Source organism: Rhizophagus irregularis, chromosome 15 (assembly GCF_026210795.1).
Source record: "Rhizophagus irregularis chromosome 15, complete sequence".
Classification (NCBI taxonomy): domain Eukaryota; kingdom Fungi; phylum Glomeromycota; class Glomeromycetes; order Glomerales; family Glomeraceae; genus Rhizophagus; species Rhizophagus irregularis.
In genome coordinates, this window is record NC_089443.1 from 3,761,798 (window position 1) to 4,016,144 (window position 254,347).

At 27.6% G+C, this 254,347-nt stretch overlaps 54 protein-coding genes across 54 annotated transcripts; 28 read left to right on the plus strand and 26 right to left on the minus strand.

Annotated features, from left to right (window-relative positions):
* The first annotated feature begins 5,420 nt into the window (after positions 1 to 5,420).
* OCT59_007555 (uncharacterized protein) lies at positions 5,421 to 7,034 on the plus strand. The gene has a single exon (XM_066149471.1). It carries the CDS (start codon positions 5,460 to 5,462, stop codon positions 6,840 to 6,842), a length of 1,383 nt encoding a protein of 460 aa, XP_065998763.1. The 5' UTR covers positions 5,421 to 5,459; the 3' UTR covers positions 6,843 to 7,034.
* A 2,515-nt stretch (positions 7,035 to 9,549) lies between these two features.
* On the minus strand, positions 9,550 to 11,119 carry OCT59_007556 (uncharacterized protein; the record flags this gene model as incomplete). The annotated part of the gene is made up of 4 exons (XM_066149480.1): positions 9,550 to 9,876; positions 9,953 to 10,014; positions 10,079 to 10,232; positions 11,009 to 11,119. 4 exons carry the CDS (start codon positions 11,117 to 11,119, stop codon positions 9,550 to 9,552), a joined length of 654 nt encoding a protein of 217 aa, XP_065998764.1.
* Positions 11,120 to 13,925: 2,806 nt separating this feature from the next.
* Positions 13,926 to 15,117, minus strand: OCT59_007557 (uncharacterized protein; the record flags this gene model as incomplete). Its single annotated transcript, XM_066149488.1, has 5 exons — positions 13,926 to 14,024; positions 14,112 to 14,257; positions 14,341 to 14,439; positions 14,513 to 14,648; positions 14,911 to 15,117. The coding sequence occupies 5 exons, from the start codon at positions 15,115 to 15,117 to the stop codon at positions 13,926 to 13,928; spliced, it is 687 nt and encodes a 228-aa protein (XP_065998765.1).
* A 7,035-nt stretch (positions 15,118 to 22,152) lies between these two features.
* OCT59_007558 (uncharacterized protein) lies at positions 22,153 to 24,314 on the plus strand (the record flags this gene model as incomplete). Its single annotated transcript, XM_025316392.2, has 7 exons — positions 22,153 to 22,323; positions 22,392 to 22,652; positions 22,725 to 22,860; positions 22,935 to 23,269; positions 23,377 to 23,596; positions 23,664 to 23,725; positions 23,805 to 24,314. 7 exons carry the CDS (start codon positions 22,153 to 22,155, stop codon positions 24,129 to 24,131), a joined length of 1,512 nt encoding a protein of 503 aa, XP_025180624.1. The 3' UTR covers positions 24,132 to 24,314.
* Positions 24,315 to 28,630: 4,316 nt separating this feature from the next.
* On the minus strand, positions 28,631 to 29,857 carry OCT59_007559 (uncharacterized protein; the record flags this gene model as incomplete). Its single annotated transcript, XM_066149503.1, has 6 exons — positions 28,631 to 28,765; positions 28,889 to 29,016; positions 29,105 to 29,272; positions 29,351 to 29,403; positions 29,485 to 29,599; positions 29,692 to 29,857. The coding sequence occupies 6 exons, from the start codon at positions 29,855 to 29,857 to the stop codon at positions 28,733 to 28,735; spliced, it is 663 nt and encodes a 220-aa protein (XP_065998766.1). The 3' UTR covers positions 28,631 to 28,732.
* Positions 29,858 to 35,311: 5,454 nt separating this feature from the next.
* On the minus strand, positions 35,312 to 36,578 carry OCT59_007560 (uncharacterized protein; the record flags this gene model as incomplete). The annotated part of the gene is made up of 2 exons (XM_025316390.2): positions 35,312 to 36,133; positions 36,198 to 36,578. 2 exons carry the CDS (start codon positions 36,576 to 36,578, stop codon positions 35,312 to 35,314), a joined length of 1,203 nt encoding a protein of 400 aa, XP_025180622.2.
* Positions 36,579 to 51,417: 14,839 nt separating this feature from the next.
* OCT59_007561 (uncharacterized protein) lies at positions 51,418 to 51,621 on the plus strand (the record flags this gene model as incomplete). The annotated part of the gene is made up of 1 exon (XM_066149517.1): positions 51,418 to 51,621. The coding sequence occupies one exon, from the start codon at positions 51,418 to 51,420 to the stop codon at positions 51,619 to 51,621; it is 204 nt and encodes a 67-aa protein (XP_065998767.1).
* A 404-nt stretch (positions 51,622 to 52,025) lies between these two features.
* On the minus strand, positions 52,026 to 56,008 carry OCT59_007562 (uncharacterized protein; the record flags this gene model as incomplete). The annotated part of the gene is made up of 8 exons (XM_025325560.1): positions 52,026 to 52,194; positions 52,265 to 52,338; positions 52,423 to 52,592; positions 52,663 to 53,124; positions 53,196 to 54,980; positions 55,051 to 55,177; positions 55,252 to 55,589; positions 55,684 to 56,008. The coding sequence occupies 8 exons, from the start codon at positions 56,006 to 56,008 to the stop codon at positions 52,026 to 52,028; spliced, it is 3,450 nt and encodes a 1,149-aa protein (XP_025180621.1).
* Positions 56,009 to 61,209: 5,201 nt separating this feature from the next.
* On the plus strand, positions 61,210 to 62,481 carry OCT59_007563 (uncharacterized protein; the record flags this gene model as incomplete). Its single annotated transcript, XM_025316389.2, has 2 exons — positions 61,210 to 61,297; positions 61,361 to 62,481. The coding sequence occupies 2 exons, from the start codon at positions 61,210 to 61,212 to the stop codon at positions 62,479 to 62,481; spliced, it is 1,209 nt and encodes a 402-aa protein (XP_025180620.2).
* Positions 62,482 to 62,801: 320 nt separating this feature from the next.
* OCT59_007564 (uncharacterized protein) lies at positions 62,802 to 64,233 on the minus strand (the record flags this gene model as incomplete). The annotated part of the gene is made up of 3 exons (XM_066149536.1): positions 62,802 to 63,316; positions 63,387 to 64,024; positions 64,116 to 64,233. The coding sequence occupies 2 exons, from the start codon at positions 64,231 to 64,233 to the stop codon at positions 63,690 to 63,692; spliced, it is 453 nt and encodes a 150-aa protein (XP_065998768.1). The 3' UTR covers positions 62,802 to 63,316; positions 63,387 to 63,689.
* Positions 64,234 to 64,336: 103 nt separating this feature from the next.
* OCT59_007565 (uncharacterized protein) lies at positions 64,337 to 65,522 on the minus strand (the record flags this gene model as incomplete). The annotated part of the gene is made up of 4 exons (XM_066149542.1): positions 64,337 to 64,616; positions 64,710 to 64,755; positions 64,843 to 65,135; positions 65,209 to 65,522. 4 exons carry the CDS (start codon positions 65,520 to 65,522, stop codon positions 64,337 to 64,339), a joined length of 933 nt encoding a protein of 310 aa, XP_065998769.1.
* A 2,727-nt stretch (positions 65,523 to 68,249) lies between these two features.
* Positions 68,250 to 69,073, minus strand: OCT59_007566 (uncharacterized protein; the record flags this gene model as incomplete). The annotated part of the gene is made up of 4 exons (XM_066149552.1): positions 68,250 to 68,388; positions 68,476 to 68,549; positions 68,633 to 68,802; positions 68,878 to 69,073. 4 exons carry the CDS (start codon positions 69,071 to 69,073, stop codon positions 68,250 to 68,252), a joined length of 579 nt encoding a protein of 192 aa, XP_065998770.1.
* A 987-nt stretch (positions 69,074 to 70,060) lies between these two features.
* OCT59_007567 (uncharacterized protein) lies at positions 70,061 to 72,253 on the minus strand (the record flags this gene model as incomplete). The annotated part of the gene is made up of 6 exons (XM_066149562.1): positions 70,061 to 70,064; positions 70,166 to 70,481; positions 70,548 to 71,246; positions 71,323 to 71,446; positions 71,523 to 71,866; positions 71,953 to 72,253. 6 exons carry the CDS (start codon positions 72,251 to 72,253, stop codon positions 70,061 to 70,063), a joined length of 1,788 nt encoding a protein of 595 aa, XP_065998771.1.
* A 4,892-nt stretch (positions 72,254 to 77,145) lies between these two features.
* OCT59_007568 (uncharacterized protein) lies at positions 77,146 to 77,684 on the minus strand. Its single transcript, XM_025310614.2, has one exon. It carries the CDS (start codon positions 77,596 to 77,598, stop codon positions 77,305 to 77,307), a length of 294 nt encoding a protein of 97 aa, XP_025180617.2. The 5' UTR covers positions 77,599 to 77,684; the 3' UTR covers positions 77,146 to 77,304.
* A 727-nt stretch (positions 77,685 to 78,411) lies between these two features.
* On the minus strand, positions 78,412 to 78,817 carry OCT59_007569 (uncharacterized protein; the record flags this gene model as incomplete). Its single annotated transcript, XM_066149578.1, has 2 exons — positions 78,412 to 78,548; positions 78,625 to 78,817. 2 exons carry the CDS (start codon positions 78,815 to 78,817, stop codon positions 78,412 to 78,414), a joined length of 330 nt encoding a protein of 109 aa, XP_065998772.1.
* A 2,437-nt stretch (positions 78,818 to 81,254) lies between these two features.
* OCT59_007570 (uncharacterized protein) lies at positions 81,255 to 82,113 on the minus strand (the record flags this gene model as incomplete). The annotated part of the gene is made up of 4 exons (XM_066149584.1): positions 81,255 to 81,393; positions 81,465 to 81,538; positions 81,631 to 81,674; positions 81,918 to 82,113. 4 exons carry the CDS (start codon positions 82,111 to 82,113, stop codon positions 81,255 to 81,257), a joined length of 453 nt encoding a protein of 150 aa, XP_065998773.1.
* Positions 82,114 to 83,146: 1,033 nt separating this feature from the next.
* OCT59_007571 (uncharacterized protein) lies at positions 83,147 to 85,363 on the minus strand (the record flags this gene model as incomplete). The annotated part of the gene is made up of 5 exons (XM_025330288.2): positions 83,147 to 83,159; positions 83,240 to 84,293; positions 84,366 to 84,471; positions 84,544 to 84,899; positions 85,000 to 85,363. The coding sequence occupies 5 exons, from the start codon at positions 85,361 to 85,363 to the stop codon at positions 83,147 to 83,149; spliced, it is 1,893 nt and encodes a 630-aa protein (XP_025180615.2).
* Positions 85,364 to 88,152: 2,789 nt separating this feature from the next.
* Positions 88,153 to 92,061, minus strand: OCT59_007572 (uncharacterized protein; the record flags this gene model as incomplete). Its single annotated transcript, XM_066149594.1, has 9 exons — positions 88,153 to 88,285; positions 88,364 to 88,437; positions 88,532 to 88,698; positions 88,784 to 89,245; positions 89,330 to 89,668; positions 89,921 to 91,099; positions 91,185 to 91,299; positions 91,385 to 91,716; positions 91,797 to 92,061. 9 exons carry the CDS (start codon positions 92,059 to 92,061, stop codon positions 88,153 to 88,155), a joined length of 3,066 nt encoding a protein of 1,021 aa, XP_065998774.1.
* Positions 92,062 to 106,028: 13,967 nt separating this feature from the next.
* On the minus strand, positions 106,029 to 108,798 carry OCT59_007573 (uncharacterized protein; the record flags this gene model as incomplete). The annotated part of the gene is made up of 11 exons (XM_025316385.2): positions 108,592 to 108,798; positions 108,433 to 108,507; positions 108,255 to 108,355; positions 108,116 to 108,176; positions 107,844 to 108,036; positions 107,488 to 107,776; positions 107,082 to 107,400; positions 106,969 to 107,015; positions 106,508 to 106,876; positions 106,349 to 106,434; positions 106,029 to 106,274 (listed from the first exon to the last, which is right to left on the minus strand). The coding sequence occupies exons 2-11, from the start codon at positions 108,495 to 108,497 to the stop codon at positions 106,029 to 106,031; spliced, it is 1,776 nt and encodes a 591-aa protein (XP_025180611.1). The 5' UTR covers positions 108,498 to 108,507; positions 108,592 to 108,798.
* A 190-nt stretch (positions 108,799 to 108,988) lies between these two features.
* OCT59_007574 (uncharacterized protein) lies at positions 108,989 to 110,533 on the minus strand. The gene has a single exon (XM_025316384.2). It carries the CDS (start codon positions 110,253 to 110,255, stop codon positions 109,215 to 109,217), a length of 1,041 nt encoding a protein of 346 aa, XP_025180610.1. The 5' UTR covers positions 110,256 to 110,533; the 3' UTR covers positions 108,989 to 109,214.
* Positions 110,534 to 111,309: 776 nt separating this feature from the next.
* OCT59_007575 (uncharacterized protein) lies at positions 111,310 to 114,967 on the plus strand (the record flags this gene model as incomplete). The annotated part of the gene is made up of 21 exons (XM_025330287.2): positions 111,310 to 111,391; positions 111,474 to 111,540; positions 111,615 to 111,699; positions 111,799 to 111,817; positions 111,910 to 111,919; positions 112,029 to 112,034; positions 112,127 to 112,230; positions 112,320 to 112,387; positions 112,461 to 112,529; positions 112,603 to 112,704; positions 112,778 to 112,831; positions 112,910 to 112,966; positions 113,064 to 113,179; positions 113,259 to 113,376; positions 113,460 to 113,573; positions 113,650 to 113,693; positions 113,760 to 113,844; positions 113,922 to 114,125; positions 114,202 to 114,266; positions 114,352 to 114,489; positions 114,568 to 114,967. The coding sequence occupies 21 exons, from the start codon at positions 111,310 to 111,312 to the stop codon at positions 114,773 to 114,775; spliced, it is 1,815 nt and encodes a 604-aa protein (XP_025180609.1). The 3' UTR covers positions 114,776 to 114,967.
* A 5,551-nt stretch (positions 114,968 to 120,518) lies between these two features.
* OCT59_007576 (uncharacterized protein) lies at positions 120,519 to 123,559 on the plus strand. Its single transcript, XM_025316383.2, has 3 exons — positions 120,519 to 120,978; positions 121,057 to 122,868; positions 122,949 to 123,559. Exons 1-3 carry the CDS (start codon positions 120,838 to 120,840, stop codon positions 123,033 to 123,035), a joined length of 2,040 nt encoding a protein of 679 aa, XP_025180608.2. The 5' UTR covers positions 120,519 to 120,837; the 3' UTR covers positions 123,036 to 123,559.
* A 3,008-nt stretch (positions 123,560 to 126,567) lies between these two features.
* Positions 126,568 to 129,106, plus strand: OCT59_007577 (uncharacterized protein; the record flags this gene model as incomplete). Its single annotated transcript, XM_025325558.2, has 3 exons — positions 126,568 to 126,711; positions 126,789 to 128,564; positions 128,649 to 129,106. 3 exons carry the CDS (start codon positions 126,568 to 126,570, stop codon positions 128,739 to 128,741), a joined length of 2,013 nt encoding a protein of 670 aa, XP_025180607.2. The 3' UTR covers positions 128,742 to 129,106.
* Positions 129,107 to 132,217: 3,111 nt separating this feature from the next.
* On the plus strand, positions 132,218 to 134,725 carry OCT59_007578 (uncharacterized protein). The gene is made up of 3 exons (XM_066149633.1): positions 132,218 to 132,516; positions 132,596 to 134,341; positions 134,424 to 134,725. The coding sequence occupies exons 1-3, from the start codon at positions 132,385 to 132,387 to the stop codon at positions 134,511 to 134,513; spliced, it is 1,968 nt and encodes a 655-aa protein (XP_065998775.1). The 5' UTR covers positions 132,218 to 132,384; the 3' UTR covers positions 134,514 to 134,725.
* A 2,579-nt stretch (positions 134,726 to 137,304) lies between these two features.
* Positions 137,305 to 139,424, plus strand: OCT59_007579 (uncharacterized protein; the record flags this gene model as incomplete). The annotated part of the gene is made up of 3 exons (XM_066149642.1): positions 137,305 to 137,436; positions 137,516 to 139,255; positions 139,338 to 139,424. 3 exons carry the CDS (start codon positions 137,305 to 137,307, stop codon positions 139,422 to 139,424), a joined length of 1,959 nt encoding a protein of 652 aa, XP_065998776.1.
* An 815-nt stretch (positions 139,425 to 140,239) lies between these two features.
* Positions 140,240 to 141,960, minus strand: OCT59_007580 (uncharacterized protein; the record flags this gene model as incomplete). The annotated part of the gene is made up of 3 exons (XM_025325556.1): positions 140,240 to 141,226; positions 141,310 to 141,333; positions 141,409 to 141,960. 3 exons carry the CDS (start codon positions 141,958 to 141,960, stop codon positions 140,240 to 140,242), a joined length of 1,563 nt encoding a protein of 520 aa, XP_025180604.1.
* A 1,408-nt stretch (positions 141,961 to 143,368) lies between these two features.
* Positions 143,369 to 147,467, plus strand: OCT59_007581 (uncharacterized protein; the record flags this gene model as incomplete). The annotated part of the gene is made up of 12 exons (XM_066149655.1): positions 143,369 to 143,711; positions 143,790 to 143,909; positions 143,979 to 144,166; positions 144,256 to 144,415; positions 144,491 to 145,673; positions 145,812 to 146,287; positions 146,355 to 146,508; positions 146,620 to 146,816; positions 146,896 to 146,945; positions 147,063 to 147,071; positions 147,150 to 147,223; positions 147,320 to 147,467. 12 exons carry the CDS (start codon positions 143,369 to 143,371, stop codon positions 147,465 to 147,467), a joined length of 3,102 nt encoding a protein of 1,033 aa, XP_065998777.1.
* A 1,219-nt stretch (positions 147,468 to 148,686) lies between these two features.
* On the plus strand, positions 148,687 to 149,199 carry OCT59_007582 (uncharacterized protein; the record flags this gene model as incomplete). The annotated part of the gene is made up of 2 exons (XM_025330286.2): positions 148,687 to 148,741; positions 148,823 to 149,199. The coding sequence occupies 2 exons, from the start codon at positions 148,687 to 148,689 to the stop codon at positions 149,197 to 149,199; spliced, it is 432 nt and encodes a 143-aa protein (XP_025180602.1).
* Positions 149,200 to 152,147: 2,948 nt separating this feature from the next.
* OCT59_007583 (uncharacterized protein) lies at positions 152,148 to 152,594 on the plus strand (the record flags this gene model as incomplete). The annotated part of the gene is made up of 1 exon (XM_025331897.2): positions 152,148 to 152,594. One exon carries the CDS (start codon positions 152,148 to 152,150, stop codon positions 152,592 to 152,594), a length of 447 nt encoding a protein of 148 aa, XP_025180601.1.
* Positions 152,595 to 157,024: 4,430 nt separating this feature from the next.
* OCT59_007584 (uncharacterized protein) lies at positions 157,025 to 159,510 on the plus strand (the record flags this gene model as incomplete). The annotated part of the gene is made up of 5 exons (XM_066149677.1): positions 157,025 to 157,499; positions 157,575 to 157,930; positions 158,006 to 158,150; positions 158,239 to 159,419; positions 159,508 to 159,510. The coding sequence occupies 5 exons, from the start codon at positions 157,025 to 157,027 to the stop codon at positions 159,508 to 159,510; spliced, it is 2,160 nt and encodes a 719-aa protein (XP_065998778.1).
* A 1,058-nt stretch (positions 159,511 to 160,568) lies between these two features.
* OCT59_007585 (uncharacterized protein) lies at positions 160,569 to 161,265 on the plus strand (the record flags this gene model as incomplete). Its single annotated transcript, XM_066149685.1, has 5 exons — positions 160,569 to 160,620; positions 160,699 to 160,748; positions 160,869 to 160,874; positions 160,949 to 161,022; positions 161,115 to 161,265. The coding sequence occupies 5 exons, from the start codon at positions 160,569 to 160,571 to the stop codon at positions 161,263 to 161,265; spliced, it is 333 nt and encodes a 110-aa protein (XP_065998779.1).
* Positions 161,266 to 164,175: 2,910 nt separating this feature from the next.
* On the plus strand, positions 164,176 to 166,652 carry OCT59_007586 (uncharacterized protein; the record flags this gene model as incomplete). The annotated part of the gene is made up of 6 exons (XM_066149693.1): positions 164,176 to 164,521; positions 164,594 to 164,686; positions 164,741 to 164,946; positions 165,028 to 165,178; positions 165,255 to 166,486; positions 166,620 to 166,652. 6 exons carry the CDS (start codon positions 164,176 to 164,178, stop codon positions 166,650 to 166,652), a joined length of 2,061 nt encoding a protein of 686 aa, XP_065998780.1.
* Positions 166,653 to 167,598: 946 nt separating this feature from the next.
* OCT59_007587 (uncharacterized protein) lies at positions 167,599 to 168,279 on the plus strand (the record flags this gene model as incomplete). The annotated part of the gene is made up of 5 exons (XM_066149701.1): positions 167,599 to 167,650; positions 167,724 to 167,776; positions 167,891 to 167,902; positions 167,975 to 168,048; positions 168,138 to 168,279. 5 exons carry the CDS (start codon positions 167,599 to 167,601, stop codon positions 168,277 to 168,279), a joined length of 333 nt encoding a protein of 110 aa, XP_065998781.1.
* Positions 168,280 to 171,808: 3,529 nt separating this feature from the next.
* OCT59_007588 (uncharacterized protein) lies at positions 171,809 to 172,406 on the plus strand (the record flags this gene model as incomplete). The annotated part of the gene is made up of 2 exons (XM_066149709.1): positions 171,809 to 171,920; positions 172,006 to 172,406. 2 exons carry the CDS (start codon positions 171,809 to 171,811, stop codon positions 172,404 to 172,406), a joined length of 513 nt encoding a protein of 170 aa, XP_065998782.1.
* A 3,563-nt stretch (positions 172,407 to 175,969) lies between these two features.
* Positions 175,970 to 176,897, plus strand: OCT59_007589 (uncharacterized protein; the record flags this gene model as incomplete). The annotated part of the gene is made up of 4 exons (XM_066149717.1): positions 175,970 to 176,324; positions 176,398 to 176,518; positions 176,742 to 176,750; positions 176,840 to 176,897. 4 exons carry the CDS (start codon positions 175,970 to 175,972, stop codon positions 176,895 to 176,897), a joined length of 543 nt encoding a protein of 180 aa, XP_065998783.1.
* A 61-nt stretch (positions 176,898 to 176,958) lies between these two features.
* OCT59_007590 (uncharacterized protein) lies at positions 176,959 to 178,481 on the plus strand (the record flags this gene model as incomplete). Its single annotated transcript, XM_066149724.1, has 3 exons — positions 176,959 to 176,968; positions 177,056 to 178,259; positions 178,445 to 178,481. 3 exons carry the CDS (start codon positions 176,959 to 176,961, stop codon positions 178,479 to 178,481), a joined length of 1,251 nt encoding a protein of 416 aa, XP_065998784.1.
* Positions 178,482 to 179,441: 960 nt separating this feature from the next.
* OCT59_007591 (uncharacterized protein) lies at positions 179,442 to 180,094 on the plus strand (the record flags this gene model as incomplete). Its single annotated transcript, XM_066149730.1, has 5 exons — positions 179,442 to 179,460; positions 179,535 to 179,584; positions 179,702 to 179,710; positions 179,779 to 179,852; positions 179,953 to 180,094. The coding sequence occupies 5 exons, from the start codon at positions 179,442 to 179,444 to the stop codon at positions 180,092 to 180,094; spliced, it is 294 nt and encodes a 97-aa protein (XP_065998785.1).
* A 5,807-nt stretch (positions 180,095 to 185,901) lies between these two features.
* OCT59_007592 (uncharacterized protein) lies at positions 185,902 to 187,952 on the minus strand (the record flags this gene model as incomplete). The annotated part of the gene is made up of 2 exons (XM_066149737.1): positions 185,902 to 186,195; positions 186,656 to 187,952. 2 exons carry the CDS (start codon positions 187,950 to 187,952, stop codon positions 186,086 to 186,088), a joined length of 1,407 nt encoding a protein of 468 aa, XP_065998786.1. The 3' UTR covers positions 185,902 to 186,085.
* A 7,679-nt stretch (positions 187,953 to 195,631) lies between these two features.
* On the minus strand, positions 195,632 to 197,074 carry OCT59_007593 (uncharacterized protein; the record flags this gene model as incomplete). The annotated part of the gene is made up of 1 exon (XM_066149746.1): positions 195,632 to 197,074. The coding sequence occupies one exon, from the start codon at positions 197,072 to 197,074 to the stop codon at positions 195,632 to 195,634; it is 1,443 nt and encodes a 480-aa protein (XP_065998787.1).
* Positions 197,075 to 198,718: 1,644 nt separating this feature from the next.
* OCT59_007594 (uncharacterized protein) lies at positions 198,719 to 200,302 on the plus strand. Its single transcript, XM_066149755.1, has one exon. It carries the CDS (start codon positions 198,744 to 198,746, stop codon positions 200,175 to 200,177), a length of 1,434 nt encoding a protein of 477 aa, XP_065998788.1. The 5' UTR covers positions 198,719 to 198,743; the 3' UTR covers positions 200,178 to 200,302.
* Positions 200,303 to 201,089: 787 nt separating this feature from the next.
* Positions 201,090 to 202,553, plus strand: OCT59_007595 (uncharacterized protein; the record flags this gene model as incomplete). Its single annotated transcript, XM_066149762.1, has 1 exon — positions 201,090 to 202,553. The coding sequence occupies one exon, from the start codon at positions 201,090 to 201,092 to the stop codon at positions 202,551 to 202,553; it is 1,464 nt and encodes a 487-aa protein (XP_065998789.1).
* Positions 202,554 to 203,738: 1,185 nt separating this feature from the next.
* On the plus strand, positions 203,739 to 204,026 carry OCT59_007596 (uncharacterized protein; the record flags this gene model as incomplete). Its single annotated transcript, XM_066149772.1, has 1 exon — positions 203,739 to 204,026. The coding sequence occupies one exon, from the start codon at positions 203,739 to 203,741 to the stop codon at positions 204,024 to 204,026; it is 288 nt and encodes a 95-aa protein (XP_065998790.1).
* Positions 204,027 to 204,324: 298 nt separating this feature from the next.
* Positions 204,325 to 204,855, minus strand: OCT59_007597 (uncharacterized protein; the record flags this gene model as incomplete). The annotated part of the gene is made up of 2 exons (XM_066149779.1): positions 204,325 to 204,605; positions 204,720 to 204,855. 2 exons carry the CDS (start codon positions 204,853 to 204,855, stop codon positions 204,325 to 204,327), a joined length of 417 nt encoding a protein of 138 aa, XP_065998791.1.
* A 486-nt stretch (positions 204,856 to 205,341) lies between these two features.
* Positions 205,342 to 206,987, minus strand: OCT59_007598 (uncharacterized protein; the record flags this gene model as incomplete). The annotated part of the gene is made up of 5 exons (XM_066149789.1): positions 205,342 to 205,683; positions 206,151 to 206,291; positions 206,361 to 206,539; positions 206,849 to 206,880; positions 206,956 to 206,987. 5 exons carry the CDS (start codon positions 206,985 to 206,987, stop codon positions 205,342 to 205,344), a joined length of 726 nt encoding a protein of 241 aa, XP_065998792.1.
* Positions 206,988 to 210,148: 3,161 nt separating this feature from the next.
* Positions 210,149 to 211,231, plus strand: OCT59_007599 (uncharacterized protein; the record flags this gene model as incomplete). Its single annotated transcript, XM_066149796.1, has 1 exon — positions 210,149 to 211,231. The coding sequence occupies one exon, from the start codon at positions 210,149 to 210,151 to the stop codon at positions 211,229 to 211,231; it is 1,083 nt and encodes a 360-aa protein (XP_065998793.1).
* A 1,020-nt stretch (positions 211,232 to 212,251) lies between these two features.
* Positions 212,252 to 213,045, plus strand: OCT59_007600 (uncharacterized protein; the record flags this gene model as incomplete). Its single annotated transcript, XM_066149801.1, has 4 exons — positions 212,252 to 212,438; positions 212,565 to 212,575; positions 212,689 to 212,803; positions 212,963 to 213,045. The coding sequence occupies 4 exons, from the start codon at positions 212,252 to 212,254 to the stop codon at positions 213,043 to 213,045; spliced, it is 396 nt and encodes a 131-aa protein (XP_065998794.1).
* Positions 213,046 to 215,501: 2,456 nt separating this feature from the next.
* Positions 215,502 to 215,877, minus strand: OCT59_007601 (uncharacterized protein; the record flags this gene model as incomplete). Its single annotated transcript, XM_025310609.2, has 2 exons — positions 215,502 to 215,742; positions 215,831 to 215,877. The coding sequence occupies 2 exons, from the start codon at positions 215,875 to 215,877 to the stop codon at positions 215,502 to 215,504; spliced, it is 288 nt and encodes a 95-aa protein (XP_025180593.2).
* A 1,475-nt stretch (positions 215,878 to 217,352) lies between these two features.
* On the minus strand, positions 217,353 to 219,848 carry OCT59_007602 (uncharacterized protein; the record flags this gene model as incomplete). The annotated part of the gene is made up of 4 exons (XM_025329772.2): positions 217,353 to 218,680; positions 218,756 to 218,903; positions 218,985 to 219,337; positions 219,410 to 219,848. The coding sequence occupies 4 exons, from the start codon at positions 219,846 to 219,848 to the stop codon at positions 217,353 to 217,355; spliced, it is 2,268 nt and encodes a 755-aa protein (XP_025180592.2).
* A 3,200-nt stretch (positions 219,849 to 223,048) lies between these two features.
* Positions 223,049 to 224,464, plus strand: OCT59_007603 (uncharacterized protein). Its single transcript, XM_025316379.2, has one exon. It carries the CDS (start codon positions 223,063 to 223,065, stop codon positions 224,197 to 224,199), a length of 1,137 nt encoding a protein of 378 aa, XP_025180591.2. The 5' UTR covers positions 223,049 to 223,062; the 3' UTR covers positions 224,200 to 224,464.
* A 2,842-nt stretch (positions 224,465 to 227,306) lies between these two features.
* On the minus strand, positions 227,307 to 228,627 carry OCT59_007604 (uncharacterized protein). Its single transcript, XM_025316378.2, has one exon. It carries the CDS (start codon positions 228,230 to 228,232, stop codon positions 227,456 to 227,458), a length of 777 nt encoding a protein of 258 aa, XP_025180590.1. The 5' UTR covers positions 228,233 to 228,627; the 3' UTR covers positions 227,307 to 227,455.
* Positions 228,628 to 235,199: 6,572 nt separating this feature from the next.
* On the minus strand, positions 235,200 to 236,554 carry OCT59_007605 (uncharacterized protein; the record flags this gene model as incomplete). The annotated part of the gene is made up of 10 exons (XM_066149834.1): positions 235,200 to 235,210; positions 235,308 to 235,332; positions 235,407 to 235,442; positions 235,502 to 235,513; positions 235,589 to 235,674; positions 235,751 to 235,835; positions 235,911 to 235,944; positions 235,997 to 236,008; positions 236,086 to 236,114; positions 236,537 to 236,554. The coding sequence occupies 10 exons, from the start codon at positions 236,552 to 236,554 to the stop codon at positions 235,200 to 235,202; spliced, it is 348 nt and encodes a 115-aa protein (XP_065998795.1).
* A 1,349-nt stretch (positions 236,555 to 237,903) lies between these two features.
* On the plus strand, positions 237,904 to 238,644 carry OCT59_007606 (uncharacterized protein). The gene has a single exon (XM_025316376.2). It carries the CDS (start codon positions 237,924 to 237,926, stop codon positions 238,359 to 238,361), a length of 438 nt encoding a protein of 145 aa, XP_025180587.2. The 5' UTR covers positions 237,904 to 237,923; the 3' UTR covers positions 238,362 to 238,644.
* Positions 238,645 to 240,035: 1,391 nt separating this feature from the next.
* OCT59_007607 (uncharacterized protein) lies at positions 240,036 to 240,554 on the minus strand (the record flags this gene model as incomplete). The annotated part of the gene is made up of 4 exons (XM_066149848.1): positions 240,036 to 240,078; positions 240,152 to 240,166; positions 240,308 to 240,422; positions 240,512 to 240,554. The coding sequence occupies 4 exons, from the start codon at positions 240,552 to 240,554 to the stop codon at positions 240,036 to 240,038; spliced, it is 216 nt and encodes a 71-aa protein (XP_065998796.1).
* Positions 240,555 to 246,997: 6,443 nt separating this feature from the next.
* Positions 246,998 to 247,441, plus strand: OCT59_007608 (uncharacterized protein; the record flags this gene model as incomplete). The annotated part of the gene is made up of 2 exons (XM_066149856.1): positions 246,998 to 247,076; positions 247,236 to 247,441. The coding sequence occupies 2 exons, from the start codon at positions 246,998 to 247,000 to the stop codon at positions 247,439 to 247,441; spliced, it is 285 nt and encodes a 94-aa protein (XP_065998797.1).
* Between the last annotated feature and the right edge of the window lie 6,906 nt (positions 247,442 to 254,347).

Genomic DNA, 254,347 nt, shown 5'->3' on the forward strand with positions numbered 1-254,347 from the left:
TAGGCCCTTTTCTTTACGTCTCTCTTTTAGGTATGTGAGTTGGAAGTGTGGGAATAGCTGGAGGTAATTATTGTGAAAGTTTAGAGATGGGATAAAATTATGAAAAATTATGAAAAATTATAATAAAAGAATGGGTCTTTTTATAATATTTTTAGTTGTACAAAATAACAATAACAATGTAGACTTTTCTCTTATTGTTATTAGTAACTGTGACTGAGTTTGTATCTTATGATCTTATGATGTAAAAGTTTGTGCAAAAATTTTCGCGTAAAAGTAAAAATTGTTACGTGACGCGACAACAATTATTTAATTAGAACTATATTTGTAGTGTAATGAGTCATTGCAAATTTTCTAGAATAACTAGAATATGCGATTTGCTGGGGGACTTCGTCCCCCAAATATAACATTTATAATTAAAAAAATTCTTTGATATAAATAAATTGAATTGTTACTGAATAATAAAATTTTATTATAATTAGACCCTATAAAAAATCATGTTTTAATAAGATTTATACAATTTTTTCTTAAAAATAATGTATCTAAACTATATATAAGGATATAGGAAAATGCACAATTCCATATCACAAAAATGCACCATGTGTATGATTGACCATAATTTATACTGAATTTATATTGATTTGATCAAAGAAATTACATAATTTGAGCATAGAATTTACAAGAATTGGTCAATGAATTTACTGCTTAAATTATAATTATTAATATTAGTTGCATTTATATGAATTTAATTTTAAATAATAATATTTTATTAAATTATTAAATCAAATAGTATCATGTGATTATAATTAGCCAATAATATAAATTAATTTTTATAATTTAAAATAATGACATAAGCTGTAATAAGTGTTCTAAAGTTAATACAGCTACAAAAAAATAAAATCTTATGAAAACTAATATTCAAGTAGTTTCAACTTGCCTGAACAACTTTCAATTAATAAATAAAGTTGATTTCATTTGCCCAAAGTGGAAATATTACACTCTAAATTAAAAAACAGAAAAGAGAGTTAATATCATCAAGAAAAATGCAATTTTCTCTAAGCACTACACCTACATTCATGAAAATTAATATTCAAGTTGTTTTAACCTGCCTGCACAACTTTCAATTAATAAATAAAGTTGATTTCATTTGTCTAAAGTGGAAATATTACGCTCTAAATTAAAAAAAACAGAAAAGAGAGTTAATATCATCAAGAAAAATGCAATTTTCTCTAAGCACTACATCTACATTCATGAAAATTAATATTGAAGTGGTTTCAATCTACCTGAACAACTTTCAATTAATAAATAAAGTTGATTTCATTTGCCCAAAGTGGAAATATTACGCTCTAAATTAAAAAATAGAAAAGAGAGTTAATATCATCAAGAAAAATGCAATTTTCTCTGAGCACTACACCTACATTCATGAAAATTAATATTCAAGTGGTTTCAACCTGCCTGAACAACTTTCAATTAATAAATAAAGTTGATTTCATTTGCCTAAAGTGGAAATATTACGCTATAAATTAAAAAACAGAAAAGAGAGTTAATATCATCAAGAAAAATGCAATTTTCTCTAAGCACTACACCTACATTCATGAAAATTAATATTCAAGTGGTTTCAACCTGCCTGAACAACTTTCAATTAATAAATAAAGTTGATTTCATTTGTCTAAAGTGGAAATATTACGCTCTAAATTAAAAAACAGAAAAGAGAGTTAATATCATCAAGAAAAATGCAATTTTCTCTAAGCACTACACCTACATTCATGAAAATTAATATTCAAGTGGTTTCAACCTGCCTGAACAACTTTCAATTAATAAATAAAGTTGATTTCATTTGTCTAAAGTGGAAATATTACGCTCTAAATTAAAAAACAGAAAAGAGAGTTAATATCATCAAGAAAAATGCAATTTTCTCTAAGCAACACCTACATTCATGAAAATTAATATTCAAGTTGTTTTAACCTGCCTGAACAACTTTCAATTAATAAATAAAGTTGATTTCATTTGTCTAAAGTGGAAATATTACGCTCTAAATTAAAAAAACAGAAAAGAGAGTTAATATCATCAAGAAAAATGCAATTTTCTCTAAGCACTACACCTACATTCATGAAAATTAATATTCAAGTTGTTTTAACCTGCCTGAACAACTTTCAATTAATAAATAAAGTTGATTTCATTTGTCTAAAGTGGAAATATTACGCTCTAAATTAAAAAAACAGAAAAGAGAGTTAATATCATCAAGAAAAATGCAATTTTCTCTAAGCACTACACCTACATTCATGAAAATTAATATTCAAGTAGTTTCAACCTGCCTGAACAACTTTCAATTAATAAATAAAGTTGATTTCATTTGCCCAAAGTGGAAATATTACGCTCTAAATTAAAACACAAAAAAGAGAGTTAATATCATCAAGAAAAATGCAATTTTCTCTGAGCACTACACCTACATTCATGAAAATTAATATTCAAGTGGTTTCAACCTGCCTGAACAACTTTCAATTAATAAATAAAGTTGATTTCATTTGTCTAAAGTGGAAATATTACGCTCTAAATTAAAAAACAGAAAAGAGAGTTAATATCATCAAGAAAAATGCAATTTTCTCTAAGCACTACACCTACATTCATGAAAATTAATGTTCAAGTTGTTTCAACCTGCCTGAACAACTTTCAATTAATAAATAAAGTTGATTTCATTTGTCTAGAGTGGAAATATTACGCTCTAAATTAAAACACAAAAAAGAGAGTTAATATCATCAAGAAAAATGCAATTTTCTCTAAGCACTACATCTACATTCATGAAAATTAATATTCAAATGGTTTCAACCTGCCTGAACAACTTTCAATTAATAAATAAAGTTGATTTCATTTGTCTAAAGTGGAAATATTACGCTCTAAATTAAAAAACAGAAAAGAGAGTTAATATCATCAAGAAATGCAATTTTCTCTAAGCACTATACCTATATTCATGAAAATTAATATTCAAGTGGTTTCAACATGCCTGAACAACTTTTAATTAATAAATGAAGTTGATTTCATTTGGCCAAAGTGGAGATTATAGTATATTTGGAAAAAGAAGTTTAATTTAAAAAAATTTTATATAAAAAATAAATGTAATATAAAAATTAAGAACTGAGATGATAAAAATTTGAAAATGACCTGACATAAATTTTTAATTAATTTTTTCATTAATTATAAATTCAAGTAGTTTAAAAATAAAAATAGTAAGAAAAAATATTTTTTATGAAATATCACATTATTTTCTAAAAGAAATACACTTAAATACACTTATAAATTTAATTAGTGATTATGTAATATCCAAATATTTAATCTTACAAATAGAAAAAAATGTAAAAAAATTTATAAAAAAAGAAAAATTTTTGAAAAAAATTTTCGTTTAACACTTTTTTATTTTGATTATCACAAGATCTACATGATCATCTACACGTTTCAATTTTTTTAACGAAAAAGAAATATATTTGAATCTATTTTTATTGAAAATCAATAAAGATCAACAAAATCAAATACAAATATAAAACTTATTGTTTGATGCCTCAAGTTAATATGTAGCGAAAGTGGCACAAAAATGAATATTTTGTAATTTTATTCTAATGATATCAAAAAAGCAATATTGCAATAACAACGTCTATAGCTATATAGCTATTGCAATTGCAATTGCAATAGCAATAGCAATAGCAATAGCAATAGCAATTGCAATTAGCAATATATATAGCTATATAAAATTGAATCAAAAAAGTTCACATTGAGCATTTCCGAAATTATGAAAAAATGCATGTAGATCGTATGACAAACTACAAATTAAGCGAAAAAGTGAATAAATTTGGAAGATGATCGTCAGAAATTTATCATCCAAAAGCATACTATCGCTAAATATAAGTTATGACTCATGAAAAAGCTTGCTGTGAGTGAATATCAACGATTTTTACGGCGGAATTATACTATTATTATTTCAAATATATTAAGCATGCTTATACAATTATTCAAAATTAAAAAAATCTCAAAATATTGTTATTCATCAAATGACAAAAATATTTTTACGGCCGATGAACAAAATCGTGTATTAATAATGTAAAGTGAATTGATTACTTCAAAAGAATAAATCGAAAAGGATATTATATTTAGAATTCATTCGCAATTAGCTTTGGCCACCATAATTATTTTTCAATTCTTACTAAGCCATGTTATTGTTCAGTCGATTAGGAATAAAAATATTGTTCAGTTAGTAGCATCAATTTCTATTGGTCACCGCAGTATTCCTAATGACCGAAATCACCAAACCGAAAACCTTTTTTCATTCTTTTTCAGTTTTTAAACCGAAATTTTTTTAGATACACTTTCTTTTTTGTAGGACGCCGGATTAGACTTTATCATGACTAGGTAAAGTGGAGTGTTATTTTTTTTTAATTTATTTTTAAGAAACGTTTTCTAACATTTCTATTTTCTTTTATTATAGGGACACCAGCTTCTTGGAGTTGAAAGGGTTACCGTATAGTTGAATGGTAAACTATTACTTATTTATTTATTAAGGCAAGCATGCGCTCCCGCTCTTACAGTGTAGCTAGCGCCTCCTGTATGGTGATGGACTACGCTTCCGCTACAATCGTGGGACTAGCCTCCTGACACGGTGCTCTAAGGTAATGATGTTATTCAATTTCAACATTATAACATAATAATCATTATTCATTCATATTCTTGAATATTGTTTATCCAAACAAGTATTTTAGAAATCCCAATGCCAAGTCTGATATCTACTTTTAGGAGTCTACATTTATTTATTTCGCATTGATAAAACTTGTATTTTTAAATAGGCTTTTAATCCATTTATTTAACTAGTTAGGCCATTAGCACCAGTTGGCGCAGCTGTGCCAAATATAAACTTTAATAATAGTAAATAAAATTTATTTACGTTTTCTTTTTCACTTAAATTTTAATGATTAACCACTTCTAGATGTTCATCTACTTCAAGATTATCATCTAGTCCATTTATTTTGAGTTTGAATAACAACGACTTTAATTTGAATGACATCCTTTGATGACTTTAAATATTCCCATGAATTCCGGAATTTACTTACTAAAAGAACAAATATATTAATATCAACTTCCTGTTAATGAAAAAAGCGGAAGTGTTCATGTGGCAATGTTTGTGTTGTATCTGAGGTGAATTTCATTGGTGTTTGTTCGTTGATCATCTAACTCAAAGTATTTCATTGATCTTGTATAACCGGTGCGGACCTTGGCATTTATGGAAAGTTTTAGCGCGTTATAGCACCGAAAAATTTTTTGTGATCATTTCACTTAAAGTATTATTGACTTTACTGTTAATTTATCACATGGCATTTACGTGAATGTTTGTAAGCTGTAATACAGTTATTCATAAATGAAACTTTGAACTTAAAAAAGACGACTTTCGCTCTTTTTTTTTAAAACTTTTATTAAAAATAATGTCACAACTTCAAGTAGATAGTTTGAACGAAATCTTTAGATATTTGGAAAGTGACAAATTTACTTTACGTTCATGCATGTTAGTTAATCATCTCTGGTGTAAAATTTCCATGAAATTTTTTTGGAGAAATGTATACAATTATAATATTTCGAATGTTAATACCTTAATTTCTTGTCTTCCAAACGAGTCAAAAAAAATTTTATATGAGAGTGGAATTAACATTTCAAACCAAACTTCAGAATATAACTATGCAAAATTTTGTAAAGTTTTATCAATGGACCGTGTTCATTACATGGTTAATAATCTTCTTGAAACACAACAATTTACTCTAAAAATACTAGTAATGCAGGAATTATTGAAAATGTTTGAGAAACAGGTCTCTTTAGATTGTTTAACTGTTTATTATTATGATTTTACCCCGAAAAATTGGTTAAAAAATCTCTCAGAATTACATTGTTACTCAAATCTTTCATCCGAATTTTTTTACCAACTATCACAAATATGTCATAATATATCATTATTAGACATAAGAATTGGAAATTATATTTCAAATGGATTGGCGAAATTAATTTCTGTTCAGAAAAATTTAAAATATTTTAGTATGAAACAAGATGACGATAATGATATTCCTTCGTTAATAACAGAACTTCCAAATAGCTTAATCAAGTTAAATCTTTATGGAAGCAATTGTATTCCATTGTCATTTATTTCTAAATTCTCAAATTTACAAGAGTTGGAATTATCATACAGTTATCAAGAAGATTTTATAGGTTTTGAAGAACTTCAACACATTTTTTTTCCACAATTGCAAATTTTAAAAATTAGGCGAGCATTTCCAAGAGATGAGTTATTAAAAATCTTCTTAGAAAATAATGGAAAAAATTTAAAAGAATTTTACTTGGGAGATTTTGGTGGTATTAGTGATAAGTCATTAAATTTAGCCATTGCAAGGACCTGTCCAAATCTTAAAAAACTCTCCACTGGATTTAGTTATGAATTAATAACATTACAAATTGTTTTTGATGGTTGTCAATATTTAGAAAGTATTAGAATTTGGTATGAAAAAAAGGCATTGGAAGCAATTGCAAAATATTCACATAATATTGATGAATTAATACTATATCATCATTCATTTAAAGCACGATTTGAACTACTTCCAAAAGAACTAGAATCTTTTTTCATAGATTGGAAAAATCGTGTACCGCAAAAATCACTTTCGTTGATTATTGTTACTTGTAGTACGCGTAGCTTAGAAAAAAATGATGAAAATATGAAAATAATTGAAAAATATAGAAAATTAGGTATTATTAAAAAATTTAAAGTTACAGATTTTAATGATGATGATTTATATCTCGATTTGAATCACTTCCGAAAGAACTAGAATCTTTTTCATAGATTGGAAAATCATGTATCGCAAAAATCACTTACGCGTAGCTTAGAAAAAAATGATGAAAATATGAATAAAAAATTTGAAGTTACAGGTTTTAATGATGATGAGTTTGAATTAAAATAATATTATATTTGTCTTTTAATATTAGGTCTTTTATATAAAAATTTGAATCAAATAAATCTAAATTGAATTTCTAACAAATGTTGAGTTTAATTTACTGCTTATTAGATTTTTGTTTGTTTTGAAATTAATTCTATATTACTCATTATGTTTCACCAATCCCAACCGCTTAAAGATAAAAAAATGATCACTCATAAAATATCACGCCTCTAACCCAGTATCGAGAGATAAATCTAACAACAACACTGGAACTCGGAACAATCTCCGAGAGCATTGGAAAAGAATGCAATATTAACCAGTTCATAAATGGCTAGTAAATGTTCTGAACACGAGTGATCTCAATACCTAATTTATAATAAATGGGATAAAAAAATTCGGGAAAAAAGAAAAATAAAATAATATATGCTGAAAAATCTGGAAAGAAAACTATATATAAATAAAAAACTAAATCACGTGATTATTGATGTAGCGTGTCATAATCTTTATATATCCTGCATCCACAACTCGAGATCTTTTAGATTTACTTTCACAATCCCTACGAAGGATTTTGATTAGGAAAACTAACAACCACTCAATTCTTACTTTTTTATCTTAATTCAAAGCAATAATAGTAGTAGCTGGTTTCGATACGAAATCTCGAAATCATTTGAACAAAATCTCAACAATTCAATATCTTGGCAAGTCAAAATCCTGACAAGTCAAAATCCCGACAAAATTATAACACATTTAAACTAAATATTACATATTGCAACAAATTATTTTTTAGAACACACATCACAAAATTGTCGATATAATGACTTGTCAAGAGTTTGGATTGTCGAGATTTAATTATTCCAGACTGACAGTACTTATGTCTGACAACAGCTTGAAAAATATGACGACTGACAGGTTAAGTGACGAGGAAATAACACAGGTAAAGAGGCGGTCTTAATACTAGTTTTAACAATTATAACTAGTTTTATCGTCATTTTCAGAAATATGTGTAATCCCAAGCTACACGATGATCACTTACCGTAGCATATAGTAGTATAGTACCCCCGGTTACTATTCAAGAAAGTCCGCTTATATTGAATAGTACCTGGGGGGATACTATAGGAGGAGGGCATAAATTTTGATTAGTACTGGGGTATTTTTCAAAAATACCCGAATGTGAATTTGAATAATACCCCGGTATTATTTGAAGGGGTACTATTACAAGGGGGTACTGTATGCAGCGCTATACGGTAGATTTTTGCAAAAAAAAATTTTCTCGAATATAAAACTTAAAACTTTTACACTTTACTAAGACAAAACATGATTTTTTTTCCATATGAACATACTGCTCTATATAAAGCTTTGACATAAGTTTTATAATATATGAAATGTTCTTTTGCCGCGAAATTTGCTAATATTTACGAGATTTTTTTGCGATTTTTTTGCGATTTTATAGTGTTAAAACTTTACGAATATATTACAAGACAGTAGGTTGTTATAATAATACGCAATTTTTTCCTTTCCATATAAATATATTACTTTATACAAGACTCTAATATAAATTTTATGATATATAGATAGTTATTTTATCACGAAACTCACAGTACTTTGTTGAGATTCTTATAATTCTTGCTTACTGAAGTATATTGCATGATTTATTTTTTCTGAAACATTTTTCTGAAAATTCAGAACTATTATAGACTATCCTGGTTCTTATTGTGATTTAATTTCGTTTTAAATTTTACTTATTAATCATCTTTTAAAATATTTAGCATTAACATGGTAGACTTTAAGTAATGATATAAGATGGTGTATCATTTACCATCAACTTGATGGATTTTCAGCAATAGAAACTGCTCTTAGTCTTTACATTGGCGTTTCTACTGTGTATGAGATCAGAAGAATTTATGATCATTGGGATTGTGTGTAATTCATCCATTTAAAGGTCGTCAAGGAAGAAGAAAAACTGAATCTTGTTGTTTTAAATGTATTTATTTGATTTATTATTATTGTAAAATTACTTTATTGATTAAACATTTGATATTACAGATTTTAGATTCACTTGTAAAAGATAAGAAAAGTTTGTTGCATTGTTGGTTTAATAGTTTTATTATAGTATTATAGTAAAGGCACTTTTGACATGTATATAACAGGTTCCTATTTAATATTATACATTTATACTAGGTTTCTGGTTTTTCAACTTCGCAATTACTCATTGTAATATTTTTTGTAACTACTTTTATTGTTTTTTGTACGCGAAGGTGCGATAATTAATTATTAATAGTTAGCATGTGAAAGCTGGATAAATATTATTGGATAATTTTAATTGTTACACAAAATTTCGAGTTTCGAATTTTGCACGTGAACTACTTTTACAAAATAGCATATTTCTGAAAACGGCGACAAACAAATTCTATGCAATTATTGTAGTAAACAATCTACACGTCTTTTGATTAAATATTTGAAAGTCCAAGTTTAAGATCATATAATTTAAAAGTTCAGTATATTGAAAAGAAATATTATGATAATAAAGTGAAGTCCATTAAAAAAAATGACTTATGACATATATCAAATATTTAGTAATTAAAGATGATAAAAAAATTTGTTAAGATTCAACTCTAGAAATAGTGAATTCAAAGTGCGAATAAGGTTTAGAAGAAACGAAATTTCTCTTTTTAATGTGAGATCCTTCAGTTATTTGAAAAACAAAATTTCTAATAAGAATACTTAGTATTACTTTAAATTCAACTAAAGCTAATTTATTTCCAATGCAACTTCTTGCGCCAGCACTGAAAGGTAAAAAATTTAAATTTGATACATTTTCAGTTAAAGTAGAGTCCAGCCATCTTTTTGGATCAAATTCAGTAGCTGTTGGACCCCAAATTTCAGGTGATTTATGAAGTCCACTAATTGAAATCATTATTATAGTATTCTATTATTAAATAACGAGAATAAATGTTTAATTAATAATTCAAATTTTTTAATAAAACATAAAATGATAAATATACCTTTGGAATTAAATAATTCCCAAAAACTTTGTCTTTAATATTAGTTCGCCTAATCATGACAGCTAAATTAAAAATTACAAAGTTAATAATCTGACTTTATAGATTTTTAATATATTAATGATATACCTGGAGAGTGTAATCTTAAAGTTTCTTTAACTACGCAATTTAAAAATTCCAAAGAATTAATTTCATCAAATGTAGGATTGAAATTTGATTTATCAGGAAAAGCTTTAACTAACTCTTCACGTAATAAGTCTTGCACATGTGCCTTTGCAGAAACCTTTGGTTTTTACAAAATATGTTAGCGATATTTTTAAAATATACCAGACATATGATATTCCTATTTATGTTATCTCTGTTTTAACTATATGCTGACAATATGTTGAACATATAATATAAAAATCTTATTTTTATATAGTAACTATATGTTAGAGACATGGTAAAATATTATTTTGAATGTTAAATTTATATGGTTATTATATGCCAAATATGTGTCAGAGATGTGATAAAAATATTATTTGAAATATTAATTTTATATAGCCATCATATGGTAAATATGTATCAATAATATAATAGAAATTCAATTTTATATAACAATCATATATTGAAAATATATCGAAGACAGAGTAATAATAATAAAATAATATAATAGCCATGTTTCAAAAATAATAAAATAATATAATGATTGTATGATAAAAATTTCGATTTAAATTAAAATTTCCTCCAATAAATTCATGTACGACTTGATTTTTGAAAGAATTCTCTAGTGTAATATAATAATATAATGTTAGCAATATAGTTGTCTAGCTGATTAAACTGCAGTATAATAAAAACTATTTAAAACATAACTTCAATTAGCCTCATCATGCTTGGTGCTACATGTACTTTTATATTCGTGAATAAAGTGAATTTGAGACGTGATCAATAAAATTGATTGGAAAGATTCAAAACTAACGTGATTCTTCCAGCTTCTGAATATTATAAAGTGGACATCTTGATATAAAATCAACATAGTTCGTCACCTGAAATTAAATAAAAAATAGTGTAAAATTTGACCATTGTTTGCTTTATAGCATATGCGACACCTTTAAATTCTTCATTTAGATCTACAATATCGCCAATATGAAGTTTTAATCGTACAGGTTCTTGATTGTCTTTAATAACCATGTATGAAATTGAACTATAAAATTCTATGTTTTGTTCAATATTGCTGCACTTTAATTTAAATAATCTGCATAAGCTCTATAGAGATTTCGATAAAATGGATGATTATCAGCCAACTTTCTTGATACGTCTTTACACTTAACTTTTTTGGCACTCCATTGATCTTTAATAGCCACCTCTATTTCCAGAAAGAATCAGCAAAACCTAAAAGAGAAAAACCAAAGAATAAACTGTTAATAAGTTGTTAAAATAAAATTATTAAGAAAAAAAATTAAAATTACTTACCAAAATTTCATATCCAAAGATTTGAGAGAACGCCTTAAAAAACATAAAATGAACAGTTAGAAACCATTTGTTAAAAGGCGAAAAAAATTTTGAAAAGTGAAAACATATACTTACCAAAATCCAATATCTTAAGAAATCCGAAAAACTGTCTAAAAAAAAAAAGAAATGTATTAGAAACTGTTCGTTGAAAGATGGAAAAGTTAAATAAAAAAATAGTCAAAAACTTACCAGAATGTAACCTCTAAAAAAACCTGAAAGAACCATCTAAAAAAAAGAAAAAACGAACAGTTAGTAACTATTTATTAAACTAAAAAAGAAAAAAATAAAAATTTTACTTGCCGAATTCCCACGTCCAAAGAGACTCAAAGAATTACCTAAAAAAAAAGAACTAAAACTGTTAATAATAGTTCGTTAAAATATTAAAAAAAAAGAATGAAAAATATATTTACCGAAATCTGGTTTCTTAAAAAATAAGTTTTGCAAAAATTGCGAAACTTTCTATATTCAGAAAAAAAAATGGAACCTACAAAGAAATGAGAAAAGTTAGTAACTTTTCTCAAAAAAAAAAGTAAAAATTTGTTCGTAAAAACTTACTATATCAAAATCGAACCCAAAAAGGAAAAAGCTTATTTTTAGTTTAAATAAATAACTGCGGCTGTGGCTGCGGTTATATTAATATTGTATCACATGATTCATGTGATATATAATTTTATATAAAATAGTATAAATAGGAGGCTTCCCCGAAATAAAATTTTTTTTTTATATTTTTAATGATATTTATATGTGCTCATATATATACACACATATATATATCTAATATAAATAATATAAATAATGATATGTATTCGTCAGAGAATACATTATCAGTTATACTAAATATAATATCAAGTCTATTAAGAAGCTTAATAACGTTGCCTTGAGACTTTCATTAGATTAGAATGAATAAACCATATACTTTAATTAATTAACTCATTTTATTCTTTATGGACTCTGTATAATATTATATATTTAATACATTTTAAATGTTTATTTTACATATTCTTTACAATTATATCTTATACACTTTTAGATTGAACAATTATATTTTATTATTCTTTAAATCATTTCATCTCTTTTTTAAAAAAAGTATTTAAAGCTAATCTTTGACGAGATTAGACAGGAACCACTAGAGTAAGAAGCTTAAAGTTTTTGGATTTCCGATGAATATTTGCTCTTTAGATGGATCTAGATGCGTAAAATTTGGTTGATAATTGATATATTGATGATCATATGGCTGTAATTTTTCCGGGATTGTCTGTACAAGTCTGAAGTGTGAACTGTTATCTCAATTGATAACATGTGATTATAAACAAAATGAAAGTATTTTATTTTTTTTTTATTTTAATTTGATGAATGTTTACTAATTGCTCATTTAATTTTTTTCTTTTTAGGGATTCTTTGAAGTACCTTAACTATACTTATACTTTTTATTAGTGGTGCAAACAGTCTGGGTTTATTAGTATAACAGATTTGAGGTTAAAGGTCATAAGCTATCCCACCAGCTGGCAAAGTGTATGAAATTTCTTTAATTCACAAAGAAAGCCTTGCTAAAGTCATCTTTAGTGTAGGTCTAGTAATACATTGCCTTAATTGAGCGTGGCTACGAAGTTTATGATTCTTAAGTAAGCTCCAACTATATATATATATCAAAATATCTTATGTTTAATTACACAATTTATTGACTACCATTTAAATTTAACATGTGTATAAAAGTCACAATTTGTTATTATACATTTTTGCTATATATCAATAAATTAACAACTATTACTTTTTAACATTAGGTAAATTTGAACACAATTTTATTTCAGATAATATTTTCGTTAATGGATTAATAAAAAAAATTGTTGTATTAACATTCTTATTGCCGAGTTGAAGTGAAAGGACAAAAAGGATAAAATCTATAATTTAAATTTTTTTTTAAAAAAAAATATAATTGTATTATTTAAAATTAAAAAAAATTAAGGTTTCATAGTACTGCCTTCATATAGCCAATATAGGACAGCCGAGACGAAAAAAAATGCCACTAGCGATCGACCTTATAGTCATATGATAGTCACATGCTAGAAGCGTTGTTATTCATATATCAACAACATATTCAAAATATATTATTCGTATTTTTACTTCAAATTGGTTTTTCTGAAACATAAAAATAAAAATATATTATTCGTATATCAACAACAGCATTCAAAATATGTTATTCATATAACAACAGCATATTTGAAATATATTAACAATGTATTCAAAATATTCACTATATCATTAGTTTGAGTACATATTTTAACATACTTTGAAAATATTGTAAAATTATTTTATTCATATTACAAAATTATTTACTACATTAGTTTAAATTTCAACATATATTAAAAATATTATAACATTATTTTATTAATATTACAAACATATTACGTATATTAAAATATGTAGAACATATATATACCATCTGTTAATAACATGTAGTGATTATGTCTAACATATTTTGTGAAAATCAGAGGTTTCTGCAAAGTGGATGTTGTGAAAGTAAATATAAAGCCCAATTAGTTGAAATATTTGTTGTTTCATGTCCCGCTAATAAGAATGTCATAATCTAAAATATACAAATAATAAATAATATATGCTCATTAAAATTGATAAATATTATGATAACACAATTTTCACGCATTTGTTTAATCACCTGATACTTTAATTCTTCGTCGGTCAATTTTTCTTCAATAGGTAATGTTTTATTAAGTTTAATTAACACAGATAACAAATCATCTTTTAATTCTCCAATTTCGGCTTCTTTATATTTTCTTTTAACCAAATTCTTCGATTCGCGTTCTATAACCGCACATCATTGATAAAACTTTTATTTATTTCAATTGGAATACTTCTAATAAATGGAAAGTAATATGATAATCTACTATATATAATATGTAATATAGTTGGTGGGGAAATAAGAGTTTTGTAAGCATCTGCTAATTCATTCGGAGATTTTAATGAATTAAATTCGTAATTAAATCCTAAAAAATAAACGTAGAATTGTAAAAAACGCGTATAGAATATCAACATAAAATTTCATTTTATTTTTCTCACCAACTAAGCCAATGATATCTAAAGTAGCTTGTGAAATATAAGGTGTAAGTATAATGTTAGATTCTCCTAAATTTATTTTATCTTCAATTACACTTATTAACTTAGAAGACATTTGAGTAATTGTTGGAAGCATTTTCTAAATTGAAATAATATAAGATACAGTCAAACCTTTATATAACGATATGTCAGGACATATATGAAATTTTTTAGGAAATATCGTTATATCAAAGTTATACCGATATTTATATGTCCTCACATATAGTGGGAAAATAAAATTTTATCGGTATATTAAGTTTTTAATAGTATATCGGTATATCGAATATCGGTATATCGAGGTTAGACTGTATTAACTTTAGTTCAAGATTAAATTTTCATCAAAATGAAATATATTTAATTACCTTAATATTGCTATGAGTGAAAGCTGGATTCATCATTTTTCTTTGTCTCTTATGATCTTCACCTTCTGAAAGTGCAAGACCTCTACCGATAAATGCAACAGCATCTGATATTATATTCATAGGTTTAACATAATCATAAGTATTATTTATTAAAACATCTTGAACTATTGTTATATCTGTGATTAAAAGAGCTGGTTGATTAAACATTTCATAATATTTTACTATATTTCCATATTTTTTTGTCAATTAACTTGATTTCTTTTTTTTTGTAAATTTCAGCTTCTCTTTAGGTTTTGGTAACTTTTCAGTGTTATCTTTCTTTTTTACCGCTTGGGATTATAGAGAAAATTTCTAGCTCTCTCTACATCTTTATATTTTTGTATATCGAAGTTAGAGTTCTTAATATAATCAAGTATATATCGATCATTGAACGATAATAAAATACGATTTAATAATATTTACTGTAGGTACCATATTAACTTTTCATTGTTTTGCCTATTTTATAGTTTTATATTAGTATCATAATTACAAAATTTTTATATTAACAATTTTTATACGAATAAATAAATAAGGGCATTGCTAAATCTCATCGCAGGTGATTTTCACCGCACCAGCATTAACAAATATTAATGGGCGGAGTTTCATGACATTTTTAATTCTGCCCAAAATTCTACCCTAATTCTGGTAAGGTGACAATCACCAGCGGTGATATTTAGCAATACTCAATAAATAAATATACGTTGTTTGCGAAAAACACGGTCGATTATTATTATTTTTATTTTTAATGAAAAGTTATCGTTATTGCAAATTTTCTTAAAGGCATCAATATTGAATTATACATATCATATTGTATTACACATTGAAGGTAAATTATATAACGTCTGTCTAACCTACAAGATTATAATTTAAGACTACCGTCATATAAGTAAGAAAAAGCACGACAACCAGAGTATTAAATCAACCATTGAGGAGGCCATTCTTTTCCGATACCTAGCACTTCCTTTAAAGAAAGAAGCAATAGCACGATCGATTAAGTAATCGATCAGGTCATTATAATCAATTTTATGCGTGATCTTTCAATCAATTGATCACGATTTTTGATTAAATTCCTTATTACGTTAAATATAAGCTTCGATGAAAAATTTTGTAGGAACTTCTGCCGAGCTTATTTTTTACACTTACGACTATAAAGACGGATTAGATTTAAAAGCAAGCAGATAGATAGTTCACATTGCCAAATTATTTAAAAAAACTTACATCCAAGATATTGTTGAGGTCTTTTCACAGAAAGAGTTCTTTTGTTTTAATTTGAAATCCTCCAATTGGTTGAAAAACAAAGTTCCTAATTAACATACTTAATAATGTTTTAAATTCAGTCAATGCTACTTTATGGCCTATGCAAGCTCTTGTACCAGTAAGGAAAGGTACAGTACAGTAAATAATTATAATTTGATACATTTTTAGTTAACGAAGGATCCAACCATATTTTTGGATCAAATTCAGCAGCTGTTGGGCTCCAAATTTCAGGTGACTTATGAAGCGCTGAAATTGCAGTCATTATCACAGTACCCTATTATTAAATAATAATTACGGTAATGATAATTTTAAAAAATTTTGAAATTTAACAACTTCGGAATTACATAATTCCCAAAAACTTTATCTTTAATATTAGTTCGAATAGAACTGAAGTAGGTACTAAAGTAAAAAATTAGTAGATAATAAGGTTAATTTTCTAAATAAATTAAATAAATTAAGAATTAAATTTATACCTAGAGGATTTAATCTTAAAGTTTCTTAACTACGCAATTTAAATACTCCAAAAAATTAATTTCTCAGCTTTGACTAATTCTTCACGTAATAAGTCTTGCACATGCGGATGTTGTGTAAGTAAATATAAAGCCTAACAAGTTGCTGTACTTGTTGTTTCGTGTCCTGCTACCATAAAAGTCATAATCTAAAAAAAAAAATATCCAAAAATAATAATATTTCAATGCGTAATTTAATAATAATATTAATAATAAATTTTTGTAATCTTTAGGTTGATATTTTAATTCTTCGTCAGTCATTTTTTCTTCAGTAGATAATGTTTTATTAATATTAATTAATAAAGATAATAAATCCTTTTCTTTTAATTCTCCATTTTCTTCTTCATTATATCTTTCTTTGATCAATTTCTTTGATACACGCTCAATAACTTCAATTGCATTATTAAATTTCTTATTTATATCTACTGGAATATTTCTGATAAATGGCACATAATTTGACAATAAACCAATGATCCTATCATCTTTTAATACGCTTCAATAATTAATATTTAACAAGATTTCAATTTTTACCAATTATTTCTTATTATCAGCAAGGTTTACTAAAGTAGTGAGAAATGTAAATAGGATAGTATTTGAATCGTGAATTCATTGGTCACTTATTGTCGCCAATCAAACCATTATGATCTACATATTGTACATTTTCAATAAACAAAACGAAATAACCGTACACTTATTCTGGGAATCATATAAATATATTTTGTGGATTTAAATTGAAGTCCCAAATGATTTTCGCCTAAATTTGTTAAAGAGCCTCTTAATATTTTCCAAAAAAAAAAAATTAAATTATGATTATCAAGATCTTAGACTAGAATCGAACTAGCCAAAGCATAAACATGCTTTCCACCAGGATAAGATTTAAAAAAAAATAATATCTGTTTGCTTAATCTTTTAAACACACAGGAGAAAGAAAAGAAACCGAAAAAGAAGAGAAACACCTTAAAATATGGAAGAACCTAACTAGAGCTATGATCTCAAACACCAATCGGCAAACTCAGAGGGATGCTATGGCTGACCAGCCGGGAGACAGGGGCATATGCTATGGGTTTATCACGTTTCCAATAAACCAAGGTCGTCTACAATCACATTATGTATATTATGTTATACATATGGTCTAGAAAGTTCAACCATCTTCATTACACTGGTGACCAGATGTAAAACCTAGACATCACCAGAAATAATGGGCGTTTTTACTAATAAAACTGCAAAACAAACTCTTTTTGTACGAGAGAGATACCTCGTTACGCGTGACGACCAGATAAACCCAGGAATATGGCGTCAAGATCTTAGACTAGAATCGAACTAGCCAAAGCATAGACATGCTCTCCACCAGGATAAGATTTAAAAAAACATAATATCTGTTTGCTAACACACAGGAGAAAGAAAAGAATTAAAAATAATATTAATAATAAATTATTATAATCTTTAGGTTAATTACCTGATATTTTAATTCTTTGTCAAGTAATGTTTTATTAATATTAATATAAATCCTGCCTGGGCGAAGATATTTATCCAAACAGGGCCATCTCAAATAGTTAGATACGTTATTTATTTATTTGGATATATATTAGAGAAATTAACGAGATACAGTTAGTAAAATAATAAAAAAAAAGGAGGTAAGGTCTTTTTATGTATTTTTTTTGTTGTACAAACTTTTTTAGATTATGTAGATTATGTAATAGAAAATATTTTGCAATGACTCATTACTGCATACTAAATATATCAGATATCAATAATTGCCGCGTATTGTCGCGTATATCGCGTAACAAATTTTTATCGTGTTCCCCGATTCCCAAATAAAAATGGTTGACACTCCGATATAACGATATGTTGGGACCCATATGAAGATCATTAAAAAAAAATGACGTGTTGACAAAAAAAAAAAGTTTCAATATTACCGATAGTAATAATTTGGTGAATTTGGTGTCGGAGAATCATTACTCCAAATCCCGTGCAAATTTAAAACCCTTATATGGAAGGTTGGCGGGTCAAATTCTAAATATAGATTTAAACTTTTTCAACTCTCCCTTCCTAAAATTCTTCAATTATAATATACTACGAGATTGATTTATGTATAGCTGTAAGCATTATTATTTAAAAGATGATTATTTCTAAAAATTTTTTGTAATAAATTAAATTACATTATAAGATTAATTATTTTATTCCTAATTTATTTATTTATTTTGTTTTCTTTTTCTATAAAGGACTATTAACGCGTGTCACTTTAGATCAAGCTATATTCGCACCATGTTGTTTTATTATAACATTTTTCGTAGGTCAGGCATTATTAGAAGGTCAAGAAAAATCTCAAATTTTAGAAAAGCTTGGAGATGTAAATATAAATTCCTCTCAAAATATTTATTTTAAAGATATTGTTTTATTTAGGTTAATATCAATATTTTTTTACCTTCTCAATATACAGGCTTTTGTGCCTACTTTAATTAATAATTATAAATTGTGGCCAGCTGTACAATTACTCAATTTTCATTTTATTCCGTTGAACTATAGGACTTTAGTTGTTAATTGTGTTGCACTTGGCTATCATTAATACTACAGTCGACCCCCTCTATAGGCACACCCCTTGGGACCAAAAAAATATGGTGTGAATAAGTTTATTAGTAACTTGGGGCTAACGTAAATGTGCTTATAAGGAGGGTGTGATTATATCTGAGTGTGCCTATAGAGGGGGTCGACTGTATATATTAGTAATAGTAACTTTTTTTAAGAAGCGAGGTATTAAAATTTCATCATAATAAAATATTAACAGCGTGAGACTTCTACACAGAGTAATATCACTTGCAAAAGTATACGGATTTCCATCCAAGACTTACGGACGCTATATAAAATTTGAATTATGCTTTGATAATTGTGCAAGTCCTAAATAATGTAATAATTATATATTATTGATATACTGCCGTTCATACCATGTAGAGAATCTAAATTCTTTTAATAATTGATCGGGATTAGGAGAAGCTTCGACTAATTTTAATCCATATTTCTCAGCGTTCCTATTTCATTGTTGTAATAATTCTTCAATTAATCTCGCTGTACACGCAAACCAATTTAATTGGAGATGATAATAAGTATCAACGTTATAAATAACATCATAATGTAATATTGCTGTTTCTTTCTATCACTTTTTTTATTTGGGTCAATATTAATATGAATAACTTTCGTTGATTCCTGTAGAGTCATATCGGCTCATACGCAGTTCACCTTTACCTATAGGCTATAGTGGAATAAAGTTCTGGTACAAATTTGTTTTTATAATGATTTTTTGATATAATGAATTTATAGTAAACCTTTGTGCTTTGTAATTCGAATTTAAATGTTAGAATAAATATAACAAAATGACCTTCAGTATAGTTCATTAATGAATTTTTATCACATGATACTGTTATGTGAAAAATTCTATAATATTATATATATATATGTTAGAATTTTCATAAATGACTTGCACTCTTCCCAACCATCAATTCATGTTGATAATTTGCGATCAAAAAGGTAATGGTTTATGCGTTTAAAATGAGGGTTTCTGATAATCAATACAATTTTTACTACTGTCTCACTAGTAAATCCCAATATTATCAAGCACAAAAAAAATTCTCTCGAAAGAAAAAACAAAAAAAAAACTTGAAAAGCTCCCTTTCTCACTCAGGGATATCTATAATATAAATTCAAGTGGACAATTTGATTAAGCGTCAATTTGACCATGGATAAAACTTGTACACCGGACAATTTGTTCGATAACTTGTCGGTAAGTTGTCCTGTGCCAATAGATCATCCATCGGCTTGTAAAATAACTATTATAAAAACTATCTAATAAAAAAAAACTAAATGTCTAAATCTATAAAAAATAATGAAAATCGAGCCACTGATCAATTTAGTATGAAATGATCAAACCAGTCATTGCGACTTCGTAACACAAAAGCTATTGTAACACAGCACGTTATCTGCACCTCATTTTTTTTTAACTAATTGAATGGATGGAAATTATGTTTGTTTCTTTCAAAATTTCAAAATGTATATACAGTTTTACTAGATCAATTCAATTAAAATTGTAATTCAAAATTTATAATATTTCATTATCCCAATAACTTAATCTCGTATGTATATAGATCGCGTTATTTATATTTTAGTAACAAAGATATTTTTTGAATTTTTATATTATTATTAGGATTCTGACAAGAGCTTAACAATAGAAGCTTCAGCAAAAGCAATTTCAGTAGTCGTTATTTAATTATACGTTTTCTCACTTTTGAAGACAATTTCAATGGCCAGATAATGGAAAGGACATGTACTGTATATTGTCTGTCGTTTGCACTATTAGTTATTATATTAAATCACTATTTATACCTTAACTATCTTATTAGAGTTTTAATTGACCCTGAAAAAAAATCTATTTCGCTAAAGAATTTTCGATTATTGCGCTTTTCAGAATTTTGTCATCCCTTCATAAATCATGTTGCTGATTAGATTATTATAATCATATGGATTGGATCAACAAATGATTATAAGCAACGTGAGGGGTATCAAAATTCAATAAATTATGTCATAATTTTTTTGATAATTATTTGTTACAATCATTAATTTTAATGCATGCAAAGTGATCTCTAGTTTAAATGTAATAAAAACAATCTATTTTTAGAAACGTATTTAACAAAGAAAAGTTTTTATTGATTTTTAAAAACATTACGGTTAGACTGCAATAATTTGAGTTATAACAAATATTGTTCACCAATGCAAATTAAACAAATCAAATAAAAACGAAATTTTGAGTCTTTGCTCTCGCTCAAAATTCAGAGGATATTTTAAATATATGCTAAATTAGTCCAGTAAATAAAATGAAAAGCAAAGAAACCATTTCACATACATAATAAATATATGTATTGTTACGTAAATATCTTTAGGTATATATTTGCAGTACTATTAGTCAATTCAAATCATAAAATTAATTTACTTTATTGATCGGTACGACGGTACACTTTATCTGGCGTGCAGATTTAAAATATAAAATTAAGCTATTATTAATTTTATTAAGCTTGGCTTTCTTGGCTTTATATATATATCTCCATGGAAATTCCAAAATCGAAAAAAAATAAGCATATTTAGAATCTTACTATAAATATTGCAGTCATGAGGATTCTAAATTAAGTCTTGTGAAAGTCCATTGTCGATCATCGATCATTCTGTCCAATTAAACGTTAAACAATTAAATTTGTTACTATTTAGTATGTACACATGCATATCTCCTTTGTGTATTCATTTTAGAAACGCAAAAAAGAAACGGCAATTATATCTACCGAACCTAAATAAAATCGATCATATATAAACAGTATCTAGCGATAAATTTTTTTTCCCAACATCTTTTAAAAATTATTCCCTCAATTTGTTTTAATAACTTTACAACAAAAAACAAATGCTTGATTTGATTTCTTTAGTTGGTTTTTTTGTATTAGGAGGTATAGGATGGATTACTTATAAAATATACATTTGGCCAGTTTATATCACTCCTTTGAGAAAAATTCCTGGGCCATCATCATCTGAAAGTCTATTTTTCGGAAACATTAAAACACTTTTGATACAAGAGGTTAATAATAATATTATTAAATCAGTAATCATAATTCTTATTTATACATTTTCTTTCTTTTTATATAGGATGCACAACTTAATTGGGTACAAAAATACGGGAATATTTTAAAATACCATGGATTATTTAATCAACCAGCCCTTCTTATCTCAGATACAAAAATAATTCAAGACATTACATTAAATCGCGTTTATGATTTTATTAAACCTCCACATATGATGGCTGATGCTATTGCAATGGCTGGTAGAGGCCTTGTATTTACAGAAGGTGAAGATCATAAGAGACAAAGAAAAATGATGAACCCGGCTTTCATCCATAATAACGTCAAAGTAATTATAATTCATTTTAGGCAATATAATATAAAGTTAGTTAAATTAAATTAATATGTTCATTCAATTTAGGAAATGGTTCCAACATTTATTCAAGTAGCTTTTACTTTAAAAAGTTTAATCGAAGATAAAGTGAACTTAGGAGAATCTGAAATTAACCTTACTCCTCATATCTCAAAAGCTACATTAGATGTGATTGGCCTAGTCGGTAAGAAGATAATGATTTTTCAATGTTGATGTTTACACATTCTACGCGTTTATAATAAGATTTTTTTTTTGTAGGATTTAATTACGAATTTAATTCATTAACGTCTTCAAATGAATTAGCAGAAGCTTATGATTCTCTTATGAATGCCCCAAGTTCTGTTCTACGGCTTGTCATTAGTTATTTATCAAATATTATTCCATACATTAGAGAACTTCCTATAGATATAAATAGGCAATTTAAAAATAATTGTGCAATTATTGACCGCGTATCAAAGAAATTGGTTGAAGAAAAATATAAAGAAGCCGAAAATGGAGAATTAAAAGGAAAAGATCTCTTGTCTCTTTTAATTAATATCAATAAAACATTACCCATTGAAGAGAAAATGACTGACGAAGAATTAAAATATCAGGTAAAATAAAAGAGGATTCTTTTGTAATGTGTCACCATGGTGCTACGGATCTAATATAACGTGACAAATCTTACCAGCGTTAATCACTTTTTTTTTGAATATTTTAGATTATGACATTTTTATTAGCAGGACATGAAACAACAAGTACAGCAACTTGTTGGGCTTTATATTTCCTTGCACAATATCCAAATGAGCAAGACTTATTGCGTGAAGAATTGGTTAAAGCTTTTCCTGATAAATCAAATTTCAATCCTACATTTGATGAAATTAATTCTTTGGAATATTTAAATTGCGTAGTTAAAGAAACTTTAAGATTAAATTCTCCAAGTACGAATTTAATTTTTTTTTTAATCCTTTTTTATATCATCTCATCAACTATGTAATTTTACTTTAGTTCCTGCTACTAGTCGAACTAATACTAAAGATGAAGTTTTGGGGGGATATCACATTCCAAAGGTATATTTTTATATTTTTTTGTCAAAAAATTTAAAATTATTAATTTGACCTTTTTTTTATTATTATTATTTTAAAATAGAATACTATAGTGTTAGTTGCAATTGAAGCACTTCATAAACTGCCTGAAATTTGGGGTCCAACAGCTGCCGAATTTGATCCAAAAAGATGGTTGGATCCTTCCTTAATTAAGAATGTATCAAATCTGAACTATTTGCCTTTCCTTACTGGTACAAGAACTTGTATAGGCAATAAAGTAGCTTTGATTGAATTTAAAATATTATTAAGTATGTTAGTTAGGAATTTTGTTTTTAGGCCAATTGAAGGATTTCACATTAAAAGAAAAATTGTCCCTGTGAATAGGCCTGATCCATACCTTGGATTATCTGTTTCTAAAGTTGAAAATTAACAAAATTATATTTATAATTTATGATTTATATTCATATATTGTTTGATTTATTTTATCATTTTATCTGCTTTTATTTTTTATACTTCAGAGTTTTTATATTAGTTTGACATTTAGAATGTCATAAGTCATTTATTTTATAATAAATATCACATTTTAATGTCCTTTTAAACTAGTATATTGGCTATATAATCAGTATTACGATTTTTGTTTTGCATTGTGTATCAACCCAAATCTGTAAGATTAACATATTTATTGTTTTTGGTTTCATCGCGTAATAATAAAATTATTGGATAGTGGTGATAAAAATTGCATGAACAGTCCCATCAAACTGATAATATTATTATTGGATAAATTAAATCAAATAGTAGTCCCATTCTTTCAACTGAAATTTGGTTTCTTTATTAATCTGATATGTCACGCTATATTAAATGTTACATTAATGAGGATGAAATTTTTAGGTAGATCGGTTCACGTAATTCATACATTTCCAATATTTGATTACGTGGAAAATTTTTTCTTTGATAGAAAAAATTTGCAAGTAAGAAAATAGGATAAGTAGCTCCTTATAGGATAACTACGGTACTAAATATATAAAAGTAGTATGTTATTCTACTAATGGCCCTTATCCTCGCTCTTTTCCTCTCGCTTCCTCTTTCCTTTCCCTTTTCCTTTCCCTTGTTCCCTCGCTCATTACCTTAGCTTTTCTTCTCTCTCGCTTTTCCTTCCCTTTACCTCTCTGATCAATGTTGCTGCACCTCAACGTTGGTGATCGGGTGACAACAAGTTTTTTAAAAGACTTGGCTAAATTAATAACAAATAGTATCGATTTGTTCACTTTTATTAAATATAATATCATTTGCTCTCATGTTCTACACAAAGAGAAAAAACAAAAATAACTTTTTTCACTACTCCTCATGTCCATTTCCAAGCAATATCGATGCTTCACTTTTTTTATCATTCATCTTTATTCTGTCATTTAACTGATTAATATTTATGTTGGTTAAATTCATTTTTTTCTTATTGTAAATTATTCTCGTTATTAAATAACTTTTAATATGGAAACGTTAAGATTGAAATTTATTGAATATTTTCGTTCAATTTTTGTTTTACAAATAAAGATCAATTGGTAAAAAACTTACTTTCGATTGTATGATTTTGTGAAAATTCTTTTTGCGGAGGATTTGCACAAGATACATAAGGTTTGATGAAGTTTACCATGTAATGAAAGTATCATAATACGCCCGCTCTTGAAGTACAATAATAAATTTACATATAAAATTGGGCGTGCCACTATGTGACGAATTCCTAACCTAATATTTACCCTAACCCTAATCCTAATTCTAACTATGATTCTAAAAGAACCGCCAAGGCTACCATTTTTTGGAAGCGATGCCGAATGGGTCCAGTTTATCAATATTTCTTATATGGAACACCCATAGCAAAAGGGGAGGATTATTTTGTACTTTTATTAAGTAGACATTTGGAATTGGGCGAGAATCGTCCAATTTACTAATAAATTCTGAAGTTGACCCTATCGTAAATTATGCTCTCTATAATGTTCAATTCTAGTATTAATGGTTGATCAATTACTAACACAACATGTCAAAGCAAGCAACAATTTGAAATATTCTTTTTTCTCTTTCTTTCTCTTTTTTAAGATGACGCTATGTAAGTCGTGATGTGACCTAATCTTTTAAAAAAAAATTTTTATATAATATATTATATATTAATATTGTTATTTGCCTTTTTATTTTATAAAGTGTTGACTACTTCAAATGCAAAAAACGCATAAAAACTCATTTTTTTTATAATAAGTAACGAGAATCTGCAAATTAATCACATGACTTAAATCGTAAAATCAATTCCCCCTTTTGCTACGGGTGTCACCATATAAAAATCTTGAAGGAGAGAAATTGGTAGTCAATATTTAGTTAATACTTATCAATAACTTTATTCTTCATATGATCATAAACGGACAATATGTGAGGAAATGTTTCTAGCCGCATGGCAAATCTGCGGCACCTGATAATGCATACACTTACAGGGGTGACGAATAAGCGTCAGACAAAAACCAAGTAGCTGAGACAACCAATTACATGGTCGTGACGGTTTAGGCAGCACATCCATTTTAGTTACGTGATCTTACCAAAAGTGTATGCAAATTACACTTAGTACGTAATAACCTGCATAAAATTTTTTTTTTAAAAAAAAATTTCCCAGGGGAAAAAAAAACTTTCCCAAGTGAAAAAAAATTTTTTTCTCCTCGAAAAAAAAAAACTTTCTGAGCAATACATTAAATGTAGATGCTCCACTCCTTTTATCATATTACCCTTTCTTTTTATCATTAATAATGACTACTGAAGTTGCTTTTATAATTTCTTGTCGGAGTCTTTATAATAACCATTCTCTCCAGTTTTGGACTTCAAATTAATTTGACCTTGTGGGTCAAGTAGTCATAATACATCATTTACCGTAAATTTTATATTCATCAAACATACTTCAGTGAAGACAACACTTCGCAATGCAGATAGTTGGTTAATACCTAATACCACGTATTGGGAGTTCACCTTATGCGTGTGTAATATTTATTAATAAACGTCTAAGACTCCGACTCTCCGTAACATTTTAGAATTCCTTGACAGTTATACCAGGTCAATGCTGTTCCCTTTAATATGATGTGGTAAGACAATGGTTCAAGCCACACAAGCTCGATTCTAAAAATGGACCAAAATCAAAAAAAAAAGAATTTTGTTAAATGAAATATGAACGTCAATTTAAGGTAGATAGTTGGTTAATATTAATCAGAATATTAATAGACATTTATTTTTGTACGTTCAACCCACATTACTGTAGTTATGGTAGTTAAATAAGTATATATTTTTATTTTTGTACGTTCAAATCGGTGTTTTTTCTCGTTACTAAAGTTAACGTTATCTGATATATATATATGTTACGGTTGCTAACAATGTATGTATGTTAATAAAAAATATTTGATCTTTGTGATCTTTGTGCAAATCTTTATATCATTTGAGGACAAAGTTCTCGATTATCGAGCGATTTTTTAATACTGATCGATTACAAAATAAAATTGGTAATTGGTATCATAATTCATATGACATATGAAGGCTGTTTCGTTTCTAAAAATCTCTTCCAGAGTCCCATCTTTGAGTGTTTTTATTATTTTACTTTTATCATTATATAATGGCTAGCCACAATACATCTTTTACCGTATAAAGTTTGAGGACTAGGGCGTATAATTTCCTACTGTTTTAGATCCCTATTATCACTATTTTTACGTAACAATTCCATTATTCCTTTCGACTGTCTTTCAAAAACTTCGATTTTATTCTATCCCTAATCTGAGGTCATTTAACGAAGTTTCGGTTTCATTTCCTTAATTTGTTCTTTGAGATAAGCATAAAAAGACAGTCATACTTCTAAAACTTTGCAAAATAATTCATTCAGTTTTTATTCGTTGGACGTCACTAAGACTTCGGCTAGCATCATCCTCCTGGTTAACATTCAAAATCATACATGCCGTATTAGCAGATTGTTGGTTAATATCGCAAAGAGTCAAAAATCTTTTGCATTTGCAGTATTAATAGACATCTCAGTAATATTTTAAAATTTTTTCGTTCATCTTTCAACTATAATCTACTGATTCTTTTCTATGTTTCTTTTTTTTTTTTTTGAAAACTGTAGTCTCCTGGATTCTCTTTTTGAAGTGATCTAAAAACGTGAACGTTGATTTTAGATAAATAGTTAAAATAGTATTTATTTAGTACGTTCATATCGTAGTCTATTTCTTACGGTAATCATCGTAATTATCTTTTTTTTTATTAATATAATTATTATTATGTCATAAACAAAAAGGAATAATAAAAGTAAAAAATTCGACCAATTGTGTTAAACGTTACTGTTGATGTTCATTGTATATTGTATTACTAACTTATAATTTCTTTTTTTTTTTTCCGATAAAGATAAATAAATAATAAAAGGAGATAATTATGTGAATTTAAGATGTTACTAACCATTTCACTGAACAATTGACGCATTATTACGCCAACATCTTATAAAATAAAAAAGATCATGATGTCTGATCGAAATTCTACGATTTCATAATTTCGTATTAAAATCTTTTGGTGTACATTTTTTGTATATGTTTTCTTCAAACACTTGAATGATATTTTCTGTGAGATAATCATCTTTCTATTCATAAAGTGATATTATTGATAAAGTTTGATCGTTGATTTACCTAGACATTAAAGGGTTTGATGATTTTGATCAGTATCACAAGCGATAAAGAAATAAGAAAAACAAGCATTTATATCACAAACTTAAGATCTAGAATTATTTCTTTTCAAATCAAATTAAATCGGGAGAAGAAAAGATGATGAGAATGACAAAAAAAAACAAATAACAAAAAACAAATAACATTATATAAATGGAATCACTAATTATAATAAGATCATGAAAATATTCAAATAATATTTCATTATATACATTACTTTTATTACTTTTTTAATTCATGACAAAATAAATTAAAATTTTCTACTAAAATTAATAATGCCCAAATTAAGTAAAATTTTTGCTTTTGTTCACTATTTTTCATCAGATATTTCATTAATAACTTTCTAAAAAAAAAAATAAAAAATAATAAAATAATATTTTTTTTTTTAATAAAAATCATTATATACATTAATTATGCACAATTAATATATTTATATTTATACGAATTATTATTTTTTTATACTTACTTGTATATATTGATCAATATCAAACATAAATTGCTTTTGTCCAAAATTTACTAAAACACATTCTCTTAAACTTCTCAAACCGATCACAGGATATAGAGTACTACTTTCAACATGAGTAAATGCAGTTCCTAATAATTATATTTAAAATAAACTTTAGACGCGAGAACTAAATAATAATAAAACGACAATAAATTTTGATGAAAAGAAATTAATTACCTAAATGTATACCGTTCTTAGTGAAAAACATTGTATTGTTAAAAAAATTAATTCCAACGCCAACTGTATCACCGGTAGTATATGTTGGACCATAGATACTACCTTTACCCGATGATGCAAATTTTTTACCATCATCCCCATGATATCCATATGATTTATAATCCCATCCTATTTGATATAAAAAAAATGGATATTTATTAAATAAATTTTAAACGAGGAAAAAAAAAGAAATTATAATATATTTACCTGGCATAGTACCTAATCGTATATTTGGTTCACAAAATCCAAGTCCGATAATCCTAAAATAACAACAATGTTATTATGGTTATTTGAATTTAAAAAAAATTAATATTAATTTGATTGATACAATTGATACTAACCCACACGTACCTTTATCAATTATATTTATTTCATAATAAAATAACCCAACTTCAGGTGGTACGTAATGATTAGCTCTTATAGAACCAACATAACTATATCTAAGATCTAAGTGAACTATTGATGTTAAATTTAAAATTTATTTGATTTTTAAAATAAAATAAACAAAAAGTAAAAAAAATAATAAAAAAAAAAGATATTTTTCTTACCTCCTCTATAAATAATTGTTAATCCATCTTCACTAACTTTTAACCATTTTGAAGAATCACTGGCATTTAATTTAGTTGGTAATTTAATTTTATTAGAATTTATATAATTATAAGCTGGGGAGAACCTTAAATATGATGGAATACAAATATCATTTTTTTCGTCCATGTCAGAATATTTATTTTTATTTTTAAGGAAAAATACAAGAAATTGTGTATTTATATGGAAAATAGCTAATTTACCTAAAAAGGTAATTCGGCGTTGTATCAATGTAAGTCACACAAAGTATCCCTTGATTTACTTGATTTAAATAGTGACACCGGAAAAATATATTTCGCGATCACGCGACTTTGGCCCGCATTACGGCATTATGCGCTAACACGTGAAAATGACAGATACTTTATACATGGGGTCTGATTATCGGAAAGATACGGAACGGAAATGATCGAGGGTATTTATATTTAAACTTATGATCTTACATCTATTAATGTATTATGAAGTCATAATAAGGATTAGAGGTAGTTACAATTAATTGCTATAAATAATAAAATGAATAATAAAATTATAAATCTAATTCGAGTCATCCCAGATCAAAGCAATAAATCCAGGTCGACTCGTACGAAGCAACGTTTTCTTTTTTAATTTTATAATAGGAAATAGTTAATCGCAACAGCTAGAAATATTAAAAATTAAGATTTTATTGTATGACATCATGAGGCTGTACCAATAATAATTATGTTTAACAAGTTTATAAAACAGTATTCTGGGTATCCGATCAAAATCTCGGACAGTCACTTGCACGACTAACACAAGATCGATAACAAAATCTCGACAATCCAAAAATCCTGACAAGTCATTATATCGACAATTTTGTGATGTGTGTTCTAATAAAATAATTTGTTGCAATATGTAATATTTAGTTTAAATGTGTTATAATTTTATCGGGATTTTGAATTGTCAGGATTTTGACTTGTCAAGATATTGGATTGTCGAGATTTTGTCGAGATTTCGTACCAAAACCAGTATTCTAAATGGATACTTTCGATTGGAAATATTTACAAATAATAAATATAAACGAAGAGTTGTTAATACACAGATATAAAATATTCAATGGTTATAGGGAGTTCTCAATTATAAACATTTATCTTATAATTATTGTTCGTATTAGCTAGGGGTGTGGGGGGTCCAACTGGTTGGTTACACAATATAATATACAATAAGTCTAATAAATCAAAACTGTCCTCCATATAAATTCATATACGTTATTAGTAAATTACGATGATCGGTGAACAAAATACCCCTGCAATTAAAAAAACCAGCCACCCAATTATGTCATCCTTGAAACGTGATCATCTTTACATCTGTTTTGTCGCGTCCAAGTACTTTAAATAATGTTTGGACCTTCTCTGAGAAGAAAAAAACAACATCGGCGGTTTTATTTTAGTATTTATGATGAATAAATCAATATTTAGAAGTCTAAAACAAGTAAAACAAGTTTATTTATTACAAGAAAACGTTATTTATATAGACTTTTAATTTATAATAACTTTTAAACCTTTTTTTTTAAAAAAAAAACTGAAAAAAATATTGTCTATAGTAAATGTCTACAATAAATAGTTGTATGCAGTTTTCACTAATAAAAGAGAATGTATTTAATAAAATTTTAATATAAAAGTGATATTTATTGTTAAAAAAATATTGCTCTAATAGTCATGAAAATTTGCCAATATATGACTCTTACCAACACTAATCTACTCTCGAACATCGGCTTTTAGAAACGTTGTGTGTCAAAAGTTTTAGGCTTGGAATGTTGTCTTGGATATATTAAAATAATAAAATTCAGGGGTGACGGTAGTGGGACAGTTTGGTAATACGAAATTATATTGTGTAACCAACCAGTTGGACCCCCCCACACCCCTAGGTATTAGTAGCATTAATTCCTATTGGTCCCCGCAGTATTCCTAATGACCGTCAGTTATTGGATGGAGTGTGATTTATTTTAGCATTCGTTAAAATGGTTGTTATTTAATAAATTAATTCAGTAGTAAATAATATCGATATTATCATTTCCAAAATACCAATTTATGAAAAATCTTAATTAATTTATTAGGCTTTAGTATTGATATGGAACAGAGTTCATGTTTCAATTGTTGTTTCATGTTATGATAAAAAATCTTATAAATGGTGATCCCAATTCGATCTACTTAATTGAATTTCGGTTTGTGATACTCTACATATGATGAGTTATAAAAATTAAAGTAAAAAATATATCTAAAACATTAGATCTTCTAAGACTTAGAAAACTAATTATTAAGTAAAAATTGTCTTAAAACATCGATCCAGGGAAAAAGCTTAATATTATTATATGAATTTACGCAGATGAGGCAGTCGATACGAGAAAAATTAAATTTTCGATAAAAAGTGGAAATAAATTCACCGATTGGAAATATTTATGCAAAATGTGTTAAATAGAATTATTCTATAAGTAATGATAATGTGAAGCGAATTATAAACGAAAAGGTAGGATATTTGTACAGCGTAACCAAGATTCGAATGTAAGCCATAAATATGGCGTTAAATTCCGTGGATATAAAGGTTCAATATATTGTACTGTAAATACATAGTTATATTGTTAATAAAAGTGTTTAGTTTAGTAAAATGGGGATCCATTAAAAAATTGACTTGCAAATGAATTAGCAACTGTATTTTGTTGAGGAAGATTTATGAGTCTTCTTAATGTTTCATTATTATTACGGATTTGATACAGAATTCGCCTCCTTTGATATCTTTTTTGATAAGCTCGAGATCTTCTGTATTGAGACATTTTCATATATTGATATAAGATTGTAATATTTTTTTTTTTGAAAAAAAAAGAAGTGAGAAATAATGAACCTTTATAAATACCCGATACTGCGCGAAAAGATACCTTATTTTAAAGGTGAAAAATAATTAAATTTCTGCAAATTAAAAAATCAAAATATTCAACGTGTTATCAATTTGTCAATTTACAGGTTAATATCGAAGATATACTAAATATAGAGATGTTTACCATGGGAGAACATACTAAATATAGCGATGTTTACCATGGGAGAACAAGATTCATTTATAATAATTTCTGCAGGTAATTAAAAATTTTGTTAATATTCACTGATTCGAAGTTTTTAAAAATTTTAATGATTGTTCTTCCTCACGTGTAACATTCAATATGACATGTGAGGCCACATTTTTTCCTTTTTTGTCAAACTACACTTTAGGCTCACATATTAGTACATATATTTAGGGGTCAAGATTAATAAAAATAACAAATTTTTAAATTATCTAAATTTATTTTATTTTAAAAAAAGAATAATGTCGTGACAGGTCACATCTGTCAACCGGATTTCTCCGATATTTCACGGCAAAAACCGATAAGATTTAGTCGCACGAGATGATCGCAACCAAATTTGTACCAATAATAATGAATAATGATCACGAATTCATACCGGGAAACTTAAAATGTTTTAGCGAAAATTTGACGCATTTTAACAATACATCTCATGCATTTTAATTAACTAATTGGTAAAACAATAAACAACATTATATAAGCTTAAATTTTACAATAACTTTTGTTTTATTGATATTTAAATAAAAGTTATCTGTCGCATAAAATTTCGTTTATTAATTCTAGTCCTTTAAACAATATGAATAATTAGTTGTAGTTTACGATTCTTCTCAATATTTCGTCATTATTACATTGTTATCCTTTTGATAGTGGAACATTTTAATATACTGTACGATAAACGATAATCTGTTATTTATTTATAAAAAAAAAATGCGGGGGAAAAAAAGAAATATTTATCGGCCAATTAAAGTTGAAATATTTAATGTACGACTATTGATAAGATTTAAACGAAAATGATAACATGTGATTTATACTTATGAAAGCAAACAAATATTCGGTATTTCCCGATAATTAGTATCGAATTTGTTATAATACACGAACTTCCAGCTAAAGAAATTATAATAGAAAATTTTAAGAATTCTAATTCCGAAGTTTTTGTACGAAATCGATGATTAACAAATTTTTCAAAATGCACCAATAAACTTTTTTTAAATTATAAACAAACTTTAAATGTAAATTTGGTTTTCATAGTTAATTTAATTAAATATTTAATAATGATGTAATACAAAAAATTTTCTCTTTAATGCCAAAATTAGGTAAACGAAAACCGTTGCTTATTATGAATTTGTGTATCATAAATCACGTGTTACAAGTATTTCATATTCACTTTGGAATATTGTGAATTGAAAGACATTCCGAAAGAACTGAACATATATGTTTGCTAATATTTCTTTCGTACTGTCATTTAGAAAAGTCTGTGAATGTAAGTTTTTTTAAATAATTTAGCAATGTGAACTATCTATCTGCTTTAGGGTTAGGGTTAAGCTAATCCGTCTTTATTTTGGATTTTAGTCATATAAAGTGTAAAAAATAAGCTCGGTAGAAGTTTCTACAAAATTTTTCATCGAAGCTTATATTTAATATAATAAGGAATTTAATCAAAAATCGTGATCAATTGATTGAAAGATCACGCATAAAATTGATTATAATGACCTGATCGATTACTTAATCGATCATGCTATTGCTTCTTTCTTTAAAGGAAGTACTAGGTATCGGAGAAGAATGGCCTTCTATGACGGTTAGCCTTAAATTATAATCTTATAGGTTATACAGACGTTATATAATTTACCTTCAATGTGTAATACAATATGTTATGTATAGTTCAATATTGATGCCTTTAAGAAAATTTGCAATAACGATAACTTTTCATTAAAAATAAAAATAATAATAATCGACCGTGTTTTTCGCAAACAACGTATATTTATTTATTGAGTATTGCTAAATATCACCGCTGGTGATTGTCACCTTACCAGAATTAGGGTAGAATTTTGGGCAGAATTAAAAATGTCATGAAACTCCGCCCATTAATATTTGCTAATGCTGGTGCGGTGAAAATCACCTGCGATGAGATTTAGCAATGCCCTTATTTATTCGTTCCTATTGGTATAAAAATTGTTAATATAAAAATTTTGTAATTATGGTACTAATATAAAACTATAAAATAGACAAAACAATGAAAAGTTAATATGATACTGTACCTACAGTAAATATTATTAAATCGTATTTTTATAATCGTATCAATGATCGATATATACTTGATTATATTAAGAACTCTAACTTCGATATACAAAAATATAAAGATGTAAAGAGAGCTAGAAATTTTCTCTATAATCCCAAGCGGTATGAAATTTTCCTAACTTGAATCGCTTTATTAAATTATTGTGAATTCAAGAAATTACAAACAATACAATTTTAATTATTATAATATTAATAAAAAGGATTTGTTCGATTAATTACTACCATTTCAAAATGCTGTGACACCTAGTGTACTTTAATTTATATTTTATGACAAGATATACCATTTTAAAATGGCGGTAATGCATCATGTTAGACGAAAAAAATATATAAATGCATAAGAATCTAATTAGTGAAAATATAATAATCATTTCTTCAATTTTAAACTGACTCAATTCAGCAATTACAAAAGTCTAAGTATTGTAATGAGTTATTATCAGTTTTACTTAAAAGGAATTTCGTTTAGATAATAATGAAGTAATAGTAGGTATTAATCTACTTGTGTAAATAGCATTGGGATCAATTTTGTTACTAGCAGTTTTTTGTTTTTCTTCTGCTTCAATAAATTGCATTTTTTCTTTATCTAAACCAATTTCCATCTGTTTTTCGATCATATCTCCGATTTCTTCTGCTTTTGGTCTCTTAGATGGATCTTTATGCCAACAACTTTGCATTAATTCTAGGTAGAAAAGCGGCGCGTTTGGAGTTGGCTCTGGGCGTAATCCATCATAGATTTTTAGTACAAGGTCAGCATCATGAGAGATATTCGCAAACGGTTGTTTTCCACTAGCAAGCTCCCACATGATAATACCAATGCTATATATGTCTGATTTCATTGAATAGCCCATTCCATTAAAGACTTCTGGAGCGATGTAAGGCATGACACCGTAGATATTTTCCTTATTGTTGTGGGGATAACTAGCTGCCATTGAATAACCAAAATCCGAAATGTATGCCACTCCCTCATGTACTTCTTTCCCCTCTTCAAGGTGAACGAATTTTCCCGAGTGCAAGATATTCCCAGCATGAATGTCACGATGAATGAGGCCAGCTTTGTGAATACGTTCTAAATCCAAACTAATATCCCACACTATATACAATCGATTTTCCCAAGAAAGATTGGGGTTCACATGCAAATATTTACGTAAATCACCATTTTCTGCGTATTCAGTTACGATATAGTATTGCATGGAAATGGGGTCTTGTGTGAGGCCCTTAATGCAGAAACCGCTGTTCTCTTGGTTATAACAATCAAATAAGGCTTCTGCCTAATATGTATGAACGTTATTATAATATTTCAAATTAAGATTGGCAAAAAAAATGATAAATTACCTCTTTCAGGAAATTATCCATCGATAAATCTGGGCTACCAATTGTTTTTAAAGCAATAATTTCTCTTTCGCTTTTTATAACTCTTCTTCTCTTTTTTTTCCCCACCTTTTTTCTCATAAAACTAATATCTTTTGACCAGCAAGATGAATATACCGAACCGAAACCACCCTCACCAATCTTCTCAATATCAGAGAGTTCTTTCCAATCAACCCATTGGACCGCCTGTTCCACTTTATGAGCTGATGTTTGAGTGTATTTGATAAATTCATCTATTTTCACTTGGATGTGACGTGTGGTGCAAATCAGACAAAGATTAGACTTGCCCTTACTAGGATTGTCACACTCAGAACACTTTTTTTCTGTCCGTGAGGCTTTATCCATGTCAATTTAAAACTAGAATATTTAAACTAGAAACTCTGAAACTCTGGATATTATAATATAATTAAATGTAACGTTAGACTAAATATCCAAAAAAATGCACAAGGTTCCGAAAAGTTGCTTATTTTAGGCCAAAATCTGCCGATCATTTGTGGCTGGACAGAAGTTTAACATATTGTTTGACATTAAACACATATTGTTTGAATTTGAAGTACAAAGCATATTGGCGTTAAATATCCAAAGCATTTGGCATTAAATGCAAAGTGTTTATCATTAAACGCAAACCTTTTGAATTTTAAAAATAATTTTCCTAAAAAGGAAACATACTTCCTTTTTGGACTTCCAAAAAAGAGAATTTCTTTTATAGAATTACTTAAATTTACACCATTTTGAATTTTAACTAAATATGGAAAATTATTTCCACTTCGTCAAACTGTTTGATACTAGTATTGGCAAAGGGGTTGACTGTAAAGTTAAACTGATTAACAGTATTTATTACAAAGGATTTGACCGGAAGTCAAATCATTTGAATTTCACAGTTAATCTTAAATCAGTTAAATGTCAAACAACTTAATTCTCAACGTTAAATTTCTGTCCAGTCCGACATTCCATAAATGTAACGTAAATTTCGGAGTGTAATGCTTGTAAATGGTCAAGCGAAATCTGTCTTTTTAATAAATGATGTAGGATTTTCTCTGATTGGACTAAGAAGGTCAATCCGTCCACATCAGGCTCGTATTTTAACGTATATACGGTGCAGAGAAATAAACTGAGCATTTAATATGTAAGATTACTATTTTATTTTGATGATCGGAGTGAACAATTGCTTGAGCAAGGATTTTAACACTTAGAAGTTAGAAAGTCAAGTTTCATTATTTCGTATTCATGTATTAGTTAACCTCTTTAGTATGAAGAATTTATTTGAAGAATTTTTAGAAATATAATATTTCGAATTCGTTATAATAACTTAATTATTGCTTGTCCTTCGATGAGGCAAATAAAAATGAAGTTATTATAATTGAGTTTTTTTTTTTGGAAATGAATACTATTTGATTTGAAATGAAAGACAATGCGTCTTTCCATTGTTGCAGTGAAGTAACCCTTCTGGAAATTTATACTGGAAAAGCTCGCACCTCGTTTCATATTAAAATTATGATTAAGATTTTAGGTTGTAGATGTAAAGTCATAACCTTTTCGATACCGATTGCGTAGATTCAATTCTTATATATGATTGTAATCCGTTAGAGTATATCCGTTTACTGGTGAAACAAAACTTGATTGAGGACTGGTGGATTCCTGCTTTTATTTGAATAAGTATGTCATACATGCTATAATGATATAGTTTTATCGTGTATTTGTTTCTTTCAGGTGATAATAATTTACCACCAAATAAATAAATATTGATCATTATAGGACACAATCATAGTACTATTATTTGTACAGCAGAAATGAATATTCAAATAAATTTTTTCGGTAATTAATTCCGATGTCGAGTAACGAAATTTTCCATCTTTTATGGTAAGTACAGAATGACAATACTGTATATCATTGTCAAATATACTTATATTAAATCTTAAAGAAAAGAAAATCTTTTATAATATTAAATAATTATTAATGCCTATTTAAATATAATAATGCTAGGAATGTAAATTCGGAGTGAATAATATTTTCATTTAATTAATTAATAATTCATAAAAATTGTAAAACATAATGATTGATTGATTATGAAATAAAAGAGCTAATTTCTTCAGAAATTGCGTGAAAAAAAAAATTATAATTTATAGCTTGATTTCATGGGATATAACGAGTAGAAATATATATATATATATTTTTTTATGACGTGAGCGTATAAACGGAAATTTTTACTTGGCCTTAATTACTTTTCATAAAACCTTTGCTGAGTCTCGTGATTATATTAAACTTTACCAAAATTCATTTTATAAGGCAAGTAATATATTATAGACATGTGAATATCATAAACTTTTAATTATACTGAAAATCTTTATGCACAAAATAAGAATGTAAGAATGTAAGAATGTTACGTGGATGTCCAATTTATTTTGTAATACATTATACATTTAATAATTGAGGAAAATCATAACATTTACTGCGTTCAATGAAGTTAATAAAAAAGCACTGGCATTTATTTTTTTTGAATTTATAAATTAACTATATGTGTAACGCTCAAATATTATTCATTGAAAAGGGGGTTATCCCTGCATACGAAAAGCCGCAAAACAAAATATATTCTTTAGAACAATGATCGAACGATCATTACATAATATTTTAAAATTAAAATTTTATTTTATTTTTTAATAAGCATAATGAATATTGAAGTTTCCATAAAAATTTTAAAATCATATAGAGAATAATTTCTAACTGTCTAAATCGAAAAAAAAAACGAGGGGACAAAAAAAGAAAAAAAAATTACATATTGTTTTAGAAATTATAAAAGTATATTATTTTTTTAAAAAAAATTAATTTATGCGAGGATCGGTACGAACAGAAGAATTATTGAAATACGCTCATCCAATTCAAATCGAATAAATAAATATCCATTCTCCGAAAAAAAAAAATTATTATCGTTATTGTAATGTTTTTAATACTGACGATATTTAATTTGTGTAGCACGTGTCGGTTCGATATATACGAGAAGAAATTCTTACAAACGTTTATAATTGATAAATGACAATGAAATGAATTTTAAAATTTAAACGAAAAAAAAGATATAAGTGTGCGTTAATTTGCAACGATATAGTTAAAAATACGAAGTAAATAATATAATGTAAAAATAAAAGTACGCGTTTTTTTTTTAAAGAAAAAAGATTTTAAGCCAAACAATTAATTACGATGCCATGCAAAGAATGACGCCATGCAAAGAATGTTTGGATTAGGGGAAATGACGGTATCCATTAAACAATTGGTTTGCAAATGAGTTGTTAATAACTGCATTGCGTCGAGGTCGAGGGAAGGGATTTGGTGCTCCTCCGATCATGTTGCCGTTTCTAGCTCGATACCTTCTAATTTTTCTCTCGAGGTATCTTTTTTGATAATCTTGAGACTGTCTGTAGTGGGGCATAATCGTATATATGAATGTAAAGTTTATTTTTTAAAAAAAGGCATGGAATGAGTACCCTTTATATAACTCATTTTTGCGTTAGTATTAGTATTTCAAGGGAAAAATGAATATTTGCATTTTATTTGCATATAATGAGAGACGCGTAATCCTTTATTGCGTGTTAATTTACCAACTAATGAAAAAAGAGATATATCAACGTGCTTTAAAACTGGGAAGTTATAAGTTATCAAGTCCAAGCGTACCGCATAAAATACATAAATTACAAATTCTTTTTGGCGCAGAAGATTACAAACCATTGCAAATATTTACTGACCCTACAAAGACTTCAAGTTGTAAAACATTTGATAGGCTTCATGACGAACGATAAGAAGAAATAATGGATATATGTATATATGTATCTGTAAAAAAATTCCGTATATATAGCAAGTTATTATTTGAAAGTTATATAACAAGTGGTATTACATTAAATGCACATGAACACAAATCCGAAGTATTAGATTCGGATAAAATGATTATTGTAACGAAACATGTGAGTTTTACGATTTTTTGCTACTTTCGTGAAAATTATTTGATGATACGAAAATATCGGAAAATCTTTTATATTGTTACATTAAATTAATTGATTTTCCAAGTATAACATGTCACAAATTGTAGCCACTTGAATTTAATTTTTTTAAAATAAGTATTATTTGTACAGGCATACTATCAAACAACAATAGTATTTTCTCGTGATAAAATTCCTTAAATGTAATAACTCATAATGTCAAATAACAAATCAAAGACTTTATTTACTTTTTATTCCTAAGTACCAAATTTTAATCGAATTTAGAACTTCAACCGTAAATTAATCGTGAACAAATACTATTTCTAAAAGATCTATCTGATAAATATCATTAATAATTTCTCAATTTTTATCATTGTTAAACTCCGTCAATAAGTTATGTTGTGGCAACTATTTTATTAAATGATCACAAAGTGTGGTTGCACAAGTATCTTGGCTTCAGTTATACCACAGCGATCACATAGTCCAAAAGTTTAAGAAACTTTTTTTAAGACAATAATATATTCGATTCCAGGTACAGAATCAAACTAAAAAAATTTTGACTATACGAATAAATGCTTTTTTGCTATTCGTTTAACATCAACATTAAACTATAATTTACCTGGTCATTTGACTATTTATATTAGAAAACATTTAAAGGATGCATAATAATAACATATCATAGCATTCGTCATTTTGCAAATGATCAAAATATTATCTGATCTTCGACATTCGTTATTACTATTTTCTGATTTTAGAAATGGCAAGTTTTCCTAAAAGTTCTTCCAGACATATATATTATTTGTATTGTTCTATTTTAGGAATGAATTACTAAAAGAGAATTCTCAGAAAAGAAACAAAAGACGGCGTCTATCTTTAGAAGTATTGCATACAGAAGTTATGCAAGGACAATCTGAGATTTTTACCGATAGGCAAAGATTTTATTAATTCAAGTGCATTTTTCTTTATATTAAAAGTTATAGCATTCATTAAAAAAATTCAAAATTCACACATTGATTTTCTAAACGCATTGATTTATTTTATTTTTTAATTTGAAACATTTGAAATGAAATTTCTAATAATACCAACCATACAGAATTTTGTATTACATAATGTGCAATATTAACATTTGTTCATTTGAGTAACCATAATGTCAAATATCGATATCACCTGAATCATTATTTCAGGTCATTCGCATAATAATAATACATAAGTTTAATAGCATCCTAAACCCTTCTTTGATTTTTAAGTAAAGTTGTAACGATGTGGACCAAAAACTTCATATCATTTGTACCTCGAAATTTTTGATTTTTACGATGAGACACACCGAATTTTCACCGATTATTTTAAGGATATTACTCTTAAATGATCGTCATATATGCAAAAAAAAGTCAATACCAATTTTCAGCACAATATGAACTCCTGTAATAATAAACATCAAAAGATAACTTTTATATGATTAGAAAGCCACGGTTCCGAACTTTTATTTTTTAACTTAAAATATTTCTTTATTTAAAAAAATTTTTGAGAAACCTTCAAATGAAGCTGGCGAATGACATATTATTTCTAATAACCACATAACCATCCACTTTTAGTTACAATTCTATTACTTTTATTGCTTCCAACAACTCTTTACCAAAGAAATTATATATATTCCAACAAAAAATTGTAGTTCTTTTCTTTACGACTATTTCTGGGAATGGCAGATGACAAAACTCATTATGACCAAGAAAATTCTTGGTTGAGGATCAAAAATTTAGAAAAATTATTGACCATTGGTTTATAAAATTCCTTTCCAAATGATGAACATTGGGAACCATTTCCTCATTAAAATTGATCCAAATTTTAATAAATCGCTTGATATAAAATTATCACAATAATAATATAAAAGCAGACATTTAAAATATGTTTTTTCCATAATAATTTAATCAAGGTAATGCTCTGTTGTTATGAACCAGGAATTTTCATTTTGGAGAAAATGAGAATTTTTAACTAGTGAAATTACTGATATTAAAATTTTTAACACGTGATAAGAAATGATTAGCAAAAATTTCTCTGTCTGAATAATTTTTTTAATATATTCGACATTTTGTCGCAATAATAATTTGAAATGTAAAATATACATGCACCCCATTTTACACTTAATGCCAGCCAAAAATTCCGGCCAGAAGTGCTTATTTTCAGAGGTGCTTACTATCCGCAAAATACTCATAAATAAAATTGCGTAAAAAAGAAAATATCTATTATTAAAATATTATTTAAAACATTTTTAACAAAATGATCTTTTCTTTTTTTTATTGCAGGAATACCAGCTTCTTGGAATTGGATGTTCGAAAGGGTAGGTTTATTTATATATTTTTTTTCTTTAAATGTATGTATATTGAAAATAAGTAGTCAAAACATACTTTCTGAATTTGTGAACCAATCACCTAAAATCTCAGTTTCTGAAGTAGTTTTTTTTATTGAATAAAAAAAAATATTGTTGTTTTAACAGTTAATAAACTTATAAATGTCAAAAAAAAAAAATTTTTTTTGTTACATACAGTGTTGTGCAACCTGCGTCTTCAGTTGATTTCATCGGTAAAAAAAAAATATTTTCACCCGACGCCAAAATACCTAGCATGCATTTGCATACATGAATCAAAAAAATGTTAAAAGTTTTTCGCTGATAGAGTTTCTAACTCTAAAAAGGAATATAAACGCTGCCTTTTGATATGAATATAAATTATTAGTATGCATTTATATACATGAATCAAAAAAAAATGTTAAAAGTTTTTCGTTGCTAGAGTTTCTAACTCTAAAAAGAAATATAAATGCTGCATTTTGATATGAGAATTAAATATAAATTACTAGTAAATTCACGATATTCTTAATACCGGTTAATAACGGTGAGAAGAAGTAAAATACCTTGAAATAAAAACTTTTTTATTCATTTCATTCTTTTCATTTAAGATATGTTTCATTATTTTTTTCAATTTTGCTTTTAAAATAAAGCACTATTATAAACTTTATGGACTTTATGATTTAAGAATTCACAATTGAATAAATTTTATTTTATTTAATAAACATTTTTAATCCGATAAAAACATTATGCTGTAAAACGTTAAGACAAAAAGCGAGAAAGGAGACAAAGAAAGAAAAAAAAATATAAATTACTAGATAATCGGATAAATGATAGAAGAAGTTAAAGAGAATAAGTAAGAAGAGGTTGATCCGTTAAATAAGTGATTTTCGAATTCGGTTTTTACGTTTTGATTAGGAAGATTTGAAACAAATTTGCGGATGTCGTTGTTATTTCTTTCTCTTTTAAACCAGTTTTTGATTTGTCGTTTTCGATTCCGTTTTTTGTAATGAACCATTTTTTTTTTGTAACGTTCGTAAATTTTTTTTTTTTTAAGATCGAAATATTTGGGATAAAAATTTTACTTCAGAAATAAAATTTTTAGAGTTTCTTCGGAGGGATTGGCCTTTATGTTTCTTTTTTTTTCTTTTATAGTTTAACATTTTAGTATATGGCCCTGATTTTTTCTTCTCCTATAAAAACCATCAGTCTTATCTATATTTGCATATGTTGAAAAGAAAATGGGATAAAATCAATTATGCTAATTAATCAATTTAAATCGGCTTAGTAGGCTTCGAAATTTTTGAGCCACTATATCATTATATCATTATGACGTAAAGAAAAAACAAAATCATATGCCTTTTATCCACGATAACTTTCATAAAATAAAGAAAAAATAAAATTATTACGTATATTTACGCAATAATTATCTAATTATCTATTTTTGTTTATTATTTATTATTTATTTATTAGATGCGCACAGAATGCACCTAAAGTCACGTGATAATGAAATTTTGTTAATGATGCTCGTTAAAGTTAAATTAAAAAACCCATTTATATTTTTTTATTTCAATAAAGTTTAGGCCACACTAATCCAATATGGCAATATATTGTTTTAACATAACAAGATTGAGGCCCGAATAATTTGAACAGCCTTAAAGTTAAATTAAAAAAAAAAATTGAATATTTATTATCAATCCATTTATATTTTTTTTTGTTTCAATAAAGTTTTATATCTGAATCTTAAAAAATTATTAAAAATTACTTATAAATTAATATCTATAAATCTTTGACTTTTTTTTTAGAAAATCTTAATATAAATTAAATGTCATATTATAATAAATTCATGTTTCTTATCTTATAAAATCATATAAATGTATATTAAAATCTTATAGTTAAATCATAATTAATAAATATTACTAGGGATCGATGAAAGAAGTAAAATAGCGGCGAAACTAAAGTAGAAAATTACGGGGGATGACGCAAATTTACAGTCCTACGCTTTGCTACGAAAAATAAATCTTACACGGAGTAGAATCATATTGTACGATTACGAATAAAAAAAGAAATTTACGAAATAAATAATATACAAATAATTAACGAACGATGCGAATATTTATCGTAAAAAATATATACGGATTTAAAAAATTAATAGCTGAGAAATTAAGTATAAAAGTATAATATATATAAGTATATGTATATAATATAAGGAAAAAAATGTATATATATAGTAGATAGGAATGTTCATAGGAAAGAAAACCCATATATAATTGGATAATTGAGCATATTTGCTGTATTGCGTATTAAACGACGACGACGTCTTTTTTTAATTTGATTTTGATGAGACATTGCCGGCCTCTCCTTTTTCGTATCTTTATTCTGATCCTGCTTCATTATAAATCTATTCTTGTTCTGGTCCTGCATAATTTTATAGGGTAATCAAGATTTGGAAGATATCGTTATATTACTATTATTCAGTGAGGATCAAGAAGCAGTAAGCGGAGAGGTAGAAAATTCAATCACAGCGAAAAGCGGAAAATATATAACTTTTTTACAGGAGTACATATACCGTTCGATTTAACATTTTTTATTTTATTAGAGCTTTTTTCCACTACTTTTTTCTGTGTAGAAAAGTTTCTTTAATTTTACTTTCATTTTTTTTCTCATAATTGAATAAACATTAAAGTACGTTTAATTCTAAGTAGATTACCGTTAAATTAACTCCGATGATTGAAAGTTAAAATTCAATTATTTTTTAATAATGAAAACATGATTTAAATTCAATTGTTTTTTAATAATGAAAATCGGAACATAAGCCTCATTACGCAGTAAATATTTGTACATTGTGGCTAAATTTGTTACGCTGAGGCTAGTTCATTTGTTTACTTTTATAAAAAAAAAAACGTTTTATTTTTATGCTTAAAAATTTTGATCGCTAAAATAAGTAAAGACTTTGACAAAAAAAAAAAACAAACAAAAAGTAAATTAATTTGTGACTCAAAAATCCAGGTATGTTTCAAGTTGGTTTGACAGTTCATAACAAACTAAGCAAAAATTAAGTAAACTAGTGACATTTCAATTGGGAAATAACGGGTTTTTAATATTTACTTAAAAGGTTAATATAATAATTTTTTACTAGAGTTGTAAAAGAAATTTTATCCGTATACCAGTAATAAATGACTGATCAATTTGATCATCCTAAATCTTTATTCAAGAACAAAATAATTATACAAAATATTAATGAATCCGCTCTGTTAACTTTTTACAGCTGAAGATGTACCTTATAAGTAGCCAAGTTTTGACATAATTCATATTTTTATTAAAGAGATTAGCGCTCATTTAATTTTATATTTATATAGACGTTCATTTAAATTCTAACAATCTAACCATAAATAATCATAATAATAATGTATGGTCACGTGTATTGATTTCAGCCTACAACATTTCGTTGCGCAGCATAATTCCTCATCTCGGAGAATCATTATTAAATGAATTTTTTTAATTATATTTTTTCGAATAAATTAACTCCGTATGAGCCAAATAATGTGATTTTGATAATATTACTTCTTTTCATTGTATTTTTTAAATATATAAACGGCGTAATCGTCCGAAAAAATTTTACTTATGTTTAGGTCGATCAATGCATTATGATAACATTGATTCATTCCAACATTTCCTTTTTTTGAGCTTTTGCATCATTTTATTAAAAATGTGCAATCAAGACGCAAAATGAACGCCTTCAACGTTGTGTTCAAAACCCATTTGAGGTGAGCAATTAAAAACTTGTATTTCGGTTGTTACCGTAAAATTTAAAAATAAAAAATAAAATTATCTTTCGAATAATCTAATTTTAGCTTTCTATAACTGATAAGATTTTGATCCATTCCATTAAACTATAGATTGTGTTTGTTAATATTAAGTTAATCATATGTAATGTAACATCCTGTGAATGCATATACTATAAGAAAAAAAAATTTTTTCCGGTGCCTATTTGACACTTCATAGTAAAAAAAAATATTGTATGCAATATACTTTTCAACAATAGTATGTTCCTTTGTATTCTTGCGTAATTTTGGTGATTAAATTTTCTATATTCGAAAAAAAAAAAAAAAGATAAATTTCAAATTTTAACTCAACATATTTATAATTAAAATTACCATTTTAATTTTTCAAACAGTTTCATATGTTTAATGATTTTTTTGGAAATTTCAATATCCATTATTTTATTATTTATTTATTATTCATTAATGCATAAATCTGTAATAAGAAAAAAAAATAATTGTGTTTCAGTATTTTTACATTACAACCTCATATATTGCATGTATTTTTAATTTTAATATATCAGATGTAAAAAAGAAAAATGAGTTCTGACTAGTAGTATACATTATATAGTACTAATTCTATTAAGGTGTGATGATTAGTTTGAAAGCTTTCATTTTTTGACAATCTTTATATATGCAATCTATTTCAATCTTGATTGGATTTTTATTGGTGATCGCTTTCTTTAGCGCAAAAAAAAAAATGATTAGATCAAAAAGTGATAGTAGCTTTGGTAATTATAACAATGCTTTTTTTTTAATAATGGGACCATATCTATCGTTAAATTATAAAATAAAATATATTAAAATATATAAAATATAAAGATTGATTTACTTATTTATTCTATTATCACTTTAAGTTTTTCCCCGATAGTATCTCAATTCTGATCCTTCAATTTCCATTCGTATAAAATTATTTTATACGAATGTACGAATCATTTTTTTTTTTTGTGTAAAAAAATGTCCTTTCAAGTTTCACCCGATACCAGTGTTTCGGAACCAATCTAATAATGAAATAAATGCAAAAAAGGTGATATTGTCTAAGCGGCGGGAAAAGACGATATTTTTTTTTTTAGAAGCATATAATAAAGAAAATAATATTTATAAGCAACTTATCAACTTATCATTCCATAAATATTTTCTTTAAAAAAAAAAATCAATTAATTTCATATTTTTCACATTTTACAAAGTTTACAAAGTTATAAACTAAAAATGCCCTCATACCGCCGCTCTAGGCAAATACGAATGATAAGAAGACTAATTAATCGAAGAAATACACCTACACCGATTAATAATGATGATATGTTGAGATTAATCGAAAGTCTACCCCCTCAACAAACAACTGATCCATTAGCAAATCAATTATTTAACGGATCATCATTTAACTGAACGAATCGTGGATCCTAATTGAACGTTTTTCTTTCTTTTTTTTTTACAATAATTACTTATCATCGTATATTTTCTTTAGAGATTTTATAATATTTTATCGCAGGATTCTATATTAGCCCATAAATTTTTTTCGCAATCGTGTAAACGTAGAATTATGACACACTTTATAGTTGTTATATATTTATATATATAATAAGTACAATTCTAAGATTATTTTGTTTATTTAAGAGAAGAGAATTTAAGTCTAAATTATATATGAATAATTTTTATCAAATCATTTATGTTTAAAATTTATGTTTCAAAATCAATAAATCTTAATAAAATCTTGTTTTATTGTTTTCAAGTTTTAATTGTTGATACTTAAGTTGTCACTTCTATATGTCATGTAACTGAATGAAACAGGAGTGCATCATAATAAATGTTGGTCGTAATTTATGTTTTATGAAGTTCAATTTGATGATCAAAAAGGAAACATTTGAAAGGAATCTCGATAAATAATGTCATCATATTGCATTACATTATTATTATATAGTATCGTAATGGTTAAATAAAATCATTTTAATTATAAAAGATTCATTTAATTGATTCGATCAATAATCGACCAAGTTATTGTAGGATGAAATTAGTAATAAACTGTAAGTCCAATCTTAGCGTGTGATAATTAACTGAACGTAAAATTTTATCTTTATTATTCGTTATCATAAAATTAGGAAATGGTGAACCATTGTAAGTCCTGAGTAAATTGGAAGTATATCGTTAATAGATATTAATTTTCAACAAACACGTGAAATACTCAATAAAATCAATTACACGTGACCAATTCACTATGCGGCAGAGACTCGGATTTATTCCGATATTAAATTGCAAATTTTTATCATGATAACGGAAAAAATTCCGATTTTATTCCGATAAAAATTACCAATTATAGTAAGAAACATTTGATAATTACATCTTAATGCAGGCCAGTTGCGCTAGTGACACGACAATAATTTTTAATTTTTTACAAATTCTATCACGATATAGTCAGCGGTCAATAAAATATGCAATAATGATTGGCTAGTTGTCACGTATCGGAATAAAATTGTTAAAAAAAAATCATAAAATTTCGTTTTATTCCATAATACAGCAAAAATTCCGATTTATTCATTTATTATAAAAATGGAATTTTCCCGGGTCTCTGATATGCGGTTGATCCCGGTCGCGATTTTTGATAAATTTCACGATATTTAAATTTGATTGGATGGCTGGATAACCATGTGATTATGATTTTGCTGAAATTCTGGCCAAATATTCCGGCTAAAATGTGCTTTAGAAATTAGGCCGAAATTACGTTAATTTAGCCAATCCCGAATTTTACGTGAAAATCACGCGCGATTTTTGGAAACCCATCCTGGACACCCTAACTATGCGATATGCGATAAATTATAAATTATCTCCTTTTTGTTTTATTTATTCATATGCAGACAACAGGCAAGCAGATTTTCATAGACCGATATTTTTATGATTATACATCATCGGTATAATAAAGTAGAGTAAGAAAATGATGTGGGCTATATCGATCACAGAGCCCTGAAAATGGCCACTACCATCCAATAATATATATATATATATATATATATGACATCTTAATTTAAAATTATGATTTAATTATTATTGTTTCTGATAACTAATATTAAATTACAAATTTGTAAAAATCACCCGGCTCTTGTACCAGCCACTAAGGTAAAATCTCGAAATCTTGAACATGTTCGCATATACAGAATATGAATTTTAAGCGAAATAATATATTATTTTATACTAAAAACTTAATTGATTACTAGGATATCATGCTAAAGTTAAAGGTTATGTCCGGCGGAGAGTTTATGATTTAGTAGGTTACTGATATTAATGGCGAATATGTAGCTGGCGATAAAAAATTTCATTCATGCGGCAACAGAACAACATTAGATATTGATACAGAATCAGATGATACATACTTGCTTTTGGCAACTACAGTTGGTAAATTAGAAATAAAGCATCGTGGGCTTTATCATTGAAGGTAATAACCTTAGTTGGTGATTGGTTCCCTCGGAACACTGTTAAAATTGCTACAAACGTAACAACAATTTAATAAATTATATATTAGAATTCAGTTGCACTTATTAGTATCACAAGTTTATTTTTAATTGTAAACTACACTTAGTCAATCTACGTTATTCACTTTCTATATACACAATTGTCATTTTTAAATTAAAAAAAACAAGATTCCTTGTACCCTATCGATAATATAAGATATTAAAGCGGTTGAGTCAATGATCAATCAAACACCATAGGTTGGCTCGATCCAATCACGAATTTTCAGTCAATTAAATTCATACACATCTTTTATCAAAAAATCAATATATTCACGACTAACATATTTATATTGGATTTCTTGCATTTCTTGATCTAAATTAAGGCCACACAAATTCAATTTTTCGGTTCACGTAACATTGAAATTTAAAATCGACCCGGGACCCGGGGTTTATTGTTTATTAGTAAAAAAAGTTTATATATAAAATCGTGACATTTGATTGGTTGACTTTTAAAAGGGATTTCGCTCTAGAAGTTCTCAGCCGCGTGATAAACTTACCGCCAATAAAATTACGTCCCGATCACGTGATAAATTTTTATATATAAACTGAAATTTGAAAAAGTGACCCGGCCGGGTGAAGTGAACCGAAAATTCGAATTTGTGTGGCCTAATAAAAAAAAATATGATTAAATAATAATTAACTAAAACCAAATTATAATAAATAACATACTGTACCATATTTACTATGCGCTCTTTTTTGAAAAGATCCCATCCTTTTCCAGGTAGTCGGTCCTGCGGTCTTCGATCTGCCCTGATGGTCTTTAGAAAATTTTCGGAAAAGTAATAAGGCTGTGCGCCCAATTTATTGTGGCACAACAACCTGGTTAAAGACCGAAAAGTGGTAAATTTTGGTCTTAATATAATCACCCAATTCAGACTTATGCAGGTTTTTATTTTACCAAAACCAGTATTTGTTGCTTTTTTCGGTCTTTTGCCAATTTCACCTCCGCTGGTCTTAAAAAAAGAAGTATAAAGGCCAAATTTTGATATTTATTAGTCTTTAGTTAGCCATACTTGCATGATTTGATAAAGTATTAGAACTTAACTCCTTATCTTTATTACTAATAGGTCCCCTTCAAATGTTAAAATCCCGATTTAATGAATTTCTCAAATTTAATACTTCATGTTCGATATATACAGGACGCTTTGTTGGAATTTGTGCCAAAATTCTTGCATTAGATTGCAATAATTATCAGGTGTACCATCAGGAATAGTTGGTCGAAGTCCATCAAGAATTTTTAAAAGCAAGGTGAATAAGGATTTCCCACATAATAATTCCATAACTATATATATCCGCCGCTCTAGACCTCAAAATACTTCAGGTATAGGCATTTTCAAAGCAAAACGAAAAACGAATTAATCGTATTTTATCATTTGCTGATAGTGATACAAGTCAAGTGATGTAAATTGGATCGGCGAAATAGGCGCAGCGTACATTATGATTGAAAGATGGTTAGCGCTCTGCGCACACCGTATATAGCGCAAAAATTCCCTATATGCGCAAAATTTACTCTATACGTGCATGTTTTTACAAAAACTTTCCAATATCATCCTATATCAAATGCAACAGTGGAGAGAAATTTTTTCGCATCAAATATTTAATGATTTTAATCAATGGTCTGGTCCTTCCGGTCCTGATATACTAGAAGATTTTGACTTTGAAAAAGCATACGATAATTGGATTAATTTAAAAGCAAGGCGGATGCAAAATGTAGTAAATTCTCAAGAGTCAAGAGTGAAATTAATTTTTATTAATGAATTGTAAATAAACATTTTTAGCGGGTAGGACATGTAAATTTTTATATTTTGGTAATAAATAAAATTTTTTTGCGCGCTTATTATAATTTTGCTTTTATATTTAAAGAGCAGATAAAAATTTTTTTTGCGCATATCCTTTTAAATTTGAATAAGCGCTTGCGCCTATAAAATTTTATAAATTTTCTCCATATTTTAAAATGTTTTAATTGATGATAAAAAAAAAAAGGAATATACAAAATACAATAATCTTTTATGTAATATCATTAATTTATAACTATGCACCAAAATTTTATTAGTTTCTTAATATTGCATATATATTAAATAAATATATTTTATTTTTTGAATAAAATTTAACTATCTTACAATAAAAATATGAAATTGTGTGTCGTAATATTATACTATTATAGTATATTATGTTGTAGCTTTATCTATATATATTCCTTTTAGCGTATCATCTTCAATTTCGAGTTCTTCCGTTAACCTTCGTTTCAGATTTGGGAATTCCTTGGTTTTCCATTCTTTATGTTCAATCATTTTTTTAATTTCTTTTCGAGTCTTTTTTATACCGGCATGATAATGTCTAAAATATAAATTCGTATAAACTATTAATAAAAAAAATTATCAAATGAATGGATTATTTATATACATACATTACTTCAGGAAACCATGATTTCCAACGTCTCTGAAATGGTAATAAGTAAAATAACTCAATTTTAACCAAATACTACAAAAAAACAAGAAATCGTAAATTTCGTTACATCTACACTATAAAATATAACATCTAATAATATTTAAAAACTGATATTACCTCTGCCTTCATTATCAAATATGATTCTTCATTATCTTGCATAGCCTCACCAAATAGGGTAATAAATACATTCAGAATATATATAGCCATTGCAAATGCGAACAAAATCATTAATATCATGAGTGTTGGATTTTCTTCATAAGGCCAATTGGATAACGAGCTTGTATCACCTATAGATAAAAAGTTTAAAAAAAGTTAACTAAATAATTAAATAATGCTTTTAATTAAAATTAAGCATACCTGTGAGTAATAGACACGTTGCAAAAAGTGAGTTAGCATAGTTTGTAAACATATTTGTGTTCTCATCAGGTTGTTGTAAAATAAATAGATTAGGACTAGTGCTGGTTTCATTTACAAATACTTGATAAGTAGCTGTCAAGTTCCAAGGATTATTAGGGTCATCATTAAATGTACGTGTATCTAAAGAATAATCCTCTTTCGGTGATAATAAAATATAAAATGCAAATGCGAAACTTGCCAAAATAACCATTATAAAGCATGCAAAGAAAAATATGGCCCGTTTAGCAATTCTAATGACGATTGTGTAATATTCATCATAAATCTCAAATATTCTAAAAAATGATATTAACTTTAAATTTAATAGCAGGCACGAAAAAGTTGAATATGGAATTATCTGATGATAATCACTTGTTCGAAGCCATAAAATTGAAGTGAAAGTAGGAAGAAAGTATATACATGTATCTATAATAATAAATAATATATTAGCACTTTTTTGTTATTAAAATATTCTAAAATGATTAAAAATTGTATACCAATAATGTTTCCATAACTTCTTATCCACTTTGCAGGATCATAAATAAATTGACGAAATTCAAAAATAAGGTGAAGGAATCCAAGTATAGACGAAGCAATTAAAAGTTTATTTCGAATATCTGCACCAATATATCGATCTGGAATTCCAGCAGCCGTATCAAAACATACGAGTAATGCTGCATATCCAATCCAAATTATTGAATGATAATATTTTCCATAAGTATTCCATTTAAAATTAATTAATGCTTCACCATCCAATGTTTTAAAGATATCACTCCTTATTGAGTCAACAAAAGGACTATGTTGAGGTAAAATTAATTCCCGAAACCAACCATAATCTCGTGGATAATTCATAAACTTAATATAAGGAATCATAAAAGTAATTATCGGTGTTGTTCTATTTTTTGATAATTTCTTATCAAAAAAGCTAACAAGGTCATAATAAATAGAATATGTACCATTTTCATAAGCATCATTAATAAAATGGAATTTTGATAATATATAAAATGTAAAAAAATAAATTGGAAAAATGGGTAAAATTATTAAAAGTTTAATTAAAAGTTTAGCAATGGTGAAATATTTTCCATGATTTTCAGCTAATTTGCCCATCCACGTATTGTACCTTAACCATAAAATAGATTTAGTTAAATCAGCTATTTGAGGATATTGAAAAGAATGAAGTTGTGATTTGTGTTGCCGATATTCTATATTGTAAATAGGATTGTCTATGATCATTGCTGTTTCTAAAGAATATTTTGTAATATAATCAGGAAAATATTCATTAAAATATGGCATTGTAGAAGTAATAATACTTAAAAACATTCTATTGTTCCTTAGATCTTTTTTAAAGTAACTTATACATTTTTTATAGATATCATCAACTAATTCTATCTTTTGTTCTTTAATTGCAAATTCTAATAATCCAACACCATATTTCAAGAGACTCTCCCTATTATTTTTTACGTTTTGTACCCATTCTTCACTTAATTTAAAACTATCATAATTTGGTAAAGGTAAAGTTTTTTTTGTCAAAAATATTTTTAAATTTTTCCTAAATGAATCTTTGTCTAACTCTGTATAATAAAAATAGTTTAAAGAAATTGATTTGTTTCTTTCATTTAAATGATAAATAAAAAGGCCTATTGTTGTTATTAAAATGATATTATTATCATTAAGTAACTCAATTCCAAGTAAGAAGATATCCTTAGGAGCATTAAAATTTTCAGTTCGTGAGCTAATTAAATCATCATTATCCTTATTATCCTTATTTAAGCTATAAACTTGCAGTATAATTGATCTTTCATTACAAGTACTAATTTCCCATCTAATTGAATTATATTCCAAGGATTCTAAGGATTCTAATTTATTTTGATATTCAAAGTTTGACTCGATGACTCGAGATAATTTAAGTATATTACTCGTATATAGACTAAATAAATGAATATTTAAGTGTTCATACGTTTCATATGCTTCATTCAAATCTTTACCGATTTTATCATCTACCTTTTTGTTTTTAATAATTTTATCATGGAATTCGTCCATCAAATTTATATTTGATATTTTTTCTTCAACTTCAGCTTTCCACACATATCCATCTAGAATTCGAAATGATTTGGTTTTAGTTTGAATGTTATCTTGTTCATTCTGGTCTAAACGTTCTTTCCAACAATATTCCATGACGTAGTTCCAAATTTTACTAGTATTAGTACTTAATAATAGAAGTAATAAAGGTAAATTTAAACCAGTATATTTCATATAATTCATATAATTACATATTTGAATGTCTAAACAAAGACAATTATTTTAATATCATAAATTTAATAGTATAACAATAAAAATATTAAATAATCATACCATTATTTATATCCAAAGAAGCAATAGGAATTTCTAATTCAATTGAATAAATAATAATTTTACTCTTGATTCTGGTACAAATAAACTTTTCATTACTGAAAATTTTGAAATCTTTTCTAATTTCCGACTTAAATATAAAATAGAACAATAATAATTAGTATTCAAATAAGTTTGAGAAATTAATTTAATATATTTTATTACCATATCTTTATATTCCATCTCATCGCTGCCGAATATTTTTATACTATTTTTGGTTAGAATATTCCATTCATAAATCGAATTATTTGCAAATAAATAAAAGTTATCATCTTTTGACGTAATCAATTCAAATTCTATTGGTAATCTATACATTCTTTTACATCTCCATTTATTATTTCTAGTTTTCGTGGAATAAATAATAATAACTTTTTGCAATTTTTTATGTACACTGTCTCTATTATATAAAATAAATTCACCTTCTAAGCTAAAGGTGCAATATTCATATTCATCAAGGTCATAATCTAACTCAATTTTTTGATTATTTTTCATATCATATATTTCTAATAAAATGTAATTAAATAAAAATAGATAAATAATAAATATAATACCAAATATAAAATCATTAAATCGTATAAAGATGACTGTAGTACTTACTTATTTTATTAATTTGACTTTTTTCAGTAAATTCGTAAATATACACAAGTTTCATATCATCTGAAACACATATTTGGTTTATAGTAATGTTATCTGGTATTTCGATGGAAGTATTTATTGGGTAAAGTTGACCCTCGTTTACATTATTAACGTTCCCATCTGAACCCTCGTTTACATTATTAACGTTCCAACAGAAAATTGAGTTATCTTCTTCACTGTAAGTAACAAGGCATTTTTCATTTGGTGATATTTCTATCTTCGTAATAGGTTTGCCGTTATGTGGTTTACCGATTTTATCATCATCGATTTCTATGATTTGATTCATTTGATAATCGGGCTAAATTTATTTTTAAAAAGAATTCTTAACGATTAAAGTTTTTAATTAAAAAAAAAAAGAATACTGCTTACGATTGAATTTACGTTATATTTATATAAATTTGATATATATAAATATGTATGTGTAAAATGTGATACGTAAACAACTACTTTCTTATTGTAAAAAATTTATCGAATTAAAAAGATAAATTTAATAAATGCAGATGACGTTTTGGCGTTGGTAAAGCATATCTAAGTAAGTATTATAGTGTATGATATTTAATCAGCATTGCATGCATATACAGTTCATTAAATGCAAGATGTCATGCGTGATATGGTTACAAATAAAAGTATTTTCGTTTAAAATGATTTTTATAGTTAAGTCCAATTTTTTTTGTGCACAGAAATTAGAAAAATCAATTTATTGTAAAAAATTTATCGGGTAATGATCTATTTTTGGAGAGAAATTGGCCCGCATTGTGAAATTGATCCTTATTATGATGATTTTTTTAACATGCATAAAAATTATGTGCTACGAACTTGGGTTTATTGTATTTGTACTAAAATAACGATGATAATAATTCATTATTGTGATAATTTTTTTTAACATGCATAAAATTATGTATTACGATCAGAATTATTTGGGTTTATTGTATTTATACTAAAATAACGATGATAATAATTCATTATTGTGAAAAGTTTATCGAGTAATGATTGATTTAAAAAGAATAATTCAATAAATCGTAGGTGGCTTTTTGGCGTAATAATGCGTCGTCGTATCACAATTCACAAAATAGTAAGTCGCATATGTTTCATGTTGTAATAAATTAATAAGAGTATAGAAACTTTGCTGCGATGCTTTTTTTTTGTTTTTTATTTCATATTACCTAAATAAAACCATTTTTTTCCGTGCATTATCACTGAGAATTTCACTTTCTTTTTTTTTTAATTATTATTTATGGAGATTCTTTTATCGCGAGATGATATATTTTAATTCGTGATCCGTGAGTCAACTGCATATATGATTTCGGTGCAAATTTATGTCGATCATTAGTAATTTTTTTCTGATATCCGATTTTCATTTCTTAAATAATGCTCTTTATGTAAACCCATTCAACAATTAACACCACATAATATTTATCCCAAAGTTTCAAATAGTTTGTTTTTTACAATAATTTTTTCACATAATTTTTTACTTTTATTTGGCGCCACGCCAGATTCCCATTTTCTGCAGATCGTTTGCAGTTGAAAATTATTTTTTGCAGACGAGGGATGATGACAATCTATTAGCATATTATTTATACGTATAAAATTATCATTTAAGTAAAAAATTGAGGACTTAATTATGATCAATTTATCAAATCATTTATGCTTAAGTTCCAGAAATTTTAATAAATTATGTGACGTTTACAAGCCTTAATTGTTATACTGTATATCTAGTAACGAATTAGCTTCGTCGCAATTAGTGTTTGACGATGAAAAAAAGAAGTACTACTGAAAAATGCAATCTCAATAAATAATGACTTCATAATGCATGCACTGCACTTTATCCATAGAAACTTTGTTGTGGTTAGCTGAATTATAAAAGATTTATTGTATTTATTCGGCGATCAAATCAAAAATATATTAAACACACAATAGAAATATGTTGTGTAATAAGTATTGTAGGCCAATATTAGTAAATTTAGCGAGGGGCAAGGTACGTAAAATTGGTTAACTTCTTCATTTTATCTGTAACTTAATGACAATTTAGTATATAGATTTCCCTTGTATCATTTCTTTTGTTCACTTAAAATATTTACTTCGATAAAACATTTAGCTATAATTCAGATATATATATAGTGTATAATACCACATAATACCACTAAGTTTTTATATAAAGAGTTCTATTGGCCAAGAAATTCATATCCTGATTTATTTTATATAATTATTACTAGAATTATTTCGGAGTAAAATAATATCAACGAGTCTGAGAGAACTAAGAGCAATGTACATATTATTAATAAATGCATAAATTAATAACCAGAATTTCGAGTATACATATAAACTGTACTGTACAAATTGTAGTTGTACGATTAGTTGTATTCGACTGTTCGTACTTTTTTTACCACGTGACTCCTGCATTTATTTGTTTATCTATTATCTTTTTTTCAAACGAGTCTGCTTCTTTAGCAATATTCTTTTTTTCTTTAGGTCTTTCGACTCTTTCGTCCACATTTCAGAAAAGTAAACTAAAGGTTAGTTTTAAAAAAAAATTAATTTTTTTGATCTTTTGTGTAACTTTCGTTTTTTATTAACCTTTATTTTTTTTCTTCGGGTAATGTGCTCTTCCAAACAAGGAGATAGGTAAGTGAAGTGATATTTTTTTCTTTAATTTTGTTTTACCTTCGTATTATTACTAATCCTACCATTTTATTTCTTTCTTTTAGATCTTTAATTTTTTCTGTTTTTGTTTTGCTTTGTTTCTAATTTTCTTTCTTTCTTTCTTTTGTTTTGTTTCTTATATTTCGTCTCTAATTTCCTTTCTTCCTTTTTTATAAGTCGTCAACTTTTATTCTCTTAGATTTTTAAGTTGCAGTTAAAAGTACTTTTTTCTTTTTTGTTTTTTATTTTTGTTTCTTATATTTCGTTTCTTACTAACTTTTATTCATTCTATTCTTTGTGGGTTTTGCCATTTTCATTTAATTTTACCTTTTTTTTCTTTAAACTTTATGGTTTTGTCATTAATCTTTATGGGATCGTGCTCGATCTTTCATTGATCTTTCCTTATTTTTATGGATTTTGTCCTTAATCTTCACTCTCTTTATTTTCGTCCCTTCTTTCTTTATCTCCTTTATTTTTTTTTTACTCCCATTTATTCTCTTTATCCTTTTTTCATTCCTTTTCTATTCCTTTGTCTCTTTTCTATCCCTTTACCTTTCCTTTATTTATCCCCATTTGTTCCCTTTCTTTCTTTTGTTTCTTCTTATTTCACTTTATCTCCTTTCGTTTCTTTCATTATTTTTTCATTATTTTTTCATTTTATTTTATTGTTAGTTCCTTTATTTATCAGTGCATCTTCACCATTGTAATTCTTTTTTATTTTTAATTATTAGATTACCTTCTTTGTGTTGTTTACTGCTAGTCACGTTAAAATAAAATTTTTTATTTCGAATTTATTAGTCTCTTTAATAAAACATAAAATAAACTCATGATTTTTAATACCACTATAAAGTATGAAAGTATAAATGTGTTACTTTTGCTTTTAGTTTAACAGAATATTTAATATAATAAATTTTTTAAGTTAGAAAAAATATTTAAATCACGTGATCCAATTTTAAGCTGTACGATACTGTAAACAAATTTTTTTTTGTTTTTTCGTACTTATATATTATGTACATAAGCACTGTAGTTGATCGTACATTATCTATTAGTTGAGTATTATATCTCACATGATATATACTTGTTATTCCATGGGTATCAATGAATAACTGAAATATTCACCGATGCCTTGGGGGGGCCCCCGAAGGGAGGGGAGCATCGGTGTATATGGAGTATTTTCTGCTCGGTCTTTAGTATATAGGACTTTATGGTCCTATTAAAATTAAAAGTTAGAGTGTTAGACAGTTTGAACCGCGATTTGGAAATATGAACTATTTAAAGTTAGGACCACGGTCTGGAACTACTGACATTCTGGGATCTATTTCTTTTAGCAAGAACCTTCAAAACAACTATCCAGGCGAGTGTAAAAGTAAGCCTTACGTTAGGTTTATTTTTCTCTTTCTTTAACTAACTCTAATATATTTTCCATAACCATACAAAAGGTTTTAAAAACAAGGCCACTTGCAACATGGAAAAGAGGCTACTACGGTACCAAAGAAATTAATTTTAAAAGGTTTAATTATTATTTCCTGTTTTTCTTTTAAATTGGAAACATTACTAACGTTTCACTTACTTTTTTATTATAGGAACAGGGCACTTCAGAACTAAAGAAAACATGAAAACACCTTGGAAGGTAGGGAAGGGAAACTTTTTTTAAATTGGGAACGTTAGTAAGCATTACTAACACTTCATTTTTTTGTAGAATTCCAGAAACACAGTTACAAGTCAAGTAAAACAATTTTTCAGGTGGATGTAAAGGTACATTTCGTGGATTTCAATAAAATTTTTATTTCATTTTTCATTGCTTTTTTGCTTCTTTAAATAAAATTAACCATTATTCTTTTTGGAAATTTTCATTCTTGATTTTGGGTTTTATTCTTAATCTTTGGGACTTTCATTCTTTATATTCTTTATCGAAAACTTTTGTTCTTATGCTTTTGATTTAGTGGGAATTTTTATTCTTAACCTTTGGTGTAATTTTTGTTCCTGATCTTTGGTGTTGCTTTCATTTTGATCCTTGATGTTGTGGTAATTTTCATTCTTGATCTTTGTTATAACTTTAGTTTTGATCTTTGGTTTGGTGGTAATTTTATTCTTGATTTTTGGTAGATTTCTACTGTAACTTGCATTTTTGATCTTTAGAGATAATTTTCATTCTTGATCTTTGGTATAATTTTGTTCTTGGTCTTTTTGTTTTGAATAATTTTCAATGTTCTCAATTTTTAGCGGATTAATCTTAGTTTGGTAGTAATTTCGTTCTTAATTTTTTTTATTGTATAGTAGTACAGATCATTGGTTTTGCAAATAAATAAACGTATTACAAATCGTATGTAACATAAATTTTTATCCAATAAAATTCAGTGGTAAAATTTTAATATTCATCCTGTGAGATTTATGTATATCGCATCCCGGACTTCAACACTTCTTTCAGATCACTTTATTAATTAAAAAAGCTAGTCAAATTCGTACTCGATCGGAGGAATCTTACCACACTACCCTGTGATGATTTTGTCACATGGTCACGTGCTGATATGTTTACGTTTTTTATTATGGGACGTTTATTTTTACTAGCCTGATCTCTATTTGTCATTGCATTATATGTCACATGTACTACCACGTTTAAAGTACTATTTATATTGTGACAGGGTAGTGTGGTAAGATACCCCACTCGATCGTATGACCACTCACGGGATACAGTGTAGCACAAATCAATTTGAACGTAATTACATAAATCACTCCTCAGTCTACTTTTTCTTACTCATTAATTTATTTATTATTTTTTCTTACTCATAAATCATATTACTCATTATATAAATTTTTAAATTTTAAATTTTTATTAATAACGTAAAAATGGAGGCAAAAATGGATAACGATAACCTAAATCTTCATGTCAAACCAATGGACTCCTCCACTAAGAACGGAATGGACGCTAAACGAGGTAATTTTTAGCTGTTTATGAGAAACAGGAAAAAAAAAAATTCTTAAGTAATTTTCACCCTAGATCTGGGAGTGCATCGAAAGAATGGCGGGAAGGAGCAAAAAGGGACAGAGAGTATACAACAACATTCTTCTTCCGTACAAGACAAACCCCCGTATTTTCAACAATCCCAATGGACGTCCGAGGCCAATGACATTGGGGGTGAACGGAACCACAATAACTATAGCAACTCCATCGAATGCTGTCTGTTATTTGTACACGATCAATCTATGCCTATCAAAGAAAACTCAAAAGAAAAAGACAAAGAAAAATCGCAAAAAATATTGTCAGAAACAGGTGAAATTTCTTTATCAGCACCAAGAGCAAATTTGCCAATGGATGACTGTAATGGAACGCAGACGCGACAGTCGACCAGTAGCAATCAACGTTTCCTGGAAATCAAACCAGGAAAGGATCATCAATTTTGCATTTGGTGCGTCAGTTACAGCTTGCAGTCCGAGAGACAGGCAAAATTTATGTGCACTCCGGAGAGAGAACGACCAACACCTTCTTCCCCGGGATCAGCACGGAAATGTTATCCCGAAACGAGAGACTTGGGAGTTCGGGAACTGCGCGGAGATGAATGCCTGGACTTCTTTATGCTAGTGGAGACCAGATCTCCAAATAAAGACTCGAACAATATCAGTACTCAGCAGAGAAATAAAGGAACCATGCAACAATTGCAGAGCTATCCAGAATTGGTTGCTACATTAAAGAATGACCGCAAGTTTCATGATTTCTATGAACATACAGATGGATGGCTAATTGATCAAGAAAATAAGGAACACTTCAATGAAAAGTATGGTATCACCAATATCCACCCGCTGTATGTAGATCATTCTGGAATGGTTGTTTCTTTTTTAGATGATCGCGGTATTTTATTTGCATGGTGCGAAATGACGAGAGAAATGGATATCTGGGGAATTAATAAAATGGAGGGTATTGCGAACTACCTCTACCACCCAGAAAAGGTGTGTGTCATTATGAATGATGGTAAGCTGGTAACTAGAGTGGAACTTGTACGTAGCGTAGAGGAAGAGAGGGTAAAGGAAAAGTTGGCAAAGGAAAAGTTGGTGGAGGAAATTAGGGAGAAAAATAGGGAAAAAAGGTTGGCAAAGAAAAAAAGGTTGGCAGAGGAAAAGTAAAAGTGATATGGGCGTTTCACTATAACCTTTCTGATTGGTGTGAACTTCAGGGTTTTTTGAATCGAAGTCCATATTCTCCTATTCATTATCACGTGATCTTTTACCTTTCGTTGTCTTGTTGCTGAACATTATTGTATATATTGTATATAGTGAGTTCCTGTATTTGTAAGATTTGCTTTGCGATTTTATTGTACTAAATAACAACATAGATATTAAAAATAAATTAATAAAAAAGAAAAATAAAAATCATGTGACCACGAAAAAAATTCACGCACTTTTTGTCAAGAAAATCAAGAAATTTATTAATATTCGCCGTCACGGAAAAATGCCAAGAAAAATTTTTTATTGATACATGCAAAAAATAAATACAAATGTTCGGGACGTAGCCCAGGATACATTATTTTTTGATAATTTTTTTTATTCTAGCCCTCTTGCTAGCTGGGGAGCTATCTATACTAACACGATCTTTTAACAGCCCAACAATTATACCAATAATCCTTCTCACATTGCTTCGGAGTAATTCAGGGTTATCCTTGATGGCGGATTTCGAAAGATTAATCTGGTACTCACTCCCACTTGTACAGTAAATACCATCCGGAGTATATATTATAAAATGCCACTCCGTCCCCGTAGTCACAATGCCATAAAGATAGTCAAAGTAATCCTCATTAAACGCTTGATCCGCGTTTCTTTTTTGGCGATAGCAATTGACGCATGTAATATAGCTGAAATAAATTCACAGCGCGTTGCCTCGTTAGCATCGGTCATGGTCTCCACGTTCGAAAGTTTTAAGACAATGCCCTCCATACAGTGTTCGAATGCCTTATCATCATCACTAAGAATGCAGAGAAAAATAAAGTTAATATAGCTATCTAGTCAGTTTCGAAAATTAATTAATTATCTACCAGGAGTAAACTGCTTGATGCTCGTTATATCCTCCCCATTGACCTTATTTCTACGTAATATTTCTTTCAAGTCGTCGAGAGTCTTAAGCGAGGAATAGTTTCGTAGAGGCCTTCAATGAATTCTACAAGAACTGTTGCAGGCCCTCCTTCCATGCCATAACGTTCGAGTTTTTCTTCTGTTAATTTGAGGAAGGAATGCTAAATAAAGCTACCTATGCTCCTACTCTAAATCCTAATTCGACTTCCCTGCAAGATTGCTCGTTGACCTATGCTTCAGAAATCTGAATCAGGTTTTTGTACATGTTATACCTGTACCGAGATTCTTGGTCCCTCTGGGACCCTTTCTGTTCTAGCGTTGATCGGGTGATTCGAGTCAATAAGTTCGTCGGAAAAGAAGTCGTCATCGAATATCTTAATATCCTCAACGTCGTTAATGGCCTTAATCGCTTTTAACCTCGCTACTTCTATGCGGTTGCGGTTTATTAAAGTACTCGAAAGAAGAATAATCGCTATGTATCTGGATATTCCTTCGAGCCGAGCATGATAATGTTGAGTAGGAATTGAAAATGGATCTTCCCATGAAAATGGATCTTCCCATAAAAATGGAATTGTTAACGAGTGAACGAAGTTATGCAGAACTTCGAATTATGGTCCGCCATATATTCCATTTATTCGTCTCTCCGTATAAAGTCAAAGCCCTATGGCCTTAATCGCTTCTAACCACGCTACTTCTTTGCGGTTGCGGTTTATTAAAGTACTCGAAAGAAGAATAATCGCTATGTGTCTGGATATTCCTTCGAGCCGAGCATGATAATGTTGAATAGGAATTGGAAATGGATCTTCCCATAAAAATGGGATTGTTAACGAGTGAGCGAAGTCATGCAGAACTTCGAATTATGGTCCGCCATCGAACATTCCATTTATTCTTCTCTCCGTATAAAATCAAAGCCCTATGGATATGTAGAATCTGGAGGCGTGATAGTCAAAGCTGCATATATCGCACAATGACAGTTGGTTTGACCAAACCACTTTGGGCATTGCTCCAGAAATTTCGTAACAAATGGACGAAGGGGAAAGGGAAAAGTGAAAATGAAAGGGAAAGGGGAAAGCGAAGGGGATGTGAGTTCGTCGTGGATCTGCTCCATAGATTCATCGTAATCAGAGTCTGAGTCTGAATTGGATGGCTCCGTCTGACTTTCCTCCTCCCCAGAATATCTTAATATCGACGTCCTCATCGAGAACTCCCAAAGACGTCAAGTACTCTTCCTCAGCACACACCACTTCATCCGTTCTTTCTTCTGCTGGTGCATCCTCTTCGGATACATGACTCTGATCGTTAACATGTTAACGGTTTTCGAATTGACTTGATCTATTATGTATTTGATTTGGTGATTAATGAGTCTTGAAATAGTATCAGCACTACATGTAACTCGATGAATCATATGCCACCCTATACCATTGTTTTTTTCCAGTGAAACGGGGTCATATTCGTAGCCAAATAGTTTATTAATTTTTCTTGCCTTACAGGTCATGTAATGTAGATACCCATCTGAAACACCTGTAAGAAATGGTTTCATTTCATTATATGTGGTCTGATCCGTAAGTTTTTTATCAGACCTAAGCTCCATGACCTTGTCTTCGAATCTTTCAGAGTAACAACACCAAGATGAAATTTCTGTTCGCTTTGATTTGATCGTACTCTTCTTTGCATTATTTGCTTGGTAGAATAGATTGGCGAGCTTCTTGAGACTTATAGATGTGAATACTGGAAAACTTTATAGATTCCGGATCTCCCCATGTGATAAAAGTTCTTACAACAAACTTTGTGAAATAGGTTACTATGTCCGTTTCTTCTATCTTGTGTGTCAACTTCGAGTTTTCGGAAAACTCGTTAACAATGTTAACAGGTTTTATATCACGTGATGGGAGTGAATCCTCGGGATACTGGAATACATCCACCACCGAAGAATCCTGTTCCACTTTCGCAATACTGACTTTTTCTACTCCTAAGTTCCTTACTGAGCTTCTGGTTCTCGTTTTTAAGATCGAAAATCTCGGCATTGTGAACAGCATAAGCTCGATAATTATTTCCTCAAGCTTGGATGGACTTGCTGTTCCACTTTCACAAACTGGCATGGTTAATAATGTTTCATGTACAGCAAAAAATGTTCAATGTTACTTGGCTAAGGCAATCAAACTTTTTAATACAAGGGTCGGGGCGTAGCCCATGATACATGTAAAAAAAAATAAATCGTTGCTGGAAGACACAGCCACAGTACATAAAAAGACTAAAATATTCCTAACTATCGGGTATTTGAATATCTAGATAGACTATAACGTGAATGTCTTTTTCAGATATGTCCTTGGGAAAACATTCGAAAAGCTTATCTTTTGGGTTCAAAGGTCGGCTTTGAACATTGTGCCCTCCATTTAGGCTTATAAGTAATGCTTAATCATTTCCTGTACGTGATTTTCCCAATTAAATCATTAGGAACGGTAAGACAGTTAATAGCGGCCCATAATGAATGTCTATAAAAATAATATGTTCATATCATACCTTAATTTTACGCGGGAATGTTGGCTGAACTTCTATCAGTTATATCTCGTTACTGTAGTCCACGGAGAAATAAAAAGACCGAACACTGAAGATAAGGAAGATGACTATCGCTATCATATCCAAGAAACCTTTGAAAGTGCACGAAGGCGGAACCTTGATTCCTTTTAGTTTAGCGATCTTCCTCGCAAGACTCAAAGTGGCTTTACGCCTGACGATCTCGGAATTGCAAAGTCCTCAGCCCTTCATAGCATATGGTTTTGTCGTCAATATTAACATATACGGTAGGTCCTGTGTTGCAACAAAACATTTAAGCAAGCATTTTCACATTCCTCTTAGTTTGTTAGATAGCGTTTGTTAGCGCATTTATTTCTTTCGAAATTATTCGGTTGCACAAACTCAGCCAACTCACTTTCGATCCCGTGATTTGGAGACGTGACTTCGGACAAATCGCAATTTCGATAAAAATCATATAATAAAAGAGAATTTTAATCGATTTATAACAAATAATTTGCAATTATGGTTTCAATTTTAATATAAAAGATTTCAATGTTTTGTATTTCAATTATAAAGTTTAATTATTATTCCCAATACATTGTATTATTATTATTAAGTCTTGCCACTTTTTTGACATCGTTCTTCTATTTTTTTCAAGTATATAATATCAATATTCATTTTTTCCAACGATTTGAACTTGGGCGAATATATTTTAATCATAAATATCCTTTTAGTTTGTTATGATTCTTTTAACAACTATTTAGCTTTAAATGCAATTAGAACTACATACAAAATTCTCAAAAATAATAAAGACTTTGACCAAGATTCCATGTAAATAAATCAAATCTGCTTCGTATATATCTTTCTCCTCGTCACTTTCAATGATATAAATCATCTTCATGCTCAATAATTTAATATTGAGTTAATGAAATGCTTATTTTGTGATTTTAAAAATTATCCAAGCAAAATACATTCATTAATTTGCCTTCATAAGATGAAATTAATAGATAATTCCCATTTCCGTCGTTGTACCTGTAATGCAAACATAATATTTAAGTTATAATCTACTATACAGTATATATATTTTATATTAAAATGAATTACATATTACCTTTTTTTTTTGGTTCCTGTCCCAGTAATAAACGAACCCATGAATATTCATTGCCTTCTGAGATAGATGTAATTATGTGGTGAGCAATTTAATTTCATAATTTTCTTTGACGATCCATCTTTTACTAAAATAAAGTCAAGAGAACATGAAAGTTCAATACAAAGATTCATATTTAACTTCTCATTTTCTACTCATTAAATTATATACGGTTTCAGTGATATCAGTATAGCTAATTATCATCCTATCCGCTCAAGTTGTTTTTATAATTTGGGCGAGCTGTTTTAGTAAGTTTATTTCGGAATTTTAACACTTTTTAAGGCTTCTCATTTAGAGATTCTTCATAGTTTTGAAAAACATGATGCCCTTTTGAAGCTTTATTATGTTAGTTCAACGTTGTGGTATAATAAAAGGAGTAAGAGAGACGTACAAATAAATGTAACAACCGGAAAAATCAATTGCAAATAAATCCGTCTCCGGGCAACGCGTTGTCGCGTGGGATTTTACAAACGATGGTTGTTTATGATAAATTTTTTCAACCAAAATGTTATATATGTAAAAAAAGATTGAAAGGAATTATATCATGAATTATTATTGTATTTAAATAAAAACGAGAATATTATTATTTACCTCCTGTAATATGAAAAATATCAGGTTCGCTCTACTTCAGCTACAATTTTTGATTATTTTTTCGTTGCAAAGAATCAAACATCACAAGACTTCTTTACGATAATATTTTTTAAATGAGTCCTTAAAGCAAGGTTAGTATAATTTTAATCAGCTACTGTATATCCACTTAACCAGCTTTGTTGATCAAATATTTTTCAAAACAAATATAATGAATTCCTTATTTTTATCATCTTCGCTGACTTCGCATCATTACATCCAGCTACTGATGTAACTTAGCGTTGACCTAATTTTTCATCTTCTAATAAGGATGAGGACGCTTTAAAAATATCTTTATTTTTAATAGAGGATACCATAAATAAAAGACAATGTATAAAGGTATTTATATGTGAATTAAATTTATTTATTTTCATATATTTATTACAAACTGGTACCAAATATAATATTATAGAATTTCAATGATCAAGTTATAATATTAAAAATAAAAATCATGAGATAAAAAAAGAAAGTATTCCTAAATAATTAAAACATATACTCTATTACGATATATATATATAATCTAATAATTTTCACGAGTCTACTTGTCAATCATATGGAGCTTTTTTAATAAATCCTCCTTCAATTCTGAGAATTCACTGGTACTAGTACTCCATTCTTTATTTTCAAACATTTCTTTGATTTTTTTTCGAGTCTTATTCACGCTGGAATAATAATGCCTTAAAAGGTAAATATTACATTAATAAGAGAAAAAAAAACACCAAAATAATAATTTCATTTCTAATAAATAAACTGAAAGAACATACATTACTTCAGGGAACCATGATTCCCAACGTCTCTGATGCGGTAATAGGTAAAATAACTCAATTTTAGCCAAATGCTGCAAGAAATTAAATATTTTTTAACAATTTATAAGGCGAAAAAGATTTAATTTGTATCAAAAGTGATGATATCAAATATTACCTCTGCCTTCATTATCAAATGTGAGTCATCATAATCTTTCACCGCCTCACCAAATAGAGTGATAAATACATTTAGAATATATATAGCCATTATAAATGCGAACAACATTATCAATATCATAAGTGTAGGATTTTTTTCATATGGCCAATTGGATAACGAACTTGTATCACCTATATATCAAATATATAAGATAAATTAAGAAGTTAATCAATTTAATTTAATAATAAACATCTACTACTACTTACCTGTAAGTAATAAACAAGTTGCAAAAAATGAAGTACCGAAGTTTGTAAACATGTTTGTGTTCTCATCAGGATTTTGTAAAATAAATAAATTGGAAAAAAGGCTGGTTGCATTTTCAAATACTTGGTAGGTAGGTGCCATATTCCAGGGATTATTAGGGTCATCATTAACTATACGTTCTCCCAAAGAATAGTTCATTTTCGGTGATAATAAAATATAAAATGCGTATGCGAAACTTGTTAAAATAATCATTATAAAGCATGCAAAGAAAAACATGACCCGTTTAGCAATTCTAATAACGATTGTATAATATTCATCGTAAATTTCAAATATTCTAAAAAATGATATTAATTTTAAATTTAAAAACAGGCATGAAAAAGTAACGTATGGTATTAACTGATCATGATTACTTGTTTGAAGTAACAAAATTGAAGTGTAAATAGGAAATGCATATACACATATATCTATAATGATGATATGTAATATTTTAGTACTTTTTCCTTACTAAAAAAAATATACATGTTGACTAACTAATTAAAATACATACCAAGCATGTTTCCAATATCACTAATCCACTTCGCAGGATAATAAATAAACTGCCGAATTTCAATACCCAAATGAATAAATCCAAGTATAATTGAAGCAATTAAAAGTTGCTTTTGAACACTTTCATCAATATATTGTTGAGGAATTTCAGCAGCTGCATTAAAACATACAAGAAAAGCCATAAATCCAATCCAAATCATTGAATGATAATATTTTCCGTAGGTATTCCATTTAAAATTAATTAATGCTTCACCATCTAATGTTTTATATATATCACTACTTATTGTGTTAACAAATGGACTAGGTTGAGGCGAAATTAATTCTAAAAACCAATTATAATCTTTTGGATAATTCACAAACTTAACATAAGGAACCATAAAAGTAATTATTGGTATTGTTTTACTATGTCTTGATAGTTTTTCAACAACTTCAAAATAAATAGAAAATGCATCATTTAAGTAAATATTATTAATGAAATGGTGTCTTGATAATATATAAAATATAGCAAAATAGATTGGTAAAAAGGTTAAAATTAATAAAATTTGAAAAATAATTAGTATCCAGAACATTATCTTATAATTTCTCCTTAATTCATCCATCATTAGGTTGTATTTAAACCATAAAATAGATTTTGTTAAATTAACTATTTGAGGATATTGAAAAGAATAAAGATGTGAATCGTTATGTTGATATTCTATATTATAAGTAGGGTAATCTATAATCATTGTTGTCGCTAATGAATACCTTGAAATATAATCTGGAAAATATTCACTCAAATATGGCATTGCAGAAGTAATAATATTCAAAAACATCCTATTATTTTTTAAATCATCTTTAAAAAATTCAATACATTTTTTATAGATATTATCAATTAATTCTAATTTTTGTTCTTTAATTGCGAATTTTAATAATTCAACACCATATTTCAAAAGACTTTCCTTATTATCTTTTACATATAAAACCCATTCATTACTTATTTTAAAACTAATATAATTTGGTGAAGGTAAAGTTTCGTTCAAAAATATTTTATAATTTTTCCTAAATGGATCTTGGTATAACTCTATATAATAAAAATAGTTTAAAGAAATTTTTTTGTTATTTTTATTTAAATGATAAATAAAAAGACCTATTGATGTTGTTAAAATGATATCAATATCATTAAGTGACTCAATTTCAAGTAAGTAGATAGTAGTATCCATAGGAATATTAAAATTTTCAACTCGTGATCCAATTAATTCCCATTTTTTATTTACGTTAAAAACTTGCAATAAAATTGATCTTTCATTATAAGACCTAATTTCCCATCTAATTGAATTTTGTTCCAATGATTCTAATTTTAGATTATATTTAACATTCGACTTGTCTTTAAATAATTTACGTATAGTATTCATATATGGACTAAATAAATGAATGTTTAAGTGTTCATATTTTTTATATGCTTCCATATTGATTTTCTTAGCATCATCAAATTCATCAGAACTCAAATATTCAATAATTTTCTCATCTCTCTTGTTGTCATTAAATTCGTCGGAATTCAAATCTTCAATAATTTTAACATATAATTCGTTCACAAAATTCATATTTGCTATTTTTTTTTTAAGTTCAGCTTTCCACACATATCCATCTAGAATTTGAAATGCGTATTTGGTTTTAGTTTGAATGTTATCACATGAAATTTCGAATTGTAGTTGTTCATTCTGGTCTAAACATTCTTTCCAACAATATTTCATGACGAAGTTCCAAATTTTACTATTAGTACTTAATAATGGAAGTAACAAATGTAAATTTAAAATAATACGATTCATAAGATTGTACAATTGAATATCTAAACAAAGATTATTATTTATTAGTATCATAAAATTAAGTAGTAAAACAAATAAATAATAAAATAATAATCATACCATTATTTATATCCAAAGAAGCAATAGGAATTTCTAGTTCAATTGAATAAATAACAATTTTATCCTTGATTCTTATATAAATAAATTTCTTATCAATGGAAATTCTGATATCTTTTCTAAATTTCTACTCAAAGACAAATAATAATTAATTATGAATTTATTATAAATAAGTATGGCAAAATACTTTTTTATTTTATTACCTTATAATCATATTTTGTTTCGTCATTACCAAATATTCTTGTACGTTTTTCGGTAAGAAGATTCCATTCGTAAATGAAGTTATTTGAAAACAAATAAATATTATTATCATAATTTGGTACGCTGATCAATTTAAAATCCTTTGGTATATTGTACATTCTTTTACACCACCATTTGTTATTTTTGGTTTGCGTGGAATAAATCATAAGCAAATCATAATCATTGACACTTCCATGTAAAATAAAATCGGCGGAATTCAGGTTAAAGGTACAATATTCATGTTCACCAAGTTCACCAAGTCCGCAACCTAATTGAATTTCTTGTTCATTTTTCATATCGCGTATTTCTAATAAAAATATGATTAATTAACGTAATTAGATAAATATCAAAAATAACAATCCTTTTAAATCTGCATAACTTATAAGTACTTACTTATTTCTTTTCTATTAAGAAACTCGTAAGTATAAACAAGCTCCATATTATCAGAGACACATATTTGTTCTATATGATTATCCACTTTATTGGAAGTAAAGTCTGGTGTAAGTGGACCCTCACCTTTACTACTTTCAACATTCCAACAAACAATTGATTCATCATCTTCGCTATAAGTAACAAGGCATTTTTCATTTGGTGATACTTCTATTCTCGTAATAGATTTACCGTTATGTGGTTTTTTGTCACCATAAATGTGAATTTTATCGATATCATCGATTACTACGGAAATTTCATCCATTTAACTTATTTAATAATGAATATATATATATGTTTATTTGAAAAAAATGCTCTTAAAGATTACGATATTACGATTTTATTGATTTTATTAAAGTTAAAGTAACACAAATTTTATTATTATAAAAAGCAAATCGGGAAATCATGAGCATCATATGCTATATATCAATCTGGCGTATCATAAAAAAAAATAATTATTATGTTGTACTAATCCTCAACAAATATTAAATATTTATTTAATTCTTCCTATTGTAGTTTGAATTCGACCATGTCCCAAACCATGTTCAAAACTTTAGTAGGTTAATTATCTTTGGATGTCCTAACCTAGGATTGTTCCGAGTTCCCAATTAGATTTTATAATTTTATTTTGGTTTGATTCTACCGTAATGTCACTCTATAACTTGATTTATTTATTTAACTTTTAAAAGAGATGAAAAAAAGTAACTATAATAATTGAACACAAGTAATATGATACTATTTCATTATAATGCACTTATAGGGGAAAGCCAATTTCTTTGTACAACAAAAAAGTAATTGGTCGATCATCTAATTCGGCGTTCATAATCATCATATTACTATTTTCGTACAGAAAAATGCAATGCAGCAAAGTTTATATGCTTATTCACACGAATATTATAAAATACTGATATAACGAACACATAAATTGGTCACGTGATTTGCATGTCTCGCAAACGGCACGTAAAATCACATAAAAACGTATGAAAATACGTAATGTTTATACTATACTCCATTATAAAATTTTCGCCATCGCGCCTTAAAATAATTTTTTTTCTTTCAATCGTCACTAGGATTTCAGAAATGTTGAATAATCTAATAATCTAAGCAACTATTATGAAAAAAATGGTGATATCGTCTAATAAGAAATGCATATTTTTTATTTATGACAAAATGTCGTTGTAGGCCATTTATTATTCCTTAGAATGTTTTATTTTTATCGGCTCTAATTCGGTGACAATCGGCGCGGCGCTAAATAATGACTTATCTTATGCAAACTCACCTCATTCGGAAACTAAGTTTCACGCTTAAATTGAAGATCACGCGGTAAATTGCAAATAGTGGCGTAAATGACACCTGTGTTTTTTTAAAAAGAATTATACCGAACGAACGCCTGACAAGTTAAAAAGGTGTTGCCTCGCATATTGGACAAATAAAATATCGCGAGGTTTTTCAGGTTGAACTTTTGGATGTATGTAAATTGTCCCCAAATCACTATAATCACTATAGTCATTCTCAAAGATATCGAGGACGAAAAAAATCTCAAGAATACAAGTGAGCATCGAAATAAATGAAGATACACACCAATTAATGATGATGATATAAGTTTAAAATACAAATGATCTATTCATTTGTCGTTTAGCTAAATAAGATCACGCAGAAATTAGGCATAGGCTGCATGGCTATATTGTAAACATTTCAGTTCGATATAATTGATATAACTATATTAAATCATCTAGTGGTATAAAAATGTAAATGTAAATTTATAGGAAAAATTTATGAAAAGCATATAAAGTGGAATAAAAAAAAGATCAAAAGCGCCAGAACGATAGCACTTTTATTATGTGGCCCATTTTCATCCAATCATATGAAAATTTATACATAAGTCATATAAATAGTATAACGAAATGTTACGACTGTTACGTGTACATAAAAAGCGTAGTAAATTTATATCGAGCCCCCCGTATAATATCCCGGATGCGATCTCACAGGATGAATATTAAAATTTTACCACTGAATTTTATTGGATGAAATTTTATGTTACACACGATTTGTAATACGTTCATTTTTTATTTTGCAAAACCAATGATCTGTACTACTATACAATAAAAAAAATTAAGAACGAAATTACTACCAAAGATCAAGAATGAAAATTATCTTTAAAGATCAAAAACGCAAGTAACATTAGAAATCTACCAAAAATCAAGAATAAAATTACCACCAAACCAAAGATCAAAACTAAAGTTATACCAAAGATCAAGAATGAAAATTACACCAAAGATCAGGAACGAAAATTACACCAAAGGTTAAGAATAAAAATTACCACTAAACCATTCTTTAGTTCTGAAATGTCCTGTTCCTATAATAAAAAAGTAAGTGGAATGTTAGTAATGTTTAGTAACGTTTCCAATTTAAAAGAAACTTGCAACATGGAAAAAAAGCTACTACGGTACCAAAGAAATTAATTTTAAAAGGTTTAATTAAAGAAACTTATTATTTCTTGTTTGGTCAGGTACATCATAAAGACAGAATAATGAGTACGTCATTACTTCTAAACTTGAAGGAAATTTTAGAAAGAAAGGGTCTTTTAATTCTTATCAACATAGCAAGAAGCTTTATATATTTTAATGGCGGGAAATTGTAATATAAAAATTTCTAATATTATTTGTCAACTGCATCTGGGAAATGTTGAATTGAATATATGGACAATTTAAAGTTATTGTAACACCAGTTCAATAAGTGAATTGTCGGTTTTTTGTGAAAAGCTATCAATTAGCCGATATGTCTTTGATATAGTAAATGCACGATCGAAGAAAGCTTTCATAGGCCTATCGATTTTTTTTTATTTAATATATCATTGAATTAGCAAGTATAATTATATTTTTGCGAAACAATATATATTTAATAATTGTTTAAAAATTTTTTTCTTTTCGTGTGAAAAAATAATTATTATGCTCTAAAGTATTGATATTCCCCAACAATAGCAAGTATGAATTTTGTGTATTTCGTTTGGAAGAGTCCCAGCAAGTAAAAATGTTCAGGTTGTAGAAGTTATTCAACTCCATAGAGAAGGCTGAGGTTATGTTGTCTAACAAGTTATTTGAACATGGAATAAGTTATGAAATTTTTTAGAGTTGATTTTGCCATTTTGTTTATGTTTTCTTTTCCTCATAATGTTTTTTATTCAAGAATTTTTTTTTTTTTTTTGAAAAAAAAAAGAAATGAGGCGCTCTGATAAACTCTTTTCCCCGGTCTATTATCGTCACTATCCGACTCGTCATCAGCATCGTCTTCTTGCTCAATTATTTGCGATTTAAGATTATTCATGATTGATATACTTATAATATTAATTTCTTTTTTATCCCACGGTTCTTAAAAATTATTCACGGATGATGCCAATGATATACTTATTGTTATGTAAACTAAGATATGCAGGAGTCGTTATTAATTATGATTTATCAAAAATTTAAAATTGTTTGCTCCCATTTATCATAATATATAGATCTCCAATTATAACTTTAAAGTACAAGTGTACAATGAATTATAATCACAATTTTAATAATCCCTTCTGCCTTATATTTCCTATTAATAATTTTCACTTCCTCCCTTGAAATAAGAGAGTAACAATTTATATGGCACTTCCAGGGAATAAATTGTTTATCGAATTAATTATAATCCATTTAAACGTTGTCATTAATTAGAATAATTATTTCGCATTTTCACATCAAAGTCTTTTAATATTAAATAAAGAACATCTTTTTTTAACATAATAAAATTTTATATGATTGAAAATCCGCAAAATAATTGTTTTCTTTTGTGTTAAATAAAGTTCTAAATTCAATAAAAATAACATTTACATGTTTTAAAAAGCTTACTAATTTTTTAAGTGGAAAAACTGACTGTAAATTTTTTTTTTATAAAACAAATTATTAACAATTTCAAAATCACAATGCCACTAAATAATTGTTATTTCACGTATCTTATTATATTACTACAGATCTTTTCTAATTATATTCGTAAAAATTGATTGATTATTTTATTTTGATCACTCCTTTTTTTTATTGACTCAATATAATAATAAATCACAATATCTATTTAATGATTATTTTAACGATTTTTGAGGATTTATTTTATACCACATCTCTCCTCTGTTCAATATGGCCAATCCTCTTATTTTTGTCCGTCAAAGAATTCAAGAACGAAAAGTTAATAAACTAGCGAGAAAGTGTTCCTTGGTAAGTAATAAAAAATTAAATTATCTTTCTTAACGATTGTAAATATTAATTGGTATTTTTACATTTAGCCCTACTGCTCTCCCTATTATATTACAAAATTCACAGACGGCCTCAATAGTCCTTCGTTCTATTAGACAATATTGATAACGAAATGCCCATGTTACTTTTTGATTGGTTTCAATGATGTTCCCGCATATCCAAATTTGCGTAATGGAGTTATAGGTCAAACGCAACAGGCAATAGTCCCGATGGACGTCCAGAACCAATAATGTTGAGAGTGAATGGGGCCAAGATCACTGTAGTAACCCCACCGGATGCTCTCTGCTATCTATATACGATCAATCTACAACAAAAGAGAGGATAAACTTACTATATCAGCACCAAGACCAAATCTGCCAATGGGATCAGTAGATTACGGAAATCACGGCCTTCTTTTTATTTTCCAAACGATGCAACAATCGGAACATGGACAAGGAATGTTTCAGCAAACATACCTTGGTATGAGATACAGTATTTATTTGTATGATTTAGATAACAGATTAATCTGATTCTAAAGTCATTCCTTTATATTCTTTAAAAGGCCAAACATCAAAATGGCGTGCCAGACGTTTGCAATGCAGTTGTCAGGATCAATAGTCGCAAGTAGTGTCCACTTCGAAGATTATCTAGTTGTCTTCGAATGATTTTTTTTATGCTTTTCAACGTTCTTCTATCATAATTTTTTAAAATATGTTATGTTGCGAATCTTTCGGATTCAATTTAATTCGTTTGTGAACGAGTAACCTGTAATTTGAAATATTATTATCAAAGAAAGTTTTAGTAATTTTTCTTCTAACATTGTTAAATAAAATTTTAGCACTTTACAAAGTAATCTTTTATGTAGTGGACTCTTCTTCTAAGAGCATCTTTTTTTTTCTTTTTTTTTTGATGTAAGATGAGCTTTATTAATACAGTAATAAAAAATAAACACAAGTGCGGGACTTGCCCGGGATACATGATGTTCCGTATGCTAAATAAAGCTACCTATGCTCCTACTCTAAATCCTAATTCGAATTCCTTGCAAGATTGCTCGTTGACCTATGCTTCAGAAATCTGAATCAGGTTTTTGTACAGGTTTTACCTGTACCGAGATTCTTGGTCCCTCTGGGACCCTTTCTGTTCTAGCGTTGATCGGGTGATTCGAGTCAATAGGTTCGTCGGAAAAGAAGTCGTCATCGAATATCTTAATATCCTCAACGTCGTTAATGGCCTTAATCGCTTCTAACCTCGCTACTTCTTTGCGGTTGCGGTTTATTAAAGTATTCGAAAGAAGAATAATCGCTATGTATCTAGCCGAGCATGATAATGTTGAGTAGGAATTGAAAATGGATCTTCCCATGAAATTGATCTTCCCATAAAAATGGAATTGTTAAACGAGTGAGCGAGCAGAACTTCGAATTATGGTCCGCCATACATTCCATTTATTCGTCTCTCCGTATAAAGTCAAAGCCTTACGGCCTTAATCGCTTCCAACCTCGCTACTTCTTTGCGGTTGCGGTTTATTAAAGTATTCGAATCGCTATGTATCTGGATATTCTTTCGAGCCGAGCATGATAATGTTGAGTAGGAATTGAAAATGGATCTTCCCATAAAAAATGGAATTGTTAAACGATTGAGCGAAGTTATGCAGAACTTCGAATTATGGTCCGCCATATATTCCATTTATTCGTCTCTCCGTATAAAGTCAAAGCCCTATTGCCTTAATCGCTTCTAACCACGCTATTTCTTTGCGGTTGCGGTTTATTAAAGTACTCGAAAGAAGGATAATCGCTATGTGTCTGGATATTCCTTCGAGCCGAGCATGATAATGTTGAGTAGGAATTGAAAATGGATCTTCCCATAAAAATGGGATTGTTAAACGAGTGAGCGAAGTCATGCAGAACTTCGAATTATGGTCCGCCATCGAACATTCTATTTATTCTTCTCTCCGTATAAAATCAAAGCCCTATGGATACGTGAAATCTGGAGGCGTGATAGTCAAAGCTGCATATATCGCACAATGACAGTTGGTTTGACCAAACCACTTTGGGCATTGCTCCAGAAATTTCGTAACAAATGGACGAAGGGGAAAGGGAAAGGGGAAAGCGAAGGGTATGTGAGTTCGTCGTGGATCTGCTCCATAGATTCATCGTAATCAGAGTCTGAGTCTGAATTAGATGATTCCGTCTGTCTTTCCTCCTCCCCAGAATATCTTAATATCGACGTCCTCATCGAGAACTCCCAAAGACGTCAAGTACTCTTCCTCAGCACACACCACTTCATCCGTTCTTTCTTCTGCTGGTGCATCCTCTTCGGATACATGACTCTGATCGTTAACAATGTTAACAGGTTTATATCACGTGATGGGAGTGAATCCTCGGGATACTGGAATACATCCACCACCGAAGAATCCTGTTCCACTTTCGCAATACTGGACTTTTTCTACTCCTAAGTTCCTTACTGAGCTTCTGGTTCTCGTTTTTAAGATCGAAAATCTCGGCATTGTGAACAGCATAAGCTACGATAATTATTTCCTCAAGCTTGGATGGACTTGCTGTTCCACTTTCACAAACTGTCATGGTTAATAATGTTTCATGTACAGCAAAAAATGTTCAATGTTACTTGGCTAAGGCAATCAAACTTTTTAATACAAGGGTCTGGACGTAGCCCATGATACATGTAAAAAAAATAAATCGTTGCTGGAAGACACAGCCACAGTACATAAAAAGACTAAAATATTCCTAACTATCGGGTATTTGAATATCTAGATAGACTATAACGTGAATGTCTTTTTCAGATATGTCCTTGGGAAAACATTCGAAAAGCTTATCTTTTGGATTCAAAGGTCGGCTTTGAACATTGTGCCCTCCATTTAGGCTTATAAGTAATGCTTAATCATTTCCTGTACGTGATTTTCCCAATTAAATCATTAGAAACGGCAAGACAGTTAATAACGGCCCATAATGAATGTCTATAAAAATAATATGTTCATATCATAACTTAATTTTACGCGGGAAGGTTGGCTGAACTTCTATCAGTTATATCTCGTTACTGTAGTACACGGAGAAATAAAAAGACCAAACACTGAAGATAAGGAAGATGATTATCGCTATCATATGATGCCAAGAAACCTTTGAAAGTGCACGAAGGCGGAACCTTGATTCCTTTTAGTTTAGCGATCTTCCTCGCAAGACTCAAAGTGGCTTTACGCCTGACGATCTCGGAATTGCAAAGTCCTCAGCCCTTCATAGCATATGGTTTTGTCGTCAATATTAACATATACGGTAGGTCCTGTGTTGCAACAAACATTTAAGCAAGCATTTTCACATTCCTCTTACGTTTGGGGAAAAAAGATAGCGCATTTATTTCTTTCGAAATTATTCGGTTGCACAAACTCAGCCAATTCACTTCCGATCCCGTGATTTGGAGACGTGACTTCGGACAAATCGCGATAAAAATCATATAATAAAAGAGAATTTTAATCGATTTATAACAAATAATTTGCAATCATGGTTCCAATTTTTTAATATAAAAGATTTCAATGTTTTTATTTCAATTATAAAATTTAATTATTATTCTAGTGCATAATGTCAATATTCACTTTTTCCAATGATTTGAATTTAGGCGAATATTTTTTAACCATAAATATCCTTTTAGTTTGTTATGGTTCTTCTAACAACTATTTAGCTTTAAATGCAATTAGAACTACATACAAAATTCTCAAAAATTATAAAAACTTTGATCAAGATTCCATGTAAATAAATCAAACCTGCTTCGTATATATATCTCTCTCATCGTCACTTTCAATAATATACATCAGCTTATTTTGTGATATCCAAACAAATACATGCCTTCATAAGATGAAATTAATAGATAATTCCCATTTCTGTCGTTGTGCCTGTAATGCAAACATAATATTTAAGTTATAATCTACTATATATATATAATATATTAAAATGAATTACATATTACCTTTTTTTTTGGTTCTTGTCCCAGTAAACAAACTCATGAATATTCATTACTCTCTGAGATAGATGTAATTATGTGATGAGCAATTTAATTTCATAATTTCTTTGATTTTTCCAAGAAAAGGTGAAAGTTCAATACAAAGATTCATATTTAACTACTCATTTTCTCCTTCATAAAACTCATTAAATTATATACGGCTTCAGTGATATCAGTATAGATAATTATCATCCTCCTATCTTGCTCAAGTTGTTTTTACAATTTGAGCGAGCTGTTTAAGTTTATTTCGGCATTTAAAGGCTTTTCATCTAGAGATTCTTCCTAATTTTGAAAAGCATGACGCCTTTTGAAACTTTATTATGTTAGTTCGACATTGTGGCATAATAAAAGAGAAATGAATAACAACCGGAAAACAGTATCCGAAGTCGTGTGTGATCTGCAAATAAAACCGTTTCCGGGCGACGCTATGTAGTATGGGTGGAAAAAATGGCGATGGTTACTACGAAGATGCGTTGTCACGTGGGATTTTACAAACGATGGTTGTTTTTGATACAAAAAAAAATCGAAAGGATTTATTAATACGTTTATATAGCGATAGTGCCGATCTATCCGGATTGGCAATTAATAAATTAACTCCTATATAGTCACAATTCTATATAATCACTTTTTTTTACTGAACCAATTAGGTGAATATATAGATGATTTAGGAGAACAAAAGGTTAGTGGTTACGACTGAGATAAAGTATAACAATTTAATTTAGACAAATGATTAATTTTTATTATAAAAATTATTATTATTTTGAATTCGTGTTCAAAGGTGTTGAATGGAACTATTAAATTTTTTAAAAAATATGAACCATAATACCGTTATTTATCATTATCTAATAAGTAATAGTTAACTAGGTTGATCTGATCAAAGCAATAGTAAGAGGTTACGATATTTACAGACAGCCATTTCGCCGACGTGAAAGTAACCGGCGGTCAAGGTTAAATAAAATAAATATATTATTCTTGTGATCAAATTATAACGTTAGAATCGATTCTCACGAGTTATTTGTTAGGCTTATTTATATTGAATTTGTTTAATAAATTTTGCTTCAATTCTGGGAATTCATTGATATGCCATTTATCATTTTCAATCATTTCCTTAATCATTTTTCGAGTTTTATCCACACTTGCATGATAATACCTAAAATTATTTTATATTAATAAAAATAATATCAAAGGAATTGGTTTATTTTAGCAAATAAGATGACATACATTACTTCAGGAAACCATGATTTCCAACGTCTCTGATGTGGTAATAGGTAAAATAACTCAATTTTAGCCAAATACTACAAAAAAAAACAAGAAATAGAAAATTTCATTACACTTATAACTATATAAAATATAATATTCACAATGATATTTAAAACAACATTATTACCTCTGCCTTCATTATCAAATATGAGTCATCATTATCTTTCATAGCTTCATCAAATAGTGTGATAAATACATTCAGAATATAAATAGCCATCACAAATGCGAACATTATCATCAATATCATAAGAGTTGGATTCTTTTCATATGGCCAATTGGACAACGAACTTGTATCACCTATATATCAAATATATAAGATAAATAAGATAAATTAAGAAGTTTTAAAATCAATTTAATTTAATAATAAACTTATAAATATCTACTACTTTTCATTAAAATAATCCGAGAGCATACCTGTAAGTAATAAACAAGTTGCAAAAAATGAAGTACCAAAGTTTGTAAACATATTTGTGTTCTCATCAGGTTTTTGTAAAATAAATAAATTAGAACTAGAGCTGTCCTCATTTTCAAATACTTGGTAAGCGGCTGCCAAGTTCCAAGGATTATTAGGATCACCATTAACTATACGTTTATCTAAAGGATAACTCATTTTTGGTGATAATAAAATATGAAATGCATATGCAAAACTAGTTAAAATAACCATTATAAAGCATATGAAGAAAAACATGACCCGTTTTGCAATTCTAATGACAATTGTGTAATATAAATCATAAATTTCAAATATTCTAAAAAATGATATTAATTTTAGGTTTAAAATCAGACATGAAAAAGTAACGTATGGAATTAGCTGATCATCATCACTTATTTGAAGCCACCAAATTGAAGTGGTAATAGGTAATAAGTATACAAATAAGTCTATAATTATATAAATAGTACAATTAGTTAGTAATTTCCTTTATTAAAATTCTCTCTAAGATAATATAAATTACTTACCGAGTATATTTCCAATATCACGAAACCATTTAATAGGATCATAAATAAATTGACGAACTTCAAAATTCAGATAATAAAATCCGAGTATAATTGAAGTAATCAAAAGTTTTTTTCGAATCTCTATATATTCACTCTGAGGAATTTTAGCAGCTGCATTAAAACATACAAGTAAAGTTATAAATCCAAGCCAAATTAATAAATGATAATATTTTCCATAAGTATTCCATTTAAAATTAATTAATGCTTCTCCTTCCCATGTTTTATAGATATCTCCACTTATTGTTTTAACAAATGGACTAGGTTGAGGTTTAATTAATTCCCAAAACCAATTATAATTTCGCGGGTAATTAACAAATTTAACATAAGGGATCATAAAAGTAATTGATGGTGTTTTTCTATTTCTTGGTATATTTTTTGAAAGAATGTCAACTACTTTTAAATAAATAGAAAATGCATCACTGGCATAAATATTATTAACAAAATGATATTTTGATAATATATAAAATGTAGCAAAATAAATTGGAAAAAGGAGTAAAATTACTAAAATTTGAATAAAAAATAGCATTTGAAATAATATATTATGATTTCTTTTTAATTTGTCCATTTTTATATTATATTTTAACCACAAAATAGATCTAGTTAAATTAATTATTTGAGGATATCGAAAAAAGGAATGTAGATGTAGATTATTATTCTGAGGTTCTATATTATAAAAAGGAGAATCTATAATCATTATTGTTTCTAATGAATATCTTAAAACATATTCTGGACAATATTCATACAATAATGGCATTGTAGAAGTAATAATACTCAAAAACATCCTATTATTCCTTAAATCTTCTTTGAAGCGAATTATACATTTTTTATAGATATCATCTACTAATTCTAATTTATATTCTTTAATTGCAAATGTTAATAATTCAACACCATATGTTAAAAGAACTTCCTTATTATCTTTTACGTATGAAACCCATTCATCACTTATTTTAAAACTATCATAATTAGGTAAAGGTAAAGTATGTTTTGAAAATATTTTTTCATAATAACGTAATAAATCTTTCCTATAGTATGACTCCATATAATAAAAATATCTTAAAGAAATGGATTTGTTATTTTCACTAAAATGATAAATAAATACGCCTATTGTTGTTATTAAAACGATATCATCAAAATTTAATAACTTGACTCCATGCAAAAAGATATTTTCACGAATATTAAAATTTTCAACCCTTGTGCAAATTAAATCCCATTCACTACTAACATTAATTTTTATAAAAACTGATAATTCAATTTCTTTATAATTAATATTGTTAATTTCCCATTTAATTAAATTTTGAATTAAAATCAATTTTCGTTTTTCTTCAAAATCTGATAAGACTTTTTTAAATAATGTATGTATATTATCCATATAGGGATTAAATAAATGAATATTTAAGTGCTCGTATATTTCATACTTGACTCTAAAATAGTTAAAATAATTATTATTATAGTATTCATACCAATTATCAATAATTTCATCGGAATTATTATTATTATTTAATTCATCATAATATTTGAATAATGAATTTATATTTGATATCATTTTTTCCAAATTAATCTTCAAAACATCTCCATCTAGAATTCCAAATGCGCAATTGCTTGCAGATTGAATGTTATTTGGAAGAAATTCTTTTGGTGATTCATGTTGTTTTAAATGACCAAAACATAATTCTCTACAATCTTTCATGATTGAATCCCAAAATTCATTATTTGGTATATTACTGAATAAAGGAAATAATAGATGAAATAATAGAGGACATAACACTGGATGTATAATAAGCGTACGTAACTGAATAACTAAATAGTATAAAGAAATGTTAATATTGTACAGTATATATAATTTTTTAACTTAAAAAAAAATAACAATACCGTTCACAGAAGTAGTAGAGAATTCTAGTTCGTTCGAATAAATAGTAATTTTATTCTCGATCCTCATACAAATAAATTTCTCATTACCGGAAATTCTAATATCAGACTTATGCAAATAAAAGTTAGGTACAAAATATTTTCAAATAGATTTGGAATAATTTGATAAAATTTATATTACCGTATTATAATAATAGCTATATTTCATCTCCTCATCATTACCAAATATTTTTATACTTTTTTCAGTAAAAAGATCCCATTCATAAATGGAATTATTTGAAAATAAATAAAGTTTATCATATTTTGATATGCTAATAAATTCAATATCCTCTGGTATCTCGCATAATTTTTTACACTTCCATTTGTTATTTTTAGTTCTTGTGGAATATATCAAGATAATTTTTCGCATAACATAATCTCTGTTAAAATTATTATATAAAATAAGCTCATTCTTCAAGTTAAAGGTACAATAACTATAATAATCACCAAAGTCACAATCTAATTTGATTTGTTGATCGTTATTCATGTCGTATATTTCTAATAAAATATAATTGAATAAATGATAATTAATGTAATTAAATATCAATGCTTTAGTTTACATAAATTCATAAGAGTAATTAATAGCATTATTACTTACTTATTTTACCACTTTCACCTAATTTTTTGGTGGCATATATATAAGCAAGTCTCTTATCATCGGAAATACGTATGTGTCCTACTTGATCAGAAATTTTGATAGAAAATTCCAATTTAAATTGATTCTTGTCTACATCCCAACCAACGATTGAATGATCATCTTCACTATAAGTAACGAGGTATTTTCCATTTGGTGATGTCTCTATCTCTGTAATAGGTTTCCCATTATGCGGCTTATTATTAATTATATTGTTATTTATATTGTTATCGATTCTATCGTTATTAATGTCAATTCCATTGTTATTGATATCAATTTTATTAATATTGATTTTATCAATTTCGATTTCTACCGTAGCGTCGCTCATCTGATAGTTCTTTTTTCCTTTATTAATTTAATTGTTTTAAAATGGTTTGTTATTTTGTGCAAAAAAACGAGCGTTGCAACCTTGCAAGATATATATATATTTATTTATGCAGGGGAAATATTTAATGTATAATAAAGTAATACGAGGTAGGACTTAGGAGTTAGTACAACTTTTTTTTTTTGTAATTCGATGATACGACGCCATCTACGTTCACACGATTAAATGTATAATAAACCTTATGAGCTAGCTCTTTCACTCTTATCCAAAAAAGGAAGGATCTACACATTATTGGTTAGCGGGCGCCTAGGCGGCTAGGGTATTAAAAGTCGAGTCACTCGAGTCGTACAGTAAATAAAAAAGTAATTTCAGCCTGTTTTCTTTTACTACTGTATTTATTTCTACCCCACGTGATTTTGCGGCGCATCAGCCTCATTTGCTTAATTGCTTTCTTCGCTTCTCGACAAAAAATTGATAAGTTCGTTTTTAAGTTCGATTTTACATAAAACACGTATCTCCTAATAAAATAAGTTTAATAAATAACATCTAAATAAATATAACTCCTAATAAAATAAGTACAATAAACAGCAAACAGCACAAATAAAATCACACCCAAATAAATATAAAACCGCGTCTCTCCTAATAGATATAATAAAACAAGTACAATAAATAATACCTAAATAAACGTGTATATGTATAATGCACTTAATATTGTTACAAAATATACCACAAATATGTAAGCTAATTCAATAAAAACAATTATTTGAATAATGCTATACTTGTTAAGCAATTTTATTTAGTCTTAAATTACGCTCTAATATTTATATAAAGAAGGCAAACAAAAATAAAAACAGTTAATATAGTAATTAAAAATAAACCAACAATAAATTTTATTGAATAATTATTTAAACTCGATGTTTTCAGCTTGAAATTTTCATACGCAGTTATACAGTTATATCACAATAATTCTAGCAGTTTACTATGCGTGCATTTCGAGGGTATGAAGGTTCTATCTAACATTAATTTTTACGTAAAACATAAATTAGGGAGAGTTTCGAAAGTTACAATAAAATTCTTTCCTCATATCAGAATCATCTTTCCCAAAAAATTATAGATGCAGCCCGTGATAATAAAGTGGATCCTGCTCCGCATCTTACGCGTTTTATCGCAAATGCCCTGTTGGACCTTTCTTCCGCAAGTTGGTCTGCTCATGTCTTGTGCGAGGCTTTATTCCTGCACAATTTTCCGATATATTTTCCGACCTGGCAGTGCCGCGCTCCTCTATATGCAAAGTTATCTCTGCTATACATAATAACTTTATTCACAAGCTGCGCAGACGCGTTTGAGACGCCCGTAACTATGAAAAAAGTCGCTGGGAACGTTCCGTTATCATTTCTACCACTCTTAAAACTCAACCAAGGCCTTCTAATTTGCCTAAGTCTACGTATTTGCCTGTCTCTACTTTACCACCTCCAACCCAAATCGAGCTGTCACGTGACGCAGACAAGGATTGGATTAAGAACTTGGTTTGATCACTTTTCGGGTTTTCTGGGTCGTCTAACGGTGCTATAGCAGAACTGGGTATCGATTTTAAAATGGATGCACTTTTCGTTGTCTGATTAGCATAGTTGCATCTACTGTGCTTGAAATATATCACGGGGGATGATCTAGGGAGTGTTTAATTATTTAGTTTAGATTTTTATTTTTACTTTAATCACTCTTTAGGAGACTATATAGTAGTTAGTTTATTTTTTATTATTTCTTTTATTGTAATTTGTTTAATTGTAAATGTTTTTAATAAATTTAATAAAGATAAAGGCGCTATGCCATGTTTGCTGAAAGTTACAATAAATAAATAAATCAATGAGGCTGATGTGGCACAAATAACGTGGGGTAGAAAAGTGACAATACTGGGGACGTCTCTGATTGCAGAATTTTTTCGGATGATACTGAGATCTCCGCAAAATACTAAGCCTCTTTTTTGGAGTCAGTTTTACAATTTATTCTCGTATAATCTGAATATAAATATTTGTAAAATTTTTATGAAAATTTATTTATATATACAAAATTTAATCTCCAAGTTACAGTACATCACGTACAGTATCAGGTGATTTAACATGATATAATTTGAAACCTACACTGGGCGTGTAGCCGTGTAGCCCTGGTAAGATCGAATTTCTTTAGTTTAATTTTCTTTCTTTCTTTCTTTAATCGCTTTAATCAGTAGACGTCTCATCTTCGGGCGGTTTATTTTACTAAATCTTAATTAGTCTATTCATTAAAACTTTGGGTACAACAATACTCAAATTTATATAATATATTCTACTGTGATGAATTGGATTCGCGCAGTTGACGCAGCATACATCGCTTTAAATTTCCGCGCGTGTGATTGAAAGTAGATAGGCGCGATATTTCATAATGGCACTTAATATTATTATATTTTATATATAAGAGCGCATATCTATGGCTCAAGGTTGCGCACAAAACTTTTACAAATAGACTTGAACATTATCGTTACTTTCATTTATATAGAATATTAAAAGGTTCTATCAACGCGTCAATTGTTTTTATTGGTTTCTTAATACAAGGTGTACTCTATGATATAAATAGTAACCTTAAAATACATTTTTTAAAATATTTAAATAAAACTTTTACTATATAAATTAATTAAAAACCGATCAAACTTTATACTAAGAATACATACTCTATAATTCTAGTTAAAAATTAAATAAGTAAGGAAAAAATAAAATCATTCCTAAATGATTTAAAACCTATATAATTCCCAAAATTGTCTAATTTTCATCGATATGAAGTTTGTTTAACAAATCTCGTTTGAGTTCTGGTAATACATTGTTATTCCATTCTTTCTTTTCAATCATTTGTTTAATTTCTTTTCGAGCCTTATCCACACTGGCATAATAATGACTTAAAAAAAATAATGAATCTTTATTAATAAAAATAAAAAAAAAAAATTATCAAATGAATATTAAAAATGTAACATACATTATTTCAGGGAACCATGATTTCCAACGTCTCTGATTCGGTAATAGGTAAAATAATTCAATTTTAGCTAAATGCTAAAATAAGTTTTGAAAATTTTAAATAATTAGTATATAATATATAATGTAAAGATTTAATTAAAAAATAACAATTATAACATAATAATATTACCTCCGCTTTCCTTAATAAATATGAATCACCATCTTTTATCGCTTCACCAAATAGTGTGATAAATACATTTAAAATATATATGGTCATTATAAATGTGAACAAAATCATTAATATCATAAGTGATGGATTTTTTTCATATGGCCAATTGGATAACGAACTTGTATCACCTATAAGATAAAAAAAAAAAGTTAATTAAATAATTAATTATTAATATTTTTAATTATTTTTTTTTCAAAATAAGTAATAATATACCTGTAAGTAATAAACATGTTGCGAATAATGAAGTCAAAAAGGTCGTAAACATGTTTGTGTTCTCATCAGGAGTTTGTAAAATAAATAAATTGGAATAAAGGCTGGTTACATTTTCAAATACTTGATAGGTAGATGCCAAATTCCAAGGATTATTAGGGTCATCATTAACTATACGTTCATTTAAAGGATAATCCATTTTTGGTGATAATAAAATATAAAATGCGTACGCGAAACTTGTCAAAATAACTATTATAAAACATAAAAAGAAAAACATGACCCTTTTTGCAATTCTAATAACAATTGTATAATATTCATCATAAATTTCAAATATTCTAAAAAATGATATTAATTTTAAATTTAAAAACAAGCATGAAAAAGTAATAAATGGGATTATCTGATCATTATCATTTGTTTGAAGCCACATTATTGAAGTATAAATGGGAAATATATATACACATGCATCTATAATTATAAGTAATATATTAGTATTTTTTGCTTAATAAAATAATTTATTCTAAATTGATTAAAAAAAAAATTTTTATATACCAAACCAGTTCCCAATATCCTTCATCCACCTTTCAGGTTTATAAATCAATTGACGAACTTCAAAACTTAAATGAATAAATCCAAGTATAATTGAAGCAATTAAAAGATGATTTAGAACATCATCACCAATATATTGTTTAGGAATTTTAGCAGCTGCATTAAAGCATCCAAGTAAAGCCATAAATCCAATCCAAATTATTGAGTGATAAATTTTTCCATACATGTTCCATTTAAAATTAATTAATGCTTCACCATCCAATGTTTTATAGATATCATTACTTATTGTGTTAACAAATGGACTAGGTTGAGGTGAAATTAGTTCCCAAAACCAATTATAATCTTTTGGATAATTCACAAAATTAATATAAGGAATCATGAAAGTAATTACTGGTGTTGTTTTACGTTTTGAAAATAATTTAATAATTTCAAAATAAAGAGATAATGCACCATTTGTATAAAAATCATTAATATAAAGGTATTTTGATAATATATAAAACATAACAAAATAAATTGGTAAAAAGATTAAAATTATAAATAAACTTAAAAGTTGAATAACAATGAATAGTATCAGATGAGTTTCAGATAATTTACCAATCCACATATTGTATTTTAACCATAAAATAGAATTAGTTAAATTAAGTATTTGAGGATATTGAAAAGAATCAAGATGTAATTTGCTATGTTGATATTTTATATCATAAAAATGATAATCTGTAATCATTAATATTTCTAATGAATATCTTGAAACATAATCCGGAAAATATTCATTCAATAAAGGCATTGTAGAAGTAATAATACTTAAAAACATTCTATTATTTCTTAAATCTTGTTCAAAATAATTGATACATTTTTTATAGATATCATCAATTAATTTCAACCTTTGATCTTTAATTGCAAATGATAATAACTCAACACCATATTTCAAAAGACTTTCCTTATTATTTTTTACATCCAAAACCCAACCATCACTTATTTCAAAACTACTACAATTTGATAAAGGTAAAATAGATTTTGAAAATATTTTTCTATAATAATGTAATAAATCTCTCATATAATATGATTTCATATGATAAAAATATCTTAAAGTAATGGATTTGTTATTTTTGTTAAGATGATAAATAAAAAGACCAATTGTTGTTATTAGAACAATATCATCATTATCAAATAATTCAATTCCAAGTAAAAAGATATTTACAAAAATACTAAAATTTTCAACACGTTTGCAAATTAAATCCCATTTATTAAAATCAACATAACTAAAAATTTGCAATTCAATTCCACTATCATTAATATTGTTAATTTCCCATTTAATTAAACCTTGAATTAAAGTCAGTTCTCGTTTCATAATAAAATTTGATATAACTTTTTGAAATAATGCATGTATATTATCCATATAGGGATTAAATAAATGAATATTTAAGTTTTCATATGTTTCATATGATTCATTATCAAAATACCAATATTCATTAGAATCATCATCTTCAGAATTTTCGAATATAAAATTCATATTAGAAGCATTTTCTTCTAGTTTAATCTTCCAAATATACCCATCTAGAATTATAAGTGCATATTTGGTTGTGAATTGAATGTTTTTTAGTAAATTTTCGATTTGAAATTCTTGGTCATTCTTATTTAAACGATTTAAACATTCTTTCCAACAATGTTCCATAATAGAATTCCGAATTTTACTATTACTTAATAGAGGAAGCAATAAAGGAAGTAATAAATGAATTAAACCAGTACGATATATAATGTCATATAATTGTATATCTAACGTAAGAAAAGAATTAAAAGATTAATATAAAATAATAATAATAAAAAATAAAAAGCTTAATAAATTTATAAAATTATTTACCATTATTTATATTTAAAGAAACAATAGGTATTTCTAATTCAACAGAATAAATAAAAACTTTATCCTTGATTCTTGTACAAATAAACTTTTCATTACTGGAAATTCTAAGTTCAGGCTTGAATTATAAAATAGACGAATAATGATTAGTAATTATAAAATTTTTAAATGAATTTGAACGAATAAATTAATATATTTTTTACCGTATAATATTTCATTTCCTCATCAGTACCAAATATTTTTATTCCTTTTTCATTAATAAGATTCCATTCAAAAATAGAATTATTTGAAAACAAATAAATTTTATCGTATTTTGATATGCTAATCAAATCAAAATCCTTAGGCATCTTGTGGATTCTTTGACATTTCCATTCATTATTTTTAGTTTGTGTGGAATAAACTAAAACCAAATTATAATCATCGTTTCCACTATATAAAATAAGTTCAGATTTCAAATTGAATGTACAATAACTATAATATTCACCAATATCACAATCTATTTTTATTTTATGGTTATTCATCATATCGTATATTTCTAATTGAATTAGTTAAATAAAAAAAAAAATATTAATCGAATATTTTATAAGGGTTACTAATATAAATATTATTAATTACCTAAATGTCCAAATTCTATATAAGCAAGTTTCTTATCATCAGAAATGTATATTTGTCGTATATTATCATTAGGAATTCTGATATGACAATCTGATTTAAGTTGTCCCTCATTTATATCATCGATATTCCAGCCGACAATTGAGTGATCTTCTTCACTATAAGTCACAAAGTATTTTTCATTTGGCGATACCTCTATCTTTGTTATAAGTTTACCGTTATGTGGTTTACTAAACTTATCATCGATTTTTACGAAAATTTCACTCATTTGACTGATTTGATAATAGTAATATATGTGTATATGTATGTATATACAATATATACTGTATACAAATATTTTTTTTTTCAAAAAAAAAATTCATTGCTATTTTATTTAAAGTTAAAGTAACACGAACTAATTATAATTAATCTTGCGTAATGTTGTACTAACCTTCCATTATAGCACAAACTGTCCATAAATAGATTAATTTTCCTAACCTAGTTTGGTTTAGAACATGGCGCATAGGATTGCATTGGCTGGCTGAGAGCACTTTTTCCCGACTAGGTTATCAAAAGAAATTTTGCCATTTCTTTTTCTACAATTATTCATATGAAGGGAATTGTACTTTGTTATTACTTGAACAATTACGGATACAATAATTAATAAATTTGTGATAATACTTTAAACTAAGGCGACGCCGGGTCGGTAAATCACAAATTCAAAATTTTATTTTTTTTTCGTATATTAAAAATAGGTGATAACCGCATGTATTACAGAAATCAAAGAAAATTTCTCATTCTTGATAAATGAAAAAAAAAAGAATAGCAATTTTATTTATTTATTTTATTAAATATTTTACAATTGATTTCCTATGCCAAAAATTTAATAATTATGATATCATTTATCATTTAAGTGATTTAACCTAAAACTTTTATGAAAATTATGGATCGGATCGCTAAATTTTATTGGTTAAAATTGGTTAAAAAATTTTGAATTTTTAAAAAAAGTAAAAATCCGGGCGGCCGGCAAATTGTGATATGAAAACCGAATTTATAACTTTGCGTCGCCTAATTTTGGGGGAATAAAATATGGGTCGCGTTTACGTAACTCACCGACAACTACTTCACCGACAAACGTTTCACCGACATATATATAAAATTAAATATAAATATCTTTACATAATCTTTATATGAAATGGGGATTTTTTTTTTGTTAGTAACACGTATTTCTTTGTTAGGTTTTATAAAATACAAAAAAACTACTACTATAGATTTCCTTAGGGAATAGCACATACTTTTTACAATAGTTATTTTTTTTTTTAATAAAATGTATTAATGTTTTGTTATGATCAAAAACTAAAAAGTTCATTATATATATATTTTTTTGTTAGTTTTTATTATTTTAATGAAATTTATAATAACATATATAAAAAAAATAAAAAAAAATACAATAGATATAACTATATGTTATTCTATCTACTAACCCGTCTAAGATGGAAGTAAAGTATCAATACTTATTAAATCTAAACTAAATATCTAAAAAAAAGTTTTATAATAAAATATCTCATACTCAATATGTCGGTGAAATAACCCTGTCGGTGAAACGTTTGTCGGTGAAACGTTTGTCGGTGAAGTGATTGTCGGTGAAATGAACCAGACCCGATTATTAATAACCAGGATGAGCATCATTAATTAATTAATCGTGACATTCTCCGAATATCGGAATCCAAGAAATCTTACTTTCAAGACAAATATTATACAGAAAAATCAAATAATGATAATCAAAGAAATTAAACTTATTTGTTTTCTTAAATTCATAAAAAATAAGAGATGTTTGACAGCTAGTCCGCGGTTTACTACGGTTTGGCATCGGTTTATTTGAGTCGGAGCTATAAGTGAGCTATAAGTTTGGTCAAAATTAATAAAATTTGTAGAAAAATATTTTTTTTTGAATCTGACAAAATTATAGTTTGACAAAAATAATAGAAAAATGTTGTGATGCTAGTCAACGGATCAATCCGGATCGAAGCACTAATCACTTACTCATTGCTATAAATGCAGATCACTGATAATGTATTCTCTACATAATTTTTCTAAAAACATTCATTACAGAAAGTAAATTATTTGAATGACCAATAAAAAAAATATAAATAAGCTTCATTCATCCTGGATTTTTTTTTTGTAAAAATAAATAAATATTATATTGTTTGTAAAACGAAAATGGATCGCTACAATCGAAGACGTCAAAGAATTCAAAAACAACGAAATCGAAGGCGTGAATTAATAGTGACGCCACGTTACAAACCTTCCTCAGCCAAATCTTTCTCAGTAAAATATAAATGATTCATTCATTCTCCAACTTTTTTTCAATGGATTGACTTTCCATTAAATCAAATTTAAAATTCTTATTCATCTTGCTTTACACCAATATCAAAATAGCAATTTATTTAACAGTTACCCATTCGTTGATTCCATTTTACATAATGACATGGTCATGATGGAGTGGCCATGTGGAATAGTCGTGCACCCATCATGTTTCTTTTGTCTACAATATTGTTTATATAGAATCACTTTTGTTTCATTTTATAATTATTGCTTAGTAATTTTTTTTATGGCGTTCAATACCAAGAAATACAGCAATGTAAAATACAACCAGATTCCTACATAGTTATACCTTTTTACATATAATCACATCATAAATAAATGTAAAAAAAAACACTTATATAAGATTGCTATATAAACTTTTTAAAAAAGGAATTATATTGATGTATGTAATTTATTTAATAATAAAATAAGATTTTATTCAAGCTTTTTTATCAGATTGATGCAAAAATATTAAAAAAATAAAAAGTGTAGTAATAAAAAAATTAAATTCCATTTACTTTAAGTGCAATATTGAAGTATCAAGCTAAGATCATATACATTTGATTTTAAAACTCAGGGGTACAACCATGATTTCCAAAATAGGAGAATAAAAAACCTTTTTTCGGCCAAATAAACTGCAAGGGTCTAGGGTTTTAGTTATAAATAAATAAACTGCGGAATATGCTAGGTCAATCGCTCCAAAATAGGAAAAAAATACATACACGTATGGGTAACACGATCTTTCTAATATTTATGAAACTTTAATCATTTCACGAATTTAACGCTATACATAAATCAAGAATGTAATAATTTAAGAAAAGGTATGTTTGAAAAGCATATGGCCATATCTTACATATCTAAATTATACATGAGATTGGGAAATTGTACCTAGTTTAGTTACTGTATGTTGCTAATCATTTTTTTATGATGACATTGAACATTGTTATACCATTCACACTGCACAATTTTTCTAAAGAAATTCTCGACAAATCTGTTGATCTTACAAATAGGTTTTTTAAGCATAATTAAATTGTAGGAGATCTGTGCTAAAGATAGTTAAAAAAAGGAATGAATTAATTAATTAAAAAGTGCAAAGAATTTGTCGAACTTCCTTTTTAGTAAACATTCCCTGATGCGTGGTGTAAGAAGAGTTGTAATGCAAGTAAATGTCATTCCTCCAATTATTAAATTTAATAATAAGGGATGACACTTTTCATAAAAATGAGCCATCAAACGTTAAACAAGGTAAAAAAAAATGTATAAAAGGTCTCCAAAAATCGCTTTTATTTTTTCAAAATTTTACATTATTTGTAAAAAATGGTTCGATCAAATCAATTCCAAAGTCAAAGGGGACGGAGATTAAGAAGGAGAATTATAAATTATTATAGACGCTCATCGAATGATGACACGCTCAGAAGGATTTCAAATCTTCCTCAAATAAATTCAATTAATCCGTTCGTAAACCAACTATTCAACGGGGCTCCTTTCTAAAAATCTTCGTATTATTAATATTCACAAATATTTGGTTTACATTATGTATAATTTGATTTAAAAAAATTTTACCTTTTTTTTTTAACGCGTTTATATATGACGCGTTTTTAAACTTTTTAAATTATATGAAAAGATATCTTTCGGTAATGCCGTTTATTATATATCGATAGTTATATATCGATAGTTTTTCTTCATAAATATTCGTACTTACGTTTTATACGAAAATGATATATCATTTGACGTCAAATCCGTTATGGTTGTCGCATATCCGCGGATAGTCGATCCTGGGAGAAAATTTACTTTTTTATTTTCGATATAATAATATAGCTATATTTTTTTTTTCATTCTAAACGCAATTTTAGTTTATTTAAAAGGAGGGTCGTTTTTTTTTCGGTTTATTACTAATTATATGTTAAACTTTTCATTAAGAATATATAATTTAATAAGGAATAATAATCTACAGGCTTATCTTCGTGTCATTTCGTTGTAAATCTTTTTTTTTTATGTTTATGTTGTTTATTTGTTTTAATATCTTGTAACAAATAAATAAATTGGGTTTATATTTGAATATAAACATTTTTATTGAAGTGGCTTAGTTACTCTTTATGCAATATACAGTATACAATATAAATTGTAATACATCATTTTATGAGATGAAATAAATACCAGTTAATGTAGATCATGCTCAAATAAACTATAAATAAACTAATATTAATAATGAAAATATCGGTCAAATAGATCCTATAGGGCCGTGCGATAATATCAAGATAACCTATTAGTGCTATCAACGTATTTTCAATACTAAATTAAATAATTATAAATGAGTTTAAAATTTATACGCAGGTGCGAAGCAACGCACCCCCGCTGTTTCCTTTCTTGATTATGTATCACTTTTTACTTGTTTCACTGATGATTTGTAACACTGCTTATTTTATTTGGTGTTATATTATGCTATTTTTCGTTTACAATTTTTTTTAATAAAAAAAGATACCGAGTAAATAAGCGCGACGGACTTTAACGGTTTCCGTTTTCCTAGTTTAGATACTTCTCAATAAGAAAAAAATGTTTTTCTTTAGTATTTTCAAAAAAGCGAGGTATTACGTTGTTCTTTGGGTTTTCATGTATTTGTCTAATCTTTCATTATTGCACAAAGGCTAATAATGCATGGTTTGTCGAATTTTTAAATTTCGGAAAGTTTTATGCTTCTATTTTCAAAGTGTGCGCAGATAAATTACTTTCCGAGATGTAATTTATTAATATCAGAAAATAAAGTTAAAAAATCAGAATGAATCTAAAATATCCGGTATTCAATTCATAATTGGCATAAATTAAACTATAAAATACTGATTTTAATTAGGTGATTATAAAACATGTAGTGTATGCTTAACGTTGTATGTATTGTATGCTTATGTATTTTTGATTGTGTCCATACATGTATGGATATTAAAATGAACGTTTGCTATGTATGGCATACTTATTTTCGCCATACATAAAGATTAGTATTTACAAAAAAAAAAATTATTTTTTATTATAAATAAATATTTCTTAATGTATTATGCAAATATTTACAATATTCATAGATGATGACTCAAGGAATTAAATTTCATTTTCAGATATAGTTTCATCATCAGATATAGTCTCAATATCTGAAAGAATAATAGAATTTACTTTAGACATAATAATAAACGTAATAGAAATATTTTAAATGAAAAGAAAGAGATTGTAGTAATAAAAACGCGATAGAAATATTTATTTTAAATTTTTTTAAATGAAAAGTAATAAACATGGTAGAAATATTTATTTTTAAATAAAAAGAAAAAAAAGATTATAATAATACACGTTGAATTGTATTAGCCAGTACACAATCATAATGAAAAATGTGAAATAGTTATATTTGGTAATAAAATACATGAAATTACCACATTTATCATACAATACATACATAATTGAAAAAGACCATACATTACATACATTAAAAAGTTTTAATAATACAATACATACAAAGCTAACCATACAATACATGTTTGCTATATACCCATTTTAATTTGGTTGATGGTACACCCAATATCACGTGATAATAATTGATCGGCAAATTTACTAGGGTGTGTTGTAACGCCCCTGCGTAAAATTATTAAAAATGATCAGCGAACTTCTTTAAGTTGGGAATTAATAGATAGGTTACAAATGTATGCACCTGGTTTTCCTGTTGTTCTTAGTAACACATGTTTGATACGTGATCTCGAGTTTGAACCCCTGGTTACATTTCCGTTTGAACACGGTTAACCAGCAGACCGCTAGAGATTCTTTATTACGATTTTTCAAAAATATTTAATCTACATCATGAAATAATTCCACATGGATTAGTTCAAAAATATATTGAATTCCAATCCCATGTATCCTACGCTTGTGGATCTACGCCGAAAATACCACGTGTTTTTGTCACAGAACTATTCGGATTTCCACAATATCGATGTGGATTTCCAATTTTAAGTGGAAAAAATTTCCTGAGGTAATTAAAAACCATTAATAGATAATAGTATTATTATATTTGCTAAGATTTCAGTTTATGATTAAATAAATCGTTAATTTAATTGATGATGGAAGAATAAAATTTTTTTTTTAAAATATTATTTACGATTGCCCTTTGCCCATTCTTAAATTGCTAAAATACTTTATAGACAAATCAATTTCATTTGTAGAATCAATTCCGATTCTTATTATAAAGTTGTTGGAAATATGTCAAGACTAGTGTTTCGATCCGTTGCCGGGTTCAACCGGATAAACCCGGATAATTTTTTTTTTTAGGTATCCGGATAATTACGGTTTTTACCCGGATAAATATCCGGATAAAAAATGGTCGGATTGACCCGGAATCCGGATAAAAAATAAAAAAAAATTTTAAAAAAATTTAAATCATAACATTTCATATATTTTCAGATGAGTTAAAATATTATATATGATTACTTTAAATATTTTTTTTTATTGTTTTAATTATTCGTTAACCACAAGGAAAAATTTTAAGTTATGTCACAAGATTTGTCACATAATTTGAATTTAATATATTAAATTCGCGGCATTTATTATTGATTTGTTTTCAGATATAATGTGTTCTGTGGGTGGTGTTATTCCATGCTTAACAACAGATCCATCATATTTATAACTTTTTGTACATTTTCTCCATTATCTGATATAAACTGACAATATGCACGTATTTCTCCATTTTCACTTTGTTTTCTAACAAAATATTCCCATACCCAACTCACTTTTGTTTGTGGTTTAGTCATTGTAGTTAGTTTAAAGGGATTTGGATTATTTGATATTTGACTTGTTAATTCAAGTATAGTTAACTTATTTTACTAGCACTTATCATCCTTTATTTTCCAAGTGTCCTAGATAATTTTTTAGGTCATCCTCTTTTTAGTATTAGAGTAATTTCTGTAACTTCATCTCTGGACTCTTCATTTTCACTTAGAGTAATATAATCTTGAACGTTACTGTTTTCCATAATTTTATGAATTATTTTCCACTATTCAAAAATATGTTTCAAGTGAAATTACAAAAAAATCCAAGAAAATGATTACAGTATTTATTTATTTTGGTTAGGGCTTAGGACTACATTAACTAACTGTACTTAAATTTATAAATAAAAAAATAAATGCTATAAATAAATTTTTATATCAATCCCACGAAATTTAATTGTCATAAATTTAATAAATGCCACGAATTTAGTAGTTAATTAAATGCCATATATTTAATTAATTAAATGCCACATTAAATTAAATGAATGCCACGAATTTTATTTATTAAAAATGATCTACAGTAAAAAAAATTTAAATAATTTTATCCGGATTTCGGTTTCTACCCGGATATATCCGGATTTTTATCCGAGTCGGATAATCCGGATAGAAACCGGATATTTTTTTTAATTTATCCGGATGACGGTTTCTGCCCGGATCGAAACACTATGTCAAGAAACACAAATTGATGTAAAAGGTTTAAAGCAACTGAGAAATTGATGTTGGAAATTCATTTAAAGGTTCTAGAAATCACAAAAATAATATTGATTGTTATAAACATATTTATTTATACTGTATAGCCATACTGGAAATATATGATTGCCGATTTTATTTCCTGAAAATGAATATCCGTCTGAAGATGAGCGTATGCGACTAATGATACAATCTGACCAATGTATGCTTTTTTTGTTCTGCTATTAGTTCAATGGTATGTATATTTTTTTCTGTACTGCGTTACAAATATCACCCTAATTAATTTCTTAAATGGTTAAACAACAACTTATTTTAATATTTAGCTTAAAGAAAAATGTCCAAATATCATAGTGATCAAGTTAAGAACATTAAAGCCACGTTAATTGAATAAAATTCCTAAATTTTAACTCAAAGACTGATCCTAGTATTGTAAGAAATCAGATAATGCAAAGTGATATTTGTGTCATCTGAATTCTGCAAGTAGTACGTACTTACAGCATCATTTACAAAAGACCGATCAGCAACAGCTCTTTTCAATTATTGGTGTAACTTTGGATCCTGAACGAATAGATTTCCTTGATGAAAAATATGAAGGTAAAGATTCATTAAAACAAACACTATTACTTTATTGAAATATTTTTAATTTATTAAAAAATGTTTATTGTGAAGTTGATGTACAATTAATATTATTTAGTGAATTTTAGTTTTATTAAATTTATATTCATATGTCAAAATGAATAAAATGATATATTTAAATAAATATTTTCACATAGTATTTCATTATGAATTCTCCATAATGATATTCAGTTAATGTTTTTCTCCATGATAAATTAAATAATTTCTTCGTAGTACTGTAACGAATTCGAAATCTGCGTATCCGCTTCATGTAACTTCGGCACAGGGTATTTAGAACTTAGCTGATATAATAATAATATTATCTATAAATAGTTTTCTAATTAGAAGAAAAATTTTTTTTTTAATTATTTTTTGAGAAATTAAACCAATTGTCAATTTTAATGCAATCTTATTTCTAACCGTCTGCTGGTTAACCGTGTTCAAACCGTGTTCTGTAACCAGGAGAGCATACATGATGATCGATTATTGTTAGAACAAGGTAATTATCAAACATGTGTTACTAATAACATTATCTGGAAAAATAGTGCATACATTTGTACCAATCTATAATTCCACAGTCGTTGATCATTTTTTGAAAGCAAAATTTTTATTTCGAAATAATTTGTTGAAAGAAATTTTATATTTATTTAATTTATAAAAATAAAGTATTGGAAATTCGATAGTTCTAATAGGTTATCTTAATATTATTTATACCTGAATATGTATTATCTAGTATCTATTATATACGTTATATTTCATAAAGAGATGTATTACAATTTATATTGTTTACTGTTTATTGCATGAAGACACTTCAATAAAAATGTTTATTCAAAAATATCAACCTAATTTATTTAATTACAAAATATCAAAACAAATAAACAACGTAAAGAGAAAAAAAAGATTTACACCGAATAATATTCCGAATGACATTGCCGTAATTTACATAATTTTTATCGTAATAACGGGTTTGCACTATTTTACAATTTTAATTAGTAATAAACCGAAAAAAACGACATTCGTTAACTAAAATCGCGTTTTTTAGAACGAAAAAAAAAAAATATAGCTATATTATTATATCGAAAATAAAAAAAAAGTAAATTTTCGCCCAGGATCGACTTATCCGCGGATATGCGACAACCATAATGGATTTGACGTCAAATGATATATCATTTTCGTATAAAACGTAAGTACGAATGTTTGTGGAGGAAAACTATCTATATATAATAATGTACTGAAAAGATATCTTTTCATATAATTTAAAAAAAAGCTTAAAAACGCGTCAAAAAAAATAAAGTAAGATTTTTTTAAATCAAATTACATGAACGCGTTGAAAAAAAAGTAAAGTTTTTAAATCAAATTACATATATAATGTAAAAAAGACAATTTGAAGGATTTAGAAAGGAGCTCCGTTGAATAGTTGATTCACGAACGGATTAATTGAATTTATTGGGGGTAGTCTCAAGATCCTTCTGTATGTGTCATCATTCGATGCGCGTCTACGATAATAATTTATAATTTTTCTTCTTAGTCTACGCCCTTTCTGACTTTTGGATTGATTTGATCGAACCATCCTTTACAAATGCAAATTTTGATTTAACGATGAAAAAAAACAAAGACGATATTTGGTTACTTTTATACATTTTTTTCATCTTGTTTAACGTTTGATGACTTATTTTTATGAAAATTATCATCCCTTATTATATTAAATTAAATTGAAGGAATGAAGGTAAAGAAAAAATTTGCATTTACTTGCATTGCAACTCTTCTTACATCACGCATAGGGAATTTACTAAAAAGGAAGATCGACAATAAAGATATTTCTTTGCACTGTTTAATTAATTTAATTCATTCATTTTTTTAAACCATCTTTAGCATTGATCTTCCCATTAATTTAATTATGCTTAAATACCTGCTTAAAAGATCAACAAAATTTGAAATTCAACCGGCCAATTAATTACTTTGCAGCGAGTGAATAGAGAAAATTATGTTCAATGTAGTCATATATATGATTAATATTATATAATAATAAATGATTAGCAACGTACATAATTATGGAATTCCAAAATTAAGTACAATTTCACAATATCATACGTAATTTAAATACGTAAGAATCTAATGATGTTATTTTTGAATTCTGAAGGTCATATGCTCTTTAATAATTTCACAATTTAACGCCATACATAAATCAAGAATACAATGATTTAAGAAAAAGCCAAAAGGTATGTGTTTAAAGTTTCATAAATGCAAGAAAATGTCAGCTCGTGTAACCCATATGTATAACCTCTTTTGGAGCGATTGAATATATTTCCGCAGTTTTTCATTTCATTTGTCTTTAAAAATAGAACTAAACATGAACCCTGCAGCAGTTTTGTAACCGAAAAAGTTTTCTAACTAGATTATTCTCCTTATTTTAGAAATGGTGTACATTCGCAAAAGCCCGAAGATTATTAAACCGAGTTTTAACCTTTTTTATATTGAATCAAATGTATATGATCTTACCTAGATACTTCAATTAACATTTCGTTTACTATTCAGATATAAAAATGACTATCATATTGCAGAAATTCGAAATGCTGTGATTTAATTAAAGAGTTTCCCTGACTTTCACGTAATGTGTTATTTTATAGTTCTTTTTTTTTTCCAACTCTTTTAATTAATTAATTAACCCGAAGTCATTAATTATACTTAACTAACCAATAACGCATCGTTAAATGTTAACCCTATAAAAAAGGAATGTTTAGAATATATACGTAAAATATACAATATACATAAAATGTCTATAGAATGTCCATAAAATATATAAAAAATATACAAAATGGGCTCACTGTATATAAAATGTACAAAAAAGTATATGAGTCCCCTTTGCATATATCCTATGTATTCTATGGACATTCTATAGACATTTTATGTATAATGTACATTTTATGTTTATTTTATGTATGTTTTCTGAACATTCCTTTTTTATAGGGTAAGTGGCGTCATTATCCTAATTATTACACAATAAACCAAAATTAGTAAGTGCATGCAAGCATGTAGACTATTTTTATCTAATTATGCAGCAGGCATGTAGTATTTAATCACCCTATTTTTTAATCGAACACTGCGTCTCAATTCAACTGGCGATAAATTCAAATAATTCCGATAATATTGCATTTTAAGTATTTTAAGTAAACGGAATTCAATTTTTCATTACTATATTTTTTTTATTTTTTTTAATATTTCTTTTACATTTATTTGCATCAATCAAGAAGGATTGATAAAAATGCTTGAATAAAATCTTATTTTATTATTAAATTACATACATTAATATAATTCCTTCCTTTTTTAAAAGGCTTAAAATAATAATCTCATATAAGTGGTTTTTTTTTTACATTTGTTGATGATGTGATTATATGTAGAAAGGTATAACTATGTAGGGAGCTGGTTATATTTACATTGCTGTATTTCTAAGTATTGAATGCTATAAAGAAAACTACCAAGTACTAATCACAAAATGAAATAAAAGTAATCATATATAAAAATATTTCGAACTTCAATGATAAAGAAATATGATAGAGTTGTGACCATTTCACATGACGTACTAATTATGCAAAATGAAGATCAATGAGTTCCAAAATAGGGTAACTGGTAAATAAATTGCTATGTTGATTAATGAATGAGAACGTACTTTAAAATTTATTTAAAAATTCTTATTTCATCTAATAGAAAGTAGATCCATTGAAGAAAAATTGGAGATCGAATGAATCATTTATATTTTGCTGAGGAAGATTCTGTCGAGGAAGGTTTGAAATCCTTCTTAACGTTGCGTTGTTATTAATCCTTGCACGCCTTCGATTTCGTTGTCTTTGAATTCTTTGACGTCTTTGATTGTAACGATCCATTTTCGTTTTATAAACAATGTATATTTCTTAAATAATATTTTTAATTTATTATTATTTTTTTTATTTTTTAAAAAAAAAAATTCCAGGATGAATGAAGCTTTATTTATACTGTGTTTTTTTTTACTTCATTGTTATTGGTCATTCGAATAATTTACTTATTTAAAAATAAGAAACAAAATAAGCTTAATTTCTTTGATCATCATTATTGATTTCCTGTATTATATGTCATAAAGGTAAAATTTTTTGGATTCCGATATCCGGAGAATGTTAATTCTCATTCTTATTATAATCGATCCAAAAGCTGCTAAAAAGCCATCAATTGTAACCATTATGAAGATATAAAGATTTACTTTTATGGTTATATATTACTTATAGAAATATAGAATTTTGTAACATATTTCCTTTCGGCTAAACGGATAATTTTAGAAAAAGCTCGGCAATCTCGGGAACTTTAAGAAATTTTTACAATGTAAAATCCGTTACTTTCTTAAATTTACTTTATTTGTTAAAGATAGTTAAATTAATTTTAACTCCAGCCTGAATTAAAGATTTAACTTAGTTTAGTCGGCAAGTTAACCTAATTAATGAAAATAATTTAACCTATTAAGGTTATTTTTATCATTATATACGCATTAATTTATTTATAGAAACTTTCAAAAAAGATTCCCATTTAATTGTAATAATGGTATGTAGCCGATTATTCCCATTATAATGAAAATTTGTGGCAAAATCTGTTATAAAGAATAAAGAAGCTTGGCATGTGATTACGTAAAATAAACTTTAATACTAGCCGATATTATGTGGCTGATTACTGATGGAAATTCTCGCCTATTAGTCCCTTTGTCCTACAAAAGATTTCGGAAAAAAAACTTCCCACAAAGTTGCCGAAAAAAAACCATGTTGATTCCAATCATTTTTGGAATCCAAAATTCCTTACAATTAAAAACAAAGTAGTTTTTTATAAATAATCATTTTGTGAATTACTATGTATTTTTGGATTGTCACTTTTTTTTTTTTACTAATAATAATTCACCGGACCATTGTATATTGCCATTTAAACTCGTGATTTAGTGATACCAAATTAACGATTTATCTTAAAATAATGTGTTTTTTTTTAGCCTTTTAATTAAATATCTTTATTAAGGTGAGTTTCATTAACAATTCATTAAAGTGTTTCATTTACAATTGCAACAATCAGCTGAAACTAAAAGTCTAAAACACTAAATGCCAAACTTTGTTTAGTCTACACATTTTTTTAAAAAAAGAAAAATCATAACGAAATCATAGCGAAGGATGGGAAAATATTTTATTGTCAATGTTAGGGGTAAATACATGCGCCAAAAAGATATAATATATAATTCACATAATATCACCGCTTTTTTTTATTTTTTTTTGTGTGATTTGATATCTTAGATATCTAAAGTTATAATTAGTAAATTTATTTTTTCGTCTCTGATTTTTTTTTTCATTTATTTGGATTTTTCAACCATATACTTGCTCTACGACATAGAATATCCTCCAACTGACTAGATTCGAATTCTCAATAAATTTTAAAAAAGTACGAGCTTTTGTTCTGTCTCGGACAGATCGAAGGGTGCTCTGTTTATCTTCGCAAAGATGACGATATGAGTATAGATTAATAGCATGTATTCAATGTACGGCATTCATTATTTAATTTCGCGTGAGCACGATCATTCTTTGTCAGTTTTTTAAATTTTAACGCGTTCATTTTATTATTTTTTAAAAAAATAAGAATCAAATAAATAGAATTTATTATTTTTTTTTTATAAAGAAAAGAAAACAAAAGAATTTTAACAATTTTAACAGATAATTTAGCGTTATTAACAACTAAAAATCCTTCATTAGAAGTTTTTTTACATTTTACAAAAAAAAAATAATTTTGTAACCCTCATTTTCTACTCATCAGTCACACAGCCTTCAGTAGCAGTTTTAACACACTTAATGTATTTGTATAAAGTACCTTTGGTAGCTTTATAAGGTGGTGCTTTCCAAGTAGAACGTCTCTTTGAAAATTCTTCTTCACTTATATCAACACTTATAGATTTCTTATATGTATCAATTGTAATACGATCACCATCTTTTAACAAAGCAATTGGACCTCCCAATTGTGCTTCAGGTGTTATATGTCCAATAATAAAACCCTATTAGAGTTAAATTATTAATAGAAATATTTAAGTTTGGAATAAATCATTTATTTATTTATTTCACAACTTACGTGACTGCCACCAGAAAATCTACCATCAGTTAATAAGGCAACATCTTGTCCAAGTCCCGCTCCCATAATTGCACTTGTAGGTGTCACTGTAATATATTCAAAAATTCTTACATGAATATATATTTCTTTAAACAAAATATAACTCATAGTAATACTTACACATTTCGGGCATTCCAGGACCACCTTGAGGACCTTCATATCTAATAACGATAACTTGTCCTTTCTTAATTTCACCATTTTCAAAAGCTTTCAACATTTCTACTTCGCCTTCAAAAACTTTTGCGACACCTTCAAATTTCAAACCTTCTTTACCAGTAATTTTTGCTACGGATCCATCAGGAGCTAAATTACCATATAAAATTTGTATGTGTCCTGTTGATTTTATTGGATCTGATAACGGATGAATTACATCTTGATCTTCAAATGAAAGTTTTGGAACATCTGATAAATTTTCCGCTAAAGTTTGTCCTGTTACTGTTAATATATCTCCATGAATTAAATCATTTTCCAACAAATATTTTAATACCGCTATATATAATCAGTTAAATAAGGAGAGTTAGATATATGAGATGTGAAAATAAAAATAAATTACTATAATTTATATAATTTATTATTTTTACCTGGTATTCCACCAATTTTATGTAAGTCTTCCATAACATATTTTCCACTAAAAAGAAAAAAAAACAAAGTAAATTTGAAATCCTTTTTTCCCCCCATTTCTAAAATAATTTACCTTGGTTTCAAATCAGCCAAAAATGGAATTTTATCACTAATTTTCTGAAAATCATCCAAATTCAACGGTACATCAACAGATTTAGCAATGGCAATTAAATGTAATACAGCATTAGTAGAACCACCTAATATCATTGTAAGAACAATTGCATTTTCAAATGCTTTACGTGTCATGATATCTCTTGGTTTAATATCCTTTTCTAACAAATTTCTAATAGCCCAACCAGCTTCTAAACATTCTTCAATTTTTTCTGGATATTCTGCTGGTATTGAACTACTATATGGAAGTGACATTCCCATCGCTTCAGTAGCCGATGCCACTATTAAAATAAATTAATATTTACATTTAAATAGAATATCTTAGCCAAAGCATCTTTTTTTTAAAAAAAAAAAAAATTTAATATTACTTGTATTAGCAGTGTACATTCCACCACAAGCACCAGGTCCAGGACATGCGTTTCTTACAATATCATATCTTTCTTCTTCAGTAATTTTTCCAGAAACATAAGATCCATATGATTGAAATGCTGAGACGACATCTATATTCCCTTTTCCACAAATTCCTGGACGTATAGTACCACCATAAATCATCAATGATGGACGATTATGACGTGCCATTGCAATTAAACAACCTGGCATATTTTTATCACATCCAGGTATTGCTATATTTGCATCATACCATTGTCCCCCCATAACCTTTTAAAAAAATATATATATTAAATAATAAATTATATAAAACAAATAACGTTAATTATGATCTTACCGTTTCTATTGAATCAGCGATCAAGTCTCTGCTTTGTAATGAATAACACATAGCTCTTGTACCCATACTAATAGCATCGCTAACGCCAACCGTATTAAATCTATATCCAATCATTCCAGCCTTTGCTACACCCTCTTTTACTTTATTTGCTAAATCCAATAAATGCATATTACATGGGTTACCCTCGTACCATCTATAATAAAAATCAATTTTTTTTTAAAAAAAAAAACTTGATAAATGGGATACATTATAATGATATTAATAAAACCTACACACTACTGATTCCAACTTGTGCTTTATCCATATCCTCAAGTTTTAAACCTGTTGCATATACTACAAGAAAAAGAAAGTTTTAATACATTAATTAAGGTGCGTCAAACACACGAAATGGAATAATGTTTTATTTCTTACACATTGCTTGAGAAGCTCCTTGTGATTTTGATTGAGTAATATTTTTACTATATTTATTTATTTCTGTAGTGCTACTACCGCTATACCTTCTTATTTTATGACTATAAATGATTTTTTTTTTTTAATTAATTAAGGTAAAATATTTAACATTACTTTTTTTATAATAAATCATAGTTACATTTGAACTTGACCGGCTATTTGACCTGCCACACCAGAACTTTTTCTTACAAGGTTAGACATCATTATAAGATTCCTACTTTTATTGAGAATTAATAAAGATCGAATATTTAATGACTTATCGAAAGAAAGTAGTAAAAGTAATAATATGACCCATTACCTTGAAAAGATTATAAGATTGAAAATCGCGGATTTCAAGAATGATTTTTTTGGGAATGAATATGAATTTGTAAAGAATTTTCAAGCGGAATTATTTTAGAATTTATTTAATTAATTATAAATTTAATTTAAAAACGTATGAAAATTTTATTGTTTATTAATTTTCTTTTTCTTTTAAAAAACAGTAGGATAATATTTAAATTTTGAATTGAAAAAAAAAAAAAAATTTTTTTTGTCGATTAGATATCTGTTATCATGTTGGATCTAAACTGGAATAGACAATGAATCATGTGATTTTTGTGATTTCACGCACATAACTGCCGTTAAACCAAATTTTTACATAAGCAATATTTTTGCCATATATGTTAAATAAGGTTTATAATGTTATACAGCATAAGTAATTATTAAATAAAATTTTAATTTAATAAAAAAAAATGAAACGTCTATCATAAGTAAAGTGTTTTTTTACAAAGTTATATATATTATATATATATATAAAAAAAAATATCATACAAGTAAAATGAAGTAAAAAAAAGCTATATCAATAATATCATTATTGTTATTACAATTATTACTGGTTTTTAAGGAGATAGATATAATTATTATTATACATGTTAAATGCCGTTATACAGTTGAATCCGTTGAATTGACATTTGTATTTGCATTTGTATTTTTTGTTGTTGCTTTTGTTATATCTGTTGCTGTATTATTTGCATTATCTGTTGAATTTATTGGTGATAATTTGCCATCATCATCCATCCTTATAACAATTATATTTGATGAATCTTCCTGAGAATTCGATTCTCCTTCTTTTTCTTCTTTTTGATGAATTTTATTAATCATGTTCGCACCAAATTTCCCCTTTGAACGTAATTTGGCTAATTGTTGAGCCATTTTTAACTTATTATCATCATCCACATTATAAAACCATTCACCCAAGATAACTTCACCTAAAATAAGAAGTAAAGCAGCCTCAGGTACACATTCAAATACATAAAATACCCATTCATAATATATAGGAGTGGATTCTTGTGAGAAGGAAACAAATGTTCTATAAACTAATTCAATTAATAATAAAGCAGCTGAAATGAATAATACCAAAGCTTTCAACTGTTTTCTAATTGCTACTTCACCATATTTTAAAGCAAAATGAGCTACTAATAATATATAAATAACTATTAAACATAAAAATCCTAATGAAGAAGCTTGACGAAATATTGAGGTTAATGAAATATTTTGTGTTGCAAGTGCTTCTCCTATTGCTCCTATTATTGAAAATAATGGTGAAATTAATTTTAAAAATATTATTGAATTTTGTTCACATTTTGGTAAAGAAGAAATTGTCCTTTCTCCAATTAATAAGTGAAGCCAATCTGTTAATAATTTATATAAAGCTTCAAGTATAACAAAGAATCCTCCTAATAATAAAACGTTTGAAATAATTCCTAAAAGTGTTAAATCAGGATTTGGTGACCATGCAATACGAATAATGAAAAGAATAGTTCTTAATAAACTGAATACTAATAAATATAAATATATCGCTCTTTTAAATTTAATATATTTGACAAAGTGAAGTAATGTCATTAATGTGAACGTTATGAAAAAACAAATTGATGGTATTAATGTCGGTGTTTGAATAAGAGAATCTTGTGTTGTAGTCGACATTTTACTATTATTATTGTTGTTGTTGTTTTTTAACGTAAAGAAAATTCTTGATAGAAGATATAACCGAATGTAGAAATATTTAATATGTTTTTTTAAGTATATTTGTGACAAAACCTTAAAATAATATTTTTTTTAAAAAAAGGAGAAATATTTTTTTTTTAAAAAAAAAAGAAAAGAAAAAATTTCCTTTTTTTTAAGTTTCTTAAAGTATTTATTTATTAAAAAAAAATCCCGAAAATTACGAAGGTCAAGAATAATAATTATCTGAACTGAAAAAAGGAAAATGTAGTTCAAAATTCTTGGCACACATGGTCCATATTTATACGATTCCTAATTTGGGTATTGCCAAGACTATTTTTTTGGAAATTTTTGTTGAAATCTTTCAATGCCAAGACAAAAATCATTGGAAAATTATGTGTTAATGTCGTGCAAGACTTCAAAAAACTATACTGTAAACATAATAATATAAATCCATTTAATCTTATTATATTATCATATTTATCTTACTGCGGATTTATACGAGTGCTAATATAAATAAGCGTAAAACTATTCCTTAATTTTAATCGTAAATTCTAAATATATATAAATTAACAAATCGCGCATAAATCTTAAAAAAAAGATTTTTATTTAGAAAATTATGATTTGTAAAATTATTTATAGATTTTTTTTTTATCCCTTTTAATATTTAATCCTTTATTTTCTTTATTTAAATGACCTTTTTGTCGTGATCGATTTAAAAAAGATCAAAATGTTTTTGAATATAATATAACTATAAATTTTCTCTGATTATGTTTTATTATTAGAGCGTCCATTAAAAAGACTAGATAATGAAGTAACACGAAATTTTTACAATATTACCATTACTACGTTGACTTTAACGAAAAGTCTCGATCAGATCTACGTAATGATCTACGCACTAATACTATTCAAAAAATTTTGTACTACATCACTAGTCCGTTTCTTCTTTTTTTAATTAATTATTAATTAGAATGTTTGAGAAAGATTAAAATATTATTTTTAGATTTATTAAACTCTTTAATTTTGAGGATTAGATATGAAGTGTAGTTTAAAACTTTTGGCTCTAGGAATAGGGCTACTTTTATCAGCTTTTTATAGAATTACTGATGCTGCCGATGGTAAAACGCAATAAAGTTTTTTAATCGTAGTTTAAATGTTTCGATCTTAGTTTCTTATGAACCTTCGTTAATTTTTTTTTAGCCTCAAAATATTTCGTGAGTTCTTTACCTGGTCTACCAGATAATTCAAATTTGAAACTTCATGCTGGGTAAAATTTTATGTGATTTTATTTTATTAACGTTAATTTTATTAATGCTAAATTATTATAATTTATTTATTTAGACATATTACAATTGATGGAAAAACAAATTCAAATGTTTTTTTTTGGTTAATTCATAATCGACATATTCCTAATATACCCAAATTTGTAAGATTAATTGAAATTTAACGTAAAATTTTTGTATTTGTTTTTAATTTATATATTTATGCTAATTTGTTTTTTTTATTTAATTACTTGTCTAATTAGGTCATTTGGCTTAATGGAGGTATGTAGTTTAAATATTGATCTTTTTTAATTTAATTTACAAGTCCTAATTCTGTATTTTTATATTAAATTGTTTTAAATTGATTTGAATAGGTCCCGGGTGGTAAGTTTAGGGAGGGAAAGGATGATAAGGAGGGTAAGGAGGGCAAAGATCTTTGATAACTTTTAATTCATTGATTTCAATCTTTTTTTTTTTTTCTTAATTAATTTAGTTCAAGGTAAGTTTATACGTATTTTTGAAGCAAAGTATATGATTAATTATTTTAATTAATTTAATTATTTAAATATTAAATATCTTTAACTTATTTAGTATGGACGGACTATTTCTTGAGAATGGACCTTGGAGAATGAATCATGATCAAACTTTAAGATTAACTGATGGATCATGGGATGAATATGCCAATGTATTATATGGTAAAAAATAATTGTGTGCTTTTAATATTAATTCATTAAAAAGAATTGAGTTATTAATATTAACATCGTTTGTGTTTAATGGTTTATAGTGGATTTTCCCGTAGGAACAGGTTTTAGTTTTGCTAATAGTAATAGTTATCCGAAAAATATGACAGAGGTATTTTATTAAGAAATTTAAGAAATGATTATTATGAATTAATTTTAATCAAAATTTTATTTGTTTATATTAGATAGTATCACATTTCCTATTGTTTATTGATAACTTTTTTGACACCTTTCCTGAATATTCCAAGGACCATGTAAGTTATATTATCTAAAGAGATTGTTAATATTATTAAAGTTCATTCGTTAATTTTTTATACTTAATATTAGTTGTATATAAGCGGGGAAAGCTTTGCTGGTACATTTATTCCATATATGGCTTCTTCTATTTTGAAGAGAAATCATGAAAGGAAAACCCCTGATTATAGAAAGGTATTTTGATCTTCAATAATATCAAGTTTCTTTCTAAAGTAAAATATTTATGAATTATCTTGGTTTTTTTTAGTATAATTTAAAAGGTATCGCTATTGGTAATGGTTGGATCGATCCAGTTTCGCAGGTATGGATCAACAACAAAAAGATGAATTTACTAAGCAATTAATAACCATATATTAATACAAAATATTATTATATTTAGTACAATGCTTATTACACTTTTTCAGTTGAAAAAGGATTATTAGATGGAGAAGATAAGGTAATTATTATTTTTTTTTTATTCTAATTTTTAAAAAATTTTATTCTAATTTTTTCAAAAATTTATTCTTGTTTTTTTTCTTAATTTTTTTTTTCAGGATACGGCTGAAAAACAATTGAAAAAATGTATGAAAGAACAGAAAAAGAAACCAACTATACATTTAGATATATGCGAACAAATTCTTCAAACTATTCTAAAACATTCCATTCAAAAGTAGTAATATCATTAAGTCAAATACTGTTAATGTGTCGTATTACATTTATTGAAAAAAAATTTTTTTTTTATGTTTTAGAGTTGGAGAAAATGAGACATGTATAAATCAATATGATATTAGAGATCATTCAGATTCTTATCCTTCTTGTGGGTCTAAATGGCCTTATGAACTTTCCGATATTACACAATATTTAAGAGTAATTGAATTTTCTTTCACACAATATAAGAAGTTTTAGTTTTGATTAAAAAAAAAATTAATAAAATTTTTTTTTTTTCGTAGAGAGCTGATGTTATTGGAGCTATTCATGCAGAAAATCAGCAACTTGGATGGGTTGAATGTAATCATGGAGTCGGAAGAGGTTTTGATAATGATAATAGTCCGCCTTCTGTTACCGTAAGTATCTGCAATATTGTTAAAAGGATTTTTTTTTTCATATATATGGCCGCTGATTTATTTATTTATTTTATAGCTACTCCCCGCTTTGTTAAAACAAATCAATGTATTGTTATATAGGTATGTTGAATTTACTTATTACTCGTAACTTGTTCAATTAATTTATATAAATTTTTTATTTGATAGTGGAGATCAGGATTTAATTTGCAACACAAACGGAACAAATGATATGTTAGAGAATTTAGAATGGAACGGACATAAAGGATTCCAAGTAGATAAAATTTGTTAAATAATTTATAATTTAATTTAAGAATAATATATATCCTAACAAAAGTTTCTAAAATTTAGAATCTTACAACACTACCATATTTTGTAAATCACACAAAAGCAGGATACATATTATCAGAAAGAAATTTAACATATGTAGTGGTTTATAATTCGAGCCATATGGTACCTTATGACAAACCAGTAGTTAGTATGGATATGATGTATAGATTTATGGGATTGAATCATCATCTTGTTAGTAAATGGCCTTCTAGTATTGGATTTGAGGTAAGCAAGCTTTTCAGTAAGAATGAAAGCAGGAGCGTAATGAAGAGATTATACTAAATTTCTTTTATTGAAATAGAATTCTGATGATGATATAAGTACCGATACATCCTTTAATGAAAAGATTGATAAATACTATAACGCGTTAGTATTATTTGATGCATCATCTTAGACTTTTTAATCATTAATATTTCATATATTAAAAAAATTTTTTTTTTTTTTTTAATAGTGGAACGTTTACGCTTGTAATCGTTATACTCGCAATAGTTGGATTGGGAGCAATTATATGGCGTAATAGATCAAGAAGACGTAATAGAAATGCAAGTCAAGCTATGAAAGCTGCTGTTGAAAGTCAAATGGGTGAAATGTATGTAAATTACTCTTTTTACGCATTCATGAAAAATACTTTGAATTATCAAACTAAAAATTAATTTTTGATATATAGGGATGAATTGGTGATAGAATCACCATTATTCCAATCAGATGATGTAGATCATTTTGGAGATAGTGATCCAGAAGATGATAACCATGGATCAACAAGTAATGCTAGCAGAAATAAGATCAGAGAACGAAATCAAGGAAGTAGATATCAAGATAGTGAAGATAATGATAGAGAAGAAAGAATGAGATTAAGGTCTAGTGATGATAGATAATTATTTCTATCTTGCTTCTTTTTTTTTAAAAAAAAACTTATTTATCTAGAAAAAGCGAATATTTTAGTTTAATATAAAATAACTTTTTTTAAGAAAAAAAAAACAATTTAAAAAATAATATATTTATCATATCTTTGTATTTTTTTTTAAAAAAAAATTAAAATATTTTAACTAGTTATCAATTTAGACATTAATAATTATTGTATTTTCGTGAAAATAGACCCTTTAAGGAATTTTAATTTAATGAAAAAAAAAATTTGTTAATAATCATGATATTTTGGTTTTGGCATTTTGAGCGAACCTGTGAAAGCGTTCTTTGATCTCGATAAAAATCTATTATCAATTAATACTTTTTAAATGTATTTATAAATAACTTCAAGATTTTGATCACGGATTTGACCTCAAGCTCTTTTTAACCCTTTTATTATGAATAGTCTTTTTTAAGAGCAAAGAAATGTATGATCAATTATTTTATCAATCTTGACGGAAAATATTTTAATATAATGAGTGATTTATTATATATGTTTTACAAAAAAAATAAATAAAAAAAATAAATTGCATTTTAAAAGAAAATATTAAATGAATAATTTTATTGTTTTATTACAGAATTAACTTGAACTAATGAACAACAAGACGTTAAATAGGTGGAAGGATAAGAGGAGAAAGAAGAGGTGATGAGGGAGGTGGTGGGGGGAGGGAGAAAGAAGAGGTGATGAGGGAGGAGGTGGGGGAGGGAGAAAGAAGAGGTGATGATGGAGGTGGCGGGGGAGGGGCGATGAGGGAAGGGAGGAAGTGGCGAAGGAAGTGGCGAAGGAGGTGGCGAAGGGAGTAAGGTAAAGTGAGTTGGAATAAGTTAATAATTAACTTCTTATTTTCAGGTTTATAATATTTAGAAAGACTTGATATTATTTCAGGAGAAAGGAGAGATAAAAGAGATGATGGGAGAGGAGGAGGTAAGTCAAATTGACTTGGCGAAGGAGGATGTTAAATTGTCGATGAGAATAAATTGAATTGACTTGGTGAAGGAGGTTTTTATTTTCAGTTGGATAATCTTGGAATGATATCATGATTTCACTTTGAATCTTATTTCCATCAACCTAGCAGAAAGGAATGCTTCTATATCTATACCGCAGCGGCCTAGGGAGAGTATAATATGAGCAGAGAAGACAGAAATATCCACTTGCAAACTACTAGCAAGGAATGCTTCTATATCTATATCTGCGACATAGGAGAAAAAAGAGGTATATTATGAGCAGAGAGGACAGGAATATCCACTTGCTAAACTACTAGCAAGGAATGCTTCTATATCTATATCTCTGCGACATAGGGGAAGAAAGAGGTATAATATGAAGACAAAGGAATGCTTCTATATCTATATTGCAACGGCCTAGGTGAAGAGGTATAATATGAGCAGAAGACAGACACTTGCAAACTACTAGCAAGGAATGCTTCTATATCTATATTGCAGCGCAGAAGACAGACACTTGCAAACTACTAGCAAGGAATGCTTCTATATCTATATTGCAGCGCAGAAGACAGACACTTGCAAACTACTAGCAAGGAATGCTTCTATATCTATATCTCAACGGCCTAGATGATGGAGAAGGGAGAGGTATAATATGATCAGAGAAGACAAAGGAATGCTTCTATATCTATACCTCAGCGGAATAGGTGATGGCGAGATAAAAGAGATGATGGGAGAGGAGACGGAGAAAAAAGTGGAAAAAGGAGTAAGGTAAAGATATTTCATATATCAATAACAAGGGATGCTTCTATATCTATATCGCAACGGCCTTGGTGATACAAGCGGAGAAAAGAATTAACTTGAACTGATGACGTAAATAGGTGAAAAGGATGAGATGTAATACTAAGATGTAATATTATAGAATAAGATTGTAAATATAATTATCTATTGAAGTGTCTGAACTAATGAATAATTTAAAAATAATTAATAATGAAACTTAAAATGATTGATACATACTTGTCATCTTTAAAATAATCTTTCGCTATATCGGTTAATTTCTTTACATATTTCGAACGGTTCATTTTTTATGTATAAATTAGGTTATGCAAAATTAGACTGTTTATTGAATAGAACGATATTATAAGAAAGTTTGGTGTTTTTGTGAAAAAAAGTTTTGTAAAAAAAAAAAAAGACTCCTGTGATCGTCAATTCTAATTTATGAACAAATTACACAAAAACCAGATTTAACCTATATTTGGTTCAAATAGCTATATATTAAAAGGTTAGTTTGATAATGGCAGTCGGTATTATATAATGCCGTCATGAAAGGTCATCGGATAATAATTTCCCCGTACGTATGACAATATGCACAGTTTTTTTTTCTTTGATTCTAGAAGTTTTGAAAAGAATTGTTCTTACATAATATAAATATTAGCAAATTTCAGACACGGAAAAGCCTTAACCAGAGATGAAAAAAGTTTCTAATCGCGTTAATCGCAATAAAAGTCTGATAACTATATTTGTTTGATAATATTTTTTTTAAAGTTTTAATTTTTTTTTTTTTCGAAACATTAAAGGAGGTCGGGACATTAAACAAACAATTACGTTAAATTAAAAGACGAGAACTACATGATTACATGATTACATGGGAGTACAACGACTTTGATGCATTTACTATCAGAGAACGATGCATTAGGGTTGTACTAATTTAACGTTTATCATCAAATTATTCATGCATACTAAAATCTTTTTTAAGTTAAGTAAAAATGCGGGATATTATGGAAAACGTAAAGAAGGTTTCATTTTTTATGAAATTCAAAATTTTTGGGATGGCGTTTTTTTTTTTTGATGTTTTACAAAGAAAAGGAATAATTACAATTGGCAAGTACGATAATGTATTTAGGCTATTTAGGCGCAATTTCCATTTTAAATTTTTTATTGAACATTACTTTATTAGTAAAAATTAAAAACTTCGGTTCAGGTTTTTTTAATCATTTTTGTTTAATTAAAAATTAAAATTGAAATTTTCGAAATTTAGAATCAAAAAAAAAGATGCACGGAAACTTTCGAATGCATTTTGTAAATAGAATTATAGAATTCGATATTATGAAAATGAATGAGTCATCATAAAATTATGCATAGAGATATGTGAGAGAATATGTAAGAGTTTAAAAAAGTTTATCATAATCTGATGCATGATATTTTTTAAAATGCGAATGGTATTTTTTGTATTTTTTGATATCGTTTTTTAATTACGTAATATTAGAAGTAACATACGCATATTACATATATTACATGTATAATGCTTAATCGTGAAGAATTATCATAATTTGTTCACACTCCCTATGCTATTTTGTCTATTGACCATATATGTCATGAGGGTGATAAATAACACTTGAACAGTTGAGTTATTTGTGCTTTAATATTGTAACATTTTGAGCTATTTGTGCTTTAATATTGTAACACTTTGAGCTATTTGTGCTTTAATATTGTCACACAATAAATAACATTTGAGCCATTTGTGCTATAATTGTCATATTTAATGCAATATGCATCGGGGTGATATATAAAACATCTTGTTTAATAACATATAATAACGAAAATAGTAAGTTTAATTATAACGAATAATTATAGTTTCTTTTTGATGATTTTTCGATAATAAATTTGAGTAAATTTGAATCGGAGCTCTTTCTTTTTCCTTTTTTCCTTTTTAGCCATTTTGATAACAAATTCTTGTCTTATGAAAAATGGATCACAACTTTGCAGTTTTTAGAAAAACAATCATTTCCTTGAATTAGCTTAATTCATTGATTGATAAATATTTAGTCGTGTACGGCCCGAAATTTTCATGGCTTCCGATAATAAACACGAAAAAAAAAATTTTTTTTTTTTTTCAAACAATATTCAAACAGAAAAGTCTTTGTTCAAAAAAAAAAAAATTTTTTTTCAACAGATTAGATTTCAATATTTTTTTTTTCTTCCAAAGAAACAAGCCATTTTTAATTTCATCTACATCTTTTTTTTTCATTGCTTTTTTTGAGACAATTAAAAAAAAAAAAAAACGGTTAATTGTGATTTGTACTAATGTGCGTGCCTGTGGGAAACAATTTATGTGCACAAAATTAAAAAGTAAGCCATCGTGTAAAAGATAAACAAGTTTTTTAATTCATTATTTTGAACGTTAATTTCAGATTTAGCTTAAATTCCATGAAAAAAAATAATCACTGCGGAATCTAAAAGTAGTCATATGAAATTATTCAAATTATCAATATCCGGTTGTGTGACATTAAATAATGATCATCTGACAATATTGACATTGGGAAATAACCGGTTAGTTGCTTTTTTTTTTGTATACTAGAAATGGTCAAAAAAAAAAAATCCTCCGGAGTAAAATAAAATTAGCAATTTTTTTTTTAAGCTTTTTTGTTAAATTTAAACTAAATTTTTTATATAACTAAAATTCTATAATAATATCATTTATTGAAATTTTCCAAATAAGTTAAATACAATCTTTTAATTACTGATTAAGATAATAAAAGCCTTTTATCATTCTCCCGGATGACTCATAATAAAATTTAATATAATTTTATATGACCCATATGATCATATGACTAACGTAAGATAACGCAAGGGGTACCTATTTTACATCAACAGTTTTATTATTAGCATTGGTGTATACATAATAACGATAGTACAACTTCTCTCTATTATTAGTTTTTTTTTTCTGTGCAATCATATGCTATTAAATAATTAGTTATATGTATATGCTGTATATGCTACGCATTTTCTTAGTTAAAAGTATAATGACTCATTTTTTTTTTAATCGTTTAGATTAATTAAAAAAAGATAACTTTATTTGTTGTTTATTTTTGAACGACCAATGCTTATTATTTTATTATTATTATTATAGTCTTTGTAATTCATTTTTATACCTAAAGATTTTAATGGAATCTTACGTGTATATGATACACGTATGATTCCATTTCTCATGATGATCTGTGACTTGTACCAAACAATGTGCAAGACTGCTACAACGTGTCTTGTAAAATTAATATGTCCATTTAAGGTCTCCTTATTTTCCCGCGTAAAACAAGTTATTGTAAATTACAAAAAAAAAAAAAAGAAAGAAAAAAAAAACAAATAACAAATAAAAAAAAAAGGAAAAGAAGAGAAAAAAAAAAATTTATCCTTGTTTGACAATGTGATCTTTTTTTTTTTTTGAAATTAAAAATTAAATGAAAGGAAAAAAAAAAGATTGATCATCGGTCATTAATAAAAATTTCTTCTCCTCGATTCTCCTTAATAATATTAACAAATTTTAGAGCATAATAATTATACAAGAAACGTCATCAAAAGGAGAACTATTTAATTAACTATAGAAAAAATGAAAAAATACTAAAAATAGTTATTTTAGAAATAATAAAAAAGTGGTATGAAAAATATTTACAGCTTAATCGTATAACGATTGTACATGTATCATAGCACATGATTGCACAAGGGCAACGATATGCGAAAATGACTCAATGACTCTTCATTTTATTATGTCTCCCGGTTTAAGTAATTTTTCTTTGTGGGTTTTGATCTGCAAAGTACAAACTTTAAAATTATATGTATATATATTATTTACATCTAATCTATGTACCACGGGATCATGGGAACGTCTTTTTTTTTTTTAACCTTGTGGGTACACCGTGTACGTGTTTGATTCCCCGACTCGTTTTTTAAAATGAAAAATAAAGTATAAAAAGGCTCCAATTTTCCCCTCCAGAAAGTTTCCTCGTAATTCTACCAATCTTTTATTTTTTATAACAGAAAACTACTCAAACAACTCTTTTTTTTGTTATTATTTTTGATCGTTTAATTACGTTTTTTTTTACTTGCAAATATTAAAAATATATATATATATATATATATATATTTTTCACAACCATTCATTCTCTTTTTTTTTTGACCGTTTCGCTACGGTTTCAAAAAATTTTTAATATTTGCAACATTTGCAACGATTTATTTTATTTTATTTTTTTCTTTTGTCACAAAAGAAATTTCAAATTTCAAATTACTCTTTGTTTCTTAAAAACTCAATCTTTTTATTGACAAAATGTCTCTCGCTAAAGCAAGAAAAGGATTAAAGACTGAAAAGAAAGGTGGAAAAGTATCTCCTGATCAAAAACTTCTCAACCAATTCTTTGAAACCCATGATAATCATAACAAGTCAGATAAAAATTTTAAATTCAGTCATGTATGTTAATAAATTTGATATAAATATATACGATTATTCGATGTCATTATCATAACTAATTTAAACCTTTTCTAACAGTTTCACCCTGGACATGCTGAGGATGCCTTTAAACTCTCTGCGGAATTTATGGAAATCGCAAACAAAAATCCTGATAATGCCATCGAGAAAGTTGTTGAACACGCGAATAAAGCATCTGAAACTTCGAATCTCGAATTAGTTCGTCATGCTTTAATGATGTTTATTTCTCATCATCCGTCTGCTCGTAACAAAAATTTGCGTATTCCTCCATTGATTAAGCGTTCTCCTGGATCTACTGTTCCCAAGAAGAAGCAAGTTTCAACTGCTGAAAAATTTAAGGAAACTGAAGGTGAAAACCCTGAATTATACATGAATTGGTATAGAGAAGATCCTAATCTCAATGAGCATCACGAGCATTGGCATATCGTTTATGGTGCTACTGGTGTACCTGATCTTGATAATCCTTTGACAAAACGTGTTCATAAGGATCGACATGGTGAATTGTTCGTTTATATGCATCGACAAATGCTGGCAAGATATGATATCGAACGTATTGGACTGGGTTTATCTTTGGTTAAACCTCTTGATGATTATTCTGCCCCAATTGAGGAAGGATATCATCCTAACGAAAATTTGGTTGATGCAGAAGATAGAAATGATCCTTACTCTACATTTGGTTCTCGTGATCATAAGAAACAACTTCGTAATATTCCTAGTAGTAAGGATAAAACTGAAGAACTCAAAACTGAAGACATGCAGACATCTCGTGAAAAGATCGAAAAAGCTGTTAATTGTGGTAAATTTTATAATGATACCAAGATCGATATTGATACGTTGGGCGCTGTTCTCGAATCTTATCAAAATGGCAATGTTGAACATTTGATTGAATATTATGGTCTTAAATATTATGGTGATAATATAGGTTTACATGGAAGTGGTCACCTTATTATAGGAAACATAACTGATGATCCTGGTGTGATGTCTCAAACACGCGTTGCTGCACGTGATCCGGCATTTTGGAGATGGCATCGTCATATAGATAATCTGGTCAAAACATGGGAAGAAAATCAAGAACCAAATGACTTTTCCAAATCACTACCTGTAAAACTTCAAGATGTCATTCTTGTATTCAAAGATAAACTGCCTATACACCATGGAGAAACCCAAGATGAAGAAGCAGCTGAATTTGGTAAAAAATCATTTGGTGGAGAAAATTTTTGTAAGGACGTATCAAAAAATGATATTGTTACAAATGAATTAGAAACAAAAATGAAAACTAGAGTGTGGACACATATTGCAGATTCAGGATCAACTGAGGAGATAGATTTTTTATTCCCTAGGGAATTTTATTATTATTTCCGTGTTGAAAATACTTCAGCAAGTGAATTTATAGCTACATTCCGCGTCTTTCTAGTACCAGAGGAATTAGCTGAATCAAGAGTTCATTGGATTGAATTAGATAAATTCAAAGAAAGTTTACCTGCTAATTCTAAAACGGTAGTATGCCGTGATTGTGATATGTCATCAATCGTACGTCAACCTCCGCAGAAAACCGATGATGAATTAGACGATACAGCTCTTCCGATTGATACTACTCCAGATGCAGAAGGAATTAATACTAATGACACATTTTGTGATTGTGGTTGGCCTTTCCATTTATTACTGCCCAGAGGAAGGAAAGGAGGAATGAAATTTAAATTGTTAGTATTTATTTCCGATTGGTCTGAAGATAAAGTAGAAGTACCAAAAGAAAATATTAGGTGTGGAAGTATTAGTTTCTGCGGTGCTCAAAAGCCTGCTGATAAATATCCCGACAATAAACCCATGGGTTATCCACTTGATAGACCTTTCAAAAATAATTCTTATAAAGAGGTAAGTAAATTTGAAAATCTTTCGAAATTTTGTTATGGAGAAATTAATTTTTATTAATTTTTACCTTATTAATTTCACAGACGTTTGCTGGATTAAACAATGCTGTTATTAAAGATGTTAGCATTAAATTGGTTAAAGACTTTCCTGAAATCGTCGAAGGCTGTTAACTAACCCATTTTGTAAATATATAAATATTTATTTTTCATATTTTTTCTTATAAATAATTTGCATGACACGATCGACCTTTAAAGTGTGATTTCCTACATTTAATTACTTTTCAAAACAGCAAAAACAGCAAAAACAGCAAAAAAAAAAAAAAAACAACTACTATTTACTAAATTCTAAGCCCCAAGTTTTTTTTTTTTAAGATAATTTTTCGTTTCTTTTTAAGATTTATTGTTATGTATAGCGTTTTTTTTTTATGATTTGATTTTCTAAAAGCTAGCTTTTTGTATATATGAACATTCTATTTTATTTTATTTTTTTCATTGGACATTATTTTTTTTTTAAATTTTCGCATCATTTATTTTTTTATTTTTTTTTTTTTTCAATTAAATATTTCAATTGAAAAATTATGTAATTATGTATTCCCAAAGAAGTTTTTGGCCAAAATTTTTTTTGGAACATTATGTAATTTTCTTTTTTATTAATAAAAAATCATAGAAAAATTGCAAAAAAAAAAATTTTTTATAAAATATAACTTTGAACTACGTGAAATTTTTTTTTTTTTTGAATTATCAAATGTTTCGTTTATTTGGAAATATCATAATTCTGATAAATCCAATTTCTTACAAAATTGAAGACATTCAATTGGATTTAGCATGATATAAATGATCATCTATTTTATCGAAACAAACATTTTTACAGGTATATGATGATATTATAACGCAGCGACAGCATATTCGTGATGCGTGTGACAGATCAACGAAACTACAAAACATTATCCAAATAAAAAATCTTAGAGAGGTGACGCAACTGCCAAAAAAAAACGCACACAAAAAAGTTTTTTATTATTAACATTAGTAATGATAATACATGGGTCTCGTGATCTACCAGATGTAGTGCTAAGATTGCCCATGATCATCGACAATGCACACGTGGGGACGAGTGGTTTTATATATTAGAATAGTAGTACTTATATGTATATTTCACGGCTTTTAATAATAGTTCTAATAAAAAAATAATAATAATGATAATACAGCTTTCTTAATCAATATTGAAATTTTATTTTTCCTGCACAATCAGATGCTTAGTTTATGCTATGCAACTCATAGTTAAAAAATATAATGACTTATTGAAGTCATTTCAGCGAAGGGACATTTCGCCGAAGATATGGAATTTATTAATTTTCCTTTTCTTTTTCAGAAGACAAATGGATTATTTGCATATTGTAAGTCGCGTTTGTTTAATTTTTTTAATCAAAGAAAAATTAATTTATTCGGTCTTACAATAAGTTCAAAAAAAAAAAACAAAATTCATAAATGGGAAAAGGATTAGGTGAGATGTCTTCAATAAAACGCCCATTAGGCGAAAAATCCCTTCGGCGAAACGTACCGTAACCATTTTTTAAAGTTAGGTTAATTAAAAAAGATAACTCAAGTTGTTTAATTTTCGCCAAATAAAAATTTTATTCAGTGTTTTTTTTTATTCCATGTTATTTCCGGTAAATGTATCATATTCACGGAATTTATAGCCTCAATTATCCAAGTTGCTTAGATTTTTAGTTATTTTTACAGAAATTGTGGATAAAATTTTTTACAGGGGGATACGGTAAGTTTAATCGAAACCAATTTCGCTGAGACCATTTTGTCCGTAATGAGATTTCGGAGGAGGCATTTTCACTTAATGAAAATTTTGTTGAATCCTTTCCTTGAATGATCCATTTTTATCATTTTACTGAAAATGGTCATGATTGTGAATTTATACGAATTTTAAAAATTATCAATACATTTTTATGTTCAATTTTGTAATTCTTAATTAAGAGATCAATTAATTTATTCTACCATCATCAGTTTTTTAAAAAAAGAAAAATTAAAGTTATGTAGCAATTATATAAGTTACTTGAATGTTAAAATGATGTTGTTCCGAGAAAGGGTATCCGGACTTTTCGCCGAAGCCCTTTTCACCGAAACCCATTTCGCCAAGCCAATTTCGCCGAAGGGATAATATTAAATATTTGGGTAGTATCTGAGTCACCTTCAAGTCTTGTATACCAGTAGCCATTCCTATGAAGAATTCACTAACGTTTTCTTCCTATATTCTGAATATAAAGAATTGTTGAGAGCTGTGCAGGCATTAGAAATTAAAAATTAAATGTAAAATTTTTTAAAGAAAGGCGTATTTTTTTCGTCATGTGAGGAAAATCCAAAATACTGATAATTTTTTTTTTAAAAAAAAAAGAAAGAAAATTCGTCATATAGGAAAATCCAAAAAACTGAATTTTTTTTTTAAAAAAAATGACGATTCCTAAAAAGACAATGATTTCTCGTGAAGAATTTCATTGTAAATTATTTTTATAGTTTAATTAAATTTTACCTGATCGGATTAGTTGCTATAAATTTGTTATACGCCAATCATTATGCAGCCTATATGGCTATATTAGAGTATAACCTTTCACAATTGAGAATACAGAGCATAATTTACTGGCTAATACTATATAATTATGCAATACTACAAAATTCTATAGTAACAACAATAGTAACAAAATATATTATTTTGATTATTTTATGATTTGCACAGAATTTAAGTCATCCGAAATTTGACCACTAACATTAAAGTATTAATGTACTGATATGTGTTACATGAAAAAATTTAAAAAAATTTTGAACAATATATTCGAAAATTTTGATATGTATACAGCAAAAAATACAGAGTTTTGCCAAAATCACGCTATACTGAACTCAGCTAGGCTATATAATTACCGCCTATATTGAGATTAGGGCCTGCGCCATTCCAAATCCTATATAAAAATCTTACCACACCCTGTCACTATATAAATAGTACTTTAAACGTGTAGTACAGGTGACATATAATGCAATTTAAATCCACTTGCGGGTGGTCTGAACGTCAAGGATTTTTTAAAGTATTCATTTAGATTTATTTTATAGATATAGATTATTTACATCTAATCTATGTACTACGGGGGTCTCTTTTTTTTTAACCTTGGGAAAATTGGAAGCACTATTGGAAGCATCTTTGGAACTAATAAAGCCATTTAAGCCTTCCAACCAAATTTTTATGCGATTTATGCAATTGGAAGTACAAATGCACATCACTGCTTGTGTGTGCACCATGTTTGATTCCCCGACTCGTTTATAGAATGAAAAATAAAGTATAAAAAGGCTCCAATTTTCCCCTCAAGAAAGTTTCCATAATTCTACCAATCTTTTATTTTTTAACAACAAACTACTCAAACAACTCTTTTTTGTTATTATTTTTGAACGTTTAATCACGTTTTTTTTTACTTGCAAATATTAAAATAATATATATATTTTTTTTTCACAGAAAAATTTACAATCATTCATTCTCTTTTTTTTTTGACCGTTTCGCTACGGTTTCAAAAAATTTTTAATATTTGCAACATTTGCAACGATTATTTTATTTTATTTTATTTATTTTTTTTTATCACAAAAGAAATTTCAAATTTCAAACTTCAAACTACTCTTTATTTCTTAAAAACTCAATCTTTTTATTGACAAAATGTCTCTCGCTAAAGCAAGAAAAGGATTAAAGACTGAAAAGAAAGGTGGAAAAGTATCTCCTGAACAAAAAATTCTCAACCAATTCTTGGAAGCCCCTAAAGATAAACATAAAAAGAAAGATAAAAAATTTAAATTCACTCAAGTATGTTAATAAATTTGATATAATATATATGATTATTCGATGTTATTATCATAACTAATTTAAACCTTTTCTAACAGTTTGACCCTGAACATGCTGATGCTGCCTATAATATCACTGTGGAATTTATGGAAATCGCTAACAAAAATCCTGAAAATGCCATCGAAAAAGTTATTGAATACGCGAAAAAAGCATCTGAAACTTCGGATCCCGAATTAGTTCGTCATGCTTTAATGATGTTTGTTACTCATCATCCGTCTGCTCGTAACAAAAATTTGCGTATTCCTCCATTGATTAAACGTTCTCCCGGAGCTACTGTTCCCAAGAAGAAGAACATTTCATTGGCTCCTGGTCCCCTGGTATCTACTCATTCTACTGAAAAGATTAAGGAAACTGAAGATAACCCTGAATTATATATGAATTGGTATAGAGAAGATCCTAATCTCAATGAGCATCACGAGCATTGGCATATCGTTTATGGTAGTAATGGTGTTCCTGATGTTAAGGATCCTAAAATCCGTGTTCATAAGGATCGACATGGTGAATTGTTCGTTTACATGCATCGACAAATGCTGGCAAGATATGATATCGAACGTCTTGGACTAGGTTTATCTTTGATTAAACCTCTTGATGATTATTTTGCCCCAATTGATGAAGGATATCATCCTAACGAAAATTTGGTTGATGCAGAAGATGAAGATGATCCTTACTCTACTTTTGGTTCTCGTAAACCTGGGTCAAAAAATCGTGATTATGGTAAAAAAGATGGTCCTTTCACACTTAAAGCAATGGATGCAAATCGTAAAAAGGTCGAAGAAGCTGTTAATTGTGGTAAATTTTATAATGGTGCCGAGATCGATATTGATACGTTGGGCGCTGTTCTCGAATCTTATGGAAAAGGTGATTTGATTAAATATTATGGTAGTTTACATGCAGGTGGTCACCTTACTATAGGACACATAATTGATGATCCTGGTGTGATGGCTCAAACACGCGTTGCTGCACGTGATCCGGTATTTTGGAGATGGCATCGTCATATAGATAATCTGGTCAAAACATGGGAAGAAAAACGAGAACCGAATGACTTTTCCAATTCATCACCTGTAAAACTTCAAGATGTCATTTTTGTATTCAAAGATAAACTACCTATACACCATGGAGAAACCCAAGATGAAGAAGCAGCTGCATTTGGTGAAAAAACATTTGGTGGAAAAAATTTTTGTACGGACGTATCAAAAAATGATATTGTTACAAATGAATTAGAAACAAAAATGAAAACTAGAGTGTGGACACATATTTCAGATTCAGGATCAACTGAGGAGATAGATTATTTATTCCCTAGGGAATTTTATTATTATTTCCGTGTTGAAAATACTTCAGCAAGTGAATTTATAGCTACATTCCGCGTCTTTCTAGTACCAGAGGAATTAGCTGAATCAAGAGTTCATTGGATTGAATTAGATAAATTCAAAGAATGTTTACCTGCTAATTCTAAAACGGTAGTATGTCGTGATTGTGATATGTCATCAATCGTACGTCAACCTCCGCAGAAAACCGATGATGAATTAGACGATACAGCTCTTCCGATTGATACTACTCCAGTAGATAATAATAATGACCGATTTTGTGATTGTGGTTGGCCTTTCCATTTATTACTTCCCAGAGGAAGGAAAGGAGGAATGAAATATAAATTATTAGTATTTATTTCCGATTGGTCTGAAGATGAAGTACCAACAATAAGTAGATGTGGAAGTATTAGTTTTTGCGGTGCTGAAGGAGCGGCTGATAAATATCCCGACAAGAAACCCATGGGTTATCCACTTGATAGACCGTTCAAAAATAATTCTTATAAAGAGGTAAGTAAATTTGAAAATCTTTTCGAAATTTTGTTATGGAGAGGAATTAATTTTTATTAATTTTTACCTTATTAAATTTCACAGACGTTTGCTGGATTAAATAATGCTATTATTAGAGATGTTTGCATTAATTGGGTTGATGAGTTTCCTGAAATCGTCGTTGAAGACAGCTGCTAACCAAACCATTTTGTAAATATTTAAATATTTATTTTTCATATTTTTTCTTATAACAATTTGCAAAGTGTGATTTCCTACATTAAAAAAAAAAACTAAGTTTTTTTTTTTTAAAAGATCCTAAGATAATTTGATTTTCTAAAAGCTAGCTTTTTGTATATATGAACATTATATTTTATTTTATTTTATTCATTGGACATTATTTTTTTTAAATTTTATTTATTTATTTATTTATTTCAATTAAATATTTCGATCGAAAAATTATGTATTCCAAAAAAAGTTTTGGCCAAAATATTTTTTGGAACATTATGTAATTTTTTTCTTTTTTTATTAATAAAATCATAAAAAATTGCAAAAAAAAATTTTATAAAATATAACTTTGAACTACGTGAAATTTTTTTTTTTTTTGAATTATCAAATGTTCGTTTATTTGGAAATATCATAATTCTGATAAATCCAATTTCTTGCAAAACTGAAGACATTCAATTGGATTAGCATGATATAAATGATCTTTTATTTTATCAAAACAAACATTTTTACAGGTATATGATGAGTTGATGATATTATAACGCAGCGACAGCATATTCGTGATGCGTGTGACAGATCAACGAAACCACAAAATATTATCCAAATAAAAAATCTGAGAGGTGATGCAACTGCTAAAAAAAAACGCACACAAAATGTTTAAATAGTTTTTTATTATTGGCATTAGTACATATAATGATGAATTAATGATAATACAGCTTCCCCAATAAATATTGAAATTTTATTTTTCCTGCACAATCAGATGCTTAGTTATGCTACGCAACTCGTAGTTAAATATCCGGACTTTTCACCGAAGTTCGTCTAACCGAAACCCATTTCGCAAAGCAATTTCGCCGAAGAATGTTTCACCGAAGTGCCATTTCGCTGATATACCATTTCCCCGAATGGACATTTCCCCGAATGGCCATTTTACCGATTTCGCCGAAGCCATTTTACCTAAGGACATTTCGCCGAAGCCATTTCGACGAAGGGACATTTCGCCGAAGATAGGGAATTAATTAATTTTCCTTTTCTTTTTCAGAAGACAAACGGATTATTTACACACGTTTGTTTGATTTTTTTTAATTAAAGAAAATTAATTTATTCAGTCTTTACAGTAAGTTCAAAAAAAGATAACAAATTCGTCGTACTCATCAATTCCGAAATATTTTTTATTTTCTTTGTATCGAATTGTTAATGATTAAGGAAATATATTAATCACTACCATTTTTGGCGAGGTGTCCTTCGACGAAATGGACGATTCAGGAAAAGGATTCGGCGAGTTGTCTTTGATGAAACTCCCTTCGGCGAGATGAGTTCAGTGAAATGGGTTTCGGCGAAATGGACTTCGGCGAAACGTACCGTAACCATTTTTTAAAGTTAGGTTAATTAAAAAGATAAGTTTTTTTCACCCTATAAAAAATTTATTCAGTGTTTTTTTTTATTCCGGATTATTTCCGGTAAATCATATTCACGGAATTTATAGCTTCAAAACATGGAAATTATCCAAGTTGCTTAGATTTTTAGTTATTTTTCCGCAAATGGATCATATCATATTCACGGAGTTTTTACAGAAATTATGGATAAAAAAATTTTTTACAAGGTTGAACTATTCAACGCTTATTATCTTATTATTTTTACTGTATAGGGATACGGTAGTTACGGTACGTTTCACCGAAACCAATTTCGCTGAAGCCATATGGTTCGTAATGAGGTTTCGCCGAGGAGACTGAATGGATATTTTGTCGAATGGATATTTTGTCGAATCCTTTCCCTGAATGATCCATTTTTACCAATATGAATTTTAAAATTATCAATACATTTTTATTTCCAGTTTTGTAATTCTCAATTAAGAGATCAATTAATTTATTCTATCATCATCAATTTTAAAAAAAAGAAAATTAAAGTTTGTTTTTATGTAACAATTATATAAGTTACTTGAATGTTAAAATGTCAGTGTTCCAAAAGGGTATTCGGACTTTTCGCGGGTTCTTTTCACCGAAACCCATTTCGCCAAGCCAATTTCGCCGAAGGGATGTTTCACCGAAGTGCCATTTCGCCGAGTGGGCATTTCGCTGAGAAGACAAACGAATTATTTAACACACTATATTAAGTCACGTTTGTTTAAAAAAAAGATAGTTTAAGAGGATTTGTACTTTGAGCATGAGTTGTTAATGATCAAGGAAATATGTTAATCACTCACATTTTCGACGAAATGTCCTTCGACGAAATGGACGATTCGGGGAAAAGGATTCGGCGAAATGTCCATTCAATGAAATGCACATTCGGCGAAATGTTCTTTCGGCGGAACTCCCTCGAAATGACTTCAGCGAAATGGTTTTCGGCGAAATGAACTTCGGTGAAACGTATCGTAACCCTACGAAAGAAAGATATTTTAAATAAAAATAGGTTATAAAAGAATTCATTCTTTAGAAATTATTCATTTTTTATCGAGCACATTGTAAAAATGTTGATCGCTACCATTTCAGTCAGCGAAATGGCTTCGGTAAAGGCCTAAAGGGTCATTCGGCGAAATATTTATTCGGCAAAATTGACTCCCGAGTGGTTACGGTACGTTTCACCTACATTATTATTTGTTTGTAATTTGTTTTCTTCTTCTACTGAAAGAATTCAAGGGAATCTTACGTGCATACGATATCTTCCATGATGATTTGTGACTTGTGCCCAAACAATGAAACAATATGCAAGACCGATTCCAATTATTTTGTAAAACTAATATATCCATTTAAGGTCTCTTTAACTTCACGCGTAAAAACGAGATTGTATTACCCAAAAAAAACAAATAAAAAAAAAGAAAAAAAATTAATCATCGGCATTAATAAGATTTTCCCCGATTCTCCTTTGTATTAGTATATTAACAAATCTTAATAATTATGCAGGAAACAATTGTAACATTATCAAGAATAAGGTATATTGTGTAGATTGTTTTTGTATCATAGCACAATTAGCACATGGATCGGATAAATATATTTGCGAAAACGTCAATATGACTTAATCAGTTAATTAATATAAACAAAGAAAGTTTATCATTTTACGGTTTAAGTAATTATTATAAAAAAAAGAAAGGTATAACAAAATCTACAAAATCTATCATTTTATAATCTTTCCTTATTTTAGTAATTAATTATTTATAATATTTCCTTGTTTAAGTAACTAATAATTTTTACAACATTTTCTTGTTTAAGTAATTAATATAACAAAAAATTTATCATTTATTATATTTCCCTGTTTAAGTTTAAGTAATTTTGGTTTTTCGATTTACAAACTTTAATTTATTATTGCAATTCTTTACATCTAATCTATTATCACGGGAGCGTCTTTTTAGCCTTGCAGGTGCACCGTGCTTTGATTCCCTGACCTTTTTTTTTTTTGATTGAAAAATAAAGAAATAAAGTATAAAAAGGCTTCAATTTTCCCTCAAGAAAGTTTTCCTTGTAGTTCTGCCAATCTTATATTTTCATAATAGCAAAACTACTTAACCAACCCTTAATATTTGTAACGATAATTAATTCTTGATAATTGATTTTATTATTTTTTCTTTTATCACAAAGTTCAAACTACTCCTTTTTTTTCCTAAAAACTCAATTCTTTTATTGACAAAATGTCTCTCGCTAAAGCAAGAAAAGGGTTAAAAACTGCCAAAAAAGGTGGAATATTAACTGATCAACAAAAATCTGTCAACGAATTCTTAAGAGTCCCTAAAAGTAACAAAACTAGCAGTAGATTCAGTCCAGTATGTTAATAAATTTGATATAATATATTCAATTAATTTTGATGATATTATCAAAACTAATTTAACCTTTTTTTAACAGTTTAACCGTGACCAAATTAGAGAAGCCTACAATTACTGTGCAAAATTTATGAAAATCGCTAACGAAAATCCTGATAATCCCATCGAGAAAGTTCTTGAGTATGCAAATGAAGCAACTGAAACTACTGATCCTGAATTAATTCGTTATGCTTTAATGTCTTTTATTACCCATCATCCGTCTGCTCGTAATCGAAATTTGCGTATTCCTCCCTTAATTCAACGTTCTCCTGAATCATGCGTTCCCCAAAAGAAACCAGGTCCCGTAGTATCTGATGAAAAAGTTGGGGAATCTGAAGGCGACATTGAATATGGCATGAATTGGTATAGAGAAGATCCTAATCTCAGTGAACATCACGAACATTGGCATATCGTTTATAGTGGTCAAGGTATTCCTGATTATAAAAATCCTGATATCCGTGTTAATAAAGATCGACATGGTGAACTGTTCGTTTACATGCATAGACAAATGCTGGCAAGATATGATATCGAACGTCTAGGAATGAATTTACCTTTGATCAAACCTTTGGATAATTATCGTGCCCCAATTGAGGAAGGATATAAACCTAACACAAATTTGCGTGATCGAAATGATGAAAGTGTAGGTAAAATTGATACATTTGGATCTCGTGAACCTAATTCAGCACTTAAGTTAAATAAAATCAATGAATTGGAAAAAAAACGTAAAGTGCTCGAAAAAGCTATCGAAATGGGTAAATTGACGGATGATATTGAGATCACTGTTGATCTATTGGGCGCTTTTGTTGAACCTTCCAATATTCCAGGAATACAGGAAATGGTTGATAAACAAGGTGGTTTACATGGCGACGGTCACGGTGCTATAGGAGACATAAATGACGATGACGATCCTGGTGTGATGACTCAAACACGCGTTGCTGTACGTGATCCGGCATTTTGGAGATGGCATCGTCATATAGATAATCTGATCAATACATGGGAAGAAAAACAAGAACCGAATGACTTTTCCAATTCACCACCTGTAGGGCTTCAAGATATCATTCTTGTATTTAAAGATAAATTACCTATAAACCATGGAGAAACTCAAGATGATGAAGCAGCTGCATTTGGTGAAAAAACATTTGGTGGAGAAAATTTTGATACGGATGTATCAGATAATAAGTATGTTACACATGAATTACAAACGAAAATGAAGTCCAGAATATTTGTGTATACTGAAGATTCACAATCACCCGAGAAGATAGATTATTTATACCCAAGGGAATTTTATTATTATTTCCGTGTTGAAAATACTTCATCATGTCAATTTGAAGCTACATTCCGCGTCTTTATAGTACCAGAGGAATTAGTTGAATCAAGATGTCATTGGATTGAATTAGATAAATTCAAAGAAAGTTTACCTCCCAATTCTAAAACGGTAGTATGTCGTGATTGTGATATGTCATCAATCGTACGTCAACCTCCGCAGAAAACCGAAGATGAATTAGATGATACAGCTCTTCCGACTGGTACTGGTACTACAGTAAATAAGCATAAAAGCTATTGTGATTGTGGTTGGCCTTTCCATTTATTATTACCCAGAGGAAGGAGAGGAGGAATGAAATTTAAATTGTTAGTATTTATTTCCGATTGGTCTGAAGATGAAGTACCAAGAATAAGTAGATGTGGAAGTATTAGTTTCTGCGCTTCTGAAGCGTCTGAAAAATATCCCGATAAGAAACCTATGGGTTATCCATTTGATAGACCGTTCAAAAATAATTCCTATGAAGAGGTAAGGAAAGAAAAATATTTCGAAATGTTTGTCATGGAGAAGAATTAATTTTTATTAATTTTTATCTTATCAAATTTCACAGACGTTTGCTGGATTAAATAATGTTGTTATTAGAGATATTTGCATTAATTGGGTTGATGAATTTCCTGAAGTCGTCGTTGAAGGTTGCTAACCAACCGTTTTGTAAATATAACTTAATAATGAACATAAATTTAGGAAATTTGTTAAATATTTATTTTCATTTTTAAGGTTATGATCATTTTGATTAGTAAGTCATCGTCTAAAAAAGTAAAGTGAATTTTCGTACAAAGACAAAATTATTAAAAAATTTTACAACTTTACTAAATATTTAATAAAAACGTTTATTTACAAGAAAAAAGTTATAAAATAGTATTTTCGAATGAACGAAACTACTATATATAAAAATGTGTAGTAACATATAACTGCTTAAAAAGCCCATTATTCTATTAAAGTATGTAATATATTTACAAACTTCGTGCATGTATTAAGTATTATCAGTTATTCTCATAAGTTCATGCAGTTGTTATTTAGGTCGGTTATCTCATATTACTATGTATTAGCATAATAATAAAATTATTGAATAGTAACGGGAGTTTATTATAAAAATTGCATAAACGGTCCTAATATATAATTATTACTAGGAAATGGAAACCGATGTAAGTCCGGAACGAAAGATTTGTACAAAAATCCAAATATCTTTAAAAATTCAATTTGTACAAAAAATCTGGCATCCCTAAAAAAATAATAATAAAAAATGAAACGTTAGAAACGTTTCTTTAAGGTTAAACAAGTAAGAAAAGCCCTTACAATTTACCTTTAAAAGTCCGGCATGTACAAAAAACCTGTGTTCCTAGATAAAAGAAAATAAAAATGAAACGCTAAAAACGTTTCTTTAAAGCAAAACAAATAAAAAACAACTCACCAGTCCGGTATGTACAAGAAATCCAGAAACCCTAGGAAAAAAATAAGAAAGTCGTTTAAAAGAAAAACATACTTACTAGCCGAAATCTAAAAAAAAAAGGTAATAAACTTTTTTACTTGTTTATTTTTGATGTACAGTAGCCCTGTTCATTTCTAGATCGTATCGGATTGACCGAAAAAATGTATAACCAATCAGATCATAGTTACAATTGAGCACAATTTTGATTGATCGGATTGGTTTATATATCCATAATAGCTTATAGGGCAAAAACACGTAGTTGTTGTTTATTATGTTTATTATAAAATCGATCAGGGAAAAACACCAATTTTTGTAGATCGGCTTGACTGACCGCTGACCGCATCAGTAACCAATTATTTTGGGGTACAAATTTGCGATCAATCCGGTCCGATCTAGAAATGAACAGGGCTAGTAGCACGAAATTATACACATTCTGTGCGGACCAATCAGAAATGACGCGTGCGGACAACCGGAAATCGCCACGTGACACTAATTGTCATCGACCTTCGTAAAATTATATAGTCCTTCGCTACGCTCCGGACAATAATAATACTAGGAAGTAAGTTCAAATTCATTGGATGACGTCACTTGAGGGACAGCTAATATCACGTGATCGATCATTTGGTGGCGCACTGTGCCGCAAAAAAAAAAAATTTATATAAACTTCCCTATTATTAGTTTTTTTTCCTGTAGGATCTTAATTATGCATAACAATTGAAACATCCCCAAAAAGAGAAATCTTAACTTATTATTAACTATTATCTGTGGGAAAAAAATGTAAAATATTAAAAATAATTATTTAGAAATAAAAAGTAGATTGTTTATGTATTTGTAGCTAGGGATGGCAAAAAACATATTTTAAAACAATTTTGGCGGTTTAAAACATATTTTAAATAAGTTTTAAAACATTAAGCACTAGCCTTTATTACGTAATTCATATATATTTGCAATAAAAATTTAAGCATCTTATTGTATAGTATAATTTAAATCTTCTGGAAAACTTTACATTTCATCAAATGATCTTTTAATCGATCAATTAAATCAATAATGTCATTTTCACAATAATTACACTTTTGGCGAGGTGTACTTCTGTAACTTTTTCAAAGTGCTTACGGACGTCTTCTGATGGTGGTCTTCCACGAGAAATAATTTTAAAAAAGCTGTTTTGCAAAGAGATCACTAAAGGTTGCTTAAAAACACAGAAAAGGGTTAAAATATAATTTACGCAATAATCATGCCGATCAATGTTTTAAACCTACTTAATAAAATCTTTTTTGAATGATACTAGATCACAACATGATGCAAGAAACGGTAATAATATTAATTTTTTTTTATTTTACAATCTTAGACTCCAAAAAAAAAAAAAGTTTTTTAAATCAATAAAAAAAACTGATTCAAAACATCTTGCTTTAAATCACGTGCAATCCTAATCATACTGTAGCACATGGATCGGATAAATATATTGACGAAAACAGCAACATGTTATCGGTTAATTAGGTATGACAAATCTAGCATTTTATAATATTTCCTTATTTTAGTAATTAGTTATTTAAAATAATTCCTTGTTTAAGTAACTAGTAATTTTTATAACATTTTCTTGTTTAAGTAATTAATATAAAAAAAAAAATTTATCATTTTATAATATTTCCTTGTTAAAGTAATTTGGTTTTTTTGATCTACAAACTTTAATTTATTATTGCAATTCTTTACATCTAAATCTATGATCACAGGAGCGTCTTTTTAGCCGTGCATACTTTGATTCCCTGACCTTTTTTTTTAGATTGAAAAATAAAGTATAAAAAGGCTTCAATTTTCCCTCAAGAAAGTTTTCCTTGTAGTTCTGCCAATCTTATATTTTCATAATAGCAAAACTACTTAACCAACTCTTAATATTTGTAACGATAATTAATTCTTGATAATTGATTTTATTATTTTTTCTTTTATCACAAAGTTCAAACTACTCCTTTTTTTTTCCTAAAAACTCAATCCTTTTATTGACAAAATGTCTCTCGCTAAAGCAAGAAAAGGGTTAAAAACTGCCAAAAAAGGTGGAATATTAACTGATCAACAAAAATCTGTCAACGAATTCTTAAGAGTCCCTAAAAGTAACAAAACTAGCAGTGGATTCAGTCCAGTATGTTAATAAATTTGATATAATATATTCAATTTATTTTGATGATATTATCAAAACTAATTTAACCTTTTTTTAACAGTTTAACCGTGACCAAATTAGAGAAGCCTACAATTACTGTGCAAAATTTATGAAAATCGCTAACGAAAATCCTGATAATCCCATCGAGAAAGTTCTTGAGTATGCAAATGAAGCAACTGAAACTACTGATCCTGAATTAATTCGTTATGCTTTAATGTCTTTTATTACCCATCATCCGTCTGCTCGTAATCGAAATTTGCGTATTCCTCCCTTAATTCAACGTTCTCCTGAATCATGCGTTCCCCAAAAGAAACCTGGTCCCGTAGTATCTGATGAAAAAGTTGGGGAATCTGAAGGCGACATTGAATATGGCATGAATTGGTATAGAGAAGATCCTAATCTCAATGAACATCACGAACATTGGCATTTCGTTTATAATAGTGATGGTATTCCTGATTATAAAAATCCTGATATCCGTATTAATAAAGATCGACATGGTGAACTGTTCGTTTACATGCATAGACAAATGCTGGCAAGATATGATATCGAACGTCTAGGAATGAATTTACCTTTGATCAAACCTTTGGATAATTATCGTGCCCCAATTGAGGAAGGATATAAACCTAACACAAATTTGCGTGATCGAATTGATAAAAATGCAGATAAAATTGATACATTTGGATCTCGTGAACCTAATTCAGTACTTAAGTTTGATAAAATTAATGAATTGGAAAAAAAACGTAAAGTGCTCGAAAAAGCTATCGAAATGGGTAAATTGACGGATGATATTGAGATCACTATTGATCTATTGGGCGCTTTTGTTGAACCTTCCATTATTCCAGGAAAAGAGAAAATGGTTGATGAACAAGGTGGTTTACATGGAACCGGTCACGGTGCTATAGGACGCATAACTGACGATCGTGGTGTGATGCTTGATCCACGCACTGCTGCACGTGATTCGGTATTTTGGAGATGGCATCGTCATATAGATAATCTGATCAATACATGGGAAGAAAAACAAGAACCGAATGACTTTTCCAATTCACCACCTGTAGGGCTTCAAGATATCATTCTTGTATTTAAAGATAAATTACCTATAAACCATGGAGAAACTCAAGATGATGAAGCAGCTGCATTTGGTGAAAAAACTTTTGGTGGAGAAAATTTTGATACGGATGTATCAGATAATAAGTATGTTACACATGAATTACAAACGAAAATGAAGTCCAGAATATTTGTATATACTGAAGATTCGAAATCACACGAGAAGATAGATTATTTATTCCCGAGGGAATTTTATTATTATTTCCGTGTTGAAAATACTTCATCATGTCAATTTGAAGCTACATTCCGCGTCTTTATAGTACCAGAGGAATTAGTTGAATCAAGATGTCATTGGATCGAATTAGATAAATTCAAAGAAAGTTTACCTCCTAATTCTAAAACGGTAGTATGTCGTGATTGTGATATGTCATCAATCGTACGTCAACCTCCGCAGAAAACCGTAGATGAATTAGATGATACAGCTCTTCCGACTGGTGCTGGTACTACAGTAAATGAGAATAAAAACTATTGTGATTGTGGTTGGCCTTTCCATTTATTACTACCCAGAGGAAGAAGAGGAGGAATGAAATTTAAATTGTTAGTATTTATTTCCGATTGGTCTGAAGATGAAGTACCAAGAATAAGTAGATGTGGAAGTATTAGTTTCTGCGCTTCTGAAGCGTCTGAAAAATATCCCGACAAGAAACCTATGGGTTATCCATTTGATAGACCGTTCAAAAATAATTCCTATGAAGAGGTAAGGAAAGAAAAATATTTCGAAATTTTTGTCATGGAGAAGAATTAATTTTTATTAATTTTTATCTTATCAAATTTCACAGACGTTTGCTGGATTAAATAATGTTGTTATTAGAGATATTTGCATTAATTGGGTTGATGAATTTCCTGAAGTCGTTGAAGACTGCTAACCAAACCGTTTTGTAAATATAAATTAATAATGAACATAAGTTCAGGAAATTTGTTAAATATTTATTTTTATGTTTAAGGTTAAGGAGTATAATGATCACTTAAATCATCGTCTAAAAAATAGTGAATTTTTGTACAAGATAAAAATTTTTTTTAAATTATTAAAAAAATTTACAACTCTACTAATATTTAATAAAATCATTATCAATTATTATTCCTTTGTTACGAGAAACTTTTATATTATTTGATTACGAAATCATATAAAAATGTAGAGTAACATATTAACTGCTTAAAAAAAAAATCATTTTATTAAGTATATATAGTATATTTACAAGCTTTGCTTATTACGGGAATCATGTATTAAGTACTATTACCATAAAAGTATAATATATTAGTTGCTTCAACTACTATTTATATTGATTTTTTTTATTAAATAAAATGGTTTATTTCGCATCATTTATTATTTTCGATTGAAAAATCATGCATTCCAAAAGTTTTGGCCAAACCTTTTTTGAAACATCATAAAAATTTTTTTTTGTTTTAAAAAATATTTTTTTTATTAATAAAGAAAAAACAGAAGAATTGAAAAAAATTTTTTTTTTTTTTAAAAAAGTAAGTTTTTTTTAAAAAAATTTCAATCTATATTACATTACAATTACAAATTAATACAAAATTATTACAAAATTATTATTAGGAAAAAAAAATTTAGACTTCAAATAAATAATAATAAATAAAATTTTTTTTTTTTTTCTGCTTCTGGAGCACCTTTTCTATTTAATTGCCGAAATTGAAGGTTAGTAACTCCTTCATTTTTTTTTTAACTATTTAAATATTCTTCCCAATTAACTTTAAAATACTTTTTTTTAAACCAACTGGAAGGTTTCTTTAACTTTCTTTGCCTGACTCCATGAATTTTAGTAATATAGTAATAATATCTTCCATCATCAAAATAGTCTATATAGGCAGGAAATTCATTAAATTTCGCATGTAAACTTTGCAATTCGATCGGTATATAATTTATTGAAGGTGGTTGTACGAACATTGAGGAAGAATCAGATTTAATAGATAAAGCAGGAGAAGATTGAGATTGAGATTGGGAATTAATAGATGCGGTAGGATAATTAATAGAAGTTGAAGATGAAGAAGTTAAAAATGCGTTCGATTCTTTCTTCAACTTATCGATTTGTCGGACAATTGGTGTAAAGCCAACCGAGTTGGGTATATTGGAGCGAGGAGAAGTATTAGGTTGAGATTGAATATTATAAACCGATGATCTTGGAGAAGTATTATTATATTGAGATTGAATATTATAAACCGATGATCTTGGAGAATTATTATTATATTGAGATTGAATATTATGAATCGATGATCTTGGAGAATTATTATTATATTGAGATTGTATATTATAAATTGATGATCTTGGAGAATTATTATATTGAGATTGAAAATTATGAACTGACGTTCTTGGTGAATTAAGTTGAGAAGAATTATTAAGAATTGATGTTTGTGGAGAATTTTGAGTTGAATCAAAATTTTGTAAAGAGATTTGTTCACTTGGATCAACAGCTACAGTTTTAATAATCGATTCTTCATTGAACGTAATTCTTGCTGAAAGGATCGTTGGATTCAATGATTCTTCATTGAACGTAATTCTTGCTGAATGGATCGTTGGATTGGATGATCCTGTTGAAAGAATTGAAAGAGGAGGAGATGATTGTAACTTTGAAATAATGCATCCAGCGCATTCGCAGTCCGCACCAACATTACATGCAGGTTTGTAATAATCCGAACCTGTAAGGTTTTTCTGATTTATTCAAGAGAATTTTGGTATTAATAAAAAAAGTATGAAAAGAAAAAAAGATTTAATAAAATAGTATATTTTATTACCTTTTCAATGCGTTTAATTACAACCTGTAAAAAAAAAAAATATTTTAATTCATGAGATTGAAAATAAAAAAAAAAATTTCAAATTAAATTAAATCATACCATCTTTCCATTTTTAATACGTTTTGCGGTAACGATATGACTTTTTTGTCCTTGATGGCAACGTATTTTGAACTTTTTGAATTTGGTAATAATTTTAAAATACCATTTTTTATCATTTTGCACTTTTGGACATTTAACAATTTCGTAACTTTCTTGTGAAAGTTCATTTAATTCTTTAATAATTATAGGATCACAACAAGGTTCAAATCTTTTTTGTTCGATATTTTGTTCGATATTTTGTTTGATATAAATAGGACCAACGGAATGTCTTCTCGTATCTTGAACTTTTTTAAAAGAATAAGATGATGCGGATCTACGCAGTCTATGTATTTTACCACTATCATCATGTTCATCAAAAGATAGCGGATGAACTTCAATATTTTCAGGTATTGAAGTAATATTAGAAGAACGTCTTGCGTTCGAAGAACTCGTTAATGATAATGAACTATCCGAACTGGAACTAATTGATTGTTGTTGTGATTGTTGATTGTTATTTTCTAAAGAAAGGCGTGAATTACGGGCATTTTTAATCGCAAGCCTTTTTAGAAACATCACAAGGAAAAGTATTTATTATTATAAATAAAAAAAAATAGAAAAATTAATTCTTTTTTGAATAAAGAGAAAGAGAAAGAAAAAAAAATATTTTTTTTTTTTTTGGATGAGACAATTAACATTTATATATATATTCCTTTGTTCTTTCAATCAGTTGACCATTTTTAGAAGTAAAACAATGGCTTTCAAATATAATCATTCAAAATAAATGGAACCTTGATACAATGTCTTTCAAATAGAAATCATTCAGAAAAAAAAAAAAGATATACTATAGTATGAAAGGAAAACGGGCAAAAAAATAGGTTAAATTACGTATTGTTTATATTTTTCTTTCATTAATCTTACCGATTAGTATGAACCTGTAACGCAGATTCCTTTTTTACTTTCAAAGTTTGCAGATCGAGAATAATTATATAATATTCTAGAAAAAAGGATTCCTAATAAGGGAACGAGAATCTACATGATGCATTTAAACGTTTAACGAACGTCCGAGGGGAGAATTTTCAAGATTAAAAAATTTCCGTACAATGAATAAACAGGTACTTAGTAAACAATGCATTAAAAATGTGTTGACGATCGATCAGCATTTTCAATCACATGGTGTATAAACCATGATGTTACGTTCTATGTTTTATTGTAGGAATTTAATCAGCGAGAGAGTTATTAGAAATTTTAAATTTTTTAATTTTTTATTCGTAAAAAAGTTTGAGCGGTTGATGCAATTTTTCATGTTATCATAAGCCCATAACTTTGTTATTAATAATAATTACTTATGTTCCTTTATATTACTAAGTAATAAATTGTGCTTCTCAGGACAGGTAGTATCAGCCGCTGTACTGGCAGGAGTGATCGAGAAAGCAAAAAAAGAGAGTAACATTATCAAATTATAAACTTGTGAAATTCATCCAAGGGGGAAATCAAAGCTCATGTTAAAGATCATCTAAAAAAATTAATTATTGCGTAATTTGGTAAATTATAATGGAAATCAATTTCGAATGATGATTCTGGAACAACCTTATAACGACAAATGTCCATGCATATGCAACAAAATATTGCTGGTAAAACCCTCAATAGCAAATGTCTAAACTTTTAAAGCAATTCATATTGCTATTTATTTTCCTGTATTTTACATATTCAGTAAAATTATTTTAATGTTGTATAACCTTCAATAGAAAATGTCTAGCCATTATAATAAAAATTTTATGGAGACATGTCAAATGATCTTATATTTTCGGTTCCACAGATGCAAAGGTACAAACAAAAGATAAATTCCCATCTAGTGTAACAGGCAACTTAATTTTATTTTAAAGATAAAAAGCGAGATAAATCATAGTTTCTTATTTTTTTTAAAAAATATATATATATATATTTTAAATAATAAAATTTAAAAAATACTCTCCAAGTTCCAATGGATTTTGTTGGCATAAGCATTAGTGAAAATAACGACGATATCAATAAAAATATTGTCAACTATACCGATACCGATAGCGATGACGAAGTAGATAAACCGAAACAGCGTATCGATAAACCTATTCTAGAAGTATCCCCAGATGGAACATTTCTTGTTACTTACAATCCTAAGGATCACTCAATCGCCGGTTGGAATGCTAAAGATATAGAGGAGGGACAACTTACTAATACCAATTGTCCTAAAATTCCTGAAATAGATAAAGATATAGACCAAATACGTGTTTCCAATGATAAGAAACTTGCGTATACGGTTTATGAAGAAAACAACAAATGTTACCCAAGTAAGAAGTATTTAATTATTTGATTCATGTATTTATTTAATACATTATCTAATATATATTAAATTTATATTTCATTAGAAATAATTGATCTTAATAATAATAGTAAAGAAATTGAACTAAATTTACATTTGAAAACAATTTATCAAAATTGTTCGTGGCATTATGATTTTAATATAAATAATGAATTTATTTTATATGGTAATTATTGGGTTATAAACAGTAAATATAAATACCAAAAGCATAATTTTCTTTGGATTTATTCTACAGAAACTAAAGATAACAAATGGTTTTGTAAAAAAATTTACCTGATACCTGAAGATTTTGAAGTAATAAATATATCAAAATATGTTGTCAATAATAAACTTTATTTATTTTCAAAAAATTCCATTTTTGAATGGGACTTTGTTGAAAACCATGGTATGAGAATATTTTATATTAGTAAGGAGGAGTTTAAGGTAATTAATACTCATTAAAATTATTTTTTTTAAATGTATATTATATTTACGTTATATAATTAATAATAATATTCTTTATTTTTTAATAGTCACGTGACAGTGAGAGTGACAGTGAGAGTGACAGTAAGGATCTTAAAAATAATATCAGAATTTCCCGTAAGGATAAATTTCTTTTTATAAGAATTATGGATAAAATTATTATTTATTCTATCGAATTAGCTATTCGTATTGTTTCTTTGGATATAAATGGTACTATTTTTATTTTTATTTATTTATTTTTTTTTATCAATTATTAATTACAATTTTCCTTTTTCCATTATTCAGATACTTCACTTTATAAGTCGACGAAATATCATGGTTTATTTCCCTCATTACCCTTATTATTTCCACTATTAAGTAGTAAAATTCAAGATTCTATTATTGGAGCAAATTATGAAATTATTGAAACTACAGAAAAATACGCATTTGGAATGTTAGATGATAATGTTTGGAAGATTAAATTAGAAGAAGATATATCAAAAATAAATTTTCCATCCCAAGATTCTGATGTACAAATTATTGAAGACAGTAATGACCATTTCGATGAACACTTAAATATTAATATATTTAATCCACATATGGGTAAAATACATGATTTGTTTCAAAAAGTATCAAATTCTGGAAAAAAATATAGGAATATGTTAGATCATACGGATCCACATCAAGATTTATTAAAACGGGATATAATAACTGATAAATTACGATGGAAAATTCAAATTTGTGGACTCGATAAAATAGTGTTAAACGTTTATAAAAAAGTGAATGTTAATGATAGCAAATGGGAATCAACTGGCTATGGGGAAACAGAATTTCACATTTTGGATACTCGAAAAATTAAATTACTTGAAATTGAGTTATTAAATGATGATGATATTATTATAATTACAACCATAGGTGTTTTGATTTATCATTATTATCATCATCATAAAATTAAGAAATCTATTTCTTTAATTTATTGGAATTATATGGAGTTGACCAAACCTTTAATAAATTTAATTCCTGAAAGTCGCGAAACGTTTATAGATTTGAAAGAATTTAAAGAATTATTAAAACCTTATCATGATACTTCACAACATAATTTACCTTTACCGAATGATTATAGTTTTAAAAAATGTGAGGATTGGAAGTCATATATAAGAGATGGTAATAAGGAAAGTTTTCTGAAATATGGTGCTGAATTATTAAAATATGCAATTGAAGAACATGATTTAGAATTAATAGAAAATATCTATTCAAGGTGTATAAATAATTTTAAAAAAGATTTAGGAAACAATAGGACGTTTTTAAGTATTATTACTTCTAACATGTCATCACTTAATGAAAATTATCCGGGATATGTTTCAAGATATACAAATGAAACAAATATGATTATAGATAAACCTTCTTATAAAGAGGGATATCAACGTAAAGGAGATCATCTTAATCCTTTTCAACTTGAAGTAGTTGATTTTTCTCGATCCATTCCATGGTTAAAATATAATGTATTTTTATACAATTTAGAAAGCAGTCATAAAAATATATACAAGATATTTAATATCATTCAATCATTAGTAATGATCTTACTTTTTCCCATTTTTTATATATTAAAAAAATATCTTTTAATTAGTAATATTATTGAAAAAGAGAGTATTTCTGCTGAGTATTTTAAATTCCATGAATATTTAACAGCAAAAAATACAAAAAAAACACCATCGATTATGTTTATGGTTCCTTATTTTAAATTCATTAATTATCAACAACGTGATAATTGGTTTTTAGAATTATTTTACCCTCAAACTAATCCATTTGTTGAAACTACAGCGAACAAGGATATCTATGATACATGGAATGGTGAAGCAATAATTAATTTTAAATGGAACACTTATGGGAAATATTATTATTCAATAATTTGGATTGGATTTTTAGCTTTACTTGGATGTTTTACTGCTGCTGCAACAATTCCTCAACAATATATTGATGATGATGTTCGAAAAAATCTTTTGGTTGCTTCAATTGTAATTGGATTTATTCATTTGATTTTTGAAGTTCGTCAGTTTATTTATGACCCTTTTAAATGGATTCTTGATTTTTGGAATATATTTGGTAAATAAATATAAATCTTATCAATTTATGGTAAAAAATTTATTAATTGTATTATTTAAAATTTTAGATATAATCGCATATGTGCTTCCAATTTATACTTCTTTTTATTGGCTTCAAATTGATGAAATGAATGATAAGATAATTCAATTACTTTCCTTTTCATGCTTATTTTTAGATATAAAATTTTTATTATTTTTTAGAGCATTAGAATATTTTGGCATGTACTTTGCAATCATGATTCATGTTGCAAAAAAGATTATTTCCTTTTTAATACTCTTACTTATTGTTGTAATAAGCTTTGCGCATGCGTATTATATTTTATTATTACCAAGATCCGATTTTTCATTTGGGCAACGTACTATTAATAATGATCCTAATAATCCTTGGAATTTGGCATCTACTTATAATCTAATATACGAAAATGGGACTGTGGATTCTAACCCATTTTTGATTCAACCACCTAATGAAAACACAAATATGTTTATAGATTTTAAAACATCACTTTTTGCAACTTATAAATTCTTAACAGGTATTTTCAAATTTAAATTTTTAAACAATTTTATCGTTTTTACAATCTAAAGTATCTTTTTAACCTTTTTAATTTATAGGTGATTCAGGCGCATTAACTAATTGGTCATATTTAAACAATCCACCACATGTAATTTTGATTGTCTTATTTTCACTCTTGGTTGTTGTATATCTTATGAATTTGTTTATTGGGTTACTCAATAATGAGATACAAGCAAATAATAATAGAGCAGCTTATTTTATGCAGAAGGCACAGGTAATATAACTTCGTCATTATTTAGTATTAACAATGAAAAATTATTATGATACTAAAATATTTTTAATATTCTCTTAGGTTCTAGCTGAAATTGAGTTATTTTACCTGTTACCATTTCAGAGACGTTGGAAGGAATGGTTTCCTGAAGTAATGTATGTTAATTTTAAAATTTTATTCTTTTTTTTTTAAAAAAAAAATGTATGGTCGATACGAATATTTCTATAATCTTTCTTTCTTTTTTTTTGAAGGCATTATTACGCGAATGTTGATGATATTCAAAAAGTAATCCGAGAAATGAAACCAAATAAATGGAAAAGTTTCAAAAAAGCGTTCCCAGAATTAGGACAAAAATTATCAAAAAAAGTTCATAGTGAACCCGAAGGCGAGGAGGAGTAGGTTAAAATTAAGTTAGGAATATATTTATATTTTTATATATATATTATTTTTTATTTTTAATTTTACATTTTGATAATTGGGAATTATGGAAAATTATTTGTTGTATCCCAAAGGTTTGTAATCAATTTATGAGAAAATAAACAAACGTATTTTTTTGAATATTTTATTTAATATAAAGATTTCGTTCTCATATAAATCTTACTATTATGGTACATTTTTTTTTTTTAAATCGTTCGTAAAAAGATATCTAATTTTTTTAAAAATATAATTATTTCTAAAATACTTTCTCTAAAAAAAAATATTCGCACTTAAAAAGCGATTGATTAATAAACATGAATTTAGGTAGTTTAATATTTTCATATTAATTAACGAAAATTGAGAAATTTTTAATAGTTTAACACTAACGATGCAAATTTTTTTGTTTTATTATTGCCATTTAAGGGTGGCGATGTATAAGCAGGTTGAATTTTTCACCCATGAGACCGGTGACATTTAAGGGAGGCAAAAAAAAACGTCCTTCAGATAAATATAAACAGTGAAATGTGATGCCGATGATGAATATTATTAGGTCACGTGGAGGTGAAAAAAATTGATGGTGTCCAGTACCAACATCCGCCACCTATCAGTAAATTGAATCAAATACATTTAAAATGATTTCAATATGCTTGGTTTATAGGATCCTTCGTTTTGAAGCCAACAGGAACATCTATCCTATCTTTTATAGCCTCCTTAAGGTGGCTAACCAACTTTTTATTATCAATATCGACTGCGGGTCATAACTTTCGCATTACATAAGTTCCTTCACAGTGAAAGAAAAGAGAATCATTAGTAAAAATTCGTGATTGTTGTAATTAATTTCACTTCGTATTTATTTCTAGTAAATCAACTCTAATAAAGGTTTGTCATAATGATAAAATTCCTGACTGGATGACTCATAAACCAATAATGATCAAATTAATTTCATAAACTTTTCTGTATAATGATCAATTAGATGATTAATAAATAAATATATATCATAAACTTTTTTCGCCAATGGTTTGATCACTTACGTGGTATACTCATAAATTAAGTGATTACATCATAAACGTTTCATAAACTTTTCTGTGTAATGATCAATTAAATGATTAATAAATAAATATATATATAATAACTTTTTTCGCCAATGTTTTGATCACTATAATTCTAAAAATTTCTTCGCGATAGATTATAACAAAAAAATATGTTTCAATTAAGCAGAGTTGCTTATCAAAGTCTCTCTCGTGGTTTAGCCACTGGTAAGTATTTTACCTCTTGAATAAAAATAGTTGTACTCGTATAAGTATATAATATTTTGCGGTTCTTTTTTTAATAAACAGGACGCGTTAAAGTTCCTCGAATCAATAATTTCAACAACACACTCAAAGAACTTAAGGGTGATGTTAAGAATGTTAGCAAAAAGCTAAGCGAAGTTGAGACGGAACTTAAGGGTGAAATTAAGGGTGTTCAAGAAGATGTTAAGGGTCTTAGCAAGAAGTTGAGCGAAAATAGTAAGAAACTGAACGAAATTGGAACGAAATTGGATATGCATGTTAAGTACCTTCCGGTACAAACCACTGGCTACGTATGTGGAGCTCTAGTCGGTGGAACCTCATTCCTCACTGCTATTGGGTGGGGTTTTACATTGGAGAAGAAAGACTCGGCCGAGTCGGTTGGGTGGGTTCGCAACTTACCTAAGTCAGTTCCCAAGAAATAATATATTTGATCTTTGCTACTTGTCATAAAATAATAGTTTTCTACTTCTATGCCTTTTCTTAAATTCTCTACACATTTCTTTGCGTTATCCTCCTCTTTTTTAACAACATAAGTCTAATTGGTAATTTTTCTAGTGATAGCGGTCCAATTTTTTTTCTTCAATGTAATTGTTCAAATATATATTGTATGCATGTAAAATATGTCTAAATAAATATAGATGCTTGTTTGCTAAGCTTATTTGAGCCGGGAAGGCAAGTAACACAAGAACTTTACAGCTTGTGATCCACAAGTGTTACAAACACAGTAGAAAAAATCAATCGAAAACATATTCTTATGAACCCGAATGAGCGAACTTTATTAAATGCTTTTACATATAGAAGAGTTCAGTGACTTGAGGCGCAGAAACATCACTACAATCTCGTCCTTGCGGAGAAACTTCAATTGTTCCACCACAACATTGTCACCCACTAAAAAGTTTAAATTAATTCCTTTCTGTATTAAGCAAGCTGATCCCTAACTCCGTCATTGACAAACGTCTTAGCAGTCTGTTTCGGATGATTAATTTTATAATGTCCTAAATGATTCTTTAGTGTTTCCCAAAATTATAATGGCTTCTAATAAGATCCTGATTTTTTACTGGCATTAACAATTTTAACATATCAGATATAGATCACGAAAATTAATCGAGTCTATACTTGATTCCAAGGTGGATGCGGTTATTGGAAGAGGTAGCGGACAACTCTCATATACAGTAAGCTCCCGATCTTTTTAATTTTTTGATTGAGGTTTCGTCACTAGAGGTAACTTTCCTTCCATCAGTGACGTTTTTACGTTTTTTCCTGCTAGAATCAGGTTACGTTTCTTCATCAACATCAATCTCCCTCCTCTTGAATTGCTGGTGAATTCATCTGAAGTTGATGACATTCTCCTAGCCATTGGTGAAACACTCGAGCGATGATATGCTTCTAAAGAAATCAAAAGGCTTGTTCAAGAAAATGTCCAAGAAAATGATAAAGGAAAAAACTTCTCTTATCTTCTCTTTAGTTATCAAAATCAAATTCAAAGTATCAATCATTTAAAATACGCGTTAACTTAAAGGCTAAAAAATAAAAAAAAGGAAAAACAAAGTTTGTTAAAAACACGAATTTTAATTTAATTTTCCTTTTTTTCATAAAAAAGAAATTAAACCTACTCTCCAAATTCAGCGCGTTCTTTGGCCATCTAAAAAGGAAGAAAACAAAACGTTAGTAAGCATTTTGTTAAAAAAAAAAGGGTTTCAATAAGAATGCTCACAGAAATTAATGTTCCGGACTCCATTTCTATGAGCCACTGAAACTTAAAAGAAAGAAGATTTTTAGTAATGAAGATAAAAGAAAACAGTAAACTGAAAATAAATCAATCACCCACCCCATTCTAGAGAGAAACAGCAAAACCTAGAAAAGAAAAAAATCGCTGTTAGTGTATAGTTCGTTAAACAAAAAAATATGAAATCTTATTGAAATGCCGAGTCCGAGAGAAAAGGTTTACCGAAATGTCATGTCCAAAGAACACTTAAAAAAGAAAAAAGACCGAAAGAAAAAATAGGAAAGGGAAAAAATAAAGGAAAGAACGAAGGGAAAGGTGAGAGATAGAACAAAATATGAAAGAGAAGGGAGTAGGAAAAGCAAAAGAGAGGGAAATGCGGTAGAATCTACAAAATAAAAAAAAATTCAGAAGTGTTAGTAAAATGGTCTCTAAATCCTGCTCTCCGTGCCTAGCTCTTACCTAATTCGTGAAATTCTAATTTCAAAGGTAGCGTTTTTATTTCAATTATGTTCATTCCTAGTCTGGTAATATCTAAAACTTTTTTTAAAAAAGTAGTTTTTTAATGAAAAAATAAAAATAATTTTTTTATAAAACAAAAACAAAAATTCATTTATTAAAAAAAAAGAATAAAAAAAAAATTTCGATAATCTATACTATACAACATCGGAGGTTATTATCATACTCAATAACTATATTATCCGCAGTATTATATTTAGTTTTAGTATATATTTAACTCCGGGATCATTAGTATAAACTAAACCATATGTAATGTTTAGTATTACATAGTTTTTTTATTTTTATGTAGAATTGGAAAGTTCAAAGTATTATTATAATAAGAAATAGGGTTGAAAATCAAAAATCGAGAATTTTATAATCAAAAACATTATTTTCAGGAGGGGGGAACCTCATCAGGTTGAAATTGGGAGACTAATATTTTATGGACTTAGAATTTATTTCGATGAAAATCATTTATTATAAATAGTTAAATTTGATAAGGGGGATCGTCAATTTTGTAAGGATTATTTTTGTATGCTGATGTGGCAACGCGATTTATCACGGGATTATTACAGAAATTTGTTAAGTCCGTACATTATGAAATCAGCTGTGATTTTCGGAACATTTGACATAATAATCCAACTAAAATTTTCAAGCAAAATTACTTAAAATTTTAAAATTTTCAGATTTCCCCCTTATATTAAATTCATGATATTTGATCAACCTTTTTAAAATCATTATAAGGTAGTTAAACGATTATTGGGAAGATTAATAACTCGGGAATCGGGATACCAACTTGGTTAAAAAAAATTAAATGAAATAACCAAATATGAATTCATCATGCGAATGAATGAAAAGCTAAAAGAAATTTCATTTTGTAGGTGTCGATCCTTCCGATAATTCCTATTTTGTTTCCAAATAGGTTATTCATTCCCACAATTATAAAAGACCTCATTATCAAAAATAATTTCATTATACAAACACTGATTCAAACATGAAATATACTATCCTTTTTATTATTGTGTTCTTTCTTAACTCCCTCAAAACTTTCGCTTGGAAAACTCATAATAATTGTGATAGTAAGCTTTTCTAAAAACGACTTTTATTTGATTTGTTATTAGGCTAATCAAAAATGGCATAACATTAATCATGCCGGTTTACTGTTTCTATTATTGTGTTATTTATTTAGACATATGGGTAAATGAATTAAAATGGCTTCCAAACAATCAGGTCTTAATCTCCTTACACGGTCCACCTACCGATAAATGTATACAACAGGGGATAGAGATTGTTTCAGATTTTAAGTTTTATATCCTAAACAAAGTTCCCTACATTCTTTGGAATGAACGAAGATGGATAAACGGGTACACTGAAAATAATATTTCAGGAGGGAGAGATGGTAAAGACTGTAGTAAGTTGTATGAAGGAGCTGTCGATCACGAGTTGACCAGTACTTATGATCCCAATGAGTTTGCTTCACCGGGACAAAAGGTCGCGTTGGAGATGTGGCTGTATGGTAATTGTCGTTATAAAGGTGATACGCATTGTGATGCTTGCAAAATATATAAATATTATGACTATAACCCACCGAAATAAAATGGATTCTTTTATCTTTTCATTAACAACTAACGCAGCCGGGTCCCCATGTGCAAAAAACAAATTCTCAAAAATACATTATTTAATAATTAAGTATAATCATATTAAATGAAATTCATTTCGCTTTTACTTTTTCTTCAAATTCAAATGTTTTCAAATTATCAACAGAAAAAATTAAATTTGATATTATCACTTGGCGTAAACCTTCCTCAAAAGAATGGTTTTCAGATAAATATATCCGCCATTATTTATTACCAGGATAAACAATGAATGCGCCTTCCTGTTATTATAAATAAACTTCATTTTTAAAATCAAAAAAAAAAATTTAAAAATAAGTTATCGTTATTTAAAGTCAATAATTTAATGTTGCTTTGAACAAAAATATCTAGAAAATGTCGTGTCTTTTGCTTGTACTGTTTTTTATTTTTAGGATGATAATTATATTCTTATGGCAAGCCGAGTACATATTTTTTATCTGTCCATTGCTTGATGTTTATCTATCACGTGCTTGAGGTTTTATCCAACTAAACTTGATAATTTTATCTTGTAGATCACATGTTTTTTAAGTTTAGCATAGTTTTTACACGAAGAATTTTTTTTTTTATTGGCTTTTTTTTTATAAACCAATTTTTGGAGAATTTTTATTTTTAATATAGGCAAAGGCTTTTTTTTGATAGAATTTCTTTTGGGAATTTTTTTTAATAGGTGAAAGTATTTTTTGACGTAAATTGTATGCTATATGCATATCTTTGCACACTTTGTCCATTAATTCTAATATAGATATCTGTGGCAAATTTTGAAATATTCTACGTACAGGACTAGATGCATTAAATTTATTTGCTATATTTTCTTTCTCTTGTATTGATAAATTACTGCCACAAACAGTTGAACCATTTGCTAATTTTTTTCTTTTTCCTAATTAAATATAATTAAAAAAAATTAATGTAAAATATTTAGTTTTATTGGAGTTGTTAGTTGTTAATTACATTTTGTAGTACAGTAGTAGCATTATTCTTTGGTTTATTATAAATGATTTGTAATTTATTTTCTAACAAAGAATTATTCATAAAGTAAAATTCTTTTGACCAAATCTTTTATTTCGTATAGAGTTTTTGACAACAAATACTCATAATCTTCAACAATTTTCAATTCTGCTGAATGAGAATCTTTTCGCCAATAGTGAATCTGGCAATTTATTTAAATTAAGTTGTGACGCAACACGAAGTATATGTCTACAAATAATTCCAGAAAAGGTTGTGTATGTTTACATGGACATGAAAATAATTTTTGCTGTTGATCGTATTGGACCCTTCCGGATTCGTATTTCCTCAAAAAACCGGGGTGATTTACTTGGTACATCACAGCCTGCTTCATGATAACGGTCTTTAACATTTTGTGGAATTATTCTCTCCTTATTAAGAAATCTTTACCAAAATATGCCAAAGGCCAGTTTGATGCTCTTATAAGGAAAGGGCAAGAACATCTTTGAGATTGATGATCTCTTGAGTTTTCGCATTTGAAAATTATAAAAGTTTGCATATTCTTGAACTTTTAATTACAAAATCATCATGAGGAACGGACTCAGTGTAATTTCCATAATTTTTCATATATATATTTATAAATCTAATAAAACAACAAAAAATTTAAATTATAATAGGAAATAAGAACTCTTTTATATGAATTATTTATTATAAAGATTTATTTTTATTTGTTTACAAATATATCTAATATGATGTCAGATATACGCCTACCGGGTTTACCACGAAATCCCGACAAGCACAATCCCGATATAATAAAATCCCGAGGCACGTATTTCTGACAGAGACAATATACTGAACGATCAAAATCCCGAAAGTATCATATCCCGAATGGTCTAAAATCCAGAATTTAAATTTCCTGAAAGTTCAAGTTACTGATGAGTCAAAATTCCGACACAATATTATAATTTTGAGTATCTCTTTGATTTTTGTTTACTAGGAAGATCATTTCCTACTGGCTATATAATTTGCGACACTATTTCCAATTTAAATGATAAAAAATTGCAATTTTGATTTATGACTTACATGTTACAGTATAATATATAGTGAGATCACGCAGTAGTAATTGACATAATAACTCCTTGGCAAATTATGCAAATTATTAACAATTGTGCAATCACTACGATATTATTATAAATGGTCACATGAAAAAAATTCTTTTCTTTATTGTGTCGGGATTTTGACTCATCAGTAATTTGAACTTTCGGGAATTTTGAATTCCAGATTTTGGACTATTCGGGATATAATTCTTTCAGTATTTTAATCATTCGGGATATTGTCTTAGTCGGGAATAGGAGTGTCAAGATTTTATCACATCGGGATTATGGTTGTCGGGATTTCGGGAGGATCCCACGCCTACCACCAATTTTTCACAGCACGTGACCTAATACTATTCATCACTGGTATCTTGGTATCTTAGGGACAATCCTCACAAAATTTATTTTCACATTCATTAAATGTAACCGGTCACGTGACGGTGAAATTTTAAATTATTGTCTGGAGCGGAAGCGAAGGACTATATAATTGTCCGGAGCGAAGCGAAGGACTATATATGTCTACGCACTATGATGATCTATGGAAATAACGTGTAAATTTTCAATCACGTGAGTTTCTCTGTCCAGGAATTCCAAGGCGTTATGCTGCTAATCAGCAGAAAATTACCGGAATTCCAAGGCGTTATGCTGCTAATAATTAGTAGAATATCGCTACATCTTTATTTATTATACCTCGCTCCGGACTTACAACGGTTCCCGTTTCCTAGTGTCTACGCACTATGATGATCTATGGAAATAACGTGTAAATTTTCAATCACGTGAGTTTCTCTGTCCAGGAATTCCAAGGCGTTATGCTTCTAATCAGCAGAAAATTACCGGAATTCCAAGGCGTTATGCTGCTAATCAGCAGAAAATTACCGGAATTCCAAGGCGTTATGCTGCTAATCAGCAGAAAATTACCGGAATTCCAAGGCGTTATGCTGCTAATTAGTAGAATATCGCTACATCTTTATTTATTATACCTCGCTCCAGACTTACAACGGTTCCCGTTTCCTAGTATAGTTGGTGGGTAGTAGAGAAATTAGGCAATTGGTCATTTTTTATAATACGTAGATATATATATATATAGTCCTTCGCTTCGCTCCGGACAATAATAAACTATGCTTCTCAAGACAGGTAATATCGGAACATAAGAATCAAAGGATGAAAATTGTATTTCAAGAAAGGGGTCGATAAAAAAAAAAATTTTTTAATTTATTACGTAATTTGGAAATCAATTTCGAATAATGATTCTAGAACAACCTTATAACGACAAATGTCTATATAATGAATTTTTGTATTCTCAGAATGCATATGCAACAAGAAAAATATTACTGGTAAAACCTTCAAAGCAAATGTCTAAACTTTTAAAGCAATTTATATTGCTATTATTATTTTCCTGTATTTTACATATTCAGTAAAATTATTTTAATGCTATAAAACCCTCAATAGCAAATGTCTAAACTTTTAAAGCCACTACAATAAAATTTTATGGAGATCAATCAATATTTGTACCTTTGTATCTGCGTATCTGCAGAGTGATGTGGAACCGAAAAAGATAAATTTCCATCTAGTGTAAATTCATCACAATGTAAGAATTGATTGCGTATTTTTTTTTGTAAATTTTATATCTAGAATGCATACTATGCAGCCAAGAAAGGTTTAATTGTTTACGTTAATAATTTTAATTATTTCAACACAGTTATAACCTAATATGTATAGATTGAAAATTCTTGTTTCCTGCTTCGGGTAAAATTTAATTGATTATATCACTTACGTGGATATATTAAAATCAATATCAAAAAAAATAATTTTTCATTGTAAAACCATTATAATGAAAAATTTTAATCTTACATGTTGAACATTAACAAATTAGTGTATATGCAACCGGGACGTACAACTCTTATCAGGTAATCACTTCCGTAACAATATTAACATGCAAAGAACAATAAAAAAATCTAATCTTTTTGTTCTTACATGTTGAACATAAACAAATTACAACCGAGACGTGCATTCAGACTGTTTATTTTTATTATAAATATAGAAGTAACAATCGTTAATATAGTCCATTTTTTGGGGAAAAAAATACTCTTATCGGGCAATCGCCTATTAAAATAAAAAATCTAATTTTTTTCTCCCTTGTAAAGTCATTATAATGAAAAAATTTCAACTTTACGTGTGAACATTAATCAACGAATGTTTCTAAATTTGTAGTGAGGGTACATTTTATATCTATAGTTGCAATTTTTTTTTTTTTATTATAAAATAAAAGCCGTTAATCGTTAGTGATAATCCCTTTTTTAAAAAATAAAATAAAATTAAAATAAACTTAAACATAATTTATATTCCCTAAGTTCTAATGAGTCATGAAAACATCTCCATAAATATCAATAACGATATTGATGATATTGATGACGATAACAATAACGACCTCAAGAATGAAATTAATAAACTTGATAACAAAAACGTTGACGACGTTGACAACCATGTCCATATCCATAAACCGGCGTATATCGATAAACCTATTATAGAAGTATCACCAAATGGAGAATATCTTGTTGTTTACAATCCAGAAGATCAGTCAATCGTCGGTTGGAATGCTAAAAATATAGAGGAGGGACAACTTACTAAATCAGACGCTCCTGTCAAAGTAAATGATAGTAAAGACAAAAAAACTGAAATAAGTGATAGTAAAGACCAAATAACTGAAATAAGTGATAGTAAAGACCAAATAACTGAAATAAGTGATAGTAAAATCCAAGTAACTGAAATAAGTGTTTCCGATGATAAGAAACTTGCGTGTTCGTTTAACAAGGATAACGAATGTTGTTTAAGTAAGACTTATTTTATTATTTAATTATGAATTTACTAATACATTAATTAACATTTATCAAATTTATATTTATTAGAGATAATTGATATTGATCATAAAGATCAGGAAATTAGACTAAATCTGGGCGGAGGTGCTTTTACCGGTTCACGTCATCATACTTTTAATTCAAAGGGTAAATTTATTTTATATAGTAATTGGAAAATACACGATGAACTTTATTATGAAGAGAATAAAATTATTCGGATTTTTTCTACGCAAACGATAAATAACAAATGGTATTGTGAAAGAATTTACAAGATACCTGAGTATTTTGAATTGATAAATATATCAAAATATGCCGATATACTTTATTTATTTTCAAATAATTCCATTTATGAATGGGATCTTGATGCTGAAAAGGGTATAAAAATATTTTGTGATAGGGAGTTAAAGGTAATTAATCGTTAAAACTATTTAAAGTAATTACCATATATTATATATATAATTAATTATTATTTATTTTAATAGTCACATTGTAACAAGCGGAATCTTAAACATGATATCAAAATTTCCAGTAATGAAATGTTTATTTGTTTAAGTATCATGAATAAAAAATTTATTATTTATTCTATTGAATCAGCAATTCCTATTTTTTCTTTGGATTTGGAAAATGGTATTATTTTATTTTATTTTTTCAAGTTAAAAAAGTATAATAAATAATATTATGTATTAATTAATATTCCTCCTTTTCCATTATTCAGATACTTCAATATATAATTTGGAGTTATTACCCTTGTTACCCTCATTATTTCCCCTATTAAGTAGTAATACTCAAGATTCAATTATAAAACATTGTTGGGAAGAATGTTTAAACCGTTTGAGGTTAAAAGGCAAAAATTTACAAAATCTTCCAAGTAGCGTTCAAACCACAGATAAATACGCATTTGGAATTTTAGATGGAGATGTTTGGAAAATTAAATTAGAAGAAAATATACCAAAAATAAATTTTTCATCCCAAAATTCCGACGTACAAGTTATTGAAGACATTAGTGACCAATACGATGAATTCGATGTTTACATAACTATTAATTTATTTAAATATTATAATAAGGAAATACGTGAATTATTTCAAAAAGTATCAAGTTCTAAAACTGAATATGAAAGAAAAGTAAAACTAAAAGATCAAAATTTAGTTGAACGAATTATAATAACTGATAAATCATTGCAAGCTTGGAAAATTAAAATTATTGATAATAATAAAATAATGTTGCGAGTTTTTAAAAAAGCAGATGTTAGTAGCGAATGGGAATTAACTAAACCAAAAACAACAGAATTTAAAGTTGGTGTCATTCGAAATATTAAATTACTTGAAATTAAGTTATTAACCGATGATGATATCATTTTAATTACAACAATAGGTTTTTTAATTTATCACTATAATGAAAACAAGACCATTTCTTTAATTTATTGGGATTATATGAAGTTAACCACGCCTTTAGTAAATGTTAGTGGAATCTCGGAAGATTTTAAAAATCTTAAAGTATTATTAAAACCTTATTATGATTCACAATCTAATTTACCTTTACCACCAAATTATAATAGTTTTAAAATAAATGGTGAATGGATTTCATATGTACAAGGTAATAAGGAAAATCTTTTGAGATACGGTGATAAATTATTATCATTTGCAATTAAAGAACATGAATTAGATTTAATAGAAGTAATCTATAATAAATGTATAGATTGGTTTAAAGAAGATTTAGGAAACAATTGGATGTTTTTAAATATTATTTCTTCTGCAATGCCGCTATTGAATAGACATTACCCAGAATATGTTCTAAGATATTCATTAGAAACAACAATGATTATAGATCATCCTTTTTATAGTATAGATTATCAACTTATGAAATCACAACTTTATTCTTTTCAATATCTTAAATTGGTTAATTTAACTCGATCTCTTTTATTTTTAAGATATAATGCGGTGTTAATCAGAATGAGTTATAATCATAAGATTATATACAAAATAGTGAATATAATTCAATATACAATACTTTTTGTGATAATTTTACTTTTGCCCATTTTTTTCATTTATATGGCTGTGTTTTATTTATTAGAAAAATTTCATGTTATTAGTAATATGAGAACTGAGGAGATATTTGCTTGGGTTTATTTTGTATTGTCAGATAAATTAAGTTCAACAAGAAAAATCCCAACAATTACTTTTATGGTTCCATATATTAATTTTGTTAGTTATCCACAACGTTATAATTGGTTTTTAGAATTATTTAACCCTCAATCTAGTCCATTTGTTGATACTATAACGAACGAGGATATCTATAATACATGGAGTGGTGAAGCAATAATTAATTTTAAATGGAACACTTATGGGAAATATTATTATTCAATAATTTGGATTGGATTTTTAGCTTTACTTGGATGTTTTACTACTGCTGCAACAATTCCTCAACTATATATTGATGATGATATTCGAAAAAAACTTTTTATTGCTTCAATTGTATTTGGATTTATTCATTTGAGTTTTGAAGTTCGTCAAATTATTTATAATCCTTTTAAATGGATTCGCGATTTTTGGAACATATTTGGTATATTGTTTATTTTAATCAATCTATATCATATTTTAAGAAAAAATTAATAATATTATCTAAAATTATTTGTAGATGTAATTGCATATGTGCTTCCAATTTATACTTCTATTTATTGGCTTCAAATAGGTGGTATAAATGACGAGATAATTCCATTACTTACTTTTTCATGCTTATTTTTAGATATAAAATTTTTATTATTTTTTAGAGCAATAGGATATTTTGGCGTGTACTTTGCTATCATCATTAGTGTTGCAAAAGAGATTATTTCATTTTTATTACTGATATTTATTATTGTAATAAGTTTTACACATGCCTTTTTTATTTTATTATCACCAAGATCTGATTTTTCATTCAATAATGTTTCAAATAATAATGATCCTAATAATCCTTGGAATTTGGCATCTACTTATAATCAAATGTTTGATAATGGAACTATTAGTTCTAGCCCATTTTTGATTCAACCGCCAAGTGAAAGCACAAATATGTTTATAGATATTAGAACATCACTTTTTGCAACGTATTTATTCTTAACAGGTATTTTCAAATTTAAAATTTGTTGATTTCTTTATAATAATTTACGAGTATTTTTTAAACTTTTTTTTAATTCATTAGGCGATTCAGGCGCATTATCTAATTGGTCATATTTAAACAATCCAACACTTGTAATTTTGATTGTCTTATTCTCACTCTTTATTGTTATATATCTTATGAATTTGCTTATCGGGTTACTCAGTGATGCAATTGGAAAAAATAATAATAGAGTCTCTTATTTGATGCAAAAGACACAGGTATAAATAACATCATCATTATTAATTTGAAATTATTATATATAGTACTAAAATATTTTTTAATTTTCTCTCAGATTCTAGCTGAAATTGAGTTATTTTACATGTTACCATTTCAGAGGCGTTGGAAAGAATGGTTTCCTGAAATAATGTATGTTAATTATTATTTTTATTCTTTTTTTTTAAAAAAAAAAATGTAATTGGTCGATGCTAATATTTATATAAACTATTTTTTTAAAAAAGATATTATTACGCCAATCTTTATGATATTCAAAAAGAGGTTAAGGCTATGATGGATCGAGATGAATGGAATACCGATGCATTCCCAGAATTAAAAAATGATTTATTAAAGATACTTCATATTAAAACTGATAAACAAAATTCTGACAATTAGTAGACTTTTATGGATATTATTAGGAGAAACGTAAGGCGTGATTATTATTATACGAATTTTTTTTTTTACAAGTTAGGAATTTTATTATTTTTAATTTGATTTTACAATTTATTCGTTGGAATTATAGATTATTATTATTATCGATTTTGATTTTGTAATTTTATTTAAATTTTATTTAAATAAACCAGCGTATTTTTTGAATAACTGCATTAATATCTGCATTAATATAAAGATTTCATTCTCAGATTAGATATGATTACTATTTTACTATTTTTTTTAATTGCCAATCCGTCTAGAATCGGTACTGCGTTACTAATAAAATTCGGGATAATAACAATAATAAAAAAAAAGCGTTTTTTACATCTTTACGCGCGGGATAAACTTCCACCCAATTCACAAATAAAAGTACTATGAAAAAAAATTATTTTAAAAAAGTCTTTAAAAAAAGCTTAGAAAGCCAAAAATATTTTTTTGTAATTTAAATTACATAACATAGTAAAATAAAATATTGAAATTTCTTATATTTTAATGGTGTAAATATGACGCGCGTGTATAATAAATAAACTCATTATTTTGAATATGTAACATATAATTTTTTTTTTGCAAATTCTCTTTTTTTCGAGTATTTTTTCAGTATCTCATGTGAATTTTATTTATGGTTAATGTGCTGTTTATGAAATATATTTTTTAAAGTTTGTGTTCTAGCACAAAATTAGCAGATTTTAACCCCGAATTTTATAGTAACGCAGTGTCGATTTTAGACGGATTGGCAATTAAAATTGTTTGTGAAAATTCTAATATTATTTCAAGCAAAAAAAAAAATCTACACTAATTAACATGAATTTACAATAAAATTAACGGAAATTGAGAAAACTTTATTTATCTGATATATTTTGTTTACAAATATATCCAATATGATGTCACATATTAGTTAACCTACACCCCGATTTACAATAAGGACGCACACCTTCACAGCACGTGACCTAATAATACTCATTACCGGCATTTTCACTGTTTATATTTATTTAAATTTTTTTTTGCCTCCCAAAATTTATTTTCACATTCTTTAAATGTCACCGGTTACGTGACAGAGAAATTTAAATTATATCACATCAGGAGATTATATGAGGCGAATATTAGCGTAAAGTTGTCAAATATGTATAATCCCTGGAAATTTACACCCCGTAAAAATCTATAAATATACGGTTTTGCATAAATTACACTTGAAACATAGTTATTTATAAGGCATATCTAGTGCTCCGCAAAATTCGGGTCTAACCTGAATAATTCAATCTGAGTGAATTTTAAATCAGTTGAGAAATTTGCGTAATTGATCATTTTTCACGATACGTAGACATATATAGTCCTTCGCTTCGCTTCGGACAATAATAAACTATGCTTCTCAAGACAGGTAGTATTGGACGTAAGAATCAAAGGATGTAAACTGTACTTCAAAGAAAGGGGTCGATAAAAAAAAAATTTTTAATTTATTACGTAATTTGGAAATCAATTTCGAATGATGATTCTGGAACAACCTTAATGAATTTTTGTATTCTCAGAATGCATATGCAACAAGAAAAATATTACTGGCAAAACCTTCAATAGCAAATGTCTAAACATTTAAAGCAATTAATATTGCTATTATTATTTTCCTGTATTTTACATATTCAATAAAATTATTTTAATGCTGTAAAACCCTCAATAATAGCAAATGTCTAAACTTTTAAAGCCATTACAATAAAATTTTATGGACTCTCATATTTAGATTAGATATTTAAGATTTGAAGATCAATCAAATATTTGTACCTTTGTATCTGCAGAGTGATGTGGAACCGAAAAAGATCTAGTGTAAATTCATTACAATGTAAGAATTGATTGCGTATTTTTTTTGTAAATTTTATATCTAGAATGCATATGCAGCCAAGAAAGGTATAATTGTTTACGTTAATAATTTTAATTATTTCAACACAGTTATACCTTAATACTGTGTATAGATTGAGTATTCTTGTTCCCTGCTTTGGGTAAAATTTAAATGATTATATCACTTACGTGGATATATATCAAAAAAATAATTTTTCCTTGTAAAACCATTATAATGAAAAATTTTAATCTTACATGTTGAACTTAGGGATTGGAACCGTCCAAAAAAACCTTAACCGGTTAAAACCGGTTAACAACCGGTTAATATTAAAAATATTTTAAAAACTTTTTTTACTGCAAATTGTACCAATTTTTGATTTTACTTGCATATTTAGTTATAGGAAGACTATATATCACTAAAATTATTATAAATAAATAGAAAAAAATTCGGCATTAAAACTTCAAGTTTAGGAACACGTGGCCGCAATTTACATATCTCTGGGCCGCATTATATAAATCTGACTAGAATTATGATAAATATAGTTTTAACCGGTTAACCGATTTTCAAAATCCTTTAACCGGTTAACCGTCTTAACCGGCTAATTAACCGGTTAACATTAACCGTTTCCAATCCCTATGTTGAACATTAACAAATTAGTGTATATGCAACCGAGACGTACAACTCTTATCAGGCACTAATCACCCCTGTAACAATATTAAAATGCAAAATCATTATAATGATAAATTTTAATCTTACATGTTAGGATAGTCTTTTTTTAATGCAAGTTCAATAACAAAGATCTAATCTTTTTTTTCCTTATAAAGTCATTATAATGAAAAATTTTAACCTTAAATGTTTCTAAATTGCGTGAAGAATGCAACCGAGAAGGTACATTCTAGCTATCGTAACAGAGAGAGATATATATTTTTTATTATAAATAAAAGTGTTAATCGTCATAATCCCTTTTTTTATAAAAAATAAAATAAAATAAAACTCAAAAACAAAAATAAATAAAAATAAAAAACAACAAATATATTCTCTAAGTTGCAATGAGTTTTGACAAAATCTCCATAAAAGTTGACGACGATCATATCGATAACGATTTCAAGGACGAAATCAATGAAATTGATAATGAAAACGCTATCGTTAATGACAACGATGTCGAACCATATATCGATAAACCTATTATAGAAGTATCTCCAAATGGAACATATCTTGTTATATACAATCCAGAAGATCATTCAATCGTTGGTTGGAATGTTGAAGGTATAGAAGAAGGGCAGTTTACTAAATTAGACGCTCCTGTCAAAATAAATGATTGTATAAGTCAAATAAGTGTTTCCGATGATAAGAAACTTGCGTATACGTTTTACAAGAATAATATGTGTTGTCTAAGTAAGGCTTATTTAATTATTTAATTATGTATGTAATAAATTAATTAACATTTATCAAATTTATATTTATTAGAGATAATTGATATTAATCATAATCAGGAAATTGAACTAAATCTGGGCGCAAATGATTTTATCGGTTCACGTCATCATATCTTTAATTTAAAAGGTGAATTTATTTTATATAGTAATTGGAAAGTATACTAGGAACTTTTTCATAAAGAGTATAAAATTATTCGGATTTTTTCTACGCAAACGAAAAATAACAAATGGTATGGTGAAAGAGTTTACGAGATACCTGAGTATTTTGAATTTATAAATATATCAAAATATGCCGATAAATTTTATTTATTTTCAAATAATTCCATTTATGAATGGGATCTTGATACTGAAAGAGGTATTAAAATATTTTATGATAGGGAGTTAGAGGTAATTAATACGTTAAAACTATTCAAAGTAATTACTGTATATTATATATATATAATTAATTATTACTATTTATTTTGATAGTCACATTATATCAAGCGGGAACTTAAACAACTTAAACATGATGTCAAAATTTCCAGTAATAAAATGTTTATTTGTTTAAGAATTATGGATAAATTTATTATTTATTCTATTGAATCAGCAATTCCTATTGTTTCTTTGGATTTGAATAATGGTATTATTTTATTTTATTTTTCCAGGTTAAAAAAGTAATAATAATATTATGTATTAATTACTATTTCATTATTCAGATACATCACTATATAAATTGGTGAAATATTCCGAGTTATTATTACCCTCGTTACCCTCATTACTTCCCCTACTAAGTAGTAAAACTCAAAATTCTATTATGGAATATTGTTGGAAAGAATGTTTAGACCGTTTAGGATTAAAGGACGAACATTTACAAACTCTTCCAAGTAACGTTCAAACTACAGATAAATACGCATTTGGAATTTTAGATGGAAATGTTTGGAAAATTAAATTAGAAGAAAATATACCAAAAATAAATTTTTCATCCCAAAATTCCGACGTACAAGTTATTGAAGACATTAATGACCATTTCGATGAATACTTAAATATTAATTTATTTAAATCTTATATGAATAAAATACGTGAATTGTTTCAAGAAGTATCAAATTCTAAAATTGAATATGAAGGAAAATTAAAACGAAATGATCAAAATTTAGTTGAACGAATTATAATAACTGATAAATTATTACAAGTTTGGAAAATTAAAATTATTGATAATAATAAAATAATGTTGCGAGTTTTTAAAAAAGCAGATATTAGTAGCAAATGGAAATTAACTTACACGAGAATAACAAAATTTAACGTTAGTGACGTTCGAAATATTAAATTACTTGAAATTAAGTTATTTACCGATGATGATATCATTTTAATTACAACAATAGGTTTTTTAATTTATCACTATAATGAAAACAAGAAAACTATTTTTTTAATTTATTGGAATTATATGGAGTTAACCACGCCTATGGTAAATTTAATTTCTGAAATTCCGGAAGATTTTAAAGATCTTAAAGCATTATTAAGACCTTATTATACTTTACAATTTAATTTACCTTTACCAAATTATGATAGTTTTAAAATAAGTGATGAATGGATTTCATATGTAAAAGATAATAAGGAAAATCTTTTGAAATACGGTGATAAATTATTATCATTTGCAATTAAAGAACATAAATTATATTTAATAGAAGAAATCTACAAAAAATGTATAGATTGGTTTAAAGAAGATTTAGGAAACAATTGGATGTTTTTAAGTATTATTTCTTCTACAATGCCGCTATTGAATAAACATTACCCAGAATATGTTCTAAGATATTCATTAGAAACAACAATGATTATAGATCATCCTTTTTATAATATAGAATATCAGCATACGAAATCACAACTTTATTCTTTTCAATATCTTCAATTAGTTGATTTAACTCGATCTATTTTATGGTTGAAATATTATATGGTTTTATTTAAATTTCATAAAAATCATAAGACTATGTACTTAATACTGAAAATAATTCAATTATCAATACTTTTTGTGATGATCTTAATTCCACCCATTTTTCTCATTTATATTGTTATGTTTTATATATTAGACAAATGTCACTTTATTAGTAATATTGGTTTAATGGATTTATTTTCTAATATTTATTATGCATTGTTATATAAATTAACAACAAGAGACACACCTACAATTACTTTTATAGTTCCCTATATTAAATTTATTAATTATCCACAACGTTATAATTGGTTTTCAGAATTAATTAAACCTCAACCTAGTCCATTTGTTGAAACTACAATGAACAGGGATATCTATAATACATGGAATGGAGAAGCTATAATTAATTTTAAATGGAATACTTATGGAAAATATTATTATTCAATAATTTGGATTGGATTTATAGCTTTACTTGGATGCTTTACTGCTGCTGCAACAATTCCTCAACAATATATTGATGATGATATTCGAAAAAAACTTTTGATTGCTTCAATTGTATTTGGATTTATTCATTTGAGTTTTGAAGTTCGTCAGTTTATTTACAATCCTCTTAAATGGGTTAGTGATTTTTGGAATATATTTGGTATATATATTTGTTTATATTAATCAATTTATATATTTTAAGAAACAAAAAAAAAAAATTAATAATATCATTTAATATTATAGATATAATTGCATATGTGCTTCCAATTTATACTTCTATTTATTGGCTTCAAATTGATGAAATGAATGATAAGATAATTTCATTGCTTTCTTTTTCATGTTTATTTTTAGATATAAAATTTTTATTATTTTTTAGAGCATTAGAATATTTTGGCGTGTACTTTGCAATCATCATTAGTGTTGCAAAAGAGATTGTTTCCTTTTTAGTACTGATATTTATTATTATAATAAGTTTTGCACATGCATTTTTTATTTTATTATTACCAAGATCTGATTTTTCATTAGATAATCGTTCTATTAATAATGACCCTAATAATCCTTGGAATATGGCATCAACTTATAATCAAATATTTGAAAATGGAACTATTGATTCTAACCCATTTTTGATTCAACCGCCAAATGAAAACACAAATATGTTTATAGATTTTAAAACATCACTTTTTGCAACGTATTTATTCTTAACAGGTATTTTCAAATTTAAATTTGTTGATTTCTTTATAATAATTTGCAAACATTTCTAAGCTTTTTAATTCATTAGGAGATTCAGGCGCATTATCTAATAATTGGTCATATTTAAACAATCCACCGCTTGTAATTTTGATTGTCTTATTCTCACTCTTGATTGTTGTATATCTTATGAATTTGTTTATCGGATTACTCAGTAATGCAATTGAAAAAAATAATAATAGAGTTTCTTATTTGAAGCTGAAGGCACAGGTATAAATAACATCATCATTATTAATATGAAATTATTATAAGAGTACTAAAATATTTTTAATTTTCTCTCAGATTCTAGCTGAAATTGAGTTATTTTACCTGTTACCACATCAGAGGCGTTGGAAAGAATGGTTTCCTGAAATAATGTATGTTAATAATTATTCTTATTCTTTTTTTTAAAAAAAAAAATGTAATTGGTCGATGTTAATATTTATATAAACTATTTTTTTAAAAGATATTATTACGCCAATTTTGATGATATTCGAAAAGAAGTTAAGGCCATGATGGATCGAGGTGAATGGAATACTAATGCATTCCCGGAATTAAAAAATGATTTATTAAATAAACTTAATATTCAACAAAATACTGCACAATGAGATATTGCACAATAAAATCCTGACAATCAGGAGACTTTTCTTATTAGGAGAAATGTAAGACGTGATTATTATACAATTTTTTTTTTTACAAGTTAGGAGGATAAGAGTTTTTTATTATTTTTAATTTGATTCTACATTTGTTCGCTGGAATTATAGATTATTACTTTTATCTATTTTGTATTAAATTTATGTGAAAATATATTTTATTTAAATAAACAAGCGTATTCCGAATACTATACTAATAAAAAAATTCCATTCTCAGATAGATATGATTACTATTTTACTATCTTTTAAAATCATTTGTGAGAATTCTAATATTATTTCAAGCACTTTCTCAAAAAAAAAAAATCTATACTAATTAACGTGAATTTACAATAAAAATTAACGAAAATTGAGAAAACTTTATTGATTGTTAATAGAATATTCTAAATGTGAATTTTTTAAAAAATATCTTTAACTAATTAAAATTCAAATTGATGACCAAGACATTTTAATTGTGATTATAAAGTTATTTGTTTCCGACTATTTGAATATTAATTTCGCTTTTTCGCATACTGTAAATAAAGACGATCACAAACACAAAATGTTGTAAGTTTTTGATGTTTATTACTAATGAACGCGAACGCAAAAACTTTGATAGCTTTGAGCATATTTTTATCAAAATAAAGTATTAAAAAAAAATTTATATTAATTTTCAATATTTCATATAAGAAAAGTCTTTTAATTATAAACATCAAAAAAAAAACAACAATAATAATAATCCAGTCTCCGTCTAACATCCCTCAAGTAAAAGTAATTTCGAGAACAACACGACAAAGGCTATAAAAAAGAAGTGGACTTTAGTATTTAAGAAAAGCTAATTTATTATTCTAGTCAGGGTTAGCCTCCAGGAAAGTCAGTTTCTTTTTAATGTCTTCCCCCAGTTCCTCTGTTACTATTCCTCTACTAAAAACAATGTAAGATTAAAAAAGGATAAAATATATAAAAAATGATATAAAAAAAATAATAAAAATAAAAAAAATTGAAATAAATAAAAAAAAAACTGAAGAAATAATAAAAATAAACAGATAAAGAAAATGGCCCAATTTCAACTTACCAAAATTAAAAAGAAATTTCAACAGAACATTCTTTGTAAGGAATTTGTAATGCGTGTTTGATGATTGATCGATAAAAAAATTTAGCTTTCTTCGATCAAAACATTAGATAAATATCACGAGTATGCCGATCATCTCCAAATGACTAATTTTGGCCCGAATTGTAAATTTTGATGATTAAATTTAATCAATCAACCATTTAATCACGTCACTACGTGATCATTAATTCGAACCAATCAATAATCTAGCTAAAATTATCTGATTACCTTCGTCAACACTAGATAACCATGTTTTCTATATAAAAAAGTTGGAAGTACATCATATAAGAACATATACGGTATATATACTTTTTATTATTTGAATCTGAAAACTCGTGTACACTAATATGGTTTCCTTATGCTGATAATTATTATTAATATTATAATTTATGCATTATAATTCCCTTAGTCGGGGATATACACAATAAATATTACCAAGCATAATAATTCCCTTAATAATGATGTAATAATGATGTTATATGCAAATTTGCAACTCTACAGCACTTTGTCTTTTAAATTACAAAAAGTTCTCACGTATTATTTCTGAAGTATATGAAATTGAAAGTATACTGATAAAAATGTTAAAATAGAAATTAGGAAAATATTTTAATCAATATTAATAATTTATAAATTCTCCTAATACAAATTTCAGTATTAGAGAGAAATCTTTGTTTATTGTTTTAATCTGTATCCGTAGATGGCGAATATTATGTTAACTCAATAATACTTATGGAATCCGTATCCGCAGATGCACTATATCTTCAGATGGTGGATAGACGGATTGTAATACTAGTGAGTATAACAAGATTTTTGAATTATTACCACATTTTTCAAACAAATTTCAAGGTGAAATTTAATAATGTGAGTGTAATGGCTTTGTACACTCGCACACACATATATATATAATAACAATTATTTGTGAAAATATTTAATTTATACTCATTTTGAACCAATTTTATTGGAACAAATGTTGATAAGGATTCTTATGTCTTAAAACTTTCGCCATAATTAATCTTATTTATTTAACATATTTATTGGCATGGTTTATTTCAAAGGAATTTCTCAATGTATCGGAAAAAATATGACCCGAAAAAAAGGACTTCTATTCTTGGCCAAACATTCACTTAAATTTTAGGAAACGTTGTAATGCCGAAATGGAAAACCTAAATTTGGAAAATTGACGTGAATAATATAATTAGAAAATGGTTGAATTTATGATTTATTATAAAATAGGGAATAAATTCGATATAGACGCATGAGAATTCTTTTGAATTCTCATATATAAATTTAATATGGTTATTATCATTATATTATACTTTTATTATATTATATTATTAAATAAAGGAATATTTGTTAACGTCTCAACGTGATAAGGACCTATATCATGGGAATGAGCGTTACAACGTCTAAATCTATTGAATGATTGTTGTCATGTGCCACGCAGTGACACAATGACAGCCAATCATTCGCTATAATATTATTTTTATAAATTTTAAAATTTTGCTAAATTTAACAAATACATTAAATTTTCCAATATTTTATGTAAAATAATTTTTAAATGGTTTTATTCATTTATATTGTAATTTTATTATATTTTCGATTATATAAATGTTGTATTAAAAATTATTTTTAAATATAATAAATATTTAATAATATGGTAAAAGATCACCTCAGGTAGGGTGATTTTTTTGCCCCTGGTGAATTTTACCCCTGGTGAGCGTTAAAATCATTCAAAAAAATTATTAAATATAAAGTTTTCTTTTTTTTTTTAATTATTTTAACACAGTTTTTTCTAAAAAATAGTAAACTAATTTTATCACGGTGCGGAATTAACTATAAAAATACTATACGCGGTTGCCATGTTACTAAATGGATTAATGTAAATTCTTAATTTTGCCGATTCTGTAGATCGACTCATTAAGTGATAACATTCTTTATGTTTTCAGGATACTCTGTGTATTATGAAAGTGAAAGAGCGTGAAACACATGACGGATTTACTGGCCTATGCTAGGGGTTATATATCATTATAATATTTCCTTTTTTTTACTAGTGATATATTGAATAAAAGGTATAAATCACTCGTCCCTTCATAACTTTCTGTCTCTTATTTTGTTTCTTTTTATCGTTCCTTTGATTAAAAATAATTTTTTTCTAAACAAAAATCATACCAAATGGTAAGAAAAAAAGGACCTGTTTGGAAACATTTTCAAATAATTGGTAATAATGACAAATCACATCCTCGCGTACAATGTAAATACTGCTCCAAGGACTTTCAACGAGCTGTCCCCGAAAGACTGCAAGCCCATCTTAACGAAAAGTGTCCAAATGCACCGAATAGTGCAAAATCACAAACTAAACAACAAAAAACTATATCTAAAATTGATAATATTGAACATATGAGCGAAGAAGAACAAGAATCTTCTAAAGCATTAACCTCATCCTTTAAGTTATCAACTAGGGAAGAAGCAAAAATACAACCGGATGATAATGAACAATTACGTTATTCAGGTGATATACGTCATCTTGGTTATTGTTTTCAGCAAGGAATAGGAATTCAAAAGAATGAAAAAAAAAGCATTTGAATTATATAAAGAAGCAGCTAAAAGAGGAAATATTCCTGCAATCAGTGATCTTGCAAATTGTTATAAAAATGGGATAGGAATTGAAAAAGATGAAATTAGAGCATTTGAATTGTTCAAGGAAGCAGCTGGAAAAGGAGATATTGATGCAATGAATAATCTTGGGAAATGTTATCAAAATGGAATAGGAACTGAAAAAGATAAAATTAGAGCATTTGAAATGTATAAGAAAGCAGCTGGAAAAGGTCAACTTGATGCAATCACTAAACTTGGATATTGTTATGAAAAAGGGAAAGGAACTGAAAAAGATGAAATTAGAGCATTTGAATTATATCAAGAAGCAGCTAAAGGAGGAGATTTATTCGCATTATATATGGTTTTGGATATTATTATCCCACTTTGTGAGCAAGACTAGAAACTGAAAAAAAATAAAACAAAAACATTTGAATATGAGTAGACTATAAAATTTCTTTATTGTGCTGAAATCAATTTATTAATGATAAAACAATTTAAATTTATCTAATACTAGATAGTTGGATGAGCTTTAATGTATTAATTTATAACTTTTATATTTCAAATCAAATATACTGATTTATTTGTTGTTATCGACCGTTTTTTAGTACCATTTTTGACTATTCTAGTTCATTAAACTTTTCTTTTTAGCAGATTATTTTTATGTTTTTATTCTAAATTTCTATATGGATAATAAGCTGTATGCCTACAGTATATATATTTATTTCCAAGATGAGGTATTAGTTATTGAAAAGGATATTATATTTATTTCATTAATTAAATCAAATAAATTTAGGATATTATTAATTAAATTAAATAAATTTTTTAAATAAACTTTTGTCTTGAAAAGATACGAATTTTTATTCTTTATGCAGTAAATGTTAAATTAAATACAATTTTCGATCGGATCATAGTGTTGACACGATAGTTATTAAAAAAAAGAATATTACGATGTCGAGGGATGTTAACTGTCCGGTCTGGCCCGTCTTGGTCAGGTCTTCATCGGTCACGACTCACGACTGGGACCGATCGGTCCGGACTGCGGTCCTATAAAAAAAAATTTATAGAACGTTACTAATTTGTTTATTTTAGCCAAAAAATTTTTACGTTCATTAAGTCATTAAGCTTATCTAATCTGATATTATATTATCAATCACCGCGCATGTAATATGCAAATCATTTTCATATTAAAAAAAATTCGTGTAACCATATTTGAGTCACTTCATTTTATGATAAACCGTCAATTTTAATATGTAACTCCCATACAAATTAAGTAATTTGATAGAACATCATGTGCTTTACTAGTCTCTGAAGTTAATTTTCCATTTTTGAAATTTTTTTTTCTCTTCGCATATACAAGAAGTTTACGTTAAAAAATGAACTTTTTTTGAGATCCTTTTAAAAGTTTGGATAAATATATAGTTTTAATAGCAAAAATATATGTAATTTTGCAAGAGAAAAAAGATTTTCTAAGGGTTTAATGGTAGTTATTCGGGTAGTATTTGTATAAACACAAAAAAATTGATTTTTTAATAAAAAAAAGAATTTTTACTTCAATAAATTTTAACGAGAATCCTTTAACTAATAATAAATATTTTATTTTTAGGTGTAACTTTTCAAAAGAAACAGCTTTTATTAAGTTAATAAGGTCGGTCACCCAATAAGATTTTTGTTTATTATTGAATTTATCAAATTTTCTCTATTTTTTAATATGAAATAAGGATAAAATTTTATTTATTATAGGAAAAAGGAAGGGAAGAGTATTATTAGATTTATTTTTGAATAATATATTTTTTTTTAAATTAAAAAAAAACTACAAAATTTTCATTATTTTTAGTAAATCCACTTTTGTCCAATCATGTTTTATTATTAGATTCCTATTTATTTCATCACGAAATTTTTTTATTTTAATATTCAAATTGTTTTTTAAATTAGAAAATAGTTTGTTTTGTAATTAAAACCATTGAAATAATAAAGAATTTATAATACTATTATACAAATATAATGAAAAAAAGGGAAATTTTTCTTTATAGATTCTGGGTTTATTTGAAAATTTATTAGAGTTAATATTTTTTTAAGCTTTTTTTTTGTTATAAAATTATATAAAATACTTTCTGTCTTAATTTGGAGTTTTAAATTATTTACTATATTTGACAAATTTCAAGTTTTTCTCATTATTCCTTATTTTTAGCAAATAAAATGTACCAACTTCTAGTTAAGATCCACCTTAAAAAACAAAAAGTATTTGAAAAAATTTTTCAACACACTCTTAGATGTTGTCAAGAAGTATTATTTTCTATATTTAGTTTGAAAGTTATTTTATATAAATGTAATGTTACATTTGAACTGCATTTTTCAATTTTTATAAAATTTAGGCCGGCATTATAAAATTGGCCGGAATTAAGCAAAATTTGGCCAGAATTATGGATTCGAAAATCATCAATTTTAACCAATAAAATTTATTTTAGCCGATTTTGATCTACATACATAAATTATATAATTAATAACTATACGGCACCATAATTTTTAATATGGCTATCATAATAAGAAAAATTTGCCCTTAAATTTTATTACATGCGCAGTGATTGTTATTATATACATTTTTCATTTAATGCATGATAAAGTATTTTATATATTAATTACAGTTTATGGATTAGAAAATTTATTTTTTTAAAATTAAATAAGAATGATCATGAATTTGTTTCTATGTATGTTAAATATGATGTAAAATTTAAAATTTTAAAAATATTTTAAGTTATTAAAATAAAAGCTGAAAAAAAAAATTTTTTTTTTTTAGTATTGAAAAAAAACTGGAAACTTTTTTTTTTGGTTTTGAAAAAAGATCGAAAATAAAAAATTTTTTCACTAAATTTCATTAACTTGAGAGCCCCCGTCAGAACAGTGTCAGAACGTACACATGACCTGATAGCCAAAATAATAAATAGATCGGGCGCAGACATGTCACGGGTTCTTGTTACACAATTCAAATTATTTATATAGAAAGTATTCTATTCTAAACGCCAAAAGATTTTTTTTTGTTATAAAAACTGGACGACCCAAGATTTGCTATAATCGGATAATTAATCGGTGATGAGATTTAATCGATTATTATTATAATTATAAAGTTATAATTACTATTCTGTGTTCGCCTGAATCTGCGAAATGATCGGCATCTTAAATCGATCTATGCTAAGAGCTTTAATATTTATAAAGTGAATTTGTAATTACAGTATATACTGTAATAACTGTATGTGGGAAGTTTTGATCATCACGGCGGAGCCGTGATGATCAATGAGATCGAGGCTGATGTAAATAACTGGTTTCCACGGAGACTAACGCCCTGTACATCATTTTTAACTCGTTTTAGTTTATTCCTTTTAAATAAACATCTCACAATAAGGAAAATCACGGTAAATAGTTTTTTTTCATCTTTTTTTTCCATATCAGATGGCTAGAAAACTATATTTCCTTAGTTTGTAATGTTGTTTAATAAAATTTTAATAAAGAAGCCACAAGTTTTTATTAAAAAAAAAGCCACAAAAAATCATTGTAAATTTTTATTAACAAAGCCATTAATTTTCCATAACTTTTATTAAAAAAAACAATGAATTTTTTTAAAAAAGCCTCAGATTTTTATTAAATAAAAGCAATATAACTTATTTAAAAAAGCCACAAATAAAAAGCCACAAAATAAAAGTCATGCCATAAATTCAATGAAATGAATTATTTGTTGAAATTCGAAATTTCAAAAAATTTTAATTGTAAAATCTATCTGGATTTCGCCGGATTATCTGACCCGGATATAAATCCGATTTTTTTTTGTTTTCAAGCACTGCCGAAAGGTACATTCCATATCTATCGTAACCGAGAGTTTTTTATTATAAAAATAAGTGCTGGTCGCTAGATCAGTACATCAATAAATTAATAAATAAAAAAAAATAAAAAAAATATAATCTATATGTTCCAATGAGTTCTGACAAAATCTCCATAAAAGTTGACGACGATATCAGTAACGATCTCAAGGACGAAATTAATAAAATTGATGAAAACGATATCATTAACGATGATAGTGATATCGATATCAATAAACCGGCGTATATCGACAAACCTATTATAAAAGTATCACCAAATGGAGAATATCTTGTTGTTTACAATCCAGAAGATCACTCAATCGTCGGTTGGAATGTTAAAGATATAGAGGAGGGACAACTTACTAAATCAGACGCTCCTGTCAAAGTAAATGATAGTATAGATCAAATAAGTGTTTCCGATGATAAGAAACTTGCGTATACGTTTTACAAGAAAAACGAGTATTTGCTAAGTAAGAATTATTTTTAATTATTTAATTATGTATTTAATACATTAATTAATATTTATCAAATTTATATTTATAGAAATAATTGATATTAATAATAACCAGAAAATTAAACTAAGTCTAAACATAGAATTATTAAGTTGTCCATATCATACCTTTAATTTAAAATATGAATTTCTTTTATATGATAATTGGAATACGTACGATAGATATTATCATAAAAAGTATAAAATTATTTGGATTTATTCTACACAAGCGAAAAATTACAAATGGATTTGTAAAAGAATTTACAAGATACCTGAGTATTTTGAATTGATAAATATGTCAAAATATGATAAACTTTATTTAATTTCAAATAATTCCATTTATGAATGGGATCTTGATGCTGAAAAGGGTACAAAAATATTTTATATTAATGACAAGGAGTTTAAGGTAATTAATATTCGTTAAACTATTCAAAATATTTACCGTATTTTATATATAAATATACAGTATAATTAATTATTACTTATTTTTAATAGTCACATTATAGTAAGCGGGAGCTTAAAATTTCCAGCAATGAAATGTTTATTTGTTTAAGAATTATGGATGGATTTATTATATATTCTATTGAATCACAATTCCTATTATTTCTTTGGATATGAATAATGGTATTATTTTACTTTATTATTCTAAGTTAAAAAAAAGTATAAAAAATATTAAGTATTAATTACTATTTTTTCTTTTCTATTATTCAGATAATTCACTATATAAATCGGTGAAATATTCTAAGTTATTGCCCTCATTACTTCCCTTACTAAGTAGTAAAACTCTAAATCCTATTATGGAATATTGTTGGGAAAAATGTTTAACCCGTTTAGGATTAAAGGACGAAAATTTACAAACTCTTCCAAGTAACTTTCAAACTACAGATAAATACGCATTTGGAATTTTAGATGGAAATGTTTGGAAAATTAAATTAGAAGAAAATATATCAAAAATAAATTTTTCATCCCAAAATTCCGATGTACAGGTTATTGAAGACAGTAATGACTATTTCGACGAACACCTAAATATTAATTTATTTAAATCATATATGGATGAAATACGTGAATTGTTTCAAAAATTATCAAATTCTAAAAGTGAATATAAAAGAAAATTAAAACAAAATGATCAAAATTTAGTTGAACGAATTATAATAACTGATAAATTATTACAAGTTTGGAAAATTAAAATTATTGGTCATAATAAAATAATGTTGCGAGTTTTTAAAAAAGCTGATGTTAAAAGAAAATGGGAATTAACTGATACAAAGATAACAAAATTTAACGTTAGTGACGCTCGAAAAATTAAATTACTTGAAATTAAGTTATTTACCGATGATGATATCATTTTAATTACAACAATAGGTTTTTTAATTTATCATTTTAATGAAAACAAGAAATCTATGTCTTTAATCTATTGGAATTATTTGGAGTTAACCTATCCTAATGTAGGTACACTTAATTTTGAAGATCCGGAATTTTTTGGAGATTTTAAAGCATTATTAAAACCTTATTATACTTTACAATTTAATTTACCTTTACTAAATTATGATAGTTTTAAAATATGTGATGAATGGATTTCATATGTAAAAGATAATAAGGGAAATCTTTTGAAATATGGGGACAAATTATTATCATTTGCAATTAAAGAACATAAATTAGATTTAATAGAAGAAATCTACAAAAAATGTATAAGTTGGTTTAATGAAGATTTAGGAAACAATTGGATGTTTCTTAGTATTATTACTTCTACAACGCCGTTATTGAATAAATATTACCCAGAATATATTTTAAGATATTCATTAGAAACAACAATGATTATAGATCATCCTTTTTATAGTATAGAATATCAACATACAAAATCTCTTTATTCTTTTCAATATCTTCAATTAGTTGATTTAACTCGATCCATTTTATGGTCAAAATATAAATTCTTTTTACACGGATTACTTAATAATTATGAGACTATATTCTGGATACTAATTATACTTCGATTATTAATACTTATTGTGATGATCTTACTTTTACCCTTTTTTTTAATTTATATTGCTGTATTTTATATATTAGAAAAATATCATTTTATTAATGAAATTTTCGATATAGGGGTGTTTTCTACTTTTTATTTTGTATTGTCAAATAAATTAACAACAAGAGAAACACCAATAATTACTTTTATGGTTCCTTATATTAAGTTTGTTAATTATCCACTATATTATAATTGGTTTTTAGAATTAATTAAACCTCAACCTAGCCTATTTGTTGAAACAATAAGTAGAGATATCTATAAAACGTGGAGTGGAGAAGCAATAATTAATTTTAAATGGAATACTTATGGAAGTTTCTATTATTCAATAATTTGGATTGGATTTATGGCTTTACTTGGATGTTTTACTGCTGCTGCAACAATTTCTCAACAATAAATTGATGATGATATTCGAAAAAAGCTTTTTATTGCTTCAATTATATTAGGATTTATTCATTTGAGTTTTGAAGTTCGTCAGTTTATTTACAACCCTCTTAAATGGTTTTATGATTTTTGGAATATATTTGGTATATAAGTATAAATTTATAACTTTATATTAATTTATGAATTTTAAAAAAATTAACTAAATATATAATTTAAAATTTAGATATAATTGCATACCTACTTCCAATTTACACTTCTATTTATTGGCTACAAATAAGTGAAATAAATGATGAAATAATTCCATTACTTTCTTTTTCATGCTTATTTTTGGATATAAAATTTTTATTATTTTTTAGAGCATTTGAATATTTTGGCGTGTACTTTGCAATCATCATTAGTGTTGCAAAAGAGATTATTTCCTTTTTAGTACTCTTATTTATCATTATAATAAGTTTTGCACATGCATTTTATATTTTATTATTACCAAGATCTGATTTTTTATTAGATAATCTTGATAATCGTTCAGTTAATATTAATGATCCTAATATTAATGATCCTAATAATCCTTGGAAACTAGCACCTACTTATAATCAAATATTTGAAAATGGAACTATTGATTCTAACCCATTTTTGATTCAACCACCAAATGAAAATACAAATATGTTCATAGATTTTAAAACATCTCTTTTTACAATGTATAAATTCTTAACAGGTATTTCAAATTTAAAAATTTGTTGATTCTTTATAATAATGTACAAGTATTTTTTAAGCGTTTTAATTTATTAGGTGATCCAAGTGCATTATCTAATTGGACATATTTAAACAATCCACCGCTTGTAATTTTGATTGTCTTATTCTCATTTTTGATTGTTGTTTATCTTATGAATTTGTTTATTGGGTTACTCAATAATGCAATTAATAAAGATTATAATAGAGTCTCTTATTTGGTACAGAAGGCAGAGGTATAACATCATTATTTAATATAAAATTGTTATAAAAGTACTAAAATTTTTTTTTTAATGTCTTTCAGATTCTAGCTGAAATTGAGTTATTTTACTTGTTACCACATCAGAGACGTTGGAAAGAATGGTTTCCTGAAGTAATGTATGTTAATTTTAATATTCATTCTTAATCCTTTCTTTTTTTTTAAGTAAAAACGTTGTTGGTTTATGCTAATATTTATATAACATATTTTTTTTTAAAGACATTACAGTGCCAAAATTAATGATGTCCGAAAAGAAGTTGAGAAAATGATGAATCAAGATGAATGGAATACTAATGCATTCCCAGAATTAAAAGATGATCTATTAAAAAAACTTAATATTCAACAAATTCCTGACAAATAGTAGAATTTATGGATCTTACTATTAGAAAAAACGTAAGGCGTGATTACTCTATAAATATTTTTATATTTTTATTATTTTTACTATTTTAAACCTACATTTTGATCGCTAGAATTATAGATTATTATTACAAGTATATTTTGAACATTATATTAATATTTTATTCTCACACAGATTTTAATACTTTTTTTAAATCATTTCTAATATATTTAAAATACCTTATTTCAAGTAATTTTTCAAAAAAAAAAAATCTTCATACCTAAAAGCAATTGACGAGTAAACATGGATTTAAGTTGCTATTTCATTGTATTGAGAAATCTTTGTTTATTACTAATATAATATTTTAAATTTTAAATTTTTCAAATACCCTTAGTTAATTTTTTAAGTACAACTGGATGACTAAGATTCAAATTGTTGAACGAAATCAAATTTCTAGTTTAAAACTATTACTATAACCGGATAATTAATCGATTATAAGATATACTATAGGCGATTATTAACCTGTTGATATATCTGATATATATTTCGCGTTTACATCGTGATTTTAAGCTCATTTTGCTTTCGCCAATTTGAATATTTAACAATCACGCCCTTAAAATTTCGCATTTTATAAAATTTTTCGCGTGCCGCGAGATGTCGATCATTTCGCAGATCAAACAATGTATTGAGTATTGACGTGTATAACATTGATATTTTATTAACGGACGCAACATTTATTTTAAAATAAAATGATTAGTTTATTATTGATAATTTTATCATTGAAAAGAATTTAATATTATTTGTGTGCACAATTACCTATATGATTTAAGTTAATTAATCTCGGTGTGACAGTGTTCGGAAATGACCTGGTCATTTGACCATTTTTCGGATTAGGAGTCATTTGGTCAAATGACACCCCATCATTTGGCATTTGGCATTTGAATTATTTGCGAAATGACAAATGCCAAATGATTGGGTATCATTTGACTGTCATTTGCGTCCTTTGTCATTTGGTCATTTGTCATTAAAATATTTAAAGATTATTGGACAATTTATAATCACGTGATGTACAAAAAAGGAAGGACGTAATCGAAATAATCACAAACAGAATCAATTTCACCAAATTATTTATTTTTTACTGTAATCTGAAAATAATAAATAACACAACCATAATTATTAAAGTGATAATATCTGATATGTTATTTAAAATATATAATTTTATTATATAATTATATGCATAAATAAATATTATGGCCATCTTATGATTAAATAAAGACAACAATTATATATAAAAATGGTGAAAAATGGGATCCACTACATGTGTTACAATTAAATATTTTATTGCAAAATCAATTAACTTTTATCTGTGTGGATAAAATGATCATTAGTGAAATAATTATAAGTGAAATAATCCTGTCTATAATAATATTATTAACAAATAATAACCTGTAAAATAATAACAAAATCACGTGATTAAAAAATCTTTACTACTATTGGAACTTTTTTGATTATATATATTAAACCAATTTTGTTTTAATATTTTTGTTTTCTTAATTAAAATAAACAAAATAATTAATAAAAATTCTCAGAATATTTAATATTTTTCAAATGACTTAAATGACAGGTCATTTGAGTTGCAAATAACAAATGACAAATGACTTGTCATTTGAGTCATTTGTTCATTTCAAGTCATTTGCCGAACACTGCGGTGTGAAGCAATGGGCTGTTGCTAGTTGCCATGTAAAAAGAAAATTGATCCAATTTTTCATAATTTTGTGTCTGTTGCCTTGCTGCGTTCATTTTAATATCGCCACTTTAAAAATTTTTATATATCTGAAAGCAGTGTTGGCAAATTTTGAGGTCATTTCACTTTTTTGAAATGACCTTAGGTCATTTCGTATATGATCACGTGATATATTCATAGTAAAATCATGACGTAATCAGGTCATTTAAAGGTCATTTCAAGGTCATTTGCCAACACTGTCTGAAAGTGTCATAATGTTTTGTAGTAGTTGAACTTCAAATTTGCATGCCAAACTAGCTTCGTGTCGTTTTTCGGTGTGTTTTAATCTTTTCGAAATGAGCATCTCAAATCGATGTATTCTAATACTTAAAAATAGATACCAGAGTCATAAAAAAGTATGTTTAAATTTTAATTACAAATATAATTTATTAAATCATGTTATTTTTCAGTCGATTAGGAAAGAATATGTGGGATTTTAATGACCGATCCAATATTGAAATCGTTATTAGTAGCATTAATTCCTATAGTATTCCTAATGTGATCGTTCGGTTTTTTAATGTCTGGTGCTTAGTAAAGTTTTAATATGCGCCCTTAAAAGTTTACTATACCTTTATGGTATTGCTTATTTATCATTTAAAAAAGAAAAATATTTTATATACGAGAAATAAGGTAATGCCACGATTAACCGTTCAATAAGCCGATCAAAAGTACTCAATTTTGATTTTGATCACATGTTAGGATTGGTTAATGGATTTTTGATCAAAAAATTCGATATTTTGTAATGTCCTTATTAAGTTAGTATACTATTATAAAGACACCATATACTTATCATCGCTCACTGTCATTATCAAATGATGAATAATAAATAATAATTAGGATTTTTTTTCATTGTATATAAGATGATTATAAATAGTAATGGATATACGTTGTGTGACCATATTGGCGTGCGATCGGGTATTCCGATCTAACGATGTTTTGGTACAACACTAACATTTATAGTATACTATAATCCGACGTTGTGATACAGCTTTCTAAAGTTTTTAAACTTAAATTTAAATTGATTTAGATTTTAACATTATTGTGAAGATCTTCATTGATCACGAATTCCAAATTAGTAATCGAAATGATTCTAACGAAATAGAATTGAATTACAGCATTCATTACAGGTGCAAATGGCTTTATAATTCCTAAAGGAGCCAAATAAAAAAGAAAAATATAAAAAATTCATCCTTTCAAGACGTAAATAAATATGCAAGAACAAAATACATTTAACTACCGTGCTTGATTCTAATACTATTTTTCCTATTCGTCTCCAACACACCTCAGGTTCTGTATACGTAGCAAATGTGACCTCAAATACTACCGGAGAGGTATTATTGAAAGAATTCGAAACTGGCGTTAGTGAATACGAACCATGTAAGCTTGTATATAACGGAAAGGACATACGACCTACAGACACTCTTGGAAAGCTTGGAATCAAGGTAAATGTCTATGAGATTGCGCTTAGTCATAAAATATTTATTTGTTGTTTGGAAGGAAAAGGAAAAGGATACACATGTACTTTATGTATTATTAATAATTAATGAATGGTTTGCCATTTTTGTTTAACCTTAGAAAGGTGATTTAGTTAAAGTAATATGGAGTGTATGGGAAAATTCTCTCACTATTCACCCATCATTAGTTGGAGAAGCTAAGGAAGCTACAAGGAGTTCAATGTTAATTTAATTTTTTTAGAAGTATTTTCGAAAAAACTTTGATATTATGAACAGATTAAAGAGAAGATCAAAGCCTAGAAAACGTACCCATTCATCGACAATTTCTTATTTTCGCTGACAAAAAATTACATAACTACCAAACCTTGTCATATTATAATATCCAAAAAAAATCTACATTACATCTAAGATCTAAAGCAGTGATCTTTGTGAAAATGAAGACTGAAAAATCCATAGAACTGGAAGCAGAAACGAGTGATACAATTAATCAGATTAAACAAAAATCTATGATAAATTACGCATTCTTCCTGATCAACAGTGTCTTACTTTTGACGGCAAGCAATTGAGTGATAAACATACTTTGTCGTATTATAGGGTCAAAAAAGATTACAGTATCCAAAAAAAAGTCAACATTGCATTTAGAGTATAAAACAATCACTATCTATGTGGAAATGAAGGGTATTAATGTTTCGTTTCTCGCCCTGAAAATTTAAGGGATAATGCAGATACTAAAGGCATGAAAGCACATGCTCAAAATTTGATTAAAAAACTAGTTCGCTTTCGAACAAAATTTAGTTAAATTAGGCGGAAATTCAAAGAATGAGAAAATTATAGAATTAAGAGTAGAGACATATAGCACAATCAAACAGGTTAAATAACTATGTATAGTAAAATTCTCAATCATTTATTTTACCGCAATTTTGTTTTTTTATAATGTATAAAACTATAAAAGTATAAACAAATACCACATAATAATAAACAATTTGAATGTTAATGATCATTTATTGCAAAAACTAGACCTAAATTTTGTTATATGTTTAAAGCAATGACCCAAAAAATCTTACAACATACCAATCCGTAAAAGCTGAATCCAACAGGAGAGAATAGAATCTACAATATACAATAAAATAGGTTAGAAGACTCGAGTACTCTAAGTAAGCTTTGCAGAAAAGACAAATTCAAGCCCCCATGCCTACTATCAACTGACATTAACGTATATCGTGAGTGATCAAACTCGTGCAGAGGTACTGTCACATTGATAATAAGACATGAGACCCACCACACCAAAGGGACGGGCCCCACATACAGAAGTCTGCGACATAGCTTGAGATTTTTCTCATTGAAGGTAACCAGACTACTAGAAGAGGAGGATAACCAAAGCACTCTAGGTGCACTAGTCCCTTGTACATCCCAGCTTAGTCATTTCCACTTACCAGAATATTTGAAAATATCATTATTGATTTCTATTCAGGTTTGTTGTTCATTTCCATTTTTAACGAAATAGGGCAAGTTTTCGTGAAACTTTTTTGACTAGGAGTGACTGAAAGACTTAAAATACTTGTGTTTCTAATGAGAAGTATTTATATTTTTTTAAAAAATAAAATACGAGTGCAAGAGTATTTTTTTAAAATAATAAAATACGAGTGCAAGAGTATTTTATTTTAAATAATAAAATACGTGCGCGAGTATTTTAAGGAAAAAAAAGTATTTTTTTTTAAAAAAAAAACGAGTGCGGAAAAGGTGATTTTTATAAGAATATTTCATGGGAAAATTTGATTTGAGCTTCTTGAGTCATTGATCACAATCAAAATTTGAGATTCCGATGCATGATTATTCTTCGCATGAATCATTTGATTATTTAAAAAATACTTGTTTATATTACTATATTAAAAAATTATAAAATTATAGCAAAATATACTTTATGGATATATTGGTAAACGTCAGTACGTCACTTCGTGACGACGTGACGTTAACCAATATAGTTACCACCGTACAATACCTATATTATCAATGCAAATCATGCTCAAATAAACTATCAATATTCCAATATTGTACGCAAATAAACTATTGATGAAAATATCGGTTAAATAAAAACAGCATGATCCTATAGAGTGCGATAAAATGGATAATTGTAACGCAAGTTATTCCCACAAATGTTACTAGTGACGTTGGAGCAAAATGGAATTTTTATATAAACGAAGAAGAAAAAAAAAATAATTTGCGCCATTTTTAATTATTAGCTATGAAAAATTATTCAGGGCATCTGATTTACACATGAGCCAATTAGTATTCAATTTAAGATACTTTTTGCGTTAGGCTATTATGGAATACACATTTTGGTACACTATAAATCTCATATCAGCTCTTTAACTATGCAAAAATCATGTTAGAACGTCGTCAGAAAAAAACTTATCATGAAATAATATTTTCTAACAAATAGAACGCCATCACGAAAAAATTCTGGTGGAAAATCTTTATATTTATTGTATCGTGAGATTACTATACGGAATAGTGGAATATTTCACTTGTATTAAATTTGAATTAGTTGGAATAAAGTAAAAAAAAAAAGAGTGCAATAAATAGAATCTTAAGAATTTTAAGAATTTTGGAATATTTAATCTATCAATAGATTATATAAACTAATTATTCATTATTTTTTAATTACTTGAAACACCAATAATTTCTACCCCCTAATTCGGATGGAATATTTAATTGAGGCGCCGAAACACTTCTCTTTATAAGTTTCGGCGTTTATTCTAAAACCTGTTGAGATACGCTCTATTCCCAATCCTCATCACTGTAAAATGTATCGAGTGGCTCATCTCCATCATCTTGGTCTTCCTCCTCATCCTCCTCCTCATCCTCCCCCTCATCATCGGAAGTACGTCCTACCTTGAGCAATTGGATGTTCCTTGTCACTTGGGTCCATGTCTCCCAATCGGAAGAAACATTTCCCGAATTAATCCAATAACTAGGCGTAGTGGTCCAGAGTCACGTTTGCAATAAATAGCACCACATTTTCCAGAAGAATTACATTTTTCCATCATCGAAATTAAATAAAAAACTATTAGATGATGATTTCCAAACACCATCACCATTCCAAACAAGTGGATTATAATTTATAACCTCCAATTAATTGATCTGAATCTTCAATTTTTGCTAGCCAGAATGCCAGATAGTGGCCCCTTTATCATCACAATAATTATAAAATATGATAAATATTATAATCAGATTCATTCTACGAATATGTATTTTATTAACATAATATAATATTTTTTTTTTTATAAAAGTACATAAAATAATAAAATCATGTAATACAACAAATCTAAACTATTGGCCTAAATTTACGATAATGGGCAGTCTTTTCACCATTATCGAAACCTGTAACCTTGAATTTCTTAATAACACCTAATTTAATATATTTTCTAATTATTTTCATATTTATATCATTCGTATCTAAACTATTAGCATCATATTTTACAATCATCAAAGAAAGAGGTTTTATTGGTACACGATTTTTCCAAATTGAGAGAATAGATTCTAATTCTTCTGGTAATAATTTTGATCTAGTATTATATAAATGATATAATACTAATTCACAAGTATTTTTATTTGAATAATATAAGATCGCTTCCAATGCTTCCTTTTCACTAAAAAATTCACCACCACACCAAATATTAATAGATTCTAAAAATTGACAACAATTAAAAACCAATTTTAAAGTTTTTAATTCATTATTTTTAAATCCAGTAGAAAGTTTTCTAATATTTGGACAAAAATTAGCAATAGCTAAATTTAAAGAATTATCACTATCACCAGCATAATCACCTATATAAAATTCTTTTAAACTTTTACCGTTCATTTCCAAGAATTTTATTAAAGAATCATATTTTGAACAAGAATATTGAATTTTTAAAATTTGTAATTGTGAAAAAGTAACATAAGTTGGAATTATATCTCTCAAATCTTTTCCTCTACCATAATGTATATCTAAATATTTTAAATTCTTTTGAACAGATATAAAATCTTTTAATCCATCAGAAATAACTTGACCAATAGTTATATCTAATGATAATATATTTTGACATACTTGAGATAATTGATAAAAAAATTTTGTTGGAATATTGGAATTACAATGTAATTCTGTGAGATATTTTAAACAATTTTTTGATCCAGGGTAAAAATTAAAATTTACACTTGGAGATTTCCAAAAAATTAATTTTTTTAAAGAAGTGATTTGTCTCATAAATAATTTACATATTTCTTGCATCACAATATTCGTATTATTGTTAAGATCTCTTGTAAAAATATTTTGTTGATTACTATTTTTAATAAGATTCTTGATCATGTGATGAGCCTGATTAATTGATAGAACTTTACAAAATGTTGCATAATTGAAAATCGGAGGTTTTGAAGTTGGAGTTGGAATAATTATTTCATTTTTATTTAAAATTTCTTTTGACTCTTCCGGAAGACAAGAAATTAAGGTACAATAATTTAAAGTATTATAATTCCAACCATCTCTCCAAAAGAATCTAACCGAAGATTCGCACCAAAGGCGATTGACCAATAAACATGAGTGTAAAGTTTCTTTTTCTAAATATTCAAAAATTTCATTAAGACAATCAATGGAAAGTTTTGACATTTTTTTTTTGTTTTTAAAAAAGTTCTTTTTTTAAAAAAAAGTTTTTAATTTTTTGATTTTTTTTTTTATTTAAAAAAAAATTAACGAAAAAAAAAAAAAAGGTTTTAAAAAATGTAAATCGAACGTTTTTTACTTTAAATAATTAATAATTGTGTTACAAACTTATGGAAAATCTTACCACACCACCCTCGGTTACACAGTGACATTTAGCGTCACATTGTCACGTGATATCCGCGTTCGCATTTTTTATATTTATCTGAGGGACAGTTTTTTTTTGGTAGCCTGATCTCTATTTGTCACGCACATCGGACATCACACCCCAACAAATATTTGTGTAACCGAGGGTGGTGTGGTAAGACTACCCCAAACTTATAGTCATGTGGATCATATTTAATGTAATACTAGGGGTAACTTATGTATCACTAAATCTGGAACCTGTTTATTATCTATATTTGGTTATTTATCAAAAAATCCAATTTATTTAGGTTAAATTAAGGAACCGTAGTTTGAAACTTTTTGGACGAGAAAAGGATTTTATTTTTTACATAATTTAAAGCTTTTTTTGGGAGATTTAAATATTTTCATTATATATTAATAACTAGGAATAACTTGAATCTGGTTAAGTTAAGAACACAAGAAAAATATTTAAAATTTTACTGGCTTAAAAATTATATGTATAATCGATTTAAAAAATCCCCTTAAGGGGCAAAAAACATGGTTTGGAAAATTTTTGACGATTTTTGACGATCAAAAAAAAGGGTTTCTTATTAATTTGTTCAACTAAAAAATGAAGATACCTTAAGGGTATATTAAATTCTTAATATATAATCAGCATATTTAATGGTAATTTTCATGTGTTAATTGTTTATATTACTCTCTCAGAATGGAAGTTGTACTCAAGGTGTATTTGTGACTGATTTAGTTTAAACAATCATAAATTTCGCATTTAACAAATAAAAGTTAAAATGCCATTCATTGAAAATTAACATAAAATATTGAACAAACCCATCATCATAATTACGCTAAACATCTGCGCGCGAACATAAGATTGTTCTTCTAATAATATTTTTTTTTCTTTTTCACGATCTACTTTACTCAACCGCATCTGAAAATTGCAAAATGACGCGTAATTTTGAACTCTTTTTACAAATTCTTCATGACTTTTAGGAGATTGTTATGGCTCAGGTTCGACAGTATTCATAGTTACTAAAAAAAAAATAAAATATTAATAAAGATCGAGTTTTTATACAATTAATTTTATTACTTATATTCATATTTTCTTATGTCTAAATAGTTATAGTTATAATACTTACAATATTTTTATAAATAAAAGATCTAATAAAAAATTTTTAATATGTATTTATCGTGGCTAAGTAAAAAAAAATAATTGATTTTATTGATTTTATTTATTGAAATTAGCCAATCAAATTTGACTGGATGGCCGCAAGTATTACTGCGACACACTCATTCACGTGATACATTTGCACGTAACAGTCGTAACAATCGTAACGATCAGTATAAATCAGGAGTCATCTTTTGAAATATTGATTATGTATTGATGTTACATTTTTCACAATCATTTATCGAATTCTTTAAACTAGGAAAACGGAAACCGTTATTAAGTCCGGAGTGCGGGAATTATCGGGACATCCGGACATGACGTCATCAAACGTAGAAGTTATCGGACATTTTTTATTCTAAACTTACTTTATACTACGCCACAATTATTTTATTCACGAATTAAAGAAAAGTTTACATACATTGCTAAGCAAATATATAAAATACTTAATAAATTAATAAATATAATTACAGTAAATAACATAAACTTGATTACGTTACAAAATTATAAAATTATCATACAAAGTTGAAGCGGAAATTAAATTTGGCAAATTAAAAATACTGCTGAAAACATAATTTACAGTAATATATTCCAATCACTATACGAGTTCATTATTATTGTTTTTCAAATATTGGAAAACGATACCGAGATTCTTGTAATAAGGACCCAGGAATATACTTTGCTATAATTCTATAATTCCTACAGAAAGTTTATTACCTTTTTTATATACTGGCTGACGTTATCATAAATTCCGGCCCCGAAAAAAATGCGGTTTTCTGCCATACCTTACATATTTTTTATTATAACGTGACAACGGACTTTTTCGTAACGGCAAATGCAAACATTTACATATAACAAACCACAGTACAATATGTCGTAAAAAAAAAAATTACTCATATCACCAAACAAGAAGGACAAAATTGTATTACGCAAGATACTATAAGTAACGTTTATTAAATAGGAAATTAATATATTTGCTTGTGGTAAGCAATATATATTAGTCATGACTCATAAGTCAATGAGTCATGACTAATCAATTTCGCGTCGCATCGCGTATAATTAGTTAATCATAGTTACTCAAAAACTATATAAACCTTTCCTTTACCTTGCAAGTATCGCAATATTTTACTTTTTTTTCGCAATATTTACTTTTTTTCGCAATATTTTTTTTAATATCTATTTTTTTCATAATATTTTACCTTTTTTTTCACCTTTTTTTCGCAATATTTTACATTTATTTTCGCAATATTTTACTTTTTTTTTAATATCTATTTTTTTTCACAATATTTTTACCTTTTTTCACAATATTTTACTTTTTTTAAATTATAATACTTCGCTTTTTTTTATAGGTTTATATATTATTTACTTTACAATAATAACAAAAAAAAAAAATTTTTCAGAAAGACTTCAAGAAGATGCAATGATTCTAGTATATTAAGGTATTGTTTTATCGTTAAAATGTTGTGAGGGTTTGAAAGGCAATATCCAAGTGCTTCTTATCGGGGCTTAACAAGTACTTGATGGGAGTATGATCTAGATGGTGAATTTTAAAATTCACTGTTGAGGAGGAACATACCTTTTCAATAGTATTTTAAAATCACCTGTTAAGGAGGAACACAACCTTTTTAACAGTCTTTTTGACATCTTTTTCACGCCAATTATTTGTTCTCATTGAGGTCATTTTTGAATTCAGAGAACTGGAAGCACATCGTGGCCACAGTTTGTTGTCTTAGCATATGGGGACAGCTACTGTGAACGTTCTTCTCTGTTTTTAGGAGTTTCCAGATGATTACAAATCTTTGAGTGCAAGGCTTTGCTGCATGAATAACAGAAATTAGTGACTGTAACTTGGTGCAAACCTTGATGAAAACTAACAGTTGTGCATCGCTGAGATGCTGCGACCCTTTTGTTTTTCTGAAGGGCGTCTTTATATATTTCAGATTAAGCAAAATGTTCTGTTACCATGCCAACCCAATCGTTCATATTTTTTGGTTCAATAATACAGTACTCACATTCTGTCTTTATTTAGATCAACTGCACATGATGTTTAAAATTTTGCAGTTATCAGTATCATTCCTACATTTTCATAATGAATCATGGATAAATTTCATCAAATTTTACCTTAAAAACTTGGAAATTATAATGGTATCTTTACATAATATTTACACAATTTTTTATACTCACAAAAACCTCTTAAAATTCGTAACTTCCCTCTCGTCACTGACTCTTTCCACTCTTCCTTTTTTTTCCACTCTTAACTCTTCCCACTTTTCCCTCTCACCTTTCCTCTCTTGTCATCTTATACCCGTTTACCTGGATACAATCCGGGCATACTCGGGCATTTATGAATATCCGGTCCGGGTCATGGAATAGCAAATGGGTTGTCCGGACTGTCACGTGATCAGGATCTGGTGGCGCCTTCCTTCATCCTCCTTTCATTTTACATCTTTATGTTTTATTGCCTAAAGAAATATTGTAGGTGGTATTCCTTGTTTTTTTTTGGGTACACTTCTATTGGAGCAGCATGATGCTATGCACGGGTGGGAGCATAGCGTGCTTACTTTGTAAGCCTGTGAGTACCAGCTTTTGCTGCAGTCTCATAGTAGGGCTGGTTGGGAATTTTGGAGCGGTATAGTACTATGCGAGGGTTGGAGCATAGACGCTTACTTTTAGTAAGCTCGTGGGTACCAGCTTTTGCTGCAGTCCTGCGATAGGACCGGTTGGTTGTGGTACGGCATGGTGCTATGCGTAATTTTCATGGGAGGAGCATAGTGCACTTCTTCGGAAGTCCCTTGTGGCAGGGCCGAAGGTAATTGTTTTTTTTTATGTTTTTATGTTACTTTCAAGTGAAATTCTAAAAAAAATCAAATGAGGATTTAAGTATAAAATCATAGCAAAGCTTTATTTTGGGTATACAATAAGATCGTGAATTTTTTAACTTTGTTGTACAATAACGATAATTAAAAAAAATATTTTGTTTCTTGAGTTTTTTTTGTTATTTTAGGGTTTATTGAATATTTTTATTTATCAATATTTACGTAATTACAAATTCTTTATGTTGTTATTCATAAATAAAACTTCCGACTTAAAAAAAGCATCTCTTTTTTCAAAACTCTTATTAAAAATAATATGATTTTTGAAGTGACAAATTTACTTTGCATTTTTGCATGTTAGTTAATCGTCTCTGGTATGATATTCCAGTGAGAATTTTTGGATAAATGTATGCAATTATAATATTTCAAATTTTAATTCCTTAATTGATTGTCTTCCAACGAATCAAAGACATTTTATATAGAATGGAATTACCATTTCATGCAGTATTTTGTAAAATTTTAGTGATTGACCGTGTTGATTATATGATTTAATTTGGTTACGGTACATTTCGCTAACGTCCTTTCGGCGAAATTGGTTTTGGCGAAATGTCCTGATACCATTTAATTTATTTCATTGCAAAAGTCTTAATAATTCACAAATAGTAATGCAGGAATTATTAAAAGTGTATCCTTATACTAAAACGAAATTTGGTTAAAAAATCCCTTAGAATTACATTGTAGCTCAAATATTTCATTCGAATTTTTTTACCAACTATAACACTATGTGACTTAAACAATTGTTCAAATGTATTAGCGGAATTAATTTATTAATTTTATTCAAAAGAATTAAAAATATTTTGGTATGGAGCAATATTACGATGATGAAAATATTCCTTCGTTAATAACAAATCTTCTAATTTCTAAATAGCTTAGTCAAGTTAAATCTTTATGTACACAACTGTATTTCATTGTTATTTATTCTAAATTCTCAAGAGTTAGAATTATCATAACTATAATACGGTTACAATGTGGTAATTTCACCGACAATCGGGCGACGGGTCATTTCGCCGACAAACGTTTCACCGACAGTCATTTCACCGGCAGTTCATTTTGCCAGCGTATTTACAGTAAATTAGTTTTTTTTTTTTTGCTCATCACAGATAAATATAATCATAATTAAGAAGTAAAAAAAATATTAATATCTACTACATTAAGACAATATTAAAAAAAAATTTTATTTCTATACGAAAGAAATAACATGTTTATTTTTTTTTTAAAAAAAAAAATGAATTTATATTTGATTTTATTATAATATCATATTTATATATCGGTGAAAATGATCTGTATGTCGGTGAGATGATCCTGTTGGCGAAAAGTAGCACTGTTCAATTCTAGATCGTATCGTTCCGATCGGAAAAAAAATTAACCGGTCAAACCGCAGTTACAATTGAGCATTATAGTTGGTCGCTGGCACGCGTCACGTTAGTTTATAGAGGCGAGCACCTATTTTCGTGGATCGGTTTGACTGACCGCTGATCGTTTTTGTAACAGCACATTTTGCGATCAATCCGGTCCGATCTAGAATTGAACAGGGCTACCCATAAAACGTACTACATCGTTTGAAGTAGGATATAAAACAGATCCTCGCGGACCTTGTAAGAAATTTTATCCATAATTTAAACACGGAATAAACTTTTTAGGGGGAATTTTATATCAACATATTTGAACGTGAAGATAAACGATCGTACGTAATTTATATCGACTTCTCTATAATTTTATAATCGTCCATCTGCTTTTTGGAATTTTGTACTTTCGACAGGATTATTTTGCCATTTGGAGTTATTATTTAACCAACGTAAATTTTATCCATGTCTAATAAAAAGGTAGCACACATTTTATCACATGACGATCATAATATATATTGAATTTATAGATTCGGGAAAAATAAATTCATAACTTTTCCAGAAGTCCAATTACCTGAATGTCAATTTCTCCAAACTGGACATTTTCCCGAAGCATACAATTTCCCGAATCCACAATATCCCGATGATAGTAAAAAAAAAAATTTTTTTTTATTCATTATCATCAAAGGAAAAAAGATCAAAATTTTGGTGAAAAATTTTCGGTATTAATTTCTCTAAACATTATATACAGTAACTTGTTGTCCGGAGCGAAGCGAAGGACTATATATGTCTACGCACTGCTAATCAGCAGAAAATTACCGGAATTCCAAGTGCTAATTAGTAGAATACTAGAATATCGCTACATCTTTATTTATTATACCTCGCTCCGGACTTACAACGGTTCCCGTTTCCTAGTAAATAAATGGATATTAATCGATAAATATATAAATATATTAAACCTTTATATTTATTAATATAAGTCTTTAATAAATCTTTTATTGAATTTTAGAATGGGTCCCAATTTTTAATAATTGTATGTTATTGTACGGGCGTGTTTAATAATGGTATGATGCACAACATACCATTATTAAGGGGTGCCGCCCAAAATCCCGAAACTCAAAAAATCCCGACAGGTTCAAAAAGCTTAATGGGATTTTGGATTTCGGGATTTTGAGTTTAGGGATTTCGTACCATAACCATTTAAGCACGCCTGTACAAAGGCGTATAATAATTTACGGTGTTGTATTTTATTGGTTACCCTATAAAAATTTTTATCCGAATATTTCCATTATTTCTTCGTGTCTTCCGTAAAAATTCCGTAAAAATGATACATTCACGGAAAAACATGGGAAAGATAAAACACGGATCAGATTTTTTATAGGGTTAACGTCAGTACGTCACTTCGTGACGACGTGACGTCGTGACGTTAACCAATATAAATACCGTACAATATCTATATTATCAAATAAACTATCATTATCAGTTATCCTCATAAGTTCATGCAGATTTTACATAATTGTTATTTAGGTCGGTTATCTCATATTACTATGTATTAGCATAATAATAAAATTATTGGATAGTAACGGAGTTTATTATAAAAATTGCATGAACGGTCCCGTCAAACCGATAATATATAAATATTCGATATTGCCGTACGCAAATAAACTATTGTTATCCAGTATTACGTGATTTTTATAATTAAAAAATGGTTATAATAAATCATGTATCAGGCAAAAAATCGTATCAGGCATTAAATTCGTGTATCAGGCAATATTCAAATCACGTGATACCGGATAAATCACTTATTCGGCACGAAGTACCGAATAACTATTAAATATCAATGAAAAATATCGGTCAATAAAATCAGCATGATCCTATAGGGCCGTGCGATAATTATATTTATAACGATACAGAATTTTGCTTTATATGCCTATATATGCGGTATCCCATAAGATTATGAATTGTAAAATAAGCAAGGAACAGGAATTTATAGAATAATATTTACGTTTATTCAAAATTTTTATTTAACCAATATAAAATATAATATAAGATAGTAGCTACGCCATAGTAACCGGAAGTCCGGAACTACAATTCTATAATCGACCCATAGGAGACAGATAAACTCTAATAATTAGTAGATTCATCCTCCTCAAAACCTGTAACTTCAAAATTCTTAATAACTCCTGATCTAATATATTTTTTAATAATTTTCATATTTTCATCATATTTATCTAAGGTATTTATACAAAAATAATCAGTAATAATTACTAGAGAAAGTGGCTTTAATGGTACACGATTTTCCCAACTTATAAAAAAAGATTCTAATTCTTCTGGAAATAATCTTGGTCGTACATAATATAAATGATATAATATTAATTCGGAAATATTTTTATGTGATTGTTTCACAACCGTTTCCAATGCTTCCTTTTCACTTAAAAAGATACTTCCACACCAAATTTTAATACTCTCTAAATATTGACAATTATTAAAAATGATTTTTAAAGTTTCTAATTCATCATTTTTAATTCCAGTAGAAAGTTTTTTAAGATTTGGACAAAATTTTGCAATAGCCAAATTTAAAGAATTATCACTATAACCTTTAATATCACTTAAATAAAATTCTTTTAAATTTTTTCCATTATTTTCTAAGAATTTTATTAATAATTCACATTTTGGAAAAGCACGTTGAATTTTTAAAATTTGTAATTTTGGTAAAATAACATGTTGTAATTTATCAAAATCTTCAAAATTTTCACTTGATTGAAAAGATAATTGAAGTATTTGTAAATTTGTAAAATTACTAATAAATGATAATGAATTACTATTCTTTCCATAAAGGTTTAATTTAATTAAAGTATTAGGAAGTTTTGTTATTAAAGAAGGAAGATAATTTTCTGGATAATTATATTGCATTAAATTAAAATATTTTAAATTTTTTTGAACGAAAATTAAATCTTTTAATCCATTTGAAATTAATTTATTAAACGTTATGTTTAATAATGATATATTATGACATATTTGAGATAGATGATAAAATAATATAGGACAAATATCTGAATTACAATGTAATTCTGAAAGATTTTTTAAAAAATTCTTTGTCTCGGGATAAATTGTGATACAATTATGTGAAGACCAAAAAGTTACTAATTTTTTTAAAGAAGAAATTTGTTTTACAAACAATTTAAAAATTTCTTGTGATAATATAATAATATCATCTTTTAAATCATGAAATGGGAAATTTTCTTGATTCATAAGAAGTTCTTCAACTTTCGTATAAACTCGGTCAATTGATAAAACTTTACAAAATGACGCATAATTAAACATTGGGTTTAAAGTTGGGGTTGAAATAATAATTTTATTCTCAGATAAAATTTCTTTTGATTCATTTGGAAGACAAGAAATTAATGTATTAAAATTTGAAGTACTATAATTCTCCATATCTCTCCAATAAAATCCAACAGAAATTTTACACCAAAGACGATTAACTAATAAGCATGAATATAAACTATTTTTGTCATCTAAATGTTCGAAAATTTCGGTAAGACAATCAGCGGGAAGTCTAGACATCTTCCAAAAATTTTAATGAATTTTAAAAATAAGAGTTCGGATTAAAAATTGAACGAAATTTATTAAAACGTATTCTTTTAAACTTACAACTCGTGATACCACTTACCAAGAAAGTGAAGCGCAAAAAAAGTTACCAATACGGAAATAGAAAGTACCAATCATAATAATGGTAGATGTTGAAAAGACAGATCGATACCGGAAAAACCAAAAAGCCGAATTACCGGGATCGCGAGTTAGTACGCAGTAAGAAATCACAAAGGTACCCTAGCCATGGTGAATAAGGGTGTGACGAATAAGTTTTTACTTACTTGAAAAAAACTAAGTCCCTCAGATAAATATAAAATGTGGAAACGCGGTGGGTGTGACGGTTGTGATGAATAAATGCAGTCACGTGTCTGCCACTTTTTTTTGCCATGGCTAGGTTAAGGCGTGATGTAATCATTTATGTCGATCCACGTAGTTGTTGTCTATGACGTAGCCCATCACGACTAATTAATTTTAGTAGCATTCGTGTACTGGAGAATAGAATCATTTACCTATAACACTCCTATAACTGAAAGAGTCCAAATCTCGATTTGTAGTGTTATAGTATTTTAAAATATTTATTATTGCATAACACCAATCGTTATTGGATGCAAATTATAAATATCATAATGAATGTTATGAACTTAATTATGCTGATTTACTAATAACAAATGTTAAATAACGCCTTAAATTTAATTAATATTGTAAACATATTGTTTGAATGAATAAAATTATAGTATATATATAAGAATCGATCTCAGTCCGGTCCTCAGCTTTTGGACCGAAGACCGTGAAGATCAATCCTGTCAGGACTGATCCAACCCTAATGTGGATAAATTATTGGGCACAGTTTAATATAAAAATTCTCAAACAAGAATTTAAACTGCTGGAATCAAGCATACTTATAATAAATGAAGTGTAATTATTTCATGTATCAAATTTTAGTTGCACAAAACAGTGAATTAGATGTAAAATCGATAAGATCAAACAAATTTTCAATATAATTAATAATAATTCATAAGAGATCTAAGAGATCTTTATTACTTAATATTTAAAAGTAATAAAATTAAATGTCTAAAGCTAATTAATATCTTTTTACCTTAGTCAAAGCTAATTTATATGTTCTTGTCGATCAGATTAGCAAAGAATCATGAATTTATGTATTGAAGTACCGTTCTTTGCCACTTAGCTCAACTGTAGGGCTAGGGCGGATATTGTACAGTGTTGTATTTATATTGGTTGACGTCATGAATTGTATTTATATTGGTTAACGCCATTTCATGACGTCAACCAATATAAATACCGCCGTACAATATCTATATTATCTATCGTACGGCTAATGCAGATCATGCTCCAATAAACTATCAATATTCGATATTGTACGCAATAAACTATCGATATCAAATATTGTACGCAAATAAACTATTGATAAAATATTGTACGATAACGGTCAAATAAAATCATCATGATCCTATAGGGCCGTGTGATAATAAATTGCCACATGATAATTATGCAGTTTACGTAATGGAGTGGCGTAAATAATTAAATAAATATGTCGTAACACAGTCGTAAATCATTTAAGATAACAAGATAAGCGGTATTTTCTTATTTTTAGTCTACATACTCTACACTCCTTGAATTCAAAATGTCTCAACTTCCCGTTGATTGTTTAAATTATATTTTGGAATATTTAAAAGATGATGTGAAAACTTTACATTCATGCATATTAGTTAACCATCTTTGGTGTGAAATTTCTGTGAGAATTTTTTGGATTGAAATTCGAAATTACTATACTATAATTGCTTGTCTTCCAAACGATTCGAAAGAAATTTTATGTAAGATTGGATTTAATAATTTGATCTCAACATTAAAACCTCCAATTTTTAATTATGCATCATTTTGTAAAATTCTATCAATTGATAAAGTTCATTATAAAATTGGGGAACTTCTTAAAAATCAAAAATCCACTTTATTGCAAAATATTTATAATAATATACATCTAGTAATGCAAGAAATATGTAAAATGCTTATGAATCAGACCTCATCTTTAAAAAGTTTGACTTTTCTTCATCCTTCAATTACAAATTTTATTCCCTTTGTCTATTATCCTGGAGCAAATGATTGTTTAAAAAATCTTTCAGAATTACGTTGTAATTCAAATATTTCGTCCGAATTTTTTTATCAATTATCTAAAACATGTCATAATATAATTTTGTTAGAAATTATTATTGATAGAAATATTTCAAATGGATTAGCAGATTTGATTTCTATTCAGAAAAATTTAAAATACGTTAGTATAACACAATATTCAAATCTGAAAGATACACTTCCTTCATTAATAACAAAACTTCCAAATATTTTAATCAAATTAAATTTAACTAGCGCAAATTTTATTTCATTATTATTTATCACTAAATTCATAAATTTACAAGAACTCATATTATCATTCGATTATGAAGGACAATTTAAAGATTTTGAAAAATTCCAATATGCAATTTTTCCACAATTACAAGTTTTGAGAATTCGAAGGGTATGCCCAAGAGATGAGTTATTAATAAATTTTTTAGAAAATAACGGAAAAAATTTAAAGGAAATTTATATAGGTGGTATTGGAAGTTGTAATGAAAATTCATTACATTTAACCATAGCGAAGTTTTGTCCAAATCTAAAAAAGCTTTGTATTGGATTTAAGAATAATAAGTTGGAAACATTGAAAATGATTTCTGATAATTGTCAATATTTAGAAAGTATTAAAATTTTATGCGGAGGTTATTATTCGAGCGAGAAGGAGGCATTGAAGGCAGTTGCGAAATATTCACAAAATATTACTGAATTAATATTATATCATCTATTTAGCAAACAATTAAGATCATTTCCAGAAGAATTAGAATCCTTTTTTAAAAGTTGGACAAGTCATGTACCACTAAAGTCAATTTCTTTGGTAGTTGTTACTAACTATATTTGTGAAAGCTCCCTAGATAAGTATGATGAAAATATGGAAGTTATCAAAAAATATATTAAATTAGGAGTTATTAAGAAATTTAAAGTTACAGATTTCGATGATGAAGAATATAATTAATAACAACTCAATTATCAAAATTTTTTTTTTTCTAAAAAAAAAAAAATATAGTATTCTTAAACATTGTATCGCTGAAATATCACTGAAATAATAAAGTTCAACATAAACATTACTTAAATACTTTTATATAATATGTATAATACCCAGTTGGGATTATAATATCACATGATTATATTATCATCATGGCGGATTTATGAAATACCCCAAAATTTGTCATCATGTCAAATTAAATAAATATTTGACAGCATTTTAGTCACTAAATTTCTATTTAAGTCACAAATTTATTAGAAAAATGGGCTCTAAAAAAATTTTTTTTTGTACCCCAAATCTTGCGTCTAATCAATTTTTCCAGTATTAAAGGCGCGTCATTATTTAACATTTTTTAGGAAAAAAGCTGTATGAAGTCAATTTAATTCCCGAGGGCGCAGCAGGGTTTTTGCCAAATTTCAATAAATCCGCCACAATGTCCTGAGACCCGTAAGTCCCTTATATACATTGAAGTTGATGCAGTTTTCCGAGTTTTCACTTAAGAGAATGCATCATTCTGAGACATATATTTTACTACTAACTTTGAACAAAGTCTTAATCATAGACAAATACCGTACCATTCCGAAATTAAACAACCCTCCGACCTAGCCCGCATTATGACGATTTTGACCAGAAATATGACTATTTTGGCCGGAACTAAGTTCAAAAATGGTTGTTTAATTTCGGAATGGTACGGTAAGCTTTTTTTTATGATTTTTTTCAATTGATAAATCATCACACGATTACGCAATAGAATTTATATTTGTAACACAGGCGTAAATCATTATTAAAATAGCACATTTTTTTTTTAAAGTTTAAAAAAAAAAAAAATTTTAAATTATATTGAAACACATTAAAACAATCTTAGTAAACCATTTAAAAAAAATGGCACAACTTACCGTTGATTGCTTGAACGATATATTTGAATATTTAAGAGATGACATGAAAACTTTACATTCATGCATATTAGTTAACCGTCTTTGGTGTGAGGTTTCCGTGAGATTCTTTTGGGTCGACATTCGAAATTATTATACTATAACTGCTTGTCTTCCAAACGATTCGAAAGAAATTTTATGCAAGATTGGATTTCATTATTTGATAACAACATTAAAAACACCAATTTTTAATTATGCATCATTTTGTAAAATTCTATCAATTGATAAAATTTATTATAAGATTGGGGAACTTCTAATAAATCAAAAATATATTTCATTAAAATCTGATTCATTGGAAATAATAGATCATATTAAATGTATAGCGGTTCAGGAAATAAGTAGAATGTTTATGAATCAGTCATCTTCATTAAAGAGGTTAACCTTTCTTGACCCTAATATTGTAACTGTTATCCCCTTTATCGATTATCCTGGGGCAAATAATTGCTTAAAAAATCTTACAGAATTATATTGTAATTCAAATAATTCGGATGTATTTTTTTATTACCTATCTAAAACATGTCATAAAATATCATTATTAGACATAATAATTAAGGCTTTTATTTCGGAAGAATTAGAAAATTTAATTTTTGTTCAGAAAAATTTAAATTATTTAAATATAACACAAGATGATGATGAAGAACTGGAAGATAAGCATTTGCTTCCTTCATTAATGAAAAAAATTCCGAATAATCTAAATAAATTACATTTACGTAAATCAAATCAAACTTCATTATCATTTATAACTAAATTCACAAACTTACAAGAGCTCGTATTATCATTAGACCTTGAAGATCATCTTGAAGGTTTTGAAAAATTACAATTTGCAATTTTTCCTCAATTGCAAATTTTAAAAATAACTCGTTCACTTCCAGAAATCAGATTATTAGTAAAATTCTTAGAAAATAATGGAGGATATTTAAAAGAATTATTTATAGGTGAAGATAGATTTGGTTATGATTTTACATTAAATTTATCTATAGCTAAATTCTGTACAAATCTAAGGAAACTTACTTGCGGATATAGAAAAAGTGAATTGGAATCGTTTAAAATAGTTTTAAAAAGTTGCAAGTATTTAGAAAGTTTTCAAATTTGGTGTAGTGGTGTATTTTTGAACGAAAAGGAGGTAATAGAAGCGGTTGTGAAACATTCACATGAAAATTTTTCTGAACTGATATTATTTCATTTATTTGAAGAACATCAAAGATTACTTCCAAGAGAATTAGAATCCCTTCTTATAAGTTGGAAAAATCGTGTGCCACTAAATCCGCTTTCCTTAGTAATTATTACTGATAATGATTTGATAAAGTCCTTAGATAAATATAAAGAAAATAGGGAAATTATTAAAAAATACATTAAAGCAGGAGTTATCAAGGAATTTAAAGTTGCAGACATAGAATTTAATTTTGAATTATGATACGTGTACGGTTTATTGAATAATATTTATTTATTTATTTATTTATTTGGTTTATTTGGTTTATTTATTTTCCCGAATAATATATATTTATTTATTTATTTATACTTTGAAGTCGAATTTTATTTACATTCATGCTTTGTTTGCCAATCTACCTTTAACCAAGTGAACTAAAAGAAATTTATATGAAATAGAATTATTATCCAATATGAAATAAACTTAAATTTTCCAATTTTTCAATTATGCATATAAAGTTCAACCCATAATTATAAGAATAAGAAAAAATAAGTTATCATTTATCTTAAGCATTTTCAGAATTATTAGACATTCATCCTGAATCTTATAATATGACACGATGTAAATTAACGCAAAGTTTGAAAGTTCAGAATATTCTAGTACAACATTATGTTACAATTATTACAAAATAAAATTTCTTTATTAATAACTTTATAATTAAATTAAATATCCGTGAAAAATTATATTTCATTATCAATTATTACATAGTTACAAGATCTTCTTTTCAAAAGAGTTATTAATAAAATTCTTACAATTAAAAGATTATTTATACGATAAGCTATGTAAAATGACAATTCGTTGAATTCATCTGTCTCATCTTAATACTTTCCATTGGTATATGTTAATTATAGGATGTAATGCATAACCATACACACGCTCCATACTGAAGTAAGAGTAATAAATTACTTTCAATACATATACATTTATATATGAATAATATGTTTTAGACATATACAGAGTAAATTTTAGCCAAACAGCAAAAAAACAAATTCGCCATACAATAATTAAATTAGCTACTCATCGACACAAAAAGATTATAAGCTCTAAATGGTTGATATTACAAATAACGTATGGAAATAAATTATTTATAGGATCATGTCGTTTTGGATATTTTTGACGCATGACGCATTACATCATTGATTCATTATCACATACCCAATAACTATTATGTATCACGCCTTCCTATAACAGCATGGAATAAATTTTAATACTACACGAATTAAATGTAAGTGCATATTTGCTATTTCGTTGTAACACTCATTATACTTTATACTTTATTACTTTTTAATAAAATTGCAACATTATTTTTTAATTATACTTAAAACAGTATCAACCTTTATATACAGAACATGATAATATTTTATAAGAATCTACAAGTATTTTCAATTAAAAATGTTACCACCGACTCGTTTCACTTTCTTTTCTTTGGATCCAACAAAACAACAGAAGCATCGGACACTGGGTGAGTGGTTTTTGCATGGGTTTGGAGGGTTTGGAGCTTCTGTATCTTCTTCAACTTCATCTTCATCTTTTGGTTCCTTTTGGAATAATGAATTATTATCAGTAGAACGTTTAGAATCACTAGAAGTGGAAGTAGAATTTCCACTATCCTCTTGGGCTTATTTATTTTGCTTAGCTGCATGCATTTTGATACGCCACGAATATCATTATCTAATGTAGAAATATGATGCTTTTGTTTTATAGAATTATCAGATGTAGAATGATTAGATGCAAAATCTGAGGACAATCTACGGAGTGCTGCAAGCAAATGTGAGCACTCGGACATATTCTCTCTTGACGAGATCTACCATACGTATTGTGGTATTGATCATTTCATCTCGTCGTAATTCTATTAGATTATTAGATAGTTTGTCATCGGATCTCTCCATTGAGAGGGGGCATCAATGTGTCGACGACGATTATGGTGGTGGCGACTATGACGATTGTAATGAGGCATTTTTTTTATTTATTTATTTATTTATTTAGAGAGCACTAAAGCTCGTTCAAAGGCTGTTAGCTTTCGTGAATCTTTAACTCCTCCATTATTCAAAATGGATAATCCAACATTTTCATTACAATTATTGTTAACATGGCCTACTTTACAATTGTTTGTTTTGTTATTCTCTCTTGCAACTACCTGTTTGCAAGTCTCCATCACCAAAATATTGATTTCTCTGTGTAGAACTTTGATTAGAGGATGAAGAAATATTATTGATAGTAGAATTTGAACTTCCGGTATAAACGCTATTACTATTGTTGCTAAATGGCAAATTTGAGAATAAATGATTTTTTCAATATTCCATGAATGTTTCCTTTGGATGTGCTCTTAGTGTCATAATTTCCGGTATTTAAATCATCTACTTTATTAGCTACCAATTGGACCACCTTTGTTTCCAGAAACGCACTCATTATAACTATCTTTATCTCGAACTCGTGTTTCTTGTGTAGGACACCAGATAGATGATGTCCAAATTTGAATGTGAATGAGAGTGTATATTGCTCTGCTCATCTCCGAAACGAGAATCACTCGTCATCTAAAATGTTTTCTTCAACAGTATATTCAAATTTGTATCTACGTTTGGTTCAAATAGTTGATCTTGTAGAAAACTGCTTGAAATGGCATATACTGCCATATAGCATAAAAGCGGCATCAACAGCATTCTGACAGTATTTAAAACAACTTTAATTGAATAATCACTTTCATTTTGCGTCCTAGGATTGCCGTCAGAAAAACCTTCATCTGATGCCTTAAGACACTTTTATCATCAGAACAACCTTTCATCTTGAGAACTTTTCATTAGTAATGAATGACAAAAAAAAAAAAAGCTTTGGTTATTCAGATATTTTTATTCTAAGTATAGGAGATAATAATATAAAGTATATTTCATTAATTAACAGGAATCAGAAAAATACAGTACATTAGAGCAAGCTTTGTCATCGGAATAACTTTCATTTAGTACTTTAAGATCGCCTTTGTAATCGAAACCACCTTCATTTAGGCCTCGAGTCTATCAGTACTGCCTTCATTGTAACCACCTCCAAAACTATGTTCATTTGAGTTACTTGGTGCCTTAGAATCGCCTCTGTTCTCAGAGCTACTTTCATATATGCCGCTTTTGTTATCGGGAACGCCTCCATTGGAACCACCTCCACAACCATTTTTATTTGAGTCGCTCTTATCACCGGAACTATCTCCATTAGAACCATTTCCGGAACCACCTCTAGAACCACCTTCCCTAAATAAACCAAATCCTATACCAAGTTGCAAACGGGTTCCTAAATCTAAATTTAAAAATGAAGATTCTCCACTAACACAGGAATGCCAAGTGACGGTTTGCTTACTGACATGTTAAAAGAACTAACACCAGATAAAGTGACATTAGCGGCTGACCTTAGTTCATAATAATTACCAAAACTAATATTATCTATCACATTTAGGCATCTATAATCTTTGCTAGCTCCTGATTTTTTAATAATAAATAATTCAAATTGTGCATTAGTCCTATTGTAACACCAAATCGCCTTGCTGTCCCCATCATTGTCTTATAATTTAATGCTTCAAAGTGTAAACCAGTAAAATCTAAACATTTAATCATCTTGCTGTCCCCGCTTTCTTATAATTTAATAATTCAGTGTCCACCAGTTCCACTTAAGCAACAAATCGCCTTGTTGTCACCTGATTTAATGGTTCAGTGTGGAAATCAATTTTACTTAAGCATGCAATTGCCTTGCTGTTTCTAGTCTTTATCTTATTTAACAATTCATGGTACTTTTCCACCAAATCTATACAAGCAAATGTTTCACCATCCTTTGTAAAAATACTGGTCTTCCTAATTTCGTAAACTTCTTGTTCCATACTAAAGATTTATAAGTCTCAAAATCTTCATTTGCTAATTCCACTCCCTCTAAGAATAAGTCGAAAAAGTCATAAAGAATTTCTTCATCCTGAATTAAAGATGGTGTCAATCACAACTGCTAGATAAGAATTGATTTATATAAATTTACGTAGCCTACCTCGTCGCTATTTTTCTTATCATCGGCATCATCACAATTGTCATCATTGGTATTATCAGCATTAAAAATACCATCAGCATCATCAGCATCATCAGCAGTGAAATATGCAATATTTTCAAGCGAGGGAGTTAGCTCGACTACAAGCTCTTTGGCTTCTACTTCTTTTGCATTAATAACATCTTTTCCACGATAGATGATAACATCACGTATGTAAAATAATATTTATTCACGAAAATTTTTTTCCCCTAATTAATTCACAGAAAAAAAAGCAACAGATGAAATTATATATATAGTATAAGTTGCTTGTACAGAAAAAATCAAGACATAGGAGGTTAGCATGAGAAATTAAAACGAAATTGTGCCCCAAAAATTTTTAAAAATTATTTCCCGTCATTGATTTCATTGATTAACCAAATAATATTTATTGCAGTTTTCAGATTTCTGTGCACGTTGTGATTACTAGGTGACTATAATTACAGGACGATTACCGGACAAATTGTCCGGTTTTTGATCCTGTAATCTATTTTATTAAGTAATTTGCATGGGGCAGAATTCTGAAAACAGCGATGAACGAAATTCTTTCACAATCAGTTACGCTAATTCTGTTATGGTTACAACATATCTCATTTTTTCCTTTCGTGGATTTATTTTATTGTAATGTGACCGTTAACTAACCAATTTTGGAAAATGAGAAATGTTGGCGCAAATTTATCACTTTATTTAATTGATCAATGTCGGAATGTTGCTTTATTATAAGGTCGGTTAAATTACTTCGTATTTATACCGTATTTTATTTTAGAAATACTTTTATCTTCTTCATAACCTTATGATTTTTTAATATATTTAAAATAAATGATTATTCTCAGAATAAAAGAAATGAAGTTTAAGTAATTAATAAATCAAATAGAAACGAACATTAAATTATCTCGATTCATCTGTTTCAAAAAAATGATATTACATTTTTATTTAATTAATTATTTATAAAAAAGGTAGCACAAATTATCTAAAATATGCTCTGAAAGTATAATTTTACTGAATGCTTTCCAAAATTCTAATACATTTCCAATACTGCGTTTCTTAACGGGAAGCAATAGATAAAATTAAAATTATATTGACTTACCATATTGACCTAAATTGACTCGGAATCCACCGATTATCAGAAAAATTACCTATAAAATCAAAAAGTACCGATGTATAAGTAACACGGGTCACTGTAACGACAATTAGTAAAAAGGTAATTTATAAATAGTTGTTATCAAGAAAACGAATAGGAATTAAGGAATTTAACGTCACCCTTATTAGGGACCGCCAATCAGATACTAACCACCCACTTAACATACTTTCCTCCAACCTCCAATAAAGTATGCGTATGAGGATCCTTATCATGGTCTTGCCATGTAAGAGAAGATTTTGCGGCACCCTCATTATAATTTAACCATTAAATTATAATGATTCGGTATCCTGAGATGACGCATATGTTATCAGTAAGGAACAGGTCTCTTACCTCTTTTTACTTCCGTCTGTAAATCATAATAAGAACGAGTTTACTTAGAGCAGGGACCTATACTATACCGCACCAAAGTGTGCAAATACATATATATAAAAAATAGTTAAATAAAATATAAAGAACTTGTTGAAAAAAGGTACGAAGTAGAAATAAAAAAAAAAGAGAAAGATAGGTCACTTCGCTAAAAATGATAATAATGAGGAGGAAGAAAAGAAATGGGAAAGAAGGATGGAGAGGACGGAGTGGCACTTTATATAAATTTTTTAGTTATAATTAGAGTATAAAAATTGTGAGTCATGATTATTATGATTATTGATGTGATCATGCATAAAAATTTTGCTAAGGTCTGCATGAGACGCATTATTTTTACGTTTGACAAATGTTTGGTTTATTACACAAAATCAAATGGACATTTGGCAATACTCAGAATAAGGTAAAAATGGTATCCGAGTACAGCGGTATATTATTGGATAATAATATTATTGGTGTTCATGTAATTTTTATAAATAATCAATTTCTGTTGTAGGATAACTTTTACAGCCTCTAAATATTAGAATTATTGCAAAAAAAAAAGTTACAGGATCACGAACTAATTCATAATAATAATATAGGATATTAATACTTCAGATTCATCGTCTCAAGTTACGGGACTAGCAAGCAGTAGCCAAATTCGCTATATTCGCTATGAAGCTACTATGTATGAACGAATATACTAAACTGATCCAATGGCCTTCTGAATTCAAAACAAAATTTCCTAAATCTTTTTAATTATTATTTCGGTCTGGAATTACTCGGCACAAAAATAAATGAAATTAGTTAAAATAGTATTATAGTAATAATACACACGAAAATAATTTCAAAATTTTTTTTTTGCGCAAATATTTTTACTACCATATTCAATTTCATTAGAAAGCCTTCTAGATTTTAGACAATATTTAGTTTTGGGCAAATTTAATAATTTAATGAATTATGAATACCATCATCTAGAAAAGACGAGCGAGGGCATTTTTTTTATTGAAAATAAATAAGGTGTCTCATTGATTGAACATTTATAAAGTCGACATACAGTATTTTTATATTTATTAGTTTATTAGTTGATCGTTATAATTAAATGAACTTTCTGATGAGTTCCAGGAAAATTTAATTTCGTCAATGATCGCGAGGCTAGAATTAAATTAACCAATTATTATAGGGAGGTCGATCCTCATCTCATTTTAAAGCTTTGTTACAACAATATCTTGGCTTTCTACTGATTGTTTAACGATATTTTGAGAGTTAATAGCTAGTGAACATTTATGTGTTATTAATTAATCATCTTTGATGGAGTGACATTCGAAATTATAATACTTTCTCGTCAAAAGAAAATTTATAATATTCAACCCAACTTTCCAACATTATAATGCCATAGAATGGCATGAATCGGATCTTTAAATAAATAAAGTTTTTTCAAAATTGAAATATAACTTTCACCTTTCATCCTATTTCAAATAGTTGCTTAAAAAATCCCTCGGAAGTACGTGTATCATTAAATATAGTCATAGCTAAATTTGTAAAAAAAAAAGATTTAGATTCTTATAGAATAGATGATAATATATTATTTCATTAATATGCTAAATTATTATTCATAAGGAAATTTTTTTTTCAAGTCGGACAGATCAAGATCTAAGTGCCAAGCCACAAAATTTCCACATGAATATATTTTGACTTTGATGATTTACAAATTATGCTCATTAATTATTAGTGACGTAGTCTACCACGAAACCCTGTAGATTACAAAATATGAAGAAACAAAAAGCTTAGATACTTAATAATTTATAATAGTTACATATTATGACTTAAAAAATGACGTACTTTACTAATAACTTTATAGGTCAAGTGGATCTTGTTATAGATTATGTTTACATTTAATAGCACCAATAGGATAATGTACAACATTACTCACTTTGTTCTCTCCCTAAAGTACTCTCGTATCTCCGGTACTATTCAAGTTATTTCCAGGTTTTTCTTGAATACTTTAAATAACGTAACTTGTATAAAATTTAAACGTCATCCTTCCGTATTTCATTCTTGTAATGATACAGATTAAAATTTTTACGCGACATATCTGCTGCGCCAACTTGCGCCAACCTAATTTTTCGCTTAGCAGTTAGTACGAAGACATATGACTTTATGTTTGTAACACAGTTATAGTTTAAAAATCAGAGATTCCCGTCACCACTTCTATCCTTGTCAGTTGTCACTACTATCCTTGTCATTTTTTTTTTAAAAAAAAAAAAAAAAAATGTCTAAACTTTCTTACGATTGCTTAAACGATATTTTTGAATATTTGGAAAATGACAAAGATACTTTACATTCGTGTATATTAGTTAATCGTCTTTGGTGTGAGGTTTCAGTGAGAATTTTTTGGAGAAATGGCTATGATTATAATATTTCAAATCTTAATACCTTAGTTGCTTGCCTTCCAAATGAATCAAAAGAGATTTTAAATGAGAATGGAATTATTATTTCAACACCAACTTCAAAATTCCCGATTTTCAATTATGCATCATTTTGTAAAATTCTACCAATTTATCGAGTTCGTTTCAAGATTAGGAAGCTTCTTAACAATCAACAATCTATTTTATTCACAAATCTTAATAATAACGTAATTATAGTGGAACGGGAAATACACAAAATGCTTATGAATCAGATCTCTTTAAAGAAATTGATTTTTTTTCAATATCGAAAAGTGCCATTTAACCCCCAGACTTTTACCCTTTATATTGGATCAAAAGATTGTTTAAAAAATCTTTCAGAATTGAATTGTAATTCAAGTATTTCTTCTGAATTTTTTTATCAATTATCAAAAATTTGTCATAATATAATATTATTAAAGATAACTATTGAAAAATATATTTCTAATGGATTATCAGATCTAATTCGTGCTCAAAAAAATTTAAAATATTTTAGCATGACATTATATGATGAAGATAAAAATATTTCTTTATTAATAAAAAACCTTCCAAATACCTTAATCAATTTAAATCTTTATGGATATAATTATATTTCTTTATCATTTATTTCTAAATTCATTAATTTACAAGAACTTATTATATCAATTTATAATGGAGATGTTTTGGGATTTGAAGAATTACAAAATATTATTTTCCCAAAATTACAAATTTTAAATTTTGAATGTGAATGTCCAAAATATGAAGAATTTATAAAATTCCTAGAAAATAACGGAAAGAATTTAAAAGAACTTTACGTTGGTGATGATCACATCGAAGATATTAAAGGTTATAATGACATTTCATTAAATTTAGCAATCGTTAAATTATGTCCAAATCTCAGAAAACTTTCTACCGGATTTGGAATGATTTAATTTCGGAGTAATTTAGAATCACAAAAGTTACTTCCAGATAATAATGTAAAATATGGAAATAATTGAAATTTGGGGTTATGATCAAAATTTTAGGGATTAGGATACATAATTGGATTATGTACTTAAAAGTTGTTTTATTGTAAACTTTCTTATTACGATGTATCATGATATAAAGGACCGGTTCTATACTAGAATATCTTTTCCTGGGTGTAAATGAAATTGTATTTCTCTTGCTGGAATTAATAATTTTAATTCCCAACTTCTATAATTTACAAATTATTAAATAAAAAAAAAGTATTCATTAAAAGTTCGCTCTTATACCTGATATTAATATGTCATGATGAGATAATTTGAGATAATTTTGACTCTGAATACCAATAACTGATAATAATATTAACTATCCACGTGAAAATCAAAGTCTTGAAGAACCTGTATACATCTTAAAAAGCTACGATCGAACGCAAAATTACTCGGGTTATTTATATATGGGCAATACTTTATTAGGATACAGTTTCTAAAATTCTGACGGATTATTCTTACACTATTACATATGCGATTGCATTGCTCGAATTTGTATAAGAAAGAATGAAAAAACTTAAATATTTTCCACATGCTAAGATGATTTAATACTTAACTGATCTACTGGATAAGTCAGATCAATTTGCGTGACATTCGATTTCTCATATATATACAGCAACCCCCCCCCCCACAAAAAAATTTTTTTTCGCAATTTGTAAACCAAAATGGAAGCACTGACAACACTTAGAATGGAAATTAATCGTCTTGGTTTCACTCCAGATGAACAAGTCAGGTTACGCAGATACTTCACTAAAAACGTAGAACGAATATATGTTGTCGTATCTTTTCTTTCTGACTACAAAACAGATGATGAGAAGCGGGGTTACTTGAAGTCTTTAATATCCACGCCTGGTATTTCATCATTGCACGCTGTGTCATATTCGCCAATAATATACAGCAACCCCTCACAAAAAAATTTTTTTTCGCAATTTGTAAACCAAAATGGAAGCACTGACAACTCTTAGAACGGAAATTAATCGTCCTGGTTTCACTCCAGATGAACGAGTCAGGTTACGCATATACTTCACTAAAAACGTAGAACAAATAGATGTTGCCGTATCTTTTCTTTCTGACTACAAAACAGATGATGGGAAGCGGGGTTACTTGAAGTCTTTAATATCCACGCCTGGTATATTTCATCATTACACGCTGTGTCATATTCGCCAATAATACCGAATACTTACTTATTCTTGTGCTTTTCTTTCCTGCTTCTTATCGTCAAACCCGCTCAAAAAACGTATTCACGTTATCGTAGAGCAACCCATTGTTGGTAAGTAAATCGTAATAATTTGGTCAACGCGAGTGGACGCGTAGCCTTTTTGATAGTCGTTGTTTCGCAGGACTTATTATGGCTAATTTGTAAATATCTTTCCTTGTAGGTTTTTCAAGAGAGCCCACCGGGCTACAATACATGTACTTGGATAATCTCGAGCAATGGAGGAAGTAAAGTGTTGGTGAAGAAAATATATCCTGAAGTTCTTGAACTCCAAAAAGGTAAGTATTATCAATCGTTATTATTTTCGTAATGTGGCAAGTTTGAGTTATAATTTTAAGCTCTTAACGCGAATATCAAATGATTATGTATGCGACTATTAATATGAGCAATTTGTACTTTAAAACGTTATTTATGCTGTACAATCGGTCTATTTATAGAAGTTCTTTCGAACCCCCAAACTAATTTCGATCAGAAGTATACTGAAAAAACTATATCGTCATCCGAACAAAGCTTTCCATAATTACTTTCATCCTTACGCATTGGCCAATTTATTCATATAAAAAAAATGTTGTAGTTTTTAAGTTATTTTTAAGAATAAAGCCCCATATTAACAATTCTTTTTTCGAATGATTCTTCTGGAACTGAACACACACGTTATATTAATTGTAATGCATAAATCTGGTTTGATTTTCAGGCCAGGGTTAATATTTACTGCGCGCAATTAGTGGACACGCGTGTCCAGAATTTTCGGTTTTGTGTAGTCAAGCATGAATAAAAAGTATTAGTTTACCCGCATCGGGTTTGTTCTTTTAGATTACATCTGCGAAATTAATATGCAATACTGTGTAAATTAATCTACATACATGTGAACTCCCTGAACTCCCTTGATATGCCTGCTATGTAATATTTTTTTCCGGATCTGATTAGCCGATCATCTCGTGATTTGAGGTGCGGAAGGTTTCTAAGCGTTCCACAAACTGATTATAATGCTATTTTATCTAGCCTGTGATAAATTTACGTAGTACATTTTTTTAACTAATCATTCCTCAATAGGATTTGTTAAAAATTTCAAAATTAGCAGTCAGTTTTTGGAAATTCTGGACGCGGTAAAAGTTATATTTTAAATAATTGGATAGAATGTTCGCACATAAAATTTATCCATGATAGGTGATAGGATAAATTTATTTGAACGCGAAAATCATTACAAATTAATGAAAAATTCACCGGGGTGAATTTTTTTTAACTGGGGTGAAATAAGATCACCTTAAAATGTAATAGACTACAATAAACTTTTTTCTCGCGATCTTTCATTCTTTCTTTACACACTTTCTCATTTTTTCTTTCATCATTTATGTCTATTAATTCTTAATTCTTATTAAATTAGTGGCGCTCGGAAAAAAACACGAAACAATACTAATAAGACATGATAATTAACGTGTTAAAATTCCGCCAGCCGTTATAAATGATAGGTCCACTATAAGCACTGAATGACATCCGAGCAGTATGATCATGATTAGTATTTCGAGTAATCTGCCAAAATTCGCCTGAATTAACCAATTATCTATAAATCGTAAAGCGCAAAAATGTTTCCGGATGGACAAGAACCACGGTAAAAATTTTAACCCATTTTTGTTGATTTAATATGAGATAAAAAAATTTGTTATATCCAAGTAAAATACAAATACAGTAAGGAGCATGTAAATATTTTCCTCCGAGATTCTCCAGTAAATCTAAGGACTCACCTGCGAACATCCGTCATCCGAAGAAAAACAACAGTGGCGGGCCGAGGTAATCTTTTAAATATATACACTACCTTTCATGAACAAAAAAAAAATCCGATATTGATCGTAAATGATTGCATAAATTGGAGCGTTATTGTCATTCAGAAATAAATGTGGGAAAGTAGAGATGAAGTAGTAGAGTAACAGAATGAGAGTTTCTTAAACCGATCACAGTTAACAAGTATATGAAATCGGTATAACCGTTACATTAAAGCCTTACTTTTTTACGGGCCAAATATAAGTCCAAGCCGTTGAGATCCTGAATTTAAACTATGGGTAAATTGTACAGTGTGCACACAAGTAATATTAATTTCTTTAAATTTATTAAATATATCATAAATTCATAATTTCAGTGATAAATTAATTACGTATTGTAGATACCAAAATTTCTTACAAAGTATTATGTTAAGAATTATTTTAAAATAAAAATTTGACCGAATTACTAGTATATGTATGTAATATATGTCTAATCTAATTTCGCGTCCGCTAAATGATCGACATCTCGCGGAAAAAATGTCATGTGATACAGTAATTTTAAGGGCGAGATTGCAGTTGCGGTGGATTGTTAAATATTCAAATTGACGAATTAAATCATAATATAATGTGAAATGTACTGTATATGATATAAACGGGTTATTAATCGCTTATAATAAATCTCATCCCCCGATTAATTAATTGGTTATAGGAATAGTTCTGGTCTTTATAAGAAAAATTTGTATTCGTTCAACAATTTGAATCTTGATCATCCAGTTGTATAAGGATGTTTAAAAAATTTAAATTTGAAATAATATATTAGCAATAAATAAAGACTTATCAAGTATCAACCCGTTAAAATACAATGAAATAACAACTTAAATTCATGCTCCAGTATTGCCTTCAGGTATGAAGATTTTTTTTTGTGTAAGTACTTGAAATAATGGTATTTTAAATATTAGAATATTTACAAATGATTTAAAAAAAAATATGGTAAGATTTATATACTGTAAGAATGAAATCTTTATATTATATAAGTATTCAAATACGCTTGTTTATTTAAATAAATTTTTTTTCTCATAAATTTATTACAAAATCGATAAAAATAATAAACAATAATTCCAGCGAACAAATGTAGAATCAATTAAAAATAATAAAAATTCTTAACTCAAAAAAAAAAAAAAAAAATTGTATAATAATCACGCCTTACGTTACGTTTCTCCTAATGAGATCTACAAAAGTCTTGATTATCAGAATTTTGTGCAATATCTTGTTGAACGGTATTTTGTTGAATATTAAGTTTATTTAATTCTTGCTGTGCAGTATTTTCAGTATTTTGTTGAATATAAAGTTTATTTAATAAATCACTTTTTAATTCCGGGAATACATCGGCATTCCATTCTTTTCGTTCCATCATTGCCTTAACTTCTTTTCGAATTTCATCAAGATTGGCGTAATAGTATCTTCAAAAAAAATAGTTTAAGCATCGACCAACTACATTTTTTTTTAAAAAAAAGTAAGAACAAGAATAAATATTAAAAATTAACATACATTACTTCAGGAAACCATTCTTTCCAACGTCTCTGAAATGGTAACATGTAAAATAACTCAATTTCAGCTAGAATCTGAGAGAAAATAAAATAAAAAAAAATAATTAGTACTATTATAATAATTTTATATTAAATAATGATGATGTTATTAATACCTGTGCCTTCTGTATTAAATAAGAGACTCTATTATTATTTTTTTCAATTGCATTACTGAGTAACCCAATAAGCAAATTCATAAGATATACAACAATCAAGAGTGAGAATAAGACAATCAAAATTACAAGTGGTGGTCTGTTTAAATATGACCAATTAGATAATGCGTCTGAATCGCCTAATAAATTAAAAAGCTTAAAAATACTTGTAAATTATTTTAAAGAAATCAACAAATTAAAATTTGAAAATACCTGTTAAGAATAAATACGTTGCAAAAAGAGATGTTTTAAAATCTATAAACATATTTGTGTTTTCATTTGGTGGTTGAATCAAGAATGGGTTTGAATTAATAGTTCCATTTTCAAATATTTGATTATAAGTAGATGCTATATTCCAAGGATTATTAAGATCATTATTAATTGAACGATTATCTAATGTAAAATTAGATCTTGGTAACAATAAAATATAAAATGCATGTGCAAAACTTATTACAATAATAAATATGAGTACTAAAAAGGAAATAATTTCTTTCGCAACACTAGTCATGATTGCAAAGTACACACCAAAATATTCTAATGCTCTAAAAAATAATAAAAATTTTATATCTAAAAATAAGCATGAAAAAGAAAGTAATGAAATTATCTCATCATTCATTTCACCTAATTGAAGCCAATAAATAGAAGTATAAATTGGAAGCACATATGCAATTACATCTATAATAATTTTAAATAATATTATTAATTTTTACTTATTTATTTCTTAAAATATATAAATTGGTTAAAAAATAATACCAAATATGTTCCAAAAATCGCGGATCCATTTTTTAACATCAAAAATAATTTGACGAATTTCAAAACTCAAATGAATAAATCCAAATACAATTGAAGCAACCAAAAGTTTTTTTCGAATATCATCATCAATATATCGTAGAGGAATTGTTGCAGCAGCAGTAAAGCATCCAAGAAAAGTCATAAATCCAATCCAAATTATTGAATAATAGAACTTTCCATAGGTATTCCATTTAAAATTAATTATTGCTTCTCCACTCCATGTATTATAGATATCCCTGTTCATTGTTTCAATAAATGGACTAGGCTGAGGCTTAATTAATTCTGAAAACCAACTATAATTTTGTGGATAATTAATGAAATTAATATAAGGAACCATAAAAGTAATCATTGGCGTCTTTGTTGTTGTTAAATTTGTTAAATTATTTAACAATATAAAATAAAAAATAGCAAACATACTCATATTGCCATTATTACTAATAAAATGATATTTGTCTAGTATATAAAATATAGCAATATAAATGAAAAAAATAGGTAGAAATAAGATCATCGCAAGAAATAATGATAATTCAACTAAAAGTATTATGGAGTATATAGGTTTACGTTTTTGAAATGAATTATATAAAAAAAATTATATTTAGACCAAAAAAAAGATCGAGTTAAATTAATTAATTGAAGATATTGAAAAGAATAAAGATGTAAATTACTACGTTGATATTCTATACTGTAAAAAGGATTGTCTATAATCATTGTTGTTTCTAATGAATATTTTAAAATATATTCTGGGTAATATTTATTCAATAACGGCATTGTAGAAGTAATAATACTTAAAACCATCTTATTCTTTCCTAAGTCTTCTTCAAACCAATCTATACATTTTTTATAGATCTCTTCTATTAAATCTAATTTATGTTCTTTAATTGCAAATGATAATAATCTAACACCATATTCCAAAAGATTTTTCTTATTATCTTTTACATATGAAATCCATTCATCACATATTTTAAAACTATCCCAGTTTAGTGAAGGTAAATCAGGTCGTAATGCTTGAAGATCTTTAAAATCTTCCGAATCTGCATAAAGTGTACTAATATTAGGAATGGTTAACTCTAAATAATTCCAATAGATTAAAGAAATAGATTTCTCGTTTTCATTAAAATGATAAATTAAAAAACCTATCGTTGTAATTAAAATGATATCATCATCGGATAACTCAATTTCAAGTAATTTAATTTTTCGAAAGGCATTAACGTTAAATTCTGTTGTTTTCGGTTCAGTTAATTCCAATTTGCTACTAACATTTGCTTTTTTAAAAACTTGCAGCATTATTTTATTGTGATCAATAATTTTAATTTTCCAAGCTAACAATAATTTATCAGTTGTTTCAGTTATTATAGTCCGTTCAATTAAATTTCGACCATTATATTGTTTTGATTTTTTCTCTATTTTTGATACTATTTCAAACAATTTTCTTTTTTTATTCATATACAAATTAATAGCTAAAGATTTATCTAATTCTTGATTATGATTTAATTCTCCTTTATATTTACTTGAATTTGATACTCTTTGAAATAATTCACTTATTTTATTTAAATATAAGTGTTCATCGAAATGGTCATTACTGTCTTCAATAATTTGTACATCAGAATCTTGGGATGAAAAATTTATTTTTGGTATATTTTCTTCTAATTTAATCTTCCAAACATTTCCATTTAAAATTCCAAACGCGTATTTATCTGTAGTTTGAATGTTACATGAAAGAATTTTTAAATTTTCGTCCTTTAATCCTAAACGGTTTAAACATTCTTTCCAACAATATCCCATAATATAATTTTGGGTTTCACTACATTGTAGGGGAAGTAATGAGAGTAATAAATCAGAATATTTCATCGACTTATATAATGAAGTATCTGTGAATAATAGAAAAAAGAAAAATAATAATTAATATTTAATATTATTTAACTTGAAAAAAAAAATAATAATACCATTATTAATATCCAAAGAAACAACAGGAATTGCTAGGTCAATAGGATAAATATTAATTTTATCCATAATTCTTAAACAAATAAACTTTTCATTACTAGAAATTCTGACATCATTTTTAAGCTCCCGCTTCTTAAGTCTATAATATGACTATTCAAAGTAAATAATATTAATTATACTGTATTTACTATAATATATACATTATACAAATAGGTTTAACTTATTAATTACCTCTAAATCCTTATTATAAAATATTTTCATACCTTTTTCAGTATCAAAGCCCCATTCATAAATGGAATTATTTGAAAGTAAATAAAGTTTATCATATTTTGATATATTTATCAATTTAAAAGATTCGGGTATCTCGTAATATCTTTTACAATTCCATTTGTGATTTTTTGTTTCCGTAGAATAAATTAGAATACCTTTACACTCTTTATAATGAAATTTATCGTATTCTATCCAATAAACATATAAAATAAATTCATTTTTTGAATTAAAAGCATAATAACGTGGACGAGCAGATTCCATTGAAATCAGAGTTAGTTTAATTGTCTGATCACTATGATTAATATCAATTATATCTAATAAATATAAATTTGATAAATGTTAATTAATGTATTAAATAATTAATTAAACAATTAAATAAATCTTACTTAGATAATACAAGTTATCCTTATCCTTATAAACTGTATACGCAAGTTTCTTATCATCGGAAACACTTATTTCAGTTATTTGGATTTTACTATCACTTATTTCAGTTATTTGGTCTTTACTATCACTTATTTCAGTTATTTGGTCTTTACTATCATTTACTTTGTTTACTTTGACAGGAGCGTCTGACTTAGTAAGTTGTCCCTCCTCTATCTCTTTAGCATTCCAACCGACGATTGAGTGATCCTTAGGATCGTAAGTAACAAGATATGTTCCATTTGGTGATACTTCTATAATAGGTTTATCGTCGTTAATGATATTGTTTTTATTAACAATTTTATCAATTTCGTTCTTGAGGTCGTTAATGATATTTTCGTCAATATCTTTATCGAAATTGTCGTCATCTTCATTAATGTTTATGGAGATTTTGTTAAAATTCATTGGAATTTAGGGAGTATAAATTTTTTGATTTAATTTATTATATTTTATTTTTTTAAAAAAAAGGGACGATTAACGCTTTTATTTTTATAATTAAAAAAAAAAAGTTCTGTTACGTTAGATAGAATATGTACCTTCTGCATTCTGCATACAAATTTATTAATGTTCAATTGTTCACATGTAAGGTTAAAATTTTTCATTATAAAGACTTTATAAGGAAAAAAGATTAGATATATGATATTGGAAAATGACTGATATATGAAATAATTCAAAATTACCCGATAAGTGTTTATTTTTTTAGGGACTATCATTTGATACTTTTATTTTAATAAAAATAAATAGCCTGTATATGCCCGGTTTGCATTTGCAATGTTCATGTTATTGTTCACATGTAAGAAATTTTTTATTATAATTGCCTTACAAAAACAAATATATTTTTGTTATTATGATTTTAATATTTCTAATCTATATATTCTGCTAATTTACTTACAAGGAAAATGCAAGTATGTCCGTGGGAGGTGAGACGAATAGTTGTGGAGTCCGATAGGGGTGTTGAGTAGAGTACGATGATATTTAGTAGCAGGTGTGACGATGAGTACTCAAGTGACAAATAATACCTCAGCCCGCATTATGATAAATTTGGCCAGTTCATCCTATTTATCACTTGAGTACGGCCCACAACTATTCGTAGCATTCCTCCTCGATTACTACATCTCATGTGACAATTTACTAAAGTAATTAATAAGATGATATCAAATTAACCCTATTCCGAAACATATACTATAATGAGCAATGCCTCGAAATTTATCACCTTTATTTATTTTATTTTCAGAATAGAATATTGTCTAACCGAAAGTAAATATCTTTCTAATGATAAAATACAAATATACAGTACTTTACAGTATATAAATTTTCTGAACACATCGTGACTAATAATAAAATTAATTTATCAATAAATTTACACGAAAAAAAAAGATCAGTAAGCGAATGAATGTTACGTTACTTATTCATTATATTACGTCGTTTAAAAAAAGCCGGCGTATAGGAAGTGCTGACGAAGAAGTTATTCTGGACAAGACGATTACGTATTTTTCGGTCGTGGTACATTTGCAAGGAAGCAACTACAGAGCTACATTTTTTCATGAAGTTTGAATAAGCTTCGTTTCTAATGGAACCCAAAAATTTCGGAGATTTTTTGACATCACGGAAGACAACAGCGTAAATTTTTATCGGGCTTTATTAAAGTTAATGTTATCAATTTATTTAATTTTATTTCAGATAGTGCATGTCTCATTAAGTATAACTTAACATTTTTTCTATCTAGAATTATTAATGGGTAGAGATCAAAGTATGTCGACTCGAGTCGATTCTGGAACCGATTCTAAATTCAAAAGATTCTAAGTCTCCTGGGCTTAGAACTACTTTTATTCATAAAAACCGTTCTGAAATTCGGCTTCGAACCTATCGTTTGAAGACCAATCAAAATTTTTCTAATTGATCATCATATACTCCATATTTTTATTTATGAGAGCCGAATTGCCCTGTAAAAAAAGTCGATCCGTTTTTTATATTCCGTCTTTTTTCCGTAAAAGGCTCATATTTCCGGAATTAATAACCTTATATCACGGAATTTATCGAATTATTTACATTTTCCGCGAATGAATCCGTGAAAGGCTCATTTTTACAGAAATAACGGATAAAATTTTTTATAAGGTTGGAGCCGATGTAGAACTATATTTTATTAGGAATCTTCCCGTCTGTAAAGTCAAGGAAGGATTTCTCTTTTAATGTTTTGCTACGTTAAATTTGCAGTTCTAGCGGGTCACAATTTGTGGTCTACTCACGCGTTCATGAATATTCTTTATAAACATCAGGGTCATTGGAAGTTGAGAAGCATAACTTATTCTTATTGTCATCCTTCAGAGTTTCTCCATTAAATCCATTAAAAGGCCAGTAACACAGCTTTCGGCATACAAACTATACATAGATATGTATTATGACCATTTCGGGACATTTCGTAGTGTCTACCACTTGCTAGGTTATATCTCCTTATCAATAGCTTCGGGACTTCATGGTTCATAAAATTTTAATACATGATTGGAACGTCTCACCTAATTGTCCCTGCAATGTGTCTACTGTAGTATAATAAATACCATTTCGTTTACTTATATTAGATATGCAAATTCATTTTTCACGGAGTTCAGGATCAATCATCGAGAATTACCAAAATAAGTTGGGACGAGTTGTGGCAAATCACGTGTATTCAGACCAGTAAAATTTATCAGTCACGTGATAGCGAGTGCTGATTCATAATGTGCCTTAAGTCGCAGCCGTCATATACTAGATTATTTCGACACAAGTTCAAGTGGGACATAGAACAATCACAATGCACAGTAGGTAGCTCACCAGTTATCTACTTTGAGACATTTTTAACTAGTTTTAGTTATTATGGATCATAAAATTTAGCGACCACATACAATCCTTCCCATATAAATTATAAAAACAAAGAATGTTTTTTTTCGGTTAAATTTAGATGTTGGAACTAGTATTCGATCTTCGGATTTAAATCCGGTTTCTCTTGATTCGAAATAAAATTCGAATAAAACGAAGGAAATGGATGCAAATAATCCGGATACAACGAACGAATATAATAAATTCGAAAACCGAATAATTCGAAGGAAAGAAGGAAACCAGACACATTATAAGTTAAAATAAATCCGGGATTTTAAAAAATAAATTTGGTTCGAAATTCTAGTTAAATTAAAGTTCTATGTTGCGTTCTACATGAACCTTCGAATCTTTTGTATCAGAACAATTCAATTTTCTTTTTTTACGCGTAATCACGTTAGAATTAAAATATTCGGATAATTCTATAATATAAACAATTATTATCAGAAGTTCAGAACAAGTAATTCTTCCTTAAAGCGAATTCATGGTGTCATTCAAAAAGATTAATCATTTAAAAGAATGATTGTTCGTTATTTATTGATTTTTTTTGCATCCCTATCCGATTTTCGATTTTTGTAAATTATTTCATCCAGATTCAGAAAGAAATCAGCGAAAAATAACTAGAATTTTTATTTAAAAGTATTATATTTAAATCAGTAGTGTGACATTTTTTGTGTAATGACGTTCATTATAGGTAAGTTACACAAAAAAATACTTATTTAAGACAACAAAATTTCGTTTCATTGTTTCTTTTTATTATCAAAAAATCATGACAACTTCTAATACACGAAATAGTTTTTCAACACCAACTTATGAAGATTATTTTGAATATAATTGGCTTATAAAAGATTTTCAAGATATTTATAAAGAAACAGAAACGGGACATCCGATGATTAGTGAAAGATTTACTTCACCACCATTTTACGATTGGCGTATTGAACTTTATCCACATGGATACGCATATCAATCAAGAAGATATATTTCATTATATATTTTAGGATTTCAATCAGATTTTGAAAAACAAAATCAAATGAAATTAAGAGAAAATATAATAATGAAATTTGATTTATTTAAAAAAGATCATAATAATGATAATTATAATTTGATAAAAACACAAGAAATTGAAATTGATAATTCAAGTTTCAATTTTAAAAAATCTGATCATGATTATATGGGAAATCCATCATTTTGTAGAATTGGAGATATTTTATCATTAGATCATAATAATAATAATAATAATAATAATAGAATTGATTTAATTGTTCGAGCTACTTATAATATTCAAAAAGATAATAACCAATCATTATTAGATTTTAACAAATCATCATCATTCTCAATTCCATCACAAGAAGAATTTTTTAATAATAATAATTTTTGTGATGTTACATTTAAATTTGATTGTAATGCTGAAATTAAAGCTTCAAGAATGTTTTTAGCAATGAAATCCAAATATTTTAAAAGAATGTTTAACGGAGAATGGTTAGAATCAAACTCTCCTATTATTAAAATTAATAATGTATCATATAATTGTTTTCATAAAATTGTTGAATTTCTTTATACAGATAATCTTGATGTAGAATTGGATTTTAATCTTTTAAAAGAAATATATATTGAATCAGAGATGAGGGAAATTGAAGAATTAAAGATGATTGTATCTAAAAGAATAATTAAGATGATCAATGATGATAATTGGGACGAAATATTAATATTAGGATGGCAAACTCAAAATCATGATCTTAAAGATATCGCTTTAGAATATATATATAATAATTGGAAGAAATTAGAATCAGCTGATAAAATGAATGAACTATTAAAATGTGGTGACGCAAGATGGGTTAGAGAAATTATCATGGCTAGTATTTTTGGTATAAATAATGGATCGAGATTATATAATTTTCGTAATTGAATATATTAAATATGACACTGTGTATAACTTTTTAGATATATAGATTTGTTTTTTTGTTAGTAATTTTGTTAAATAAATCCTAAGATCTCTCGTTGTCATACAATCACATAAGTTCATGAGATTTAATATAATTGTTATTTTGGTTAGTTGTCACAATGGTATAATAATAAATTATTGGATAATAGCGGGATTTTATCATGAACGTCCCGTTAATAATATTATTGGATAATTTAATAATCATCCAATAATATATAATTATCGTCAAAAAAAATATATATATATAAATTACTTTATTAAACACGTTCCCTCTCGCTATATAATAAAATCATGAATGTTTCAACATCTATTATTGTTCATCTGGAAACCTCGCACCATTCCCGATTCCAATTATTTGATTTTCCTGAAAATACCTCGTAATCTTCTATATCTCTTATCTTTTTTTCGTGATGATGTCGTTGGCAATAAACTATTTCAAAAGTATATAATCTCTTTATCGCCAAATTCTGAGCCACTTCTATTATAATTCTTGAAAACGTAATTTTCATCTTTTAATCTACTTATAATTGCATCCTCAAAACCCATATTTTTTATTATTAACGGAAAAATAAAACTATCTCTGCAACTACCTCATTTTTCAGTAGATTCTGATTTCCATATTAAAAGCCAATTATTTCATCAGTTTTACGGAAGTTATCGTATACTTTTTATAACTATATCATCTATTAATGCATGAAAATAAAAAACGTTTCGCAACGTTTTTTATTGAGGATAAAATCCATCTCGACATCCCTTAATAATAATTTAAATTCATAAGGTAAATACAATTTTCCTCTAATTGAAAACTTTCTCATACGTTCTATTTTATCAATCCATTTTGACACCAACGAAATTATCATTAATTACTTTTGAATTAAGTTTTCATATCTCGGAGGTAAATAATTCTCGTTAGAAGGTTCGCTATCACTGCTTTAAGCATCAATAATTTTTTATTAGGATGAACATTTTCCAACATTCTTTAGAATATAAACTAAAAAAAATCTATGTGAGGTAAAAGTATTTCCATTAATTTAAATTCATCATCTGTGGATCGTATGTTAAAGTAGATTTTCGCAAGACCTCATCTTAATACGGATTCCAAAGGTAAGACTTTCAATCTCTTTTTGCTCCGGAGTTATTACAGTATTTATTATACTTTCGATTGTATTATCATCAAAATAAAATACTAAAATCATGAGATATTAAATTCGTACAATATTGTTGTAAGTCCATGAAATAAGTTGATTTGATTTTCTTGTAAGTGAATCAATTAATTCCTGTAATTTTGCAACTAATATACTGAAAATATCCGATATAATGACACCATCCTTTAATGAAATAAATAAAATAAATCCATCATAACTAAAATATATAAGAAATTTAATAAAATTTTGATTTTAGAAATTTATTTAAAAATTTTACGTATTACAATAATTTATATTTTATATTTTATTTTTTTACTCACCTTAAAATAATTTAGAAGGTTTCCGGTAAATATTTGAAACTTTCAAACGAATAATCATCACCGTCATTTTTTGTTTTAGAAGATAAATGTCGTCTAAAAATATGACCTAGAATAATTATATGTGAATGAAAATTTTCTATAATTGGGTTTTCAACTTCTATTATCACATCATAACGTCCATCACCATCTAATATTTTTGATGTGAAAATTGTAAAGATGCCGTGAGACGCTTATTTGGACAAATCTATTCTTTATCCTAAACCCCTATATACTCACGTGATTAATATTGTTCGGAATGATTAAACTCACGTGATTATCCATTTTTAGTCAACTAAATGCGCAGTAATTTTTGGCTCCAAACTACTTTACAACAATTCAATTTTGTTCCTTTTATAATTTATTTAAGTGTCTTGTGAATAAAACTTGCCTTTCTTAGTTTTTTATGTGCATTCTTAAAATTGCTTCTTTTAAACCAATATATATTATAATATTTTAATAAACAATTCGTATTGTAAAGGATCTATTATTAGCGAAACATCTATGCACGTGAAGAAAACCTTGTGATCGCTATCCGTGTAATAATCTACATTATCTGTGTTTCTCCTGCAATTCTTATTAATCAGAATCACATGTCTAATCAAGCAAAATATATGTACTATCATGAGACTCCATCAACAAGAGATCGAACTACATTTTACCACCTACCAATAGTGATGAAGGGGACGATGAAAAAATATTTAGGAAGATTTAAAAAACCTTTTTAAAATAAAAAGGAATTATGGTCCTTAGAGTAAAATACAATCAAAGTAATTATTATTGCCCCAATACTTCAATTCCGTTTCTATCATTCAGATTTCTAATGGTTGAGTAAAGTTTCCTGTTAAAGTTCAGTAGCACAGAGAACTACAAGCTATTTATTAATTCCCATAATTTTGGAATATCACGTAATGACACTTTAGACTTAATGATATGAATCGGCTACGATATAATAATGATCAAAATTAGCAATCAACCAGGATTTGATAAAATGATAAAATGACCAGACAAAGAGATTTTCCATAAGTCGCACCAAACCTCATTATAGAGTTACTATTAGATATGTTCGGAAGAACAAAGAGGACTTTATTAGGCAACCGAAAAATTCTGACAGCAGGTAGAAGAATATCAATCGAGGAATAAACGCAAATTTAGCAGCAATAATTTTAAATTTGAAAGTTTTGAGGAAAATTTAATATTATAGGACTTTCAAATTTAAATATTATAGGATAATAAATAGCACTATAGAAAAACTGAAAATGAGATTTCACACTTAGAAATTATTTAGAAAGAATTCTTTTTTGCCTTATGCAGATCACGCGATTGACCTAGTGACTTAATTAAATGCAGTGGCCCCATAATCGGCTCGGTTGAATTTTCTAATTGTAGCTTTCGAATCATAATGAGATGATGATGTCATTAAAAAATAATATATTTAAGCGACTATTGTTTTTAAAAAATTAATTAATTTTAATCCGTTCGGGTTATAAATGGTTATAAATATATGAGGGACCTCAAAATATGATATAAAACCAATAATACATATCATTTAAACCACGTGGTATCACTTATGTGAAAAAAGGAACATGATCTTTTTTGTTTATATAATATAACGTAAGCGCAAATGCACAATACTATACGACAATACTATTTAAAATCACGCTAAACCATATACGATTTGGTGAAACAATCAATCTTCTTTTTTAATATTTATTAAAATTATTCAGTAACTTCGATAGCAACTATTGCTTTAGTATATCCCCAATCATCATTACTTATTTCTCTAACATTCTTATTAATGGTATCTAATTCAAGTAATTGACTTCCATTTATAACATAAATGTTATGACCAATAACAGTAGCTGACCTTACACTTGACCAAGATCTTTTAGCATCGTCAGAATTATCGTCAAAGAAAGGAGTACTGTTACCGTTTTGAATATTAACTTCCCATAAACCATAACAAAAAGCGATTAATTTATCATCAACTGCAACCAAAGCTTTGCAAGTTGACCAATTATCTGAACCACCTCCCAATTTTTTAGGTTCTTCATTACCAGTACTATCAATACACCATAAATTATTTGCTGAAGTGGTAACAAAGATGTTTTGACCTACTACTGCTGCTGCATTAACTCTTGTCCAAACATCCATAAATCCTCCTAAAAAATCTATACAATGACCCGTATTTGGATCATCAACCAACCAAAGTTTATGACAAAATGCAAATAATTTATGTCCCCCTTCATCATTCGGTACTGATACTAAAGCATTACAAGTTCCCCACCCATCCCAACTAATTTTTTTTGCTTTTCTTTCATTTAAAGAAATTTCCCAAAGATTATTAAACGATGTTGTGATATAAACTTTTTGAGTTGAAGGGATTAATGTTGCAGCTGTCGTTGCAGTCCAATCATCAGAATTATATTCTTCATATTCCCCATCCTTTGGACTAACAAGATAAACTTTTCGGGAAATCGTTAAAAGTTTTATCATAATGAAGAGTTAAATTTTAATAAAAATTTATTTTTTTTCTCACACATAAAACACATAAAGATAATAATCAAAAAGAAGCGCTATTTAAATTTAATTTAAGTTACTTTGTTATCTTACGTTGAACAAAAAAATCTGTGAAACAAGGAGTAAAAGGTGCCATTACATGGGTCCTTGCATCATTGTTTCTTTCTGTAACAAGTTTTGCATTCATATGGTAATTGGCGCTAATCGCTTTTATCTCACCAAAGTCGTTAAAACGTATGATAATCAAACAAATTTAAAATTAACATACAATACGTTTTATGTTTATCATTTCTTTATCTTGCATCTGTTTAAAAAATTATTGTTTTATTAAAAGCTTTTTTTTTATTATCATACCAACATTTTTTTTTTAAAAAAAAACATTCATTAGCTTCCTTAAAAATCCTTTTAATAACGAATGTGTCTTATATTGACTCTGATAATAAAAGAAATATGGTAATCGTCATCAACTATACGTGTGACGGAATCATATGAATAAGGTTAATTTAGGGTTAGATCAGGTTTATCACATCATTTAACGAAAGAACGGATATTGGAAAGCATTTCCGCATTGTTGGAAATACCGTACGGACAATACAAAGAAGTATTTCAGTATTTGTTTCTAAATTTAGCTACTTTAAAATTTGGCAGGGGAGGTTCCATTGGGGGATTAATTTTAGTATTTATAGCTTAGGATTATTTATTATAGTTAGTCGTTATGTCCAAAGCATGTACTGAACTCAACTTTGTCATAATAAAAATAATCCTTTAAACCTGTCTGGTATACCATCACACCTAAATATAATTAAAAAAAAAAATAATAATGCAAATACTTTAACCTTACAGGTTATTTTACATTTTAATGTTTATATTGCTTAATGGAATGTCACCAGTATTATAATAGAAAGGGCTGTTGAATTTTCCATGCTGAATTAAAAGAAAAGTATACTGTATAAAATATATATAAATCTATAGATAAACAATTTATCGGTTATAAACTAGTGTAATAAAAAGTATATATATAGTAATACCCCCATAAGTGTGCATATATATATACTTAGAAGGGATGTGCAATAAAAAAATAAACAATTGAAAATCTTTTAGAACTTTTAAATCCAAAGTTTTCTTTTATTTATTTAAATTTCAAATACTTTCTAATACATCTTAAATCAAAAGAAACATAAAATACAATTTTTAATGGCTAATAAATACAAATTTATTTAAATTAAATAAATTCCGTCTGTCATTTATTTTTAAAAAAAATTTAATAGTAATTGCTGGTAATTATTTTAAAGACTCACCAGGAACTTAGATTAGGTTATAACAGTAACTTCATAATCTAATATTATAATCTAGTGTTAACTTTATAAGTTACTGGTAGCATTATAATCTATTTTTTGGGTAATTTTACAAGGCTTTAGATATTATTTTAATTAATTTCTACTACATTATAATATGTAATAATTAGAGTTGGATAATCAAATTTTAGAGCTGAATTTCAGTAATAATTTGAAATTTTGATATCAGTTTAGGATTTTCAGCAAACAGTTTGAAATTTTGGTAAGTTTTAAATTTGAAATTCAACAATTATTATATTCCAAAAACTGAAATACTTTTGCTATATAGTTAGTTGATAGGTTTGGGATTTTGGCATCCAATTTTAAATTTCAACAATAGTCTAAAATTTCAGTAATGAAGAATTTTGGCATTTACTATAGCTGAAATATTTTAGCATTTAACTCTAGTAATGATATAATTTAATAATGATTTCATAACCTAATGGTAATAGTAATATTTAATCTAATGGTAATTTTATAATCAGTTTCTTCTTTATTTCTAGCCTTTTTATTTTTAAAAACTACTATTTATGTATTAGCTTGCTTTTGCATTTTTATTACTTATTTGTAGGATATTTATTAACTTAGCTTTGTACCTTTTTATTATTAAGAAATTGTTTATATATTAGCGCCCTTTACTTTATTTTACTTTTTATTGCAAAAAAAATCACATCAGATAATGCAGTAATTTGTAATGTATTTTTAATTAATTTTGGCCAGCATTAGCAATACTCTATAACTTTTTTTATTAATAAAAAGTTATTTATTTGTTTATATATTTTTATACTTTTAGATATCTTTAGTTATTTATTAAAATACCAAGGATGATTTTCTTTTACACCTATTTAGTGATCTTTCAAAGTATTAAGGTAGTGTAAAAAAAAAAGTGACAGTAAATTTGTAATAAAATTTTGATTAAATTTAACTAGTATTATAACATAATTCTAGTAAATCCAGAAATATATATATAATAAAGGTTAAATTAAAGTTATTTGCCTAAACTTCTTTAAAATCTTACAATTAATTTTTCTAAAATTTTATTATAGTTTTATTATAATTCTGACAAGATTTTGGCAGTTTTAGCATTTATAATAAGTTTTATCAAGTTTCATTTTCTCTAAAGTTTTGCTAACTTTTTAATAAACCTTTTATATAATTTTGGTAAAATTTAACTATTTTGGTATTTTACAATCTTTTTAGCAATCTCAGATTAAAAAATAAAAAATTTTTTTACTATAAATTATATGTATTTTTTAGGATCAGAATTATAATAATATTAGTCAATTACTATATATAATGGAATATAAAATTCTAACTGGCATTATCAAAAATTATCTAAAAAAAAAAAAATTTTTATAATTTTTTAGTTCAAAATACACAAACTTAAACTTAATTTTTTTATATATATTTTTAAAAACTAGTGTAAAACTGGCATAGGATTGATAGAATTTATTAATTTGCTAATTTTAAATCACTTTTTAGATGGCAAATTATTATATTCTAAATTCAGCTGAAATTATAGGCCAAAATAATCATAATTTACTGCAGGTGTCTTAAATTTTAAGTACTTTTCTATCACTTTTTTGGCACTTTTGAGTAATTTTTGAAGAGTTATATTTGCTTTATTTAATTGTCAGAATAAAACATAAAATACTGAATTTGTAATTTATTTACTTACCAAATATTTTACAATTCATTTACCATCTTCTAATTGCTAAGTAATATATATATAAAGTGCTGATATTAAAGTTTAGAACTGGTTTTATTTTCAAAACCTAAATTTAAAAAAATGCAACTGGTTTAATCCATTTTAAATCAATTTTGCAAAACCTGATTAAAACTAAATAACTGATTTATATATATTTGATAATTCTGGCCAAAATTAAATGTAATTGGCATAAATCTGGCCAAGTTATAATTTTAGTCAAAATATAATCCTTGTATAACACAATACAAAATTTTGTAAGATATAATTATCTATAATAAAATTTTGTGTAATATGATTTACTCAGTAGCTAAACTATTTAGCCATGATCATGTAATTTAAATTTTATAATTCAGGTCAGCAATTCAGCACTATAAAGTTTTAATATCAAATTAAGTTAAAAATCCAATTGCATCTATTTTAAATGTAAATCAGTTTTTAGAATATAAATTCAGATCAAATTAAATTATCAAAAAATCAGTTAAAACTAAATTTTAAACTGGTTGGTACAATTAAATTGATATTATGCTATTTTTAATTGATAATTAATTTATTTACTAATTAATAATTAATTATTTTAATTTACTGATATTTAAATATATTTTAATTCAGAAATAACTGATTTTTTAAAAAATTCTAGCAAAAAATTTAACCAGTATTTATTAACTTTATACAATTTTTCAATTATTTATGATGTAAGAATTTTTTTTCATTTTTTTTCAGTTGATTAAATTATCACATATTTTTATATTTATATAAATCTTAATATTTTTCTTTCAATTTTTTAAATTAATTATTGTTTAAATTTTTCTTCACAATATTTTTTTTATATAAATTTTATGAATTTAGAATTTAAATTAATTATAGTGTTTAAAAAATCAAAAAATACGAAAATTTTTTTTTTAAAAAAAATAAACATTTAATGCTTCTGAAGGATGAAGTAGAAAATAAGCATTTAATATTCCTGAAAAATAGAATGAAAGCTAACAAAATATATTTACACAAATGTTATCAGGTAGTTAGTCATCAAAAATTCTTATATTTGCATTTAATAAATTTAATATTATAATTAACTTTTACTAAATATTAAAAGTAAAATCTTCAGAAATTTCTAAAAATCTGTATATAAATTGTGAAAAATACCCTTCTGGTTCTTTTGTATTTGTTATTTCATTTGAAATAGATTGTAAAAGATTTTTAATTAAATTTGTTTCTATTACTCTAACAAATTGTAAAAGTTTTTTAACAAATTGTAAAAGTTCTTTAGTTAAGGCTGTGTATACTAAAACTTCTGCTTTAGCTATAAATCATGAAGATAGTGCTTTAAAAAAAATCTGATCTGATTAGATTAAATTAAATATATTTAATCTGCAATTCAGATTCAAATCAAAAAAGTTTGATCTGAATAGATCAGATTAGATTCAGATAAAACTTACTTAAAATCTGAATCTAATTGGATTGAATCTGGCAAATTTGATTCAGATTTCAGATTTGAATTCTGCTAATAATTTTAGTTGAATTTATAATATCAGCTAAAATTAATTTATAATTTTAGATAAATCTGTAATTCCAGCTGAAAATCATAATTCCAACCAAAACAAATGTGTTGATCATTTCCTTTTTTAATAATAATATTTTAGTAAAATCAATTTTTGTAAAAATGAATTTGGCATTTTATGTGATTTCAATTTTTTTTTAAAAAAAATTCAATAATTCTTGCCAAGGTTAAGTGTATAATTTCGACTACTGAATTGCATTTTAATTATTTTGGCTGAAATTTCAGAATTTCAGATTTGGCAAATTAATTTAACAACAAATAATATATATTCTTAAGTAATAATAACAGATGCAGATCTATTAGCTGTACATGTTACAATTAGATTTACATTTTCTAGTATTACATATTCAATGTATTGCATATTTCATATTAGCCCAAAATTTAATCAAAAAAGTTCAAAAATTATTTGAAAACAAATTTTATAAGTTTTTAATACTATATGTAATACATTAAATAAGCTTTTTTTTGAATCAAAATGAAAAATTTTAATTACTCAATATCCTGAAATAAGGCAATATTTGACAAATACTCTTTATAATATTAAAGAAATATTTGCATATTTCTGGATATGTCAACAATTTACTGTAGAACTTCATGCATCTTTTCCTATTGAAAGTATTAATATTTGAATTAAAAGCTATATTTTTAATTCCAATATTTCTTTATGTAAGCTTAGTAATGTAATAGATAAAAACAAATGTTAGAAAACAAAAAAATATCAGCCTATATTATAAAAAGCTGCAATTCCTTATGTATTTATTCAAGTTTCTACTGCTGCATTTATGTTTACTTCTATTAACCAAAAACTTGAAGAATATTTACTACCTGCTATATTAAAACTTCAAAGAGATGAAATTCACCAATATGTTTTTTATAATACTATACAAGTTAGTCAAGAAGTAATTGATAAGTTTGGTAAAGTATGTATATTATATATTTATTATATTTATAGTACTTTATTTAATTTAACATTGCATATATTTGCAGTATGATTCTTTACCTAATCAATATTTAGAAGATATATCTGATGCTTACCAAATAACTGCAGCATGTATGATTTCTGACATTAATAAAGATCAAATTTCATCCATGTGAGTTGTAAATATTGAAAACAAACTTATCGAAAAACATTTTGTTATTTTATTAACAAATGGATCACATTATTGCTCATGTTTATCTCTTATCAATTAAGGAATTGTTTGTAGGCATTATTTTCAAATAATGCTTTGTATCCCTACAGCCAAATTTCATTTAAGACTTATTCCTTCACAATGGTATTATAGTTGCTAGCAAATTTGAAGCTGAAACTACACATATTATTCCTCAACATACTATTCCTTTTCTGATTGCAATTTATGAAACATCACAAGATTTTATTACTCAGCATGAACAACTTTCAGACATTCAATTATATGGTAAAATTGCTGGCTTAACACATAAAGTCACTATGAAAGCTGTTAAAAAGAGAGATATACACATAGTACATCTTGGAGAATTACTTGAAAAATATTGATGAAGAAGATGAGCAAGATAAACAAAATGGAAACATAAATAATATTGAATTAGATGTAGAAGATGACGAATCTATACCAAATGACTATATTGTTGAAACAGAGTTGTTAGAATGATTAAAAACAAATAAAAATATAAGAATCATTTTATCTTCAATATCAGTTCACCAATGTAAAAAGCCAATATGTTTTGGAGTTTTAAGTGTGAAACCAAATATATAACAGATTCGAAAGTATGTTATACTATAAATTGGAAGGAAGGACACATAAAATGGAATATTAGCACAAAATCCTTTACGTCGGTTGTTAATTTGTTTTTACAAGTATGTAATTCATATTTGCATTAAAAGAAATATAATGATTTTATTTTTATATACAAATTAATTTTATATTATTTTATTAGAAAATCAATCAGAATCGATCAACTAAACTTTCTGGTCCCCGTTTATTTAATAAAGAAAATTCTCCTTTTATTCTTAATAATCCCAATAAACAAACTAAGCCTAAAGGACGTCCAAAAGGTACAAAAAGACTTAAGGCAAGTCATGAAAAAGAAAAGTGTACTCAATATAAATGTGGGAATTGTGGTGATTTGGGTCATAACAAGCGAAATTGTAATATTTTAAGATAGATATCAATTGTTAACACAGTATTAGAATTTAGCAATAAAGTTTATTAAAGTTTCGTTGTTATTGTAATTTCAAAGTGTTTCTACATCTTTATAAACATTACCACAACCCTTCTAAATAAAAAGAAAAAGGCTATTACATACACCATTACTCATATAACACTTACTAACACTTCGCCAAAGTAAAAAAGAAGAATCTTCATGATGTTAAAGCTTAGCTTCCACAACGAAAAAATTCCAAAAAAAAAGAAAAAATTAAGTTAATATAGTTTCTAAAAGCTATTATTACATACACAATTACCAAATAATACCTACCAAGAGCTTCTACAACGAAAAAACCCTAGAAAAAGAAAATTTTCCGTTAATATCATTTCTAAGGACTATTACATACACCATTACCTATATAACACTTACAAATTGCCAATAAAATGAGCGTAAAAGATACCAATACTTTGAAAGAAGGAAGAAGAATCTTCAGAAACGAAATGGTTCTAAAGCTATGCTTCCACAGCGAAAAAATCCTAAAAAAAAGAAAAAATCTACTTAATATAGTTTGTAAAGGCTATTACATATACCATTACCCATAAAACACCCACCAATACTTTGCCAAAGTGAAAAGGAAGAAGAACCTTATTTAAAAACAAAAATGGCGTTAAATTTTGACTTTCATAACGAAAAAAACCTAAAAAAAAAAGAAAAAAATCTCATTAATAGTTTTCAAAGGTTATTAAGTACACAACTATCCATATAACACTTACCAACACTTTGCCAAAGTGAAAAGAAAGAAGAGACTCCTTCAGAAACGAAATTGGCATTAAGTTCGGCTTTCACAACAAAAAAAACCTAAAAGAAGGGGGAAACCGCGTTAATATGATTTTCAAAGGTCATTGCATGCACAATTACTCATATAACACTTACCGACACTTTTCCAAAGTAAAAAGAACGAAAAGGCCTCCTTCCAAACGAAATTAATGTCAAAAGTTTAGCAGGCTAGCGGCTTTTACAACGAAAAGAACCTAAAAAAAGGGGGAAAAAAAGCTATTAATAAAAGTTTCAAGTACATAAAAAAAAAAGAGAGAGAAAGGAAGCTAACCGTGGGATAGAAACATGAACAAATGGTGTCTTTAATAGCTTCGGTAATTAGGAAAGTGAAAGAAAGAGGTAAAGTTTATTTTTATTAAAGAAAAAAACAAAACGGATCAAAAAAAAAAAATTTTTTTAATTCGTATTACATTTTACCGCGCGGGTAAAATCAGTTAAAAAATTTTTGACCAATAAAATTCAGAGACGCATGCCCCTGCGACATATCGCAGGTGCGATAATAAACGTCAAGATCAGATAATCTTGAAAAATTTGATTTTCAAACTCCAATTAAAGTTCTTTCAGTTTGAGTTTGTTTCTAATAAGGAAAAGTATTAATTCTGCTGTATACGTATGAGTATTGCTTTTAAAAAAATGTAGAAGTGTATTAATGTGGTATTAATTATTGGAGATTTTGCTTGTGAACTTATATAATTTTCGTTTGATGTAAATTTTTATTTTACTTCTATTCCGTGAGTCATAACAACCTTTTGGCTTAGTCAAGTGAAATTTCGCGAAAATTGGGATGACAATAAAATGTAAAAAAATTTTGCAAAAATTAAGTGATAGGGTTGTTTAGATTTTTGTTCTTTAGCTGGTGGGTGACTACAATCTCCCCTTAGTGTAAGAAGCGTTTTTAAGCTACCCACTCTTAAGTTAACCGCTTTCAGTCCTTTTGTGAACCTACCAAAGTATATATATATATTGTTGTTAATAAAAATTCTTCCAACATACGTTTACTCTAGATTTATAGTAAATTTTACATTGACTAGAATGAGTTTTTTTTCAAAAAATTCATCTGTATATTTATTCTTACCGTATATTTTATATCCAATAAGATAATTTTAGGTCAAAATAAAAGATCGACACCACACAAATCCAGAAATACAAAATTTTGCCGGTTCAAAATCTCGACAGGTTAGAATCCCAACTAATACATTAAAAATTTTAGCATTGTCAATAACCTTACATTATAAGTAAATTTGCAAAAGTCTAGTTATTTTATCTAGTTCTTTCATATATTACAACAATTAATAAATGCAATAAATGATAAATATTTTACGCAATTTACTTATTTTTAATGTAATAATTTTTGCCCGAATAATACATATGAATAATCTATTAAATAATCTATTAAATTATCTTGCAAAGATAGATTTTTAATAATTAAAATAAAATATCAATAGTATCTAACCTGTCGAGATTTTGACTCACGGATCCCATTTTATTCATTATACTTTTTAATTTTTTAAGTTTTATAATTTTTTTTTTATAAAAATTTTGTAAGATAGTAATATAATAATAAAATATTGAAAATCAAAAAAGAGTTTATAAAAAAAAATGAAATATATATAATAAAACTATATAATTTTAAAATAAATTAATTTACTATAAATTCATTGATTAAGATCTATTATAAAATTTAAATTATATTATATTATAAATATAATTTCATAAAACAAATGCCTTACTTAATTTGACAATCCAAACATTCAGAATCTAATAATAAATGAAGATAAATATTATTAGCTCATATGACCACATATTACATGACTATTTTTTCTCCACTTTTTCTTTTAAATTTTAATTTACGCTCGTTCAATAGTCATGGTATGAGTATGTATAAAGAAACAAATTTGTTATGACAGTTATGTGGTTACCGTCAATAAAAATAAACTAATTTTGATTTTTTCATTATACTCTTTCCAAATTTGATTTCATACTATCGTAATCACAAAAATGGAGAATAACTTAATTAATTTTTTTATAGAAATGATATACAGCATTAGAAATATTTATAAATAGAGAAAAAATCTTGTCTACTCTCCTGAAACAATAAAATTGAATACAATGTTTATACGTAAATTATGTATAATATTGATTTTATCAGCCATAGTCAAAATTTCTATCTCTTATCGTCAATATCCACAACATAAAGTTAATTACAAATATCGTGGGTATCTTAAAGACATGATTGATTCGTGCGTTAATTTTATTGACTGGCAACAAAATGTAGCATATAGACAATGCTATAATTATACGGAATCAAGAATGCTTAGTGGAGAAGAGACATCTCCATTTTGGTCAGTAGGATACCAACTCTGTACTAAAGTAAAAAATTTTCCTCATGACCGTGTATTATGTACGGATTCTTTTTTTTGGTGGGATGACTTTGTAGGAAAAAAGTTTTGTGACGATATGCATTTACATATAAAAGGTTTTGATTACAAACTAAGTTGGACCCGCAACAATATCAATGAAAACGAAAATTGTGTTTATCTAAATTGATTTAAAGTTTGCTTATTATAATTTAATAATTGTTATTCTTAATTTATATTTTATCTCATTTTATCATACTTTGTTGCAAAATTTTTTTTATTTAAGTTTATCGCTGAAATTCGTATTTTGTTACAGTACGAGAGTTTTAATTTTAAATTTATCAAGTAGTTTAATGTTTAACCCTGCATTTTATAATTTCTGAGTCCGCTGTGTATTTTATTGTGCAATGCAGTTAGATGAACTTGATTATGTAATAAAGTCTTGTTTTATATTGAAATGGTTTCATTAGAACAAAAATATTTTGAAAGAATTTTCTTTTACGTGATGTAAAGAAAACAAAGCCAAATAGTTATTAAAGTCTTTAATGCCCAATAAAAAGTTTTCGCATCAATTTGTACCAAATTCATATCCATAAGTTATGCACTATATAGTGAGCCCGTTTGGCACAAAATTTGTACTGTATTTATTTTAAACTTATCCAAGTTGTAGTCCAGCTTCAAGCTATTTTTGTACATAGATTTATACCATTTTTATATCTAACCTTGTGCCGTATATGAGCCACTTTTTTATATGTAATTATTAATACTGTATTGTAAAATTAATGTCACGTTTTCGTAATTGTAATATTAATTTATTAACATGTATAAATAATATATAAAATACACATTATAAATATATTATACATTATAAATATATATCAGTTATCTAGTGTAAAATTATCTATACTATGATCCACAGGAATTCAAAGTTGCGCTAACTGTATTACTTAACTTTTTTTCTTTCCTCTTGTTATAATTGGATAGCCACGGATTTTTAAGTGATCAACGTACTAAATTTCCGTTGACATAGCGCCCCTGGTGACACAACTATAACAAGGTGGGAACCCGATTTGAACACATGTTTCTGATGTAATAAATCTTTAGATGCGTCTGCAGGTAAAGAATTGTAGTTATTATTTTATTTCAGTAATAGACTCACTTCCTTAATAGATGTATCCACTATATTACCTCATTTCTTTCCTCTCTACTTTCTTTCTGCTATTCCCCCATATATATTTTTTAGTAGTAGTTCAACGAAATATGCTTCCAATCTTACCAATGACAGAAGCTTTCTCTCTTCTCTCTTTCCTTGCAATCAAGTTTCTTCTTTTCTTTTACTTTTTTCGTGCAGCTACTTTGTTTCTCCTTCACTATTCTTCATTCTTTTTTTCATCATTTAGACGTCAATAATATTAAAGAAAAACGAAAAAAAATCCCAAAATCTTGTGAAATGAAATCAGAAGAGGCTATCTAAGAAAAAATACGAAGTGTGAGTACCTGTTCCGTTGTTAAATTGTACAAATTAAAAGGAAAAAATACTTATCAAGAATCAACATGCCTAAGGAGGTCCAGGGGCCCGAAGAACTGGCTGCCTAAAAAGAAATATCCAACTTTTTCATGCGTCTAGACCCGTCTAAATAAAGCAAACCAAAATGTTTAAAGTAAGAATTCCATGTACTAAACCAAATAATCCGTCTAAGAAGATAAACAAGAAGTGTAATAAATGTTTGATCAAAATAATAATTTAGAAAAAAAATAGAAAATTCACAACGAACTAAAGTAGAAGATATGAAATAATCCGAAATTTTACACAAACTTATTTTCAACCAAAATCTCACGTGTCCAGTGTCCGATTTGATATAGATTAATTTGGTCTTGATCTTTGAACGATAGTACTCGTCTTTAGTCTAACAGGTTGGTTTTGCGGCCTAAATCAATTCTTACGATACTCAATAATATTCCTAAGCTTAGAAAAGTTACCTCATAGTCAATATCCTAAAAAAAGAAATAAAAAGTAGCAAAATATTCCATAAAAAGGTCATTTAAAAAACCTTTTCCACCAAATCTCATCTCATGCGTCCAAAGATCTGAAAAGTTTCCTAAAAAAATGAAAAAAAAATATTTTGTTTTATTTACCGAAATTTATGTTCAAAGTGATCCTTAAGTCGTCTAAAATGAATTATTATTTCATTAAAAGAATTAAATTTGAAAAAATATAGTCCGATTTCCTCTTCCATGCGTTCAGGCCCATCTAAAAAAATTTAAAAAAAAAGATAAATTCAAAATGTTAACATATGGTTCGTTAGAATAAATAAACTAATAGAGGAAAAAAAAACCTACTGAGAACGAAATCCCACGTGTCAAAATAGACCCGAAAAACCATCTAAAAAAGAAAAAATAGTAATATTTCGTTAAAATAAATTTAAGAAAAATTTTTTTGAAAACTTGCGAAATATCATGGAGCCACCTAAAAAGAAAAAAAAAACTTTATAATGTTTCATTATAGAATTTGATTTTTTTTTTGTGAGTACTTTTCAACAAACGAAATATAAAAGAAGAGAAATAGGAATAATGGAAAGGAAAAAGGGAGTTAAAAAAAAATATTTTTTTTTAAGAAAAAGCGAATGAAAGGGGAGTTAAAAAAAGCTAATGAAAGTTTATTTTTAAAAAGAAAAAAAAGCGAGCGAAAGGGGGTTGAAAAAGTTAAAAAAAAGTTTATTAGAAAAAGAGAATGAAAGGAGAGTTGAAAAAGTTAAAAAAAAAGTTTATTTTAGTTTATATTAAAGATCGAACTGGTAGTATATCACGCGATATATAAATAGGGAAATTTTATTTTGATGTTATTAATTATATTAAGGTACATATGTACGTTGCACTGTTGCAGTATATAGCTTGAGATTAATATAGATTAATAATAGATGATAGTTACAGAAAAAAGAAATATGTAACTACTGCGAAATTAGTACGAATTTAGTATATAATTAAAAAAGACCAAAACTGGTACAAATTTAGTATATGGTTCAAAAAAATCCAAAAATGTGTAATTAATACGAATATAGATATGAAACTAGTACAAAACTAAGCAACTAGTACAAATTTAGCATATTACAAGTATAAAACTAAGTGATTAACACAAATTTAGTACATGATTAAAAATACATAATTAGTATAAAACCAAGCGAATAGTACAAGTTTAGTACGTTATTAAAAAATAATTTTTTTGAATTTTATTAAGTGGCTCAAATTTAGTATATAAAATTAACAATATACACATATTCCAAACGAATACAATATAAATTACAAACGATGACTATTTACTGGGATGTTGTGATCTGTCGACTATAATGTCACCAAATAAATTGGTTGCACTTAAATTTAAAATAATAAGTTCAATGATAAATATATAAAGGTCTTTTCCCACTAACTTTAGAAAATTAAAATTATTTACTTATTATTAATATCTTATTAAATAAGTTGCTCGCTGGTGTATTAATCACAGGACGTTACCTACTAGTTCAACCACGACTTGTTATTATTTAATAATATACTAAATATAGTGATAAAAAATCTGAGATAAAGTGATTATAGCAAGAAATCCATCCACTTTTTCTTCTGATATTGTAAAAGTTAAAGCTATTAAAAATGTATGTATCATAATAAATACAGACCGGCAAAAGTAATGGTGGTCAGTTTTTTTTCCGTATTTTTCCAATATTAAGCACCCCTTTTTTGCAGGGATTTTGTGCGAAAAGTTTAGGGGGTGCTTAATTTCGACAGTTTAGAAAAATGCCTTTTAAACGTCTTTAAATTAATTTAAAATTCGTTTAAAAAAATTTTGCAAAAAAAAGTTTCAGTAGTTAAATTCTTTTATTTGTAAATATATTTTTCAATAATAATGTAATCTTGTAATTTTTGTTTTTTTCGATAATATAATAAAATCAATAAGTAGTCGGAGAGGTACTTATTTTCAGTTTATGCTTGATATCGTGCAAAGTAAGGGGGTGCTTAATTTCGGGAGGTGCTTAATATTGGAAAAATATGGTAATTTAGCACAAAAATTTTATAATGAAGCTATGAAATCTTTTTTTATTTTCGAGAAGAAGGGTCAAAAATACATATATTTTATTATTTGATAAATATTTGATTTGACCTCTATTTGCATCAACACATGCTTCAAATTTGATTTTGCGTGCTTTATCATCAATAACCTCGCTATTAATAATTATGCTATTTTCAAAATTATTTTACTTTTTTCTAAATAAATTGAGAAGTGACTTGTAAATTTTTTTTCTTTTTTTTTTGTATTACCATCTTCTTAATATACTGCTTCAAAAACAATCCAAAGTTCTCATTATGATTTGAGATTTGGGCTTTAAAATAATTATGAAAAACTCACTATTGAAAGACAAATTTTCATACCACCTTAGATATTATGAAAGTTGTTATTTTACATCTCTATTATAATAATAAGCTCGATCAATAGCCTAAAAAATTATTTGGTAAGTCAAAAATAAACATATTTTTCTTATTGAGAATTAAAATAATGTGAAAATGACCATTATTTTGATTTGGCAGTACTTTTTAAGACATAGCTTTACTTTAGTAAGGTTGCAGGCTAAACTGGTTTTTGAATTTGGCAAAACGTCTAAACCTCAGTTTCGTGAATTTTTTTATAAGAGTTTATTATAGTTTGTCATTTCATATGATTTTTATAGTCAAGTTTCGCCAAATTTTTATTAATATTTTAATATAGTTTTGTCAAGTTTCGCGTTTACTATGGAGTTTCACCCGCAACCTTAAGCTTTAGTATTGACATTTAAAATAAAAATATTTAGAATTTTGGTATTTTTTATAAAAGAGGTATATATTGCTTACAGAAATGCAAAAAATTCTAATTCAATTAGAAAATTCCTAAAAATTTGTCTAGAAAAAGTTAACACCCTCATATATAAATTTAATTGTAATGGAAGCTATTTTGGAATTAATATTTAAAATTACTTTTTTTTCATTGCTTTTTAAATGGGCATTCCATCATTTAATTTGGTATTGCAAGTAATGCTCTAATTGGAATACTGTATATCCTGGGCTATAGTATCTCCTATGCATAGTACTTTTCTTGAAAAATTTCATAGAATTGTATAGTATCCAGAAAGATATTTTACAATTATCTCATGATCCAGTGATCAGATTTGAGCCATCTATTTTTTGTTTGATAACTCTCATTGAGCTTTTCAAAATAAAAAAAAATCATTCAAATTGGACTGGTAGTTAGTGAGATATTCACAAAAACAGAATTTTTAGGTTTTATTTAGTATCTGGGGTACAGGTCAAACTCCTGATTTTTGCAAGATACCCGGAATATTGTGGCTCGCTATATATGGTAGTTATGAAGTTATAATCAAATTAAGAAGTGTTATTCTCACCACCATTATTTTCGCCAAAGACTGTACAGTAATAAAAATCTGGAATACCATTATTCAAAGATAAAGTAATTATAGCAAGAAAATCCATCTGCTTTATCTTCTGATATTGTAAAAGTTAAAGCTATTAAAAATGAATATTTTTAAAAGTATGCATTATAATAGTATTGCAAATTATTAGCAAATTTATTATTTATTACTTTCTAATATATTATATAAAAGTTAAAGCTATTAAAAATGTACATTTAAATGCAATACTTTGGTATTTGGTATATTTTCTGGATCTATTTTTTTTAAGATTTCTGTAAACATAAATTGAGTAAGTCATAGCACTTGAATATAAGGTATTCATATTTTCATATATAACCCAAGACTTCAGTTTGCTAAATTCAAAGTTAGGACATTGCAGATTATTTGCTTTAGCATATTTCTGAGTCATCATTATTATTCCTTTGCGAATATCATTTTCAACTATTAGATATTTTTCCATATTTATTATAAGCTTAAGTTCTACCTCATTACTTTTGTATAGAGAATCATTAAAGATATAGCGTATCATGTAATAATTTCATATGATCAGTATGGCTAATCAGAACACAAATTTTTTGTACAATATAAACTTTTGTAATACTTAACGCAAAGGGTAAATTTTATATGAATAGAAAGCCACGAACTTGGACAACATTTTACAATGTTAAAAAATTTTATTAAATAAAAAACTTTTTGAAAAAATGTCGTATGAAGTTGCGAATGTGCTTTTTTTTTGTGAATGGGCAAATAGGAATTTTATTGATTTCCTATTTACTGGCATTGACTCAATAAAAGAACTTGGTAATGCTTATAATAGTCTTATAATATATAATACTGTTTACTATATATAAACTTATTTTTCTTAGAAGTTTTTATTGTAAAGCTTTAGTTCATTTAGAAATACTTTTGTAAACCATTTCTTTATAGTTATACTATATTTTAAAAAATACTAAAGAATGATTTATTTATATGTTAATTATTACTTTTACGCGTTTAATGTATAATTTATACTTCATTAGTATCGAGATAATTTCTATCAAATCAAACATTAATGGCAAATAAATAAATTCATGGTTAACTGAAAATTAATAGCAGAAAATTATAGCTAATATTCTTTTTTATTTTTTTCAACTTAGTAGATTTCTTATGCTATCTATGACCATATCATATACGTCCTTCCATCTTTGGTTTCCAGTGCAAAACCATCATAAAACCCATATGTTCTTCTACATTTGTCATTAGTCATTTAATTATTGATATATCTACAAAATTAAATGTAATTAATTAGCATCAATATAACAAATAAATAACTTAATTGGCCAAAATACTTACAATAAAATTTGTTACAATTTGCTCATAATAAGTTGGCACTAATATAACCTGTATACATCTACAAACCATGTAGTTTTGAAGTTAATTAGAATCATTCTTCAACCACATTTTGCTAAATTTCATTTAATATAGTTTATCTACCTCATTTTTGTTAGAAAATTTCATTGATCCTCACTTTCACGTGTATTTTGTGTTAAATTTCATCTGGGTTGTCCTCTTTTTCATTAAAAAACTTTCAGTTAGAATTATTTTTCATACATGTTTTCGTCAAATCTCATTTAATTATGTTCTCTACTTCATTATCATAAAAAATTTCATTATTACTTTCCACATATTTTTCAAAAAATTTAGTTTTCTTTAACAACATATTTTTGACTTAAACTTCAAGGTTAATTGTCTTGAAGGAAAAAGTAAACTATATTATAAACTCTGATAACTCTTTATGAAAGTTATAAAAGGGCACTCTGAATTTTGAATAATAAACTAAAAGAGTTTGAAAAATCGATAATATCTATACCGTTACGTGTCATATTATTATATGTCAATGTTGAATGAAACACGTGCTTTTTATGTGTACCGAGTTTTTGGAACCCCATGTGATCAACAACAAAATTTGCCACTGCGCACTTATGAAAAATGATCAACATATACTATACCTTTAAACATCCCTAGCACAGACATATAATAAGAAAAATCTAACTGAGCTACCTTTTATTTACTATTTCTTTTATTAAAAACATTTTCTCAATAAATATTATTCAAATATAAAAACTTTGAAAAAAAGTTTGAATAGATTAATATTATATACTAGTTAAATTAATGGTGAAGTACATATTTCATTTTCAGAGAATTGTGCCACTTGATTACTATACCATCTTAATAGAATTAAAGAAATATTGAAAAAAGCTGCTATACTTTTTGTAAGAACTTTAATGAGGTAATTACAAATAATTCTCTTATTGATTAATATCAAATATGTATTTATTAAATAACTCCTATTTGCTAAAAGAATAATATGTTATTCAAGCCATGGCCTATAGTTATGCATCAATTGATAATTTGTATTGCTTAAATTTCAAAAATCAATAATTTTAAAATTTTGTTTAAAATGCTTTAAGTAATATTTATTTTTACCAAATTTGCTTTCAATAAAATTGTTCTTAAATAAATATTCAACTAAAGCTTTGAACAGGTCAGTTCAGTACAGTTTTTTTCCAGTTCAGGTAGGAACTGAAACTGAATGAAAACTAAACTGAACGGTTCCAGTTTTAAAACCAAACTCATCAGAAAGTCATGGGAAAAATGTTCATCAAATGTACATTATTCACTTGATGTACATCATAAAGAAATGCTGAATATCAGACCCTGCAATGTACTACCGATATCACAACATTCGATGTACATCACTTAAATTTAATGTCCATTAACTATGTACATTATTTAAAGATAATAAACATCATATTAAATTTATAATATTATTGAATTTATTTATTAAATATACTATAATAATCTATATATTAAATCTAGTAAGTCGTCAGGCTGGGTGTGTAGTCACTACGTTCCTCCACCTCAGCCTCACAGCCTCGCAGTACCTATTTGGCCCCTACGGGGCTCAGGTATACCCTATATATCTGAAACAATCTGAAACTAGATCTGAAACATAATAATATAAGCAAAAAATGATAAAATAAGAAAAAAAAGATGAAAATAAGATAGAATCAGAGGGTGTTTCAATGTTTCAGATGTTTTGGCAATTTTGGTAAAAGCAGGCAGGACATACCTCTCCAGAAAATATTTTTATTTTTACCCCCAGATCTGAAACTCTGAAACAATCTGAAACACTTTCAGGATTTCATTCGTTTTCCTATTGGAAGCAGTGAGATAGCAAACCAGGAAGATTAACAGGTAGGTTAGCAGGTAGCCCTAGAAGGTCTGTAGAGTCAGTAAGACTAATCCCATCCTGCTCCCCTCTCCTGTTAAAAAAAATAAGTAATTGAACAATGGGTAAGTGATAAGTAATCTATAAGGACAAACAACACGAAACATGCATATGATGAACTTGCACGCAACCACTTCTCTTGCCAAAGACTTTGATCTCAATCTTATAGACATCTATAGAATCCGTAAATAGATCTAAATGCAAGCATCACCCCTCAATGATCCTGATATAGTAGTAGAGATAGTTAGAAACCTTCCGCTTGAAAAATTCGGCAAGCATCTCAAGATAAACAGACTCTAGTATAACTGTTGTAAAGCCGAGTGATGGAAGCGATATGAGAAAGCAGAAGCAGTATATGACAGGGCAGTAGAAAAGAAGGAAAAAGCAGGGGATGCTCTTGGTCGATCATTTGAGGAGGAGGGTATTGGAAATCGTGAACTTCGTGAGCTTGAATGGAAGGCGTATCATAAGGCTTATGAAGAGAGAACAAAAGCCAGAATAGAGCATGGTATGGTAAGGCGAGCTCTTGAGCAGTTTGGATTTCACTAAATATATATGGATTGAAAAAGATAAAGGGTCTATATGATCTAGGTTAGAGCTCTGCACAGGTCAGATCAGATCGGATTACCTGGTTAACCCGAACCAAAATTTTTTTCAGGTCGAGTCAGGTCAGGTAAACCGTTCTGACCTGACCTGACCCATTTGATCCGAAAGTATTCGGGTCACTTCAGATAACTCGGGTTACCTGAAGTTTTATTATTAAATATTGTAAAAAAATGTTTTGTAATATTTTTTACTTTTTGTTTTTATATATAAAACGTTAAAACTATTTGTTTTGGTATTTTTCCATTTGATTTTACATGTAAAAATGCCGAAACTGATAGTTTCAGCATTTTTTTAATTTTACATGTAAAAACACCAGAATAATTAGTTCTGGCATTTTTCCTTTTGATTTTACATATAAAAACGCTGGAACAATTAGTTCCGGTGTCTTTCTTTTTGATTTTACATGTAAAAATGCCAAAACTGATAGTTTCGGCATTTTTTTTCCGATTTTACATGTAAAAGTGCCAGAATAATTTGTTCTGGCGTCTTTCTTTTTGATTTTACATGTAAAAACGCCAGAATAATTAGTTCTGGCATTCTTCTTTTTGATTTTACATGTAAAAATGCCAAAACTGATAGTTTCAGCATTTTTTTTCGATTTTACATGTAAAAGCGCTGGAATCATTAGTTCTGGCGTTTTTCTTTTGATTTTACATGTAAAAATGCTGAAACAGATAGTTTCAGCAGTTTTTTTTAGATTTTACATGTAAAAACAGGACCCCGGATATCTCCAAAACAGGTCATAAGTCACACTTTCGGCAGATTGGCCTATTTTTCAGGGCTCAAAAAATCGTTTTTTGTAAATATCTCGGCATCCAGACGTCCAATTTTGATGAACTTTTTTTTAAATTGTAGAGCTAAATGAGGGCTACAAAATAAAAAAAGTTCATTAAAATTGAATTACTGGATGCTGAGATATTTACAAAAAACGATTTTTTGAGTTTCAGCAAAAAGGGGTATTTTTGGCCAAAAGTCCATTATGACCTTTATATTAGATATCCGGGGTCCTGTAAAAATGCTGGAATAATTAGTTCTGGCGTCTTTCCTTTTGATTTTACATGTAAAAATGCTGAAACAGGTAGTTTCGGCATTTTTTTTCTGATTTTACATGTAAAAGTGCCAGAATAATTTGTTCCAGCATCTTTCTTTTTGATTTTACATGTAAAAACGCCAAAATAATTAGTTCTGGCGTTCTTCTTTTTATTTGATTTTACATGTAAAAACGCTGTAACTAATAGTTTCAGCATTTTTTTTCAATTTTACATGTAAAAGCGCCGGAATAATTAGTTCCAGCGTTTTTCTTTTTGATTTTACATGTAAAAATGCCGAAACTGATAGTTTCAGCATTTTTTTTCAATTGCACATGTAAAAACGCCAGAATCATTATTAAGTTTTGGCGTTATTTAATTTATTTGACCCAAATATATGTCGGGTCAATGGGTCGGGTCAGGTACTGACCAGCACTGATCCAACCCGTGTCAGGTCATGAATTTGATGACCTGACCTGAATATTTTGGGTCAACCCGTCAGGTCACCCAATCTGTCAGGTCAGGTTGTAGAGTTCTAATCTAGGTTTTAGAGTAACTGTAAGGCTTAAGGTTTATAGTTTTTTTTACCCCTAGAAGATAACCGGGTAGGAGTGCTATACATGAAACTGAAATTGGTTAATTTTGACCTCTGAAATGGTCAAAATGGTCAAAATGATTTTGACTTAAACCCCTTCAAAAGTCGAAATAGTAGAAATTACGTTATAGTCATATGATTTTATAGTAAACAATTAGTCATCGGGCTGGATGTAGGTATCGCTACCGCTTCACCCACCTCAGCCTCACGGTCTCGCAGTACCTATATGGCCCTTACGGGATTTAGGAATCCCCATATATCCGCCACAATCTGGGAAACATCTGGAACAAATATATATACCAAAAAACTAGAAAACAATAGAAAAGGAAGCAAAAACGGATATAATGAGAGAGTTGTCCCAGATATGGCAGATGTGGCAGATGTTTTAGAAAAAATATGAGAGGACATTCCCCAGAAAAAGTTTTATTTTTACCCTCCCAGATCCGCCACATCCAGAACATCTGGAACAAGTCAGGATTTCGTCTAATAATCTGTTGGAAGCAGTGAGATAGCAAACCAGGTAGATTAATAGGTAAGCCCCTAGAAGGTCTATAAAGCCAGTATGACTAACCCTGTCCTGTTCCCATCAGAAAAAATAAGTAATTGAACAAATGGTATACTAAGACGATTCAGATGATGAAGAATACTTTTAGAAGACAGTACTAATTCGTTTTCCTCTTTTTTGCCTCCTTAAGGCATTTATCAATACACTGCTTACACGTGTCATCAGCATCTAAAATTTTCTGTTTAAGTTTCTTGCATTGCCAATTGTAAGTCGTCTGATGCCTTTTGGCAGCAGTTTCTTTTCTTTTCCTTGGTTTTCTTTTTGATAACCCAGTCTACTCCAGTAAAATTATTCTTATGCATACCATAAATTGTGCAGTCACCATGCAGCCAGTAGCGCCTATTTGTAGTCATATCTTGTATTTCACTAGCCGTCTCAGTTTCCTTCTTGCACTTTAGACAGTAAAAATGTGTCATCTTAAGATTTGAAGTCTAAAACCATTCCTTTAATTTGTCGTAATATGTCACACTTAGAGAATTACTATAAGTACTACAATCTCTCCGGAATATCAGCACAAATTCTAAAAGGTGAAGAGCACTACAACCTATACAAAAAGCCTCTAAAGGAAAAGTCAACAGAATGCCCAAAGGTAATTGTATGGAAACCAAATGCAACACATCAGGCAGATCTTGCAGAGATGCCAGTTGACCCCAAAGGATTCCACTATTTTCTCGTAATAGTAGAAGTTGCAGGAAAATGAGTCGATGCAGAACCCCTAAAGGATAAGACTGCAAATCGAGTCCTAAATGGATTTGTTAAAATCTACAAAAGAAATCGTATTAAGCTATCAACACATCGACTGGAGACAGACTCTGGATCAGAATTTACCAATGATCAGGTATGTGATTTTTTCCTGAACAGCCTAGGGGTAATGATGAGGTTCGGAGAGCCAGGTAGACATAAACAGCAATCATATGCTGAAAGAGCTATTCAAGCCATCCAAGAACCCCTTCTCAAACGAATGGCTGCACAGGAGTTGAAAACCGGGGTGACATCCGTAGAATGGTCAGAAGATTTCCATAATATAGTGAGTAAAGTAAATGAACTCTGGCAGAGAAATCCCCAGATATTCTGACAGGATCACCTAAAGTATCAAAAAAAACAGACCTCCTCTCTGAAGGAACACGTGTCAGAGTCAAGTTAGATGAACCTATTTCTGTACTTGGTAACAAACTTCACGAAAAATTCTGTACAAGAGACATAAGATGGAACCCAAATATTCGTGTAATCAAAAAAATGATACTCTCACCCAAACAGCCTCCTACATATCTTCTTAACAGACCACATGGTCGATTAGGTGTATCCAGATGTGTATATACCTGAAAGGAATTGCAAGTAGTTCTTATTAATGAAAAGCCTCCACCTGACTCTGTGATAAGAGGACAACCTGAAAAATTTGTTCCTGAGCAGATACTTTGGCATCGGATTAGAAAAGGTCAACATCAGTACTTGGTCAAGTGGGGAATTAAAGGGCCTTATTTTTTATCACCTCGATTAGCATCAGGAACTATCGGAATAAAAACATTCTTCCCATCACAGGTAAGGGCAACATGTTCACATGATTCATGGACATCATAGTTGTAACGTTTCAAATACGTCTGGCTCAATCCAATTTCCCTATACTTGTAATTACTTATGACTGCAAGGTCCTCAGTGATAATACATTTAGGAGTGAGTTTGATTGAAACTTCTTTTATCATGCCGAATGTCCTACCTGTTCCTGGAGCACCAGATATGTTGTGTGTAATACTCTTGTCAATATTCAACCCTAATTCCTCAGCAGCTTCTCTCTGAATAAAAGACGCATTAGCACAAGTGTCTGCTAAACACTGAATTGCTATCCCATTAACCTTCCCATCCAGTGCTAAAAGATCTTTAGTATTCTCCAAACGAGCTATGTCAATATCCATAGGATTGTTTTCCCTGATATCCTCTTCTTGTTCCTCCTCAGCTAAATCCTGAACCTCTGGAATCTCTGTGACTTTTTTAGCAGACATCATCTCTTCCTGAAGAATCTCACGGAGTAATTTCCTAAAGTCTGCAGACCTTAACAGGCTTAATAAGTCTTTCGTAGTAACTGCTTTTGCAGGTGTAGACTTACTACCAGTAACTTTTACAGGAATCTTAACAGGGGTTGCTTTGCATTTTAAGGGCACACTAGAAAAGCTAACTGCTGTCTTATTCGGGGACAACTTAAGAAGTTTTGAGATACTCAAACCTACTTTTTTTTTGACCCAACACGAACCATATAGACATTACCATCTTTTTCTCTCAATTCTACCTTTTCACCAAAACTCGCAATATTAATGTCCATAGCATCATCGTTAAGATCGAGGTTTCTCATTGCTTGGGCCAAATCCAGATCATCACGTCTATCTTTAGCCTTCTGAAGTTGATTTGTAAGTATTTTAGACATTCCACGTTTATATCCCATAATAAGATCAATAGCATTTTGATGATCATCTAAAGTTCAAGCAGTAGTACCAGGATCATCACGAACATCAGGTTCTACATAACCATCATCCCAATCAGGATCCTGATGATCCTGAATAACACGTCTCTGTGGTTTGGGTCGAACAGGTTTAATCTGCTGTCTATAGACTGGTGGATTACGAACTGGTTGAGCTTGTAATTGTTTAAATTGCACCTGAAAATTCTTGGTAAGTTCCTCAGCTTGAGCCTTAAGTAACTCTTGTAATTGTTCTTGAGTAACCCCAGATGACTTTGATGTCAGTACGACAGGTTCCTGATTTCTTAACGGAGGTTGAGTTACATTACTGTAATCTGCTCGAAGTCGTCGATTTCTATCTTGTAACCCTAAGCGCATTTCAGCCCTTCTTCGTTCTAAATTTCTCAGATGTTTAACCAAGTCATCAGGATTAAGATTGTGAAACCTTTCTGCTTCAAAAATATTATCAGCCGAAAGACCTTTAAAGAACTGTTCGATAATAAGATCATCAGTTAGTTTTAGTAATTTTTCAGCCCTTTTTACAGTTCTATAAAATGCATCAACTGGCTCATTTTCCTGGTAAAGACTTTTCTTTTCATCTATAACAGTTGGGAATTGTGTTCTAAGCCAATAAAGCGCCTGGTTAGGTTTAATACCTGGAAAAACTATAGGATGATTATTATTAGCAGCAACACCAGCATCTGCAGTAAGTGGAGCAGCTCTATACAGACGAGCAGCCGCTTTCTTCCCAAGCTTCATTTCCACCATTAAATTATGGGTAGGAATAAATGCTGCTCTAATAGTTGCTAATGCATTAACTGGATCTGTAGCATGAACCTGTGCTTTAGACCCATTTACATAGGTACCTGCATTTGGTTCTCCTGCAGCTTCTGGTATTACTAATGCTACAAAAGCAGCTAAATTAGCTCCACTTCTTGAAGTGATACCAGAAAGTTCACAATTTTTTCCTGTAATTTCTCGATCAAACCATTCAGCCGCTTCACCGGTCATGCAGCTTCTAAGTATACCCATAGCTCTTTTCCAAGACTCTGGTGGCCCTCCAGCAGCGTATAGATTAAGATTAATAGTATCAAGATAATCCATGTAAAGGTAACAAATGTATCAATATCATCAGTAGCTTTACCCTCAAAAATCGGCAATCCTATCACAGTGGTAGCCATATCGTCTCTAGTGGATTGTTTAAAGGAGGTGGAGAAGGGTTCAATAGGACCCCGGATATCTAATATAAAGGTCATAATGGACTTTTGGCCAAAAACACCCCTTTTTGCTGAAACTCAAAAAATCGTTTTTTGTAAATATCTCAGCATCCAGTAATTCAATTTTAATGAACTTTTTTTTATTTTGTAGCCCTCATTTAGCTCTACAATTTAAAAAACATTTCATCAAAATTGGACCACTGGATGCCGAGATATTTACAAAAAACGATTTTTTGAGCCCTGAAAAATGGGCCAATCTGCCGAAAGTGTGACTTATGACCTGTTTTGGAGATATCCGGGGTCCTTCCTCAACTACCTCATAGTCACTCTCAATCAGTCTATGATATGTTCTAGTACTACGTCGAACATAACGTCCTGTATCTGTATTTAAATATATAGGTTGCTCTTCAGGTAGAGGTGCAGTTTATCTACAGACAAGCCTTTCATCAATATAATCATGGGATTCTATAACTATTCGATTAAAGGTATCTCCACCGATAATAATTGGACGTCCAGTTATAGAATTAGCTATATAAGGGTAAGACATGTCTTTTTTCTGTATGTGTCTACATACCTAATAGTTTTCTTCAATTTATAATAACCAAGTGACATGATCATCAGTCCTTATCAAGGCAAATATGGCATAGTAGCCTTTATCTTTATTAAATTTATTTAACGAACTTACAAAAATAAAATAAAATTTTCAAAGTACAAAAAAGAAAAATAAAATTAACTAAAAACAAAACTATATAGTCTCCAAAATAGTAATAAAGCTATAAAATTAATTCGAAAAGGAAAAAATCGCATAACACTAAAACTATCCTGATCCCCCGCCTAGATATATTCCAACCTAAGAAGAAGCAACTATGCAAACAAACCAACGAACAATGCGCCCACTATTAAAATCGACACACCACCCTGCTAAAGCTGTTAGTAAGTTGCACCGTTAGACGACCCATAAAACCCGAATAGTGATTAAACTAAGGCAAACCATA

What these genes read in the sequence shown, in the direction of transcription:
- OCT59_007555 (XM_066149471.1), top strand. Translation starts at nt 5,460, where the DNA reads ATGTCACAACTTCAAGTAGATAGTTTGAACGAAATCTTTAGATATTTG.
- OCT59_007568 (XM_025310614.2), bottom strand. Translation starts at nt 77,598, where the DNA reads ATGGGAAGATCCATTTTCAATTCCTACTCAACATTATCATGCTCGGCT.
- OCT59_007574 (XM_025316384.2), bottom strand. Translation starts at nt 110,255, where the DNA reads ATGTCGACTACAACACAAGATTCTCTTATTCAAACACCGACATTAATA.
- OCT59_007576 (XM_025316383.2), top strand. Translation starts at nt 120,838, where the DNA reads ATGTCTCTCGCTAAAGCAAGAAAAGGATTAAAGACTGAAAAGAAAGGT. An exon ending in AAAATTTTAAATTCAGTCAT is followed by an intron (nt 120,979 to 121,056) that starts GTATGTTAATAA and finishes CTTTTCTAACAG; the next exon opens with TTTCACCCTGGACATGCTGA. An exon ending in AAAATAATTCTTATAAAGAG is followed by an intron (nt 122,869 to 122,948) that starts GTAAGTAAATTT and finishes TTAATTTCACAG; the next exon opens with ACGTTTGCTGGATTAAACAA.
- OCT59_007578 (XM_066149633.1), top strand. Translation starts at nt 132,385, where the DNA reads ATGTCTCTCGCTAAAGCAAGAAAAGGGTTAAAAACTGCCAAAAAAGGT. An exon ending in CTAGCAGTAGATTCAGTCCA is followed by an intron (nt 132,517 to 132,595) that starts GTATGTTAATAA and finishes TTTTTTTAACAG; the next exon opens with TTTAACCGTGACCAAATTAG. An exon ending in AAAATAATTCCTATGAAGAG is followed by an intron (nt 134,342 to 134,423) that starts GTAAGGAAAGAA and finishes CAAATTTCACAG; the next exon opens with ACGTTTGCTGGATTAAATAA.
- OCT59_007594 (XM_066149755.1), top strand. Translation starts at nt 198,744, where the DNA reads ATGTCTCAACTTCCCGTTGATTGTTTAAATTATATTTTGGAATATTTA.
- OCT59_007603 (XM_025316379.2), top strand. Translation starts at nt 223,063, where the DNA reads ATGACAACTTCTAATACACGAAATAGTTTTTCAACACCAACTTATGAA.
- OCT59_007604 (XM_025316378.2), bottom strand. Translation starts at nt 228,232, where the DNA reads ATGATAAAACTTTTAACGATTTCCCGAAAAGTTTATCTTGTTAGTCCA.
- OCT59_007606 (XM_025316376.2), top strand. Translation starts at nt 237,924, where the DNA reads ATGTTTATACGTAAATTATGTATAATATTGATTTTATCAGCCATAGTC.